General features: G+C 38.0%; 4 protein-coding genes across 5 annotated transcripts in view; 1 reads left to right on the top strand and 3 right to left on the bottom strand.

Moving 5' to 3' along the window:
• Positions 1-336, bottom strand: part of LOC139694118 (glucose dehydrogenase [FAD, quinone]-like) — a 6104-nt gene extending 5768 nt beyond the window's left edge. The window contains exon 1 of the mRNA XM_071592548.1: positions 1-336. This exon is cut by the window's left edge and continues 177 nt beyond it. Coding sequence (XP_071448649.1) covers positions 1-336 — 336 coding nt within the window.
• A 39071-nt stretch (positions 337-39407) lies between these two features.
• Positions 39408-56176, top strand: LOC139693730 (U3 small nucleolar RNA-associated protein 14 homolog C). Its single transcript, XM_071591994.1, has 12 exons — positions 39408-39703; positions 40695-40902; positions 41153-41308; positions 41585-41671; positions 41760-41884; positions 42658-42859; positions 44394-45205; positions 45498-45610; positions 47033-47129; positions 49818-50037; positions 51496-51750; positions 54379-56176. Exons 1-11 carry the CDS (start codon positions 39609-39611, stop codon positions 51727-51729), a joined length of 2349 nt encoding a protein of 782 aa, XP_071448095.1. The 5' UTR covers positions 39408-39608; the 3' UTR covers positions 51730-51750; positions 54379-56176.
• Positions 56177-72085: 15909 nt separating this feature from the next.
• Positions 72086-83165, bottom strand: LOC139693555 (soluble NSF attachment protein 29). The gene is made up of 4 exons (XM_071591758.1): positions 82848-83165; positions 82420-82521; positions 82213-82333; positions 72086-78614 (listed from the first exon to the last, which is right to left on the bottom strand). Exons 1-4 carry the CDS (start codon positions 82983-82985, stop codon positions 78445-78447), a joined length of 531 nt encoding a protein of 176 aa, XP_071447859.1. The 5' UTR covers positions 82986-83165; the 3' UTR covers positions 72086-78444.
• A 6823-nt stretch (positions 83166-89988) lies between these two features.
• sona (sol narae) lies at positions 89989-272406 on the bottom strand. Of its 2 annotated transcripts, XM_071591978.1 has the most exons (17): positions 271981-272406; positions 181334-181525; positions 178699-178762; positions 161184-161410; positions 128187-128273; positions 122664-123093; positions 121442-121565; positions 120827-120956; positions 120310-120452; positions 116085-116137; positions 110513-110639; positions 106496-106660; positions 105082-105208; positions 103000-103104; positions 100885-101051; positions 97204-97727; positions 89989-91224 (listed from the first exon to the last, which is right to left on the bottom strand). In XM_071591978.1, the coding sequence occupies exons 2-17, from the start codon at positions 181448-181450 to the stop codon at positions 91067-91069; spliced, it is 2748 nt and encodes a 915-aa protein (XP_071448079.1). In that variant the 5' UTR covers positions 181451-181525; positions 271981-272406; the 3' UTR covers positions 89989-91066. The 2 variants fall into 2 exon arrangements, with proteins under 2 accessions (XP_071448079.1, XP_071448080.1); XM_071591979.1 differs by lacking the exon at positions 97204-97727 and having other exon boundaries at positions 91109-91224.
• Between the last annotated feature and the right edge of the window lie 15952 nt (positions 272407-288358).

The following is a 288358-nucleotide window of genomic DNA, read 5'->3' as shown; positions in this document are numbered from 1 at the left end:
CAGCTCGCTCAGTCTCGAGGCGACCACGGAACCCGCAGACCCAGCTCCCACTACGATGAAGTCGTAGACGAATGGCCGGAATATGTCATCTTTCTTGGCGTTGTACTTACACCGAAGGGGGTCCACCAGCTCGCACTGAGTCTTGAGAACGCTCTCGACGATGCTCATGAAGGTGATATAGGCGGAGGCACCGCACGTGGCGGGGAGAGACGGGGGCTCCGTGGAGGCGCAGGGGCAGGGCTGCGCTCCCCCGGCACCTCCCAGCCCGCTGGGCCCGAATCCCGTTTGAGCCGCGTGGTGGTCCATGAGGCTCCCACCACCCCCTCCCAGGTCCATTGGGCGTCTCTCTGCTGGGTGGGTGGGTCAGGCAGTTTGTTTGGGGTGGGGTGGTGGAGGCGGCTGGCGTTGTCGACGGCGATGCCCCAGTTGTCGCCAAACGGGAGAGGCAACTGAAACGAGTTCCCCATTCACATGTATACCTTCTACCTTGCCATATTTTTTTCTTTCCTCATTTTTTCGCTGATGCTCATTTTAATACCGGCCCCGGAGGAGGAAGAATGGGGTCAACTATAGAAGATGATGACCGGAAAGATTTCGAAGCATTTATTTCCAGCCACCTTTTGCGCTCTTGTGAGTGTGTTAGTCTGCTCGCGCGTTTTATCTTCCAGACACAATATTAAGCGTTAGTCATTCTTTTATGAAGACGTTTCTTGAATAGGTGATGACGTTTGGAAATGATTTTATGTAAACACGTGGAGCCTGGTGAAATAGGAACCAGCATTGTTTTTCGCAGAAACAGTGCTTAACCAAGAATAAATTATTTCTCTTTTTAAGGGTCGTGAAAAATCAAGCAATGTTGTAAGCGATGTTCCTAATTATTCTGCTTTTTATCATTAGATGGCTGTTCTTACATTTTCGGGGAAGTCGAAATCCGCCATCTGGTAATTTACATTTATATATGTCCAACCGTTGACGACAGCTAACTTCCGAGCTTCCCGAAAAAAGACTTTTCGGACAGTCAGCTAATTTTACAAACCATAGAAGAATGCAAAATTCTTGACGATTTATGGAAAAGAGTAAAAATAACTGTCTTTGAATAATTATGGATTAAAACCGTTGCTGTGTATACATATTAGTTTATCAAAAATAAATTCGTGTAAAATAATGTTAAGACAAGAGTTTTTTGCATGGGATTGAATAGAAATATATTATTCAGATGAAAGAGCAAGCGCTGACTGATACCAATGGTTACTTGGAGTTGCAAATACATTAATTAAAAAAAACACAAATATTTATGTAGCCATTCGGTTGTGTAATTTCGGAATCCATTCTAGAGCTCGTGCCCATTTAGTGGAGCTCCGTTCAGATTGGTTTCCTTCTTTACATTTGCAGCCATCCGCCAAAAATGATGTAGCGCGGTGAAAGGCCCAACCGAGAATCAGCCTGGAGCACCGTATCTTGTGGCCTGTCGGATTCCTCCCTCTCGTGCATTGTCATGTAGCCTCCTCGACACACCACGCGACTCATTGCAATCGGAGGTGGATTGAAGTAACGGGGTAGGCAGCCAGTAGTCACGTAGCACGTCTCCATCCGTAACCGTTAATGTGGCAGCATTTAATCCCGCGAAAAACAATGTCGGTTTTCGAACGCATGCAAGTCACTGGCGCACTAAAAATAAATTCACACTCAGGTTCTATGCTTAAGATTGATGGCCAATAGATTTGTTTAAAATGCGCGGATTCGAACGTATTTTTGTAAATTAATCGCCTTTTTTCATCGATTGTTCGTAAACAAGTTATATTTCGTTGAAGTTAAATGTTTTATTCTTGTGTTGTTGGAACGGTTTTAGTTCTTAAATCGGATAGTCCTTATCGTGTTTGATTGTCTACTGGGTATGCTTACTTTTAGTGACGGCGCTCTAAATACGCAATGATACATATTCCAAAAACATCCCTCAATCTTTTTGCACTTCTTAGAGCACCTGGTCGTCGCCGTTTGACATACATTTAACATTTTAGTTGAATTCAATTGTTATCAATTTTCTAATAATATCTTTATTTATTAACTTATGCCGAGAAAGGGATAAGAAATAAAATTACTTTAGTCGTTACAAGTGATCGTGAAGTTCACACAGAGCATTGGAATATCAAAATTTTCCTCATAATCTAAATCTTCTTGTGCAGTATTATTTACGTGGAATGGACCTGTATGCATTATGTCAGTCAGTACTGATGCTCTTGTAAGGTAAACGACCCTAAAGTAACGCCTTTGGTTTTAAAATTGTATTTAGCCTTGTAGATAGTAATTTAAGGATGTTGGTTGGATGTTAGTTTCTGTCCTCTTTCGGTGTTTTAATGGGCAGGAGATTAATGCAAAGTGTTTATCTGAATGTGAATGAATGACTTGTGAACCCAAAGAATCTCTCGCTGGTGAGAAAGGCGTGAGATTCATTTGGAAGGGGGTATATGAAGGTCAGAAATATGTGTTACTGTCGGCGGTGGGCCGTAGTCCCCAACTCTTCTCATTGGAGGAAATGAGCTTCCGAGGCTTAACTGTTCATTTATGGGATGGTGGACGTCGCTTCTGTTTTTGTGGAAATGGGAGAAACTTGCTCCTTGTTCCCTACGACTTCACGGATTTGGGTGAGCTGGTTAAAGTTCAGTAAACGTACTTCCTATCTCTGGAGAAGAAGTAGTAATAGACTCGTAGTCGACTGTTGATTACTCCATAAAGTTATCTCAATTTTTTACTAGTGGACCCTTTGCTTTTAACCTGAATAAACACGTTGTGTACATCTATACACATTTTGATACCAATACCCATACTCCCAATCAAGACGTCTTTTAGATTTTTTGTGGCATTTTATCTGTTTTATTTGCTTTTTAATTGATCATTTTCGTGACGATGGGAGCCTTGATAGGAATGGCGATCCAATATTTACAAAGATGGATTAATAGATAATTTACTACTTGACGATTACGAAAATTCGGCTTGATACTGATGAATGTGGATCAGGTTTTGCAATAGTAACCATATTGAATCGAATATTCATTTGAGCACTCAATCATGTCTTTTGGATGGGAGAAACATGCGCCACAGATGGCAACCTAGTGAGGTGGCCCCAAAGGTTTACTTTCATGACGGTGATTAAATTAGCCTTTTATCTTAGGGTAAACTGCAAAACAATTTGAGGTGCCGTGAATAAACTTTCCGAAATAAATCCCCCTAAATCGACTTAACTGGGGAATAACTTGGGAATATGACTTCAATGACGTCCACTTCTGATATTATTGGTGGTTGGACCATATGCACCAATTTAACCAGCTCAATCTATTCACATTTTTGGAATCCTAATATTCTACTAGATTTCACTAAGATTTGGAGTTATATAGAGGCCAATTGTCACCAATATTTTTACTTAATTTCGTAAACTTAGGAAACATATCGCAAGCGTGTGGTGACCCCGAGGCGCTTTGTGCAAGCGCCTCGGTCACCACAATTTTTTCAGTAAATGCTCGAAGACAGAAGAATTGATAAGAATCTTGCAGGAAAAACTTCGTTGCTCTTTAGGTAAACAGAAAAGTTAATTTTTTTCTTTTGTGCGTAGGTTGAACTAGCATCCTCTTTATTTAACCTTTCATTTCTTGAGAAAGAAAAAATGAAAATGCTGCCCTGAACTCCATTCCTTGTCACATTTTATATTTTTTCGGTACTGGGGGAAGGAGGGACGGAGTCGGATAAGATCATCTAACACATGTCGATGTGAGTACATTACTCCGGGTCGATTGACCAGTTTTTGCGCTCGGGATCTCGGTTGCTTCCCCATTCTGTTGCCCATTTCCTTTTTTGTGACCCCTTTCGGGATTTCGCTTCGGAAAAGTGGGAACAGCTCAACAATCCAGTTGTATTTCTTCAGTCTTCGCTTCTCAAAGGGAATTTATTAAGGCTAGTGTGAAGTTGCCGGAAATAATTGTGATGCACGAGGAAGAAACAGACCGATTACGATACTATTTTATTAGGGAAATAAGGAAATGTAGAAAGAATGCGTTAGTCGTTGTTAAATGCTAATAAGAAGGCAGACATATCGAAAGTTATTGGGAGTGTAGATTTTCTTGCGTGCATAGTACTGAAAGTACAGCTTACTGGGTAGAATCTGTGATCGAAACAGCACAAATACGTTTGAGGAGGGAGAGGCACAGTGGCCAACGCACTCGGGGGCATGTTGCAGCATTATTTCCTGATTATTAATAAGTAAAATTTGTGGTCATTTAATTTAATAGTCTATAAGATTGTAGTTAAAGTCGTTAATGCCTCAAAACATTAAAAATATCCATAATTGTCATGATTAATTCGAAACGAACTGGTAGACATATTTAGCGTTGCTATGAAATATTTTACGGAGAAAAAGATACAAAACTCCTTATTTTCGTTCGTATTCTCAAATCTCAAGGCAAGAGTTGCTTTATGAAAGGAGAGAGGCGTTTGTGGCAGGGAGTTCGATGCACGCAACAGTCATAAATTTAGCCTGTCATTCGATTAATTTGAAACAATGGATAGGAAATTATTGATTAATAAGCATATTTTAAGCTCATACGATAATTCAATGGATATTGCAATCGTATCTTACCATTAAAACTAGCAGTTTTTTTGTCGATTTTATGGTTGCCATCTGATAACATGATTAATCCTTTGGGTTTGTGAAGTAGTGTGACCGTATACACGCAACTGGAAGTTATTATAATACCTAGGGGATTTTCAATCAAACTAAAGCACATAAATGATATGAGATCGAGATAGGATAAATTGTAAATAAATTAGATGAAAAAATATTGTCCCATCAAATGGATTTTCTTTGGTGTAAAATAAGTATACCCACGGTCGTAGAGTCTAAAAGTTGGTCAGTTAAAAACCGTTGAGGGAAGTATCTGGGTAATCGGCGCCCAGATTCCTTTGCATGTTGGTAGGTGCTCAAAGGCACGTCTAGCCCATATTGAAGTTCATCGCTGGATGGTTAATGACTGGGATCTCCATGTAGTAATCATGGCAAAAGTAAACTACAAAATTGCTAATACTACGAAAGTAGTCAATGATCCCTTAGCATTAAGTATTCTTCGATGGACGGCTGGTTGCGCTCAAATAAACATTATATAGCTGAGATGATCAAAATTCCAGGTATCAGACCCGGACTCCTGACGAGGGAGGTAATTGCATCATTCATGGCACTGATGAGAACAAAATCCACTTTCCAACTATTCCAAGGATAAACAAGTCCTTCCCCGTATCTTAATTGGCAGCGGTAACGCTTTTAGTCTTCCTCCCCTACTCTCGAGTATTTCAATAAGCTGTCTGTCTTCTTAATAAATGAGCGCAGAAAACCTATACTCGTACCTGTAATAAAAGCCTAATTACGGAAACCTATGTAATGTGGTTGCAATGATTGAGTTACCCGAATCATTGAAATATTGCACTCAATTTAGACAAGCCTTGAGTCAGCAGAATTTTCTCCTGTTGGTAAGGGTATAAGTACAAGGATTGTATAAAAAGTATTGGGAAAAGTTTCGGAAAATTAAATTTATTTTAGATATTGCTACGATGCCCCAAAACTCTTCAAAGTTGCCAGTGGCTTTTCCGCGACTCGAAGGCTTACTGGTAGGCGAATACCGAAGGGTACGCGTGCAAGCTTCTTTGACGACACTTAAGGTGCCATGGTGGTGTCCTTTGAGAGAGAATTTCCCTTTTGGAAATAAGAAATAGTCTGTTGGTGCCAAGTCTGGACTGTAAGGGGGTTGGCGAATCGTCGTCACATTGCAGACGATCTTCGCAAGCAGACGCTGGACTCAGCTTTTGGTGTTTCGTCAAGACCTTTGCGACGAGTTTCGCGCAGATCTTTTGAATCGGTAAACTTTCAGTGATAATGTGCATTGTCATCTTATCAATGCCAATACGATCTGCGATCATGTGCACACCTAACCGATGGTCTGAATGCAGTACTTCACTCACACGTTGCACGTTATCGTCGGTTCTTGATGCCGACGGCCGTCCAGCATAGGGCTCGTCCTCTAAACTATCTCGGACATCTCTGAAGAGCTTGTTCCACTTAAAAACTGCAGTTTGTGACATGCTTTCATCCTTGAATACTTGGCGAATCATGCCCAACGTCTCCGTACCCGATTTCTCCAGTCCAACACAAAATTCGATGGCGTCGTTCGTTGCATTTTGCGCTTGCTTCGAGTCACTTGAAAGGGGTCCACTAAAAACACGATCTAGCCTGAACGAACACTCGCAGGCGCTTGGCGCGTGTTGGTGAGACCATCCCACCACTGATCCTGCGCGATGTGAGCGCGCAGCGACGTACAATCACGGCAGGAAAAAATTGTTCTCGATACTTTTGATACAAATCTTGCAAACCTACTATTTTTAGTGCTAGAAAATGTTTCTTCGGGGACTTCAAAAATGTCACCCATGGAAGCATCTCTTAGAATGAAGGCTCACAGGCTTTCCATTGACCCCGCGAGGCATTAAAAGAACCCCTATTCGAGAATTGTTGTAAAATTTCCCAGCGCCGAAACTTCTGTTAGCCCCTTTTCGAACGTCTCGCGAGGAACAAGTGATTAGGCACAGAATTGCATTTTTGAATGAATTCGTCTTCATTTGCCGTCATTTGGCTCGTTAAAGTGTCAGCGGAACGCGGAAAGCATCAGTTAGCAGTTGACCTATTTCAAATACATCACAAACGCAACAGGCATTTGTAATTGGTTCAGCCGTGACTGTGAACGTAATTAGAATTTTTGAGGCAATTTGCTTGTCATCTTATGTTGGTCTTTCCTTTAAATTGTTATGATAATAAAATTATTTCAAGTAATAGTAAATGAATGCATGACATTTTCGATAGTCACTACGCATTTAGACGATACGATAGAGGGACCATTTGGTCTCAATTTCGCCCAAATAAAGACCGCTATCTATCTATCTATCTATCTACGCATTGAAAAACAGCTATTAATTGCTACGCGATTACTGAGACAAAAAATGAAAATAATGCGTGTACAATGTGAATTGCACCATGCTAAACAAATTTTTAAAACTATATTATGATAAAATGCACTCGAGTTGTCTGAACTGCCCTTATCTGAGGTTCCGATATTTTATCCATATTCGGTTTTATGGCACACCTTTCTCCAATGAGTGAGTCGTGAAAATTATTAATGAGCGCTGTTCTGAATGCATAGATAAAAAAAGTCAAAAAACCGTTCAATTGCATGCAATGTCATTGTTTGATTTTTTGCAAAGTTAGTTAAATTATATTATTATTTTCAATTTTCCATTGCCGTAATCATGATACTTGTTCAGCATATGCAGAAACGTTTGTGTGAGCCGTAGCAATTTTTCGAAGAAACTTTCAGGCACGTGGTGCTATCATTGTCAAAGGTATCGTCTTCGTCAAACCCATTGAACTTCGAATGTTACTTTAGGAAAGTAAGAGGACATTTTGTAATCACTAGCGAATGGTTTCAGCAATCTGGAGTACCACGTACAGCAGGAGGAATTTGACACGAAATACATGTGAGAATGAAGGACGAAGGGGTCCTTCCCCGTTGAGTATGTTAAGTATTTTCCAGAATCCTCCATTTCCATCTTCAGAGATGCTTTAAAAGGGTTCCCACTCAAAATTGACAATTGGCGCCTCCACATACTCCTGAACCGGAGCGACTATTAGTTGAGGTCAAGGCTAGTCGCAAAACTTACTTTTGATACCGTCAGTTCACGTAAGTATGCCTGTGGTGATTCCAACGGAGCGAATATTTTCCTTAACTTGTTTCGGTGGCGAGTTTTCGATCCAAGGTTGCCACTTGGAAGAAGCAATATGTAGATGGTTTGCCCACATTATAGATTTTTGTCCCGAAAAAGATTCCACGGGCATCTGAGCTCTAAAAAATGTTGTTGCCCAAACTTCATACCCAAGGAATGTAAACATTCATGACATGTTTTCAAATAAATTGGAATGAGAATTGCCAGAGCACCAAGGACTGAAATTTATCGTGAGCAGTTCAATTAACGAGTCCATGGTTAACACTCGAGAATGCATTTGAGAATATATCACTAGTTATGAATTTTAATGCTTCAAGATTAAATTCGAGGAAGCTTTACTTCTCCCTTGCGGAGAATTTCACCATTACTGAAGTTTTCTTCAATTTTTACTTAAGATATCACATATCCTATGGTTAATTTAAAATTTCTTTAAAGTACCTCTTATTTTACAGTGCATTAAACACACAATAACGGTCGGACGCTTGGACCTTGTACGCAGAATGATGCGTCGATATTTTATGCGAGAGTGTGGCATTTAGTATTACATCTTATCCGCTTAGCGTGAGTCCGAACACGTTGCTTTTGTTATAACGAACTATTGAATTAACCGACCTCCCTGATTCCAAGGTAATTTTTCCACGGTTAAATTCAAATGACACAATTACCTGGGTATTCGAACGGTGTTCTCAATTCAGCGGACCACATAAAAATCCATCGAGAGGCACAATTGGCAATGGCGCACAAAATAGCAAGTGGAAACAGAGGACGTATGATGATTAATTCAGATTTTCTTGATCATAATGAGGCCCGATTATCGCGTGAATTTACGTCGTCAAATTTAATTTTTCTTTGGTTGACAACGCTACTAAAAGTGAGTTACATAATCACGGAAGATTTTCCGCTAGGTTGCACCGCATTCAGTGTATTTCATTGAAAATTCAAAGCTCAATCGCTCGCCCCTCTTCCTCTGGTGATTTGCCAAAAATAGCCGTCTGCGTAAGAGGACTAAAGTTTACAAACCAGGCGGGATCATCCACATGGGGAGTTTTTTGCTGACGTCGTGCCGAGGGGAATAAATGCATGACGTACGTGACAGTGCTCTTGTCGTGCCGGAAGACACCGGGCACTGTGGGATCATGCTACTGTTCCTATAATGCACCGCAACATTAGTCATCATGAGCAAATAACCAATTCCTGAGTACTGTTCCCAACAACAATATGATCTTAACACACCGATAGGCGTAGCTTCCGTTGTTCATTTCTATCCTCAAGAGTTTCATTATGCTCATCTTTAAGTGGCTGAGTGTTCTTAGAGGTAAGCAGTGGTTAATCTTAATTATTTAAATTAATTCTTAATAGACTATTGCTTATGCATTGATATGAGGCTATAACTAAATGTAACCGTGAAAGTTCGAATTTTCGTGTGATTTAAAGAAGGGTGAGAGGGACTCTGCAGGCATGGGGCCACAAACTCAAAAGGTGTTTATTAGCAAAAGACAAATCCTTCGCTTGAAAATGAATATCAATAAACGATTATTCATGTGTATAACATGGATCCAAATCAAAAATACGACAAAAAAAGCCAATTCCACGTAACCAATGACAATTAATTTTAGGGGTGAATTTTAAGACGTGAGAATAGTAACGTGGCTGTATTTAAAACAAAACACTAAAAGCATGTCTTAGCATCTTGTATGAGTAAAGAAAAGGATTAAAAAATTATTTTCCACGGACAAATGAGTTTCCATTCGAGAATTGAAAACTTGATCTAATTCCACAAGGACTATTAACCAGATCCCGAATGAAGTGGTTATGGAGAAAGACTAGCTGTAAAAACAGAGTGGAGGGTTGTAGGAAGTATCGGGTTATTAAAAACTAGTGTTGGTGACCGTAGAGGATACTCAGTTTATTCGAGATGGTGGAAATGACTGTTTCTGGTTTCCGCATGGATTGAAATTGATTGGAAAAAAAAGCCACATCACGAAGAAGGAAACTCTTTTGAAGATAGCGTATGCGATCGCTGACATAATATCAGAGCTACATGAGATACCCTCTTCAAAATATGTCGCCCTCATTGAAAATCGTCATTTATACAATACACACGACGCGTGACCAAGAAAAAGCATTTTACAGCTAGGAAGTTGGGCAGCGGACTTAAACAAAATCACTCACCGAAGAAGAATTCGAAGACCGAAGGAAATCTGGCAAGGCTTAGAGGCATGAAAAAATTGTGAGATCAAGTTAGCCGCGTGTATTTATTTATTTGATCCGCCTTGACTGTGGGTGAATGGCTGGAGGGAGGGGGGGGGCAATGAACAAAGCGCGCTCAACCCTCAAGCGTGCTGAAAGACTCACCCCCTTGGGCACAACCCCCTCCGGGCGGACAGTCGCGTCTCGCGTGCACGTGGGTCGTTCGCCGACAGCGCCCTCGTTCCACCGTTCGACGTCCGCCGCGAGCTTACGGGAAGGTGAAATGTGCACGCGGCGCGGGAACTCGCGGAACCGTCCGACGTTCGCTGCTCCTGCGGATCTCTGCGACAACGTGGAGCCACACTCAGATACATCCCATCTTCCTCCTCCACATCTCCTCCCCTCCCTCCCCATCTTCCTCCTTTCCTCTCTCTCTCTATGGCTCTCACCCTCTCCTCTCGAGCGCCCTCCTTCTCTCCGTACCTACACCTCTCTCGGTGAAATCGGCCAACAAACTCTCGCCCCTCCCACCAGCGCCCTGAAATGCCGTCCGCTGCTCGTTTGGTTCGGGGGTGCAAAAGCAAGTAAGTGGTGGTATTTCATCGGCCGATTCTCCCTCACGAACGGAAATCAATTGTCATTACTTTCGTCTAGGACGAAATTACGGAGGAGTAATTAGTGAGAAGCAGTAAATACTATTCCTTGAATAATTTTAACTACCACCATCGATAAATTGAGCACAAGCATGTTATATAAATACTTATGTCACATGAATCATCCGTTTCATCTGAAGTATTATTTCAATGAACGAGCCAATTACTTACTAGCAGTGGACATGTGACATGGGTGTCGATATGAATATCAATAGAGCACAATACCTAATAAATTACTAGAATACCAAACAAAAACACTGACAACCAATACAGAGAACACTTGGAATTACTTCTTAAATATTTTACGCGAAGGAATGAAGACGTACATCCCGTCCAAACTCAAATGTGACAGTAAGGAACCTACAGGTAGATGGTACAACGGGGAAGTCAGATCGGCATTAAGAAGGCAAAGAAAGCTACAGTCAAATTTCAAAAAGAGTTTAAAAAGTGACGATATAGTTCATATGAATACATCCAAAGAGCAACTAAAAGAATGTCGTAGTAAGACGAAAAGTATCATGCGCACAGCACTACACTCTTTTAAATCTAATGCTAAGCGAATATCTTGAGCAAAATCCAAAGTCATTCTGGTCCTACGTTAGGGAAGTACAGGGTAAACGTCCAACTGTTCAGTCTTTGAAGACGGAAAATTGAGAAATCATTACAGATAGCGTGACAAAGGCAAATATTTTAAACCATTTTTTCTAGAGCGTCTACAATAAAAACACAAACGCACCAAACGATCCTCCACACCCACCCAGGGAACACATGAGCGATCTTACACTGACCAAGCAGGGAAAAGTGCATCTGCTCCGTAGTATCAAAGCACCCAAGGCACCTGGTCCGGAAGAAATACCTGCTAGAATATTAAAGGAATTAGCTGAAGACATTGCCCCGTTTTTACATATTGTTTTTCTAGAATCGATAGAAGAAAGCTCAGTGCCTCGCGACTGGAAGCTAGCCCATATAACTCCCATTTATAAAGGCGGCGATAGGGGTAAACCAACCAATTACCGACCCATTTCTTTAACATCGATCTCTTGTAAAATATTGGAACACATTGTTGTCACTAACATTATGAGATTTCTTGATAGTAGGAAAATACTAATCCACAACCAGCACGGATTTAGGAAAAGCAGATCTTGCGAAACACAACTTGGTCTCTTCATTCACGATATACTTAGATCGGGAGAAAACAACACACAAGTCGATGCAGTGTTCCTGGATTTCAAAAAAGCCTTCGACAAAGTTACACACAATAAACTGTTACATAAACTTTAATACTATGGAATCAATGAGAAAATTATTAATTGGATTAGAGACTTCTTGTCAAATCGCAAACAAATAGTAGTCATTGATGAGTTGTGCTCAACGGATAGAGATGTAACTTCGGGCGTCCCCCAGGGAAGTGTAATAGGGCCTCTTCTGTTCTTAATATACATTAATGACTTAAGCACACACGTTGGTAGCAATCTGAGGTTATTTGCTGACGACACGGTGGTATACAGGGAAATAAGGAGCCAACTACATCGCGAGCTACTCTCTAGAGACTAAGACAATATCTCAGAATGGTGTAATAAATGGGGATTAACACTTAATATAGATAAATGCGCAGTTTTGAAATTTTGGAACAAAGGAAGCGAGGAACAGGATATAAACTACGAAATAGAGGGTTCAGTACTGGCTACGGCCGATCAAGTTAAATATTTGGGAGTCTTTCTAACACCACGCCTTTCATAGGGAGAACATATCAGGAAAATATGCGGATCAGCTTTAAAGGAACTTGGCTTAAATGTAATGAGAAAGTTAAAGAGAGGTGTTATTTTGCTCTAGTTAGACCTCATTTGGAATATGCCGTAAGTATTTGGGATCCTTGGGAGAAAATTTGGCAAAAAGAATTAGATAAAGTCCAGAGAAAATCCGCTAGATTCGTTAAAAATTGTTATGATAAGAACACAAGTGTGACAGGTCTCTTAGGGGCATTAGGCTGGGAACCACTTGAAGTGCGGAGAGAACAAGCGAGACTTAGACTTTTAGAAAGGTTCAGAACAAACGAGTTTAACTATGACACTGAAGGAATTATAATGGCCCCACACTACTTAGGTAGATCAGACCACAAAGATAAAATAAGGGAGATAGATTCCAGAACAGATAGTTACAAATACTCATTCTTTCCCCGAACAATCAGAAATCATAATAGTAAGAAACCGAAGTCAGTTTGGAAATATTAAAAACATTGAATTTACGAGTAGGAGCAAAGTTAAACACTGCAAAGCTGTTAGGTATACTATCAGGTGCATGTGTATGTTAGTTTGTAGTTTGAGTGTTTGCATGTGTGTGGGGTGTAAGTGTTCTTGCATGAATGTATGCCATGTTTTTTTGTGGATGTATGAATTTGTGGTTCTAGCATGCGGTTTTTTCTTTTTTTCTTTTCTAAATTACGGGTGGTGTCCTAACACCCCCCGCCACACGCCCTTGCGGCGGCTTGCGGGGTATTAAGTAGATGTAGATGTAGATACCTTCTCTTCCACCTAACCATATATTTCCGATTTTCCTTTAATTTTAGTTATTATATGACCTATTCAATAAAACGAGTCATTTAAAACTTCCAAGAATATGCCCGGGAAGAAAATAGCATCCCAATGAGAGAAGTATTGAGGAAAGGGAAGGTAATAATTGCTAAAGAAATTTCCTTCGTCTTTTTTTTGACGGCGCTCAGGGTAACTGAACCGTTATACTCACTCGATCACAATCTGATTTTGAGATTTTCTCATCTCCATTTAGGAAATTATGTTGTTATGTATAATTATTTGTGCGTAACCCTAGGGTATCTTTGAGGGGAGGGATGGAGAGGTATGATGGGAAGGAGTTCCACCGAAAAAACCTGATGCATAGTATTATGAAGAAGCATTGGATCATATCCATTTTGTGTTCAAATATTTCCCCATAAATCGCACTAGTGTATATGTGTGTGTTTGTGGATGGGTCGCGTTAGTCCAGGGGTAGAGCGACCGGAAGACCCCCGTTCGATTCCCAAACACCTGCATCTCCACACAAGCTACATGAATGTGATTTTTCGGATGCCAGATCTTCTTGGGAAATCATTACCGACAATATACGAGTATACTGTGCCGGTTATGGCCGGTATACGCCGGAATATATACTCGTATGTGCCGGTATTGCGAGATGGTGTTGGCCAAATAGTTATATTATACCTGAAAAATGACCAAGTTCGTCGGTTCTGTTTTTATCTCTACTAGTAATATTCTATCCGATGCTTGTTCTATGTTACTACGCTTCTTCCTGCATGACAACTGTAGCACACATAGCGCTTAAAATAGGGAACACGAGACTTGAAATTTTTCGATTCCAAAGTCACATTTTTAAGAGGATTGGAAGACACTATTAATCGCCCGCTATCGCGCATGCCACCGAGCAACCATAGGGAAGAAGAGGTCTATAGGATAGACGATCAGTTAAGAGGACATAATCGTGTGTGTTCCTGCAGGGAAATATTTGATAGTGATTGGGAATTGGAATGCGACGGTAGGCGAAGGAAGAGATGGTGATGAGGTTAGGGACTAAGGTTTAGTCAAGACGAATGACCGCGGGGAGAAAACAGTTGAGTTATGCAGGAGACAGGGGTTAGTCATCAACAACACTTGTCCATCCAAAAACCTACCTTAACCGGTAGATTACCTAAAAATAATATATATTGGATGCGACGCTTAAATCCGGTCATATTTCGATTTCAACTTCCCGCCATATCGTAGTTCCGCTGGAGGTCCTCCGGTGGACTCGTCGAGAACTTCAACGTACTAGTGGGGGCAGTCTTAGCCTAGCATTCGGTTTATCAGTACCGAACGGGTTTCGACTTACGCAATTGTAGTTGATTCTAGCCCCTTCTGTTTTGTTTGGCACGTCAGTTTATTTGAGAGTTTCCGTCGAGATTTCACCTCGGTCGTCGCACCTCCTCCTTTAAACAGTGCGCACCCAATACATCGAACCGAAAGATGAGAAAATTGGGATGACGCCAATGCACCTCTGGCTGATAGCCTAATCCCGCCTTCCATCAAGTTCCGCGTTTCGTGAAGACCACTCGAAGCGAGCGGATCGCGGACCGGCAGCCGTTGTCCTATTCTTCTTATCGAGAAAACACCCTGTGGTGGAGGGAAGTCGCTCGACGGGCAACTTTTTCGTGCAAGGTCGACTTTCTTTTTGTTCGTGCTAATCGAGCGAGCTCGATCTTGGAAGGGCGTCTTCGGTCTTCTTCCCATTCCTTTCCTCCAATCCTAAGGAAGGTGGGACGCGGTAGGTATGTCGCGAGTTCTTCCGCCTCGAGAAAATATGGGGAGGCCGACCCCCTGTCGAGGGGAGGTAGGACGATGACGCAAGGTTAAAGGGGGCCAAAGCTGCCTGGAGTGCCTTTTCGGGTCATTAACAAACCGCAATGCGGCGCGGAAACGCACTCGGGCCCAGTCACGTAGTCAGCCAGGGCCGCAAGACGGCGAGGGTGGACCAGACTCAGGGTATTATTGTGGGGTTGTGTAGTTGCTTCGTTCTTTAGGAATTGAGCTGCCTCGTGCCATCAAGCATTTCATGTCCATAATTGACAATTATTTTCGCTAACTTATCTTACTTTTCAGTAGGGATTGGTGTCTTGAATCTTAAGTAGGATGACTGAGAAGGTGCAACTCTATGTAGCTGTAAATGTACCAGTTACAAGGATAATTAGAACTCTAAAATAACCTCCCTTATAGGATATAACTTATAATGAGCCTATTCTCTTCCTAGTTACAGATATAAAATCTTTCTCTGGGCCAGTAATGAATTTAAATGAAGTTTCAATCGTGCTAAGTTTAAAACTCCCTAATCACCACATGCACATGGATCACAAGGTATTAACTATGTAGATGCACATGAAACGTTTTGTAGTACTTTTTTTCAATAATCAACGCCCCTAAAAGCGGGAAAAACCAGCTGAAGTTGTGTGCAGTACGCTGAAAGTTTTATAAAGCCTGTCTCGGGATACAATTCCATTTACGAGCACTGTGCATCGTGAATTCCAATCCTTAAAGAATTGTATGTAGTCTCTACCCATTCAGTTACTAGCAAACATAGGAAAGATGACTAAGTGATTTAATGGACCCGCAAGAATTACAAATTGAAGCATAACTACTTCTGCAGGCGAATTCAGAAAGAAATGAAGCATCTTCCTTGAATTCCAACTTCGAGTAGTAGTAGTAGTTTTGAGGGGAGGCGACCGACAGCTAAGGTCATTTGCGCCATAGGGGATGGATAGGAAAGGATGAAGGGTGGAGAGAAACCCGGCGTCGGCATTAGCCTACTCTTTACGAAAGGCGCCAAGGGGTCCGCAGTTTAACGTCCCATCCGACGGACGGCGTACTCACTCAAAGTGCCCTCCGCAAAGCACCTCAAGTAGGGATCGAGATACCTCTGAAAAATATTCAACACCGCCGGGATTTGAACCCGCGCCCTCATGGTGTCCAACTTCGAGGAACAGTAACTGGATCGTGACGGAGTATTGGATCATAGAAAAAAGTAACCTTTCATTTTATTTAATTCAATTAGTAAATACGTTTAAATACCATAATTTGACCCAAATACGTAATGGTATAATTTACAACGTAAAACCAGTTATTTTCCCTTCATCAAGTGATAATTTAAAAAAGGAAGTGGTTTAAATTTTAAATATCCCAATATCCATTATCCGAAAACAATGCGAAAATCCTCATCTCTCAAGCCTTTGCCTCGTGCTTCATATTTTCGTTTAGTCTTGTTTAAAAATTCTCTCTACTTCCTTCCTTACGTTGAATTCTGCAAGCTATTGTACTTCGAATTAGATGACCTTTAATTTTAACTTCTCTTCTCTGCATGGTTACTCACAAACTTCTTTCTTTCTTTTCAAATTGGATTAAATAATATTATCATTGGTGATTAGATCCAGCTAAACAGCCATTATTATCTGGCAGAATAGCAATTTGAATGGCTTGTTTCACCTTGGCGGTCTTTCCATAGCTTACCGTTGCGAGTGTTCTGACGCCCTTCCGTAGAACTACTCAATCAAGCACTATGCATGAACTCGTGTATCACGTGTGAGAGATGACCTTTCAATACCTTGAATTAATGCTTCTGGAAAATAGAGAGAGGGACTTCCATTTCATGTGCCGCCTAAGATTTCTTAAACGTACCTTTTACCTGGAAATTCTTACATCCTGGTTTTAGCTGAGCTTCCTAAGTCATCAAATGGATTTGATCTCTGAACCTCTCGGTTTTTCGACGAACGAGTTAAAAAGTAATTAGGCTGCCGTGTCCTTTAATTTCTCCCAATACCCTAAAAATACAATCCTATGAATTTGCATTGTAAATGTAATTGCGAATTATGAATAGTATATCTATACTAAAGGTCTTCATTTCAAAATAAGCACAGGCCTTACATCGCCTATTTGATGTAACACATAACCGTAGGTAAATGGAGAATGGTAGGAAGACTGCTTGTATATGTTGCATATGTTTTTGTTCCTTGTTCCCTATTTTTGTCCAAGATAGGAAGAAATATAATTTTAACCACATTATCGTATACCTCAACGTCGAAATGGACCTTTCAGAAAAAATAATTCCCATAAGACCGCCAATGTAGAAATATAATGGGAAACTAGAGGAAATAAATGGGAGAATAAAATATCTCTTGAAAAAAATATGTTAAAATTGGATTCTCGAGGCAGAAAACATGATAAAACCTAAAAATTCTAAGTGTGTTCAGAAATATCTAATATCTTCCGTGAAAAACTGCTACCAGTGGGGGAGATAGAGAGGAAAAATTAGAAGAAACCGTAGAAAGCATTATGGATTGTGTAGCTTTAGATCGTAAATATTAAATGAAGAAATTTGAGGAAATATAAAAATTAAACCTAGTAGATGAGGTTGGCAGATGTTATTATGGAGTATTTATAGTTATTTTAGAAAAAATAAGACGATCGTTTCTTCAGTGTCTATCTACATGGTTTATTTGCCGTTTGCAGAATCAACGAGAATAATTCGTGTTATTTTGATCTTCAATAATTTTCTGAAACGTTTCAGCATTGTAATGTTTATTGTAAATGTCTTTTCACTTACAAATTATCTTTTGACCGTCATTAATTTTATAGTTTGATTACTCTGGCAAATGTGTGCGACTGGCCCCCATAGCTGATTGCAGACGTGCTTTCAATAATTTTCCGAAGTTCAGTAATGGAAAGCGACTTCGCTTCAGGATTCAAGATTGGCCATCGGAAAGTAAACCATCGAGCTAGGAGGTGCAATGAAAGAATTAAAATGTTTTGGAACAAGTTATGGCTTGCCCGCCCTGGCGCCAGGAATAACGAGCCCCAGGCAGTCAGCCGGTTGTGCTTGTTAGCGAGGACTTCGTCCTTCACACTGACCTCTACTTTTGTATGGTCTTTTTTTCAACTCTAAGGAACTTGCAGAATTTATGTGTGTGCGGCAATATATATGTAGAGCGCATAAAAAGAACACTCACACGTTATTTCTTAATCCTCGTAATTTCGACGGAATTTAGTGTCAGAACTACTTTTTCTTTTTCTTCTGAGGAAGACGGAGCCAAATTCCATCGAAATGATTAAGAAATAACGTGTGAGTGTTCTTTTTATGTGTTCTTATATTGTTTGCTGCAGTCCAAGTTTTTATTCAACACTTCCGTGTTACTTCAACGAAATCTTATATATATATATATATATATATATATATATATATATATATATATATATATATATATATACACCGAATTTGCAACACCACAGCCACTCTCAACAAATACCTTGCCAATCTACACCTTGCACTCCTCAAACGCGGTTACCCAGAAAAGTTGCTACGAAATAAAATCCACCGTTCCACCCGACCACACACACCACACAATAACAAGCCCACATCTGACGCAGGACTCAACCTTTGCACCACCTATTACCCCGGATCACACAGACTGAAAACCCTCCTTAAAGAACTGTTTCCAATTTTACATGACAATGACGCGACCTCATCCTTACTACCCCAATGCCCATCTATCGCATACAGACGACCCGCCAATCTCAAAAACCTTCTGAGATCCACCAACCCTTAGGCGCCCCCCCGTGACAAATTTCCCAATATTTCCCCAACTTGCAACCGCCCCCGATGTAAAACCTGTCCTCTTATTATGCCTACTCCCCTCTCCCTACATCCCCTCATAGCCCCCCCACCTCGTTCCCACGCTAATTGCCTCTCAAAAAATATTATTTATCTTTTATCATGCAAACATTGCACTTCCTTCTACACAGGTGAATGCATTACCCCCTTATCCATCCGAATGAATAATCACCGGTACTCCTGTAATTCTGCCTCACTCTCTTCTCTTCCTATCCCTTCACACGCCAATTCCCACAACCTTTCATTCGACCAGTGTTTTTCCCTCAGCATCCTAGAATCCCTACCTGATTCAGCTACCAACATAGAGGTGAGAACTCGTGAATCCGCCTACATACTATCCTTCCGTTCCTTTAAAATTCCCACCCTAAACCGCCATATTTAATTTCCCTCCCAGCATTCCCTCCACACCTCCCCTCCACGCCCATAACTCTTTCCCCTCTCCTGATCCATAGCATATTTTCAGTCTCTCTTGAAAAAGGCCCCTGAGAGGGCCGAAAGCTCGAACAATTTACCGTGTAAGTGTTCTTTTATATGTGTCTATTCTTTTCTATTTGTGTTATGTTGTGTCAGCCCATTATTGTCCGGAAAAACTCATACGAGCGGCACAATAATGGGCTTTTCCGGACAATCGTTATATATATATATATATATATATATATATATATATATATATATATATATATATAACGATTGTCCGGAAAAACTCATACGAGCGGCACAATAATGGGCTGACACAATATAACACAAATAGAAAAGAATAGACACATTTAAAAGAACACTCACACGGTAAATTGTTCGAGCTTTCGGCCCTCTCAGAGGCCTTCTTCAAGAGAGACTCTCTTGAAGAAGGCCTCTGAGAGGGCCGAAAGCTCGAACAATATACCGTGTGAGTGTTCTTTTAAATGTGTCTATTCTTTTCTATTTGTGTTATATTATATATATATATATATATATATATATATATATATATATATATATATATATATATAATATTTGGACGGCACAATAGAACACAAAATAGTAACGCATAAAAGGACACTCACATTGTAGATTGTTTAAGCTTTCGGCCTTCTTCAAGTAAGACTGACTTGTCTTACTTGAAGACTTACTTACTTGGTCAGTCTTACTTGAAGAAGGCCGAAAGACTTGACTGACCAAGTAAGTAAGTCTTCAAGTAAGACAAGTCAGTCTTACTTGAAGAAGGCCGAAAGCTTAAACAATCTACAATGTTAGTGTCCTTTTAAGTTTTACTATTTCATTTGTGTTCTATTGTGCCGTCCAAATATTATACTGCTCGTATGAGTGTTTCTGTGTCATCGAGATTCTACCGGTTAAGGTAGGTTTTGGATGAACACTGCCTATAAAATTTTACAGCAATACATTAAATTGACTCTCTTAAGAACAAACCACCTGGTATCCTACACTTCAGGAAATCCTTCTTCAATTCCGTATACATCCTACCTATCGTCATTTCAACCGAGAAGATCCAAGTAATTACCGACCAATCTCTCTCACATCCATCTCATTCAAAATTTTAGAGCACATAATTGTAAGTTCAATCTTGAAATATCTCGATTCTCAAATCTTACTTACAAAAAACCAACACGGTTTCCGAAAGGGTAGTTCTTGCGAGACCTAACTGGCACTTTTCGTTCGTGATATTTTGGTGTCGGGAGAAAATAACGTTCAGGGCGACGCCATATTTCTAGATTTTAAAGAGGCATTCGACCAAGTCCCTCATAAAAAGTTGCTCCAAAAGTTGGGAAGCTACGGAATTAATAAATGTGTAATAGAATGGATAAAGAACCTAGTAACAGGCCGCGAGCGAAGGGTCGTAATAGACGAAATATCATCGGGCACATTAAGCGTAACATCGGGTGTCCCGCAAGTATTGTTGGTTCGTAATTGTTCCCTTTATACATTATTGACATCGGGTCTCAGGTTTCCAGTAAACTTAGTCTATTTGCTGACAATGCCCGGACATATAGGGTAATATCCAGTCATCGAGATAGAGTATCATTAGCTAACGACTTAAATTCAATTTTAAAGTGTCGCGAGGCATGGGAGCTAGAGTTGAGTTTGAATATATGTGTTTCGATACATTTTTGGAGGGAAAGTATTTCAACAGAAAACAATTTACAGGGAACCAACATTACACGCGTGGAATCGGCAAAATACTTGGGGGTAACGGTAACTACGGATTTGTCCTCGGGAAAACACATTCGGGCAATTTTCGGAATAGCTAATAAAAAGTTAGGATTCATAAAAAGAATACTTGGAAATTGTAGTGAAGGGGTCAAGGAGTTTTGTTATTTTGCATTAGTTAGCCCCTATATTGAGTATGCTGTGAGTGTGTGGGATCCTTATGAAGTAGGCTTAACTTTGGAACTAGATTAAGTGCAATGTAGAGCAGGTAGGTTTGTGAAATGTTTTTACGAACAAAATAGCAGTGTCACCACGCTATTGGAAAAATTAGGATGGGAGCCATTAGTGGAACGTAGGCTTAAATGTAGGTTAAATGTACTTTGTAAATTTGAGACAGGTTACTTATCTGGGGATGTTAAGGACATATTTCAGGCCCCCATTACAGACCCCCAGTTACTATGGTAGATCAGATCACCAGCGTAAAATCAGGGAAATTTAGTGTAAAACGGATAAATTTAAAATGTCGTTTTTTCCTTGAACCATTGGAGATCATAATATACATGACAGCAATCGCGGAAGAGATACGAGTAATTATGTTTCTCCCAGCATGCTATATTTTTATTTAGTAGACCCATCTTTTTAATAGTTCTACAGCATGATTTGTAAGTACGTATCCTATTACTATGTAATACTATGATATTACTATGTATATTACCTATAACTATAATACTATGTAATACTATGTGACACTATGTGACACTATGTGACACTATGTGATACTATGTAATACTATGTAATTACTTTCTTTCGTGTGATTTAGGTTTGTCGAGTGCATGAACAAAATAATATTTGCGTAGAGATAACATGATTTGGTTTTGCATGTAGTTTTATTCTAGTTTACGGATGGTGACCGAACATCCCCGTGCAAGCCAGCGCTGGGGTATTGTGTACGAGTAGATGTAGATTTCGTCCAATATGCATATCCTATTCCTACTCCTTCCTGATTTGCCTGACATTCTCCCCTTTTTTACAGTCTTCAACCCCACATTGCGTATCAAAATACTCTGCATTCATCTTTGCTGCCTCCTTTGGATTTCTACTAACAATCCCCTCTCCTTCCACACCATGACTAGCTCTTCCTTGTTTGTTTTTCTTTCCGTCCACTTCACCTTCTTCATCCTTCTCCACACCCACATTTCAAAATGCCTCCAATGTACACCTATCATCCTGCTTCAATGACCATGTTTCCACGCCGCACTTAAGTTTTGACTTGTTTGACCATGTTTCCACGCCATATTTAAGTTTGACGAGCCTTTTCTAAACATCCCTAATACATATCCATGTCATCAATTCCCTCCTCGTGAAAGTTCTTTGCCTAACGAGATTCTTTTCCGTATGCCCCTTCTACTTTGGCCATTTTAGTTCTGGACAGTTACAAAATAGGTATCATAAACTATTCCACCTGCTCCAGTTTATGAACTCCTATTTTAATATTTAAATTAGCTTATTTCTTTCTCATCAACCGCATAACCTATGTTTTTTTTATATTTATTCTCATCCCATATCTATCGCTGTGACTTTCCAATGCGCTCAGAAATGATTGAAACCACATTTCTGACTGACAAACTAAACCTTGATCAACAGAAAACCTATCTGATTTAATGAATTCCCCACTAATATAGAAAATGCCGGGGGTCACAAATAGGGGAGGGGTCCTCGTTCGAAATATTCAGGAAAATATGCTACACTATATTGTGGTTTGGCACAGATTTTGGGACAGCTTGATCAATTCGCAACTTCCCGGAAGCAGATGTGGGCTCAGGTCACATTTAGTAATTATAAAGTGTAGCGTCCGATCCATAAAGAGGCTGTAGAGAGTCTACAGCCTCTTTTTGGATCGGACGCTACAGGTATAGTCCCAAGCTCCACATTTTTGCTCATTAGTGAAAAAAGACAGCTGAGTACTATAGAGGAAAAATGGTAACTTATTATAAAGGGATATCAAGGCCACAAAAGAAATTACTGGAAAAGGGCAGGGAAACCATGGATTAAAAACGAAATGATTAGAAAGACAGACGAGAGAAGGAAGTGGAAGAATGTAAACACAGAGTTAGGTGGAGGGAAGTTTAAAGAGTAAAATATAGAGCAAGGTGGGAGGAAAATAGAGTGGAAGAAACGTGGTGGAAGACGCAGTGCCAGGATATGGAAAGTATTAAAAGCAAAGATGAGGTTAGTGCGCTATACTGGAAAGTGGAAGTACCTTCAGGAAGTAAGATGGGAAAATCCATGCAAAAAATTAAAGATAAGTCAGGAAAAATATTAGTGGAACCAGGAAATATTTAAGAGAGATGGAATGAATATTCAATATAACTATGTGGTAAATACAGTAGGCCAGCAAGATTAAATGTAGAAAAAGATTATGACGCTGGTGAGGATATCTGAGGTCCAGGCTTACTTGATGGCGAGATAGAATAGGTATTGAGGGAATTTAAGGGAGTGGACAACATTCCCTGGAAACTTCTTTAAGCTTAGGAGAACGAGGGAGCAAGAGTTTTTCTGGAAAAAGTAGCGGCATTCGTCAGAGAGGAATTTGGTTGGAAGATTTTTTCAGATGTTTTAAATCCTATTCCAAAAAGGAAATATGTGAGGATACAGAGTAATAGGTTTGATTTCGTACGCAGCTAAGATGGTTTACATGGTCATAAATAAGAGTTAAGAGAGTAGGGTAGATGATTACTTAAAGGTATGATAAGTTTGGATTCAGAAAGGGAAGAGGTACGCTTGATGCCAAACAATGACTATTATTGAAGAACATAGAATACAATCTGGATATTTGATTGTTTCGTAGATTTCGAGAAGGCGTTCGGTAGAGTAAATTGGGTAGCATTAATGGACGTATTGAAGAAGGTAGGAGTAAACTGGAGAGATACGCCACTTATCCACAACTTTTACCCGTCTCGGGCAGCTCAGGTGCGTGTAGCAGGTGGAGAGTCGGGATGGGGTGCACCTTATTATCACCTATGACTTTTAACGCATACTTGGAGACATTGGTAAAAGAGTGCAGTAGGACATATTCATGGGTATCTCTGTATTAGTATTTGTCATTGGTCGGCCATCTAATTTTTATCCGCAGAATAAATTAAATTTTACTTTCAAAGTTTTATCTTTTATTGTCTTGAAGTTTAAAAAGTATTTTATTTTTATATAAATCAATAGAAAATTGTATTTGGTAGAGACAATGCCGACGAAAATTACATCACGACTCAGTCTTAAATAAATAAAACTATAAATAAAAATACTCGTAGTTCTCATGCCCCGCTTACGGTTTTCTAATGAGGTGGGCAACCTCTACTCGCTCGGTGTGCATCCAGGTGTTATATTAAGAGAAACCAACAAGAACTTATAATTCATCGGGTGCCCCAATAGGCTCCGTCCCTTCTATTGTCTCGCCTATTTTCTCTGTCGAAAAGCGATTCTAGAAGAACGCACGTTTTCATCATTCTCGCCGATTTAACCGAATGACATGTAATGGCTGATGAGGCGAGGTGTATCTTTTCTTTGGACGGTAGCAGTGCTTAGCCAAGCTATCGGGCTGATTGGCCAAGTTACGTATTTAAGACATTATAAATGTTGATGGTTAAGGGGCTGTACGGAGTACTCGTACGTAGTTCACCCAATTTATGTGATGCTCTTTGTGTGTCAGGCAGGGCACGTTAATCATGAAATCGAATTCAGGGACGACATGAGGGGAGAGGGGAAACTTGGGGAAGCCATGAAACGCTCTTGCCCTCTCAATTTCATAGTTGAGGCGTGCCGTCCGCTCTTCCCTCACTTCTCAATTCATTAATTTCTCATGATCCAGGTTCCACTCGCCTTTAAAAATATACTACCAGCATGAATTGGCTCTTGGGAGCTGATTTTGTTACGTTTTAACATTTTTACAAAAAAATATGCTTAATTTAATGAAACCTTACGTTATGACGTTGCTTTTTAATATTTCGTATGGACTTTTTTTGGGAATCCTCATAAATTCAAAGGGAACAATGCGGAAGATGAATGGATGATAAACTATTTCGGAAAAACTATTTATCGCTTTCATTTTCTATAAATGTATGTATTCCACGCTCTAATTTTGTAATGGCAATGTCAATTCTTGAATTATAGACAAATGAATTGAAATTTCGTTACACATTTGCGTTACTTTTGCATGATAGGTGTCCCAAACATTCGATTATTCAGAATTTCGGAGACTTGAAAATGGCGAAAGTTGCCTATATGCACTGCAAGAGAGTGTGTGAGAGAGAGCACTCGCTACGTAAAACAAGATGCGTTTCAAAAAGAACAAATGAAATTTAGGCCGAAAGAGATTTTATTTATGGGAGTAGTAAGTACGCCGCACGCATGACGTAGTACAAGAGTCCAGGGGAAAACTTCTTAAATTATACATACATACATACATATATATATATATATATATATATATATATATATATATATATATATATATATATATATATATATATATATATATATATATATATATATATATATATATATATATATATATATGTGTGTGTGTGTGTGTGTGTGTGTATATATATACACATATATATATATATATATATATATATATACACATATGTATGTGTGTATATATATATATATATATATATATATATATATATATATATATATATATATATATATACACACACATACATATAATTTTGGATCTCAATAGGATATAAATAATTGTGGCTAAATTTAGGTTGATTAAGTATTTAGAATAAATATCATCGTCATGTAGTTTATTAGGAAGGAGTTTGTGTAGAGGATTTCGTTACTAGATAATAAATCCCATCCCTTAAACGCTGTTATTAAGAACTTATGCCATTAGTTTAATTCGTCTCGCACCATAGGCATAGACAAGAGTCATGAAAGAAAAATTTTAAAAAGGGATCATACCACTAGTAAGGTAAGAGCAGCATGGATTTCGTAAAAGGACGGAGACGCATGTGGCTAACAAAGTATGAGCATTAGTAGAAAGAAGTAGATATGCTTTCATTCTGCAAGCGCTTTACCACACATGTTCCACCATATCGATTTCTAGACCATTGATTGACGTATGGTATTTATTTCACTCTGACGATTATTTTCATTCTCCTTTTTCATTTTACGCGCTATATATATATATATGCATTATACCTAGTACAACATAATTGATGCATACGCCAAAATTTTAAGTTGATAACCATGTAAAATTATTTATGTACATTATATGTAAAATATGATGTAGATGTAAGTTTTAAAAGTAAGTTTATTAAAAGATGGTACCCGGATGAACTTTAGCATTTTTTCAAAAAAGCTTGACTTCAGTAATAGAGCGCGTTTTTACTATTTTTTAAGATTTCTGTTTCCATTTAATATATTTTTCACAAGACAAAAAGCAAATTGAAATATAATCAAATTGAATGAATTTAAGAAATTATAAGATATAACCCAAGCAACCGAACACTCCTAGGCCTAGTGTAATTATGCTGTAAACAGATATGCAGTGTGAAGGTAAAATGGGTTCATTTGATACCTATAGAAATGTTGTTTCCGCCAAGTTTTGTGGACTTTCTGCCAATTTTAATCAAAAGTTAATGAGAAGAATTTTTTCATGCAGACTCCTCTGTTCTTAAATGACATATAAAATGGGAGTAAGTAGGAAAGAAAGGCATCTCAGGGTAGAAAAGCAATTGAAAGAAGATGGACTATTGTGATGGCTAATGATAGCTAAATGGGCGTAATACAGGTTTTATGTTGCGTGAAATATGTTAAATTTTATGTGCCGAGGTAAGAGTGAAGGACATAGGCAGGGCTGTTGTGAGGATGAAATTAGACTGAAAGCTTTGAGTTGAATTAACTTAGTTAGATAAACGGATGATCAAGCTTCAGTTAGCTATTCAACCAAGAGATTTCAGTTGCTTAATATATAAGAGAACACATTTGATATTCATGGGAAATAAATGATTTAAAAACGAGAGGGATGACTCAGAAAGGCTGTTAATTATCAAAGTACGAAGGCATAAATCACCATAGGGGGATTACTAAACATACATGATCTGTTCAACAAAAATGAAACTGGTTGAATTAATATTTAATTTTATTAGTTACCCTTTAATCATGCTTATCGCCTTCAAAATACAGCCCTTGGCTGCCAATACAACCCTTCCAAGGTTTTTTCCAGCTTTTGAATGCCACCTAGAACGCTTCTTTCGGGATAGCCTTGAAGTCTTTGGTAAAATTTTGTTTGGTGTCTTGAATAGTTTCAAATCGGCGTCCTTTCCAAGTGGACTTCAACTTAGAACGTACGAAAAAGTCAGCTGGAGCGAAATCTGGAGAGTAAGGTGGCGGGGGGATCACCGGTGTGCTGTTTTCGGTCGAAATCCGGTAATAATCAGAGATAGGTGTGCTGTTGCGTTGTCGTGATGAAAGCACCAAGACTTGTTTATTCACATTTGTGATCTCTTCCGCTACATGGCGTGTCTTAACCTACTCATAACATCTTTATAGCGCTGACCGTACACCGTTTGTCCTTTTAGGGCATATTTATAATGAATGATCCCTTCCCAATCGAAGAAAACGATCAACCTTCACGTTCGATCGCGACATCCGAGCTTTTTTTGGGTCGTGGGGGAGATGGCCCCTTCCACTGTGAAGAATTCGCGTTGGTTTCTACATATATCATAACCATAAACCCAGATTTCGTCGCCTGTGATGATTGCTTGAGAGAAGTTTCGGTCCTCGTCCGAACAATCGAGCAGTTCCTGTTTGATATCAAGTCGTTTTTGCCTCTCTTCATCCGTTAACACCCGCAGCCCAAATTTGGACGCGACGCGCTGCAAGCCAAAATGTTCTGTCAAAATGGTGAAACATGATTCAACACTAATATCAACTTCATTGGCAGTCTCCCTAACAGTTAACTTACGGTTTGCACGCACTAAATCATTCACAATGTTGACGTGGGCGTCGAGTCGTTTTTTTGACTTCGATGGTCGTCCACTTCTCGGTTCTTCATCGGTTGAGGTTTGTCCAGACTGGAAGCGGTTTTACCTACGAAAACACTGTGCCCGACTCAGATTCATTGCCAAATGTCTCTTGAATCATTGCATAAGTCTCAGTTGGGGTTTTCCTGAGGTTGTAACGAAATTCAGTGCTCAGGCCCCGCTTCTCTAACACCTTCATTCTAACTGACACAAGAATTTGTACAGCAAGCGTGTGCAAGCTCAGACAAGAATCGCTGATGTGCGGAGACAAGTCGAGGAAGGGCCCATCGAGCATGTTTTACTTCTCACAGACACCATTAGAAGGCACCTCACTGCTTGTGATTTGTCAAGCAGTACGCGCCTAGAAAGACTATTCTTTCTAGGCGCGTACTGCTTGACGCGCGCGTTATTTCTTTTATTTTTGGTACAGACATTGTATTTGGGGAATGAGCTCAATAAAAACCAGTAAAATACAGTTTTGTGTCAAAAGTAGCGGGAACATTTTTTCCTGCCGTGATTGTACGTCGCTACGCGCTCGCATTACGCGACCTCGGGGGTGGGGGGTCTGACCTTCAACACGCGCCAAGCGCCTACGAGTGTTCATTCGGACTATATTATGTTTTTAGTGGACCCCTGTCGCGTGACCTCGTGCAAGCGCAAAATTCAGCGAGAAATAGAGCAGCGGTACATCAAAATTTGTCTTGGATGGGGAATTTGTGTATGGAGACGTTGGGCATGTTTCGCCAAGTGTTCAAGGATGGACGCATGTCACAAGCTGCAGTTTTTAAGTGGTGCTAGCTCATCGATGAGAGTGGAGGACGAGCCCTGTGCTGGACGGCCGTCGACGTCAAGAACCGACGATAACGTGCAACGTGTGCATGAAGTCCTGAATTTAGACTATTGGTCAGGTGTGCACATGATCGTAGATCATATTAGCATTGATAAGATGACAGTGCTCACCATTATCTCTAAAAATGTACCGATGCAAAAGACCTGCGCGAAACTCGTCCCGAAGGTCTTGGCAGACGACCAAAAGCAGTCTAGTGTCTGCTTGCGAAGACTCTTCAATGCAAGGTGACGATTCCCAATCCCTTAGGGTCACAATTTGGCACTAGGAGACTATTTCCTATTCCCAAAAGTGAAATTCTCTCTCAAAGGACACCACCATGGGATCCTAAGTGTCAGCAAAGAGACTTTTACGTGTACCCTTAAGGGCCTACCAGGGAACCTTCAGGTTGTGGAAAAGTCACTGGCAAAAGTGTATCTACACTTAGGGGTTGTACTTTGAAGAATTTTGGGGCATTGTGACAATATCTGAAATAAATCTATTTTTCCAAATCGTTTGCCGATACTTTTTATACAAACGTGGTATAAAGGAAGTTTGAAGGTGAAATGCCCAGGCGTGCAAATAAAGAAGAGATGTTGGAATTATTGAGGGCTTATACATTGATGTATACAAGAGATAATTGAACGGTTGGTTATGGAATGCACCACTGAATGTATCATTCACACAGTTCACTTTCCATGTAGGCACTGCCAAGAACCCTTTTTTATATAGGCTAGTAGAGGAACTTCGTCCATTTCACTATTTTCTTCCATATTGCTTTGTCCTGCACACTTATTTCACCTTCACTGGTAGTTTGCTTCCGATTAATTGGAAATCAGAAAACAAAAATTTGATCCTGATCAAAGAATAAAGATTTTTCATTGCCTCATCTTCTGAGTGAACGCCTTGCAAGTAATTCTGCCTGCGCTCGCTTTGATATGTTCGAACTCTGCTGTGCTGGTTTGATAATATTGGGAGAATAGAGTGGAATAAACTCGGAAAACAGAGAAGACAGTAAAGGGAGTTAAGGTAGAAAGAAATATTCGGATAGAGAGCAAGCATTTAACAATAAACGAATGTCAAAGAGGTGAAAGGGCAATGTGGAGAAAACAATAAAACACAGTACAGTGCTAGAGTTACGTAAAATTATGCTCATTTTGCTTTGAATACCCCGGATAGAAACGACGTGAAGTGGATGTTAATGATATATTCGCCCACCGTGACGGTTGGCGACATGGCTGCCTAGTTCCACTATGTTGACTTTTATTCAAACCTAGAGTCTATCCTCCTTGATTTATATAACAAAGAATATAACCTTCTGGATCCTCAGCATCCATACAAGGCATTTGAAAGCTATGGCGCGACGCTATATCTAACGTTAATGACTTACAAGATATCTCGCAAATGCTATTCGAGAGGTCGAAGCAATCGAATGCTTTGAAAGAGAACTTGGTCGAGAGTCACAACTGCGACCCGGAAATACCCAGCGCCACGCCATGTAATCGAGAAGCTGAACGGGAAACGTGGTCTCGTTGGAGAGCAGGATTCGGCCGCGGGTATGTATCATAAAGAATCCGTATTCAATTGTAGTTTTTGATGGAGAATGCCGGTTTAGTTTCACATTTCTCTGTAATTATTATCCTATGTATAGTTTTTTTTGCCATACTCGTGGTAGTTTTTAATTCTACCTCACGCTTGCTAGTATCCCGAAACTTGCTTAGGTTTTTATGTAAAAATGCTTGAATAGCATGTGCTTATGAAATGTTCTTTATTTCATTATGGTTACTTTGAAGCTGTGGCTGAAATAGCAACTTGTTGCATTGCCAGCAACGCACGGAATGTATGCCTATCCACATGGCTATATTTTCTTAAGTTTGCTGGTAGATTGACTTAAGCTCGTGCTTATATCCTCCTCCATGGCTTTTGTTATGTAGTGTGGCAGGTTGGAACAAGTACGGGACAAGGTTACAAATCTAACATAACGTCACGGAAATAATAAATTTGCTATTTACATCTACTTATTACCACACAAGCCGCCGCGTGGGCTCTAGGCGGGGGTGTTAGGGCACCACCCGTAATTAAGAAAATACCGCATTCAACAGCCAAAAATTTATACTACACACAAACTAAACATGGTATACATTTATGCATAAACTCTTACACACCACACACATACCGCCTACAAATATACCTGATATCTTTGCCATTTTAAATTTTATTCAGACTTTTAAATTAAATTATTTTAAATATTTCTACTGTGACTACGGTTTCTTATTCTTAAGATTTCTGATTGTTCGGGGAAAGAATATATCTATCTATCTGTACTGGAATCTATCTCCCATATTTTATCTTTGTAGTCTGATGTACCTGAGTAGTGGGGGGTCATTGTAATTCCTTTAGTGTCATCGTTAAACTAGTTTGTTCTGAACTTTCTGAAGTCTTCAGTCTCTCTTGTTCTCTTCGTATCTTAAGTGGCTCTCAGCCTAAATCTCCTAAGAGGCCTGTCAAATTTTGTTCTTATTATAACAATTTTTAACGAATCTGGCGGATTTTCTCCGGACTTACAATCTAATTCTTTTTGCCCAAATTTTCTTCCAAGGACGCTAAATACTAGCTTTTTTGATATTGTTTTAGCTGTTTGGTTAGGTTTTGTTTTCGCAAATAATATTGTAACTGGTTCTCGGCATAGGGTATAGAAGCATGTATGTTATATCTACGCAATGTCGGCGGTACAGAAAAGAAATTCGTGCCTTCTTGGTGTCGCAATGAAAACTTGTCTCACGTAATTTATAAGGCTCAAAGAATGTTATCAATGGTATCGGTTTAGGAAATTATCTTTTGCTAAAAACGGGATTTTACATCCCGGTCAAAGTGTATTCCCACATTCTATCGGGCATTGATACGTCCGCAATTCCAATTACTTTCATTAAAACTTCTGAGGGTCGGGGGGTACGTAAATTAAAATCTGGAATTCGAGGAACAAAGCAGTAGGTACATACGCGATCAAATAATGCATTTCATTGCCTTAACCCAGATTAAGATCGTTTCCGTATCATCTACCGGATGGTAGTGACCCAGTTTAAATTAGAGTTTTTAAAAGCAGGTTTTCTTGGATAAGATGGTACACTTGCTATTTGCCGTTTAGTTTGATTAGTCAGTTTTAAATACCTTTTCGGGATTGGTGCTACGCAAACACGAATGCTTTAGGTAAGTTTGGCTAAAATTGCATCAATTGAAATCAGGACCAAAATGATCTGCAAATTTATAAAACTTCGGCCTGTCTGAAACATGGATATAAGGAGTTAATACTGTGTTAATAGGAATTCACTCATCCTATGATTTCTAGTAAGATAAACAGCATTTTTCTGTTCTCTGCTTTCATGGCTAAATCTGGTGCTTTTCAAAAGTAGTTTGTTTGTCCCACTGTCGCATTGGGCCAACATTCTTTCCTGGGGTTGAATATTTTCTATGTTAACCATCGAGTTAGTCAGCCGGTTTAATATATTATTTAATCCCATGTGTATATTTTACCATATTTTAACAGCACAGGATTTCGTAAAATTCTATTGACAAAGATCCTGGCAAATTTAGAAATAAAATATTAATCGATTATGGAGTGCAAAACATGTAAAAATTAAATGCCACTTAAACGTTAAGAAGCTGCTATGCCCTGTTAATTTGTAATTTTTACTTCCATTAAGTGCATGTTACATTTTTGCTGTGTAGGCCACTGGTATTGGTAGGATTCAGGTGCTGTGGTGTCATCAAAAGTTTTTGTTTGTAACTTCGTTTGTAAAAGGCTGTATCATAAAAAATAATGAATTGTTTGCATAGGATGTAAAAGCTTAGGCCAAAGCATTCCTGGTGTCAGTAGTTCCCAAAATCAACTAACACCAGTATTTATTTAAGTTTTGTCACATGATCTATAAATTTATAAGGAATACTTGAGTAAAATTTGGGTTTAATGATGAGATCAAATGATAACCTTTGTGGTTGAACTCTTCATTGCTTTCATACATTTGTCACCTCTTTGTAAGTATATTAAAATGAATACAGAATATGTGATAGGTATTCTGTACTTAAATTGTAGGTTAAATGGCTTTTATAGGATTTAATTAGCAGTAGTTAAGTGTTTTTATAATTGCCCTCAGGATATCAAAAATACTGTGGGCTAATTGTATAGTGTAAAATAATACAATAGGTAAGATTGATATGAATTAGGTAAAGTAAATAAGTTTGATTTGAATTGATGGCAACATAAAAACTACGACATTTTATTATGTTTGGAAGTAAGGGGTTGAAATCCCTTCATTATTCTTTATTTGCAAATTATTCATGTGTTAACTGCGGGAGTTAAAGTTGATAATGTATTTATTTAGTTTCAGGGTATGGTAATTTTAGTGGCATCCCATGAACCTCCCTGGACAAGGAAGAAGAAAATATGATGGTAGGCTGAAAACCATTGCTCACATACTTGTAGACTACAAGCAAAATGACCTTCAGAAGCATTCCTGGTGGCATGTGGAAGTAACATTCCCCCTAAATGTGAATGCACAGGTTTGAGGTTGTTACATTTATCCAGAATATTTTGAGAAGCAGAAGTATGGAGACGTGTTCTAGTGCTATGTCAACGCGAGTTAAACAGCGTGCTGTTATTGAATTTTTAACTGCTGAAAAAGTGACTCCTACTGAGATTCATCATCGTTTAAAGGCTGTTTATGGTGACAATGCTGTTGATAGGTCAACTGTAAATCGATGGGTAATAAAATTTCGTGGTTGCGAGCCTGGAAAAGCTATAATTGTTGATGAAACACGCAGCGGACGTCCAATCACTGCCACAGATGATAAACATCGCAAACTCATTGAGGATTTGATAAAAAAAGACCGGAGAGTCACTCAAAAGCGTATCGCAAACCATATTGGAATATCCAAGGAACGTGTCGGCTTCATTATTGAGCAATTGGGAAACCGTAATTAAAGGTGGTATTTCTTTCAGTAGTAATTTGATAAATACAGGGTGTGGCCGAACAAAATCACTGAAGAGCGCGCAGGTGAATTAGCAGAGTGGGAGTAGTGACGTTAGATGGGGGAAGAGATGCAGTTTTCAGTATTCAAAAAGCAGTGGTCTGGTGAGCATTGTGGTTTGTCGTAGAAACGTTCTTTAAAAACTTTGATAGTGTGGTGGCAACGCAGAGGACATTTCGTAGGCGGTTAGGTTTGACCTGTTATGACAGGGTTCCTGATTCTAAAGCCAGTAGGAAATGGATTACTGGAGTATGGGCGGCAGGATCTAGAAAAGCCAGGCGACTTATAATAAGTGTGCCGAGACTTGAAAATATCTTGGCAGTGAGAGCGTCCATCGCAATCGCATGGAAAAATACTAAAATCTTTAAATGAATTTCAGAATGAAGTTAGGCGAATTTTACGCTTTGTCCTTCCATTACACCTCTGCAAGATGATGGTTGTTGAAGAATTGAGGCCAGGGCAAAGAGGGTTAAACGTTGCTGCCTAGGGCCCAAGTCAGTGACTAGATTTTTCTGGAGAAAGGCGAGTCCGGAACACTGAAAACAGTTGATTCCACGACTCCGTCTGCTATTTGTATCTTCCCAATATAGCGGACCGATGATTCTCTCAGAGAGAAAATGATTCTGCCAGCCCAAACCTGTAACTCAAGCTGTAGCGAAGCAAATGTTGGGAGAATATTTTAAGTCAGTCCAGAGAGTGGAGGGGCTTCTCCAAAGTTTCTCCGTGGTATCTAAATTCTTCCTGAAATTGTGAGGCAAGATATGCATCACTGAGGTTAATTTTCACATTTAACAGTAGTTTGATGGAAGTTATTACGCAAGATTCTGTGGAAGACTCATTGGATCACTGAATCCCTGCACTACCCATCACAATATTAGTGTTTTGGTGTTGTGCCTGTATTCAGCCTGTTTATGAATGTTGAATTTCAATTTCACGTAAATAATAATTGAAATTTGTTCTGAGCAGTAGGTAGTTGATGGATACTACTAATTGCTGGGAAGGAATAACAATCATTATACCTACTGTGCAAACGAGTAAGATTGCAGTCAATGTAGATGAAGTGCGGACTTATGGCTCAAAACTTTTGTTCTTCTATGGCAACCCGACCTCAAACATTGTCTTTTTGCGAACATTAATAGCTTTGTGCTTACATTGAAAATAAACTTAATTTGTGTGGAATTGATAAAGGTTGTTTTCGGTCAATGTGCTTAATAGGCATCAACTAAATCCCTTCATATTATGAGATGGAGACCAAGACAAATACTGTAGGACTATTCAAAGGTAACTTAATAATATAATCTGACTTCTTAAATCTATCACATTAAATAAGTAATAGTATTTTGTTTTTCCAGGTTATAAGATAATTTGTTCTTAGTTAATATTTTCTGGAAAAATCATGTAATGGCTGTCTTACATTGTCATATGACTGTTTAATTGACATACTTCATTGACTATTGTTACAACTTAGAATTTGAGTATCAAATATTTTCGTTGAACTATAATTATTGATATTTTGTATAATTAGTTCATTTGTTTGTACATGTTTTTTTGTATTGCACTGATATTAATTGCTTATATTAAGCAAAATTTATCTTTCCGTTAATAAAGTATGCATTAAGAAATGGAATCATGTGTTTTTATCAACTATGCTTAAGAAAATACTTCATTTAGTGTAAGGGTGAGTTAAGAATCAGCATTTTACAAGAGCTGGTTTGTAAAGTTTATTTATTAGTGTTTGAAGTTGTAGCAGCCTAACTAAAAAGTTATGCTGATGTGAGTTCGCATTATGATAAACATAGGAGGATTCTTTTATAAAATTTGTTCATATATTTAAAATCTGCTATCTGTCCTTGGGGATTCGCGTATAACTAGGTATGCCATTAAACTTGATCCAGTTTTTCTTAATTTTCTCTCTGCTAAAAAAAATTTCAAAGAATTGTAATAGTATATGGCAAAATGATATAATTGAGGACATTCCTTTCATTAATTTCTGCATTTATGCCCAGGCATCAGTACAATATAGTGCCATTTTCTATGGTAAAAGAGCTGAAATTCCCTAGTTTAAATGTTAAGCATAGGTACACCCACCATATTGCTGCAAATCCTACAAATAAATGAAACGATCTTGGGTATTTGTCAAATAATTTAATAAAATACTTCCAAACATTTATTTCATTGTAGCATAATCTCATCGATCAGTTCTTCACAATGGTAAGTGTAATTGAAGTGTGTCATAATCTCTCATATCTTTCAAAAGTTTTAGTACTTTCAAATTACCATTTAACAGTTAAAATCATAATACACATGTTTTTTTTAAATTAACTAAGCTTGGCATCTCATGGTGGTTTTTGCTGGTTTCACTGCATAAAATACCTTGTCTTTCTTCAAGATAAACCACGAAAGCCTGCTTTTCTTCAATGTCCAAATGATAGAATAAAGTATTATTTTGAGTGGGTAAATTCAGAGCTTAAATATTCACAGAGGATTAAAAAATTAATGTTCATGTGCTAGGAGTTGTGTCCAGTGAGGGTAATGCAATGCCACCGCATTTCTTAAACAGGAAAATATCAACAAAGAAGCTTATTTAGGTCTTCTAACGAATGTAGTGAACCAGGAGATGGGAACTGTCATCAGGAGGCTATATTTTCCAGAAGGACGATCAGCCAGCATGCAGTCATTTGCTGCAAAATTGGTTGTCTGACATTGTGTGTTTTGGTCCTAATAATTCTGGCCTCCGAACAGCCCAGATTTTAATCCTTTGAACTACTGTGTGGAGCTTCATTGATAAGGTCACATACAGGTAGTCCAGGCATCCAAAGTAGTATTATTGAAACGACATTTGCCAATATGGACTGCCACATTAAAACGTGCCTGCAAATGCTTCATACTGAGAATAGAGGCTTTAAGTAATTGGGTGATTCAATGGATAAATTTTTTTATGATCATTTAGTTTTACTTTGCTCCAAAAAGTTTTGTGTAGTGTAACTGATACAAAAACTAATTCCGAAATTTTGGCATCTCTTGTACCTTTATAGTGAGATACCGGATGCGAGCATTTAAGTTGTGTAATTAGTCAATTGCTGCTCAATCCAATTCTCTCAGTTTGTGTAACAGATTGAATTACTGATTTGGTTCATTTAACTTATTGCCCATTCATTTCCCTAGCAATGATGATATGTTGTTTTGAATCTCAAATTATTGATACCTGATGCTTGCAAAATCTAATTTTATTTTTTAGTAGTTTTGTTGTGTAAAGGGATAAAAAATGGTCAGGCAAATACAGCCACTTTTTTATTAATTGCTCAACCTGTAAAGTAGTACAGCTTAATGTTGTGTTGAAACTAGTACCAAAATATATTTTTGGTTAAAATGTTAATTTCATAAAAAAATTTCCATTTTGGTGAACATGTAATAAATTTTTTATAACCATGGAAGTGTAAAATGCTCTTCGATTGCATTAGAAAGATCGTAGAGATTGTGCGTTGTATGGATTTCCTTGCAGTCTGTGCAATTGGATTTTTTTCAGGGCTTCGACCTCGCAAACTTTGAGATACTATTTCCATTTGCATTCCTGTGTACATTCACCATTTACAAGTAACCTAATATGCTGGAGTCTGTGGTGGTGGGTTAACCCCCTCTCCTGCCAATCCAGAGGTTGTGTGGGTTCGAGTCCCACATAGGTGGGTATTCCTCCACCTAGGGCATGGATATGGTTCTAAATTGTGTAATGTATAAGGGTAGGTGGAAGAAGGGACTATGAAGTCTCAATTTCACCCCAATGCAGTCATTAAATAAATTTTTTGTAACCTATATTTTGTCTCCAGTGATTTTGTTTTTCCAAGGAAATCCAAATGTTTGTCTTTGTAACTGGTCAAGGAATTTTTATTTGGCTCTGGCACTGAGCCTGTTGTACATTGCACAAACGTTTACTAATGGTTTGTCTCAGAATTGGGCCTGATTAAGTGTGAAATCTATAAGTATTTCAGTTTTTTTGCTGAATTCTGTGCTTAATAGATACTTAATGCCTTAGGACTTCACCATTAATGGTTCAAAATTGCAGTAAGATGTTTTACTTATTGCAGCTTTAGCCATGGTTTGATAATGCAGTGAAGCAGCCTGGAATTCACAGGAACTAAATGAATTATCTACAGGAAAGGTTATTAGCCTATATATATTTTTTCTTATTATTCTCTGTGAGCTTCGAATGAATTCTTCTACTTGTCCATATTTGTTGTACTGAGATTAATATACCATTGATATTGTTTATTAATGAGCATATATAAAGTCAAAGATTAATTATAATTGCAATACCAAGTATGAATTTTCTAGTCCACCAAAATGGAACCTTCCCCTTGCCAAAATTGAAAATATTGCTCCAGAACTACTATTTGATTGATTATACGTGGAATATTAGGCTGTGGCATTGTAGCTAATATTCCTAAATCATTTTTTCCTAGGCTCCCATTCCAAGTTTAGTGGTCTCTCAATAATTACAATACTGCCACTTTGAATTGCATTTATGTGTGCAAAATGCATTATCGTTTCATGTTGTGCAGCAGCAATTTCTTTGCAGCTCATCTCAGCTACCCCAGCAGTATCTTGAACAAGTTTTGCATGGTATCAGGCTTCTGCCAATTTGGCTAAGAGTGGGCATTTGATTGTCTGTTATGAGAGAGAGATGTACAACCTAGGGGTACCCTCATGGAACCGTCCTCTCAGTTGATGTCACGTCTTTGGGGCAACACTGGTCCTTTAATGAACGATAATTTTTAATGAAGTTAGGAGATTAGAATAAGTTAAACAGCTGCTGGGTGATGTTTAAAGGTGATTGAAACTAATTTTGTAAGCCTTCAAATAAATACAGTTTTCTCATTTGGATTACTGTATAATACCAATTGATTGATGCTTTGGTTGCTATTTTGATAAATATGTTAAATGCTTGGGACGTTGTTAATCATAACAATGGTTATCCATTAAGGGCATAATATAATCATTTCGTACATGGTTGTTCTATCCTGGCACTATCTTGAATCATTGTCTCAAGAGCAGCTACTCCATTATGAAAAACAGCAGAACTAAGAAGTATTACTGTACTGGACAACGTATTCGGGTTCTTATAACGGAGCTAAAATCGAGAGTTCTTTTTAAAAGTTGAAAAATATTACGTTAGGTGTCATTCGCGGATAAATTTTATATTGTAAACAGATACTGAAATTCCATCATTCATTTTTACAGACACATGATACTCCATGGATTATTTAAATAAATGTAATTACTCGTTAAATATCTATTACCGGAAGTGAAAAGATTTTCCCTGTCATTTGCGGCAAGAAGAGCAATTTTGAATATGCTCTAAGTGTCGCGAAAAGATCTTCCCTTTGGCTTTCATACAAAGGAAGAGTGGAAAACCAGAATTTTAAAACGCGCTATCTTCACTCTACAAACAATTGAAACATTTTAAAGAGCAATGCGCGAGTGGGCGAAATTCGGAATGGTGGTAACCCTGCTATCCACTGATGACAACCACGTGTGTTTTGGTCAGCTGAAGGGTGTTAAGACATTGATAACATTTGGTTTTCTTGTTAAAGTATTATGTAGAGAAATGGAGGATTTTTAAATAGGAATTATTTTATACCCAAGTATTTTGTGAAATCTTTCTTGATTGCATTTTTTGACTTCAGACTGTACCAACGATATTAACATTGTTCGTTAGTTAAAGTTAAAAAGATGGAAGAAAATTTCTCAGACGAGGAGTTGCTCGACACGCAACATTCTGCTTTGCTGCGAAACACAGCCTTCACCTATGGGAAAAAGTTTCAAAGGTAAGTTCGTGCGTGTATCATAACGTATTCATGCTTAGCCCAACCATTTTAGTTAATTGCTATGTTTATTTTTTCTCTGAATTGTCATTTTGGTAAATGTTATTTTCTCCATATGAGCTGACATAAGTCGTGAAAATAAAATGACCACATTCCACACACTCAACTCGCATATCAATCTCTCTTCTCTATCATTCGTTCGAAGGCTAGTTCGTGAGATACACCTTCGGTGTAGTCATAACCAATCTCGGCTATATGTCGATTGAGGGGGCTTGTGGTCGTTGCTATCCGCTTTATATAGTTCAAAATAGCCTTCTGTAGTTGTGGGTTATTCTTGAATTCTTCATGATTGCCAGCATATTGTTCCTATCAGAGTCAATTACTGTCTGATCACCTTGATAAAAAGCTAAATTCGTTCAGAGTAATGAAATTCAGACCATTAATTCCTTTTATAGTTTTGTGACAAATTTAATATGTTATCATCTATGGGTAAGGCTTTAAGGAGTAATGATTTCTAAACTCTGTTGAGTTCAGTTAACTGTGAAAATATTTGGGCAGTATCCACACAAAATTCGTCATAAAAGCCATAAAAGAAATAACTGGTATATATAGTGTATGAAAGTCCATTATAGTGAGTTACATGACCTGTATGATTTGACTTTGAATGACTCATGAGCATTTGGAAACTCATAAAATGAATGTAGTTAATGAAAGTTATATCTTTTGTGGGTGTGAGGATAATTATGTTTTTCCTATAATGTAATAATTAAGTAGCCCACAATGTTGCTCCTAATTAAGGGGTATCAACTTCCATGAAAGTTATAATACTTATCCTTCATGAAAACTGGGTTACGAGAAGGTTTTCTGGTAGGATAGGCCGCTCTGTGTGTGAATATATTGTTTGAATTTTTTACTCCAACGTTATGCATGTTTAATTTTATAAATAGTGACAATGTTTGTTGTGGTTCCTTTCAACAACATTTAAATTTTTCAGAATCAAACCACCCAGTAGAAATGAGCCGTCACTAGAGATATCTGAATTTCATCTGGTACGCAAAGGGGAAAAAAAGGGATTGGTAAAAGATTTGACATTATCATTGGATAAAGCTGGGAAACATGCCATAGTGAGCCAAAAAGTGAAAAAGGTTCAAAAGCTGATCAAGCCCCTGCCGGCACCCCTGGAGAAACCGGAGGCTGAAAAGGTACCTGGAAAATTGCCCTCCTAATACATAACAGAATCATTTTCTATTCTTTTGCATATTTTACTATAATTTCCATATTATGTAATTTTTTCTATTTAGTTTGCTTTTTTATCTACATGTTGTTATTTTAATGTATAGCATTTCTAGAATTCTTCTGAGTGATCTGCAATTAACATTTACATTGTATGTATGTACTCTATCATATCCAACTACAACTGTATCAAGTAATTCTTTAAAATACTCATTTCAGATCAAGAGGACTGTAGCTTTTAATGCAACTAAATCATTGTTAAACCGTTGGGATCCAATTGTAAGCGCCAATCGTGTTGTTGATCAGCTCAGCTTCCCCTTGAATGTTCCATTCTTCAAATTGAGGTCACCAAATGAATTTCTCAGCAATCCCTATGTAAGTCACCAATATAACTAAGCCAATTAATTCTTAAGACAGTGGGAGGAATGAAGTCTTCCATGATGAATTGCAGGTTTTCATTGTTGCTCATCCTAAAGACTCGTCATTTGTGATAAATAGTGTATTGGCATCCTATCAGTCACTGCATGATGACCTAGAATGAAACAAGCATGTGTCTGTTCTAGGTATTAAAGCTTTTTTAATGATTGTCTCCAAATAATGATTCCAATTTTCATATTCTTTTTGCTCATGGTTACATCTTGTTTTTTCAAGGGGAAAACTCCTTTAGAGAAGGAAGTAGAAAGCATTTTGTCAAGACTCTCAGGGAAAAAAAAGGAAGAGGAGAAAGATTATAATTCGGTAAGTATTTGGAATTTAATTAATATTAGTCACTTTTACCATTTTTATTCTTACATTTGATTTTTGTTTTAATTCATTCATTTTTCAGAAAAAAGTATTCTTTCTAAACCGGAAGGAGATAATGGAGCAAAGGCGTGAGTTGGCACGGCTAAGAGCGCAGCAGTCATACAAAGAGTCCAAAGCCAGGCAGCAGAATAAAATTAAGAGTAAAAAGTACGGTATTTTGCATGCAATGTTCTTATTTTACTGTGTACAGCAAAACTTATTCATGAAAAAACATGTTATGACAATTCTTTTTTGAAGCCTTTAAGTTAAAATTACTTAACGTTGTAATGCTGCCATTTGGTTGCCATGAAATTTAAAATTTTAATTATTCAGATGAAGTTTAATGCTCCTGTCCTACATATCAGATTCAATTAATAGATTTTAACAAATTTCTACTTTTAACTGCAATTTTTTCCATCAGAGATATTATTTTTTTGCAGGAAATTATTCTTTGATTGAACTGAAACTAAAACATGATAGCATTGTTTTTGAGGCTATAAAAAATTCTAGTTAGCAAATGAAACTGTTATTAAAGATAGCAGGCATATGCCCATAATTAAATGATGAACCAAAACTATGAGCACGATATTTAAGCATTAATAATTATCAATATAATCACAAAGAAAAGTTATGATAGTTATAATTACTCTTAGGGTTCATTCTTGCAACACTGGCTTTTATTGGCGAGGTTGATTAAAAATGATTCACTCTATTAACCATTAATTCCAGTCAGGTTTATTAATTGAGATAGCTTGTCCTAAATAATGAAAGTAATTAGAGCTTGGAAAAAAAATCTAATTTTTCACCTCAATCTCAATAATGAGTGAACTAAACAAGTTGTCATTTTATGATTGTATTGCTTTTTATGATTATGCTGAAAACATTCAAGCTCACAGAAATGCTCCTTCTATTGTTAAGGATATATTTTTTTCTTTGTTAAGATACCACCGCATTCTTCGCCGGGAGCGTACAAAGAAACAGTTAAAAGAATTTGAAGAACTAATGAAGGTTGATCCTGAAGCAGCCTTAAAGAAACTAGAGGAGTTGGAAAATACAAGAGCAGAGGAGAGGCTTACTCTTCGCCATCGCAGCACTGGCCAGTGGGCTCGCAACAGGGCTGTCCATGCAAAATATGATAAACAGGTGATGGTTAACTGTTATATTTTGTCTTCTTAGCATCAAGCCCGCTTTTAATCTAATAAATTCCATTCAATATAAAACATTCAGCCGCCATAAAAATTATGCTTGAATAGTTAAAATGTCGCTACAATAATAATGGCATATCAGCAAGCACAATGACGAAATACTTTGTGGCATAATAAAAAATGACAATATGCTATAACCAATGAAGTTATGCCTTCTGTTTTACGTTAAGTGCTCAAATTGCAGTGAATTCCACTTCTACTACATCAGTTAATTCTTACCACAGCTGCCTGAAATTTTCAGGAGTGCGAACTACATTTTATGACTTATGCATTCTAAGTTTGAAATATTCAACGTCTTTATTGGTATAAATGTTAACTGTTATTGAGGATCACAGGATCATGTCTTGGCTTATAATTTTATTGGAGACTTAACTTCAGCTAAGCCATACTAAATAATACACTGTGGTTGTAGTTTTCTTTTACAATTAGGGTGATATCTATCTAATTTAAGTGCAATATAAATAACTAATTTTTTATTAGAAAGTTGAAAATGAAATCACTAAGTTTCTGCTTGTGCCAAATAGGGCTTAATTGCCTGTCCCTCAAGATCATAATGTGCCAGAATGGCTTAGTCTGTTGCAGAAATATTTGTTTTTCTGTTTTTATGTTCCCGTAACAATATCCTGTGTGTTATTTGGTGTTTGGAAGTAGGAATTGTAAACATTTTTAATTACTAGTAAAGAAACTTGTGGCTTTAATTTTCTGTTTAAATGCAGTGGTCTGCTCTATGCAATGTTTTCAATGTGGTGTGTGTGCTTTGGACCTCTCCATTTATCCTCCAATCAATTTTTCCTAATTTTGTGAGCGGTGAAAATAACACATTGTATTATTTTAAGTTTAAAGATTGCGACTAAAAAATTGCCTGCAGAATATTAATATTAGTTTCTACATCAATTTCTCTCTGAAAACATGCACATTCAACAACAAAGCCTCAGAATTTTTGCAATTATTTAGTAATGGAGGCTGGCACTAATAGGGTTAAAACTTAAAATGTTTACTGGCTTTGGTCATTAAATTCTCAGAATCCAAATGATTGCTTTTTAATTTCAAAGAGTGTAAGTGGCAGATAATGCACTAAAGGAGGTGAGAACAATGCCTTGCAAAAACCTTGAGAGCATAAATGCTACTTAGCCCCTAACTACATTCAGTAATGTCAAGGGTTACTTGATAAAAATATCGTTGCTTTCCACTACAAAATGCGCTCACCTTTTGCAGTTAAAGAAAAATAGTCCTTTAGAGATTTAAAATAGTTTTTAAATACCTAAGCTAGACCAAAGATAAACATGCATTGTGAAAGTTAGAGTAAAGAAAACTGTATCCGTGGTGAATTTCTACTCTATTGTGCCAGTTAAACATGCTTCTTGGTCTGTGAAGGGAAAACCTTTTGTCCAGAAAACCTGGAAAGGTTTGAGAAAATCAAAAAAATACAGAATTGTGTTGTTTCAAATCTTTCATTTATTTTCTTTTTTCAGTCTCGTGAAATGTTAGCCCAACAGCTTCGCTTGGGAAAAGAGCTGACACAAAAAGTTCGTGTTTCAGACAGTAGTGATGGTGAAGAAGACATGACTGAAGGCAATGAACTGGCAAATCATGAGAACAATCCATGGTTGAAGAAGGGTTCTGATGAATACCAGGAATTTATCACTGGCTACAGGAAATTTTGGGGGGATCAGTTGAAAAATAAAACTGAGGATGACACTAAACGGTTCAATAATGAGAATCGTGTGCCAACGGTAATCAATTCAGATTTCCCAGCAGGAAGTGCGAGTGAAAAAGTTGATGGTAAGGAAAGTGCAAAATTCAATTCTGTCAGTGCAGCCTTGACTAAATTTGGATTCATTGTTAGTGATACAAAGGAAGAGAATCTAGTGCTTAAAAGGGATTCTTCTGTGAAGAGAGTAAATTGTGACTGGGAGTGTACAGTGCTTGCTGAGTCAATGAGAGACAATGAAAAGAGGGTAAATAAAAGAGGAAAGAAAAAGGTCCGGAGGGAAGTTGGTGCTGAAGGTTCAGCAGAAAAGCCTATTGATAGGGATTTGGATGATTTATTTGAGGAGATGGAAGTTTCTTTGAAAAGTAAGGCACAGGATAAAATATCTCTACTTAAGTCAGATATTAATGCTGAACCATTATTAGAAGAGAATGAGAAGTCATCTGGTGCAAGAAAGGAGAAAAAGAATAGTTCACGAAGCTTGCAGGAAAAGAAAAACTCTCAAAGTTTTATGGATGAAACTACAACTTCTCTGGGGACACATAGTGGAAATAAGCCGAGCATTACTGAAAGGTTTGTGCTGCATTTTTTATTATAATTATATTTTGATGGTATTGCCATTTACTCATTCTTACAAATAGTTTATCTTCTATGGAATCCATTATTCAGACATGTGCATAACATTCTTTTTCATAAGTAATATCAAAGTTTGTGCTGGGATGCTGTATATTTTTTCAGATGTCATCAGTAGTAGCTAATATAAGTTTTCAATTTGGGACACTTTCTGTTTTTTAGTTTTAATTGATTATATAAAGTTCAATTGAATAAGTCCTGCATCATCGTTCACCTATTTTTTTCTTTCCAGACCTTCCATGAACCTCTATTCAAAAAGTAATACCACTGTAGAAATAGATCCAAAAAAATTTATTTCAATTGATGACAATAAGCCCCTGAACAGTGGAATTCCAAGCATAATAGGTAATGTAATATTTTTCTGTTCAGACAATAAATTTATAGAGTTAAGGATATAAGGTATTTAAGGATTAGCCTATCAAAAAACTACTTTCTGGATTTTGTACAATGCATATGTGTGTCAATGACTTAAGTTTGTGTTAAATGACTGTGAAATTCATTTTTCTAATATTCAAGATAGGTAAGGATGAAGGGAATGGAAAATGTTTATTTTGTTGAATTTCTGTATTTAGTATCAGTTGGTTAGCTAATTTTTTATTTTACTATCAGGTTTCAATGTATTACATCATCATCATCAGGTAACAAAGTGAAGTTGTGTGCCGTCTTATATACATTTAAGATTCCGGAAGGAGGGGAGAGGATTTGGTAGGAAACGTACTAGTAGTAGTATTTATGGGAGGCAACCGACAGCTAAGGTCATTTGCACCATAGGAGATGAATAGGAAAGGATATAGGGTGGAGAGAAAGCCAGCGTCGGCATTAGCCTACTCTTTACGAAAGGTGCCAAGGGGTCGGCAGCTTAACGTCCCATCCGACAGATGATGTACTCACTCAAAGTGCCCTCCACAAAGCGCCTCGTAGGGATCAAGATACCTCTGAAAAATATTCAACACCGCCGGGATTTGAACCCGGGCCTCCCGGGTGGGAAGCCAGTACAATAGCCACCACACCATCTCGATCCCCGGTGGGGAAACGAGGGGGGAAGACAAGGAAGACGTTTACAAAGGATAGTGGAAAAACAGATTTTTGACCTTTTTAAAAACAGTGCACAGTTCATGTTTTTCCTTTGGTTCAATTCATGTTGCATCCATTGAGAGTTTACTCCTTATGAAGGCTGCATATACCTTTCATCAATCTCACTGTTCATGTGTTTGGATACTGACTGGAGGGCCCAGGTTTGATTTCCATTGACTTTTAACATCCAATGCTATGATTTTTTGCTACTAGATCTTCCTGGGAAATCACAGGTGGCACCGGGAAATGAACTTAGCGCCTATCCTGATGTGCAAATGTCACTGGTCTAGATTTGGCATAGATTTGGGTGAGCTCTACTTACAGCTAACCTTTTTGTTGGCATTTGTGGTAGTCAGCATTTCTTTTAGTTAACAATTAAAAATTTAGTTAACAAAGGAAAAGTGTGGCCCAACTGAAAAGATAACACTGGACTTCTGACGCTTTAAATCAATGTAAGATGTCTATTACATTTCCGCTGAAGAAGGGAATTGGAATGCTGCTAAAACTATAGTGTAATATATTTTGTCTAAGTAATACCGAAGAGAAAAATGTATATCCCCTAAGTAGTTCCATGAGCTTCAATCCCGTCATGTTTCCATTTGAAAAGTTCTTGATTTTTTATCTTAATGGTCCATTGATTGTTTTTCTGATAAATAATAAAAATGTATTCTGATATTTTTATTTTTTCTGCAGAAACTGGTGATGATAATGAGGATGAATCAGCTTCCATGAGCAACTGCATCACCATTGCAGCGGCATTTACAGAAGATGATGTTGTTACAGAATTCAAGTAAGTACTCAGTTGTCATTTTTGCAAGGCTTAAATGTCCTGAGCAATGAGAATTAAAAATCACAGAGAGCTAATTTCCATCCCACTTCAATATAGAAACAATAAGATATGCTATGTGCTATCTACCCTGTGTCAAGGAATACCAAAAGTTGTCATTGGCTATATTTTTTACAATAATCAGCATTGGTGCATTTAACGTTCAGTTATTTTTGCTGGAAAACTACTGCAAAGATTATCTAAAAAATCATAATAGATGTCATTTTATAAAAGACCTTGCAGAAAACAAAACCTCTAAAGATCTTCAAAGACCTTGTCATATATCCAATTTGTCCCAGGGCTTAAGATAAAGAGCTGCAGATAATGGTGAGGTAGAGATAGAACCAGGGCTTGTCAAGTCATCTGGCAGTTCCAAAGGTGTAAGCGACGATAGAAAAAAAGGCAGTAAAGATATCCCCAGAAAAAGTTCTATTAGTAAATGGGAAAAAATCAACTGACAAAGCATTGGTTCATAGTCAATGAAAAATTAATTTTTTAGAGATAAAAGAGTGGTATTTCTGTTGCTTGAATTAAAATCAGTAATAAAAATTTTTATTACCAAACCATTTTGCTGGAATGCCTTGAAAAACAAGGTTGTTGTGTCATCTTCATCGTTAGTTTTTCAATCATAAGACTGGTTTACTGCCACCCTCCATTCTTCTCTAGTCATTGTTAATTCCCTCACCTCCTAAGAGCTTCTATGTTTTAATTCCTTGTAGATATGTCCTATTTTCACCGGTCTCTTTGTTTTCCTCATGAAATTTTACCTTCAATTTTCTAATGTTTCTAACTAATCTATTGTGCCCCATCAATTTCATTCTTCCTTGTTGCAGACTCCTATTATGCTGCCTCCTTCAAAATTTACCCTGCAACCTTCCTTCTCTTTACTATGCATAGTATTTCTTCTTTTTTTTTGTCGCTGTCTGTTCAATTTTTTCCATTCTCCTCCTCATCCATGTGTTAAAAGCCGCCTAATATATGCTTATCCTATTGCCTTCACAGCCAAATTTAAGAGCCATTACAAAACTATGTTCTGTATTGAAATATTCACTTAGTCTCTTCTTAATTAAGTTGCCTGTTGTCAACTCCCTCCTCTTTGTAAAAGCTTCTTTACCTAAAAGATTTCTTGTTTTAATTTCATTACTACCTCATTAATTTTGGTATAACATGCTTCCTAAATATATATTCTATCTACTCCAATTTATGCCATACTGCAATAGCAGTTATTAAGTAACGTATAATTTAGCCTTCCTTTCTTGAGAACCTTAATTTTTTATCAATACGAGGTTTGTTAAAAAGTTTCCAAACTTTTTGAATAGCACGACTCCAGTTAGTTATTTTTTAATGTGCTTGGAGGCTTGGTGTCCATGGAAACTTCCCAAATAACCACCTTCAATCACTTTGTTGATGTCTTGTTTTGTTGATTAGTTACGTTGGTTTATGTGAAGGGGTTTTCATGGAGTGCAGTAAAAAATGGATCTGCTGAAATGAGCTCTTTTCAGCAGCAGCATTATTCTTTGAAATTCTGCGTGAAACTTTGCAAATCCTCCCCTTAAACTTTTGACTTGATTACCAAGACTTATGGTGAGAATGCTATGAAAGGTACCACGTGTTACAAGAGATTTTGTCGGTTCATAAAGGGGTGGCAATCAATGGAAGGCAATGAGTATTCAAGAAGACCATCAGCATCGACTGCTTATCACCACAATGAGAAAGTGAATGATCTTGTCTGTGCAAATCGACGTTTGACCGTCAGGAAACTTGAAGAAGACTTGCATCTCCATTGGTTTGTGCTATTAAATCCTGACTGAAAAATTGAGGATGCATGGAGTTGCTGCCAAATTTGTGCCTCGCGCGATGACAGCAGACAATAAACAACATCGAGTTTGTCAGGAACTGTGTGATCGAGCTACAGAGGAGGAAAATTTCTTGTCCAGGATCATAGCAGGTGATGAGTCATGGTTTTATGGATATGACATTGAAACAAAAAGTGCAATCTTCGTAATGGATTGGTGAAACATCCCCCCACCTCAAAAAAACCTCGACAAGTTTGCTCAGATGTCAAGGTGTGGTTGACTGATTTTTTTCGATCCAAAGGGATTTGTGAATAATGAATACCTACCTTAAGGCCTGACAGTCAACACGGAGTACTCATGAGTTTTTAGCCAAAAAACCGCTGTACTTCCGCCTCCACCCTTCTCACTAGACCTGGCCCCATGTGACTTTTCCCTGCTACCCAAACTAAAAACCCCACTCAAAGGAAAAAGATTTGTTACCATTCCAGAGGTAGAAAAAAATTTGACAGAGGAGCTCATGAGCGTTTCGAAAGAAGTATTCCACGACTGCTTCAGAAAGTGGAAACACCATTGGAATAAGTGTATACATTGGGGGAGGAGACGACTTCGAAGTGGATCCTGACCAATAATTTGTTAGTGAAGTATTTATTTTGTAATAAAAAATGTGGTAACATTTTGAACAGACCTCATATTATCACATTATGTGTTAATATTTTATATTCCCACATTAGATCATGCTTTTATTCAAAATTTATGAAACCAGTGGAGGCCTACCAAGTAACTTGAATAAAAGTGTCTTTTCAACTGATTAATCATTCATTATTAACCTCCTTTTTCATTTCTCATTGGAATATAGACAAGAAAAGGAAGCAATAGTAGAAGAGAACAAACCAAAGGACATTGATTTAACTTTGCCCGGCTGGGGAGAGTGGGCTGGTAAAGGTGTACCAGAGGTGTCAAGAAGGAAAAAGAAGCGCTTCATTTTCAAGGTGTCGCAGCATATACCTCGCAAGGATGACAAAAAAGAATCTGTGATCATTAATGAAAATGCTGATGTTAAAGCAAGAACTCACCAGGTAACTGAGTTAATATAATTTCATTTATTTACGTAAAATCATGTTTGTCTCACTGAAATATATATTTTTGTCTTATTCATTTGGATTGCACCATTGATAAATTCCCTCTGAATGGATATTGTTGAAAGGTAGTGAATTCTATGTAAATGATGAAGAGTGTTGGAGTATATTAAATTTTTATGAAATGAAAAATCACGTATTTTAGCAACTTATAAATCCAAAGCCATACATTTTCCTAAGTTATTGTTCTGTGCACAATAATATTCCTATGAAAATCAAATCTTTTCATTTTCTCATTCAAAGTAATGGTTGGTGTCCAACAGTGATTGGTGGATATCAGCCAAACTTCATAAGATAGTAGAAAATGAAAATTAATTATGTCCTTATATTTGAACAAATCTTACAAATATCATGATTTCAAGGGTCCAGTGGACATTTCCTCCCAAGACATTTGTAATTTAAAGCTGTGAAATTAGAACTGTTTTACGTTTGGAACCCAGTAACCACTGCCAAATTTTGCTGCAGATGCTTCCTCAGTTGGCAGCAATGAATGTGTTTTCTACTTCACATCATAACTGATTATACATATACGAGGCCAGACATTCCTAATTCATCAATTATTATTATTATGTTTCTAATTTATCAATGTAATTCTGATGCCTTAATCCATGAAATATGTCGGGGTATTGATACGTGTGATAAAAAGTTCTTTGTTGCACATTAAAATTTATTCATAAGACCATCTGTCATGTGGGGCGTGTGGAAGAGGGGCGAGATATTTGACTCATCTGCTAGGGGTTTCTGATTTGATTCCTTGCAATGTATATTCCTTTTAGCCGGCCCTGGTGGTGGCAGGGTAACATCCTCACTTGCCAGCCCAGAGGTCATGGGTTAGGTTCTGACTTGTGGCCTATTCCTGATCTATTTGCCACCCTGGTGGGTTTTCGTTTGCTTAGGGTTTGGATGTTCATAATTGTCTTCAATGTAATGTCTAGGAATTAGCTGGAAGAAGGGCTTATAAAGTCTCAATCTTATCCCAGTAAAGTCATTAAATAAATAAGTCTAAGCCTTAGACCTATTGGCCATTTATATGCTGCCATGTTAGATTTGTTTGAAGTGTCCTATCACTGCTTAGTGAATTTCTTCCACTAGTTTTGGTTCCTTTCTTGGATATTTGGAAGATTCATTCTGCAAATATAAACTAAAAAATGGAGGCAACTTCATTTTCTCTGCCTTGCGTTGGCACTCATCTGAAGTGCATCGTGCTCAAGCAGAACTTTTTAAGTCCAAGAGAGACATGCTAATGTGGAATTTGGCACATGGCCTTACTCCTGCATTTAGTTTAGCACAAGTATTTTTTATTGATTTAATTATTATATGATCTTGGAAAACCTTTTCTCTTCATAGAACTCAGGAGTATTATCTGCTCAGTAGTTTGACTCTTCATTTCTCTTTCAGGTGAATGAATTGCCATATCCTTATGTTGGCGTAGAGACTTTTGAAGCCAGTATCCGTGCTCCAATTGGCTCAACATGGATTCCTGAAATGGCTCATGAAAAGCTAACCATTCCAAAAGTGACTACTTTGCAAGGTGCTGTCATTGAGCCTTTGACTGAAGATGCACTCTTAGATGAGTCAGAAATGAAGAATGGCTACAATCAGGATGAAGAATTCATCCCAGAAGAGCTGTGATGTGGAACTTAAAGTTAAGAGGTACGGAAATCTCTCTCTCATTTATTTTTTGAAAAATTAGGGGTTATGGTAGTCTGGTAAGTAGAGTGCTAGACCACAGATCAGAGGTTTAATTCCTGGGAAACCATAGGCAGCATAAGGAAAGGAACTGGACCCCATATCCTGATGAATTTTACATTCCGTATATGGCCTAGTACTAGGTGAGCTCTCCCCTTGCCTGTCAAACAGCCTTTCAGGTTAATAGCTGAAATTGATTTCTGTCTATAAAAATTTACTCTGTGTTTTCGAGTATGATCATTTCCGTTATCATTATCATTGTGTGATTATAGTCCGAAGTTAAATTAATGGTACTGGGATCTTCTTCTATTATTATCTTCTGTCTCATCTTGGCTGCTAATGTTTGCTTGAAAGCCATAACATAGACTCCACAAAAAAGAATTGCAGGTTAACTTCATTTGAGGTGCATAAACTTGTAATGCTCCATGATAACATATTTGGTCTATAAAATGGGGTAATTCACTTTAGCGAAATCGCAAGTTTATTCATGAATTTAATATGTTGTAATAAAAAATGATGCAAAGTTTTTCTTCTGCAATCAGTCAGTCGTTTATAAATAATTATGAAAATGAATAATTAGTATGAAAAAATCAAGGTGTGAATCTTAAGGTGACCAATGAAATTAGGTAAATGTTTTGGATGAAAGCTTGGTGCTGTTTGTAAAGTTGTATCAGTAGATGTGATGACCAAAAGGATATGGAACAATTTCAGAAGCAAGTGATACATATGAAATAGTGATGATAAATGGTAATATTAATGGTATGGTATTTTAATACTTTTACAACGTTAGTATCAGGAATAATGTTTTCCTGGCATGACTACATCACTGTGTGCTTGTACTGCATAGGCTTGTTGGTAAGGGGTCTGACCTTCAACCCATACCAATTGCCTTTGAGCATTCATTCTGGCTAGATCGTGTTTTTAGTGGGCCCCTGTCAAGTAACTTGGTGCAAGCGCAAAATTCAGCAAACAACAACAGTGGTATGTCATCAAATTTTGTTTGACTGGGGAAATTGGGTACGGAGACGTTGGGCATGATTCGCCGAGTGTTCAAGGATGAATGCATGTCACAAACTGCAGTTTTTAAGTTGTACAAGCTATTCAAAGATGGCTGAGAGAGCGCGTAGAATGAACCCAGTGCTGGACATCGGTCGACGTCAAGAACTGATGGCAAGGTGCAACGCATGCATCAAGTCCTGACTGTTGGTTAGGTGTGCACATGATCACACATCATATTAGCATTGATAAGATGACAGTGCACACCATTATCACTGAAAATTATTACTGCAAATATAACTGCATCACCTTTATCAATGCAAAAGATTTGCACTAAACTCGAGACTATTTCCTATTCCCAAGGGTGAAATTCTCTCTCAAAGGACATCACCATGGGATCCTAAGTGTATCAAAGAAGCTTGTGCATGTACCCTTATGGACCTTCCAGAATCTGCCTACAAGGGAACCTTCAAGTTGTGGAAAAGTCAATGGCAAAAGTATGTCGACACAAGGGTTTTACTTTGAATAATTTTGAGGCATTGTAAGCAATATCTAAAATCTATTTTTTCCAACACTTATTATACAAAATTGATGTGAATAATTTTGTGGACAGTATTAATGTGATGACAGGCTTCTTGAAAATTATAAACAATGTATTGGATGATGAAAAGTTAATGGCAAAGTATCGTTGACTTTGTTGACTTTATTCACTGTGTTTGTGCATTCTTTCAAGTCAAACATGAGTTAGTGAAAGATTTACATGCTTATAAATTTTCCGAGGTGACACACTATTTATTCTCATGTTTAGTTTGAATTTTGAAGACCAAAATTTTGGACAAGTTTTGTGGGTCAAGCAATACACAAATAATATTTTGAGAGGTTCAAATCTCTGCTCCAGAAATTCATACTACCTTATTTCCACTAGTAATAGGCTAGATGTTGTAGACAAAGAAACGCAGCAAACATCATGCAGTACACTTAGAAATGCAAGGATAAACATGTATTTCTTTCATTTATAGATTTAAATAAAAAACAAAATATCCCCAATAATTACACTTTATTCATTACTATTCAAGATACATAACCTGGAAACAAAACCACAGCGCGCTTTATGTCAGTATGGTATTTCTAAATTCAAAGGGAATACCTAGTTATTATCTCAATTCTGCTATCACTCTTGTCGTATAATGTAGCTCCTGCACCAAAATCATTCATTAATATGCATCTTCTTTCACATTAATTCTTGCTGGGGGTTGATGGCACCATGGCCATCCCACACTTGGTGTCAGCTGCTGAAGAAGTGTAAGTTTGTGATGAACTTCTGGTCTTCCATTGATAATACCTAATCAAGTTGTCATCTACAGCTAATGCATCCAGCTAGTTATAGGACAATGGGATAATTGGCAGATTTTTTTCCTGAAGGCTTTTTTGTCCTTAAGAATTACAACTTTGTTTTTCCTCCAAATCCTTAAGCAAGATATCAGCATATTGTGCCTTTGTCTTAAAGAAAGATTTCCTATTTCTTCAGTGTCTTTGATTACTTTTAGTTTCTAACTTCTGTAAAATCCTGTAACATTTTTAATCTTCTCATTTTAGGAACACTATCCAATCGACAGCAGATTGAATTCAACATTGTCAGTGTAGACGCTGAAAACTCTATCTGCATCAAGGAAACTGAAGTATTGGTGAAAGTGTGTCAGTATGTGCTAGCTAGTGTCTGGTGGCCTTGAGCAGCAGGCAAACAAGGCTCCCTCTGATCTCATGCTGTGCTATGAGGACCTGGGGGGCAGAGGAAGGGTCGACTCATCTACTCCTGGGACACAGGAGAAGGGCTGAAAGAGAGAAAGGAGGGACTTGCCCCTCCTTGAGACACACATGTCCTTTTTCGGTGGCAATATCTGAGGAAGGTGTGCATGGTACATACAATGAAGGTTCCTGTACATCATCTTCCTTCTTCTTCAAGGTTAAGGTCATGAGTTACCTTGGCAACTTTATGGGACTTCATCAATATCATTTGTGTGAACTCTCAGGATACCCTAATTGGTTCAGGAAACAAGTAACTCTACACATCTACATTCTCTCTAGTTACGCTACACTTTTTTCCTGTTTACAGACAGATATATAATCAGAATATGATGATACAAGGTTAATGTTAATTTACTTGTATTTGAAAAGATTATCTGTTTTTTTTTACATTAATGTGTGAATTTGCATAATTTTATTTAGTTTTCTGAGAGGAGGGACGAGATCAAGAGTTGGTGAAGAAGCGGGAAGTTATACCTAAACTCCTAACTAACTTCTATCCGACCTATGCCTTGGTTTCACCTGTGCCATTTTTAAATGCAAAAATTTAAGTATGACTGATACTTAAAGGTTCCCTTTTTCAAACCCTCAGAGTGTCTTTCGACATACCTGCTAAACCAGACTTTTGTGATTTTGGGTACTAGATCCTGAGAAATCATTGCTTGGCAAGTGAAATGAATTATCCTACCTTCCATCAGTGTGAGAATTTCATTCTTCATTATCCTCTTCCTACCTGTTAAACCTGATCCTCAGGCTGATGACTCTGGTTTGGGAATTTTTTTAGTAATTTATCCCTGGAATAAAAGTGTTGAGTGTATGATATTTTGGCTTTTGAAGTTCTCAATTTTCTTCTTTCATCAATAAGTTGTACTTATCGTAAATGTAATCTATGCCTTAGCATGAAGCAACTTACGGGAAACAACACTGATGACCTACTCTGAATAAGGGCTGCACGAAAGACAAGGCCTCATAATTGCATACTTGGGTTGTCAGTTTCAAAGTTTACATTTATATACAGGTTCCTCCTTACATTTTACATTGATTACGAGGAATAGATTTTGCATACTGTTGTCAATTGCATGTGAGCCATGGAAAATTCAAACATTGATGTAGGGTACAAGAGGTCCTGATTTATTGAAAGTTATTCACTGTTTAGTATATAAATATTATATACTTTTCTGTTGTGGTATTTTCCACCACTTGCTGTTGTAGCATTTTCTTTTTGAATCTTGGAATGAATATTTCGGTGTTTATTTCTATTTCTGAAAATAGAACAATAGAAAGATTAAAATAATAGTTAACATAGTTTTTCATGGAGCATAATTGCATTGGGAAAGGTTGTGAGCAACATTACATGTGTTTTAATACATATATAGTATATATGTGGCATACTGAAAACATCAAAATCAGTAAGAAAATTAAAAATGTTCAAAACACCAATATTATATGTGCATGAAATATAGTGGTTTAATATATAATGGAAATAAATTGATGAAATATATGTGTGGATGACCTCCATTATATTGTACTCTTTTTAAGTAATGTGGAATCCAGTACAGTGTGATCAACCTGCAAATACAATTTTATAAGGTAGTAAACATGGATTTCATTATTACTATGTTTATAATTTGTTTTTTTTATGGAATACAATGCATATTTTTAGATTGGCAAAGGTGGTCAAAGTAATTTTGATTCATTTGATGACAATGAATTATGGGAATCGTGCTTCCCATTTTACAGACAAATACAAAAAAGTACACAATGAACTGTCTTTCAATCTGTGTAGCAAAAGGTATAAAGCAAGTTTACAAAAATAAATAATGGATACTGGATCAGATTGCCACACTTCATCATCAGATTCAGGAGTGATGTTCTTACTTTCTGGTATTTTAAAAAATTTTCTGAGGATGTTGACATTGGCCTCACATGTGCTTTCTACAGTTTAAAATGCTGTCTTTAACTGATGCAGTTGTCTTTGATAGTCTCACATTTCTTTTGCAAAACGTTTCAAATTGTTTTTGTATGTGGGGAAAATATTACTTAATTGTGCTACAAAGGGACTGGGGTAGATTATATTTGTGGAATGTTAATGCTGAGCTGAAGTCAACCAGCTGGATTTCACTCACTCCAGGCTGAGGTTAGTTACATTCTTAGCCTAACCTTGGTTTTTCTGAATACCATTAATTTTTTATGGAATTTTGTAAGGCTAATAATAAGAATTTTTTAATGTGCACATATTACCCCAAATTTATAAAAATTTCATATATTTATTTTTACCGTAGAAAATTGGCCCATGTAGTAGTAGTTTTGAGGGGAGGCGACCGACAGCTAAGGTCATTTGTGCCATAGGGGATGGATAGGAAAGGATGAAGGGTGGAGAGAAACCCGGCGTCGGCATTAGCCTACTCTTTACGAAAGGCGCCAAGGGGTCCACAGTTTAACGTCCCATCCGACGGACGGCGTACTCACTCAAAGTGCCCTCCACAAAGCACCTCAAGTAGGGATCGAGATACTTGGCCCATGTGCCATCATCAATTGCCAATTTTAAGTGGGACATAAAAAAAGAGATGTATACATAGAGATCTCAGTAAATATGAAACTATGACAAAATATGAGAACATGCCATTAATCCATAGGTGAGAGGGAAAGAGACAGAGGGGAGGTAAATGTGTCAGTGGAAAGGGAAATTTGTTTATTATTGCCAGGAAATGATTCAGTAAAGAGGTGAAAGGAAAGAAATTGTTTGCTAAATTGACTATAATCTGGGTTTACAATTGTTGACTAATGATATTATATGGCTAGATATAAAATTAATATATGAAAATAGTTCAAATCAGTAAGTGGTATGACGACGACGACTTGCCTTGCCGTTTTTAGGCGGCTTTGTTTATCAGAGGTCGCCTAGTTGGGCTTATGCTCTGTGTCTCAGTATACAATTCCTTTTTCTTTCTGGAGCACCACCAGCATCGTTGTTTTACCCTTTTTATATTTATTTAATTATTTTCCGTATTATTATTGGAGTGTGACATTATTAGGTCTCTTATATTTATCATAGGGGCCTATTTTATTTATTTTTGTGTATGTCATAGCCCCATTTGGGTTTTCTTTTAACTTATCATAGTATGTTTTACACCTTGTTAGTAGGAGATCTGAGAGTTTTTCTATGCCTGTTTTTTGGTATACATTTCAGGATACATTTTGTACATTTGGTATACATTTCAGGATACATTTTGGATTACATTTCAGGATATGGTTGGGTGGAATAAAAAATGATGAAAGAAGGTAAGATGGTATCAGTATTTTTTAACCAATAAATAATTTGTTCTAGAGGGAAGGAAAGCAATTGCAATGCAAACAAATTAATTACAAGGGCGGTTCAATAAGTACCCGTGTTTGACGACAAAGGGCGTTCCTGAGGGAAGTTTATGTTATCATCGTGTGCTGCCATCTATCAAACGATGGTGAAACAAATTTCAGACTAATTTAAAGGTCAGTTTGGATTTTGTAGCCATTCGAGTAAGATGTGTTTTATGATTTTTGCTAAGATGGAAAAAGAGCAGTATTATGCGGTAATTCGCATTTTTTGGTTTTAGATGGGAAGAAATACGAGGAGATAAAAGCAAAGTTTTATGCTGTTTTTGGGGATACTTCACCATCTATGACCACATTGGTTCAATGGATTTAAACATGGGCAAGCATCTGTTTTTGATTAGGAGCGACCAGAATGCCCTGCAGATGTGGGTACCGAGGAAATCATTCAAAATTTTCATGCCATGATTGTCGCTGATCGACGAACGAAAGTGCACAAAGTAGCAGAGGCCGTGGGTGTGTCGACTGGAACGGCAATTAATATTTTGCATGATAAGTTTGCGATGAAAAAATTGTCGGCCCGATGAGTGCCCCGATTGCTTACGGTGGACAACAAGCTGATCTGGCTGTCAACTGCATGAACTACATTATGAATTGCTGCTGTACCCCCCGTATTCACTTGATCTGGCTCCCTGTGACTTTTTCTTATTCCCTAACATGAAGAAATGACCCGCAGGAAAAAATTTAGCTCAAACGAGGAAGTTATCACTGAGACAGGCGTATTTTGAAGATTTCGACAAATCCTATTTTTTGGAGGGGTTAAAAAAAATGGCTGGAATGTTTGGAGAAGTGTATCGTTTTAAAAGGGGACTATGTTGAAAAGCAAAAAAAAAAATGTTTGTGAAAAGAAGGTTTCTTCATTTCTAACACAGGTACTTATTGAACCGCCCTGGTATAGCTGTAGCTCAGTATGGCTCATTGACACTCCATTGCAGCTCAACCCTATAGAGAGTAAATGGTGTACCAGATTAAACAGACTGTCCTAATTTTTTGAATTGTGTTGCTGAAATTCCTGGAATTTTTAATTGAAATGAATTTCATACTGAAATTACCACCATTTATTTAACCTCTTTTATTAATCCAAAGACTTTCATTGTGGACAGTATGCAGGATATCAGTCCTGGCAACAATGGGACTCGACCCAAGCGGCCATGTGTTGTGCCTGGCACCAGGAGAGGCAAAGCTGCCGCTGTTGTCATCTCATGAAAATCTTACAAAGCAAAACCGACAAAGTAGAATGGAATGTGCAGAAGAAGGTCATAGAATTAGTTAGAAGGGGAACTTGGAATGTTAGGATAATGTTGAGGACAGGTATGTTAGAAAATATTTAGGGAGAGATGGAAAGAGGAACTATAGATATTTCAGGTCTATGCAAGGTGAGATGAAAGGATAGCGGGGATTTCTGGAGTGAAAATTATAGAGTAATTCCCAGTGGAGGGGGATGAGAGCCTGTGAGGGGTTGCCATAATATTGAATAAAAAGTGAAGAAGAATTGCAGTCATAATAGAACAAGCAACAGAAAGTAATAGAGATAAAAGCAGAACCGCCAAACGTAGTGATTGTTCAGGTATACATGCTACCCAGAAATTGTTATGATATATGATAAGCTAGAGGACATAATTGCGTGTGTTCCTGCAGGGAAGCATTTGATAGTGATGGGGGATTGGAATACAACTATAGCTGAAGGAAGAGATGGTGATGCGATGGGGGACTACAGTTAAGTACGAGGAATGACCTCTGGGAGAAAGCAGTTGAGTTTTGCAGAAGACAGGGTTTAGTCGTCACCGACACTTGGTTTAGACACCACAAAATGTGTAGGTATTCATGGAAAATGCCAGGTGAGTCAAATGGTTTTGGTAAAATCATATTAGTTAGGTTAGGCAGAGACTTGGAACAGTGTGATCAATTCGCACAGCTTCTCGGGAGCAGATGCGGACTCTGACCACAATTTAGTTGTAATGAAGTGTAGCATCCGTTTCAAAAATATAAGGCTGGGGCGGCAGGTTAGGAAATATAATGTAGAAGCATTAAATGGATTGATAAGGAAGGAGTATCAGCAGGCTGTAGAGAAAGTCATGAGTAAGGGAAAGAAGCAGAGTACTATCAAGGAAAAGTGGAAATATATCAAAATACCCAAAAAAAGTACAGGAAATGGAAGCAGGTAAACACAGAGTTAGCCGGAAGTAAAAAGAGTTAAATAATAGATTGACACCGCTAACAAATAAAGCTAAAAAAGTATGGTGGATGATGCAGTGCAAGAATACGGACATTTTGCAGAGGAAGGGTCAAATTGGTGTGCTATACAAGAAGGTTAAAACACTATCTGGAAGTAAGGAGGGAAGATATGTTATCAGTTAGGAGATAAGTCAGGTAAGATAATAGTGGAAAGAAAAGATCCAAGAAAGATGGAAGGAATAAATGGAACATCTGTATGATAAAGAACTTAAGCCAACAAGCTTCGGCATAGAAAGAGGACATGACGTAGTGGAAATAGGTTAGGTCCAGGCATATCCGACAATTAGATAGAAAGGGCATTAAGGGACATGAAATCAAATAAGGCTGTGGGTGGAGACAATATTCCTGCGGAACTACTACAAGGTTTAGGAAAATGTGGGTGGAAGAATCTATGTGGACTAATACGGAGCATCCATCTGGCCTGAGAACTTAGGGAGATCAGTGTTGCTTCCTATTCTGAAAAAGGTAAAGGCTGCATCATGTGAGGACTGCAAAATAATAAGCTTGTTTCCTCATGCAGCTGAAGTTGTTCTCAGGATCATCAACAAAAGGATGGAGAGCAGGCCATATGATTACTTAGGGGATGATCAGTTTGGGTTTAGAAAGAGATGCACTTGCAATGCCATTGAAGTAATGAGATCACTAATCTAGAGGATTATAGAATACAATCAGGACGTATTTGCCTGTTTTGTAGATTTAGAAAAAGTGTTTGATAGAGTAAATTGGGAAAAGCTAATGAATATAGTATACTGCAGGAAATAAGAATAGATTGGAGGGACCAGGAGGCTAATCCGCATCCTGTACATGTCTCAGACTGTTCTGGTGCAAGTGGAGGACAGAGAATCCGGATGGGCAGTTTTATGAAGAGGAATAAGGCAGGGTCACCCATTGTCACCAGTGCTGTTCAACGTATATGTGGAGGAGATGGTTAAATAGGCATGGGAAGAACTGGAGATGGGAATGAAGGACGGCAGGGAATTTGTTCAATCAGTTAGGTTTTCTGATGACCCAGCTCTAGTTAGTCAGTCAGCCAAAGGGCTGCAAGTATGACTGAGTTAATTGGAAATTCAGGGCAATAGATATTGGATGAAAATCAATATAAATAAAATAATGCTTATGCGGTTTTCCAGAAAGAGAAAGGCTAAGTTAAATGTTAAATTAAATGGCATATACTAGAGTTGATGGAACAGAGTACATATCTCGGAAGTGTTTTGGATCAAAATTGTCAAAGTAGTCGGGACGTAAGAAAAGAATTGCACTTAGCAAAGAGGCTTTCACAAGGAGGGATTTGATGACAGGGTTGAGTAAGGATATTAAGAAAAGACTCATCAAAACTTTGATATTGAGCATAGTTATGTACAATGTGGTCACTGGAGCAGGAGGATTGATGTAGATCGGAGTCTTGAAATCTGGGTGTGAAGGATGGAGAAGGTGAACTGGATGGAAAGACAAACAAATGAAGTACTAGGTATGGTGGGGAGAAATCCTATGGAGGCAGGAAAAATGGATGAAGGGCATATTGATCGGCAGCGGGATGGCGAAGCCCAATAGAGGGGAGAATGTTAGGCAAACGAGCAAAGGGTTGGAATAGGGTAGGGATTTGGATGGGATGAAGGAAGTACACAGAGATGAAGAGGGACTTGTTGTAGGGTACGATTTGTGGCTTTGTTTTGTTAGGAGAAACAAAATATTGATTTAGTAGTTTTGTCCATCCAAAACCTTCCTTAACCGGTAGATAACCTAAGTATAATTACCCCCATAACTTATTAAAAATATGAAAAATTCACGTTTACAATATCAGTGGAAAATTAGCAAAAAACTTCTTATGCTCATGTTAAACAAATATTTTCCAATTTTGTAGGATATGACTCGTACAAGTGTATATTTTATTTTCATAGAAGAGATAAAATTCTAAAAAATAAAGAAATTAATGTTACCAAACAATTTTACTGATAAACTGCAACATTATTGTTTGGTAAGAATAAATATTTTGAATCCTTTGAAAAAGTCAGTTATGTGCATTTCCCTTCAAACATCAGCCTATTGAATTCAAAGGCAATAGGGTGAGGTATAAATAGAGAAGGAAAGTGTAAATTTGCCTTTTTGAGTTAAGCTTCACAAAAATACTTTTAATAACTGCAGTGATCAATTGAAATAATATTGTAATTTAATACTAATATCCACATTAGGGTATGAAACTCATTGAAGTAGTAGTATTTAGGGGAGGTGACTGACAGCTGAGGTCATATCCGCCATAGGGGATGGACAGGTAAGGATGAAGGGTGGAGAGAAACCCGGCGTTGCCATTAGCCTACTCTACGAAAGGCGCCAAGGGGTCTGCGGCTTAGCATCCCATCCAAAAGACGGCGTACTCACTCAAAGTGCCCTCCACAAAGCACCTCAAGTATGGATTGAGATACCTCTGAAAAATATTCAACACTACCGGGATTTGAACCCGGGTCCTCTAGGTGGGAAGCCAGTACAATAGCCACCGCACCAATCCGGATCCCCATGAAACTCATTGAGCTGAGATTACCAGGCCAATGTATGTATTGTGAAACTAATTAAGGTTCAATACTTGTGGCATTTACATCAGTTTCTGCTGTTAATATAAAACTGTGTTTTTAAAAATTTATTCCTGTAGTGGCAATGGAAACTGTTATCTTTCTAAATTATTAAAGCAACTTCATACTATTGATGAGCTTAGTATCACCAAAACAACTTTTACAATAAATTGATGTTGGAGCATAGTTTATTTAAACGTTGTATGTTCTTTGAAGTTTTATAAAATAATATTTCAAATTTATTTTGTTCCTTTCTTTCATTATAAAATGGAAAACATACATGATTGGAATTTTAAATAATACAAACATCAAAATACATCTTTTAGCATGCAATTATATCTAAAATATTGATGAAGAACTTGAATAATATGTGTTAATATTCTACATAAATTATCTAATAGGGGCTTCAAATTCATTTTTACATTTCCACACATGCATCTTGCTAGTAAACCATTGGCAACTCAAATAACATAAGATCTTAAATTCACAATTAAATCATGATAATTATACGTTGAAAAACATTACATTGATCTTCAATGCAAAGGAACTGCCCTGCAAGATTTCATAGAGATCAGGGAAGGATACTTCATAAAAAAGGTAATAAATTACTTCGCACAAAAATATCTTTGATATGTCAGAGTTTTCTTATTACATTCATGAACTTAATACTTAATCTGTCACTACTCATAAGATTCCTCATTGATCATGAGTCACATCGTGATTCGAATATTACTGCACGCTGCAATAGTTGTTAAATGAAATACTAAAAAATAATGAAGGCCTTTCGGATACCGTGACTATGTATAGCACGTTATCACATCCAGTTCTACCTCTTTTTTAACAGTGTCCTTCATCTTCGGAATTTCTGAACTTTGTCACGAAAGAAATTAAGCGGAGAAACCAGATGAAAACGATTCAAAGCGAAACCCCCGAAATATTATTAAAAGCAATCAAATAATTTACAACTCAATGAATGGGCATTATCGTATTACCTTGATCGCAGCCCCACATGAACACTTCCACGGAATCATTCGCACCAACGTTTTCCACCGAGTAACGGCGTCCATACGATTAACCGATTCGAAGATAGCGCGTCGTCAACCAGCGCCACGACACAGCCGGCGCTACGGTGGCGAGAATCGGCCCTAATTTCCCCGAAGAAATGATCTCTTCAAGGTCACGGAGAGGCAAATTGGCCGAGCCAGGCACCGCTCAAGGTTACCTCAGAGCAAGTGAAGGACGACTTGAGGAATCAAGTGGGTCAAAGACCTTAACCCTTTGAGCACTTTTTAACCCTTTACCCGAAGTGCACGAAAACTCTGGATTTTCTGGAGAACAAAAATCCTTGTTTTCCACGCGGAAATGGGCTGTTCAAGGTCACGGAGAGGGAAATTGGCCGAGCCAGGGATCGCTCAAGGTTACCTCAGAGCAAGTGAAGGACGCTCTGGGGAGTCAAGTGGGTCAAAACCGGAGGCCAGTACTATGGGAGAGGGAAAAACAAAGGAATAAAGAGAATGTAATATCCTTAATCATTACAGCGCAGTAACTTCGCAATGGCACATGACAGGAGGTTGAACTCTGTCTCGTTTTATAGAGGATAAAAATTGCATTTGTCCCCCTATCGTTTTAGGCAGTGGTTGTGGATCATAGCCCGGGACATACATTTTTTGTTGCTTCCATGCTTGCGCACGGACTAATCCAGCGATTCCTAGGCGCTGAAGTAATCGCGCGGCCGTCGTCGCCGGCATAAGGATGAAAGTGGATGCGCGAGATGCGCTTTCACAGCCAGGTAGCGGTAAACAATTAAAATTTTCGGTTTAAAATTCAATGCAAAATTTAAATTAGCACGTTCACTATGGCGCTGTTGCGCCTAATTGCCTTTTCCCATGGTCTTTGCCCCGCAAATCTTAGCAATGGAAGCACCTAAAAAGTGTAAATATTGAACTAAAATTTTAGATAAGATCTAGGAAGGCGTTTTATGTGGTATAAAATCTGATTGTCGTTGCAGTCAGTGCTATTTGGGAGGGTCCTCCAGGAAGTACGAAGAAGCAAACATACGCACTGTAGCTTTCTTAATATGCAACGTAGGAACGTCTTTCAAAAACGACCGTGTTCGGCATAATGGGGATATCATAATCGTGTAAACATCAGGAAGACATCAGAAGTAGCATAGATTTCGGAAATTCGGGTGCGCGCGAAAGTGACCCCCTGGAGCGAGCCACAGTGGAGACGAGGTGCTATGGTGAGAGCTCTGGTAGCGGTTTTATACAGCCGCTGTTTGATTGAAAACTTTTGTAAGCCCCTATCCACATTACCTAGGGTCATATAACACTAATTCTCTCCGACAAACAAACGGTGTGATTGTGGCTTTGGTGTATTGGTTCAAAAGATATGATTTTTACGTTGAATTTTTATAAAGTTACCAAAAGTAATTCTGCTAATACAGCTGGAGAATTATCACAAGCACCATTAAGTAATGACGAGAAGGATTTAGGTTTTTAAATCATTATGACAGGCGTTCTCTGGTGCTCGAATGCTGCTCGTCGTTGTTTAGTGGTGCTCGGAAGAATTCCATGGTCGAAGAAGATTTACTGAAGGCATTTTTTAAATATGCAACGTAGAAATGTATTTGAAAAACATCCGTATTCAGCCTGATGGCGATATCATGAATTAGTTACCATCAAGAAGGTATCTAAAGAAATATAGATTTCGGAGATTCGGGTGCGCGCGATTATGTACCGCTGGCTTGACCTCGCAGCCGCAGGGCAGAGTAGTGACGAGGCACGGGTGAAAGCTCTGTCGAAGGTTTCAGGTCGCCTTTGTTAGATGGTAAAATTTTGTCGATCCTAATTACAGATGGAATCCCCCGGTGGCGGCGGGGTAACGTCCTCGCCTATCAACACAGAGGTCGCGGGTTCGATTCCCGCCCAGGTGGAATTTCCTTCAATCAGGGCTTCGGTTGTCTGTAATGTAAGGGTTAGGTGGAAGAAGGGACTATTGGTTTCAACGTCGCCCAATAAAGTCTATAAATAAACAAAAGGATTCAGTCAACCACTGCAACAGAGAATGCGTTTGTATGTGGGCACATTAACGTGTAATTATCCGTTAGAATAAAATTATTCCTGCTTAAATAGGGCATACCAATATATTTTATCTAGAAATTTAATTATGTATGAACCTTCACCTAAACCAACATGTTTTAATAAATTATGGGCAAAAATAATAAGCGGTTGGATTCATATTTTTATCTAATCGACTATTTTGAACGACTAGTTTAATGTATTTTTAAAGCGGACGGATTTTATAGTTACCTGGCCTCGGGGCCAAAAAAAAGGCGAGAAAGCATTTTTGCAGTTGTTTTGAGTCTAATATCTCTCGTTGTTTCATAGTGATGCTCGGGAAGATTCTTCGGTCGTAAGAGAAGAATTACCAGTGGGGTAACTTACTTAATATGATACGTAGAAATGTCTTTAAAAAACTTTCGTGTTCAGTCTGATGGGAATATCACGAGCGTGCCACCATTAGGAAGACATCAGCAATCGCATTGATTTTGAAAATTTGGATGCGCGCGAAGGAGATCCAGAGTGGCGCGAGCCACTGGGCAAAATTGGGACGAGGCGCTGAGGTAAGAGTTCTGGCCCCAGTTTGAAGCCGCCGATGTATGAATGAAAAACTTTGTAAAACCTATCCACGATAGCCAGGGTCTTGGAACAGGGACTCTACGTCAAGCAAACGGTGTAATCGTGGCTTAACAGTTGGGGTACAAGAGATTTGATTTCCAGGTTGCGTATTCAGAAAGCTACCCTTCAGGTAATACTGCTTCTACAACTGGAGAATTATTCCGAGGACCACTAAGTGAGAGACTTGTTAATTTAGCCATAAAACATCTTTCTAACTTTTTTGCTGGCGCCGAGGCTAGGCGACTATACATCACTGCATGATGGTTGCACATTCACAGTATTGTTAACGTGTCCTTAGCGTCTGTTTTTAAAATACACGAAACTAGTTGATTGAGTAAAAAATAAAAAAACCAATAACTTATTCTTTTTTCCAATATTCAGTTATTGTACGTTCGTTTCGTTGACATTTACACATAATTGCTATTTTGGATTTACATTATTTAGATGGCGTAGTGCTGTTCCAATAACGGGTTCATGACGGAGCGTAATAAGGTCACGTGACAGTTATTTCACAAATGAAAGATCCACACTCTGCATGCAGAGGTTGGGAGCCAACTGCCATCAAGCTTTACTGAGACTCCCATCCCTCAAACCCAGCCAGAGAAACAGTCGCCCACCATCCGGGAACAAATATGTCAAACTACTTTTGGGACAGAGGATTCACATTTTGTGGTTGGTTAGGGGTGTAAACCAAACTAAATATGAACACATATAGTAACAGCGAAAATGAAAAAAATACTGTCAACTTCAAAATGCCATCACATAACTATCTCCAGCTTCACCAACAAAGAATAATAAAAAAATTAAGGGTTTTTCACCAGCCAATTATTTTAAAAATACATTGATCTGAAATCACCCTCTTTCACATTAAATTTAATATTAGGCACTGCTTTTATTTCCATTAGTATTAAGTATTTAGTCATAAAATTAGGAGTAATTTTGTTCAAATTTTATAGTAACATTAATTTGAGATACTTTATTCAAAAATTGATTCAATGGAATGTGTGGGAAATAAAGAAATTGGCAAGATTTCTCAATACCAAAAATGCAGTTAAATACACATTTTTATTATTAGGTAACTACCGGTTAAGGTAGATTTTTGGATGGACAAAATTACTCATTCAACAATTTGTGGCCCCCAGCAAAACACAGCATCCCACTCTACATCAGGTCCCTCTTCATCTCCGAGTACTTTCTTCCTCCTTTCAACCCGTCCAACATCCCTATCCTGTTCCTTCCCTTTCCTCGTTTGCCCAACATTCTACCCTCAATCACAGTCTTCAACATCCTACTGCCGGTCAGTGCACCCTTCATCCACTTTTCCTGCCTCCATAGGATTTCTCCCGACAAACCCCTCTCTTCGCCCACCATAACAAGTAGTTTCACATTTTTTTTCCTTTCCGTCCATTTCACCTTCCCCATTCCTCTCTACGTCCGCATTCCAACGACCTCCAGTCTACGTCTATCCTCCTGCTCCAGTGACCACGTTTCCGCGTCGTACATAGCTACGCTCCATATCAAAGTTTTTACAAGTCTTTTCTTAACATCCTTACTCAACGTCCCTCTTCTCCTTACGTCCCTACTACTTTGACCCCGTTGGTCCAAAACACTACCGAGATACGTAAACCATTCTACCTGCTCTAGTTTTTGCCCTCCTATTCTAATGTTAAGCTTAGCCTTTTTCTTTCTAGAAAATCGCATAATCTTTGTTTTATTAATGTTGATTCTCATCCCATACCTGTCGCACTGAATTTCCAATTCACTAAGCAATGCTTGCAGCCCCTTTGCTGACTGATAAACTAAAGCTTGGTCATCAGCAAACCAAACTGATTTTACGGATTCCCCGCCCACTTTCATTCCTACCTCCAGCTCTTCCCATGCCTCTCTAATCATTTCCTCTGCATACAGGTTGAACAGCAACGGTGACAATGGACAACCCTGCCCTACACCTCTTCCTAACACTGCCCAACCGGACTCTCCGTTCCCCACTCGCACCTGAGCAGTCTGAGACATGTACAGGTTGCAGATTAGCCTCCTTTCCCTCCAATCTTTTCCTATTTTCTGCAATACACTCATTAGTTTTACCCAATTCACTCTATCAAACGCTTTTTCAAGATCTACGAAACAGGCAAATACCTCCTGGTTGTGTTCTATATTCCTCTCGATTAATAATCTCATTACTGCAATGGCATCACGCGTACTTCTCCCCTTCCGAAACCCAAACTGATCATTCCCTAAGTAATCATTTGCCCTACTCTCTATCCTAATGTTTATGATCCTGAGAACAACTTTAGCTGCATGAGAAATCAAACTTATGGTTCTGTAGTCCTCACATGATGCAGCCTTTACCTTTTTCGGAATAGGAACTAAAACTGATCTCACAAAGTCTTCCGGCCAGATTCCTTCCTCATAAATACTACAGATCAGCCCATATAGCCTCTTTGTCCCACATTTTCCCAAGCATTTTAAAAGTTCCGCAGGAATGTTATCCACCCCCACGGCTTTATTTAGTCTCATCTATATAAATCCCTTAATGCCCTTTCTATCTCATTGTCCAGCATGCCTGGACCTAAGCTATCTTCCTCTACGTCATGTTCCTCTTCTATGTCTAAATTTGTTGGTCTAAGCACTTTACTATACAGTTCTTCTATATATTCCTTAAATACACATAATATAACTAGAAATGTTTTCCAGGTAATGAACCATCAGAATTTGGTTTTGAACAAAAATTTATTTGCCACAGTGTCCTACTCCTGAATAGTTTCAATTAAAGTATTACTATTCTGTATTAAAAAAGTAGGCAAAAGAGAAATTGTAGTAATCAATCAGACTCCTTTCTAAAGCAGTTATTCTGAATAGTGTGGATTGAGGAAGGGAGAGATGGATTTAGAGGTCCAGGTGCACTGGAATGATTTCCTGAAAACAAACTACCTCAAAACCTGTGTTAAGCAGTATGATCCAAACTGAACTGTGAAAATGAAAGACAAACTAAGCTAGGAGTTGAAAATGACAACACTCTTAAGCAGTTTTGTTTGACCATATTCAAGAAGTGCAAAAAATGGTTTCTCACAAAACAGTTGTCTTTAAAAGATGTCTTTTACATTCATCTGAAATTATCCACTTTCCATTGAAGTTAGCAACAGGCAATTTTAATTTATATGAAGTAATTAGTAATAATTTTCTTAAACTTTTTAAGAGTAAAGATTTTCTGTGACATTAATTTGAAATACTTCATCCAAATATTCATTCAATTAAGCATGGGCAGTAAAGAAACTGATATGATTTTCAACACAACAAACAAAAGTTTTATATAAATCTATGACAGGAAATGTTGGAAGTGGGCGACGAATCTTATCAATCTGGAAAAGTTTCATGGGTTAGTCAGGCTTAGATCTACTGCGATATAACCATTTAATTATTCTTATCACAACTTAAATGCCATATTCAAAGAAACTGAGGGAGATGCTATGGCAGTAATCTTCAACAGAGTCATCTCCTTATGTTCATTAACATGCAACAATTATAAAGAGTAAAAATCATTATTCTCGGTCAGGATTCAAAACTGCATTCCTTGATATCAGCTGGGTGCTTGAGCCAATCATGCCACTTGGATATCCTCATAAACAGTGTATTAGGATAATATAATTGGCTGTCACTTGGTTTGAAACCTGGTGAAGGTGAATTTTCGACAGCCATGGTTTGTACTTACCAATACCATTCAACTCAATTATTTTACTGCATCCATTTAACAGGACCAAACCAACCTTTCGGAAAGAGGAGGATGAATTAATTATACATACCTTCCATTGTGTGATTTCCTTATGCCATAAGTACAGTCAGTCTTCAGTTATGAACAACTGCCGCAGAAATAAAATTTATTTATGGTCAAGATATTGACTAGTACCATAAATTGTTTCTCTTGTCTTGACGTCCATGATACAGCCATGAAAAAAGAATACTGAAGTGGCATTCTTCGACAACAAATGAATTATTTATCTTATGTTGACATAGCTGTGCTTACTGTTAACCCTATTAATTTACACAGACAAATATTTTCATGGAAATAACTAATGCAAAAATTTAATGAATTGCCTCTGAAAAATTAACAATCCACAAGTTGATCACATATAAATATCATTGTGAACTTCAAGCCCGGAAAAAATCATGAAAAAAATGGGAAAATGCTAAGCAATCCCAATTCATCCATTTAATCACTTACCAAACTTTATTCACATAACTTACAACTATAGGTTAAGTCCAGCAATACATAACTGCCTCAGAAGCACAACTTATTTGTCAAAAAACCACTGATACCATCTTACCTTCACTCACCATTTGCATTCCACCCAACCATATTCTGAAATAAGATTTATAATTCACTTATACCACTCTTACCGCTGGCTGTTCTGAACTGCTTTCACATATTAATTTTACATCTAGCCATATAATATCATTACCCTACAATTCTACACCCAGATTATAGTCAATTTAACAAACAATTGCTTTCCTTCTACCTCTTTACTGAATCACTTCCTGGCAATAACAAACAAATTTCCCTTTCCACTGACACATTTACCTCCCCTCTGTCTCTTTCCCTCTCACCTATGGATTAATGGCATGTTCTCATATTTTGTCATAGTTTCATATTTACTGAGATCTCTATGTATACATCTCTTTTTTTATGTCCCACTTTAAATTGGCAATTGATGATGGCACATGGGCCAATTTTCTACGGTAAAAATAAATATATGAATTTTTTATAAATTTGGAGTAATATGTGCACATTTAAAAATTCTTATTATTAGCTTTACATAATTCCATAAAAAATTAATGGCAGTCAGTCAAACCAAGCTTAGGCTAAGAATGTAACTAACCTTAGCCTGGAGTGAAATCCAGCTGGTTGACTTCAGCTCAGCATCAACATTCCACAAATATAATCTACCCCAGTCCCTTTTTAGCACAATTAAATAATATATTCCCCAACATACAAAAACATAATTTAAAACGTTTTCCCAAAAGAAATGTGAGACTATCAAAGATAGCTGCATCAGTTAAAGACTGTATTTTAACCTATAGAAAATACATGGGAGCCTAATGTCAAAATCCTCAGAAAAATTTTTTAAAATACCAGAAAGTAAGACCATCACTCCTGAATCTGATGATGAAGTGTGGCAATCTGATCCTGTCCATTATTTCTTTTTGTAAACTTTCTCTGCCTTTTGCACACAGATGAACTTCATTACAGCATGTCTGATGAAATGACAAGAATTTGTTTATTGTGTGTACCTCAGTTGCCTGCAAAAGCAAGAAGCATCCATGGTGATCAAATTGAATCCAAATTTCTTTTATCACCTTTGCTAAAACATAAATGTTAATGGTACTCCATTTCAATGAAAAGTACGTATTTAATACATAGCAGTAATGGAAATGGATGATAATGGGTAAACTTGTAGTATCAATATCACTGACAACTTCAAGCAGACAAATATCATGAAAAAAAAGAATGGGCAAAAGCCATGTCAATCCCCAATTCATCCATCTAATCACCAACAAAGCTTTATTCACATAACTTAAAACTATCAGTTATCTAAGCATGACTTTGGATGGATGATAAAAACATTTTAGTTATTTTTAAAAACTTTAATTTTACCATCAGATTACATCATTGAGGTTACACGTTTAAAGGAAGTATGTAATTCGAAAGCACAATAAGTTGATACTTACTTGGATGTCACTTTACATCGAATGCAAAAGCCAATGCTAATTCAAATTGCATGTGGTGCATTAATAAATCTTGGTAAGTGTCGAAAAACATCTAATCACAATATGCTTCGTGATGAGGAATATTCCCTCAGTCTTAACAGTAATTTAGTGATCATCCTCAATACCATATGAGACTTTAATAACACACTTGGGCATAAGCATGATCTCAATAACAAAGATAAATATGGAATTAAATAAAACTTAGAATTATTCCCATATGCCTCATATGTACATGACAACTGAGAGAAACAAAAGATTACATCAGCCCTCATTCTTGGCTTATATCCTAAAAATACCACTGGGACTCTTGCATAAAACTATCATTTAAATTCAATGTTTAAAAAAACGATCAATTTTTAGAAATTATACCGATAGCCCATTCTCATTCAATGTTCATTACTTTTGTCAGATATGTGGCAAGCTGAATCTAATGATGCCATGTCTCTCAGCATTTTTTGAACAGCTATGTTTCAGTGACAACAAGTCATGAGCTAGTAAATGAAATTGGTGTTTTTGAATGAAGGCTTTATCAGCACTTTGCATTTTACAGTCTTTTTTTGGTTTCCCAAGAGGAAGAGCCTACACAGTGACAACACTGTCGTGTGCAGGGGTTAACACAGCTGTGCAGGCACTTTCACTAGAGTCATCATCAGAAATACTCCTCTTTTAGGTGCACTTTATAAAATAAGCTGAACAAGCCTAATCATTCTAAATATATATATATATATATATAACAACACTCACACAAGGGATATGGAAGATGTATAATAGGCCATTAGCATATGCAAGAAGTGAAAGAGAGATGTTATACACAAAGTAGTAAATACACCGCACAAATGTTAAGATTATATCCAATCCTATTTGAATCATTGATTGATAGCTGTGACATGACATTTACAAATGACGTTAAAATTGAGAATTATTGCTCAACAGTTTAAAAAAACTTCCACCACTTTGAAAAAAACCCTTTTCTGTAACAGCATTGAATGCATCTTTATAAAATAATTTATTCCTCTTAAATATTATTGTTTTGATATAATTATTGGTAATCTACTGATTGAAGTAGGTTTTGGATGGACACAGTCTACCCAACAGTACAGCAACAATTCCCTTGCCTCTCCAAACGAAACAACCTGACACCCACACTACAATAAGCCCCTCTTCAATTCCACATACCTCCCGATACCCTTCATTTGACTCAGCATCCCTATTAGTAGATTACAGATAAAATAATGTAAGATACTGATAGTTATCAATAAATGACATTTCTAATTGATGATAAGAGTCACTTTTTTGAATCAGTAGTACCCATAAAAATGAATTTGAAAAATACTTTCCCACCAAAAACATATATATTTATTTAAGAATGAGTATGTACTTAACAGCAGCACCAACTTCTGCATTTTCATATCAGCAGAATAATATATCTGTTAAGTTTCTATACCATAATTACAATTGATTCATATTGATCAATCCTTATGGCCATTTAATTTTAAGTGGCAATTATTTATGATTAATAATTAAATAGTAATTTCAACTGATACTGCAAACAAAATTTCAATGCACAGCAGAGCTTAGTAAAAAATTTTGTCTATTTGACATGAATACATATTCACCGTAACACAGCCAAATTTTCCTGGTGTCCAACTTTCAGTTAAAGGAACTTAAGTTACACTATAATCACGGCACATTGATAGCCTGCAGCGAGAGTACAATGATCCATTATTGGACCTAAGAAAAATATAATTTGAACCACTCAATATGTATCACAAAGATGACAATGTTATAAGTCAAACTCTTCATGAAAATTGGAATAGGTTTTCATGAGGAATAATAAATGAACTTTTCAAGCAATGAAGGTGTACACACACAATAATTTTGTAAGATATAATTCCATTTCCTGAAGATTTTCCTATGAAATAGATTTTACCTTACACACTACATAGTCAGGTACTAATAAAATAGCTCCAATATGGCCTCCTGTTGTCATGGAATGAATGCATGCTTAAAATAGCACTTGTGGCTTTGTGAGGTAAGAAATAAATTTTATGGTTGATATCATACTTTATATTTTTCCCCAAGATCATTAGTGACATATATAAAATGTTAACAACTGAAAAATAAAATTTTGCGAGAATTTTGGTGTCAATATCAAATCTTTAAACTAGAGCCTACAACCATTTTGATGACACTACTTATTAAGTTCACCTTAAATACAAAGCATTAATAAATTATAATCATGCCATGTAAATTATACAAAAAACATAAAATATCCATACTCAAAATTATCACAAAATTCAGAATTGGGCACAGTCTACAAACATTATTTTTACATAACTTCACACCCGAAAGCAACTAAAAGCACTTTTCACTTGTTTAGTTAAGCCTATAAATTGACAGACAGTCCCTACTACTGATATTTCATCATTATACAAATGAATCAACAATACTATATGATAAATATAATTGATATTGAATTGATAATTACTTTTGGGAGAGAATTGATGCATGTCAAAATGAATGCAAGGGTAATCTGTTTCAATGTTACAGGCATCCGCATTTAAAATTATAATTATCCAACTAAATTACCCTCCTTTAGATGGTAGAGAACTCAAAGAAAAATTTCATTAAAACATTTGTGATTTCTCTGGTCAAATTCATAGTCTTTAATGCCATTTTTTCCAATGAGACATTTAGACTATGTTCCTGGATTGCAGTACAAAAAGCCTTGACTTATTATGAATATATTATTATGGACCATTGAAAAATAATGTCAAAAAAATTCATTAGGAAAGGAAGTTGAGAGTGTGGAAGAATAAGAATTTTTTATTGCTGTGAGAATGAAAATTTCATTAAAAATGACTACTTAAATATTAAAATCAAATTAGAATTTGTTTACGCCAAATGTAGGCACACATATCAATTAATAAATCTCCACGCTGACTGGCTGAATTTAAAGTTGAATTTTAAGTTTAGAGAATTCCCGGGCAATTTTATGGCTTTTGAAATTTTGTACACCTTCCCTTTGCGATTCAAGTACTTTTATACGTGATGATATAAGTCAGTAATTATGTATAAAAAAATGCTTATCAGAAATTGTTTCTCCAAAAAGAATATCAATCATCATGCTTTTTTTGTCTGCCCTAATTGAATGAAATCCTTCTTTTATGGAACTATTTTAAGTAATGATTATCATCTACTTAACCTATTTAACGGCATATAACTTCATTTTCATAACCATAACTAATCTTATGCAATTGTTTACTATTTCCTTCAAGGCAAATGAGTGGAAAACATAAATATTTCATCTAAAACTGCACTAAAACACTACAATTTTGTGCTAATAAAGGCATCATCAAGACATAAGGTTGTTTGTAGAGATTTAAATAATAGGTTTTGCAGGACCTCTGCTCAGAGAATGACTCAAAGATTCTGCAGCTACGTAGCTTGCTAAATTAATTTCAATACCTTATGCAGAAAGTAACGGGAAACCTCCACATTAGACTCCCTAGAATATGCAGTTTTGCATTCAAATGTGACATGATGGCTTTCCTACCGGTAAAATATTCTGGAGGCAAACTATTCCCCTAATCGGATCTCCGGAGGGGAACTACTGGGAGGGAAACATCAGTCAAGGTGGATGAATGCAGGATAGGGATATGGAACATGAGATCATTGAGAGTATGCGGGAAGTTTGACACACCACAAACTTTTTGTAAGAATACCATGCATCTCAATATCAGATACCTTCCTACTATGGCCAAGTCTTCATTTTTCTTTATTCCTCATCATTGGGAAAATTCTCCAGATAATGTTACACGTATTTCTATATTTTTAGTTAATACAAAGATCAATGCTGCCATATTTCATCTTCATTCCAACCAAAAACAACCCACTATGAAGGTAAAGTTTTTATTCAATATGAATAAGAATCATGCAAAGCACAGATGCTTATTGAATAAAGTATTGTGGCTAATGTGGCTCTTGACCATTTCAAATAACTCAAGTAACTAACCTGACCAATTCTAACAGCAATATGTAAAAGTTTTCATGATTAAGCTTTACTAAGTAATTTATAAGCTTTCCAGGTACAATTTGTTCACTTGTTAGATTGAGTTGACTGTAAACTTTCAGATAAGTTTCCAAAAAAGTTGATCACAGAACAATAATCACCAGTATTACCCTCAATAACGAGGAACTTGAAATCCAAACGGAAGCTTTGCCTTAGCCAAGACAGTTGACATTTACAGGCACTTGATAATCAGAAGATTTTGAGGCTGTCTTATGGCTAAATGATAATTTAAGTGCCCTAAGAGTTACAAAGAAAGAGAGTTGGAACAGTAAGAGATAATCAATCATAAGCACTGGTTTAAAGACAAAGATATGACACCAAGAATTTCTAGAAATAGCTCTAGTTCATGGGCATTACTACTGAAATATCAATCCTCCAGTTATTTTACATCACTCTTCACATTAAGACATGACCTTGAAAAGAAACATCACAAAACAGTATTTTGAGGGAAAAGCTGAAGAATACAGCAAGAAATACTTTCAGCCAAATGTCAAACAAAAGTTAACAAAAATTATGCGATTGTGATTGGAAATAAATGATTAGGGACAGAATTTTTGGACTATGCACACAATGAATGTCAGAGCAAAATGTGGGAGTCACAGTATGAGTTAGAATAAATTGAGTAGCTTCAGGCGTGATGTGGTGGAAGCTGAACATAATGAATAATTGATCGTAGGACTGCTGATGGACCATTGGAAACATAACACCAAAATTTAATGAAGATATAGTATAATACAGATAACAAGAATAATGGCTGGAGAAAGTGAATATGCCTTAAAAAATCAAAGATACTCAATACACATATTCAATCAAAAAATTTAAAAGAAATACAAGAGAGTAAAAGTATATAAGCAAAAATTAGTCCAGTTATACTTGAATTTGTACAATCCTAAAGGATGCTAAAAGATCTTCTGAGATATTCTGAGACTTGTTTCCACATAATCATGACGCAAGTAAATAAGGAGTTAGCATTATTTGTAAAACAATCATGTTGAGGCAGTATGTATAACACTAATTAAAACTGTTATAAAAATAAATAAAAAAGGATGTGCATAATTGAATGCTTTGTTTGGTTTTTGACTTTTCTTCCATACTTCTAAGCAAAATAGGTCTCAATTAGAGGGGAACTGAATCTGGTGGTGTATTGAAAATGTCACTTTCACTGTATGCTTGGCCTAATCATTATAAATATACAGTTAACATCACTTTATCCAACATCACACACAGAATTGTGATGTGTTTCTTTGACAATAAATATCAAATACAATAATCCATAACAGTAAAAATACCTCTATTTTAAAGTTATATCATTTTATGGAATTCCATTAACTCAGGAATAGATTGAAAGGTGTTTCCTGCCTTTAAATTTAGTTTGTTGACACCATGATAACAACTTAGTCATCATCTGTCTGGCAGACATTTGAAATATACAATGATATACATATATATATTCATTAAATATAAGTTAAGACTTTTCAAAATTTCACACAATAGACGTTCATTTACATATATACATATGTCAGAACAATATAGACAAGAAGTAAAATCCTCCAACAACTATTACTATCACTAAGATTGGAAAATGTATACATTTCCATTTACAGTCATAAAAAATGTTATGTATTGCTTTTTATTCATATTACAACACTATAAATCTGTTTTCAATTTACAACACATATTAAAATTGTATGCAAAAAAATAACACGCAATCTTTTGTCATCATCCCCAACACTTAATGATGGAAAGCTAAGCTAAATTTCACAAAATGATAAAAAATAGTACATTAATTATGGCATTTATGAAGAGACGATTCAATTATATGGCTTTTAGAATTAATTAATGGAATGTGAGTAAAAATTTATTCAAACATGAATCATCCATCATGAATCTCAAATAAGCAATCCCTATATATAACTTCACATAAAAAATATTCTGCCTTAAAATTATTTTGATTTTGTCATACGTGCACCTTTACCTTAAACAAACAATGGAAAACTATAAGGAAGGACAAGGTTTGTCTACTCACACACTGAATGATCACTCACAGTAGTGATCAATTATCAACAATGACCAAAGAGTCTGAATCCCAGTGAACTCAACTTCAATATGCTCCACACAAGATGGTTTCAGTGTACTAGTTATTCACACAATTGGCTGAAAATGCCAAACTTAACAATTAATTAAGAAACTTGCGCATTTGCTTATTTTGACTTGCCATGCTCATTTCAGCATACTCAGCCTTGGCTACAAGGGAATCAAGCTTATCAACTTGAGATTCCATCTCTTCACCCAGATCATTGGCAGCTTTCGTAGCAACTGCCAGTTTCTTAGTCATGTCTGGGGTCCCTAAATATATTATAAAGAAAAATATAAGTAAAAACACTTTATGTAATCATGCTCTACAAATAATGCTAACATAATTAGCTAGATGCTGCACTTGAACTTATTGTGATGCCATTTCATTTTTATTTGAAAATCAATAGCTCATTCCACTTTAATTGGGGCTAACATTTTTCAAAAATGTTTTAAAAATAGGGTGATTTCCCAAAATTATCATAGTAAACTAATGGAATAAATGTAGCATCTCAAGGCTGCTAAAAAACCTAAATCAGAAATCAAAAGAAAGGCTTATTTCCACCATTTTAAAGATAGCATCATTATTAGACACCCGAATGATTTAGACAGCAAAAATCAGGGATAAACATAGCAGTTATTAATTGTATGTGTGTGTTATAATTAAATAAATAAAAGTTTTATTTCAGCTCAAAGATTATTGTAACAATTTTAGAGGACACATTTCCCTTACACATATGCCATCACTATGGTTACATCTAACTTTGGAAGATTATTTAACGACTCTCTAACAAAGACAGAAACGAAAAACATTTTAATCAGTTTGAGGAAGCCTTTGAAAAAAATTACCACTCTTAAACAAAGAGATACGCAATACTTGGCATCAGAAAGTTGCCCCACAACAAGCTGTAAACATAAAATGGCAATTTTAAATTCAGTTGAAATTAAGAAAAATTTTCTTGCAATGGAAACTTTATCTTTCACAGTTTACACTGAGTGAATACATTAATGATGTGAAACACATTCCCTTAATACGAGAGTAATCCCAGAAGTACCCGACCCAACAAAGAAAACAAAAATTTTGGAAAAAAGTATATATTATTCAACTTAATCTCCTTTCAGCTCTATACAATTTTCCAAGTGATGCTCAATTAGTTTGATACCCTTTTCATAATAAGAACTGTCTTGCTCCTCAAAATATAGATTAACTGCCGACATCACTTCTTCGTTGGAAAATCTTTGACCACCGAGCCATATTTTCAAGTTTGCGAACAGAAAATAATCCAAGGGGGTTAAATCTGGCGAATAGGAGGCATGAGGTAGCAATTCAAACTTTAACTCATGCATTTTGGCCATTGCAAAAATGGATTTTGTGAGCTGGTGCATTGTCTTGATGAAACAACCCTTTCTTCTTAGTTAAATGCGGCTGCTTTTGCTTGATTTCTTTGCCCAAACATTGCTATAAGTTTGCATAATACTTGCCGTTGATAGTTTCTCTTTTTCAAGATAGTCAATGAAAATTATCCCAAAAAACCAACACCATGACCTTGCCGGCAGATGAAACAGTCTTTGCCTTCTTTGGAGCTGCTTCTTCTTTTTGAATCCATTGTTTTGATTGTTCTTTTGTGTCGGCTGTGAAGTAATTGACCCATGTTTCATCCATGGTTATGAAACGGCACAAAAGTTCAGCTTTGTTGCTGTGAAACTTTGCTAAACACTTAATTGAAACTTCTTCAAGACACTGGTTTTGCTTGAGTGTGAGCAAACACAGCACCCTTCTTGCACACAGCTTTCTCATAACCAAATTTTCAGTTAATATGTGATGTACTGCACTTTTTGAAATGCCTACTGTCTGCTAGCTTGCGCAATTTCAGTGGACGATCATCCAGCATCACCATGTGGATTTTCTTCACTGTTTCTGGAGTTGTCACCTCATTTGGTCGACCAATGCAATGCTCGTCTTGACACCTCGCATGGCCTCATTTAAACGCTGCTACCCAATATTTTACTGTTGTAAACGAAGGAGCAGACTCACCCAGAGTAGAATCCAGTTCAGCTTTTATATTAGTTGGGCTGAGGCCTTTCAAATATATTGTATTGTGTCACATAATGATGACCTTTTTTCTCCATTTTCAAATATTCAGTGAAAGCATTCACTATTGATGGCTGCCAAACAAATAATTAACAACAGAGCTGGTACTTCTGGGCCTTCCCATGTACTATTGAATAACACTATTGTGCCAAAAAATAATAATTTTGTGTTAACATTAGATATTACTGTATTCAACAGTTTCTGGCTCAGCTTTGTAGGAGTTCATGTTCATTAAATGAAGAACACAATATATTTTACCCCTGTGCTTATTAAGTACCTAATGATACTATTCATTGAAACTAGTAGTACCAAAATAAAGAACAGTGGAAATATACATTGTGTTCTTGAATTAATGCATTCAATACTACTCATGGAAATGACAAATAAAAAAGTCATTGTTCAATAATGAGTTATAAAATTTCCAAGAATGCCATGGTTTAGATTTATTTAATTATTACCTGCAGTTATTACACATGAGTAAGATGGTCACTCATTTCCTAGATCCCTACCCCTAACTTTGTGGAAATCTATTATCAATGAAGTAAAAAACTATGTATCTTGCCAAAAATGTTGGTGGAAAGATACATTGTTTTCTTTTACTTCGGTGAAACACCGAAATCTAAAAATAACATTGTGGTTATATACTTCAATGAAGTTCTAATGCCCACTTGTTTTTTCATCAACTAAATTATTTTCCATTATCATTATATACCAAAATTCATATTCCAAAGATGAAATATGTGAATTTCATTTCATATAAATTCTTAAATACACAAATGGGCTTACTTTTTGTAAGCAGAAACACATTGATGATTGCGTACGCTAGCGATTTTCCAGATTAGATTGACTGTATATTTGATTCTCTAATGTACAGTAAATATAATAAATAGTATAAATAATAATATAATATGTAGTATATATAACAAATAATTTAGCGAGATACATTCCTGGTTTAGTAGATGTAGACTTTAATTTCATGGAAAAATGTGTGAGCTGGTATCAATGAAAAATCTATAGTCTCTACTGGAAGAGATGCGGTCATGGGCTACCTTTTCATGGGCCAAGTTCAGTTAACTGAAGTTATAGAGTATCATAGGTAGAAAGTAGAAAAAAATGTCCTTTACAAATTCATACAGATGGCTAAAGCACACAATTAGGTAGACAACAATAGAATTTACAACCAAGTAATGGAACATATTGAATAGTCATGGCATGACCTGTGTTCAGAAAAAATTAAGAAGGAAACTATCTTCCCAATGTCAGAATTATCCTTCTGGACTTCATACAACCTGACACAGTCAGTAAAATTAAGGCACAATAATCTGGAAAAGCTAAGAACTTTCTAATATTTACACATGGTCATTCGTGTTGTTGCTTTTCCCATAAATGAATATGGTGAACGTTTGGCATATTTCAAGAAATCATTTGATGAACTGTCACAAAAAAATTATCTTTGTATGCCATTCTCACTGGAAATTGGGCAGCACAGGGTCAAAACGACAATTGTTTTTAAATTACACTATCTTTGTTTCACAAATATTATAGCAACATTAGGGTTAACAGTGTATTCTATTAGTTTTTACTATCTTGTAGCATATGATGAATGAAACTTGAGCAATCATAAATTTTAACTGCCCATACTACAACCATCAGATTAAGAGAGAAAAAAATCACCACTTTTAGGAAAGCAATTTTTCATAACATAGTACAATATCCCAGTGTGCATGTCACAAAACCTTAATTACGGTACTGACTTTTATGACAACACCACATGATTACCTTCACTACTAGCACTGGTTTCATCTTTAGCAGCTTCATCTTTAGTGGAGTCTGAACTACCTGATCCATTATCGGTACTTAAATGCCTTTGGAATAGATCTTTCAGACTACCAAAATTAGGCTAAAAGGAAAAAAATAGAAATTACTTTTAATAAATACGCCCATTGTGAGAAAATCATTGGCATTTCAAGTAAATAAGTGCCTCACCTTGAAAGAATTAAGTTTTTTTTGTGTGTTTGCAAGAATGCTGGTAAGTTCTTCCAAACCTCCACCAGCTCTCTTCAAGTCATCTTTGGCATTCTCGAGCTCCTAATTTAAAAAATCATTACTTGGAAATTTTACAACGATAAATCTTAATCAACAATTCCGTAATTTACACTACTTACTGAAATGGCTAAATGACCTGAAAATCATCGTTAAGCCCCATTCATAACGACAATCCAATGCAGAAAAAGCCTTAAAATAAGGTAAAACATAAAATAACAACATAAAAAATAGCAAAATACATAAATGAAGGATTTGGCAAATCGCAACTGAAAATAAATTAGGATCTACCCAGAAACTAGTAATTCACAAAGGAATTGTCGGCTAAGAAATTTTATTGCGTTAGCTTAAAAGTTTCATTATATATTCACTTTAGCTGTCTCCGCATCAATTTCATCTTCATCTTCATCAACAACCTCTGGCTTTTCCGGCTCTGGTTTCTTTTCAGGCTTGGGAAGACCAAGCAATTCGGCCCGCATACATTCGTACTCGTATGTTCCTTCCGCCATTCTTGATTAATGTAATTCCCAAGACGTTCTCACCTGACAATAAAAAACTCCTCTGCCTGTTGCAAATAGCGATTTCTTTCTTCCTGAGAAATAATACACACGTTTATCCTAACAACAACTTTCACTTATCGATTAAAACAAAATTCCACACTGAGATCTCTCCAACACTCTTAGCTTAAATCAATGCGGCCATAATTTTCTAACTTCATTTGTTTACTGACATAATGCGCTAAAGCCAAAGGGACATCTGGCGGGTCGATCAAACACAGACGGGTCCGTCTTGTAGAATTCATTCCGAGCCATCCTTTCGGCATACCATAAATATTTTTTAATAATAATAAATTGCTTCCAAAAGCATCAGATTAAAATTCCTGAAGGTTTTATTTTTACGCTCCTCAAAAGTGAAATTCAGACACAATAAATGCTTATATAAGTGTTCCCACCCAATCGTACTACCATGGCCCTCTCACCTCCACAAAGTGAACAAATTGGAGTTAATGACGTTTGCCACTTCCAAATAATGAGTACAGATGGAATGCATCTGCAATTTTATGAGTTAAAACATGGTTAAACAATTGACTATTATTTTTAAATCAAAATAAAGAATTTATTCATATTTTTTTAAACCTGTCTAAAGGAAATGAAAATGAAATCATAATGCATTATGCAACCAACCTCTCAGGTCCTACTAATTCAGAGTAAATTTTAAAACATTCATTATGGTGCAATTGCATGATTATAAATTATGTAAGTTAATAATCTAGGTATGGATGAAAAAACTCTTCCCAGTCAGCTTAAATGTCATTAGCCACTAAAATTAAGGCAATAGGGAAAGGATTAGAAGTGGATAGAATAATAGGGAACGAGTCCTGTTCGAACCAATGAATAATCCACCCATTAGATAATTAGCGATCTATTATAAACATATTTTAATAAAGCACTCTTTTAGATAACTTTAACGTGACTACAGAAGTCACAATGACCTGTATCATACTTATTTTTTAAGTAACTGTTGAAGTTTTTGCTGCTATAAAGGACACGCTACTTTTTCCTATGCCAACGTTTGTTCAGGATTAGAGAATTGTTACATGCGTCCATTTGCATCCAAATGGTCAATGTAGAAATAGATGAATTGATATAAATGAAATTTGGGGATATATGAAAATGGGCTCCTCATATACTTTGGAAGCCAAAATACCTTCTGAAAGATGTGATCCCTGCCCGAATAGCAACCAACTTTCTCTAGGGTATAAGGCCATTTAAATATGAGTCTTCAAGTACTGAAACTGGCTCTCAGGAGACCAAACCAAATGAATTACTCTAAAGAGTACAGTCCATCACAAAAAATGTTATAATAAAACAAAGACGGATTATTTAGAACCTGGGAAATTCATATCCCCAAGGGATTGAGGCAATAGTCAGCAAATAATTATACATTTTATGCAATTGAAGTATTCTGAAAGTAGTTGTGTTAGCATATTTCCAGGCTATTGCATAGCGTCACTTTCTATCAGCCACACCATAAAATATTTTGGCTCTTCTTTTGGATAGAGGCACAATGGTACAGAATGCATTTATTTCTCTTCTCAGTACCTTAATGTTCCTTCTAAAAAGAGCAGGATAGCTAGAATATTTGCCAGATTGATGCCCCCTCAATTCTTGTGACTTCATCATTTTCCCCCTCATGCATGAGATATACACTAAGGTATATGCTCCGGCTCTCTCATTTTGCCAACAAAATTTTATGTAGGAATTCTCCAGGGTTAAAATCATTTGCCTTGGTCAGATTATGAATCAAGGTCCTTTAATATCTGGCTAGGTGCTTTTAGTCATTTAAGCTACTGTGGTGACCTCTTGAGGATGACTCCAAAAAATAGGATTTGTCGAACTCTCCAAAATACGCCTCTGTCTTGGCGATAACTTCATCGTTTGAGCTAAATTTTTTCCCACGAGCCATTTCTTCATGTTAGGGAATAAAAAAAAGTCGCAGGGAGCCAGATGGGGTGAATACGGGGGGTGCGGCAGCAATTCATGACGTAGTTCATGCAGTTTATGAAGTTGACAGCCGGATCAGCTTGTTGTCCACCATGAGCAATCGCAGCACCCATCGGACCGACAATTTTTTCATCACCAACTTATCATGTAAAATATTAATTGCCATTCTGGTCAACACACCCAATGCCTCTGCTACTTCGCGCACTTTCGTTCGTTGATCAGCAAGATTCATGGTGTGGACTTTTTGAATAATTTCCTTGGTAACCATGTCTGCCGGGCATCCTGGTCGCTCCTCATCAAAAACAGATGTTCGCCCACGTTTAAATTCGTTGAACCAAATATCTAACTGTGGTCATAGACGGCAAAGTGTCCCCATAAACAGCATCCAACTTTGCTTTTATCTCCTTGCATTTCTTCCCATTCAAAAACAAAAAGCAAATTACTGAACGATACTGCTCTTTTTTCATCTTTGGGAAAATTACCGAATACGTCTTACTCAAATGGCTGCCAATTCCAAACTAACCTTTAAATCAGTCTAAAATTTGTTTTGCCATCGTTGGATAGATGGCAACACACGATGATAACATAAACATCCCTCAGGAATGCCCTTTGTCGTCAAACACGGGTACTTATTGAACCACCCTCGTAGTAGTAGTAGTATTTAGGGGAGGCGACTGACAGCTGAGGTCATTTGTGCCATAGGGGATGGACAGGAAAGGATGGAGGTGGAGAAAAACATGGCGTCGGCATTAGCCTACTCTTAACGAAAGTGCCAAGTGGTTTGCAGCTTAACGTCCCATCCGACGGACGGCGTACTTACCCAAAGTGCCCTCTACAAAGCACCTCAAGTAGGGATCGAGATACCTCTGAAAAATATTCAACACCGCCGGGTGTTGAATATTTTCCCGCCCTCGCATTGGCTTACTTTTGTGTTTGATAAAGAAATGTGCAAAAGCCTCAGTACTTCATTGATAGCAGGATATTCGACAATAGCCAAATGAAATCGTCAAAATATAGTATAGAGTATCTCTAAAATTTTCTATCTGAATATTCCCATGGCTAAGAGTCCTCATTTAAAGTAAAATGAGCCAAAGTTGGTAAGAATGTCACACTTCATAACCATCAATTTATTTGCCTAAATCAGGCAGCACTAGAGAACAGTTAGTATCATATTCATTATGGGTCACCAAAGAAAAGAAACTACATACAATTGCTGAGGCATACAGGTAGGTTTAACTGCAAGCTATGGTTTAGGCAGGGTTTAGGTGTGTTTGAGGAGCAAAAGAGAAACTTGAGTGAACCTTTCATTATCATTTAATAAAATTTTTTATCAGATTCAAGAAAACTATGAAGCCATTTGTCTAAAATTAGTGTAGGAAATGAAGAAAACTCTAGCAAGAAATTATTTATATTGGGATGTGCCAGTTAATTTCTTCAACTGTGCTGTTTCTTGTTTTTACTTGACACATGCATCATAATTTTGGGAAAAAAAATCAGATTCCATTCCTTTTGTTTGAGAAATTTACCCAAATATTTTATGCAACTGTTCATCGGCATACTTTAAAATTTTAAAAACTTCCACATAATTTGATAGATGTTTTGTGTGCCGTTGTCCAAGATGTGTATTTTATCAAAGCAGATCCCTTTTTCTACACTGACACTGCATGTTTAAATCTTCATATTAAGTGTTGAAATTAAATTAAATTATTGCCTTTATAGGTCCACAAGCTCAAAAAAGTGCGTGGAATTACAAAGTCAATGATTACATTTACATACATGTTATGCAAAATCCATAAAGTTACGCCTGAGACAACAAATGCCATATTAAGTGGTTGAATTAGATCACATCATAATGCTGCTTTAAATGGAAGGGTGGTGGGAATCCAGAGTATATGTTTTAGTAAGAGTTTTTTAACTTAGATATTTAATTGACATGTTTTTAGTGGAAAAGGAATTTACTTTCTCTTCATATTTCAAAGATCTAAACTTCAAGATTTTTCTGGCTTGCCTTTCTGAAATACTTGGAATCCTTGATCCAGTGAACATTTCACTTTCAGGCCAAGATCTCAGTCCAGCAGTGGCTGAAGAAAAGATGAGTGAACTATAACAGAGAATTTGCAATAGCATTATTTGATATTTGAAAAATTGAGTAAATATTGTATTTGACAAAGGTAGTTGCAAGAATAATACCTGTTCACCAAATGCTTGGATCTAAAAACTTTTCTTATGATTTAGAAAAAAACGAGGGATGGTTCCATGGTGAAAGAGGAGTTGATTGATTTCCAGAATGATCAGGAACACAGAATTCATCACTAATCAACGAAGCAATGAAATGTTTGGTGTACCTTATTAGAACACTATCCCATTTTAACTAGGTGTGCTTAGAAGGCTATAATTCAATGTATTATGACTAATCTATGTGAATGAGGATTTTTGGAGCTGTTTTCAATCAAGTTCAAAGCAGGAATTAAACTGGAGTCCAAACATAAAATTCAGGTGTATTTTAGCTAACATTTCATGTTAATTTGAGAATTTTCATTTACCAAATTTTAATTAGGAAAACTTAATTAATCCATTTATTTCTCATTGATCACGAATGTGCACGGTAAATTACATTTTTTATATATATTGAATAAGAAGTGTTTAAAGATTTTCTAAAAACCAAGGGAATACAGGGATAGAAAAGGGCTATGAAACCCTAATTTAGAACGAATTTGGGGTATGTCATCAGCTTGGGAGTTATGCAACCAATTTGACTGGAAAACGTCTGAAAGTTGCATAACAACAAGGATGCAAACGAAAATCGAGGTAATGAAATTTTCAGAATCCTACATAGGTAACAATAATAGATTAAATCCTAGCTGAAGTAGATGAAATAGAGCACTTGTACAAATGGCTGGGTATTATCAGAACCATGCCGAAAGGAGAATCGATAACTGTTGATATCAATTAGGGCATAGCACAACACATTTTCAGTCTAAGTTTTTTAATACCGAATTTTATGTATTACTTGCCAAGTCCAATCTCACAGGGAAAGTTGAAGGAAAGATCAGAAGGGGAAGAAAAAGGATTTGAATGACTGTTGGCATAAAAAAATGGCACGAGTCACGGAAAAAAAGATGCTTTGGACTAAAAGCAATAGAGTACATCACATTGAAACCTATTGCAAGACAGCTCCTCTTGATTAGAATGTTCTATAATATTAGTTTTAATTTACCAGGCGTCATGAAAATTGTTGCGATTTAGAGATGAAAATGGTCAAACCACTACAGCAATCAACTCAAAGGTTGGCTTTGATAGATAAGGGCAGAGCTCAGCTAATATTAATCTCTGGAGTATGTTAAATGCACACATTCGGGGTAGTGGGACCATTTTCTTAGCTCCACACACCTGATTACCTCAGCAGCTAGTGCCTCCCATTGCGTAGCTATTATTTTGTAATATTATGATATCACACCATCTATTTGATATGAATAATAAGGTTATAGTCCAATTTCTATTGGTCAATGACAGCAACATTGCATTCCTGTAATATTTTGACATTGGTTTAGCATGTTAAATTATCATTTAAACTTGATTTTGAGTTATCATGTCTCAATTTGGGTCGCGGTAGTCCAGTGGGTAGAGCGCTGGGCTACTGACCAGAGGGTCCCAGGTTCGATTCCCGGGCAAGGCACTCTGGGCACCTGCAGCTCCACCCAAGCTTAAGTGATTTTTTGGGTACCAGGTCTTCCTGAGAAACCGGCACAGGGAAAGGAACTGGCCCCCCTACCCTGATGTGTGAATTTTCACACCCTGTATAGGGCTTAGTACTGGGTGATCTCTACCATCACCTACTAAACCGACCTTCGGGTTGATTACTGTGTTTTTATGACTCAATTTATGCTGGAACTAAAATAAGTAATAAAAAGTGGTGCCAACAAAAAATTACAAATGTGATCAAATGATATTCCTTTCCTTTCAGTAATATTCATAATGATTGAGGGTAGAGCCATCCTATATAAAAGCTGGGAGTTCTTAACAATTTTCCTATGGAAACCGAAACTACAAAATAATAAAAAACAACATTTTTGCAATTTTTAGCATAAAGTGGAACAGCTATACACTAACCCATACAATTATTGGAACATTATTTCCAAATAATCTTTGACATTAATAAAAAATATATTTTAAATGAATTAGTATTTCAAATATAACTTATCAGAATGTAACTCGGTGTTGGTAAGGTTTCTTACTCTCTGATGCTTAAAATTTAATTGACATTCTATATATTTCTTGAATGCTTCTTTTATCTAGCTCTTACCTTTTCATTCATTGACTGAAGATTCTTATATATAAATATATATATGTATAGTATGATCAACAAGAGAATGTGAGGTTGAACCCATGAATGGAAGTCATAATAACAGCTATGTAAATCATAATTGCTCCAAAGACTAGCATTTTAAGCACTACTCACATAATACTACATGCATAACAAATTGATTAATTAAGCATTTTAATGTGCCCAATTTATTTCTAGTGTTTTCTTTATCCTGAAGTAGTGTAAATGCAAATCACTAGCTGAAGTGACCACTCATGACTGTGACAAACTTAGATATTCTAAAGCAGCTAAAACATTCAAATATATGGCGAATATGAGTTGAATTTGATTAATTTTAGTAGTTTAACTTTCAATAACTAATAAATATGTACACAAAAAACTTCATTCTCTCTCTCACGTAGAAAAACAATCTCACTTTAGTTTTTACAATCAATTTATGTAGAAGTTATATATAGTAGGTATAGTAGGTAGGTATAATAGTATAGTAGGTAACATTTAATTATGAAATTACTCAATTTGGAGTTGACAAACAAAAACAATTTTTATTAATAGAAACGTAGGCACTGATTTCTATCCAATGTGACATCTTAGGTAACAAAAATCTTTATTCACTTTTGGGCACTTTAGCAAGATGAATAATGCTTTTCATATCAGGCATGCATTTCATGGAAAATGAAGTTTAAATTGAGATTTAAAAACAGGTTTAAGAATAATAATTTCTACAAATCATATAAATTTATTTTAAATTAAACAGTCATACTCAATGAAATTAAATGTTCATCAATCCTTGGAGAAAAATATCTATGGAAAGCTAGAGCTCTAATTATTTTTTTGCATACTCTTAATTATAAATCAATGTATGCAATGCTGTTTTTCCTAACATTTTCTTTACACCAATAAAGGCCAATAATAATGTCCTTCCAAAGTAACATACATTAAATATTACAATTAAATCATGTTTAAATTACATGATTTGGTACATTGAGTAAGTCATTTCTTTTTTGTTCATTTAGTTCTCCATGCTAGTGTAGCATGCACCAAGCAAAGAAATGAATTCTCAAGATAAATAAATCCTGATATTTATAACAACCTCATTTCTTAAATTACACAGTAAATTTGTGCGTTTTAGTCCATAGTTTCAAGCACATGGCAGATGGGATACACCATTCACTTTAACAATTGCCCGAAAACAGCAATTTTCCTCGATAGGTGGGTCTTGATCTTGTATCACGTGGTGCCGTAATAATACCTAGATACTTGACAGAAATGGTGATTTGATCAAATGTAATGACATTTGGCATACTTTTCTTGCAGGCAATGTCAAATAATTTACATAACAAGCTAATTTATGTACAAACTTTGGGATGAATTCATTCTTTTACAAAAATATTTACAGTGACTATCAGAATCATCCCAAAATAGTTTTGTACATTATTTGATAAAATTCACTCATATCCTGTCATGAAAAATGCTTATAACACTTTTAATGTTTTGTCAATGTTTTGTTGTTTTACATTCACACATCTAATTAGCTTGATTGAGTTAACATTGGTACTTCATTGTACTAAAATCATACTAATATAGTTGTTTGAAGGCCACAAAATAGGGTAGTTTGGGCACTTGCCAGGGTATACCCAAAGTGTTGCAGCCGAAGGAACTCATTATCGAATAATGTGCTCAGAACAAGATGCCATTATTGCAAATTTAGGCCCCATTCACAGGTCCATGCCATTGTTGACCCAAATGGCTACCGCTGACTGTTTCAGGAACAAAATGCTCTCTGAGAAGCACAACAGTTCCGTAATATATATTGATAATCACAGTACTGGGAACCATAACGCGTAAGGAAGTCTGCACATGTCATGCTCCCTCCTCCAACAGCCTGTGCCTTGTCTTCACAAACACCTCTGTCATCAGTGCCTGAGGAAAATAAAGCTAGTTATTAGGTTTTGATAAAAAAGTAAATATACTATCAATTATAGAAAAACATGAACATTTACATTAAAAATGTACTGATAATTAAATAAAATGATTTTTATAAATCCAAATTGAACTGAAATCTCATTACTGATGTTCATGTTTTCCACTTTTATCTTTCAACTATCTTTTGCCAGCATAATTTTCTGGTAAAATGAAATAAATGCTTTAAGTCTGATGATTATTAGAAGTGAATTTCAGTCAACAATGAGTGCTATGGAATGGTTATTTACAATAACTACTAAAAGTGAATTGAACTTGAAGAATATAATCCAAAATCCTCAAATAAATACACTCATTATCGAGTAACATCTGAATGAATAAAGTCTTTAAATTGCTTCTACAACTGATTAATGAAAACTCATCCTCAGTGTATTAAGAAATCAAGAAATGTTTTAACTTTGTTGTTATTATGATTAGTGTTGAATTGATATAGCTGAAATATTAGTTGGACTTATTTCCTCAAACAAAATATCACTTGCGAATTAGAAGTTTTGCTTTGTAAATATTTATGCTTCAATAGTGACCTTTAAATGAGAAATGTTTTTGGTGCTCAGTAAAAGATATTTTGCTAGAAGGAATACATTACAGAATATCAAGAACAAAGGATAAAGAGGTTATAACATAGCATGCCAGGATATTATAGTTTATCAGAAGGACAAGTATGCTGAAAAACTGCTTTTCATTTTCATTAATAATAGCTTAAAACTAGATATTTGAGTTGAATGCTCACAATGAATTACATTAATTAGGATTACGCATATAGATACATTATTATTCTCAACGAATACATTTTTAGACAAAATGCAAACATTTATAATAATTAGAATTTGTGTTCAATCTCTTTATTAGACATTCCCAATTGAAATCAATGGAACTCCATCATTACAATGCCCCACTTAATTTTTGTAGAAATAGCACTAGAACTGGGAAATATATTTTTCTATGGTTAAAATGCATTTTTGTTCAAAGTAACCCAATATGGGTTAGTGAGAGAACTCTTAATGAAGAGTTCTCCTATAAGGAGGACAACCACCATCCCCTAATTGGAATTTCCACTCAAACCCTCAGAACTATTTGAAAAGTGTGTTGCTGTTTTTTTTGCATTTACACTTTCATACTTATATAATTCTAGTGCATGAGTACTCTTTTTAGTGCCTAAATTATGGCTTGAGGCCTTGAGACATTGTAATTAAACTCTGGCACAGGTTGAGAATTCCACGATGAACCGAAATTAAAATTTCATTCAATCTTCATGTCAGTGTAAATCATCAAGTGCTTTCAAAAATTAGGTTTCATGTCAGGCAAGCATGGTTTCATTGCAGGCAGGTGTGGTTCGTAGCATAACAATGTTAACCTCTCAAAAGTGATGACCATTACTTCTCAGCAAAACATGTGCAGAATTGTTGCTAGTCCACAGCAAATCTTTTATTATCCCCAATTAATGGCAAAATAAATTTCAGAATTTGTGGTTAGTAGTCTGTGGCAATTATTAGTCCTAGTTTTTAACAGAAAGTTCATCCATAAAGTCCTGATCTTTTCTTTAATCAAAGGAGACAGGTTGGCCTAGCTATAGTGAGTCTGACTTTGAAGATGAAAAAAGTGAGTCAAGCTGGGATTCGAGCAAGGTAATTAAAAAAAAATTATTTTTTCACCTTTCCCCAATTGAACTTCACAAGCAAAATATTTTTTCAGATTACCATAATTATAATCATTATAAGTAATCTACCGGTCAAGGTAGGTTTTCGATGGACACAACTAGACAACAATCATTAGTGTTGAGTGCAATATCCAATTATACAATATCAATGAAGATATCATACTTATAATACCAGAGCCTCTAAAAACCTGCACCAATCATTTGTAAGAACTAACAATGCAGCTCATGGGTATGATAATATGGGCCTCATTATTTTTAATCAGTTATGTGGCAATGTGAGGAACCTCAATAAGATGTGACCATTTAAAAAAAACTTTGTGAATATCTGTTGAAGTATATGTTCTACTCTGATGATGAATATCTGTAACTATAATATGCAGCTGTATATTTTATTTGACGTGTCCTATATTTGCACAAAAAAATCCTCGGACAAAAATAAATCAATTGATACCAAATAAATATTTTGTCTCTCCTAACAAAAACACAACCCAACACCCTACTCTAAAAAAAGCCCCTCTATAACTCTGCATGCTTCCTTCCTCCCTTCATTCCATCCAAAATCCCTATCCCATTCCTACCCATTCCTCATTTAACAAACATCACCTCTATTTAATCCCCTCTATCACAGTCTTCAACATCCCACTGTCGACCAGTATGCTAGGCATCCATTTTTCTGTATCCTTAGGATTTCTCCCAGCAATCCCCTCTCCTCCCCCGCCATACTTAGCACTTCCTCATTTGTTTTCCTTTTGGTCCACTTAACCTCCTCCATCCTTCAACAGACCAAAAATTTGAAAGCCTCTAAAATATGCCTATCATCCTGCTTTAATGACCATGTTTCCGCAATGTACACAACTACGCTCCATATCAAAGTTTTAATGCGTCTTCTCTTAACATCCTTATATCCCTGTCATTGATTCCCTCCTCCTTAAGATTACTATGTTTTATGGAAATATATTTGATTTTGATATTGTTTCATAATTTTACTAATAGTACTATTATTAACTTTTTCTTTTGCTCTATCTCCCCAGTTTGTTGGGAAGTGAACATCAATAAGCTCTCAGACTTTTTCTATGAAAAATCTCATTTAGAATGGTTTCCAATTTGACTAGTTTCTTTACCTCATATCATTATTTTGTTGTTTCATACCACCATCTGATTCATTTGATGGCTGATGTGAAAAATATAACATCAACGTAACACTGCTCTGAGCCCAGATGAAAGGGTAAATGTAAACTTGATTACTCTGGACAAAGCTGTGGGATATGAGGTGAGGGAAATGGCCTTCCCAAAAGTACAGTATAAAACTGATGAAGAAGGCACAGATTGGATAATATATCACCCAACTTAAATCTGGAGAGTGCAAGACCATGGTGCAGAAGTAGGGAGGAAGATGTTACTGCAATGAGGTGAGTTATGATGCACAATCCTTGGTCACACAGAGGGTTGAAACATTTCCACTCAAATGGGACTTAAAATATTGGGGACTCCACTGAAAGGTTGAATGCTCTCGATTTTATCATTACCACCTGGCAAAAGAATTAACCTGTGATGAACTTCAAGAGATGGGCTTGATGGGATCTTGTGGAACCTTGTACAGACATCAATAGTGCATACCGGGATATTGCTGTTTTTTATCTAAATTCATTTTGGACTAAACTAGGTAAATTGGAACTTTCATGACCAAGAATTGTCAGTTAAATATCATTTATCACCATTAATAGGTCCAGTGTATATGTTCAGTAAGCTATAACATTTTCCAGTATAATATTCTATTGTGTATATTTTAAAAAAGACAAATGACACCACATTATCCAAATAATAACCCAAAGAATATATGTCTGCTAATTTTAAATCCTGACAACATAATTCAATTGGTACCTTTCTCTCTGCAAAAACCATTTCCAATATGAGGCTAATTGCCACTCGAATCATATACAAAACACATTTTATTCTCCAAACAATTGCTATTTTTTATTGTGTCAGTAGTGGCAGAGCTATATCAAACTGTATGCAGTAAAATATTCTTTGATTACTATTAATTTTGCCAACTAATATTTAAAGCAGTATAATTTAACATTTATTATATCTTCTAAAAGTATTGTATGAAAAATAGGTATTGTGAGAGATCCAACATTGAACTTTGCAGATGAATGATTTTAAGTTTCTAGACTCAAAACCCTTGCAATAAAATATAAAAGTGTAGGGATGAAGGAAACGAAGGTAAGTACTACAGTTAAAATTCACATTAATATGAAAAACACCTATAAGATAAATGTCAATAAAAATTGATCTTAAACCTAATTTTTGACAGCACTTGATGGCTTTAAACTGATATACAGATTGAATTATGATTGTCATGGAATACTCAACCAATACCAGAGATGAATAGTGATGTCTAGACAGTGTAAAAGTGACATCACTCCATTTTTCACAAGAAATTTGCAAGGGACTCTATTTAGGAAACATGAATGACCTAGGTATTATTCTTTCAGATGCACAGATAAATGAAGGAATATAAGTAACTATACTTTTTGTAAACTGTAGATGTATTTATTTAATAAGCAGTCGGCATAGCTGAATGAAAACTGAAAAGAAATTAGGTTAGGAAACAATTATAAATGTTGTTATAAAAAGAATATAAAGACATTTGAAAGCACCACCAAAATCCCAAATTGAGAAATAATTGCAATAAAATAGACACAAATAATTCAAAATACATATTTAAAAATAGATGGGTAATGATTAAGTACCTTCTTATATCCAGAGAGCAGTTAGGTTAAAAAATAGAGGTGCAAATTTCAATAAACTTGCTCCTTGACAAGGACTCTACCATAACTCAAAAGTCAAATGCTGTTTTACCAATTTTGAAGCTAATGTTAAGGCAACTAGGCCTTGCTCATGCTATGGTGTGAAGTGTTTATTCATAAAACTTGAAATCATGAAACAATGTATACATGGCTGAATAGATGAAATGTTCCTTATTCCATTAACTGGCAAAATTTTTTTCCAACAAACAGATTTAAGTTTTTTTATTTTGCTCTCCAGATTCCTCTGGTGATCCATGCACCCCTTGGGATCCCAATAAGGCTTTGGTTTGACATCGGGTTACCCAGTGGCTGAACCACCAGAGTTGATACAATACCCATGCATGAGATGGGACTAGAACCCATCATCCTTTGGTCAGCAGACAAGAGTGCCTCCTGACCAAACTAGCCAGCAAACTGGTTAATGTTGAGTAACATTATAATATCAATTGTGAACTTCACCTGCTAAGACCAGTTGAAGTTCACAATTGTGAACTTCAACTGCTCTTAGCAGGTGTGCTTATTAGAGTGCCCAAAAGCAGAATCAAGGGGGAGCCAAACACAAGGATGAAAAAGTAACAATGCCATAATATGTTATAAGTATTAGTGATATAAACAAACTAATATTAAACCAACATAAGGTCAAACAATATAAATATTTTGAAACTAGATGATAGAGCTAAGAAAATAAGTGAAGTTAACCCTTCACCAGTACCTAATGCACACTAAATTGCAGTCTTCAGTAGGTACTCTATTAATAGTAGGAAATACGAGGAAAGGACAGGTTGTTTAGGAAGTATGTGTAAAAATGTTACAAAATAATGTCTTGTAAACACAATGAAAAGTTGAACAAGAAGGTAAAAACTTCCCCAGCATTAATTAAGATATGATTTAAGGGTATTTCAAAGAATATTGTTTGTTTAGAAGAGGGCTTTCAAGAATCAAAGCATAGAGTGGAAAAATATCTATATTCGTTTTCATTAGAAGATAAGTAGATTCCTAAATAAAAATCACTATTTCAAAATTTATCCAAAAATAAAAACTGAACCATTATGAATTATATGTTAGTTTACGATGATGAAGCAAATTCAAAGTTAACTACAATATTTGAATTTTCTAAAAAAAGTTATGCATATATACATAGGCATTTAATTGAAATCAAGATACCTGTATGTATCATTTATTTTATGACTATTTTGGCAAATTTTGGTACTTATTCAAATAATGATGCCATATGTACCTATACATTTTTGTTTTACACATAAATTTTGCAATTCTTGTATTCTTTAATTTAGTTTAATAAACTGTCAGTAACTGAATTGAACTTTGAATAAGTTTGTGTCAAAAAGCAAAAGTAATGATCAAAAAGTAGATCCACATTATTCAAACTGTTTTACTTAAATATTTGTCATGCGCTGCTCATAATTTGAAAATCATGATTGGCTGGGGACTTACCATCATATTTACCATGAACCTTCAATGGTTTGGCTGTAGTGGTGGTAGTTGAGGATGAAGTAAGGTGTTGATATGGATTTTGAAATGGATTAGGAGATTTTTGATGTGATGTGTTGATATCTTGTCCAAAGCGATAAGGTTTCGGAGTTGAAAAAACATACTTTGGGAAAGGAGTCACTTCTGAGATAGGAGATGGTGATGCAGGATAGTAAGCTGATGGTGGGGTGTAAGGTTTGGCTAACTGTGAATAAGTCTTAGGGGGCAGAGAGTATGGTTTTGGAGTGGAGTAAAACACATTTGGGTGCGAAGTCGAAGGAAAGGTATATCGAGTTGGGAATGTGGGCTTCGTAAACGGACTAAGTGTAGTTGTGGTTGAATATTGGAATGGTTTGTAGGTGAAGGAATGACGAGGGAATACTGACGTAGTGGTTTTGGGAGTGGTGAAGGGAGTGCTGAAGGTGTAGCGGTAGGGAGGTAATGGGGTTGTGCTGCTTTTCTCCCAATACCCGGACCATGGTGATGACCTGCAGTACATACAACCACACATGCAAAATTTTACCCAATTCTGTACAAAATGAAGGCAGTAATCACACACACTTAATTAACAGCAACCAGACTAAAACTAGCATGCATTTAATTTAAATTTATCTCTACACACCTGAAGGGAGCATAAAGCATTTACAAAAAAATATAATATGAAACCTTTTACCAAACATGATTTAAATTCCCATAGGAAAAAGATAGTAAAACTTGACCGAACCAATAATGTGCAGTCTCAATCGCTTGCTTTCTGTACAATAAATAAATTTTCTGGGCTACTTTAGATTTCAAAATTCTATTTCTTCTGTTGATCGATTTAGATGGAATAGTTATAACAACTTTCAATTAATTTATAGATTCAGTTGAGTATGAAAATAATTATTTATTTTTTGGGGCAGAAAAAGTTTAATGCGCCATATCTTTCAGCATAAGGCATGAAAATATCAATTAAAATTTCTATTTTAATTCTAAAATATAAAGATGTATCCAAAAATAATAATAATTGAACATATAAAAATATTTCAAAAAAATTCAACGATCTTCAGAATGACAATTCTCAAGTGTAGGTACAAAATAGAATTGTTTAATTATCATTAGCTGCATGTAAAATTACGGAAACAGAAAAGTGACCTTACAATATCACTGTACTATAGAACAATTTCAGAGTGTAAAAATCATTTGCCTTGACTGGGATTCGAACTCAGATCCCTCAATATCCAGTCGAGTGCTTTAGCCAGTTAAATTACATACAATGTCACAGGCATTCGTAGTCGTGTGCGAGGCGCCACAGTCCACGAGGTTAAGGCCAACTTTAAACACTTATGGTGTTTTCACTTTGACAAATTCTAAAGAATTCAAGGCGAATGATTTTTACACTCTGAAATTGTTGCATTGAAATGCACATTAGCGGATGACTCCGTTAAAAGTTACTGTTGCGGCATCTCCCGCAGTTTCTTTGGAATTTGTCAAAGTGAAAACACCGTAAGTGTTTAAAGTTGGCTTTAACCTCGTGGATTGTGGCGCCTCGCACACGACTACGAATGCCTGTGACATTGTATGTATGGTATTTCGTCACAACATCTTGTTCCTTTAAAAGCCCCAAAATTTCAGAGTTTAAGAGGACGCCTCGGTAGCTTAAGTGGCTAAAGCACTCGACCGGTTATTGAGGGATCTGGCTTCGAATTCCAGTCAAGGCAAATGATTTTTACACTCTGAAATTGTTGCATTGAAATGCACATTAGCGGATGACTCCGTTAAAAGTTACTGTTGCGGCATCTCCCGCAGTTTCTTTGGAATTTGTCACTGTACTATATATTGAAATAGTTTTCACTGACCTTAATAAGCAAAATATCTCAACACTTATATTGGAGATGTAGAGGTATGCACAATTCAAAGAATTTTAAAATTAATTTTCAAGAGTTAAAGGAATAATAATTTACTTTGTTTGCAGAGTAATTACCTCTTACATTTATTGGCCCTTTATTTATGATTCCCATGAAGTGCTCATCTTATAAAGAGCCAAACTATATGACTCATATTTAATGACAAACAATGAATATTAATAACTTCTCAGTGAGGTGGTGAAAGGTCACTACTATTCCAACTACTGTATTGAATGAACATCACAAAGTTCAGGACCAGAGAGCTCAAATCAATAGAATAGCAGATGAACAAACCCGGACAACTATAGTTTCCATAGCTGGTCATTGACTAAGATATGTACATTTCTCTAATTATTCAATTAATGTCCCCATCATTAAATCAAATTTTGAATATAAATAATATAAAATTGTATATACATTCATAAAATTAATAGAATGTCACATTTACCATTATTAATATATAAATTCTCAAATACTTGCTACACATGCAAACAACTTATATACATCAAAACTAAAAAAGTAATTAAGTCATGCTGATTTTTACAATATATTTACAATTCAATTTACACAGATAAAATCTTTGGTATGAAGAATCTTTTGATTCTGCATAAATTGATACAGATCAATGCTAAAATACATAAACTCTATACAAGTCTATGTTACCGGAAGCTAAAATCACCTAGATGAAAATAAAAAAAGAATTCAATTTGTGTTGTGCTTAAATAGTAGATACTACTAGTGCTTTGTTATATAGTAGATACTAAGTATTTCTGAATATTCTCATTACATATTTCAGGCAGTGCTACCATTTTTACCCACAGGAGCAGTAATAAAACCAAGTAGAATTTTAGCAGTGACATAAGGGTGCTGGGTAACTTAGCCAAATCACCACTTGCAAAAGTCATCTTGAAAAATTACTCCTCCATTAAATCAATTAGCCATGGAAGCTTCATATTCATATAATTTAAATAATGGATGAATCAAGATAGAAAATAAATTAGCTTTCTCCTTTTCCAAAATATTTCAAAATCAATTATAGTGCAATAATAATCAATAATAATGCTTGGTGATTATTAGCTTTTACCCAAACATTTATTAAAACCACAAACCATAACATTGGATACTTTTAGCCTTCAGTTTTTGAACCATTTTAGTGCCGGCCCAAAAGTAAGGATGAAGATTAATAAGGTAAAAGAATTTGAGAAATCATTATGAGATGTTATTTTAGTTCAATATCATTGAAAATTTGATTTTCTTTCAAACTTGTAATGCATGAGCATGTGCAAATATAATGCAATATATTACATAAATACATTGCATGCATATATATGCAAGATGGCCAAAAAGATTGAAAAAAATTATTAAATGACAATAAATAAATACTATAATACGCAATTATAGCTTGTAAATTATCCAAACATTTTTGACACTAGCAGCAATGGTAGGTGGCACTAGAAGAGTTTAAACTGAAATATTATTTAGAGAGCCTCCAAAATATATCTTTAATTCTCCTCAAACCCAGAGTGGAAGGTTTCCCAATCCAGCTCTGCCCTTTTTGAGACCTAAGTCCCACCATGTGTAAGATCCTTCTCATTCCACCACAACAAACAATTAAAAAGCCAATAAAGATTACCAAAACCCCATATGCTGCACCTGACAACACCCTTATGGTCTGGGTCAGCAATGTAAGTAAACAAGCTTTGATCAAATATGTATAACAATACCAACCTAGGAATGATTTCAACCGACATGCCCTTACCTGTGGGTTACATTATTAGCTAATGGAGCAAACACAGGTCGAGGTCTTGTTGCTAAAGTTTCCTCACCACCATCTCCACCATGTCTTGACAAAAATGATGGCATAATCTGTGTGTAGTCAGGTATAATGTTTTCATGCTCAGCCACACACCGACCATTTATACAATACTGAAATTTAAAAAAATGATAAACATAGTTTTAAATCATCCATAAATTGAAGAATAAACTATTTTAAGTAGGGATTATTACAATACAGTGCCCAGAAATGAAAGTACATTAGCCTCTGGAAGTGTCCCAAGGCACAACAAGACCAATTCTTAATATAAATGCAGGCTCTGGTCAAGTACCCCCAAGGGTGGCAAGATGGAACCAGATGGCATGTTTTTTAAGTAAATTATCTTGATGCAAAACTATATGGAGTGTAAAACTACATATTGCTGAAAATGAGGAGCATTTTCTCCATTTCAAGGAGCTCCAAATATGCAAAAATACCCCTGGAAGCATGGTTGATTTTGAGCCACTGATAACAAAAAAGTTCATGTGTTGCATAAATAGTCCTTGTTCTATTCAACCTCTATTTATGTAGTTTCAGTTTAACATCCATATTGGCAAGTGATGTGATTGATATTTGCTGTCACTGTAAAACTTGATTTTCAAAAAATACATTGTAAACATTTAAAAAAAATACATTGGTGTGCAATTTGTAGTTTCAGACTCAACTTTGTGGAATTTATCCATTAAAGAAAGAAACAAATCTCTGTCAATTCCACTCAATGCTAATTAAGTGGAATTAAGTTAATATTAAGTCACAATTAAGTGAATTAACAGAGCTGTATTTTCATTTCACTTTCTGTGTGTTTGTCTATGTATTCTTATCACATATAAACTTCCATTTGCCATCCGTCGGATGGGACGTTAAGCAGCGGACCCCTTGGCACCTTTCGTTAAGAGTAAGCTAATGCCAATGCCAGGTTTTTCTCCTCCCTTCATCCTTTCCCACCCATCCCCTATGGCGCAAATGACCTCGGCCGTCTGTCGCCTCCCTCAAATACTATCACTCACTTCCATTTTTCTTCTGGAACTGCTTTTTATTAGAACTAGTTATTTTATAAAGCACTTATTTAATCATTGAAATAAATAATCTGATCACATTCAGATTTTATCCAGACATGAAATCATAGATTAATACATACATCACTTGGGTTGGATAATTTTCAGTTTATTTTTGAAACCATTGACTTAAAAGACCACTGATTAAATTAGGTTGGATACTTACTAACTCATTTTATTTGGATAAAAAAATAAAACATAAACACAGTAATCAACTCGAAGGCCGGTTTGCTGGGTGATGATAGGGTTCACCCAGTACTATACCCGACCGCATGTGAAATTCATACATCAGGGTAGGGTGGCTAGTTCCTTTCCCTGTGCCGGTTATGGTTTCCCAGGAAGATCTGGTGCCCAAAAAATCACCTCGTAGCTTGTGTGGAGCTGAAGGTGCCCAGAGAGTCTGGCCCGGGAATGAAACCCGGGCCCTGCAGTCAGTAGTCCAATGCTCTACCCCTGGACTACTGCGACGATAGTAACTCAAATTTTGGATAGGCCAAGATTGAATAAGTGGCAGTGCTAAACACTCATTGATAATGAAAACAAACCAATATGAGGCAAAACATATAATTTGTTGATATTTTTTAATTAAAAATAATATATTCATTTATATCCATGTCTAAAAGGAAGCCTATAAAAATGACAATCAAGGTAGCTTATTTTATATAGTCTATTTGATTAATTTACATTAACTAATTATCATTCTATTTTGAATTCAGATGATTAATTGCTCAGTTGGCTAATTAGCACATGATAACAATCCTGAAAATCTGATAATCCTGATATCCTTATCCAAGAAAAATGGATTTTTGTTTAGAAAGACAATTTAACTGTCAAAGATAATTCTCTAAATTGAACCGCTCCCTCTAAAACTCATTATGATACTTAGGTGCCGAAAGGCTTTGGATTGAGACATTTGATCAAAGGAGGAGAGCACAAACCTGGAAATACTGATAGATATTTAGTAATTGCATAAAATATAGGACATTTATATCCTGTGTAATCTCACCTGTCCATCTCCACAAGGTGATCCTTCGGCTGCTGGCCGATATGCAACACAATATCCTGAACCCGAATCAAAACAGAAAAGTTGAGCACAGACTCGTTCATCTTTCTGTAATATAAAGACAATAAAAAATTTGTTACATTGATCTAAAATTGATCATTACTTTGGATTTCATCATTAAAAATTTATTATACTAATTATTGATCAACCAAATAATTTACTCCAAATGGAAAAAACCTATTTTTTTATTTTATCACACCGCCAATAAAAAAAGATAAAAAATTTCTAAAGTTAATCTCAACACAAATTTTATGACCCAGCATTACTATTGGGCTGTTAGGCCCAAGAAACCTCTGAACTATACTACATGGAATATTCACCCTCTCTGGAACCTCACTTGCTTTGATTAACAAGTTTTTACTTAATATAATATTAGTTCTGTAACAAAGATGATTAGATTTTCTTTTCTGTTTCTACATGCAGCATGAAAATGAGAAAAAATTAAACAATACTAATATTGGCATAAGTAATTGAGGATAATGGATTTACATATTCATCAAAATAGACAGGTCCAAAGTAACAATGAATGAAAAATTATGTGCCTGTTTTATCATTGTCATTCATGCAAAATTCTTACCCAGTTTTTTCGATTTCTATCCAGATCTTTGACTCAATAAAAAAAAATGCAGCTTTCAATTTTCACAGTATCTTTCATCTTATTTTATAATAGAATTTAATAAGTTTAATATATATGAAGTTTTGAAGATAAAAATATAAGAACCTACTCAATAGCCATAATATTGTACAATATTAAAAAATTCACATTATTTGCCAAATTTGAATTAAAAATTTTTGGGCAAATGAGAGACGCTGACATAGCAAATTAAACTTTAGTATTTCCAATCACAGTTTCAAATGAGAAAAATCTCTGGTTTTATTCAATCACTCTTTTATCTCTATGTATTAAATATGCTTACCTCAATTCATCCCTTGATATTGCCAGGGGGACAAATACAATCATAAATTAATAACACACTCATAAGTTTGAAAAACTGTACAAATGTACATATATACTAGATAATATCAGATTGCCTCATTGTATGGGATTCCATTGTACATACTCCATGCTTGGTGGTGATTCACTTGGTGTGATCAATGAGTTATTTATTGATATGATTTATTTCAGAATCATTGAGAATTGATTTCCTTTTCAATTTTTATATCATACCTACATGCATGTTCAGTTCCTGAAATGTTTTGTTCTGTATTTAAAAAGATTTTATCTGGGAACTGATCTGCCCTGTCAAAGTTATTATAAAAAAAGGAATTCTTGTTTTGAGGTCCATGAAGGTTCACCATATGAAACGTGGACACTGCCATCTAACAGCATCTTTCAAGGGTCTTATCAATCTTAAGAAGAAAAGAAAAGTTGGCAAATGTGACTTTGTATTGTGGGAGGCAGAGAAGTCAAGAATCAGCAGGTACCTAATTAAGCATAGTTGGTCATATATATTCTGACTGAACATCCATTAACTATTTTCTCCCATCTCAAACATTTTCTTCAGTCAAAAAGAAAAGTTTCCCAGTTATTACAGAATATCCAGATATATTAAATATGATTGACCCCCCAGCATGAATTCATGATAATAAATATAACTGTTTATGAAAACAGCAGATAATGTATAAATGAGGGCACAGCTTGTCACACAGAAAACTTGCCATAAGGATATGATCTAAAAGCTGATTAGCTTTCATTTCAAAGGTATAAAACAATGAATTTTCATACGATACTCGGAAGAATATAATTTTTTTCATCAAATGATTTTACTTTCTTTCATGGAAATGTAATGAGCTCTACTAAACCATTTATGGGGCATATATTCCCCTCAGGATGCAACTATGCCATATCTAATGTAATGTTCAAGGAAATCCTTTACTGAATACATACCAAATAAGTTAACCAAATGGATCAAAAATATCTGTTCACAAATGGTATTTTGTGTGCATTCTATAATCCCATAAAAATCAGAAAACACCCTCTCAATTCTTGGTGATTTGAAATCCATTACATGACCATATACTCACAAAGCAAGCACTTGTTCCCCTATCTTTTCGACATTGAGCATCTAATGAAAGAAGCTTCCCTGGTAATACTCGAGGCAAAGATTCATCTTCATGGGGAGAGTTGTAAAGGCATGTTGCTGTTTCTCCACTGTAAATGAAAATTTTGGATGCTCGGATAAAAATTTCCCACACATTGAATAATATTATGATATTTAACCATAAGATAGTAAAATAGTTCACACATTTATAAATATGTCAGAAATGAATCCATACTTTGAAAATAACAACCAGGAAATGGAGAAGGGATAGATACTTGAGGGCTGTGTGAGGTGTGATGGAAGGATAGTGAGGATTACCGGTGTGATAGTTATAGTCGAGTAATATACAGCAGAGGGAAGAGAGCCAGCTAGGGATGACAACAGTATTGAACAAAAAGGTAGGAAGAAGTGCAGTAAACATTGAGCAAGACAGAATATTGTTGGTAAATGTAAAAGCTAAACCAACAAACTTGGTCATTATTTAGATCTACATTCCACCAAGCAACCATAGGGAAGAAGGAATGGACAGTATATATAATCAACCGGCTACAGGTGTCCCTGACAGGAAGCACTTGATGGTTATAGAAGATTGGAATGCAGCGGTGAGTGAAGGGTGAGATGGGTGTGAGGTATGATTTTGGAAAGAAGAATGACCAATGGGAGAAAACAATGCTATGAAAAGGGTTTGCAGGAAAGAATGAAAGTTAACAAGGAACTAATAAAGTAAGTCATATTTTTAGATGACCAAGCTTTACTTAGCAAGTAGGCTAAGGAATTTCAATTACTGCTGAAAGAATCAAAATGAAAGGCATGGGATGACAATCAGTGAGAAAAAAATTAAGGTAATGAGGTTCTCCAGAAATAAGAAGGTTAAGATAAACTTAAAAGTATAAGAGCGTATGCTTTAACATGTAAAACAGCTCAAATATTTAGAGGAAGTGTTTTACAAGAAGATGGGTATGATAATAATAATAATGATGATAAAAAAAAGAAGAATTGCATTAGATGAAGGAGCTTTTACAAAAAGGAGGGAGTCACTTACAGGGACCATGAGTAAAGATATATTTTTGTTATTATTATTATTCAGAAAGGTCAGTGAACACTTTAATATGGTGTGCAGTACTTTGTGGCTCAGAAAATTGGCCACTGAGGCAAGTGCATATATGCATAGATTGTATGTATAAATCATAGAGCATAAATATAATTTTGGTAAAATAACTGAAGCACATGAATGACACAAATAGGAAGATATTGAAGACATTACGTTATCCAGTTTTTTCCTTGGTTCTTATTTTTATGAACTGGAAAAAATTTTCTTTTATTTTTTTCATATCCTTCAGCTTGATAATGAAATGTGAATAAGATAAAATAGAAAACATAACCCATCCAAAACTTACTTGAGAAAATGATGAAATGAAGCAATACTGCAGGGACTCCATTTGAAGCCTCTTTCTGTGTGCCTGAGATCACTCATAATGAAACCATCTTCCCATCGACATTTCTCAGCACCTGGTCCACCCAAATAGCTTGGCGGTGGTGAACCATCATGCACTGCTCCAAGTCTAAAATATATAAATATGAATGTGAATCCCTGAAATAACAAGCTGAAAAAGTATTGCTTGCTGAATGACAGCCAGGTAAATGTATTGGCAGACAGTACAGTAAAGCAGAAGCTTTAGTAGGTTACTGCGTTACAACTTAGATGAAGCCCATAATTTTCCCTTTAGGCAGGGATATGATTGCTAGGTTTGTAACTGTTCAGATAATGAGCACTTTCATTCTATTTGAAGTACAAATAATAAATTACCCCTACTGCACAGAGTGAATGTATGGTATCATTTAGGAACTATAGCTATGAAATATTTCAAAACTTTAATTTATATTCAACTAGTCTCATATTCATTCCGACTTCACATGTATGAATCAGTTGTGTTCGCCAAGTCTGCCAATTTTCTAAAAAATATCAATTCATTTCACTTATATGCCATATATTTAGGAACATGATGAGAACTGGAGTGATGCCCACTTTCACTGTTTTTGATTAAACAAACAGGGTGCTGGCCTAAATAAATGAGTTTTCTAGAAACACAGTAATTTAAAATTGAATAATAATATTATAATAATTATAGATAATATATTATTAGGTTTAAATAAATGTATTTTAAAGCCCACATGAAAATGAAATAAGAAAGGGTTTCAGCTTAATATCAGGCTTGTCAGTTTGGATAATATATCACTGACTGGGAAAGTTGAGCTCATAAAATGCGACGACATTTTATGCATGTGATGCAGTTTGGGTGGATTCAAAACCTGCTCATATGACTCCTGGGCAATCTGAAGAATAGGGGTTATTGGTAAAAAATGATTTGAATTAGTCCTGAGCAAGGTGTATCTAAATTTTGTTCTCACTACATTATGCTATACATACAGATTTCAGGATTTTATTGCAAAATGCCTTTTACAATAACAAAGGGGATCTACATATATCTGCAAATGTTTTAAATGGAAGCAGTAAAAATTTGATTAAAAAATGTGAAGCAAGAAGCTGAGTTGAAACATTAAAATATCATACTTTAATAGCTGTAGTATTGAGTAAAATATTAATTTTTAGTATGTAGTAATCTGTTTATAAAAATGAAATATTTTTGTAATAAAAATAAATATTTTCTAATTAATTTCTAATAAAATAATATGTTCTTATTAGGATACACTTGTGAGTTGGCCACTGATAGATGCTTGTACAGGTATCATGGTTATACAAAGTACACATTTTGTCAAAACAATCACTGATTGGATTAGGAATTTTAAGATTAGAATGCTTTACCTGAAACAAACTTAATCCACATCTACATTAGGTGATTGTTCATCAAAAACTCAGGAAGCAGGAATATCAAAAAATAGAAACATTTTGATATTAGCAATTCCTACAGTTCAATAGCACATTATCAATATCAATGCGTAGTATACTGGTATCTAAGCTACCCTCGTCCAAAGTACGAGTACCTTCTCTTTCTACTAGATGGCAAGGCATCAGTTAACCATAAATCCCCTCTACACATTCTTGAACCTTCTCTGAATCTCTTCTGGCTCAATTTGTCAAAACTTTCACCTGAGAAGCCAATGAATATTATTAATGCATAGCTTTCTTGTCTTATAACATTAAAATAGCTTTCTTTTCCTACATGAAAAGTACAGTTTTTACAATCTGATAACTCTCTCAACTTATTATATAAAACTTCTGCTCCTACTGCTTCTCCACATGTCTCCACATCCATATATTGCTCTTTCCAACATGCTTCTTTGACCATATTGGTTAATCAAATAAGTTCATTATTTTATTCCATGCACATTCTTTCTCAAGTCACTACTCTTCCTTTTTCTTCTCTCTTCAATTATTCTAATCCTCTCAGCATAATAATAATACTTTATTCATTTTGAAAAATGGTACAACTATTTTAAATGTCAATGCTTCATTACTTCTTAATTCTTATAGTGGTTACCATTACTATTGTTTTTGTTGCTGTTACTTCCATTCCATTTTTTGAAGAATCCATCCACCTTTCTTCAACAGTTCCCATCCCTTCATTCTCATTTTCATTTTTCCTTAATTTTCTTGGGACTCCCAACTTTTTAATTATATTCAAGCTTCAATTTTCAAATTTCACATGCCTATTCCTTATAATCCTTTTCATATGTATGTCATAACAACAAAACTGTTACAAATTTGCAATATTCCCAGTAATCTGTGCCAGCTGGTGATGGTTTTCCAAAATACGAGGGTCATCCGGAAAGTAGTACCCGTTCGTGAAATAAAGACACAAAAGTAAATATTAACAAACATAAAAAATTTTATTTGAAAGAGGATACTTTAAACTACTTCTCAACATAATCTCCAAGCAAATTAAGGCATTTGTCATAACGTGTGACAAGTTTCTGTATTCCTGCTGCATAGTCCTTCGCCGCCAGCTCATTGAGATACGCGAGGGACCCATCTTGCACAAATTTTTGCATAATGCAGATGGTGTTTAACAATTTCATGAACAATTGTTCGAGAAACATTGGGAAAATGCTCACAGATGTCATCAATTGTGACGCGCCGATCGTTCCTCACGAATTCGTCAACTGAGCTCACCAGTTGGTCTGTAATGACAGACGGTCTCCCCGAACGCTCATCGTCGTGTGTGTTCCCCCTCCCCATGTTGAAGTTGCGACACCACCGCCGAACAGACGACTCGTCCATTACATTGTCTCCATACACCTCCTTTAATTGGCGATGAATATCACATGGGCGAACGTTTCTTGCATTGAGGAATTTAATCACTGCCCTCACTTCACAACTGGCGGCGTTCTCAATTTTTTTAAACATTGTAAACAATCACAGAAACAACACAGGCAATGCTAGCGTCACGCAACTTGGCTCAGAGAAGGCAGACAAGCCACTGAAGCTATCTGACCTCGTCCAGCGGCTACTCGCGTCGTCAGCACTTCATGCGGCACGAACGGGTACTACTTTCCGGATGACCCTCGTATGTCTAACTATGGTGTAATATTACTCACACCTAGTACCTGTGATGGTATTTGAACCAGGTGCAATTTATTATCAAACTCTCCTTAAAAATTCGATATTTTTTCTTTGTGACCATTTCCAATTCCTAAACCATACTCTCTCAACCTCCCATCTCTCCCTTACCCTACCACTGTATTCCAATTAACCATCCCAATTGGGTGTTGGTTTTCTTCCTGCATGCTCTGAATTATTTCTCCAAATTGATCTTAAAAACAGTCTACTTCTTCCCCCAGTGAATATGTGCGAACATGCATACACAACCATGCACATTATCACTTAACTTATTGGATCACCTTTTATATTTACCAATGCAATTCACTCACCTGCTCTATATCCATTATACATCTTCACAGTCTCTTATTAAAAACTATGGCAGCAGCTCCATGTTTACTTTCCTCTCACAGCTAGGAATTACTTAAACTATTGCTCCTGTAATACCCACCACCTTGCCTTTTCACCCCACATAACTATATTTTCTTTCTTCATTTCTCTCTTGGTTGATCATTCTAAGTTCCTATTCTAACCTTTTGAGGTCCTCTTCTAGTCTTCCTTACACTACTTTCAGTTTGGTCATACAAGATTTTGTGATGATGACCACCGGGACTTGCCTCACTCAATGCCGAGCACAAACTCACTCCAATGGACTGAACCCCATGGTTACCAGGAATCACTATCCTTTTGTTATCATCCATGAATATTAATTTCATCAGGAAAGTAGTTTAGATGCTTTACAAATGCAACCCTTGAGAGTATTTTAATATGACAGCCACTGTACTAAAATAAAGCTACTTTCATGATTTGCAATTGATTTTAATTTAAAAATAACCAGATAAATGCAATGACTTACAGATGTCCAACTTCATGAGCAGCTACAATGATTCCAGAGAATCCTCCAGTATCTTCAATTATGGCAACACTGTTCACCTTCTCAAGACGTTTGTTGACAACACATGCACCACCAACATATGCAAATCCTAATATAGATTTGGGAAAATGGAAGAATTATATGTATTTTACTTTATTATTCACAAAAATCAGAATGAAACTTTTGAGTGAATACTAAAAATATTTCAGTCAATGAGTCATTTAATTAATATTTTTATGAAGGTGTTTAACTAGAGAAAAGTTGTATGAAATCAATAAAGATAAAGCAAGTCAAGAGTTGAGTAAAAGATGATGTATTAAGGAAAACTTAAGCATAATTAAGAATGCAAAAGAAAAATTTGGTGCAGTTAAACTGATTAGGAGATAAATTTAATAACTTGGAAATTTTTTAAAATGCTTTATAAATTTGATTTAAATGGGTCTTTGAATGATTTAAATTTATTTCATTTAAATAGCATTAGAAAAAAATAAGTTTATAGATTAACAAGGTTTATTACAGTATGAAAATATGAAATTTCAGTAGTTTATTTAAAGTGTTAATCATGCAAATGATGACCATAGATCCCATTCCTGTAACCATTGCTTTTCTATCTTAATTCTATCAATTTCAGTTAAATTTCCATCGAAGGTATCTAGATTTTGTTAAAGATAGATCGAATTCCATTCCGGGGAATCAGCAAATATGAGCCTAATCTGTAGTTCTGGCAGTAATATAACTTTATAGGAAAATCATTAATAGAATATTGTACTAATTACAATGGAAACATTTGATTTTGGATACCAAACCTGGTAATTAATGTGAGCAAATCAATTTTTTACCAAACTGTAAAATAAAACTATTCTAGAAAAAATATAACACAAATATTTTTGCACCTTCCATCTCTGTGTTACATGGATTTCACATTAATAACTAACTAATATTATTTTTTCAGTTGTCTCTGTCCACACATCACATGTGTTTGGTACCATTTTTCATGCTAACATTGACTTTGAAATTCGTGATAAAAAAGTAAATTATAGAAGAATGTACTAGTATACTCATCACATTATCTCTTCAGCTCTGATCTCCATATGTTTCTAGAGATAATGGTAATGCCATAAAAGTTCATCATAGTGTTCCCAGGGACAATGGTTAATTTTAGTTAAGTAGCACCCTCAGAACTCACTTATTGGGGTGGTGTGCACCCTAGACCACCAAGATCCAGGTGGAAATGGGAGAAAAGCTCTAGTCAACACAATTGAGGAAGTTCTGGGAGTTCAGAAGCAAACATATAACATGCCATTTTTATATCGACTTCAAGTGGTTTAAATTAAGTTGCTGTGAACCATTGAGTGACAAAAGTAACAAATAACCATTATAATTTCTCTCTAACTCCCAACAAGTATTTTATGAATTTCCTAGACCTGGTATTATCCCTTTTCCGACTAATGGTGTTTTATAAATATGTAATTTAGCAAATGTTACGGCCAGAAGTTATGATTGGCCTCAAAATATTTCAAAGGAGTTTAAATAATTCTATATAAAAGCACACATACATATAAATTTATATCTATACATATACTGTCACTTATTTTACCAGGACAAATAATGTTTTGCATAAATGGCATTTAAAGAATCATAGGCATGAAATAGTTAAAACTTTAACGATTAATCATTGAGGTTATTTCTATTATTCTTACTTATAGAAAAGACTGCACTGATGTGCAGCACTGCCAGAACCACAATTGAAAATAATTTTTGTTGTTCAATGAATTATACTATGAACAAAATCTTATTGATTTAGGGGAAGTTTCCCAAACATCAAATTCATTTCTTGCATGAAGCTGCTGATGAGTGATCAAAGAAAATATCACCACTGTACTCTAACAACTATCACTCAGCTGACATTGTTTCAAAATGGTGTAATAATTAAACAAGGTATGAGAACTTGTTACAAATTTGGAAAAACCTCTTGAACCTTTTATTTTAAAAAAGAAATGGTATTCACTGCTGGGAGCTAATGGTCACCATCATCATGCAATTGTCAAGCTTAGAATTTTTTTATTAATTGCTTTTTTACTTGTTTTCTTAATCCCTCTTATCCAGAATGACTGGTGTAGCCATGCATTTATTTTTATGTTCACAAAGAAATAAAAGATTATATCCCAGGAGATAAGACCATGAGCTAGCACAAGCTTCATCAGGTTTTTATAAAACAGCTGCATTATAAGAGAAAATATTATACTTTGATGTGTGATTTTTGTATGCAAAAGCAAAATATTGTCAATATTATTTCCTCTGAGAAAAATATTTGAACAAATCAAAACCCAGGATTACAACACCCTGTTACAGGTAAAGGTAATGAGTTTTGTTAGTATTTGTGTAAGTTTATGTAAACTACTTTGCCATACCCTGAAAATAATTCTTTTTCCAAAATATATTTCATTTTTAGAAACATGCTGTAATTTTGGCGAGATTTCTGATTATAATTAACCTAACTATTCACATGTAACATTAAATAATGTAGGAAAAAACTGTAAACCAATTCCATATTGATTTAAATTGATATTAAGAATGTTAGTCATCAACTTAATCACAGCTTACATCAGCAATTTTCCTAATATATTAGTTTCTTATTATCCTTTCCTCTTGAAAAAAATTCAGGCCTATTTCCTTTAAACTCAATAGGTGGAATAGAGAGTATCATTTATGTTGCTTCTAAAAATGAAGGAAAAACTTGAAATTTTTACTCATATTCATCTACTAAAAATAAACTTCTCTTGCATTTCAATTTCATTTGTTGAAATATTTCAGAAAATTTTCAAAGGCGTTAGAATTCTACATATCTACTATTCATCTAAAATGCTGGATTTCTTAAAATTGAAAAATGGCCATGGTTTTTATTTTGAGTGCACAAAAAGGATAATCAGCATAGTTTTTTCATAATATCTAGTTTGCAAGATGGAAACAACTGAAAACAAGGAGTATGTACTTAAAACTATTCTCCTATAGTCCTTATGAGTTTTAACATATTCATTATGTATGCACTCATCCAAATGCTGGATTGGGTACTGATAAATCTAAACCGAAGCATCTGCCATTTTCTCTGCATCGAAAAAAACTTTCATGAAGAATTATACTCTCACTTTGTTCATTCTATTTTTTTTTGATTTCATCTATCAACTTTTGAACCTTGCCACAAGCTTACTGTTTAAACATATGAACTTATTTCACTCAGCAAGTAATAAATTTGATGGTAAAAAATGCTCATGAGTTCATTTAATGATTGAAAAAATCTGTAGTTTCAGCTGCATGAATTGTGTTCCTAAAAATAGTTTTTAATCTTGACAATGATAGAAGTGCTATCTTTTGAAAAATTATGAGCATTCCAATCAAAGACAATGTTTAATACATCAATAATATTTATCGATGTACATATGGTTAAATTATTAAATCCCTATGATATGCTGATTATCAATTATTTTACATTTATTTTACAGTTAAAAGTCATCAGTTGGTTTCTAAATGGATGTGGGCAATTTTCAACAATCCTATTTAATATTAAAATTTAGATATACATGCATTTATATGTTATCAATCACACATCATTTGCAAATATCACCTTCCAATCCCAGGTTTTTGCAAAAGAAAGAAAATGGAATGTAGAAATAGGAGAGAAGGCACTTAAATGTCTGATACTGGATAACTTGAATGTTCCCTGTACCATTTATTGACTCTCTTTCATGCCTTAATCCTCTATAGTAGGTGTTGTTTCATTAAATTAAGAAGCACTTACTTTTGTCGGCAGGGAAAAGGAAAGAATTATGCTGAGCAGATATGGAAGTTGGTCTCTTACCTTATACCCTCTTTCCCTAAGTGATCTTATGTGAAAAAGAAAGGAATGCAGAGAATTTAGTTTAATCTGAGAAAGACACAGCATTGTTATTCATTTTGTCTGCTCTGTTATTCGGCTCTGTTAAATAGTGAATGCTTGTTTTGGAAATAAAGTTCAGATGTGGCACATGAGTTCACAATACTTTCAGACTAAGAGTATCTATGAAGGCTCATTGAAAAAGTAAAATCTTTTTGCTTGGTTTCTGCAAGTAAAATTTGAATATGATCATTGAATGTAGGGGCTTCGGTTAATTATAATATTAAGGCAATAATGGAGAACTTGATATTTCCTTTGCTATATTTGAATATGATTGCTGAATGTAGGGGCTCTGGTGAATGGTCATATTAAATTATGGAGAACTTGATATTTCCTTTGTTAAATATTCTCATTCAAATTCACAATGACAAAAAACAGAATGGCCCTGAAGAACAACATACAAAGAAAGTTGACCAAGTGAAAGGAGCTTATTTAGGATCAATGCACATTTACTGATTTATAAATATCAAGATTCAGAAAATTAAGTGTCTGGTGGGAAAATTAATCAACCACCTTTTATAGCAACAAAAAGATCTGAATTCAAAAAACTTAGCCTCATCTGAGAAGGATTTTAATCTGAGTACATATTGTCAATCATCACCACTTCTTTGGAAAATCTAGTGAAAGTATTCTGAGAGGGTAAAAGAAGACTGATAAAAGATTTGGGAAGAATGTTTAAATAGGTTCCGTTGATTTTTGAGGATACATTTTGACAAGACTGATTTGCGCTTTAAACTGTAAATGGTTATAAAATCTGGTTGAGGGTTTTAAAAATATTTTTTAGATTGATCATTTTATTTATTTTTGGTTTAAGTTCTCAATTTTATAGGAGTTTTGAGTTTTCAAAAGATTTTCCATCTAACCTACCTGCTGTTCCCCTGTTGCAAACATCATTTGCATACTGTCGTCTGCACATGTCTAATCTGCAAAAATATTTGAGAATGGGCATCACTAGGTTTTAAGACACGATGTATTATGAACACTATGATCTCTGCACTCCAATGTAGTCTTCTCAATACTTTTATATTTGATTTTTTTATGATGCATGATGCTGAGGGTGCATAGCATCCTTTTTTTTGAAAGAAAGCAATATAGTTTCTACTCCTTAAAAAACTCTGCAATTATAATTCTAAAAAAATCCACAATGAGGGAAAAAATTAATATTTTAAAATGTTCGCCCTACATTGAACATTTGCATTTTCAATAGTTTCATAATGGTTAGACATTCACCAGTATCTGAAAAAAATCAATTAAAACCATTTCCATCACCAATGCCAATATCACTCCTGAGTTATTTAAACTCAAACACATAACTTCCCTAAAAAACCACAAATGAGCTACAGGCTCATCCCCATCACTAACGAGCAAAAAAAAAGGAGCACAAACCAAAGCAGATACTATCCTCATTCAGGCTTCATACCATTATTCAATGTTGCACCCACGCATACAACTGCACAATCACACAAGGATTATTTACAGTGCGCATCAACCAAAAATAATACATTTCTTATATACACTAATGGAGCATGTGAGGTGTTGGGGTTACAGGGAGAGAGGGTAGCCCCATGATTATTTTGTTGCAAAGACCTGGAACTCAACCTTAAGTGTGTGCATGTCACATACCAGCCGTTCCCTTGGTGCAACGCCCACCCTTCCGTCGGCGACACATATCGTACCTATTGAAAAGGAAGGGGTTTGGCTTTGATGCAGGGTTTATAGAACAGATGAGAGCCATTGAATAAAGTGAATAATGCCATGACCATTTGCCATCACATGTTTCCACCTTTTCTCTCTTATTTTCTACAAAGTTTGAATGAGAGCATTCTTTAAAAATATACATTTTTTTTAATAATAGGAGAAGGAACCATGAGACTCTTGATACACTTCATATTGTCCACGGAATAAACTTAAGGCTTTTATTTTAAAGGTCAGACTCATCAATAGTGGTGATGGGTAGGAATTTCCTGCTTCCATTATAGTTTCATTGTCCTTTTTTGAACTACTGCTGTGATTTTACAGCTGCAGTGCTGATGACTGCTTAGGTAGTTGAGCCACCACTCTCATGCTCTGGGCAGACAACTAGGTACTTAATTATTCATAGTCATCACAATCGACTATTATCATATCAGGCTAGCTGCCAGCTTGACAGTTTTTAATTAAATGCCATCACCATCAATATAAAGCACAAAAATATTTTCTGGTCAGTTTAAAATTTTTCGGCGATACCTCTACAAATAGGTAGGAAATTCATCACCTATGTAAAAGAAAAATTGTAAACAGTTCATGCCATTGCTGATGATGAGAGATTAACCAGCACTGGAGAAGAGTGAGACGAGTATTTGAATTATGGAGATCATTATTCAGTGGACAATGTGCAAACTAAATACGTAATAGCAAATGATAAATTGAGAAATAATAAATGTGGAAATAACTACAGGTCATTGCTGTAAGTTTTTCCAAACCTTTTGGTCTCTCTGAATCATATGGCATTTGCCTTTTTTGAAAATTTTTTAGTTGTTCTCTAATCAGGGGAAGAATCTGCATTAAAATGGTTATGTCAATATGAATATAAGCTCTCTTCAGAATTTTCATGAGAAAAAGGATTTGCAAGAAGTGCTGGAAATTCTGAAATCAAAGGTGAGATTGCAATCCTTTAAGTGTGGTGAATTATCCAAGCCCATTTGAGACCAAAAGGTTTTCAATTAAATTTAACAGCAAATTGTAACTCTTTTAATTTTTTTGAAAGAACAAATTACCATACATGTTCAAACAAGACGTTAGGTTTTACCTGTTTACAGTGTGAACTTATTCCTGAAAGTGATGTGTATCTATGTACTTTATTTCTGAATTATTTTGAAGTGGTACACTGTATTTACAATAAATATGCAAGTTTTACAGTAAAATGTCAATATTTAATCATATACTACCCCATTTCTATGATGGAATGGAATATGAAATGGCTTGGGTTTTGAACTATCATTGCAGGAAAAAACCAATGATGGAGAGGATTGGTAAGGGAACTACATAGGGTTTTTAATGAAGAATCCAATGCAATTTTCATGAACTTTCTTGAAACATTCTTAAAAAATTTGATATCCTTTTCTGCAAAATTAATATTTAAAATGACAATATGTGAAGTTATCATAAAGGCATATTAGGGGAAATATTATTTCAAATAACAGAGGAGGTCAGGATGGCATCTTTCATTTTTTGCAATTGAAGTCTTTTTACCAAGACCCACCCATTCCACAAATATGGAGACTTGGAATGCAAACCACGAAAAATTAGGCGAATCATAAATTAGCTGCTCTCTCAGATTTTTGATGTTATTTGGAGAACCTGCAGTAAATTATTTTAACCTGCTCCCTTAAAGAATAGAATAGGAACAGAAGTGGATTCCCTACAATTCCATTTGCGGTGAAGAATATCACCTTTCAGGACTACAAATAGTCCATCAACACCCTAATGTTTCTGCAGAAATGGTGCATGGTTATAAGGGAAGAGATATTATTGACACAAGGGATACCAGTGATAGGAGTTTAAGAATACAACAACTGGCATGATTATATGTTTTGATTGCATAATAACAAAGTTGTAGTTTAATATCATAGCTGGATTGAGTATGAATATAAGTACCCCGGTAATTGCATGGCCCAGTGATGTTGTCTTGGTTGAATTATGAAATTGATCTATTTTAAAAGCTTTAAAAAAATGGGTGGCAATTTTTGACCCTTTATATGTGGGAACAATGTGTCTCATATTTGGTACTATATGGTCCTATCTAGTCAAATCTTTGTTAATATGCTTACAGAAAAAGAAAGGATGGATGCGTTCAACAGAAATTTGGACATGTATGGTACATTTGCTAAGCTTTACTGCTAATATTCATTTCTTTAAACAAAATTCAATCTTATTGTCATTGATTGGAAAGAATCACTAACATTTTTTTTCAATGGAGAGTCCAATGAAGAAAGAATGCCAAGCACAGGAAATATAGATCTGTAATAATTTCAAATATTGTGTAAAATGAAAAAAATATAAACAAAACAATTTTTTCTGAAACTATTATTCAATGACAATCTAATTCTGTAATTTTAAATGAAAGTGCAGAAAAGGTAGGTTTACCCTTTCATGGAAAATTCCCTCATTGATACAGAAGAATTAATTTAGGCATGATAAGCAACCAAAGTTCAGGATTTAAGATAAGCTATAACTAAAATAACATGCATTTTAAGAATTTAGCATTCTGTAAATCCAAAACCACAGCTTTTATAAGGTAGCCGCAAACAAATTGTGCAGAATACCAAAGAGTCATTAAAGGTTCCTCTGATTGAATGAGAAAGACGTATGATTCAGTATAGAATCTAAAAAATAAGTTCATTTGAAAATTAACAAGAAATTTTGGGTGAACAAAGACCGGTACTAGTGAACCTTGAAAAACATTCACACTTAAGGAACCTGTTGCACATTCATCCATTTATGATTCTTGGGTCCTGGTAGCTGCTAGCTAATAGATGAATTTTTAAGATTGTCCCCATTTTTACCTTTTGCTATGATCAAAGGTTTCTATTAAGAACAAATAAGCAAGTGAGGTTGCATCATTTGTTCCTGATGATGCAGGAAAGATAAGTTGAAAGCCATTAAAGTGATAATGATGCCAATGCTAAAGAAGAACCGTCTATGAGAAACCAAAGATCATAATCATCAATACTGTGAGAACCTATCCTCCAAATCAAGAATTCTGAAGTTTTGAAATGTTTGAGCACTCTGTTTTAAATACTAACTAACATATGATACAGCAACATTACATATCTTACATCACAAGAATAGAGGTCGGTGGGTATCAAATGTTCATGCCAGAGAATGTTGCAATTGAAAAGAAACTTGAACTTAGTGAATTTTGATGGACAGATTCCATTAACAAGGAAAGTCATGAATAGTTTGTATCATATGACTGCCGCCAAAGCATCCTGTGGCACCTAAAGTTATGGCTTCTTGGCATTGAATATAAAACATTTACATAAATATTTTCAGTGTGTCCGTTACTAATTTCCAAGAAGTTGCTCAAAAGAGCTTTATGTACAGTCCTGTAAATTAAATTTAAATTTGGGGCAAAAATTCATTTGACAGCCTTAGAGTTACAAGTGTGGCATAGAGAAACTAAGAAGAGGTTTTGATTGTTAGGAAGATAGAATTTAATCAAAATAGTATAAGCTACAAAGTTTGCAATGCGAAATTGTAATACGATGTTTTATAAGAAATGGGAAACCTCCCATTTCTTATAAAATAGCCATTTTTCTTTAAAGAATGGCCCATTATAAATTCTTAAATGGCTATTATTCCAGTTGTTAAGTTAAATGGTTTTAGGTGTGTAATTGATATTAGAGGTGTTTCTCAAAATCAAGGAAAAGTTGGAAGAAGGGGAGATCTAGGGTAACAAAACGGAGATGATTTCATTACTTGCCAATTTGGAAAATTCGCTTTCCAAGATACACTTTGATATTGGCCTGGCATAAATTGACACCACCTTTGAGCAGAAGAATTACAAGAAAATTGTCCAAATTTGGTCGATCCACAAACCCCTAATCAAGAGAGAACATTGTTTTCTTGGCATCATTAATTATTTCACAACAAAATTTAAACATTCATTTAGTTACTTTCACCTTGAATCTCAGGAATGACCAAGGTCATATTACAACACATTTTTGTAAGAATCCACTGCAATTATTTTTATGGAGTGCAAAATGAGATAAATCACACCATTGTGAAAGCACATAATTAACTTTTGTTGTTTCCAAAGTCCATAAAAAAAACAAATAAGGGAGGGAACTCATGAAAAGAAACTCACTTTGTGACAGCCACAGCAATATCATAGACTGGAAGACGTCGTTCCCTAAACAGGTACTTGCCCATATCTGTAAGAGCTGCTGCGGAGTCAATGGCATCTCGACCCACTCGATTTCTTTCAAGATAAGGAGTAGCGTCCCTCCCCTGACATAAGAATTCAATAAAATTGACAAATAAATTCATTAATACCGCACAATAACAAATGTATATGAAGTGCTAATTAATCAAAAAGAATTTTAATGAAATCAGCCTTAAGTTTTGGATTCAATGAGAAATTACAGATCAACACTTCAATTGAATGAACAAGTGCTCTAAGCGCTTAGTTACATTGGTGGTGTGCTCATTCTTTTGGAGTGAACAAGCTCAAAGAATGATTGTGAATAAAAAATACCCTTATCTTTTACTTCTATCATGGCACTTGGAATAAGAACAATGGGCTAAGTTCAAAGCTAGAGTATTACCTAAAAGTTAAGCATTCCACCCAAGGAAATTCTAATTAATCACTCCTTAACACATACCCGAGATATGATGATGCCAGCTATACTTATTCGTATTTTTGGTCCCTTGAGCAGCTTGTAGCGTAGGTCGACTCCATTCCAGAAAGATACAAAATACCTCTTGATCTGCACATTGTCTCCACCATGCAGCCTATTTGAAGAATTGAATTCATGTGATTAAGATATTTCATTGAAATATTTTGTTAGTTATATGAATGGCTGAACAAATTTTATTATATCATTTCTATACTGGCATTGATGATAGTTAGGTCTATTACATTATGAACTAACATGCAAAAAGAGCAGAAGGGAGAAGTGAGGAACAGGAACAATTTAATACTTAGAAGTTTAATTATTCAGATATTTTTGAGCATAAACTGAGACAAGTGAAGGGAGAAAGACAGCCAACAAAGAATGAATTACAAAATGGGAGTTGTGACAATATTTTTTATGGATTCTAACTGGATTATTTCTTACTTATTCCATATCAACAAGCTATGGATATTTAAAACAAAACCAGAACAGAGCATGGAAAGCTGAAGGAGAATCAGAACAGAGAGAAATAAACCCTGAGAACAATTTACTGGATTACTGGTAGAGAGATTCAATTCCAAAGAAATTTAGGCACAGTCTCACCTATATCCATCATAATCAACAATCACAAGTATTTCTGGGTAAATCACATATGGAGCTTCTCTCTTTTGCACAGATCTGCTTTTTCTTCTTCGAGGATTCTGATTTTGGTCTGGCTCCATGAAAGCTGAAAGGTGAGTGAATGACTATTAGTGATTTAAAATAGTTAATGGGTTCTCAAATATCTCACAGCTGGAAGAAATAAGATAAAAAATTGATCATGTTGTATTGAAATCTCATCAAAAAACTAAGCACAGCATAGGTAAGTCATCCTTTGAGATTCAACTCCTCAAAGTTGTATTTTAATGTAGATACATATGTAGGGATGATGATGTATGACAATTTCATGAAATAAAGCATTATTATTTCATGCATAACATTTTGAAAAGATAATGTATTACTAAAGATTATTTATGGCTGATAAATAAGAACATCCTTTGCAAGGTGCCAAAAAGCAGGCTTTAAGATCAAATACTTATATCATGATCCAAGAGTGGAAACAATTTAATCTGCGTCTTTAATTCTTTCGACTCAATAATTTGTGCCCATGTATATGTATATATGAACCATAAACAGAGTAATCAACCCGAAGGTCGGTTTGGCAGCTGATGGTAGAGTACACTCAAAACTAAGCACAAAGGTGTGTGAAATTCACACATTTAGCAGGGCAGGTGAGCCAGTTCCTTTCCCTGATCCGGCTATGGTTTCCCAGGAAAATCTGGTACCCAAAATATTACACAGTTTGGCTCGAGGGTGCCCGAGAGGCATACCTGGGAATCGGACTTTGGCCCTCAAATCAGTAGTCCAATGGTCTACCCATGGACTACTGCGTCCCCCATATGTACACGTACACACTACAAAAATACAAGTACACGATTTCTTCAAAATTTGATGAGCAAGGAGTCTTAACAAGTAATCACTTTCCTGAACTGTCAGGGTTAGGAAATTTACTAAAGTACCAACTACAGTGATAAAGAATAAGAAACGACGAGGAAGTTATACTTTGATGTAAACAAACTTAGCTTTTTACTAAAATACCTATTCTACACAAGTCTTACATAGTACTGCGAGGTCAATACAAACGAAATAGTATACAATCTCTTCAAATAAAATATCTACTCAGATTATTCTCCATCCCAGGCTGAGCAAGGGAATTGGGTTATTCAGTGAAAGTTCTGACTGACAACAGACGCAGTTTTCCCTCCATAATAAGATATTTCCTCACCATAATCGCTGAGTTCGGCGTCGATGTCCTCTATGTTCCTCTTGTATACTATGTGGAGGCCCTCGCCGTGCTCCTTCACTTCCTTCCCTGGCTCCTCCTCGACCCCCTTGGTTCCGTTGGCTGCTGCCACACCCTTGGCCTCCTCCTCCTCCTCCACCGGCAGATCGTAGTCGAACCTCCTCCGGCCGAAGGGGAAACCCCTGGATCCCACGGCCATTTGCCCATCCTCGCCCTCCTGGTCCAGGAACATCTCGTCATCGTCTTCCCGTTTACCACCGATGCCCGGAGAGGTCTTGTCGGACCCTGGACCCCCGCGGCCAGCCCTCTCCCCCTTCCCTTCTACACCCTTGCCATCAAAACCCTTCATCATCCTCCACCGGACGCTCTTGGGGGCCGGCTTGACCACAAGGTTGCTCCCGATGGTACCGTCCTGCAATGGCATGAGAAAAATAGCTTCTGAATGAGTGGGAGAGCGCGGTCAACCTCTGATTTCATACGCCAGGATAAGATCATTTAAGTAATTTACGCCAGCTAGGAGATTGTGATAACTTTAAAGTTTTAGGCCCCCCAAATACTTTGGAATTAACATTAAATTTGATAAGATGAGAAGCAACACTTTAGGTATCTTGAAAGTCTTTTAGAAAATGCATTTCATCACATAAACCATCATTAAATAATAAACTTATTTCGTATACAATTACAATGTTATATTACCCAAAATTTCCAGGCGAGAAACGTACATTTTTAAATCAGGCAAAATGACTATTTTTTCCAAAATTGAAACACCTCAACCTGTTAAGATATCTCCAACCTTGTCAGCATCAGTTTGTATGATAAACTCCAACATAATTTGAAATTATTATTAGATGTAAAGGATTTTAGCATTGGTATTCAGCAAAAACCTATTAATTTGAATAGACAACTAAGGAAGTACGTAACTCCTAAGGAAGTTCGTTCTTAAAAATAGTGTACAAACAAAAATCTGCAACTATTCTCTACCTCCACGACATAATTCCTTCAAGGTAAGAGTATCATCCATATATGGGGTATTTTTTCCACCCATGTACGTCGTAGCCGATAATCTTTTACATTTTATCCAACCAGTCAACTCGGTCAGTGAAGTCATTAATTATTTTTAGTGCTCAATCTATCACTCTCCATCCACAGATGAGATATCATTACTTTCATATATTCCACCGGAGCATTAAAGGTTAGTTCCATATTAGTCGTGCTTTTATCACATCAAGGGCCTTGAACTATCCCTAAACATTCCCTTAACTCTTCCTTCTTTTAGAAAATTTAGTTGTTAATGGAATTGACAACTCAGTGGAGGCGAGTTCATCAATTGAAAATTCAAGGTTCATAGAGATGGTTATTGCCAAGTTCAAGACATTATTGGCAATAACTCCATTCCCATTTCTTTCCCACCATGCACCACTATAGGTTGGCACGTGCTTAAATCGGAGCAACACTTAGCACGTCCTCACAATTTTTATATCTAGAGGTAAACAGAGCATGAGGGACTAAAGGGATAGTTTACCGAGAGAGAAGTCGCTAGCTACAGGAAATTGTCGAAGAGGAATGCGCAAACGGTGTCCATTTGCGTTTACAATGGGCACAGAACTCCAAGTGGAGTTCAATTAATATATCATTTACCTTTAAATTTTTAAAGGCTGACTGTGGAGCAAAAGCTACTACTAGCATCTACCGTAGACATCAGACGGTGAATCCGAAGATTGAAACGGAAGCTCGCCCGACGATTTCGATTGAAAATACCATAAGCTTGGAGGATTTATTTTTTAATCGCTTCCCGGGTAGTCGTGGGAGCCGTCCATGAAGCGATGGCTTATGGACAGGGAGTGGGTCTTTGGATTGAAAATTAAATCCATTAGCATGTTCTTCCAAGTTGCCAGGGAAACCACGTATGTACACGCCAAAACGATTTTATTCTCATCCCAGGGTGCTAAGTAATAGAGTAAACATTGTTCTGACAAAGAACTACGTATTTTCTTGAGAGTAAACGTTGCTAAAACTTATCCCAATTTCTGAAGTAACAACCTATTTCCATTTTCACATTAACGAAAGGATAGAGAAACGCGATTTACTTTGCAATATAGTTTGGCCATTGAATTCCAATATACTCAGAACACATCTATAAAATATCTTAATTTAATACACAACAATACTAACGTATTATATTAGGCGGCTATGCCGTCGAATCGTCGAATACGTATATGCGTGAGTGACCTTTATTTGTGTTCATGTGTTTAGATAAATAATTATATATTTATAATTATATATATATAAAAATATATATGTAGGTGCATGAGTATTTGTATAGCCCCTTTGTTTAAGCTTCTCGGACTAAACAGAAATCCGGCGCATCGTCTACCAAATAGTACTGGCAATTGTTGGGGACCTTCCTAGTACATGGAGCTGTATTTTAATTGTAGTAGGTATTTCGGGCGGAATTCGAACCTGTAAACCTTTACAGGTTGGCTTGTGAGCGCATTACTCGGAGAGCACGCTGCGCACTATACCGAGCTATCGGGATCGGGGGAATCTTTAAATCTTTAGCATGCAGACGATCAATTTATCACAAAAGAGCGATAAAAATTTCATTCCTGTCCAACTTTGTGGCTCGCAGGGTTGATTCTACGCTTTTGAATCAGAATCAAATTTTCCAGCGGTTACCAATAAACTTGGGCTAAACTACTAGAGATATGGAATTTTTAGAATTCGTGTGTGGCACGGAAAACCTGTTGGAAGAAATTGAAATTCCAAAATCTGCGTTTTTCAACAAATGTAAACGTGATTTATTTCAGCTAATGTAAAAGCCTTTGTACCGTTTTTGGCTGATTTATTAAATAAAATAAATAAAACACTGAAATTGGTATTTCAAAAGGAATTTAATTCTGGGAACTTCAATTATTAGTTAGCTAAAGTAAGTTTTGTCAATATTTAGAAACATAAAACGGCTATTTTAATTGAAGTTAGCTTTATTCTAAAAGCATATAGTTCGACTCCGGTTTCTCTGAACTGTTTTTTATGAAATATCAAAAGGAAAGTAAATTTCTATGCCTACATCGAAATAGTGGGAATACGCTTATAATAGGCTCACTTAGAAAATGTGTAGTTTTTAAATCGGACTCGAAAGTGAAATCTAGGAAAGGTGTGCCCCTAATCTATGGATTAAATGGAGTGAATGCAGTGAAAGATTAATAACCGAGTTTCTTGAGCTCATGAGAAGTTTCAATTCACACTATCAAGCATAACGGGCTATATTCACTCATTCATAAACATCGTGCTCCTAACATCCAACCCGTGAGAGCCTACGGTGCATAGTAGTCATAGGTATTCAACAATTGCAAGGTAATTACGCATTGTGATTGAGTGAGTGAATAGAACCAGAATACTTGTTAGTGTGAATTGAAACTTCATGCTCTGTAGGACTCGTAATTATGATTATGACGCTTCTAGTCAAGCTATCATTTCTAGTAATAAATCTCGGTTTAACAGAAAAACAGGAAACCAAGTGACTCACTTTTTGAAAGGAATTTTGTGTTGCTTGCTTCTTTCGGTAAATCAATCCAAATAATTGCCCCTGAACTTATTCTTCTCTCTTTCAGCCTTGTTCCATGAGTATGGGATCGGCTTTCCCGTATTTGATCCTCCTCAACCATTTATTCCCATTTATCTTCTTTTCCTCAATTATCCATTCCTTCACCTCCAGGTCCGCTTTCAACCTTGCCCATACCATGGGCCTTCCTCTTGCCCTCTTCCCTACAAAATCCAACTTCTCTGCTCTTTTTCCAACACATTCTTCGTTTATATACTTCTGGTGTTCAAACCATGTTAACCTTTTTTTCCTCTACCTGTTTACACATAGACCTTGCCATGGCTGTTCCTCGGCTGCAGTACTTCCTTGTGTTGCCACTCCAAAGTACAACTCACATCCACCTCAACTTCCCCATCACAGCGAATTCCATTTCCCTCTCTTGGGCTTGAAAAAATGGTCACCCCTTAGAGATATAGAGAATCGCAGTTCTAACCACACACTTGCATAACTTTCCTTTCATCTTACAATTCACATTTCTGTGGCAATTGCATTCCTATCCTTCCATCTAGACAAACTAACATACTTGCGTGATATTTTGACACCGCTGACAATACAACGTGAAATATGCCTTTTCTGAAAAAGGCAATTATGATAATAATAGAAGAAATAATAATTACGGTTATTAAAAAAATATTTATATTTTAACAATTATTACTCAAAGTTAGCCTTACAAGATTAAATGCGCCGGCGCAGTCATCTTCTGAATTAATAACCACTAAAGCAATACATCTGAAAGGACTTTTATACATAGATGATAAATTTCGTTTATATGAAATCCTTTTGGTGACAGAACACTTTTGCGAGCGTTATATTTCGAAGACTGGGAAATGATATAATTTTAATTGTTTTTTTGCTACGAAAACTGGGTACTTTTACTCAAATTATGAAATGCTTAAGTTCATTTTTAGGAACTATTAAATTTTGGAGACGACGTATAATGTTGCAGGGCAGATGGATTGAGTAGAAGTTGACTTCCTTCAGTCCTTTAAAAAAGTAAATCCGCCGTACCGTATATAATTCCGGTCAGTGGTAAGAATCGTCAGGAGTTTACTTGTTGATATCTATGACATTTGTTATGAAATGAACGCTATAGGAAGTGGTATTTAGTAAATTCAGAGACCATGAAATAATAATTTCAGAGTATCTAACCATTAAAACTCCATCTGTTAATTGTACTTAACAACAGTAATCACATTACTTTAAGCTTTATTATTAGAATTTAATTAGAAGCAGACCTTACATCCACATGAGAAAGGCTTATTCAAATATTTGCGAACCTCATATTGCCATTACGGTAAAATTTTTACTAAGAAGTTAAATTTTTCTTCGTTTCTACTTCACTCAAGAAATACAGACACTATTTATATGAAATGACGCTGGCTTTTGTGCTTTCGTACATATGTATTCATCCTCCCATCCACGTTGTGTGTCCAATGCCCACGTTGACTACGAGAAAATCCTAACAGTTTTCACTCATATTTATAACATTTATAACTCGACAACTGCGTAATTATCACATTACATTTTAAACCTTCGTGTTTTATGCCTGAGAGCGAAGGAGATACGAAACTGCAAAAAAGAAAGTAATTTCAAGATTCGAAGAAATTTTATGTAGGCGTGAGAAAGCCCCATTGAGCACGAAAATATTTCACGAATTTTTAATAAGTCTTCAAACCAGCTCAAAACTAGTCGTAGCATTATAGACTGATGTATTTTATTCGAATTTTTCATAGAGAAGATGACTGACATTTGGAGAAATATGGACCAGATGAACACATTTCAAGCTGTGAACAGTAGAGCACAATTAAAAAAAAAAAGTGAAACTTGACTAATGAGTTGACGTGGTATGTTTTCCAAATGAGTTCGAATAAAAGACTTTCGTAGCGATCCGAATTGAAACTCACCACCAGGAGTGCTCCATTGTGGGGGTCTCGATGAACCAAGAGGGCAGCTTCGTTCTCAAGGTCTTGGTACAGCTCACCGATCTCTCCCTGAAAATGGAAACAATGAAATCATTAAAACGGACCTGAATACCTGGAGCGAGGGAGAAAGGAAGGGTGTGAGTTGGTTGGCCAGTATTCCCTTTGAGGCCGAGGCACTTAAACAGCGTGTGACTCAGTGGTACAGACGGGTAAGAGGATTCATTCCTTGTATTTAGAAGCAGGGAAGAGGATTCATACGCGAAAGGATAGCACTCAAATTTCATACGTGGGGAAGCAGAGAATCATGGCATGTGGTTGTAAATATTCCATGGCATATTGTACAGCTCTACTAACATTTTCTCTGATTTGGTACACATAGGTGTTCTATAAGAAACAGCGTTAACGAGATGACTTATAAAATGGCTTCCGTCTGAGTTTATCGGAAGTTTAATCAATTCGATCTTCATCATAAACCCTAAGATTGGTTTGACGTAGCTCAACAATCAATTATTCTATTTGTTTATCTCAAATTGCCTTCATATTTCTTATATTTTACATTTAACAGTACCCGTTTCCTGTACTTTACCCTGGAGATTTTTCTTCGTAAATCTGGTTCGCCTATAACTCTATCTTTCATGCACTCACTGCCAAATCTGAGCTCCCCTTTAAATCGATTTCACTGCTATCTTCTGCTTCTCTATCAAATGTGATTGATGGGTCTTAGCAACTATGCAAGTATTAAATCAATGAATTGTGTGATGATTCATGTGAATTAAAACATGACTACACTAATAGGAATGAGAGGGCGGCGGGGTTTTACCGAACCGGGATTCTGCGTTGGCACACCACCACTGAGATCTTTTGAACCCTAGCACGTACGATCGTATAACAAGAGTTTAAAGTTTAATAAAATGAAGGTTTTTTTTGAAAGAACTACCCAAGAGGGGTTTTTCCAATCTAAATAAATTAGTTGCGGTATGCCTTCATCTCTGTCTAGAGATGAGAGGGCATATTTGGTGTATGGATACAAGACGAATGAGTGGAAGGACCATTTGGTAATTTACAAGGGAAAAAGAATTTACTGATGCTATAGGATGAGGAGGGCGTCGGTAGTTTGACTTTCCATCAACGATATATAAGAAAATTCCTGACATTCCCTAGAACTTATTCACTCGGGATACTTAAAAAAATATGAAAATTTTATTTTGGGATCGACTGCAATATAATGACCAACTATCATGAAACATAGCGAAAAATCTTACTCAAAATTTTTTATTTCATTCAGTTGACCGAAAATTACAAAAGAAATACCAATACTAAATACTTAAATGAGATCAATGATCCTTATTCATATATTATTTTTGCAATACCTTTTCAATAGACAGTATTTACGAGAATATAATTAATTTACGCATAAGTTTCCTTTTAAAAATTGCCAAAATTTTCCATTTGTCAACCATTTCTCCAAGTTCAGGAGGTTGTGATTCCTGAAACCATTGATAAGTGTGCTTTCATGGACGTAAGTGTGGCAAGAGAATTCTTTCCTCTCTCCAAGTAAGATCTCAGTTCCCGCCGCACCAATCTCTCGAGGAGCATGGTGAAACCGTGCGACCTGTGGTCACTTAGTGGTCGAAAACCTTTTCCAGCTCGCGTGCCAAGTACATGATTGAGGTAGGGAAACATGGACAAAAATTTGCGTGACGGAAAAAAGGCTGAAAATGTTTTGAAATTACATAGATTTAACTTTCGCGTCTCGGCATGTTTCTCTCTTGCACCACTGCGGTCAAAGATTCCTTTGTTGTTCCCTCACCTAGTCTTAAGCGTGCTACGAGTTAAAACTGACATGATGAAAATTATTCGGCGTGGGGAAAACCAATATATTCTTCAAGTCACGCAGGAGAATTATCCAGGTCCTATGTGGAAGAAATTGACGCTTGCGTACACATGAGTTCATAAATGGGTCATAAGCATCAATTTATAAAATAGCTAGTGATTACAGAGGCTTCTTTGGGTGAGTGTTCCGACACTTTTCCTTGGATTGAAATGAAGCAGATAAAATAACAGATGATACAATGATACTACTCAAACTCTTGACTCACAATATGGAATTTCACCAGGCTGAAGCACCCAATAGGCAACTAAAATTTTCCCGAATAAAATGTGCAACTAGATTAAGTTCATATTTTCGTCTCTATAATATTACACAACGGACATGTTCACTTAAAAGGTTATAGTAAATCTTAAAAGGTTATAGTAAATCTAATGAGCGTATTCTGCCATCCTTTCTTGTAGTGAGCATAAATAACATTCCATAGTCCAGAATTCATGAGTCGATAAAACATTTTGAGAGTTCGTCTCTGAACAGCTGAAGATCAACTAACCAAACATAAGCGAAATTTTACTTTAACCAATATTTGAAATGGCCCCCTGATAATTATACCAATGAGTTATTTAAATAAAGGTTCCAAATATAAATCACATCAAACACGTACCTTGAATGACAACGACCTATATGAGAAGAGGAAATTACCTCCCGCAAGTGTACCCTCCTCCCGTGTTACGTAGGAGAGAAAGCAGCGAACAAAACTTAAAGAGTGGATGGGCGAAAGTGGAATTTTCTTCCTCTGAAACCGAGGACTCCAAACAAGTTTCAGATTACCGCGTTCTCTCTCACCCAACCGCTGATATTTCAGTTCCTAAGCATAATGGTGAGGGCACAGTGAAATCTATGTAAGAATTCCTGCATATTAACCCAGAGAGAATGCAGAATTCCGTTTCTATGAATGTCAAACTACTTTGCCACTTTGGAACGATTCTATTAGTTATGGGTGGAAGAGTCTATTTTGTGAAATTTAGCACGTGGTATCAGTGCTTATCAAGGATTAGATTTATTTGCATTTCAGCAGCCGTTTTGTGAAGCAAATAAATTTAATAAGATGGGTCACCTTTTCAACACAGTGAACACAGATTCTCGAATCACATTAAGATACTAAAAATATGCCAACGCCAGTTATGTTAATTCTAGTCTCGGGCCATTGTACACTGCAACAGTAAACACCCTCAAAAGATGATCGATGCAATATGGGTAGATCATCTCCTTTCTTTTCCTAACATTAAAAACACGATTTTGGCTTTTTTTATTTTTCCTGAGGGCCCCATTCCATGGCAATAATTATGGTTAACAAGCTAAGTTAAATCGTTTGATGTCAAATCACAAAGTAAAGTTTAATGTAATCAAATAATAGAAAAACCCGACGCCAGAAATTCCTCCTTGCTCTTTCCATAAGTTCATATTATATCAGAATTTCGATTTCCGATTCCAATAGATTTGCCGGATGCGTAAGTTAAACGCTGTAGTAATTATTTTAAATAGATTTATCCTAGACAGTTAATAATGTTTTTTGTAGTGACCTGAGTAATTGGTAAGTGGCACCCATGACCACTAACCAGAAGGTTATAGATTCGAATATCTCCAAGGCACGCATTCTCTGCTAGCGTTTTCGCTTCGCGGAGATCGCATACTGAAAATTACCTTGCCTTTCGGTTTACCTTAATAATCCAAATTGTTAGCGGCGTGCGATGAATTCCATGCGCCAACTTGACATTTCATGAATTCGCACAGGAAAAAAAGATATTGGCTCTCGCACCGCCAACTAGAAAACCCTGAACTGCAAAAATAAAACCACAGAAGATGTTGCGGTACGTTTGCCACGGTGATGTAACGGATGGATGCCTCTCCCCCACCCCCCCAGCCCTGTCTCCGGGGTGACAAGAAGTCGAGCAAAGAGCCAGCTTGCAGTAAACGGGGAGTTGAAACTTTTAGACATCGGTTATGGTTTTTTTCCCTCTGTGAATTATTACTGTAGACAGCCGTTGCATTAAATTAAATAAAAAAGGAGAGAGATTAGAAGGAGTCGCACGCTATTTTTTTCTCGAATTCTGTCAAAGGATGTGCTCATGCGGTTCAGACAGTCGCAAAAGGGAGGGCACAAAAACACTCGCAAACCACGGCAGCGGTTGAGAACATACATATTTTTTCTTTTGTCTTCTTTCGACCTTTGATTGACATGACGCAAAAAGGAAAAGTGAAAATCGTACCCCACTCGAAGGGGAACGGTGGCGACGGGTTGTCCTTCGTCTTCGGCCGTATAAGGCACGGATTATATCCTCAACTAATGGCAAGAAGTCTAAAAATCGACGGGTCTTATGAAACAACAGAAAACGTCGTCGCTACTACGCAAATCCGATAGGATGTTAATTCAAGGAGTCAGTAGCGGAATTATAATCTTGGGATCTATGAAAAATCATTTAAGATAATTTTGTTCCTTATTTATCAGTAGTAATCGCATGATCATCATCTTTTAACTATATGAAAATATTAAAATTAACCTAAAAAATCAACCCAAGTAAAGGGATTCAAGCGGAAAGTACGGAATTAATATATAAATTGATGGAAAAATATTTTCAAACCTTATGCCCAGTGGTTAATCTGATGCCCAGTGGCAAAACTTAGGGAAATTTCATGGCCATTTCGGTATGCTCATTTGTGGTTTAGAACACTTTTTAGATATTTACTGCAAACATCAGTGAAACGCATTTGGCCACCATGGAGATGGCTTTTAATGTACAACGATAGTTTCACGTGATGGATACAGATAAAGCGAAGAGAGTTCAGAGGAGATTTGAAATCACGTCGTCAGCGCTCGATTCCATGGACGCACCAATGGATACCATCCGAAACACTACTTGTAATCCTTTGATAAAAATATGCCACTAGAAATTTGTAGTTAGTCTCCTTTTCTTAAAAATTATCAAAAATGAAAAAGAAAACACATTAATCTGGCCTAATTAGGCTTCTCCTGGTTCACTGCAATCATTCCAGAGGTATATTTTAGCTTTCGCAAATATTACTATGGTATTAGTTGCTTCCTGTGGAGGCGTTCATATATTTGATCAATTATGAAAAAGATTTTAATGTTTGACAAAATATCTTTCCACCGCTGTTCACGTAATTTTCCCAAATTGTCTGCGCAGATATTTTCAATCATTTTTTTCATCGAACCAGGTCTTATTTTCTTCAGACTGATAACACGATGAATGATTTCCGTTGCAGAAGGTGAAGTTTGATTGAAGGGATAACCGACTTATCCAAAACCCGTAAATGTCGTAGATTGCCTAGGTGTGGGTAGCAGGTAAAGTGTCGGGGTGGGCAATGTTACGAAGATGAGGAAGACAAGGCTGCCACCCGAACTTTTCTTTTTTCTACCTTTTTCATGACTAGCAACCGAAAATTTTAATATATATATATATATATATATATATATATATATATATATATATATATATACGGAAAATTGGGAGGCCTCCGTAGGACTGGAAGCAGGAAAACAATTAGGTGGGAACTCGTCAACTCAGCTTTGTAGATATTTTAGTTAGTTAATCAACAAAGGGATTTCAGCCATCGATACCAGTGTAATTGGTATGCGATGATGAAAAGTGATAAAAAAACAAAGGAAATGAAGTTCCAAAAAAATGGAAAGGTAAATTAATTATTAAAAGTGGAGGTCATAGACCAGTAAGGTTAGAACAGTTCACCTATCTCAGAAGTGTTTTGGATGACGATGGGGCAAGTAGTACAGACATTAGATTACGACATGTATTTAATGGAGCGTAATAATGGCATGGCTCGGAAACTTGGTGATTGGAAACGACGAAAAGCGTAGTTTGAAGGCTTCTGAGATAATGAAAATGTGAAATGGACGGAAATCAAACCAATTAGGAAGTTCTCGGTATGATAGATGAGGAAAGAGATTTCTTGGGATAAATATTAAGAAGGTGAAAAAAGTTTAAGTACGGGAAATTGAGTGTGATTGATGGTTGATGAACACAGAATTCTGTTGGTTGATGAACACACAATGGATCCGTGATGAACACAGAATTCTGAGCAAGTGAAGTGGAGGTAGGAAAGGAAAAGGCAAATTGGACGACTGAAGGGAGGCAGAAAGTATGTGGAGCTGAAGAATGATTGTTTATAATGTAGGGTATTACGGTGTTTAGTGTCGCGTTCGGCGAGAGTTAAAAGTGTAGCAATAGCTAGTCTACGAGTTTATCGAAAACCTAGGTTAGCCGGTTGATTATCATAAATAATAACAGATGGCGCCAGAGCAAAAGAAGCATATATCTTAGGATTCCTACCGACCAAATATTTACAGAATTGTCTCATGATCATTAGACTCTTTGCTCTTATTTCTAAGTGAAATAGGAGCACCCCCCTAATATTTCCATATGATTACATATGTAACTACAAATGCATTAAAAATATTGTATTAAAAATCGCCAATATGCTTGCAACGAAAGGAATAATATAGTTTTAAAAACTCTGCTCCTTTGCCATCTTCAAAGAACTTAACTGGAAAATTTAAAATATTTTAAAATCGAGGTTCATCAAATGCTAATTGAGCACAATATATAGCCATGTATTTCCCAATATAGTGTTACAATTGGATTCATCGTCAATCCCTTTACTGACTGGCATCTTAGATAACATTCTGAGGATTTAAATATTTCCCCAGGGTAAAAAATTTGCTCATCGATGATTTAGTTCAATCATAATTAGCGAAATATCATAATTTTTCGCTAATAGCTGGACAGGAGCGAAAGATTTAGAAAATGGGTATTGATTGACTACATTTGAATAACTCAGGGGAGAATACAGCACATAGGGGCAAGGAACTCTACATGAAAATAATAATTGTGTTTTACTTGCACAACGAACAAAGAGATTAATTCAGCTTCCATTACGGTCGCTACGGAGAGATTTTCTGCATGCAATGATTTTTTTTCCGAAATGTGAGAACGACAGCGAATCACTGCCTTGCATTGTGGACGGTTAAGAGAGGGAGTTGAGAAATCCACCGTTTTGGAGAAAGAGTGAGGCATTTCGGAGGGGCGGAGATGAAAGGTAAATAGATAGTCGGCGAGGAGGGTGGAGTGTAGACGAAGAGGCGATGAAATTTTTGCTGTCTGCCGCGAAAAAAATATTTTTATGTCTAACCAATCATTTGAATCGTCCGTGCACCGCACAGCAAACCCTCAAAGGACTTTCGCGGCGGGGAACAGAAGGAAGAGAAACAATTTCGCAAGCAAGGGTCATCTTATACCCAAACCTTTGGATAACCTTTACCACAGCAATTTTTCGGCATTCAATTACATTTCTTTTTAAGGCCGCGAATATACCAATGAAAATCCTTGGATTGGGTGGATTTTTCATCTCAGATAAAGAAACAGCGATTTGCTTCAATCGCTTTGGTATCCACGCGGAAGTGAGGTTTTTAACGAACTGGGCGGATCAGGTTTGCAGTTATTTGGTGCGATTTATTAATCCCGCTCCGAGTGTTTCGCATCAGAAAGATCGACGGCTGCTTGATCCGTAACTTCTTTGATGAAACTCGAATCGATGGGATCATCTTCAATATCCTTTGGGCGACTTCGTTTAATTCGCGAATTTTTCGGAAACATTTGAAATGTAACGTTTAAAACAACCACAACACCACCTTTTGTTCGAATGACCTATTCTCCGTAACGAAGGGAGAGCCGAACATTTTTTTAGCGTCATGGTTTTAATTACGTAAGGCGTTTCGTAAAAATTGGTACTTCTATCGCACCTAACTTGGGGATATTCCAACACAATACGCCACGGTTTTGAAACCACAGTAGGATTTATCAATTCGACATTTCATTTCATATCAGGAAGACGGGATAAGCCATGTTTTTTTTACGATTGCGTGCAAGATTGCTCACTGGTTCGGGTGAAAAAAAGACATTCTCTTTCAGTTTCAAAGGAATTCTTTCTATCGCACGCGCTACATCTTTATGGGGTTCCCAGCCGAAGTCAAGGTAGCAAAATGTCGTAAATTTGTGCAGTGGTTAATCGCGCCGACGAAAATCTTACTTTCCATCTGAGATGTAAGAGGAAGAGGGGATCTCGAATGTGAACGAACTAATGACCCAAGTCTTTACATTCGCGCGATAATTTGAATACACTTGGCGAAATTTACACTTCTTCGAGGGCCACCGCTCCAAAAAATGCGCCAATCCAGCTGGAAGAACACTCATCGTCGAAAGTACTTTTTGAAGACTGTTCCTTCACGTTCACGGAATACAACCATTCTCAACCGAATTAAAGAGATTCAGACGTCAGATTAATGATTTAACAAAGAGAAATTCAGGAACAAATGAATGGCGTAGGAAACTGTTTCAGGATTTCTTTAGTGGAAGTTATTATTTACGGAGATGATGAAAAACTTATTTAAGTCCACTTAATGATGGCTTATTAACATAAGACCCGGATTTAGTCGTATCACTAAATCTTCGGATCTCATGCAGATGCCACGCCGGGATGACGTCCGGGTCGTTTTTATAGGAAATCATTAAGTGGGTTTAACCAAGTTTTTTTTCATTATCTTCGCGACAAATGAACAGATCAACCAATGAGAAGGCTAAGGAGAAGGAAATTCGACAGATAAAATTCTTACACTCGCGTGCGTATTTCCATGTACCAGGCTCTCTCGACAAAAAAAAACGGTTTATTGTTGGGAATTAGATCAAAGATAATTTGGCCATCACATCAGAGGCGGCATTGCGGAGGCGAGCCAAACGGAAACGAGCCAGTAACTTATCGATTATTGATGCAGGTTTATTGCCATTTGATTATTCCATGGATTACGTTTTCTGACCGTTCCGGGTATGCTTAGATGATATCCACCCTCAATCGCTTCAAGGACCAAATCGCCGGCGATTTAATATGCCCAATTTATAAAGCGGCCTTCGAACCCCAGTCCTTTTGGTCGCTGACGATCGCATTAAACACAACCTAATCTGGGTAGTCACCAAGGAAATACAGACGGATTGTGACCAGTTTGACCTCGAGAAATCCATGCCCTCGTATCAAACTAAAAATATATGTCCATATTTCTCCTGTCAGACATAACAATGTCTCATATGGAAGTCCTATTGGTTTCCCAACCAATTGGGAGGTCGTCCCAAGTGATGCAATAATGTGCAGTATCTTATACATACTCATTGAATAACTCCAATTATATGAATTGTTGAGGTCTTAGCGCTTAGAAACTCCTCACGTTTTCACCAAAACGGTCAGCCGGAAGTATCAAAATTCACGCTGAGAGTCAAAATTTCAAGGACAGAGGGATCACGTTCTACTGAGGTATCATAAATATCTTCGATCCCTGCACTTCCGTAATTTTAATCAAGCAACGGTCACGAAAACTATTTATTTGCATGGCTACGTGATGAATTTGATCATGCTGGAGAAGATAATTCCACTGAAATATATGCCAATCTTAGACACTCTTAGATACATAAGATACACACAAATGCATACATGTTACATTTGTAGATTAGTTATGGCTAAAAATACATAACATTACTGCTTTGGATCACAAAAATTTCAGTTGTGAGAACAATTTACTCATTAATATCTATCAAAATTTAGCTGATGAAATTTTGTGACGAACCTATGAAAACAAATTCTTCACATAATGGATGCACAGAAAGGAAAAATGCTATAAAATGTTCCTAGAATAATCACAAGTGAAACTGAAGAAAAATAATATACACGTACTCGTATTACTAAATATAACTGATCCGATTCAATATCTAAGTTCAAAACCAATTTAAGCCGATTCTCAGAGAAATTAATATCACATTAACGATTGGCAATTTTCATTTTTGCTGTAAATGAGGTTTTATAGCAAAATTCAGTGTAGATTAAGTATATTTGTATTTTAGCTAAAAAAGTACTTTTCAGTCCTGTCTTTACGCAACGGACTGAACCATCATCATAGAGACAAGGATATTATACAATTTATATATCGCATATGATCTAGCTTTAATGAATTAACAAATTCATTCTCATCCTCTGAAATAGTTCCAATTTTATTCATTAAACTCAAATATCAAATCCCTCGAATATATGCCCGAGTTTATCTCTAATGCAGACTCAGGGAAGATAATTTTATAGAAGGCAAAGTGCACGGAAAAAACTCCAAAAAAAAGATCCAGGATGCAATTTTTAAACAGATAATGAAAGGAAGTCGGAATATGAAAGCGAATAAATGCGAACACGTAAAGTATTCGAATATAGGGAGAGTGGAGCGGAGAGCCACGCCAAACCAATCCTTGAATTGACTTGACTATTGATGACGACGCTTGCTTTTGCGTGGTATCACGGGTGCGTGAACTTGCTCACGAAATAATTAACCATCACTTCCTGTGAGAAAACGCGCAATTGTGGAAGATCTGCGGGATCGGTCGACTGATGTGTGGGCTGTGGACTTTCCGAGCACCCGCGATGGACGATGAGATAATTGTTAAGTTGGAGTCGGTGGGAAAGGAAGAGGTCCAAAATGACCACAGAAATTCAGGGCCTCCCACATAAAATGCAATGTTTCAGGAAGAAAGTTACTACTCCCCGTGAGTGACTTTGGTGATGAATTGCGAGAAACAAACAGGTTTTTTCCATATCGAGGCGAAATGTAAGTGAATCTCGAGCTCACACGGCATTTTATGACGCATATACTTCCACATTCTTGTGTTAAGCTGATCTTTTGCTCGTACGGCAATGCCGGAAGGGGAATTTCAATTTATCAGGAAGCAATACTTTTCCAAAAATCGCGATTTCCTCAATCATTGCCCTGAAATACTATTAGGATGTGTTTTGGCCATCATTCATCCAGGGATACGTTGGAATTTTGAATACCTTTTCCCGAGGCACTCTTTTCTCTAACCCAATTCAAGAATTCAAAATTACCAGGCACCCTGTGTTAGGAATGGGATTTAACGGGACGTTTTAGGGTGGGGATTCTTCAAATTTAATAAACAATGGCAAAGATTCTGGAGATGGATGGGGAAAATTTTTTTTTCATAAAAGTTTGCCATAAGCAGTTAATACAGAAAGTTTTCAGTGATGTTATTATTTCTTATAGGGGTTATAAATTTTACTTCTGATCAATACAAGCACGTAAGAAAACAAGGTCAACAGTGGATATTCTACGAGCAAGCAGCCATGGTGTCCAGAACGTCATAGCAATGAATAAAATGATCATCTATTACTTGTTTATGACTAGACCACACGTCTTCCGCAAAAAGTTTGATCTTGAAACTCGACCTATTTTCGAGGACGAGTATTTACCCTTCATCTACACTCAGAGGGAGGATCGATGAGTTGTATACTTTAAAGAGCTCGGTGCAAATGTTATCCATCCTCACGCGATAGCAATAAGACGGACAGATATAGGTAACTGGAACTTTTAAAGAGTTCCCCTCCCCAACGAAAGTCCGCCAGAGTTAATTCGAATGGCTCATTCAGTGCTTAGTTTGAGCAGGAAGAGTGAAACAACGCCGAGATATACACCGCGGCATTCCCACGGCAAAACCTCATTGTCGTATTAATGGGGAACCTCAAAGGACTTGAAAGGCAACGAATGCTTGATCAGACACCGTCTCGTGGATCGTGATTACACGCATTATGGGAATAATCACTCAGGAGGTCGAAGGACGAGGTCTCCCTGTTTCAACGGATTGAAAATGGGCGATATAATAAATAGGTGAGAGAAGGTCGGAAAAGCCAATTAAGTATCCTGAATGCTTACGGTCTCTCTAGGCGCAAGGAATGTGTAGAACTTTTAGTTTTCAGGCTTTCATTCATTGATAAAATATAACAGTAAATGAAATCAACCTGAGGATAATAGATAAAATTATACCACTGTCGCAGTAATTAGCTCCTGATTCGACTTTATCAGTCAATAAGCTGACATTGTAGTTGAACAACAAACCAAGGTCCCTAGAAAACGCGTTTAAGTTCTTAATTCGGAGGTTTTTCCCCACTCGGTAGGTCTAGGGAGTCTTCCATCACAATCTACCGTTCGTGCTAACTCCATCACTACCAAGCCAATCCTCCTCCTCCTCTTAACTTGTAGTTAGGTCAGTTTATTTCGACAAGAAGGAGTTTCCCAGCAAAACAAAAGGCCCAAAAAGTCTGGGAATTCACAGCGTACTCACTGATTGGGAGCAAGTGGACTGAGCATGGATCTCATCCTGTTGATCTCTTAATATTTTGAAGGGAAATTGCTGTGAATTTTCGTCATGTCTATTCGCTGTCATGCATTCGCAGGCTTATGGTCTGTATGAAGATGTGGTTAACTATGGACGATACTTAAATAGGATTGAAACGGATTAAATAATTACTCAAGTAAATTGCTGTTTTCTCATCAGTTATGACGAAAATGAGGAAATTCCATTTTCATTAACTTCATAAAATCGTAATGAATTCATTTCTGAAACTCATGGAAGCAGTAAAGGTGATTGGTAGAGGATGGGTAGAGAACAAGTAGAAATATTTTATCGATGAGAATTCAGCATAACTGAATTTACATTTATTTATTATAAATTTAAATATTTATTATTCGATGTTTTGTTTCTTTAAACTTCTAGGTTTGTTTTCTAATTATTTAAATGTACATTTAGCTAAAAGAGTTTCCATTTATTTTTTGCATTTGCGTTTTCTTTGCTTCCTCTAAAATACATGCACTCTTCGGTGGCATATCTAACTAAATTCCGTTAATTGCATCAGATAGATTATAGGAATCTGCACGATATTCATCTCATTTCAAAACAAATTATAACCTTACTTCAGCCACCTCGGGCTGAGGGAAATACTAATCATAAATAAATAAGATTCTTGGTTCCCCACATAAAAATTAATCATACAACCCATGTTTCGGGGTGGAATATCATCAGCAGGTCAGTAATGATGATGGGATGACGACGTTGTTTGACCAGGGTCGCGTAAAAAAATACATGCGGAAAACCTTTTGCAATCCTTTCCCAAAAACTGAAGCCCGAAACAAATTTCGCACTCTTCATGAATTAAAGATGAAAATTTCAATTTATTTCACGGTAAAATTGGGGAAAACGTTACTCTAAAAGTCATTGCATAACGGTATCAGGCCTGTTAGTTTTAATGTCTAACTAAAAGCATTATTATCATGAATTACCGAAAGAAATATCACTATTATTTTCACCAAATCAGATCTTGTTATATTGGGAATCTAATCAAAAACAACTTTCATACATGACGACGTCGAAAAATAAAAAGTACGAACTACCGTTCTTATCCCCGATTCATGCCGGAAAACCTATAAAAGGGCATATTACCAAAATAAGAAGACTGTAGGAGGATAATTTATCGACATGAGGATTAACTTCTTCCTTTTACGGAAGATTGGACGGTAATCCTTAACCTCGTGATAAATTAGACTTTCAGGAAAAGGGGGCCTTTCAAATGCTTAATTTTTCCATCACGCAGTGTCCCGGTTTAAGCAAACCCAGCCACCCCTCTCCTCTCTCCCGTATCTACACGACTTGTCTCAGCATTCCAAAAGCAACAGACTTGGATTCGATTGGCCCGCTGATCTTTAAAAAGCAATGAACGTAATCAACCAATCTCTTGACATTTGTAGCCAAACGAAATGTATTTGAAAAGGAAAGAGCTGGAATAAGCACGTGCTTAGTCTTCCAACATTTATGTCATTTCCCCAAACAGATAATTCTGCGTAGCCAGGATAATGTCGACCTTTACGCCCAATTAATAATCATCATATCTTCTTTTTCCATATCTCAGTCTCAATTGCAATTCTTGAAGAAATTACACAACATATCTCTCAATTGACTCAGGAACCCATCATATTTTCGCAACTCCTATCCTTCCTTCCGCCAGAAAAGAATCTTGGTAGCGATGACACCATCGCTGGGTCACATAACACCATAACACGACCTGGTGTCTCTCCTATTCGAATAGCGTATCCTAAAGACCGGGATAACAAGGTATTACAGGTTATACTAAATAATAAAAAGTATTCATTTGTACGAGATATGCAGACAATGATGGTTATCTTAATAAAATTCCATTTTCATTAGCCGCGTCAAATCTCTTCTCAGAACTCGTTTCCCCAATTTACCATAGGACATTTGTTTTTACTGTAGTACACGTTTCAAAACAACTAGTGACACCTAATATTTATTATTAACAAGTATTTAAGATTTTTCTTTGTTTTAAACAGCAATGACGATTAAGCAATAATTACATAACTACGGACAGATACAGACGCTTCATTTTTCCGGAGGACACCTTCGTAATATTGGACAAACACTTGGACAATACTGTCTCAAAACAAATTTCATTATGTCCACACTTTTGAGCTAAAACCCATTTTACTTACCTTCTAAATGCAACCGTGGTACACGAGTCACATTTATTCAACTAATATTCCAAAATATTCCCGTGAGACATTGGGTTAGGTTCCAGTATCGAAAACACTGTCTGGACTATTCAAATACTGTCACTCGCAAAACCTTGCTTATTTTTTTACAAACAACTTAAAATCAATATGTATCACAAAATGAAATTAACTAATATTTGCCTTGTGTATTTGATGAAGTACAGTTATTACACAAAGGTTGGTTTGATATTGATAGGTAAGACGGCGTTTGAAATTCACACATCAGGGTAAGGGTTCCTTTCACTGTACCACCTGTGGTTTCCCATGAAAATCTGGTACATGAAAATCACAAAGCTTGGGTGCAGCTGAGTGATCTCAGAGGATTCATCTAGCATCGAACCCGGGCCCCCAGGTCAATAGCCCAACGTTCTATCCACCGGTCAGATACGTTCTCGCAAAATCAATATACATCGACATGTACATATTGTAAAGATAAGGTCTTTATGACGTTGGCCAATATTCAACACACACGCATTTATGTAGTTAAAAATATTAAAAAAGATTAATAAAAATGAAAATAACTTAAATATTACGGTGGTCCAATCCACCTTCATCAGATTAAGAGAAGTCACTGACTTTTTACCGCATATGTATAAATAACAAAATGTTGGTTTGTTCATAAACATGAGCATTTTCTTTTTTGAACGTGCCCCGTCTTTAAACTTTGAGAACTACAGGCAGATATATGTTGACTGTAGATATATACCACTTAGGCATACTTTAGTTATGTGTATATTTGAGAGAAAAAGAGCTCAACAAGAATAAATGAGGATGAATCCTTAAAAGTAAACTTTTAAAGTTTCCTTTCAGACTATAATATTTTTGAACGGAAGATATGAAATTATGAACTATATTCTATAGTATTTCAACAGAATTATTTTGGAGAGAATAAGAAAAATTCCTTTGAATGTATGTACTCTTATTGTCGGTTGTTCTGAAAGAAATCATCAGTCGATAAATGAAATAATTTCCGCCCTCCTCTGACCCACAACGAGGTTTATTCGTGATTACTAAGATTCTTGCATTAAAACTTCTACTTTAACATAGTTTTAGAAAGTAAAATAATAATGATAACCTATATCAAGCACATACTGTCATGAGATAGCAACGTAAGGTAGGGAATTAGGGATTAAACGAGGAATACGTCTTATTTATTAAAGTATTCCTTATCTTGAGCTAATTTATTGAATACGACATAATTTTAGGGATCACAGAAATAAGTTTTCACATCAAAATGATAATTTTAAATGTGGCTGAATTAAACTTTAAGAGTGCTGACACCGATTTTACCAGTGGATATTACGGAATTGTAAAACCATCCTCTACTTGATCCTGCTCCCAATGAAAACACTTTACAACCCCAATCGTCGCGAGAGACGGCCTCCGTTGATGAAGAGGATCAGGGGGATGGGAGGGAGGATAAGAGGGAGGGAGAGGTTTTTGTAGACGGCCGAGCTCAATCACGTGACTCCAGGTGAAAGTGCTTTTGCCGACTACGTCACGCGCGTTTGTGCATGACCCCCTTTTACCTCCTTCTCGCGTGGGAAAAAAGGTTATCCCGCCACACGCCCCCACCGCTACCCCCTCATTCCCCACTCCACCTCCGCTGGGAAATAGCGCTCACTCCTCCCCCCCAAGTCCCTCTCCCACTCCCCTTATTCCTCACTGTCCCAACCCTCCCTTCTTCTCGCCCCCCTGCTTCCCCTAACCACCCCAGCGTTCCCTTTCACTGCTAATCCCCTACGCCTCCCTCCCCCGCACACGCGAACCCATCCCAATCCGCCCTTCTCAGGGGACTCCCACGTCCCCTCGACCCTCCCCCGTCCCTCCGCGCCCCCTCCCACGCCGCCTCGTCCTCACCCTCGCACCGACGACTTCTGTCCCGTCGCGTCAAAGGGAATGAAAAAATTACACGGTGAAGAGTAACGAATTCTAAATAAAAAAAACGACTGGCAAGAGAATGGGTTGGGACGTTTTCACGCTCTCAGATTGGGGGAATGTCGATTCTATCGCGCGCGGGTTATCGCATCAGGGACGTCCGGGGGAGGGGGGGGTGTGAGGGGAAGAGGAAGGGTGGATGTGTATTTCGAGGGGGGTGGGAGAGATTTTCGCGGGGCGGACGGCTAGGGTACGGGCGGTGCCGGATCGGATTCGATGATGTATGGGGTTGATTTGCGGGGGTTGGCGGTATCGAAGACGCGCCGAGTGTGTGAACGCGCTTCAAACTACGAAGAGTTAACACCTTGCATCGCTCACGATCCTGGGCGGACGCAAAGGTAGAAGAGAGTGACGCCCCCACATTACCTAAAATTAAAAAAAAAAAGTTACCTAAAAGTAAATCGGCAAAAGGATCATGGTATATAGAGTTTTTTTCATAGAACCAATCAAGGGTGTGCGGTGAAAATAGTTTCGTACATGATACATATGTATAGATGTAGCCTTCAATGTTCCTAAATTAATAAACCCCTAGCAAACGGTATTGCTCTTTTATAAATTTACGCTTCATTTATATTTAATGCAAGTAAGTCGGTACACTTAGTTGTTTTCTCTAGAAACATCTCTGTTACTATGATACTTGTGATTAGCTAAAACAAAACGTGAAAAATGTTCATCTCTATTTTTTTTTATTTGAGCGTTTATTTTTTGTAGTCAAGAAAATAACCAGGATGAGCAAGTCACAATTTTTCAATCAATTCAGCCAGTATCGTTAGTTTAGCAAAAATTAGTAATAGAAAAATTGAAAAATTCCCTTCTAATGATTGTAAATCGTCCATAAATATCTCCTCACTCCATCGGGATGTCTCTTGTTCAATCGGGTCTTCCGATGTCATGCATTGGATCCCAAACACCGATTTCCCACTTAAACTCCAACTTGTTAGGTGTGCAGTTAATCCTGAGAAACTATATTAAACATCTAAATTAAATACCTAAAACGGTACGTCCTCATGCTGCCATGTTTAAAATGAAGAATATTATTGATTCAACATATCCTTTGTCATCGGACATTATAAAATATAACCACTAAATTTTATCTTATCTGAAAATTCTCAATTTTCAAGCTTAAAAGCTGTTGGCTATCTACAAAAGAGAACGAACCTAATGTATTCTATACAATGAGTGTAAGATTCCGTCAAAACTAATATACTCCAACTGTAAATATTTCAGTTTATCGAACACTCCATGGCGTATGGATGCGTGACTCGTACGTTGAGCATTGAGCTATATTGCCAGCTGTATTACTCATCGTGTTAACTTCGTCGTGGTATTTTTTGTCAAATGAGTAATATTGCAGACACTAATTATGTGATGGAGGATTAGATTGGGTTTCATTTGATTGCATGTGAAAATTATTTATAACATGAAAAAAAACCAGTTTTTGTGCATCAGGAAAAAAAAGTAAATTTCTGAATTAGTCGTCCTCCAGAAATGAAGTAGCCATTTCAGCAGTAGTTAACTTTATGAAATGACAAATGAGCTACGTTTTCGGGAAGAAAAACACCTAGTGTGTTCAATTCGTATGATGGCAATCAAATTAGTGGCACGTTGATAGGCATTTCAGTTGCCCAGGTGAATTTTGATTTGCGACCATTTTCTTGACTTGATTACTCACTCGACCCTGAACGAGTAAGGTGGTCAATTGCGATGACCAGTACTTTGATTGGTTTCAATTTATTTTTCTTGTTTGTATAATAAAAATAACACAGCTTCAGGTAGGGATACGGTATACAAGGACACAAATACCAACGTAGGATTTAATCGGTGAATATAAAAATATGTTGTTGACTCCGATATGCGCTAGTTTTCGCGCTCAGCTTGGAGAAGTTCACTTGTGACATGGGGCTAAGTGGATTGATAACACCTTCGACGCTTAACCTCGATGGCTGGTGTCCAGACGTCGGCTAAAGGCCAAGCCGAGACTGTGCATAACGCTGACAACCCTGTCCCGTGACGAGAGTTCTGTACTGTTGACAAACAGTGCAGCTTGCATAATTTAAATTTAAATAATGAGAATGGAACAAGCATTGGAAACGACTAAAAATGGTAGGCATGCTTGACAGGATGGCCGCCCACACTTTACCACACATTCATTCCCTCACTCCTATTGCGCAACACACGAAACTTTAGCGCTAACAATTAGCTTCAATTGGTGCTAAAATTAGCTCCAATGTTGTCACCAACGTTGTTTTTTATGTCCACCGAACCATGCAGCAGCACCGTTCACCGGCACGTGGCGTGGGAATGAAAACTAATTCAAGAAAACGTAAACCTTTCGTGGGCCATAGCGACCTTCCAGTCGAAAATGGTTGAGGGTATGGTTTTTAGAGCGATGACAACTCGGAGACATTTGAAACAATTGGAAAAATATAATACTCATTTTAATTAAACACAGAGCCTCAAGCTGAAACAAAATAAAATCAACCCAAGCTAATATCGCAGCAATAAAATGGTTTACGCAAAGTTATTCAAATGTTCTACAGCGTGATAGGGAGTGTGGATGTGATGAAATAAGCAGTTATTGGCACTTGTTATTACCATTGTTTAAGTATCAATTTCTCTCAAACCATTCAAGGACAGCTCCACATTGTGTTGTGAACATAAAATGATCTCAGTTGTGACAGTTTAATAAATCATTTTGTAAATAGAACCTAAAAACCCAAACAATTAAGAAGCCTCGGCAAGAAACTCATAGCTCAAAGAAAACCTGAGAAAAATTCACCTGAACTAGGAATTGGACCACGGATCTTTCGCTAACCGGGTGAATGTTAACAAGCACTACGGAAATCCACAAACTATACTAAATACATGCGTTAATCTTTCACTGGCACCCTAGAAACTCCTAAAAGTTTAATTTCATATTTTAAAAGCGATTTAAAAATTTTTAAAGGTAAATAAAATACCGTCACCATTTTTTCTACTCGAGATATTGGTAATTCAAAAAAAGCAAATTTTCAACGGAAATATTCCCTATGATTTCCAGCGTGACAAGTTAATAATCGTTCAATATTTTATCACTACACGTACAAAGATGGAAAGAAATTAATGGTTACCGAGGTGCGTCAGGTAGATTGGACAATTATTCATTTAGAAAGAAACTAAGATGAATGAAAAAATGTTCAACAAATTCAAAATGGCAATAATGCCAAAAAAACTACCATAAAAAAGCATCCAGCAAAAATCATGGACGGTTGCCCAACCCATTGCCACATTATATGTTCCATCAGGGAAATTTACTCGTTCGCACTATATGTGGAGGCATTTAAGAATCATCATTACAAATTTGAAATGCCAATCTTACATCATTGCTCGTCACTGAAGAGGGTTTGTTAGGCCTCGCCGGAGCCAAAAGTAGTCTATAATGGGCCTGGCGAAGTTAATCCTACAGTTTCACATAGCACGAAACTTTCTTCTTCGGGTCAGTGACCCACATTCCCTAGTGCATCTGCACATTTTGGTTGGGACCTTTGTTTGGTGAAAATGTGGTCAAACCGGGAATGTCGAAACCTACCGGTTGGCGACTTAAAAACCAATCAAAAGGCGAGAAGCTATGATAAGCGCTCGGATCGTGTAAACAATTTGAAGACTGGGCCCGCCGCTTCAAGGAAATATGTGGTCAGATAAAAAAGAAGTTACCGCTGCGAATGAATACCTGCTTCAACGAATTTTTCAACCCTGATTTTTCCCCATATATAAACAATCGGGAGGTGTTTGCGAATTCGACGACGGAAATACATCTCCGATATTAAAAAAATACGCTATACCTCAAACAGGGCCAATGAAAAACAATCGAAACTATGGATTCAAGCAGCATGACATGGCATTCAATGCCGGTGGAATTATTTTTCGAACGAGATTGAGAAAGGGTTCCGATAATCAATTTCGTGACTTTTACGGAAAAGATGTGAGAAGAGAACGCCAAATTTTTGGCATAATTCATCGCGAATCCACTGAAACGAAACGGGCGAGCGGACTCGTCGGAAAGGTTTGCCGCGCTCAGACGATAATTACCGTGCCGCTAATTGTTCCCCCTCACACAAAATCCATTCGGAACTTTCTTATTACTTGAATATTATAAAAAATTCATTTCCTGAAATTAATACCGTTCATACTTTTTGTGTAAAACTCTTAGATTAATCGGAGAGTATTTCCTTAGACCTGTCTAAATGACGCCAAGACACTCGGAAAAACGGCGTCTTGTGTTCAAGGTAACAACCTTCGTGCATTCATAATTGGCGGAGAGAAAAGCAAGCGCACGGTGCGAAATGGGTGTGCCTCAAACAAAACGTGATGTAACACCAAAGAGCGGAATATCGCCAAGCAAAAATTTCCGCCAAGCGTTTTGAACAATTGAAAGGCTGAATTGCACGTGGCTCCATCGCGCAGATCGGAATAACAATCGCGGGCACAATTGGATAATAGGCGCTCCCATTCCGTGGGAGACCTATATCAAAAGATCATAACCTATATCATGATATTCACTCGCACACAGCAATATGCACGCACGCCAAGCAAATGTTGCTTCAATGTTGGCACGTCAGTTCATCTCGAAGTTTCACAGAGCTTGCCAGTTACACACGCTATTTGAAAACGTCCATTAATAACCGTTGCAGGGCATTCGCGATGTATTTTCCCCCTCCACCTATGGTGTTTGCGGCTTGAGGTAATGAGATAAATGTGTTTTCATAGTTTTTGCCAACTAAGTAGGCCTCGTCTGTGACGTGACACATAGTCTTTAACAAAGCACGTGCTATAAAAGTTTAGCGAATTTTATTGTAAAATGCACAAACTGGGTCATAACTCGATTAGACGGATTGTAATCTTGGTTGTTTCAAATTCTTGGATAGCACCTGCTACAGGCAAAGGGAAGTATCAACAACCCTAGGAAAAACCCAATAATTTAATCTACCAAATAGTCTCCGAATAAATCGTAATCCACGTAAGTTTTTATTTGTGTGAGATCACAGTAATGGAAACTTTATCCATGAAATGAATTGCTGCAATCGCGAGCCAAACTGAAACAATCCGGGCAACAAACATCTTAAAGATGGGCACAGTCAAGGCACTCAATGAATTCTTGATAATTGAGCCTTATCCTGCCTGTTCAGAGTCATCACGTAAGCTCATGCCAGGGCCGGCTCAAGGCGCGGTCAGAAGCCATGGTCGACTGATTGTATGAAGCGGATACCGTGAAGCTCATTGAATCCGGATGAAAATGTTTCCTGTGATTAACTAAATACAAGGTCGCCCTAACAAGGTGAATGCTGACAGGACTAATGAAATTTTTCTGAAAAATTGATGAAATAAATCATTTAAATTATAAAAACGTTAACGCAGAAGATAAAAATCATATTGTTTTAAACTACCCAATAAATTTATTCTGCGATCGTACAATATCCCCTAAATATCATAAATAAATAATATCGGAGATATTATCAATATATGGTATTCAGCATTAATCACAGCTGCAAATACTGCTAGAATAATTTAAACTTGTGAAATGACTACGGTCATAGGTTATTCCTACTCAGCTGTGCTTATCTATCAATCATGCTTATCGATAGCAGGCCCTTCCCTACCTGTAGTTTAAAATGGCTAGGATGATTAAATTCTAATTAAGACTGTGGTGTTCCGTGCTGACGTGGAGAGATCTAGTGAGTCACATTTAATACGTGACGCATTCGCCCATCGGTGCTCATGAGATCGATAGCTGGCACGGTTGCAGCAGATTTCTTGGGACTTATTCCAAATCTGAGACATCTAAATACTGCCGCGGTAGAAAAATCTCCATCAAGGATGAAACTTAGCAAAAGGAGTAACACGCACACATAATGCATGCTCATACAGCGCCAGAGGTTTCTTGGGAGATAGCCATGCCGAGATCGTCACTGGCGCTGAGGACTGAGCACGTAATCTCTTTATCGCACAGCCTCTATAGCAAGAAAATATTGGGACTATTTCAAAATCTTCCGATTCGGCCCTAACGACATTGGAGGGGGGAGAGACGAAAATTAAAATCTACGAAAGAATCCCTTGCCAATCTCATCCCCAGGCGATCTTATTGACCTGCTAAAATCCGCGGAGGGTAGGGAGTCGCGTCTCCTCACAGTGAGGCAGCATTTCGCAACTGAATCCGCCTTTCGTTAACCCGGCAGAGACCGTGGCTCACCCGTGGGTACACCAGGCCTCCCGCACATGCATGGCCACGCGCAAGCTCTCCACTCTCCTTCTCCCTTTCCCCCTCTCGCCTTTCATAATGACTTCCCAGGGCGACTCCTCGATAAGGACCGTGACACTAATATCCCCAGTCCCACTGCAGTGATTCACGAACGGGCGCCCCATTTTTGATGGGAGATTTTCGTGGAGAGGTGGAGGAGGAAATTATTGTTATCGTACCTTTTTTTCAAATGCACGCTTTAAGGTACTCCCAAGGAAAAAAAAGAGTTTCGACGACGGTCGCGACGTCACTGCGTGTTCCTTCGGTTTCCCGCGAAACGCAAAACCGACGCACTTCCGCGCCATCTCCCGACCGTAAATATTCCGATTCTTACCGTTGCCGTACCTGACTGTTGCCTAAATATGATTCCACACACATTATTTGCCTCGCGAACAAGTGTATCCGAGAAAAAGGCGATGCTTAACCGGAAATGGGTCTAATCGTATCAAACAATTTATTCGGGAATCAACTTTGAAACTTAACTTTTTTTTCAAGCAACAAATTTCAGTTTGAATATCCGATGTATTTTCCAATTAGGGCTCTTTTGAGAGGAATATTTGCACATAAATTATTTTCACCTTCATTCAGGGGTTGTCTGAAGACAGCAGAAGATAATGAGGTTATGAAAAATGTCGCTTAACAATATGGAAGGTTTTCTTTTTAACTTTGCACTGCCACGCACTGGCATAAAACTGGCAAAAATCTGTGGATTCACTTGTATTTTTCAAACTTCAAACGTGGAATGATGGTAAATCATGAGGAAATATTTCTCAATTATAAAAATGATAAGAAAATTGACAATTGCATTCGAAAGAACTGTTTTTTCAACTTTCCTAAAATATATCATAAGAGCATTTTCGGCTAAAGTACAATATTCATGAAATACGGTAAACTGTGTTTGTATCAAAGTTTTTGACATCACTTATCTTTTCGCAAAAAGAAAAGACGTAAAAGGCAATAAACTTCTATTGAAATAAATTTCGTTGTCAGTCCTTCTCCGGTATCCTTTTACGGAACTCGCGAACTTATTAAACGACTTCACATCATATTAAATAAAACACAGCTTTTTTGAAGATAATAGCGAAGGCTATTCGGAGGTGGAGAGAGTTTCACAGCAAGGAATATCAGTTGCCAACGTGACCGTAAAATAATTACTGTGCAAGATGATGAAGATAACGGCAATGGAGTGTGAAAGTAAATTTACATATACGAGAATATATCTCGATTCTGCTACCCGCTACGTAAAAGTAATTACGCATTTGAAACTTTTAAAAATGAAAAAGGAACTTAGCTCCACGACAGGCATTCCCTGCGGATTGAGCTTGGAGGGGAGCTGTGCATCATATGCAATACATCTTATTTTTTGCGTGCGGGGGGGAGGGGTGCTGCGGTGATTTTGCCATCCTTAACCGCGAAGCCATTAAACCATGTAAGCATTCAAAAATATATAAATAGTTTTGGTAACTTTCCTTTTAAGGACAACAATTATCTCGGGCATGATTGAGCAAATACTATCACGAAATAATTAACAAAGACGCACCAAGGCTGGCAAGACGCTGCACGACTCAAGGCTGGCAAATGGAAGAGAAGTACATTTTTCGCGTGCGCGACAGTCGACCTCGTCCATCAGATCCACAAAACAGCAGCGTTTCAAATCCTTAACAATAGGACAGATCATGAAGTGAGGGAAATATCGCATTACTCCGTGGTGTCTTGTAATGCATAGGATACTATAGTGGTATCGACATACTATTACGAGTCTCGTGAATTTTCAATCGTAAAAGGAATAATAAAAATGGAAATTTTATCATTAATCCATAGGAAAACTTATTTAAGGTATATTTGCAGTGACAATTAGGACTAAAATTGGACTGGCTTCAAAAGACACAGAACTCCGCGTAAAGCCTTGACTGCCCTTAATGCCGCCATTAGCAACCAGCATTATTTATTCGAATGTTCTTTCAAGAGTGCGAATCTTTGGTAACACAGAAAATATTTATATTTCATTATTACACATGTAAATTCATAAAAAAACACAACCTTTTAAAAACCTGAATTATCTATCGATAACTTGCCGTTGCCTTTGGTATGTCTGACAAACAGGGCTTAGGATAAAATTATGTCATCATGTACCAACTCAAAACCATTTACCGCCGCAGATGCTAATTCACTTCCCACAAAGTCGAAATTTTAAGTGTAATTTAGCAGTAAAGTATTGTTAATCTCCGAATTTGACTACTTTATCATAGAAAAAAATAGCGGATAGCCAATAGTCTGAAGGAGTAGCTAAATTATAACCTTTGTGATTTCAATTCATTTAAATTTTTCGCTTAGAATGAAAAGAGGGAAGACTTCTATCACTAAGTGTACATGTTTCTCAATGGTGTGAGACTTGTGGCGAATTTCGGTAGCTTTCTCGCAATGGCTAGCTTCGAATAAAGAGACCCCGAGAAAGTCTACCTCGAAAAAAGTTCTGTCCTTGAAGCGAAAATCCAGTCCGTTTGCGGTCACAGTGGCGATTCGAACTGGCGATCTTCGGTGTGGGCGGGCAGTACAATAACCGCTTCGTAACCTGTATTTTCCCTGTGCACGCACGAACAAAAAATAAATTCCTAGAAGCTAATTGAATCGGGAGTTTACTCGATGGCATTGCTTCATACAGAGGTTAAAATAAGTAACTTTATTTTCCACAGAATTTATTTATTTAGTTGGGCCAGAGTTTAGAGGCGTTGCAACATCATTAAAACATGCATCATCACCAAAAACTATACGTAAAAACTCCCAAAATTATGCACATGTCATTCTTGTTGCACAATGCAATCCTGATAGTACTGCATAGGTAAACCTGTGTAAAATTAAGTGGCTTATTACGAAGAATTATCTCGGTCGACTTGTGTAGGTGGCAGGATTTTACAATGGAATTTCGAGCTGTACTTCAGTATTCTCTGGAGTAAACGTAAGTGCAATCAAGGTACGAAACGGTTTTGCTGGTAACCTGAGGAGGTAATCGTTTATTCCCTAGCGCAGGGAGGCAAAGGTGTTTTTATCAGGACAAGTATTGTTATAGCTCCACAATTTTGGCGTTAATTTGAGTTTTGCGCCACAAAAAAACTTCTTAGACAGACCTTTCCAAATCCCTCCTGATTTTATTTTTTTGGTAAAGTTTCAAAAAACATCAAAAACATTCATTGTACATTTTAATGCTGTTAATTAAAACTAATGCAGTCGACTTGTTCCTCTGCCGAAGTTATCCTTCGTTCTCTTTCCAACTTTCCTCAACCTGTACACGAACCTGGATTCTAAAATAATAACATATACTCGCATATCAGACAATAACATGAGAAGCAGGTGCATGATGTTGCAGGAGAATATTTGTTTCCAAAGCTTCAAAGTTGATGTTCTTAAATTTTTCATTACGTCCATGATTTCATGGAGATTATTTCTGTTAACACGTATCAGACTCCAAAGAATAAGCGGTTAAATATTTTATTTCTACAGTTTATTTTGCATGACTATATTTTTATTTCATGCAAAAAGACGTAGCGTTTCGGTTCGTTTGGCTGTCTGCCAGGATCAAACCTGAGGAACTGTGTTGAATATTTGAAATGGCTATCACCCTGAAAGGATTCTAGTTCAAATGTTAATAATATTTTAGAATTAATGGAAGTCTGCAATTTTTTTTATTTTTTGTAGCGAAGAAAGTTTGACCTTTGAAAATATAATACCAAGGCATAATCATTTAGGTAGGCCCGGTACTGATACAAGATGGAAGGGATGGATTCGTAATGATTCGTAAATTAATATCATTATGAGTTCAATTATTACCCTTCAATATTCGCATTAAAGTGTACACTATACGCTATCTTAATAGAGATTTTTCTACGAAAAAATTACTTCCGCAAATATTAGCACAGCGTTACACATTATATATATAAAATGCCCCTCTGACTTTCTAAGATAATTTAATCAGTATAGAATTCAACTCGTTATTTTATTAACAATGATTCGTCAGAAATAGGTATTCTTGATGAACATAAAGTGTACACTATTTGTTCAAGGAATGAATTATGTTTTCTTCAGTTTGAATTTCAACTTCATGCACTCCATGGCCTATTTATTTCACACACAACGTGTCGCTAACTTTATTTTCGGAGTTCCTATGATAATATTCCATAAAAAAATTAAGAAATATCACCAGCCATTTCCCATGAGAACACCTGACCTGTCCAATAACTACTCTATAACCCAAGATAGGCTTCTAAGCTTGCGCTCAAAGGACGCACGGACGTCCGGTGGCCACCGCTGGACCATTCTTACGCCTCCGCATATCTGTACACTTTTTCTGCGCAGCTTTCGGACGAGATTAAACGGGTCACACGCGTCATTTCCCAAAGGAGGTGAGGGGGGGGGGACCAAAACCCTCCGCCCCTCGCACGTTCGAACAAAGTGCTCCAAGCGAAGGCGCCGACGACGAGGAGAGACGGCGGCTGCGGCCTCTAAGAGCGGTCACGCAGTGATACGTACAGTCTCGTCCGAAGGACACGGCGGAGATTTTTACGGGTCCAGTTGAGGACGCAGGTGCGAGGGGCGGGTTCCTGGGAGGTGGCTGAGGGGGTGGGTGATGAGGAGCGGGAGGGTGGCACCGGTGTCTCGAATCCCCTCCCCCCGCCTCCGCAAAGCATGGGAAGGCCGACCTTTCGTCGCCCTCGTCCCAGCCACCCAGAGCCCCTCGACCCCGTGCCCGGCTAAAAAAAGGACTTTTCAAAGATTGTCCGAACTCGTCGATTTGCTTCGCTGTCTGCTAAAAATATCCACGACCCGTCCGAATACGTCGAGTTTCTTTTTGGCTCGAGAATTGGTTATCCAGTCGTATAAATGCGATACTATACTTTTTGTTGACTGAAGTTGGACGAAAGGAAATCAGTTCCTAGAGGAAGGTAAGAAGCTCAGACAAGACTCCAATAAGAGTTTTCGATTAAGAGACCTAATAATTAGACAGAAAATTATGGCTGATTATTAAATATTAACATTATTTAGTTTCCGAAAATACTAATATGTGGTTTTAAGCGGGAAGGAAATTGCCCAGCGCCCAGTCGGTATTTTTATGAAGACAATAACCAATGCGTTTAAATAATATGAGCTAACATAACGACTCTGTCAACATATTTTTTTGTATGGCAACTTTGGCTCATGCATTTAAAAAAATAATATATGCACTGATCAGAGATTCCGATCTATACTCTTCTAGCAATAGTCAACGGCAGGTAAAACATCAGCCGTAGTAATGACGCGATTTCAAAAACAAGACAATAGCCTAAGTGTGATCAGCTGTTGTAGGATATTGTCGCCACGGTCAGTTCAAGAAGAGGTTTAGGGAAGCGGCGATATTTTGATCCGTCAAAATGCCGCCATCCGCGCTGGTTGAGGAAACATCATTTTCGGTGCTCTTTGCTCTTGTGTTCCTTCTGGCGCTGCGTCCTCGACAGTTCGCCAGATAGAACACAAAAACAAAGCAGCAGCAATGCGCAGATATGTGGAAGTAACGAGCGATCTCAAAAGCGATTCATGCACATGGGGACGATACCAATTATTCAGTTCAGAGCTAAAATAATATTTTTCAGTGAGGAATAATTTACACATTATTTTAAAAGCAACACTGAAGGCTGGACAATTAAAAGTAAGACGATTTGATTAATCGAAACAGAAATCATCCACTTAAAAGAGGCCATCACTTACGACTTAATGATAAATGATTAAATAATTTAAATTAGCAACATTTAGAATGATTGAGTACAACAACAGTATTTTGCGATTTCACATTTTCGGTTGATTCAACGCGTTCATAAAATCTTGTAACACAGCCCAAGTATATACTCATTCCATGTACCGGTATATTTGAACTATCGCAAAGTCCAGAATTGTGGTTGAAGAGAAATTAATGATAAGTTCCATTAATTTACCCATGAAGATCACCTTTAATCTCATGTATTGATAATTACAGTTCCGTAAAAATGTTTTCAAGTTCAATGACGAGTTGTTTGATACAAGTTCATAGGGATAAGTTGTTTAATTTTATCGAAAAAGGTTTAAATATTAAGATATCGCATTGATCTCCAACCCATCAAAAACATCACCAAAAGTTCGGGGGTTCACGAAAATATTTTTGGCATTTTAATAATCCTATTCATTCTCAATTGGAAATGATCTCGTTTTGATTTTTCAGAGAAACCAAAAGAAAAATTTGAATCGCGGCTGTTTCTCAACATTTCGACAAGTAAAAGTCTCCAAAGAATGTGGTATCTCTGTTGCAAATTACACTCTACTTTTTGTTTACTGGGATAAAATTGCTAGAAAGTGAATACCACATCAAAATGTTATTGCGGTGGTTCTTTCTTCATTGTGATATGTATATCGTATACTTTCATATCACAGTTACAGAGCTAATCGTCGAGAGCGATAAAATTCTACTGACTCATCGTGTCCGTGCAATAGATAATCGAAGAAATCATGAAGTCAATTGGCGAACTCAAGTCATGCGCGTCCACTTGCAAAACACGCATCACCTGCGACCGACTCATTAAAGGTCGCCACGATTTAAGATTCGTGTGTCATGGGAACTCGTGTTAAATAACGAAACCAGGTCCGACGTTGCAAAAATAGTAAGCGATACAATTATTGATAGAAATAGACCCTACGCACGCGAACAGTTGCTTAGCCTGCGCTTCGTGCTAGTGTACCGCGCGTGCCTTCAGTGTATGTGTGGTGAGTCCGGCCGTTTAAACTCCACCCCATAGCCTCCTTTAAGTCACCTACCAAACTTGTTGAGAATGCTACCATTGTCCAGTTAGCCTTGCGAAGCATTTACCGAGTGAATGGCGAAGAAGTGGACAGGGCGCCTCGCGCGCAAGGACTTCTGGGAGGTACGTATGCACCGTTGTTTGTGCCGGAGCCTCAGACGACAGGCGAGAGAGGGCGGGCGGAGGAGGGAAGAGATTGGGCCGAAAGAGAAAGTGTGTGTGAGTTTATTGATGTGGCCGAGCGATGCTGTCGAGGTGCGCGGGGCAGCTGGGCGAAAGAGAGATAGAGAGGAATAGGGACACCTACGGGAGAAAAGTCAATGGAGGACAACGATTAGCAACTCGTTTCCTGTTAACTTCACAGAGCAGTCGCGCACAGGTTTTCGGAGTAAGATATTTTTTGAAGTCCTTCATATTCGTAGAGCAATATTTTGAGCCCGTGTGGAATTACGATTGCGGCACAATTGTGAATCAGGTTAAATGAACCCGCTGTGATCAATTTAGATCTCGACTCAAATGTCGTAAACTTCTTTAAAGACACAACGCACAATAAGATCACGCAAAGCCACCGCAGTGTGATTGTGACCGAAAGAACACATTCGTGTCCTGTAATCGACGAATATGGCACGGCATGATACGTTCACCCCAGGTTGGGTTCGAATCGGTTCGATTGGATTTTAAACATCCCCTTTTTAGAAAAACCACATTTGAATATAAAACTTGAAATATAAAAATTAAGGGTTGAGTAAGTTAATTAAGATGATTTGAAGTTTTGAGCTTAGGATAATTAAAAAAAATAAAAAGTCAACAGTTGATCATGGTGAACTGCTTGCTCTGATATAATATTTTGAAGCGAGCTAAAGTTATAATTGAATATCCTCATTACGTGACAAGTTACACTTCCGAAAAAGGTCAAAATAATTTTTCCACTACTTACTTTTAAATAGTGAATAATAATTATTTCCGGTTTACATACGCTCAAATTCATGTCCTCAGAATGCCATATTTCACTTCCTTGTTTTGTGAAAAAATTTAAATTTCACAAGAATATGAGGAAAATGGTTTGAAAATTTCTTTGTCAGTAGACTCGCTAGTTGGAGGGTGTGTTAGTGTTTAGAGAAATGGAAGGAGATACTGAGTATAAGGAACAGAGTTTAGTTAGTTATGATGACCGACAAAGGTTTTGTGATATTTTTGTCAGAGAATTTAGAGACTGGGCTTAAAAAGGGGATCGAAATACTCTTCTTTCTTAAATGGAAATTATATTTAAGAAATTGGTTGAATACTTAGGCAATTATATTAAGTACGATAGTATAAAAGGGCTACATAATACTCACGAAATATCTAAAACAAGGTGGATATTCAATTTTGTAATGGGAAATCAGTAACTTCAACATTTTATCTCCGATACAAGTATGATGTAGAAATTAAGAAAAACATTTAGATTTTTTATCTTAAAGAACGAAATGGCTGGCGATAAAAATCCCCTCCAGTAAGACCAATCGAATTTTTTGAAAGCGTTATTTAAATAATCGAAGTTATTCGTTCGTTCCAATACAATACTCATCATAAACCCCACGACGTATTTGAATGTTTAGCTATTTATGTTCTAATGGTCATGCCAATCTGAAATGAAATGCATTGATGACTGGATGAATCAAAACAGGAGACGGGAATAAATAAAATATCGCCATATCGAAGTCAATGCAAAATATAAATCAATAAGAACAAGAGAGTTCCGACCTATCCTTTCTTCGTCTTCTTTCCGTTGAAACAAGAGCACGACCCCCACGTATGACTGAAAATTGAAAATTCAAACAAATTTGGCTGCCGTGGATACCACTCCAAAAATTGATTGGTCACGCATAACTAAATTCGGAGTTGATCAATAAATGCTCGCCTGTCCACGCCTCATAATGGGACTAAAAAGGCCTTTTCGCACACCCCTTCCCTTATGGAGTTCAGATGTGCGGGTGTGGCTTGGGCGTGGCGAGTTTAATTTGTTATTTACGCCCATTTAAAGAGCTTAAATGAACTTTGTAGCAAACCTCAACCTTCCTACCGGTTTCCCAAATCATAAAATCAACATTAACTCAAATCGTCTCATAAAAATCACAGAGCATGTTTTAGGAGGAAGCCGAAAGAGTTGCCACATGCAAACCGTTGGTTGGATACAAAAATTCAAGTTGGGCACTCAAGTGTTAATACACGCCTAAGCTAAGCACGATTCCCGAGATGTATTATTCATTGCCAACCCACTTCATTCGCCGGACGAACAGCCAGCTTTTCCATGCGAAGGAGAGGAATTGAATTTTCGAACGGCAAGAGAAATTTCAATGAACCAATTTAACATTTTTTTTCCTTCCAACATGTCGCAATCAAAAAGGAAATTGGCAATTCAAAGTGCACGCTCCGTCTCCTTTCTACTTTTACTCACACACACACACAAAGACACATTCCTTTTTACGCAGCGTCAACAACCAATCACTTTCTGTTTCAACCCTTTCTAACTCGGCACACGTGACCGCGCGCGCGCGCGGTCATTTCACGTAAGTCATTGACGGGGAGTGAGTTCGCAGAACGGCGTGAAGTCCAGGCCAAGGACTAATGCACGATGGCTTCCGGATATTGACGTGTCCAATTTGGTTATTCATGCAGAGCAGAAAACAATTGTTTGTGCGAAGCAAAATTCGACTCTTAATGACAATGTCCACCAACCATTGTTTCGGCGGACAAACAGAAATCAAGTTACGAGTATTGAAGGAAAATAAGACGAAATTTATCCATGAATAATGTTTACTCCACCATTTATCGCATATTCTTAAACGCGGATTGAATGAATATGAATAAAGGTTAAATGGAGATAATTGAATGATGATCTTCCACTCGAAGGGCAAGACGAAATAATCCCCTCCCGGATAAAAAGTACAGGATCAACCGAAGAGCTCGGATCCTCAATCTCTTAGTCATGTGGAAGCTCTTCCTCATTGTACCTTTTTTTCTAGTGCAGAACCATTACTTGCTGAAATTTATTTCATGAATCAATGAGGCTCATATATTAGATATCAAACGACTTCCGTATCAACCGTTGTTGCACCAACCAAGGAGTAAAGGAATCCTGTTAACAAGTGAAGGAATATATGAATTTCTGTGAGAATGACCCAAATCTAATGCAGCTGACGAAAAAATAATTATTATGCATCCACTTGGGGTTAATAAGGGGAAAAAAGCTGGGAAACTTTGAAACGAGACACGATATTCACGTCCATTAATAAAAACGAATGGTCTTCAAAAGTTTCCTCGCGAAGGAGTAGGAATTCCAAAATAAGTTGTGAAACACAGCGGTGGAGTAATATAATGTTTCCCCGAACACAATTCGCACGATGTCGGCATAAAAAGATAACGGCATAACAATACCACGGTTTCATATTTTTGGGACTCGAACAGCGATGCAAACATTTTCAAAACTTTCTGGTGCTCGCACGCTCACGATGGCGGTGCCCTCGTGGCCTCCTATCGGGGAGCGTTCGTGTCATTGGTCATTTGGCCATCACTTTCCGTCGATTTTTTCTGCTTTCATTCTGACGAGATCCAGGGCGTCTTGAGTACTAACCTGAGGCACTTCCTCGTACTGGACCCCTTCGGCACTGCTCCCGTTGGCGTGGGCGGTCCAGACCCTGAGGGCACCACCGGACAGGAGGGCGCCGTTTGGCCGGAGGCTGAGGTGGAAGGGCCTCCCGAAGGCCTCCAGGTGTACGGCGTGACGGTCGACCTCGGATGAGGGCTCCGTGCTCCGGCGACTCCGGCGTGAACGGATGCTCACCACTTGGTACTCTGGGACTGCAGAATGGAAAGAAGGTCGATTATTTCGATTCACGATGAGCGGAGCAATTTTATTCTACATTATTCTGCGTGCAGCAAGGGTTTAAGCAAAACTTTAATGTATTACTCATTATTTATGGCTGTTATTACTTATGGTTTATGGCTGTTAAAGCCGTAAAATGGACTTATATATAGCCAAATAATGGCCAACAATTTTTAGCTACAAAGTCGCCAAATTTTCAACCTCTTAGATCCGAATGTACATTAAAGTAAGTCCTCATTTAAGGAGATTAAATTTAACCTATAATAGCACATTAAATTAACGCACCTAAATGAAATTACAAGCAATCGAGTTGATGCGGTGGACGATATTTTTTTCTCAATCTTACCACGCCGATCATCCGGGCTTGAATAGCAGTGGTGATGAAATTTCCAGTGTTCCAATCTTTAATTACATGTCATGTGGAGACAGTTCATTTAATCCGTCAGATGATAGGTTTAAGCTTAGGAAACTTGGCATATATCGTTAACAATACGGTAATGTCGACGTCGGTTTTCGTTCCAGCCTGAAATCGTACCTACTTTGAAATAGGTTTACGGCAGACTGAGTAGATACGGCATTCATATGTTACCACCAACTTGCCGACATATGGCCCAACCTAATGGCGCAAAGAAGAGTCAATCGCCTAAAAACTAGCACCACTATGGATTCTCGGAATTACGTTTCGTCACAATATAAGCTTAGAAGATGCTGCTGAGATTGAAATATTTTAACTATCAATCAATCAGGACATTCTACCCATTTTAAAGGTAGGTTTTGGACAAGCGGTTATTTATTTCCAAGTATCGTGAAAACTTTCAATTCCTATCTCCAATCCTTCTGCCTGCTTCCATGCTGTCTAAAATGCCCATTATCTTCTTTCCTCCATCCGCTTTCCCAACGTTCTCCCTTCTATCACGACCTTCAACATCCCATTACCTTTCAATATTTTCTCCATCCACTTTCTCTGCATTTTTCGGATTGCCTCCGGTAACATCCACTCTTCGCCCATCTTATTTAAAAACTTCAGCGTTTGTCTTCCTCTCAGTCCAAATGATTTTTACCATTCTCCGCCACACCCAAAACTCATCACTCCTAGGCCCATTTTCTACTAAAATACTTACCAAATGCATAAAATGCCACCGATTTTAGTTTATTACCTCCTACTTTAGTGTTTAACAATATGTATATGTAAATTATCTATTCATATCAGACTGAAGTATTCGAGAAACACACGCACACTCTTGGAAGGAACTGAAAACTTTGTGTTCGGAGTTTGCTTGTGGAGACCACTTGAATACGAAGGCCCCAGAATATGTAAAGGCGAATGTTCTCTCGTCCGGTCTAAGTGAAATCTTTTTCCGTTAGGAGGAGGTTTAAGATTATTTTTCTCTTAATTGTCTTCCACCGACGAAGGGTTATTTATCCTTCAGCATGTGGCGTAAAGGAACTTAACTGGTGATGTTACATGTTTAAGTGAGTTCATTTAACAAAAAAACAAGGTATTTTCGAAATTTAATGCTTCCAAATACCTTCACGCGACATCATCAGATTGGAATCTGCGGCAACATGTATATCAAGCCGGAGATTAAACCTCGTTTGGATTATCCTATTCGAGGATCTTTCATGGGGCACGAAGAAAAGATTGCGGTTACAACATGGGAAACCGAGGCGGGCTACGTAACTTGAACGGGGCGATCAGGAGAGAAAAGTGATATAATTATCACATCTCTTACAAATTTTCAGTACAAGTTGGAGTTTAAGCGGCGGAAAAATATAAGATTTGAATGTGGTCGTGCTAGAGAAAAGGAATGTTGGTCGAAAAGGGGGGAATGGAAGAGCAAATTAATTTTTCTGATGATTACCAAAAGGTAAAAAAAAATATTTTACAAACTATCAGATATGAAGTAACTCGAGCGTTGACCGGGGCACCATCGAATGGCGTAACTTAAGAGGCCAAAGTTTGGGGTCGGCGATTCAGAAACTCCTTTCCAACTGGGAAGAAAAGTTTACAAAAAGTGAAGCTAAAACAACATTTGACCTTTATTCAGCGTAATATCTGTTAACGACGACATGATATAATAAGTTAACATACGTTCATTTCAGTTTAATCGGGAAAATTTTAATCCGATTAAAACAGATCTCACTCTTTCCCATACATTTCGATTTTGTGAGCAAACAGTGCTTCCTAGAAACAATAGGATGCAACCAACTGTAAGAATATTTTATGCAGTTTTTAATTTTTTTTAAAGGATATCAAAAAAACCACTGCGGTTTCAAAATTATCCACTCCAAGTCCAATCTTCAAAATTTTTGACGGCTAAAATGTAAACTGGACTGTTATGTCCGAATGATCGATAGGTAAACATCCAAGATCTGAAAGTCAAGGGTGAAAGCCAGCGGAATTTACCTGCAAAACGGATACTCTTGGGGTCATATTAAAACAAACTCAGCAAGAACCATGGATGGGCAAAAAAAAGATAGTTGCATAAGAGAAATTATATGTGAAATGATTAGGCCATTCTTTTTCCCAAATTTGTACGAAATAAAGTCATAAAAGATAGCATAGCCTCAAAGCCATAAAGATTAGATACTATTGATAAGGTTTATTCCGCTTATATTAAATTCGTGAGTGCCTTCCATGCTGTAAAGGCTTGGGGCATCAAAAATTTTCAATGTTCTCGAAATAAACTGAAAATTTCGATCTAGAAATCTGATCGTTAATCTTTTTGTACTCATAGTTTGTAAATATAAAAGTTTATAAATTAATGTAAAATATAATGAACAATAATTATCTTTTATTTAATTTTTTGTAGAAAGTCAATCCAGATGATTGAATAATGCAGTTTCATTTTGTTCAATTCAGAAGGAAATCTAGTCGTCTCACTTCGAAATAAAGAGTAAAATGAGGTCGATGTGCGCGGGATGGTAGCTATTAAAGCCGAGGATAAGACTCATTCAAAATGTATTTTTCATTGGCTTACAAGTCAAAATTTTAACGATCATCCAAACAAGTAGGCGGGAATATTAATTTTCTTCTTCGAGTTAGGGTTTTTTTTACTGATTTAATTACTCCGCGGTTTAATTTGTCGTCAATTGGCTGACTTCGTATCCACCTTTCTTTTCTAGTCTTTCTTGAAGGTTGCTAAAATTGCTAGTCATATTCAGTTTAGAATATTAACTATGAGGGACACTTATTAATTGGATCGTTTATGGAGCCCATAATTGCCACTGTGTGGAAATGGCCATCACACCACCGGGAGTAAGGAAATTTCGTAAGCAAAAGTCCTCCTTAACTTGTCTTCCATATAAAAAAATATAATGTAAGTAATAAATTGTACGTGCTTTCAAGAAAGGGAATTAATTAAAAGCATTACCGAGCAAAAACATGCACGCACATTTATCATACGGAAAGGTTTAAATTGATACTTGGAGCATTGAAATCACTTATTAATAACTAATTCTAATATCTGTTTCGATTCATCACCACTAATTCTGATACAATGAACGTAAAAAGTAAATCATAATGAGAATTTCGTGTTCATTACACAAAATTTAACGTTACAATTTATTTTGGCCGGGAACTAATGCGGCTGGACTTGAATATACTGCTTCAACCTAAAAAGGCACTTTAAAACGCTTTCGTTCCTTAAACTTCATCATTGCAAGTGTCATAAAAAACTCATTAGTTCCCGAATGTGGGAACTCATTCTTTTACTCCAAGTTGGAAATGACGCCTTTCCTATGCCATTCAGCCCAGATCTTATATACCCAAAATCGTGCACACGATCCTGATCAAGCACATCGTATTATTGAAGCAGTAAAAGCCATAACTCATTTGCCGGGGGAGTGCTGATAGTCTCTCAAAGTGCATACACATGTTCCGTTCTCAGGAGACGTGATATTTCACCAAGGGAATGACTCTCTCTTTCTCACCAGGGTTTTGTGAGTTCGGAGCCGTTTCCATGGCTCCCATTTTTCTCTAATTGGAGCGACCGACGTCAAGAGAGTTCTTCAATGGGAAGGCGGCCGGCCAGGCAACCTGTTGCACAGCCTCGGTTTTCCACAAAGGATCGCACACACGCCCGCGCGCGCGCGAGGAAAGTGAATGCGTGTGAGATCCAAATGGGAAGACTGTGAGGTTTCTTATTTGACTGCCGACGAAACCACTCGAACACATAAGAAGGATAAAACGTCGAAATTTTGACAATATGTATGTGCATATATATGTGTGCATGTGTATGTATATATATATATATATATATATATATATATATATATATATATATATATATATATCCCTCCCCGGACTACAACCTTGACGTGGTGGAAGGGCTTGTGCGTTCCGATGACCCCTAGAGCTGTGCTGGCGGGAGTAATAAAAATTGCTCCTGGTAGGGTCATCCATGCCAGATAGGTCGAAGGTTAGGAGCCAGACGAAAGGTAGTCCACGCAGCGTCTGTTCCTCAGTGAGGCGGCTGCAATGGCGTCTGACCCCAGTGGGGCGGCCAGTAAGTGATGGTGTCACGTTAAAAACACTATTGAGGAAGGCAACGGGAAACCACCTCAATTATCATTCCCAAGAAAAATATGATGGACTATAGAGATATTTTGAGTCCTGGCAACCACGGGGCTCGGCCCAATCGGCCGTGTTTCGTGCCCGGCAGCGGGGGAGGCAAGGCTTCCGCGGTCGTCATCCCACGAAACCCTTGCAAGGGAAAACCAGCAGCAGCAGGACAGAAGACGGAGGAGAAGAAGACCAAATTAGTTAGAATAGGAACGTGGAATGTTAGGACAATGATGAGGACAGGGAAATTGGAGAATGTTAAGCGAGAGATGGAAAGGGGAAATATAGATATTTTAGGTCTATGCGAGGTGAGATGGAAAGATAGCGGGGATTACTGGAGTGATAAGTATAGAATAATATACAGCGGTGGGGACGAGAGCCAACGAGGGGTTGCCATTGTACTAACTGAAGAGGTAGGGAGAAGCGTAGTCAACATAGAGCAGGTAACGGATAGAATACTACTAGTGGAGATAAAAGCAGAACCGACGAACTTAGTTATTATTCAGGTATACATGCCACCGAGCAACCATAAGGAAGAAGAGGTCGATAGGATATACGATCAGTTAGAGGACATGATCGCGTGTGTTCCTGCAGGGAAACATTTGATAGTGATGGGGGATTGGAATGCGACGGTAGGTGAAGGAAGAGATGGTGATGAGGTGGGGGACTACGGTTTAGGCGCGAGGAATGACCGCGGGGAGAAAGCAGTTGAGTTCTGCAGGAGACAGGGGTTAGTCATCACCAACACTTGGTTTAGACACCACAAAAGACGCAGGTATACATGGAAAATGCCAGGTGACTCAGGAAGATATCAGCTAGATTATATCCTGGTTAGACACAGGTTTAGGAACAGTGTGATAAATTCCCACAGCTTCCCGGGAGCGGATGCGGACTCAGACCACAATTTAGTTGTTATGAAATGTAGCGTACGTTTCAAAAAGATAAGGCAGGGGCGGCGAGTTAGAAAATGGAATGTAGAAGCATTAAATGGGTTGAAAAGGAAGGAATACAAACAGGCGGTAGAGAAAATCATGGAGGATGGTAAAGGGCTTAGTACTATCGAAGAAAAATGGGAAATGATCAAGAAAGGGTTGTCTAAAGCCGCAAAAGACACTATTGGAACCGTTAACGCTAAAAGGACTAGGAAACCATGGATCACGGATGAGATGATTACAAAGATGGATGAGCGGCGAAAATGGAAGAATGTAAATACAGAGTTAGGCAAAATGAAGTACAGGGAATTAAACAATAAATTGAGGCGGGCAACAAATAAAGCAAAAGAAGCCTGGTGGAAGACGCAGTGCGAGGATATGGAGAGTCTCCAGAGGAAGGGTGAAATCGGTGCGCTGTACAGCAAAGTTAAATCGTTATCGGAAAGTAAGAAAGGAAGAGCTATGCTAACAGTTAGAGATAGGGCGGGTAAGGTAATAGTTGACGCAGGAAAGATCCAAGAGAGATGGAAGGAGTATACAGAAGAACTGTATAGTAAGGAGCTTAGACCAACAAAGTTAGACATTGAAAAGGAACATGACGTAGAGGAAGACAGCTTAGGTCCAGGCATACTAGACAATGAGATAGAAAGGGCATTAAGGGAGATGAAACTAAATAAGGCCGTGGGGGTAGATAACATTCCCGTGGAACTTTTAAAATGCTTAGGAAAATGTGGGAGGAAGAGGCTATATGGGCTGATCCGTAGTATTTATGAGGAGGGAATCTGGCCGGAAGACTTTGTGAGAGCAGTTTTAGTTCCTATTCCGAAAAAGGTAAAGGCCACGTCATGTGAGGACTACAGGACAATTAGTTTGATATCCCACGCAGCTAAAGTTGTTCTCAGGATCATAAACAAAAGGATAGAGAGTAGGGCAAAAGATTACTTAGGGGATGATCAGTTTGGGTTTAGGAAGGGGAGAGGGACGCGTGATGCCATTGCAGTAATGAGATTATTAATCGAGAGGAATATAGAACACAACCAGGAGGTATTTGCCTGTTTCGTAGATTTCGAAAAAGCGTTTGATAGAGTGAATTGGGAAAAACTAATGAGTATATTGCAGAAAATAGGTATAGATTGGAGGGAAAGGAGGCTAATCCGCAACCTATACATGTCTCAGACTGCTCAGGTGCGGGTGGGAAACGGGGAGTCAGAATGGGCAGTGTTAGGACGGGGTGTAAGGCAGGGTTTCCCATTATCACCATTGCTGTTCAACCTGTATGCAGAGGAAATGATCAAAGAGGCATGGGAAGGACTCGAGGTAGGAATGAAAGTGGGTGGGGAATTCGTAAAATCAGTTAGGTTTGCTGATGACCAAGCTTTAGTTTGTCAGTCAGCCAAGGGGCTGCAAGCATTGCTGAGTGAATTGGAAATTCAGTGCGACAGGTATGGGATGAGAATCAACATTAGTAAAACAAAGGTTATGCGATTTTCTAGAAAGAAAAAGGCCAAGCTTAACATTAAAATAGGAGGGCAAAAACTAGAGCAGGTAGAACAGTTTACGTATCTCGGTAGTGTTTTGGACCAACACGGTCAAAGTAGTAGGGACGTAAGGAGAAGAATTGCGCTAGGCAAAGAGGCTTTCACAAGGAGGAGGGAGTTGATGACAGGGACATTGAGTAAGGATGTTAAGAAAAGACTCGTAAAAACTCTCATATGGAGCGTAGCTATGTACGGCGCGGAAACATGGTCATTGAAACAGGAGGATAGACGTAGATTGGAGGCTTTTGAAATGTGGGGGGTGGAGAAGATTGGAGAAGGTGAAATGGACAGAGAAGAAAACAAATGAGGAAGTACTTGGTATGGTGGGCGAGGACAGGGGTTTGTTGGGAGCAATCCTATGGAGGCAGGAAAAGTGGATGAAGGGGGTTTTGACCGGCAGTGGGATGTTGAAGACGGTGATAGAGGGTAGAATGCTGGGCAAAAGAGGAAAGGGAAGGAACAGGATAGGGATGTTGGACGGGATGAAGGGAGGAAGAAAGTACTCAGAGATGAAGAGGGACCTGAGATAGAGTAGGATGATGGATTTTTTTGTTTTGTTAGGAATAATAAAATGCTTGTTTGGTAGTTGTGTCCATCCAAAAAACCTACCTTAACCGGTAGATTACCTTAAAAAAAAAAATATATATATATATATACATACATATACATATATATATATACATATATATACATATATATACATATATATACATATATATACATATACATATATATATATATATATATATATATATATATATATATATATATATATATATATATATATATATATATATATATATAGGATATAAGTTGAAGGCAGTTCAAACAAGTAGCGTTTTATTTTAACTAAATAATAGGTCACTATAGATAAAAGATGTTCCTTATCATTTGCATTCGGACCTTTTCCCACAGAAAGCCATATTTACCACCCTTTCCCACATGGTAGCAGCAAAAAGTTAACATAAACTTCGATTAGTCATTGTGCATTTTATCTATTACTTATGTGTGGAGTGCCTGAAAAACGAAATAAGTATGTATGATAATTATTTATAATTAAGAGAGATCAAAATGTTGATTGGAGAATCATTTGTTAAAATTCCTGTCATCTCGAACAGCTGATGAAGAGGAAATAAAATATTTTGCTCGCAAATGAACACCGTAGTGATTGACGCATGAGAAGTCTGGAAAGATAAAATTCAATCGATTGAGCTCAAGGTCAACAACCAGCGAACATTTGACAAGTGAATGAATCTTTAAAATTTGGCTTAAGAACAAAGTGAGTCATCGTATGGCGGTTATTAAGCACGCTTAATTTGGTTGGGGTTGGAGATGACGGGCTCCTCATACAAAACATTTAAATTGCAATATCAGCTAATTTAACCGCTGCCAAATGATGTAATAATTGCATTATTACAGGAAAACAGAAAATCCTTAACCAGAACAGCCACAGCGTAATAATGTACGTACAGTGCCTATGAAGTACTGCATTACCTAAAACTTTCAGGCGGCGGAGATCTATGTCGTGCCGTAAACTCAGCTCCAACAAATCACTATTCGACAAAGTATCCCAGCTAGAGGTGAGAATCGAACTCATGGACTGATATATCCGCCGAGAACGTCAGGTACCCTACTAATCATATCAGGCCTAAGTCGTGTGTAACGAAAATTTTCCCAATTTACGAGCATCGCTTAAGGAATTTTTCTTACGATATATACTGAGTACAACGACATCCAGTGGTGTAAAATACACATCTGCATGCGGCGATCTAGTATTCGGACCGAAGATCATGAGGTGCAGTACTTGGAAGCATTGCATATATTTTCGAACAAAACGTTAAGATGGGAAATTTACTTGATATATTAGACAGTATCGCCCAGTATCTCCCGGTTAGAATCAAACAATGCCTGCACCAGGTGCTGTGATATTTGATAGCGTGGCCACCTAAGAAATTCACCTGATTAAATTACGCGACATTTTCACAAAAGTCACAAAAGTCACAATGCGGTCACAAAAGACAATTGAAGTTCCAACCAATATAGATTCCTCCAAATACAGCATGGTTGCAAGATTGATCTGAAATATGCTTCTGTCATCAGTTCATACCTAAACGGTTGGCAATCGCGCTAGAGTCATTCTCTGACGTTATCGTTCTCGTTTTCCCAACACAATTAAAAAAGTATGGATTTTAGTAAATTTTAAAACAGGCAAAAACATAATTGATTATTCAGAATATGACTTTGCTAAATACATTTTTTGCTATCTCATCGTTAACTTCTAAGTTTGGCCGTTACGGAAGATTCTGGAGGCCTATGTCATGACATGAACATCATTCTGAGCAACCTTGGATTAATATAAAGGAAACCTGCGTGTCTGTGGTGTGGAGAATGATCCTAAATTTTTTGGCAGTAATTTTTGTGGTCCTTGGACCCCTGCGGTCTTAGGATCTTTGAATCCATGAAGGTCCGCAGCCATTTTTCTGAGGGCCAGCTATTTAGTATAGAAAGCTAACGAAAATCATGAAATTATAATTAATGGTGGAGTTCAGATATGTAATCAAATATCACCATAGTGTAGGTATTTTTTAAATTCAATTATTGCACATACGAGGGTCATCCGGAAAGTAGTACCCGTTCGTGAAATAAAGACACAAAAGTAAATATTAACAAACATAAAAAATTTTATTTGAAAGAGGATACTTTAAACTACTTCTCAACATAATCTCCAAGCAAATTAAGGCATTTGTCATAACGTGTGACAAGTTTCTGTATTCCTGCTGCATAGTCCTTCGCCGCCAGCTCATTGAGATACGCGAGGGACCCATCTTGCACAAATTTTTGCATAATGCAGATGGTGTTTAACAATTTCATGAACAATTGTTCGAGAAACATTGGGAAAATGCTCACAGATGTCATCAATTGTGACGCGCCGATCGTTCCTCACGAATTCGTCAACTGAGCTCACCAGTTGGTCTGTAATGACAGACGGTCTCTCCGAACGCTCATCGTCGTGTGTGTTCCCCCTCCCCATGTTGAAGTTGCGACACCACCGCCGAACAGACGACTCGTCCATTACATTGTCTCCATACACCTCCTTTAATTGGCGATGAATATCACATGGGCGAACGTTTCTTGCATTGAGGAATTTAATCACTGCCCTCACTTCACAACTGGCGGCGTTCTCAATTTTTTTAAACATTGTAAACAATCACAGAAACAACACAGGCAATGCTAGCGTCACGCAACTTGGCTCAGAGAAGGCAGACAAGCCACTGAAGCTATCTGACCTCGTCCAGCGGCTACTCGCGTCGTCAGCACTTCATGCGGCACGAACGGGTACTACTTTCCGGATGACCCTCGTATATTAAGTCTATGTCTGTTGTATCTGATCCACATCCAAGCAATACCCCGAAAGCCTCCAGGGCGTGTGGGGTGATGATGTGCTAGGGTGTTCCATGAGAAGACTATTCTCTGGAAATAAGTCCTTAAGCTCTCGCTGGAGACCTACTGCTTTATATTGACTTCATTAAACGATTATCCAATGATACAACAAGCTAGTAGGAGACATATTCAAGATCAAGCGCGCCTCTCACGCAAAGCATAGGGAATATACCGTAAATATAAACCAGAATAAGGAAAGATTGAACAGGAAAACCTTCTCCTCAACTGATTTCGCGTTTCAAGCATTTGTTAATAGCGAGTTGAAAATTATAAAGTCACAGTGTCATCTTGTTTCCCTGTAATGCCATTTCATCTTATGCTGACGGAATCATGGCAACGACTAGGCGAGGATACAGTTCGAAAAGGTTAATCTACGCTTTATTTCGATGCGTACCAATGCGATGTCCGTCACCACGGCGCTCACACCGATGTTGTCACCGCAGTTTACGCGAGAATGTATTATATAATGACGTGATGACTACCGATACATAATTACGTGGTGAGACTTCAATCGCTCACTTCGGCCTTCGACTTTCGATCACTCATATTTATCGTTGTTAGGGTCGGTGGAATTCGAGTAACTAAATTCAGACGTCTGCGCCATATTTTCCTAATTGTTCTGGATTTAAGAGATTACAAAATATGAATTACGGCTACTGAAACACCAGAAAAATCGCCTTTTCAGGCATATTTGATTCCCAAGAAATGTGAAATCAATATTTTACGATTTATACGTATTACGCATTTTGTGACACATTAGCCATGAAAAATAAGTTCCCGCCGGAAGGTTATAAACCTCTACAATTTTCTAAGAGTGTGTATGTATTACTAGGACTTATAAATGAATACGCCACATTCAGACCACAGATTTACACGCCAAGAAACCTTTCATATGATGACCTCTACCTACTATGTTACCTTCGCTACTGTTTTGGAGCAAACTTAACCAAATTATGACAGAAGAATTTGGGGAGCAACATTAACAAATTACCTATATTAAGTGAAAAAATTAAAAAAATCAACCGTCAGCAAAAACTTCAGCATCTTATTTCGCGAAGGCAAAGGCATTTTCAGAAGCTTTTTAGGAATCATTCATACCGGTTCAGAGGGCATTCTTGGCAAATTCAGTCAAAGAATATTTGAGCTTCATCTTTATACCTCGAATGATTTGAAGGAGACCGAGCACGTAGCCACAAATAGAATGACCAAAGCCGAAGGAGTCATGTCATAAGACACCTCGGATAAAGGTTAAACATTCGCAAATCACGACGAAGAACATAAATAATTCTGGCACGAATGCTTGTGTTGATGAAGCAGGACTAGGACCGGTTTAATAACAACTGCGTCATTAGGGGGGGGTCACCCGTCGCGTCCAAACAATCGTTTTATAAAAACCGGCCTCTCTCACCTTCACCGTTGGGGGCACCAAGGAATTTCCTTCGGTTACGACATGGCAGAGATCCCTCAATTATGGCTTCATCATCTCGTGGGTGGCGAATTTAAAAGAGATATTCGTAATTTGCCCCGAGGAAGAGACTTGGCGAGGGGCTGAAATTCGTATTCCTGCCGCCATATGCTTTCTACAAAGATTTCTCAAACACTTAAAATAACATCTTTTTACGTAGCCTTTCTTTCCAATCATCTACCGTGGAAAGATTTGCTTTGTCGACCTACCTACGAGACCATAATCAGTGTGAAACCCACTGCGACGAGAATGAAAAATATGTATTAGCCAATTGCTGAATTTGGTTTTAAACAGTGGGAACCATGGCCAACGGTAAAATTTTGCTTCGCTTTTATACGGAAAATACAAAATGGTTTACCTTATTTCCAAGTTTTATCATACTCTAAAGAAATGAGTAATTATTTATATATATTTTTAAATAAATGTCTGAGCTCTGTAGGAATCTCATTAATTTCTTAACTGTGAAATTAAAAAAAAAATAGTTTAGGCTATAATATTTTAAGACCAAAATAATTTTAAATTTCTTTTAACTGATTATTTATCCAGTCTTTTCATAGCATACATATTTTTCCTTTTTTTGCGTTATAAACATGCTTTGCATCGCCAAAACCATTCCATGAAATTTAATGTATTTCTTGTGCAGACTAAGACGTAATTAAAAGTTTCAACTACCGAGAAAAATTAGAATAAAATACGAATTTGAACAAAATAAAAATACTCCGGAATGGAAACTTCACTTACTAAAATGAAGGTAGTTACGGAAACGAAGCTTGATCAATGAAATCGGCATTTTTAATGGTTGGCCTCGGTAACCGCGAAGTGGTCTATATCAAAATTTTCTCTACCAGTGAGAAGCAAACAATGTCGCTCAGGCACTCAGGGTTTCCCCATATGACCAAAGGTTAAACTTCCGAGAAAAATACTATTGGATGAAGACAAGGGTAGAGAAACCGACCCCGGTGGCGGCGGGGTAACGTCTTCGTCTGCCATTCCAAGGGTCGCGGGTTCGATTCCCGCCTGGGTGAGTTTCCCTCCATCTAGGGCTTGGATGTTTGTAAATGTGACCACTGTTATCATTGTTAAAAAAGTTCGATGTAAAGGCCAAAATGTGCTGTTTTCGGACTAATACTGAATAAATAAAATAAATAAATAAAATAAAATAAATAAATTCTCCCAACTTTCTTTTTTTTTCAACGACATATTCTACCCGATCATGAGACTAACGCCACGACTTAATTTCGATGCATGTAGAAGCACGCACGCAAAGGTCATACTTATTTTCAATGTCATTTGTCGCTGAGTGTGGACTTCCGGATCGTCGAAATCGGCCCTCAATCTAATGAAGGTTGTCGGCTACTGATGAATGCGACTCAACCGAATTACCTTGGGGTGGAGTCATGAAAACGAGAGCATTCCTCATTCGTCTCCATCTGATCTCACCCTTCAATCAAAACGCGGAAATAGGTCTGGACCTCAGGACCGAACCGTTAGGTTGCTCTGGGCAAAAAAAAAAATTTGACATTTACTCAATCTGGGCTAGATGAGAAAATACTTCCCCGTCTTCTCCCGGCGGCGAAAAAACTGCACTATCCAGGAAGCAAGTCTTACATTTCGAAGGTTCGGTAACCACATCGATTAATCCGAAGGTTCGAGTGACGGGTGGAGCTCACCAGGTACTATGAATGGTGAAAAGGTATTTGTTTTATCCAGGAAGCTAACAGGAACTCCTATACCGATATTTTGGTGAATGATATTTTTCGCCGGCCCCGGTGGCGGCGGGGTAACTTCATCGTCTGCCAACCCAAAGGTCACGGGTTCGATTCCCGCCTAGGTGGTTTTTCCTTCGCCTAGAGATTGGATTCATGTAATTGTCAAATTATTATACCAGTTTTTAAAGTCCGATGTAAATGTCGAACGGCTGTTTTCGTACTATGCAAAATAAATAAACATGGGCTGACTAACAAGAGGCCGTGATAGTGTGAGGAGTCCATGAGCACCGACCGAAATCAACTGTCAAGTCAATACACATGGCAGTTAATTTAAAGTGACACATATCAACGAAAGAGTTGCAATATTTCTGCAGTATTTGGGTAAAATACCTTCCTACAAGCCAAAGATAGTTTGGATAAGTGAGGGTACAGCTCATCTAATATTAAGCTCTACGACGTGTGAAGTGAACACATCAAGGTAGGGGGGTTAAGTTAATTTCCCTTTGTCATGTGCAGTTTCCTGATATGATCTGGAAACCGAAATATCGCCCAACTTTGGTGAAGTTGGGGGTACCTGAGGCGTCACCCGGAATCAAAACCGGATTCTTGTCAGCAACCCAGCGCTCTGAGCTACCACACCCCCTGTGGTTCAATATACAACATCTAGTCAAAAGTACTAATCTAACATTTCATACAGAAAACTACCGACTTACGCTCGCGATTCATAATTAGTAAGTTTAGAATTTCGAGTTATGTAGTACACCAATCGTCTGATAGAAATACGTGTGATGGCGGGAGGGTGAATACATAGATAATACATTACGAGGCGGATGAAGCTACATAAAACCTCCATCTTAAAACCGATGTCCTCCTCATTTGACGGCGGAACGGAAAAATATTCGTTCAAGCCTCCGGGGAGGTAGGACCATATTCCCTTTCCCTTTTGAATGAGTAGAAGGACGCTCTTCACGCCCGTGTGAGCGATTGCCCAAAAAGCCGCACAATCTCAGGGGCATTTATAATAATGAACATATGAAAGAAATAGGACTAATTTCGCATGCTGAATATGCAAATATCGCAAAGATGTATTGATGTGGAGTGGTAATACTGACAGTGACCTCAAGTCCGAACGACCCTTTCAGAATATTAAAATTGTTTATTCACTTGCAGCGAGGTAGTCGTTCGTGAAAGTAAGGTCACCGATGATCAAGGACTAAGAAGAATTCTCAAAATGATTCTGGGAAACTGCCTTTACGGAAAATGAAAACGGGCCACAAGAAATTCGTTCGGAAGAGCTGCTGAACGTACTTAGCCAAATTGAGTGTGTTTTTTTTTTAGGAGCCGAAGTTGGCCCGTGAATGTTGAGAAGAATGGAGAAAGTGAGTTGGGCAGAGAGGAAGACTAACGACGAACCTTTAAATATAGTGGGGGAGGAGGGGAAGTTGTCAGGTGAAATCAAAAGAAGGCAGAAAAAGTGGATGGAGAAGATATAGAGGGGCAGTGGAATATTGAAAGCCTTTATAGAAGGAAGAAATTAGGCAAGCGGAATAGAGGAAGGACCTTAGAGAGTAGACCTTTTAGACCATATATATATATATATATGGTCTTATATATACATATACATATATGTATATGTATATATAATGGACGAAGGTTTGAAGAAAGAAATAATATCGTATCCGGTAAATAAAGAGGAAATTGGCGCGACATATACCGCATAGTGATTTTTAGGGACCGGCCAAAATCTACCTTTAATAGGCGGATTATCTTTGATTGATTGTCGTCCGAAAGAAAGCAAGACATAAGTGCGATCCGGGACCTTGTCCCTGCTTTCTTCTTTCCTGAGGAAGATCACCTCAGGAAAAACCATCTGAATTTCATGGGAACAGGTAATGGTGAAGCATTAACCTGATAGACTGATAACCCTTGTCCTGGAGTTTTGAAAAGTTTTGATTAGAAAATTAATGTAAGTTGCTGTCCCAATATGTGTGAAGTTGGTCACATTTCTAGGAAAAATAACGTATCTAGCTACAAGTATAAGGAGAGGCGACCGACAGCTTAGGGTCATAGGCGCCATTAAGTTGGTGATTTATTGGGGGTAGGATATTCATGGAATGACGGAAGGGTTGGGTGGAACCTAGCGTCGGCATTAGCCTTCTCTGAACAATAGGCATCGAAGGGACCACAGTTTAAAGTCCCATTCGACGGAGGGCGTACTCAAATTGGTCTATATATATATATATATATATATATATATATATATATATATATATATATAGTATATATATATAACACTTCAACAGCTAACCCGAAGGTCGATTTGGTAGGGGATGGTAGAGTTCACCTAGTACCAAGCCCGACGGCGTATGGAAATCACACATTTGGGTGGGGTAGACAGTTCCTTTGCCTGTGCCGGTTATAGTTTCCAAGGAAGATCTGGTACCCGAAAAATCAAATAGCTTGGGTGGAGCTACAGGTGCCCAGAGAGGCTTGCCCGGGCATCGAACCCGGGTCCTCCAGTCATCCAGTAGCCGAACGGTCTACCCCTGGACTGCCGCGACCCACTTAAATATATATACAGTCTGACCTGAATAAGGCCTTGAAGAAGGCCGGAAGCTCAATCAATCTAAAATGTGAGTGTCCTTTTACGCGTTATCTATTTTTTTTGTGTTCTATTGTGCCGTTCAAATGTTATATTGCTCTTGCTCTTGTGAGTGCTTCAACATCATCGATATATATATATATATATATATATATATATATATATATATATAATGGGCTGACACAATATAGCACAAATAGAATAGAATAGCAACATTTAAAAGGACACTCACACGGATAACTGTTCGAGATTTCGGCCCTCTCAGAAGGCCTCTGAGAGGGCCGAAAGCTCGAACAATTATCCGTGTGTGTCCTTTTAAATGTTGCTATTCTATTCTATTTGTGCTATATTGTGTCAGCCCATTATTTTGCCGCTCGTGTGAGTTTTTCCGTACAATCGTTATATATATATATATATATATATATATATATATATATATATATATATATATATATATATATATATATATACACACACACACACACACACACACACACACACACACACACACACACACGCACATACACCCGCACACACATCACACACGTATATAGTCTTAGATACGAGTATAGGGGATAGGATTAAAATCCTACTGACTATTCCTAAGGTGAAATGCCGTCTTATCAACCTCATAGCAATTCAAAGGATTCTTAACAGTGTGATCAGCATCCACCCGCACCCTCGCCAAGCATCCAAGAATGCGTGGCAAGCGTGCGGGAGTATGCATTTCGATGGACACAAATGACCTTACATACACCACGAAAGAAGAGGCTTGAGGGAAAAGAAACGTATTTTGATGGAATGAAAATACATTTTGGGCCCAGGAAGAGGATGGCCGTCTTGGAAAATAAATAGCGCACCTTGTAGCGTTCAGAAATGCATAAGCACGTGGAGCAAGGAACATAAATTTCTGTCCTATGGACAATGGAAATTCCACACGTGGGAATTCATTAAATGTAGAAAAAGAGAGAGAGAAAGAGAAAGGGAGAGAAATATTCAAATAATATCGAACCTTGGTCGTGGCGGTCCACTTGAAAGACGCTTCGAAGGTCATCTATGCTCATATGCTTGTGTACCTGGAAAGGAAAGAGTAATCTTTAGAATTCAGAGATGGAGAGAGACATGAATCAGCGTATCGTATTTCGATGCGACTGGCTACACCATCGCCGCAGCTGAAAGAAAAATAAATATGTCTGTTCAAATATGAGAATATTTGAATAAACATTCGGGACGCATTAGAATGAATACTTACGTAGTTACTTTAGGCAGCAACGGCCAAAAATTCCTAAAGATATTTCGTTGAGAAGTTGTTATTGATACATCTATCCCTTGATAGTGATTTTTCTCATTAGCTGTTAAAAAGTAATCTTCCTCAGGGATGGACAACAGTTTTTCGTATCCCTTTTATGCTTGTCAACTTGTCACCATTAAAACATAGTCTCTGGTGGAAATTACAGGCACTAGTTTTCCGTATTTGGGGGCGAATTGAAACCTTTTGTGGCAGGATATGGATTTTGTTACGGTTACCGTTGGTTTTCACTGAGTGGGTGCGGCAACATAACTTCCTTTTTTCAAAGCGTTTTGCGTTTGAAAAAAAGAAGTTATGTTACCGCACCCTGTATTACATTAATCTACCACATTTAAGTTATCATAGCATATTTCTCCAAACTCATATTCTAAGGGTTTGTTTTCTCAAAACATAATATTTACGTCCACACAGGTAAGCGACTTTTAAGCACTTGTAACTTGAACTGATTTTTTTGGTGATCTAATTTCTCTTTCATTATAGACTTTCGATTTAGGATGTTATTCAATCGGCTTAATTAACTAAATCATTTTACTCTTAGATGAAAGGAGCCGTTTGATGGATTTTTAATTACTTCAAATGGAAACGGTAGTCGTTTATGTTTTTGATATGTGGTAAAAGTTTATGGGACATGATAAAACATGGGCGCAATCTCAAAGGGTTACGATTTATACTATCAGCAAACGCAGACTCCTGGAAAATCGTGGACTTTGACCCAGAGATACAAGGACCTACCTTTCATATTTTTCCTCGTGATAATTGGTCGTTTTTTGCAAGTCGCAACAATTGAAAATATGCCAACGTCCTTGTGTTATGCGTAGAGGAGACGGTTATAAAACGGCGCTACCATAAAATAAAACCGAAGCTTGAACTTCATTTTTGTGGCTAATCAATGATATATTAATCTTAATTGGTTAAAATTAGACAATGTTTTGAAACAATTATATGAATTAACTGGCCAAAAAGTGTACTTTAACATAACAATTATCTGAATATTGTTACATCCAGTGCAGAAAAAATATATAAAAATGCTGTTTCGCATAATGACGAAATGAGCTTCTGCATGACAGAATTATGCTAAATTAATTTTTTTATAAATTGAGTCAAGTTACGGTAAGAAAATTTAGAACGAAGTCTTAACTTCCCTATATTTACGAGGAATTAAGATAAGTGTGTCATACACTTTCAATAGTGTGTCAGGCAATTTTAAACGCAGCAGCAGCGAACAGCGACATCTTCACCGCATCAATATTTCCTTTGCTGATTGAAAATAAATTCAGTAATTTTTAAATTAACACCAACAAATACTTTTTCCAGGGAAACCAACGAAATGTCTCTTTAGAATAGTTAAAAAAAAGAGAATATAAATAAATTTCGCCCTAATCCAAACCGAATATTCCTGTTCATAGCGCGCCCTCCGTTTGAAATAAAGGGTAAAAGTTTCAAATTTCTTCTCGTCTATGAGGTTTGTTATGTGGGTTGAACATCATAAAGAACAGTACTTGTGTCATACATAATGAACTTAACTGTCGAAATATCTAAAATTCAATTATTTTTAAACTACCTAGTAAGCATATTACTACGAAAGATTACGTAGATAAAGATTACTTGGAAATATTCTATAAAAAGTAATCAAACGATATATTTAAAAGTTCTTTTTTGAGAAAAAAATGCATAAAACATCTACGGGGGCTAATAAAGCTTACGTGGTGAACTTGCGCGGAGCAAAATTAATGCGGAATAAGAAATAGGATATTTAGGAGCATTCAACTTGACACATTCAATGAGGTCCAAATTCCAAACAATTGCAGGAATTGCAATATTGGGTAATGCGCAAGCTACATTCTCCACCAAAGACGTTCGAGACAAGGACTACAAGTTGATGGATTAGCGATGAATATTAAGTGTGGGGTTACGTAATAAGCAAGACACAATATGATTCTAAGAATTCCGGTGGACATTATTTTCTGGTGATATTTACCTGCATAATGTACCATGTTCATCGTCAAAAAAGTTTTTTAACTGGAAACAAATATTCCATACATCTATCCCGTACATCGTAGCTGGTTCGACGTTTGGAAAGGCAAACATTTTATTTCAGCAAAAAAAACTTCGTTACACTTCAAATAATAAACTCTCAAAGTTAATACTATTCCCTATCATGTTAATGATAATTTAATTCGCTATTTAATTAACTATAGAAGCCTGAAACAATAGAATATATAAATACTATTCGCTATCAGGAGGAATAATGGATGTCGTAAAAAATAAAGAGTAAATTATAAAGAAAACTTAGAAGGCACATTTATTAAACTATTTTTTGAGTAAATGAAAGCCTTACCCCATTGTGGCCCGAAGACGCCTCATATCCGAGTACTGTTGCATGAGAAAACACGCATAAGAGTGCAAGGATATTTAAGAAGATCTTGGCGCATGCGAAGGGAGAAGAGGTAGCCATCTCTTGGATCCCTCCGCAAACACTTGGACGACGAGTTTCCTTTGATGTCCTCCGTCCTTACTATTCCGTTAACGCCTGGAAATACAAGAGAAGAATCAAAATTTAATGACGGAATCCACTGATTCAAAAGAAATATATTAAAACATTTTTTTCATGACCAACATCATCACGAAATTAGAAAAATTTCCTCTCCGCAACTCGACAGTTTTAATAAAATTTATCTATCACCGAAGGCTGTGAATTTCCGGCTAACCATCTGAAAAATTCTAATTTTATTGATAGTTAAAATGATACATGAGTTCAAAATGTTGGAGTAACCCAGAGATCTCGGGGGTCGTGATATGAAGGCGAATGAAAGCGAAATCTCGAAGTCGGCTCGAAGGCTGCCCGCATTATCTTCCTATCGTACAGGTTGCGTTCAAAACAAGACCGCACGTTTGTAGTAATGCACCTAAGCAGGACCCATAGATCATGCATCGAATATTGAATGTGCCTAGCGGGAGATGTTGACATCGAACTGCCTTTTGCTTCGTTCCACTATGAGTATTATTCTTCACTATTAGTCTTCGAGCTCTGCCTGATGGAGCGAGCAAGTAAGTCTACAAGCCTTTGAAAAGATTGTCTTTTTTTCTTTAAACACACCACTCAAGTTCGTGTGAAATGGCGCATAAACAATTTCTTTTTACTGCCTATTATATTTTAGGTCTCTCGACGTCGTCAATAAGAGAGGAACTCCCCACTTACTCAAACACCCCGCGGTGACCCTGCTACGTAGTGTCTAAAGGAATTCCTTGAGGAAACATTTTCCTACTTAAAATTTCCAGCTGGGAATGTGGTGCCATCCGAAATAAGATTGGCCTTTTTGAAAAATAACTCATATTTTGAGTGGTTGTGTATAAAATCACGTCTTCAAGAATGTGCGCTTTCTGCCGAATGGACTCTCTACGACTATACCACACGTACAGCGCTTTTAATGAAGCAGGTACGTCTTAGTCTCCAACGTGAGAAAATCTCATTATCCAAGATGTGACTGTGTTCCATTATATACTCTACTTGGGAGAATGTTATGACAAATAAGATCCTCGCGAATGAAGTTGAGACTTGTTAAGTTTACATTATAAATGAACTAACAGTAACTTCCACAGTTTCTATTTGTTTACTTTTATCATACCTATTCTGAGAAAATTACGAATTATTATGCATATTATATCCTCGAAAACCAATAATATATGCATACAAATCAATAAAATATTGATATTTAGAAGGGAAAGATAAATGGCGAGCTTGCGAGCTGAGATGTGAATGAGGAACGAATTTTCGGGGCTCGAACGCCGCAACACACGGAAAATATGGAAGTGATGTGGTTCAAAGTTGACGGAAGGAATTCCGAACATACGGCAGGTAATGGGAAAGGGTTGCCAAGGGTCTAACCTAGAGATCGGAAGGGAGGGAGGTATCTGAGAAAGTATAGGGCTATAGAGTTCAAGAGAGAATGGGAGTAAAAATCCACTAGGAGGGAAGACAAGAGAGAAAAGGGCTTCAGACTGGAGGGGTGGCATTGTCTGGGCTTGTCTGGGTTGTTTAGCGTCTCACGGCGCTCGAAGTAAAAGGGCAGCCAGGAGGAAGGGCGAGACGGGGTCATAAGGAGGGGGAGGTTCGGAGGCGCATGGACTGGGATTGCAGTCGGGCTACGAAAGAATAGATTTCTTGAAATGTATTATCCTGTCAGAGAGGAGAGATCTCGGCACTTATATTTCTCTGGCGATCCCTACTCCTTCCTGTAGGGGAAGCAATCGGTTCACGTTAACTATAGCCACTCGCTCGGCGTCGAGAGCAATTTAAATTGGTTGGTTGTTAATACGTTTCACGACTGGGTGAAAAGTTTATGTTCCTCCGTACACATATAGCCATAATTCATTTAGGATACGAGAGTAAATTGAGGGCTAAGAGAAAAGACCTTAATGCTCGGGGAATGAAAATGAACGTAGACATTTTATTTATTCTTGGTGTCACGGGAACTATTCACTAGTTGAAAAAATCAAAATGAACGACTATGAACATGTCAACAATACAATTCTTAACGCATAGTAAATCGTAAAAAATGGTTACCCAGCAGAATTAAAAACGCCACGTAGATGATTATGCAGAAGAATGACAGGCTAGGGTCGGAAGCAATCACCGCGAAAGAATTAGAGCTTAGCTAGTGGTTGTTCGGGACATGTCTCACCTTAATCATCAATCGACTTGAAAAAATCGTCAACCCCTTCAGGAAGATTAAAAAACCGCGACCTTTAGTGGAAAGGCGAGCACCAAGGGCAACCTTCGGGCTAATGGCCGTCAACACCCATCGCATCAGAAACATTTGATCCCTCGCATGCACCGGAGTAGGAGGTCACCGAGAAACATAAATCCCGATCGTCACAAACCATCACTTGATAAAGCATCTTCCGTTTCCTGGGGCAAAAGGCGACCTCCCATGATGAAAGGCCAGGAGGACAGTACGCCACCCACTGGGACCACCGTGACCGGAAAAACAATTACCTCCTGATGACGTTCCAGACTTCACGCAGACCAGCATGCCACAAATATTTCCACGCACGGGATGAGATACATAAAGGCACCGGTGGTGTTTAGGAGTGATTCCGAAGCGGGCGAGAAATCTGTAGAAACCTGGCATTAGGTAGACATAGGAGTGAGTTATGGGGATCGCTGGCCGTTCTATCCCGAGAGTGAGGCTTGGGTATGACGTAAAACCCTCGAGGAGTTGTCGGTGTGGGCAAGGGAGAGAGAGAAAGAGAGAGAGAGAAGGGGTAACCGGGCTGATGGGAGAGTAGGGACGTGGAGCACAGATAGGAAGTATATGGGCAGGGGCGACGGGTGCCTTGCGGTTAGGCGTGAGAGACCAATGGAATGGGGGTCGGAGAGATAACTGTAGGCGGTGCTCTCTTCTCTTTTGTTACGCGTGGCAAAGGGAATAATATTTCGAACGGAGAAAGTCTCGGAGGAGATGTAGGCCACGCATAAAAACCAGCCCCATTGTGCAGCAGTTTTCGCTTTTAAGTAATCTCTTTTTCTAGACCATTCAATCATGTCGCTTAAGAGGACTCAAATTAATCACAAATAACCCGTTTCCGGAGCGGGATTGCCATTAATCCGGAGTGTAACCAAACACTTCACGCACTTCCGGTTCTCCGTTATCCATTGCCATTTCGCTTTTTTTACGAAACCTCTCTCGCTGATGTGGTTAATAAGCCAGCAGAACTAGGACGAGGGTGACATCAAACATTACGGTATTCGATGGACACGAATAGTACTCATTATAAAATATACAATTCAATGAATATGAAATTCGAAGAGGAATAAAAGGAGATGTACTACCTTCAAGGAACCATGAGCTAAATTCACTTACCCGCTGTTGTCATATTTATTTTGTCTCACTTCATGGATTCTCACGCAGCTACTTCACCTTGTTTTTCTCTATTGTGATATACACGTCAAGATGAGCATGCTTCGAAACACACAGAACACATTAAAATATTTGTAAAGCCATAACATTTACTTTGAATTTCATAATGACTCGCAAGTATTAAAAATTGGAAGGAATCAAGTAACTAATAATATGTTTATGTAGTCACCATACCGTTGCTATGGGATGTTATTTGCGGTGTGCGAATACGACCAATATTCAGCCATCATTATCAACGACATAATCATCATGGTATAAACTGCTGATACCTCCGATTAAAGCGTGTCTTTAAAATGTTGGGGTCAATATCTATATGCAATATACTGTTTTTAAAAATCCGTTTTCTGTCATTCAGAAAAAAAACATTGAAGCCATTCGTTATTTCCTTCGCATTGCCGAAGGCATTACCTACATGGGATGAAACAAAAGGTCGACTGTTTTGAAGCGAAACTGAAAACAATGCATTACTAGTGTAGCGTATTTATACATATATCTCATATACTCACATGCATCACTGTCAATATCAAATGTACGACTGGCATATTTTCTCCGACGCTTTCGAAACTAGTCCATCGTTTCTAGCATGATGCAGGCACACTAACGAATTGCGGGCAATTATGACCAAATGAGTGGATTAGCGCCAATTATCACGCAAGAGTGAATTCCCGAGCGGCAATGCCATATTCCCATGCTGCTCCTTCCGATTTCACTTCTCCAAGCTGTCTTAACCTTGTCTTCGCTCGGGAGGAGAGCTTGGTGGCTATGACGTCCGAGGCGGACAAGAGCAGGACAGCGTCCGTCCAGTTCCCACGGAAGGGGGGGGACTTCAAAAAGCAGTCAATGCCATCTTAAAAAACGATATCGTGTCCGCATGAGACTCTCGCGGACAAATGCCGACAAATCCGAGTCCTCCAAAGCCTAAGGGCGGTAGTGACCTTCAACGCGGCGCAAGTCTTCCGTTCGAAACTTTATCTCCACAAGAGTGGGCATCTCTCTCACGGCGCGCGAGTAAAAATGGACGCGAAAATGCAGCGCCTGTTTTCCTCTCATAATACGAAATAAAAAGTGTTAAGAGGTCGTTACTACTACGATCCACTCCGCATTAATATGGAAACGTTCAACTTTCGACTTGCAAGTGTATAGCGCAACTGAGTGCCGACAAACAGCATAGATAAAATGATTACTTATCACGGTGGTATTTATTTTTTTTAAATTGTACCTATTTGCGTCCCATATAAGCAAAACTGCGTTGAAAGATCGAATTGCTTTCTATTTTTTCGAAAAGGACATTAATTGGAATCAGGAAGGCAAATCCAAATTAAGACAAGATAAAATTAAAATAACGAGGCGTATGCCAGAGTAAAAGTAATAAACATTAATGCATAATCCAATTTACATTTCTCCCATTAAAGAAGACAACAAATCTCTTTTATGGCTTGAGAATATTTTATTATTCTACACGTATTATCTCATTGGATTTATAAGGCACATATAATGATTCCCCGATAAGATACAGTGAACTGAAAGACGGCGACACAGAATTTGTTTGCCACTATTACGCTGAAAAGGCAGTGCTTAATCAGCTGATGAATATCCGCTGCCTTCGCTGATGTTGACATATTGGTGAACAAAAAGCGATCAATTACCCAAAACCGGCGAGTTCAAAGTTTCCAAATTTGGATATGATGCACTCCTCAGCGCAAACACTTTCTCCTTTCCGTGATGAGGCAAGAAATGTTCACCCCGGATTGCCAGACGAGACCCGAAATCAAAGTTACAATAGAAATAAACAAAAATCAGTTTGGCGAATTTCGGCTGTTTTTTTTAGAAATACTTGTGGAAAAAATAAAAATTTGCGGTCACGTGGCAAGGAATAGAGTAGAAGAGGTTGTGAAGAAGTTAAACGATGGGAAACGAAGCGGAAAGCAAGAAAGATGAGAGGAATGGTATTATGCAAAGGCCGTCGTGCACATCTTGGGCCAAAGGTCAGAATGATGGCACTTAAATTAACGATTGGAATCTCTTAAGGTGAAAAAAGAGAGTCGTTTTACCGGTAATTGCAGCGTTATTTCACGATTTGAGTGTTCTGGGGAATGTGGATTCATTCCTTTCTGGCCTGTGCCATTCGAAATGCATGGGTCGGACATTTTAAAAACCTGATGAGGGACTCGATGAACCGGAAATTGGTACAGAACTCAAGTGTTATTCATTTAAGCCAACGAAGGCAAAATAGCTTGACAAACCACATGCAAAAAATCATCATATTCGACTACTATCGTAAAATATAATAGGAACTTTGAATCTGAATTCAAATAAGTTGACATCCTAATATATAGGTCAACATGATCTCTCTAAACATGAAACACCACTGTTGAGATACTTGTATTTAACATCGATTAATCGTGCAATGATAGCTCGTGGCAAGACAACCTTTGGATACATTTGCGCAAGGGTTATAGCTCCATTCAGACATACATACAGACATACATATACAGACATACCTTTGATTGTTTTATTTTGATAAAAAAGGAGTTGTTTCGCCGAAGGAAAATATATAGAAGGTGCCATTTTCATATGGGGGATGGGGGTGAATCGTATCGTATTGGACAATACAACGGAAAATAATGCTTGGATGTCTTCCGAAAACCCTTCAATCATTTCAACCATGATATCTAAGGCATACAAACATGCGATCAGGAAAGAGCCAAACAATTTCTTCCAAAACGTCTATCTGAAAATAATTTGATAAATTTAGGGAAAACGAATTACATGAAAACACAATATACCGAAGGTGATTTTGGTATTTTATTAATTTACTCGGCTAAAACTTCAAATTTTGGACAAAAACAAAGATTCAAACTTTGTTTGGACCTGCAAACACTCAGATCAATACTTTCAACTTTTCTTTTATATTTTTTTAAAACTTTTATACACAAACTTTTTTAAAACTAATCGTTGATGAAATACATAGAATCGCTCAAATTTTTCCAGACATCTCGTAGTAGTAGTAGTAGTAGTTTTAAGGGGAGGCGACCGACAGCTAAGGTCATTTGCGCCATAGGGGATGGACAGGAAAGGATGAAGGGTGGAGAGAAACCCGGCGTCGGCATTAGCCTGCTCTTTACGAAAGGCGCCAAAGGGTCCGCAGTTTAACGTCCCATCCGACGGACGGCGTACTCACTCAAAGTGCCCTCCACAAAGCACCTCAAGTAGGGATCGAGATACCTCTGAAAAATATTCAACACCGCCGGGATTTGAACCCGCGCCCTCAGGGTGGGAAGCCAGTACGTTAGCCCCCGCACCATCTCGATCCCCAGACATCTCGTTTATCATCATACTGAATGGATTGTGTGGATATGAATGATGTAGTTTTGTCCAAAAAAATGTAATCTTCAAATACAAAATTCAGAAGTTGCAAATTTATGGAGAAGAAAATCGAAAATACGGACAAGAAAGACTTTACTTTAAGAGAGAAAAATAGTTCACAATAGACGAATGATAATATACTGGGCACGAAGAAAGACAGGCAAATTCCACTAGCATTTTTTGTAGCCCTGATGGGCTTGTTTGCATTATGTAGTTTTGTTTTTGTGGGTGGCAATTTTGTAGCAGTTAAGTTTTGTACCACTTTAACATTCTAAATAAAATAGTAAAAAGATCAATTTCATTTTAAATATCTCGTAAAAATAAGTCAACCTATAATTAATTCACGAATATACAACTGATCAAATTAGTTACGCAGTGCATAACTCTAAACATTTTCTACAAAATAAAATATTAATGTCAAATTCCTATTTATATCATAAAATTACTTTCAACAGGAATGTATAAGCGAGAACTTTGATAGAAATACTTGAATTTGATTATTAATCGAACAACTGATTCCTTATTCTGCCTATAAGCTAATCAAGTTAAAAGATATTGTGATATAGTATAACATTAACACGCTAAATGATCATAAGACTGAAAATAAAAAAGATGTTCTTTAAATTAGTAATTGAACTGAAATCATGACCATGCCTTTATTTTTCTGACCATCGTTAGAAAAGAGAAAATTTTATGGACAAAATTAGCAAGCCAATTAGTAAGTGGAAAATGATGATATTAAAGACGGTCTTGATAAGAGCTCATTTTTCATGGTCGTAATATCATGTGTCGGTAATTAGGGAAAATACGTTATTTATTTCTTTATGCCTCTCTTTATTAAAGTAATTAAATATTTTCACCACAATCAATTAATAACTTTGACCCCACATTAGGCTTTAATATATACACAGAAAAACGAAGAAAGTAATGTGCTGGTTGCATAACATTTTCAATTAGCTTACATTATCGAAATTTAATCAATTATTCCTGGCACTTGGTTTGAAAATTTTTCCTTTTTACTTTCTAGATATCTAAAATAAATAACGCAACTCATAACTGGATGAGAGAGAAAACTCTTTAAGTCAAGGAGTTACGACTACTTCATAAGTGTGACTCAACCCATCAACCATTCTAGGGAAAGCGAAAACAATGACGAAATAAAAAAATGGGAAACGTAGAAGTGGTACAGAAAAGAATAATAGGAGATAATTTGAAAATATTCGTAATCTGCAATGAAGAGAAGTCGGGAGAGAGATCTGGATGAAAAACAAATTTTGCAAAACTTTAAATGCCTAAAAAATGATCATCAACCGGAGTCATCTAAATTTCACTTGTCATCAAAAGTATATTTTCAAACAGACATCATTCACAAAATTAGTATGCTGTAAGTGTTGGGCGTAGAGTTATTCTGTTGAGCTAGAAAGTGATCAATTACAGTGTAATGCGGCAGGGCAACCTCAGCTGGCACGGGATGGAATGGGAGGCGTGCCCAGGAACATACCTATCCACTCTCCCGTCTGCTCCCACTGCGGTGAAACATATTTGCCACTAAAAGTCTTCTGATGTGCTTAAATATCTACTAGTAGGAGGTGAAGTGAAATCCAACGAGGGGGTATAAATAAAATTTTGTCAAAGCTACGCGATACTTAAAAAATAATTTACAGGCACGAATGAACTCTGGAAATGCTGTCAAACCGACCTGGCAGCAGCGTCCTAAGCTTATTGTGCGACAAGGGAAATCTCTTTTTGGCCGATAAAACTATCGCGTTCGTCTGCCCAATGCGTCAACGTCTCAATGGACGAAGCCAACGACGAAGAGAAGACGAACCGCGTTTTGAATCTCTCTTACGAAGGTAGATTTGCAAAGTCTCGCCTTCTTAGTTTGATTTACTACTGGTTACTCCCACTTTTGCTTGTGGCTTTGTCATTCGGTTCGATGGCCGATCACAGGGTGAGCACGCTAGCCGTTTATTGCTTGCACACACATCGGTTTCCACCATCTACATCCTACACTTTGAAGAGGACAGAAGTGGCATCTTCGATTAAGTGACGAGAGGAAATGCTAATGCATTCGAATGGGATACAAATGAGACAGAGAAGTGCTGTGTGCATCGACGAATGGTTTTTAGCGGTTCAAATCTTGAAACTTAAGCGTTGTTTTCATTACACCACCCTAAATTATGTCATAGGTTCCTACCATTTGGCGAGTGTGGGTGAGGATTTCATGATCGAGGCGCCTATGAAAGGTATTATTAGAAAAATTAGGAAAAACACACCATGTTTACGCACTCAGAAAAATTTGTTCTTCTTTGCAAAAATATTGCAATTCCTCTTATCGCAAAGCTACGTATAAAGACTAAAAATACCAAAAATATATTTTACCAACTCTCAACAAAAATACTGAACAAACATTTCCAAATAACTAAGAATACGTCGCATCCAAAGTTTTGTAGTGTTTTTTAAACACGAGAGGTCAGGTGTATAAATGCTCAGTCAATATAATAATAATATAAGATATAAATCATTATTATATGATAAAAGAGCATTATTCTTTGTGACGCAAAGTAACTCACCATTTTCAAATAATGTAGAGCTAGGGAGTGAGAGAATGATTGATCATAGACTAAATTGGGTACACGAAGTTGATGGGTAATGCCAACACAAATTAAATGGGAAATTAGGAAAATGGTTACGATATGAAACGGCAGTGCAAATTTCACTTCATTTTTACTCCAGGTGACAGATCCAAGAATCTTACGCAAACCTTCCATAGCTACTTTCTTTCTAAAGATCGGAGTGGTATGGTGTGGCATTTCAGACACTGGATGTGGCAATGGCATGCTAAACACATGCCACTGGATTCGCACCCCAGTGATAACCTGTGTGTATAGGCTGCAAAATAACACGCTTGTTGATTTTACGGATGTTGAATTCAACTACGGCAACCGTGAGTAACATAGAAATCAACAGGCCTTAGTTCCGCCGGGATTAATTTCACTCGGATAATGATGTGAGCTCTATCCCAGCAAAACAACCTCCGGGTCGAAGACCATCGCTTATCTTTTCTTTCAATGGATTCATCAATATCCCCGCACAAAGACACACTTTACAGTGAAAGGGAGCAGTCGACAAAATCCTTAATAACAAAGCATTTAAGGTTATTTTTAAAAGAAAAAATTATTTTAAAATCTACAGTTTGATTTGGTTTAAACAACACTATGCGTTTCAACGTCCAGCGTAATTTTCAATTGGCCTAAAGAATTGTAACTGGTAGTGTGGTTGAAATTACTCAAACTGCGGACAGTATAATTGTTCCTTTGAGTTAAAAATGAAAAAATTGAAATTGAAAAAAAATGAAAATATTCCACGAAAAACGCCTGGCACTATTGATTATAGTTATAATTTTCATGAAATTCGAAAGGGTCATTTACGTAAAATGTTCTTGCCGAGAATTAAAGAGGCGGCTTCGTATGATTACTCACAGTATCAAATAGAAAATTAATTGTATTTTGATCACTTGCAGAGCTATTTATACGCTTGCAACGTCAAATTGCATAACTTTGGCATATAGTCCTTGATGTCAGCATTTTCAGGCGACGCGACGGAATTAACGAATCGCCATTTATTAGGCGCGAAGCCAGGAGGAGGTGGGGGCAAGTGGGGGGAAAGAGTGAAACAAGATATCGTGCTCATTTCGCCCCGCACGGTGGGCGCGTCTTTTACTCTCTCGAATCCATAATTCTCCCGCCCGCCCGCCTTCCTTTGTTTCGCCTTTCGGTCCATCCACCTCCCCACCAGACACCGCCGTCGCGCTGCCGCTGCTCTTTTCGACTTCCTCCTCCGCCCTCCTCCCGTGGGATCACGCAACACTTAAGATCCTCGACTTTTGAGCTCGCAATCCTCGCCCTTTCCATCCCTGCGAAATCCCTCCTCAACAATCTCTCCCTTCCCCTCCCCTCCTCACTTCAACCCTAAACCCTTTCCCTCCCACGAATCCTCCTCAGGCCTCACGCCTGTCTCCTTTCCCAAAGTGTCGTCATCCTCAGACAAGATCTTGATCTGCGTGTCCCACGAGTTTTCGTCTTAGTCCTGGGTCAGACATCAAATGCCTATGCGCCATTGCTGGCGTTGGCTGGTTGGGATTTTCGTCATTCGCGGAGACATTTCGTCTGCACTGTACTGACGAATGTAGCAAATCAACGTCATTCAAGAAATGATTGCATGAAAATGAAACATAATTCGTTTTTTTGCAATTCTGACACTGATGAAAGATAGCAACTTAAATTCCGTCAAAATATTTTTAATCTCGTGAAAGGTGGGCGTGGTACACGTTCATTACAGGTTAGGTACCTGTCTCCTATCTCGAGGTAGAATCGTCTTGTAAAATATTTCTCCAGTCAACAGTGTGCATACCATCAGTAGAGGCACACATTTTCATGGTATGACGAAGGAAAATTAAGTCGTAGATTAAAAGCGTAAAAACTGCCAACTGTCAAAAAAAGTGGCGAACCCACAGTCAATTAACAGGCGAGGATGGCGCTGCACCATCTCGCCAAAGACATTGGCTATGTTACTCCAAAGGTTGAACGATACATTCCCTTCTGTGTGGCACTCTATCTTCCACTTGCGCGGGGAACACGTCATCAACGTACTTCAGAATAGTCTGACACATCATCAATTTATATCGCTTGAATGTAGTTTTAATTTCGGTCACGAAATCGAATTATCGGCGCGAGAGTTTCGTCTTCATACTACGAGGGTCATCCGGAAAGTAGTACCCGTTCGTGAAATAAAGACACAAAAGTAAATATTAACAAACATAAAAAATTTTATTTGAAAGAGGATACTTTAAACTACTTCTCAACATAATCTCCAAGCAAATTAAGGCATTTGTCATAACGTGTGACAAGTTTCTGTATTCCTGCTGCATAGTCCTTCGCCGCCAGCTCATTGAGATACGCGAGGGACCCATCTTGCACAAATTTTTGCATAATGCAGATGGTGTTTAACAATTTCATGAACAATTGTTCGAGAAACATTGGGAAAATGCTCACAGATGTCATCAATTGTGACGCGCCGATCGTTCCTCACGAATTCGTCAACTGAGCTCACCAGTTGGTCTGTAATGACAGACGGTCTCGCCGAACGCTCATCGTCGTGTGTGTTCCCCCTCCCCATGTTGAAGTTGCGACACCACCGCCGAACAGACGACTCGTCCATTACATTGTCTCCATACACCTCCTTTAATTGGCGATGAATATCACATGGGCGAACGTTTCTTGCATTGAGGAATTTAATCACTGCCCTCACTTCACAACTGGCGGCGTTCTCAATTTTTTTAAACATTGTAAACAATCACAGAAACAACACAGGCAATGCTAGCGTCACGCAACTTGGCTCAGAGAAGGCAGACAAGCCACTGAAGCTATCTGACCTCGTCCAGCGGCTACTCGCGTCGTCAGCACTTCATGCGGCACGAACGGGTACTACTTTCCGGATGACCCTCGTATATACATAGAAGAGTGGGTCGCGGTAGTCCAGGGGGTTGAACGTTGGACTGCTGACTGGAGGGGCTCGGGTTCTATTCCCGGACAAACCTGTCTGGGCACCTGCATCTCTACCCAAGCCTTGTGATTTTTCGGGTACCAGATCTTCCTGGGAAACCATAACCGTCACAGGGAAAGGAACTGCCCCCCTACCCTAATGTGTGGATTTCACACGCCGTCGGGCTAAGTACTGAGTGAGCTCTACCATCACCTACCAAACCGACCTTCCGGTTGACTACTGTGCTTATGGTTTTTTATACATATAAGTGAACCGATTCTCGTGAGTTGATCCATTACCTATCTTTACCTCAATATCCGTCATATGGAACTAGTAAAAAGTAGATGTTCTCTCTCTTACATTGAGATCGGGGCACTTACATAAGTTAGTTAAATGATAATAACTAATTATTTTGACCAACTAAGGTCAGATTTTGTAATACCACGTTAAACCCTATTCTTATTTAATGTGAGGGTTAACGTGGAGATTACTGACAAATCTGATTAAATAAACAAATAAGATTGCCCATTGGTGAATGTGAACATTGTAATTCTAGTAACGTCGTTTGTCAGTTAGTTGAACTATTCCACGATCGGTTTTTAAATTAATTAGCTGGCATAAAACTGAATTCTGTCCTTAACCGAAGGTTAAAGTTAAGCTTTAATTTAACGAGATATTATACAACCAGGCCTAAGGTTTGGAATCAGCTATCGAATAGTTAACTGATTTCAAATCTTTCCGTCTGATACTTCTTACTCAGCAGAAATAAAATCTAATCTATTAAAATTGTCAGGTTTCTTCTAAAATAACGAGATTTTTAGCATTTACTGAGTTAATACAGCATTAATTAATTAATTAATTATTATCTTATTTAATTATTATTATCTTAATTAATTATTATCATCTTAATTAATCCAGCAGTCCTTGAGAACTTTGGCGCTGAACTGAACCACAATTTCCCATGGAGAGTTCTCTACCACAAGATTTAATTGCAGAATTGGGTTCAAAGCCCTTTATGTACCTTGAGTGACCACAACTTTATGAATACTAATTTAATTCACGCAAAAATTGATTGGAAATAAAAGCTCCACCCACAGAAAATGGTCATTACCCGACTAAATAACAAGAAACCCTAATTAGCATCAATAAATCAAAGAGTTTCAAGAGGCATTTTCCACCTCTTCCTTGTCTTTTTTTAATTTTCTCTAAACTTAAGTCCTAACAGACCATTCAAGAAAATGCCAGAAGTAATATTTATATCTCTATGAATTTTTCACGAAGATAGTTCATGGAATAACTTAAGCATTCAAGCCAAACTGCCATAGAAATTAATTCTCTTATACGTAGTAAGGAAACGCCCATGAGAAAATTTATGAAATAGTTTATTCACACGTGTTGCAGAAATTTCGAATAAAATCGAGAGTAATGATTATAAATATTCAAATGCGGACGCAAGGCAAAACACGCGCGTATAGTCAACATCCTGAGGTCGATACTACCGCTCAGCATATACTTAAAGTCGTTAAAGGACTACGTCATTAATAGCGCATGCTTCTGGATAAGGTACAAAGCTAACCTCAAGGTCTACGTACGGCGTGCCACGCATCAAAATACATTAATTTGCCAATGCAACTCATAATCGTCGTCTCCGATTCACATGATCTCTTTGATTTTCTGTTGAAAAGCGCCTGTTGGTTGGATACAATCTATACGTACCTCAAAACTGGCAATTGGATGGTTTCAAATTATTTATGAAACAACTTTCAAATATCTTCATTAACTTCCATCGTGATTTTATGCCCCAGGGAAAAAATCTCAGGAGAACGATCGAATGTAAGGTTTTATATTCCAAGGCACCATGTTGGTAATTTCAGCCAAAACTGGAAGACATCTGGCTGAATGGTACATATAAACATGAAACATATGGCCTTGAAGTAACCGACTTCCTTGATTACATAATTTCAAATTACCGTCAAATACAAACTCAAGTATGTCGCCTTCGGCGGAAATTGATATGACAGCGAAGCTTAAATAAGTATTTAGAACGATAGTGATATACTACGAAGTATCAGGGCAGAGGTAATTATTTATAGACAACTCAAGTGACGGAAGTCACCGAAGGAATAAAACAAGAGCTCTTTCACAAAGTTAATTACCGAGAGGATTTATCGACTCGATTACAGATTATACAGTCTCAATTTGATAATTTTACATTTTAAGGGTTTTTTGCAAAAATCCGAGTGACTAGTTATTCCAAGTAATGACATTTTATGGCACTAAAAGAAATAGATTTACGTGGAAAGATAAAATAGGTATAACTTCCCGCTCAAAAATCTCTTCGGGATTAAGACGTTCATCTCGGAGAGTTTATCTCTCTTAAACATTTGCCATGAAAATTCTGTCAAGTTCTTTTATAAATTCTGGATTCTGCAAACAATATGTAATATATGCTCTATAAATAATTCGTTTAAAAACCCCTTTCGTTGACAAAAATTATTAAATTCGATGAGTTTTCTGACGCGATATTTCGAAATTTAAATTTTCTATATACAGTAAACTTTCCAATACTTACCTGATGAATCTCGATAAAATCAACATGAATTTATAAAATGGTGTATGACATTCTATGGCATACTTAAAACCCGTTTTAAATGAATGTTGTCCATAAATTTTACCTGGACAATCAACGGATACTTAAAATTTTAACACAAAAATAAAGGAGAATAATAAGGTGATCAAACATTTAACCGGACCATTCTCCATAAATTAAAATGTCTCTGCATTGGCAAACTTGTAATGGCTCAGATATTTAAAATCCTCTTCGGCATGATCACAGTATTAAAATTACACTGACGAAGATTGAGAGACGTGACGATCGGAAACTTCCTTCTTTAGCTTTATAACAAACGTAGCGATAGATATAAGAAAGATTTTGATGAGAGACTGAATCATCGATTAGATTCCTCGTACGCATGCAAACTTTCTTAGATCTTACACGAGATGAAATGTTTATTTGAGACTAATTCAATAATTAATAAGGTTTCTTGATGTTTATTACACACAATTCGCACGGAGCACGAAAACCGAAAGACTTAAAAGACCGCCCGCTTTATATTTCAAACTTCCCATAGAATTAGGGAACAGAACAATTATTTATACGAGATAAATTATTTCTATATCGTATTCTTCAGTTTTAACGCCTAATTAAGCGTTTATACAAATAACGAGTTTCGAGATACACATTGAGATTCATAGAACTAGTGACACTACATCCTCCAAAGGTTCACAAATCTATTCTGCACAGTCTCTCCTCTTTCCACGCGTCCTTCCTTCCGTTCGGCCATTTCATTTTCACGTCCACCTTAAGTTCTTTCTCGAACTCCCATTTATTTCGCCATTATCCGCCTCAATTCCAAACCTCCACGCCCTCCACAACCTCTCCTTCGCTCTCCTCTTTTAACCTGCAGACCTCTCTCCCTCCGTCCTTGTATTTCCGCTCTCCATTCCGCTGTCTCCCCAACCCCCCAGTCCCTCCCATCACCCTCCGGCCGGCCGTCCCGTCCCTCGCCACGCCTCTTTCCGACCCACCCCACTTCCCGTTCCCCACGCACGCCCTCCCTCCCCTATCTGCCGACCCAACTTCCGAACCACCTTTCCCTCTGCAGCGCCCCGCTGCCCCATCCCACCGCCGCCCTCCTCGCCAATTGGCTTCTCAGCCTCCAAATCTGAGCAGCTCTCCGTTCCACCGTCTCCGCAGCCCAGCCTCCTCGCCCTCTCGTACTCGACTTGTCTTTGTCACGACCGCCACGTGAGAAGGGCAAGTCGGCTCAAAAAAAGCAGTGCTATCCCCTCGCTCATTATTCGGAAACGGGATCAGGTATTACCGTGAAGGATTGAAAAATGGTGCCCGGATGCAGGTCCTCATGCTGCCCCCCTCCTTTCCCCCTCAGTTTGATCTCTTTTAAAATGCGAGCGCTTGGAGGGGGGGAGGACAATCCCGGCTAGTGATGGAGCCAACAATAATGGATCGATGGATGGTTGTTCCCTAGTCTACGTGGCGTGGAGCGAGGTAAGTCCAGCTCTTTGGAGTATAGTCCATTTTTATCAAGTCTACCATAGATGTAAAAAAACTATATGATTTGAAGTTGAAGCAGATAGATAGAGGTCTTTATTTGGGCGAAATTGAGACCTAATGGTCCCTTCTTCCATTTAACCCATCGTCGTATACATATTATATTAGACGTACACATAAATACATAGAGACATACATTAATTCATTTAGCACAGTTTTGCACATCGAAAAGAAAGACGGTATAAATATACACACACACATGTATATATGTATATATATATATATATATATATATATATATATATATATATATATATATATATATATATATATATATATATATATATGCTTTCGTAGACGTAACACGGAAGTGCCGAATAGTACAATACACAGCAACACACAATATAGAAACACAAAAAAAGAAGAACACTCACACGTTATTTCTTGATATTTCGACGGAAACAATCCGTCTTCCTCTGAAGATATAGAAGTAATCATGAATAGAAGAATAGAAGCATTACTTCTATATCTTCAGAGGAAGACGGATTGTTTCCGTCGAAATATCAAGTAATAACGTGTGAGTGTTCTTCTTTTTTTGTGTTTCTATATTGTGTGTTGCTGTGTATTATATATATATATATATATATATATATATATATATATATATATATATACATTCAAACACGAAATCCCGCCAAACGGCGAATAAATACTCATATATACAGAAACAGATATAAGGAAAAGGGATAGGAACACATATAAAGGACGAACACAATAGAGGTGGGGAAGGCGGAATCGAACGGATCACAAGAGTAAAAATATTTCCTCAACCGGGACTCGAACACCGGATCTTTCCACTTGCCGGGCGGATGCTCTTAACCACTTGAGCTATCGAGGATAGTCAATTTACCCTGAGATCCGTGGGTCTAATATGTCGCCAAGCGCCCCGATTCTTTCAGCCAAGAGATGGCGTCAGGGGGCAGTTTCACCCACCAAAGGAGAAATGGACAATACACAAGGAAAGGAAAGGACAGTGGGTCAGAATTCATACAACATCATACAGGAAAGGAACAGTGCGTTTCGTGGCACGCATAGCCAGAAGAAAGAGATGAGCCACATTGGCCAAATACACATTCAAACACGAAATCCCGCCAAACGGCGAATAAATACTCATATATACAGAAACAGATATAAGGAAAAGGGATAGGAACACATATAAAGGACGAACACAATAGAGGTGGGGAAGGCGGAATCGAACGGATCACAAGAGTAAAAATATTTCCTCAACCGGGACTCGAACACCGGATCTTTCCACTTGCCGGGCGGATGCTCTTAACCACTTGAGCTATCGAGGATAGTCAATTTACCCTGAGATCCGTGGGTCTAATATGTCGCCAAGCGCCCCGATTCTTTCAGCCAAGAGATGGCGTCAGGGGGCAGTTTCACCCACCAAAGGAGAAATGGACAATACACAAGGAAAGGAAAGGACAGTGGGTCAGAATTCATACAACATCATACAGGAAAGGAACAGTGCGTTTCGTGGCACGCATAGCCAGAAGAAAGAGATGAGCCACATTAGCCAAATACACATTCAAACACGAAATCCCGCCAAACGGCGAATAAATACTCATATATACAGAAACAGATATAAGGAAAAGGGATAGGAACACATATAAAGGACGAACACAATAGAGGTGGGGAAGGCGGAATCGAACGGATCACAAGAGTAAAAATATTTCCTCAACCGGGACTCGAACACCGGATCTTTCCACTTGCCGGGCGGATGCTCTTAACCACTTGAGCTATCGAGGATAGTCAATTTACCCTGAGATCCGTGGGTCTAATAGGTTAAGAGCATCCGCCCGGCAAGTGGAAAGATCCGGTGTTCGAGTCCCGGTTGAGGAAATATTTTTACTCTTGTGATCCGTTCGATTCCGCCTTCCCCACCTCTATTGTGTTCGTCCTTTATATGTGTTCCTATCCCTTTTCCTTATATCTGTTTCTGTATATATGAGTATATATATATATATATATACATACCTATGCATACACATATACATACATATACGCATTACCATATATACATGAATATACACACATATACACATATAAGCAGTGGGTAAAACGACAATACAAATGTTTTAGAAAATATCAGTTGTTATCAAGGAGTGATCCCACACGTTTCAGCTGATTAAAAAAAATGTATGACTGTAATGAGATTTCTTCAACGGGATATAAGAAAAAAATACGGGGTGCGCGATGCTGACACAGAGCAGCAGCAATTTCCGGATAACGAGATTCATTTGATTACAGGCGAAAATCCTCACTGGACCAATATGTTCGAAAACGTACTCAGTGAAAGCTGGACGCTAAAAAGAATCTAAATGTTTCGCATCGGTATCAAAGTTGGCTACCACTTGAGTCGGAGAGAAATTTTACCTCGACAGCACCAACATCCGTCGAGAACAGCGTACCCGGAACGTGCTCAACAAGTTTATAAAAAGGCGGAACTTTAAGGTAGCCAATTAATGTCTTTACAGTGGGTGATGCAAGGCCTTGAAACAGAAGTATGCTGCCGAGACCGTTGTTAGACTGATATATTCCTATCACCCGTCGTAATGAATAACCTCAGAGCTGACTGCTTTGGCAGCAGGGTCACGAAATTCCATAACAGTTGAGGAGAAGAGAATCGACCAACCAACCAACCAATTGCCTTTCGTTTCATAAGCTTCGCCTTACACGCTTTTGGGTGAAAACAACCTGAGCTATTTTTTCACAGACTCCCATAAATTCCCACCCGCTTCTATCGGAAACACTCTCCCTTTCTCGAACCCTCCTTAGGCCTGCGCCTATCTGCCATCTCTCAAAAGAGTGGAGTTCTACGATCCTCCCCGGGCCCAAATAGAGACGTCGTGCAGTTGTCTTCCATTTTCCCTTTCACTATCTTCTGACAGTATCCCCGGATCCATCGATTTCCAAACGATATCCACTCAGCCACGCTCCTCGAATGCTCTCGAGAGATGCGTTAATGTTACGAGAAGTTTTCGTTGGGAGACTTCATGCACAATATACCGTATGCAGAACATTTATTCGATTTCAATGAATGTTTACCTTTAGCATTCGATTCTTGAATAAAAACACAAGAAAAACATTTATTTAAAACAACATTTTGGTCACACATGCAAGGAGTAAAATTTAGAAAGTAAATATAAACGAATACCGTGCATGAGTATAAGCAGAGGTGGTGCAGCTCCAAAACGACCGTATGACTGGCATACTTGAAAGACGAACTAACTACACATGAAGAAAAAATGCTGTTCAAAAGAAACTACCTGTTCTGGAAATATTTTTGCATGAAGTTTGATAAATCGAAATTTTAAATATATACTCTAATCAATTGCTTTCCTTATGCAGTAAAAGATCGAATCTTTCGAGAAGCAACTGCATGACAACGTTGAAGGACCGTATGTGACCGACAAGGTTTACTCCTAAAGCTATTCGAACTTGAATGTTGGATTCACCACACTAATTCATACTCAGCAGAGCCTTAACATAAATGCAGTCGTGTCCAACATGTATATCAGCAGAGAATCACGACAATCTATTCAGGTTCATGTATATATGTAAGTATTTCAAAGTCATCGATTGAAAAATATATTGCAAACCATAACTGCAAATGTTCGGTATTTACGGGTTTTGGTAGTAACTTTTTTTTCATTCATGCTAGTAATTTTATGTTGATAAATGTACAGCAATGGTTAGCTAATCCACAAAGAAATCAAGCTGTGTTCTAAAAGTTTATACGTTAGTTGAAACATTTTATTTTTATACTCATGCTTACACACTAAGTTCCCAACTGTTTCAGTATTAACTTTTTTTCAAGTCTTTGGATTCGTTGGAATTAAAACGTGAATCTGTCTACTTTTGCGGCGTCTTGCTTCTTTGATAAACTCTCTTTTATCAAAATTCTAATCTTTTATTACTTGATTTTCCAGATTTTGGTGTCTGGAACGAAAATCCAGAAACTGCAGCACCAGCGAAATATCTCCGAATGTTGTTGGAGTGATTCCTTTTCGAGAGAAAAGCCCTTTTGCAGTTTGGGAATCATGCCTATCTAATTTATGTGTTGTTTTCCATTGGTTTTGTTTTTCAAGCTTAACATCAGCTCACCTTTGTGACAGTGAGTTTAACATGGAGAAAGGAACCACCTGGCTGAGTTTTACCTTGATGCTAGTTATTTACCTCCATCCCGACCATTTTCGTCCCTCTCCTTTTACACCTTAACCTTCCATTATCCCTTCTTTTATTTCTCGCCACATGCTTTATCTCTTTCCACCTTGACCTTCTACCGAGTCCGCCGCTGCCCAAACCCTTCGTTCCACGTCCTACGCCATTTCGTTCCACCTTTATATCCACCTTGCTCCTTAACCAGTTGCGAATACCTCCCACAAGTTCTCTCTTTATTTATTTGTAACAATTTTTCTCCCATACTACTCTTGCAATAATAATCCTCTCCATTGTTTCATCACGATTTTTACGTAACGCAATAGGAGTTGGCCATATAGGTATACATTTCGGAACTCCCGTGATCTTCTCTTAATTATTTATAACTATGCCTTGCTTTAAAACATAAATGAGCGATCTCCCATGGGTAGATTCGTTTTTCCATTTCCCTTCCCTCTTCCCGTTTTCCTGTCTTATTTGACTCGCTATGTTGTCCAGAGTACGACTTATCCTCTTCCATCAAACTAGCCGGATTTTTCCGCACTTATTACAGACTCATGACCGAGAGAATTTCGTGATACGAAACGAGACTGAGTCCACAAAAACCATGTGCACGTACGTAAGTAGAGACCACATTCCAGAGAGAGAATTTCATTCCTACAAGATAGAGACTGGAAAATTAAAATGACTTGGATCGTTCGTGATCGCGGAAATACCCAAGCCGTACGTGTAATCGTACGAGAATAGAACCTTCTCTATTCCGTTCTCTCGGAGGAAAAAGGCTCTGATCTCAATCAAATTCTTTCAGTTCACCACCACCACCGCGGATTATCTTGATGTGATTACTCAAGGGTACTGCGGAGAGTTGCCCTGGTTCAACTCATTAGACAAATACACCTCAAGGGTGAAAAAAAATACAGATCATTCGTATCAATCAAAATATGGCTAGATGGATGAAATACATTTTCCAATCTCCTTTTCAATTGTGTCTCCCAGTGCGAAAAAGCGTGGGCGCCAAGAATTACAACGAAATAAGTGGGATGACACGCAGAAAAATAAAATTATCCAAGGTTGAATAGGCATACTTATTCTTACACAAAATTTAGATGCCCGGTGAATATTTTCCAGTCTTCACGTGGATTTAAAATTCGCACAACGTAACTCAAATTTTATTTCCCTGTCCTTATCGTCACATAATTTGTCGAAAGATTTTCTTCATTAATTATTGAAAAATTCCATGATTTTCTCATTATTTAATTTTTAACTTTGCTGGCATATGATAATGAAAAACTATAACTTCATCATTCCAGAGTATTTCATTTGGACACAGCCCAGGTTTCGACGTTCACCGCTATCATCATACATAATGATGACTTTGAGTGTCATCACCCAGGTCGTGTCCAAATAAAATACTGTGGAATTGAAAAGTTATAGTTTTTTGTTATAATCTATTCCATTAAGTTACGTCTCAAACCACCAATTGCTAGGAAGTAAAAAAAGGAATTACAGCCAAAATCAATCCAGTGCCCAAGAAGAAATGATATCCGAATGACGATGCTTCTCATCTTACTTGCCTTCCTATCTTCACATCCAACTCTGTCTACGGCTTCTACTGACAAATTGAAAACTTTGAAAAATGGAATACAATATGAATGTACTCTTACTTTTTTCCGTATTCTTTTTACTACTAAACTCATCTTTATATATTCTGGCATCTCTGACCTCGGCTTCTTTTCCCACCTCTGACGAACATTTGCCTTCAACGTGTGCTTGAGATTTTATCATCGGCACAGAATAAAATTGCGTGCTTGCTTAAAAATAAGATCATAATAAATCGATTTATTTTGCAAATGAACCAAATTAGCGTTGGATTGAACAAGATTTGTAAGAAATACCGGGCACAAATATACCACCTTTGTTTGAATGACCGAAATTCCCAACGAGCAATCGTGAGCAACAATGGATTCATCGTGCGCAAACTTCATGAAGAAGAAATCCATGAGAGGATAACCATCTTGCACTCCACGTATACTTTTTTCCCTGGTTGAGAAAATGAAAGGCTGGTAGTTGGGCGAGGAAACACACCACTCACCTATACTTTAAGGAAAACATCGAGGTAATGAGGGTATAAACGATCTTCGAATTCTTTTAGAGAAATAAAGACATTCGATAAGATAAGTGTATGCCAAAAAACAAAATGATTACAATATCATATGTAATAACACCAAAAGTTGCTTGCGATAAGAGAACCACATTATTATGCAAACATTTCTCCATTCACCTCCCATTTTTGCAGTCTTTTTACCCTGCTTCTCAAATGACCTTCGCCGCTATTTACCAATTTATTCACTTCTCTTTTCCTTTACGTGCACCGCTTTTCTTCTGATCTCTTTAGATGACATCCGGATGATATTCAACTAAAAGAGCCCCCTCCGCAGCCACCTGGACTACTTTGCTCAACCTTTGAAATTAAAGCCTGAGGGAGCTTCACTAATTATTGTGTATCATCACGACTGGCAGTCGATGAAGTTTCTCTCCTCTTCGAATTTATAACTGGAACTCGAAAATGATTTTCTTAAGCGAAGAAATTCACCCAAGCTACAGAAGTCGATTATATTAAAAAAATATCACTTTTAATTTGAGAGAGACAAAATAATGCATTTCAAATTTTCTGAAGACAAGGTGTGACTTACTTATTTGTGCATAAACTTGGCTGAATTTCTATCTCTCTTCGTTCCGTCAGAAAAATTACCTACGTGCAAGCATTTCAGCAAATATTGGCCTACTTGAAATAACTATAATCGCTATGTACCTTCATTAATATTTACACAGTTCATCAATAAAAGTGTTTCCGGGTACGATCTATTTCTGAATTCTACATTAAAGAACAATTAAGATTTTAATTATAATAATCATGCTTTTTCGATCGATCTGGTGACAGAACTTTGATAGAAAGATTATAATACAATAACACTTGGGTATTTTTTTCTCTCGGTTATTCTGATCTATTATTCAGGAACAGTCTTCCAATGACAAACTAAGAAAGCAAAGGACATGAAATCATTAAGTTCATATTGCCATCAAAAGTTATTTTAAGTGAAACACTCTCGTCACCCTTATGAACATTCTGATGTTGGGCCTTGAGTTTCTAAACGGCAGTGTAGATTGGCATAATCAAGTGAGTGACGTCCTCTCCAATTACCATCCACTCTTGTTTGGAGCTTGAATGAAATGTTGTGATTATAAGCCATGATTGGAGGAAAACTGCAGCACTAATAGTCAACTGGTGTAATTGACCTTACTTAAATGCTACTACCAAGTACCACCATGAAATCGATATTTCATATTTTTGATTGATTTTACTGACCGCTGTTGATAGATGTGTTTTCATATTTTTATCATAAATGGACACTTGGATCAAATACAAGACCAAGTATGTAGAAATAGATGTATTTTCACATCGATGTTGATTAGAAAATATTTACGGCCTCCATGAATAGACGTGCCCTAAGTTCATTTTATTGTGTCTAGTTAACCACTCCATATTTCTCTGCCATACGAGTTGTTAGTATTCATACGAATTTTTCCCTTAATGTGCAATTTATAATATTCATTGAAAGATAAAATCGAATTCTCTTCAGTGGGTATGAATTTTTTTAAATCTTTTAAATATCACTTTATTACTTGTGCATTCTTAATACCTATTATTGGACTTGAGAACATATCTTTTTAAAATACTGATTCACTTTGCCTTTAGTTTCTTCCGTAACTTATAGAATGCCGTAACGAATTACGTTCCATCCTGCTTATTTCTTTCATAAAAATTACGCCGAAAAAGGAGCAGTTTTTTCAATCTGCTGAAGGTCATGAAAGTACTAGCATTATGGACACTCCTGTAAAGTTATTCGGAAGACAAAAGTCAACCGAAGCAGTTCGTTTTCCGGGCATCGTTTCCCGTGATTCGATCGCTCGTGCTGTTTTCATTTCACTCTCTTCGCCTGAGACATCCCCTCCCCCTCCCCCCCTCTTCACACACACACATGCACGCACACTCTTGGCTCTGGGCCTTTCTTTCTTTTCCTTCCTACCCCGCTCGCCTCCACAGACCGATCCGCCGACCTGGTTTCCCACTTGGCGGTGCGGGCGTGGTGTGCGAGCTAGCTCTCGTGGGCCCACTCTCTCGCCCGGCGAGAAAGCCGAAGGCTGAGCAACTACAGCCGGGCGCCCCTCCTTCCTCCATCCCGGTGTCCACCTCTAATCCCCCCCCCACAACCTCCTTCTCTGCGCGCCGCCCCTTCACACCCGCCCCCCTCCTAACCCTTCACGGTCTCTTCCCCATCCCACGAGTCCACGCCCACAGCTGTTGTCGTTACACACCTTATCCTCCCCCCCTCCCTTTCCCACTCACTCTCTCTCCCCCTCCCTATGTCATGCATGCCTATGTCACGCATTCGAGCACGACTCCTCCTCCTTTTCTGCCTATCGATATGGACCCGAATGCAGGGCAAGTTCGTGAAAATTCGAGTTTCCGCACACACAGGTCAGTCTTGTCCTGTCTCCCTCTTCGGGATGAACCCACATCAATCATCGCGTGAACAAAGCAAAATAGAAAATAAAAAAAACCATTAAGTCAATTTCCGACGGATGTGGATGAAACGCAGACGAAAGTTTGAGCCAGAGCAAAATATATTCCGAAAGTGTTGTGGATTGGCCCATCAAAGGTAATAATGATTGACGAAACTAGAGAGACCAGATGAAATCTATGTGGAATGAAATATCCTCAATAAAACTCATAATATCAAATATAATCATTAGAAAGTTCAAATAGGTGGCTGAGAAAACCACATTACCATATCGCGGAAATCAACACTAAGATTGTATGGGCTCGGTCTAATTAAGTGCATTCAATCTATTGCTATAACATAAGGCTAGAAGAGGAACGATATTTTTAAGAAGTCATTATTCCATCGCATTGAACAGAAATCATACGATCTCAATAAATCTCGATTTATCTTGAGCTTGAATTCTATTCATTTACTTAAATGACTGCCATAGGCATTTATCCTACAACATCCTCGTTTCAGCTGACGTAAATTGTTTTATTCTGACCTGGGGGTGATTCAGAAAGCTGTTTATTCGATGCGAATAACGGTTGTGTAGCCGTTAATTATTTTTTGTGATATGAAAATAATAGCAGTAAGACTATTATTGAAATAAAAAAATCTTCCTCGAGAAATCTACAACATTAGAAAGCCCAAAGTTTACAATTATGTAGGAAACTCACTTCACGTGAATATTTTAATAGAATAATTGCACTTGGGCTGCTGAATGAATGGCCTTTACTAGAAGGGGCGAGTTAGGTGTCCGAATATTGTAGAATAACTCCAGAATATTGCCAAGAAAAATAAAAAAAACATGCTACCGTTCGAAAGAAAATTTTGCAAACAAAAAACTAACTTTATTTTGAAAATTTTGCCTGCGAATTATGATTGACGTTTACCGTTTCAGCAAATTTGCATAAAAATGAATTTCACTCTACAGATAAAAAAGGAAGTGAATTATTATTGATTTTTTAAAGCATTTCAATTAAAAAATAGTAAGCAGTCTGTATAAATCACTCTGTTTCCTATTATATTCGGAATGATTTGCTTTGTCTTGAAGTAAGCACTCGCCTTGTATGGATTCAATGCTGGTTATAGCAGTAGGGGCCAGGAAGATGGCAGGAAGCTGTTCGTAAGGGAAGAAAAAAATCTTGCAGATATAACATTACGTGAGAAATTATCGGAGAGCCTAAGCCATTTCTCTTTCACGCCCATCTTTCATACGATGTAACCTAGATCAAATTCGGGTTTTAGAAGTGAGTTTCACCGGTGGGTCAAAACAGCAGCACTCTCGAAAACCGATAAATTATGTACGTGGAGAATCAGGAACGAAAAATTAAGTGGCAACTTTGATGAGAATCTTAATTTTTTTTCATTATAAATCGAAAGAGAAAGTTTAATTAATTTAATGAAATGATTAGAATGTTGTCCGACGAATGAAATCCAGCATAATCAGCAATATTTTCTCACCTCCATGCATATTAATGAATTAAGAAAGAAGACATCCCCATGACGATAAAAAATGAGGAGATAAATTATTAAGAAGAAGCAAAGGGAATACTGGAAAGGCTAATTTCCGCTTTAGCCATCTAAATAAGATTTTAAAAAAATAACTCCCGGAAATACAGATACTATAAGGATGAAGGCTTTTTAAGCTTCTTCGAACAATGATCACAAATACTAATTTCGGATGAGTCGCAAACATATAACATATACAATGTGAGTTTGGTCAACATTTTGTGACAAAAAATTAAAAATAAATGAATTCAAAATAATAAAATCATTCTAGGTACGAAAAACGCGAGGTTCAGCTACAATCGAAGAAAAGTCCCATCTTCTTAGAATACTTAAAATTTTAAAATGTCGAAAGACCTAATTTTAATGCCGATATTTTTTAAAATCCAAGTACTATCTGGAGGAGGTCCCACTGCCTGTAGTAATTAATAAAAAGTAAATCATGCAATCAGCATATTCCCTTTAAATCTTAGTGTCATAACTTGACATTTGCAAAAGTTACGTAGCCAAGAGTACATCTATCTCTGTGTGTGTTGGCGATTTTTTACAATTTCAGAAATGGATTTAAATTTGCAACAACGAACTTGTATTAAATTTTGCGTAAAAAACGGATTTAGTGGCGCACGGACGTTGGAAATGTTGGAAAAGTGTTTCGGCAACGATTCTCTAAAAAAAACGGTCGTTTACCAGTGGCACGAGCGGTTCAGAAGTGGTCGTGAGTCAATCGAAGATGATGAACGCAGTGGCAGACCATCGACATCGAAAGTCGGTGAAAAAATTGATAAAGTAAAAGAAATGTTGGTCAATAACCGCAAATTAACCATCAGAGAAATAGCGGAGGACTTGAACATTGCCTATGGATCCGCCCAAGACATTGTGGTTAATGATTTGGGTTTCCGTCGTGTAGCAGCAAAAGACCTCAATTTCATGCAAAAAAGAGACCGTGTTGACGTCGCAAAAGACATGATTTGCGAGGCTGAATCCGATCCCACATTCATCAAAAGGAGCATTACTGGAGACGAGACGTGGGTTTATGAGTACGACACGCAATCCAGACATCAGGCAAGTGAATGGCGTTCACCAAATGAGCCGAGACCAAAAAAACCACGTCGTTTTCAGTCAAAAAAGAAGGCAATGCTGACGGTTTTCATGGATTACAACGGTGTAGTGCATCATGAATTTTTGCCAGAAGGCCAGACAGTAAACAAAGAGTATTATTTGGGCGTTATGAGACGTTTGCGTGAAGCAATTCGCCGAAAGAGACCAGAAATGTGGGCAGAAAACTCGTGGATTTTGCACCATGATAACGCACCGTCGCACAGCGCTATCATTATTCGTAATTTTTTGACGAAAAATGCAACAAATACCATCCAACAGCCACCGAATTCACCTGATTTGGCTCCCTGTGACTTCTTTCTGTTCAATCGAGTTAAAAAACCATTACGGGGAACGCGTTTTAGCAGCCGAGAGGAAGTAATGGAAAAATCGCAGGAAGCACTGATGGACATACCGAAAACCGACCGTAACTTTTGCAAATGTCAAGTTATGACACTAAGATTTAAAGGGAATATCAACAACAGATGTACCAATTTAACAAAAAAAACAGAACTCAAATTGGAACGATGGGAGCGCCACACGGTGGTTATTCCGGGAACTTTTCGATCAAGGTAGTATATTATAAAAAATAACTGAGGTCGTGGAGATCATGTGCAGCAGTTCTACAGGCGCATGTGTATTTGTGAATTTCATGTCCACAATGCAGGATAATAGTACCACTCGAAAAATGAATATGAAGAAGCAGCATAACCGCAACGTAACAAAAAGTGCAATTCCTATCGATGTGGTTCGTGTAGTTATGCCCATGATATCGTTAACGACTAAAGGTGATTGCGGGTGCTTTCATCCGTTTTATAACTGACCCCGAGAGTACAAACAGTATGAGCTTTTATTCTCCTTAAGTTATACAGCAAGGCTGAGGCAATGATGACCGCAGAGGAAATATCAAGGTTTCTGCGCCCTTTAAAAAAAACAACAATTTGCCCGACCTGTTTTATCTACACAACCAATAATCTCCAAAAGAGGAGATTAATCACCTTCGGAACAAAACCTGTATGCTCACAAAGCCACCAAAACTCTGTGCAAGAAAATATCTGACCTAGAATTAAGGGAGCACGCTAATCCGTTTTGTCGAAATTTATGGATTGGCCGTCGAAATCCTTACAAGGACCAGGCCGCGAACGCTTTATACCGCCAACTATGGGAGACAGCTCTTGAAAGCGGAAATTTAAACGGGCGGACCCCATAAGGCTATGGGAGCGAACTGAAAGTTAAGACGAAAATAGGATTCAACTCGGCATTTTAATATCGTCATCAAAAACTCGAAGAGGGAAAATCGCGATCCAACAGTCCTACTCAGGTGGTTTAATGAGTGGGAACGGCCCTGAATGAGTGAGACAATGAGCGAGAGGGGGAGAGAGAGAATGAGACGCCCCGGCACGCGACGCAAGCGAGGATTGAGCAACGTGATAAATATACACACCCTTGATTTCTATGTCGAAATCGACAGTGCCAAAGTTTTTATCACTACAAACCCTCGACAGAAGCACTTTACATATTTGGCAAGCACGGAGGTATGAAATGTCATACTTCCGCTTCCGCAGGTACCTCAACGCTCCCAGTCCTTGATTATCAAAGGTAGACGACATGCAAATGAGATAAATGATTATAATACAGTCGTCAGACATGGAGACATTTGCATTCCACCCACATCCGTCAAGATTTTTACCCACACCCGTGTACTCTCGTAATAATAATTTTAAAAATCCATGCGAGAGTTGGTTAACTCGGAGATTAGTCCAATTAATGTGCTTCGAGTGGTGTGGCCCCCTTATTGTGATCATGAATATTCGCTAAGAGATTATATAAATATTGCAAACAATCTCTTTCAACCGACGAACAATTAAATTAGTCTACACGAACCCCTATCTAAAGAGCCTCATTTATTCCTGCGAAGCAATTTACGTCAAAAAATAATAATAACTAAATTAAAATACAGTACCTGTAGTTCGAGATAATATATGAATTTGGCAACTTGATAAGTTGGACGACATCATAAGTATTAAACACAACACTGTGTGGAAGCTGTATTGCTAAATTTATCACTAAGCTTTCCGACATATCACACTAAAACGTTCCTCTGACGGTATCTTGACGCATTTGGGGCGAGCTCTTGTAAAAAAGGTTAAAAATTTAGAGTACGCAGTAAAGTGAATCAATATTTTCAAAAATATATCTCTATTGTAAGGGCGAAAGGTTAACTGCCAAATTTTTCAACGAAACCAAAAAATAGACGCGCTGAAAGTTAACGGAATAAAACTCTTGTGTACCCTCCTATTTGTACAACACCTCATCTATATATAGGTGAGTGGTCGTCGGCATTTTCGCTGTTTTCTAAACTTCACCACCCAACTCTTTGGAAAACACTTTCCCTTTCTGCCTTGCTAACACGCCTAAACTCTTGAGAGTTCCGTATATCACGCGAACTCAAGCTCACACAAAACCACAATCTGCGGCTCCGAGATCTCGGAGACTTCTTCTGGCGGGATTGGTAATGTATGCCTATGCGGTACACCTTTTGGCACTAATGAAATAATGTAATTTATATTTTCTAAATGCAACAATTAAATAAAACAGCTGAAGACACAACGGTTGATTTGATGACCACTTCAGGAAGCAAAACTTCAGTCTTACTTGAAAAAGGCCTCGGAGAAGGCCAAAAGCTTAAACAATTTACCGTGTGAGTGTCCTTTGAAATGTTACTATTTTATTTGTGTTCTATTGTGCCGTCCCAATATTATACTGCTCGTGTGAGTGTTTCCGTATAATCTATATATATATATATATATATATATATATATATATATATATATATATATATATATATATACACACATATACATTCAAACACGAAATCCCGCCAAACGGCGAATAAATACTCATATATAGAGAAACAGATATAAGGATTCCTATCCCTTTTCCTTATATCTGTTTCTATATATATATGAGTATATATATATATAAACTCATTTATATAGAAACAGATATAGATAGATAGATGGATAGTGGTCTTTATTTGGGCGAAATTGAGACCAAATGGTCCCTTCTTCCATTAGATATAAGGAAAAGGGATAGGAACACACATAAAGGACGAACACAATAAAGGTGGGGAAGGTGGAATCGAACGGATCACAAGAGTAAAAAATTTCCTTGACCGGGACTCGAACACCGGATCTTTCCACTTGCCGGGCGGATGCTCTTAACCACTTGAGCTTAAGAGCATCCGCCCGGCAAGTGGAAAGATCCGGTGTTCGAGTCCCGGTCAAGGAAATATTTTTACTCTTGTGATCCGTTCGATTCCGCCTTCCCCACCTTTATTGTGTTCGTCCTTTATGTGTGTTCCTATCCCTTTTCCTTATATCTGTTTCTATATAAATGAGTATTTATTCGCCGTTTGGCGGGATTTTGTGTTTGTAGGACATAAAGGACGAACACAATAAAGGTGGGGAAGGCGGAATCGAACGGATCACAGGAGTAAAAATATTTCCTTGACCGGGACTCGAACACCGGATCTTTCCACTTGCCGGGCGGATGCTCTTAACCACTTGAGCTATCGAGGAAACGTACTTTACCCTGAGATCCGTGGGTCTAATACCTGTATGTCGCCAAGCGCCCCGATTCTTTAATATATATATATATATATATATATATATATATATATATATATATATATATATATATATATATATATATAAACACACACAGACCGGGTTTCCAGGTTATTAACTTCAAGATTTTTGCCTGGAGTCACACAACAAAGTCCTCCAGCTAGAGCGAAGAAGGGAGGATGAGATTGCAATAAATATTTAAATGTATTGTACATATTATTTACACAACGATATTTACTTCAAATTGGAACCACTAATGAAGGCATAGCAATAGTTTGTTTTGTTCCAAGAGCAGTCGAAGTTTACCTGAAATTAGAATTTTGAAACATTCATAGACTATGATTATCTGCTCTCCGTCTTGTCTCATCATTGCTCGCTATTTATTCCCTTTCGGTGCAAACCTATTTTGAAACCTGTATATACTGTATTCAATGAAGTACAACTACAAGTAATTAATAAAACTGAATACTGTCGGAAAATTTAGGTGGAAGTAACATTTAAAGAACTGAAGGTGCGACTGCACCAATTCGGAGTCATTGATAGTCACATTGTTTTCTCAAGCACAAAATATAATGGAATAACATAAAGAGTTATACTCCAGCACTTACTCGCTGTTCTGCAAAATATGCCTTTTCTTGGCAGCCTTGAACAATTTTCCTAACTTTTCTTATTGTTCGGTCAACCTGTAGTGAAACTTGGGTGATGTAATGGACAGTTTTATTTTAGAAAAGGGCGCTTTTTTCGCGCTTAAACCTTTAGGTTTGACCTAACGCTTTTTTTTAGAGGAGATTATATTTTTCGCAATCGGTTCAGTGGAAATGGCATTAAAGGGTACTAAAACTCCTACAACACGAATTTGGGACAAGAGGAAACAATTCATGAGAAATTTATCGAGAAAGACTGCGCCGAGTCGATTCACACGAACACTATGAAAATAAAGCTCAGGAAAAACATCGTGCCAATTTTTTTCCCTGCGTTCATGGTTGTGAATAATATTTTTTGAAAGGAATAAATAAAAAATCTGAAATTCTAATCAATGAGACACTGGAATAATCCAAAATAAGGAACACACTGGAAGATTATTTATCTCAAATTTTCAACTTTGAACTTTAGGTATAAACATTAATTCATGAAAAACTTTGAGCCATGAAAAAGTTGTTTTACTGAAGTATGTGTGGCGTAAATCCCAGTTAAAATATGGAAATAATACCATGAAACAACGAAGTCTCCATAACACAGATCAAAACGGGAAAGCTAAATTTTGAACCGCACTCCAAAAAATTTGTAAATTTCCACGCACATATCCTCCCACAAAAAATTTCCAATGCTTGAGTGAAACCCAGGTGACTTTTATTACTTGGCTTACAGGCCAAGCCTCCTTTGTGCGAAGCGGCCTTACTAAGAGACGAAATACGGTTTCCACGTCCATCGAGACGAAGTCATAGTCAAAGCAGGCGAACACACGTCTTATGCTCCACATAGGACTCCCTTCCCCACAAACCCTCTTCCAATCCAACGCACCCATTTCATAAATTTCCAAATCGCAGCTAAGGGGATGAGGTGTAGTTAATAATCACGCACCCCTCCCGCCGCCCGAGCCGAAATGTCGCTCTTTATAGCCTTACAAGACCGACATTTCTCACTCATGTGACTGAATGGGCGGGTTAATGAATGAACGAACCGGGAACCACCTTTTGCCTCCTCGCCGAAGAGAGCGAGCCAGTCAATTGTGTTCCTCACTGACGAACGATCACGCCGTGACTACGGTCATTGTCGTGTCAACAGCGATGAGCTATCGCTTTGAAATTCAAATAAGTCCGATGGAGCGGGACTAAAAACAATGTGAACACGCGAGTGTCCCTTAGTTTCTTTTTTTATTATCTCGCGCGCGTGCTCTTCGGGAGAAGAGGAAGAGCTCCCCTCTCTACCTCCCCCCCCACAACCTCACCGTTCATCGTCGAATGAGAAGGCGACTTGCTCATCCGAAGTGAGGCGAGGTTCTTAAAGGGAAAATGACCGCGCGGTGCCGCACTTATCGACGGTTCAAAGTTCTTTAGCGACCCCCGCGCTTTTCTCCCTCCCTTCCCCCTTTTAGAGATGCTTGCGGGTGGTAGGGTGAGTTGGACGAGGACGACGAAATTCCTCGATCCGTCGTGCGATCGATGGTGTTTGCGTGCGCGAGTGCTCTTTATCAGCGCAAACAAGCAGCAGCTCCGCGGAGGAGGGACGGGGTCACCGGTCGCAAAACATCCCGAGGAGATCCAGGGCGGTGCCAGGGCATTGCGCACTCCGTTCCACCGCGACGAATCCACTTGCAACTGAGAAGAGACGAACGCCCTGCTTTCAGTTATGCCTCCCGGGAGAAAATAAACACGTCAACTCCTCGGAGACTAAGAACTACACACCAAGTCTCTCGAGGGCTCATTTTATTTCTTTCCAAAGAGCACACCGTAGGTTCATCGCCCCTGTCACGATGATAAAACACGCCCTTGCCGTGCTTACTCAGGAGGGGTATGACATTCGGACAGACTTATTGCTTCAGGTGACACCGAAAATACTCTGTACTACGATATACTTCCATACATTTTGGTGGAGGTAAAGTATGAAAGACGGAAGGGTTTGAAGCAATATTTAGTTTAATTTAAAAAATGAAAATGTTCATGTAAACATAAACCACATAAAATCCATAGGGTGGGGTCCATTTCGAGGTAGAACGAAAGATAGTGAATGAATCGCCCACAAAAGTGAAATCACTCATTTGAACGATATAGGTTAGCTTTTGGATGAAAATTTGTTGTTACTCGAAGATACTCCGAAGCCACCATAGGTAATTTCATACAAACAATATTCGTGGATGAGGGACACTACTATGTTACTCACTAATTGATTAGGAGTAAACTACGATTCTTGCTTGAGAACGGACTAATTTTCAGAAATATTTTTAACTTAGACACATTCCCCGCTGATAATGGAATGTTAGTATAAATTATCATACATACTTACCTTACCATCGTTGGCCCATAGATATCTCCGATTAGATTCGTATTATTCGAAATCATTCTGAATCAGTGTCGCAACTACGAGGAATAATCGATTTACACATAAATCGATGAAGGTCCAACCCGACTCAATGCCGACCATCTTGTATAATTGCGCCGGAGCATATCCCCATGAGATTCGGCGATGGGAAGAGAAATCAGTAATAATAAGAAGAAGCGAAATGGATACTGAAGAGGCTTAATTTTTTGCTTAAGTCTCCTAAATGAGATCTAAAATTTAACTCACTTACGTATACTATGAGATGGAAAGATTTCAAAGCCTCTTTGAAAGATAACTCAAAATGTTATGTGAAAGTGTCAGATGCATTTTTGGATAATCCGTTTGTAACCAAACGAAATATTAAAGCTAAATACTTCCTGCGAAAAGACTAGCTATGGTCAATGAAAAATTCCATTCACGCTTGGTACTTGCGCCTAAAAAATATCAAAATATCTAATTTCAACTTTGAAAATGGTGAATTTTAAAAGAAGAGAAATACACAATGAAAATTAGGTGATTGAATTACAAATTACACATTTACAGATTCACCTATTGATACAACTGAAAGAAATACATTTGGGAATAATTTCGAGCGTACCTACGTGTTCTGATTAAATCCATTCACGCGAAATGATTCGAATCAATCATTCTAATCGGTCGCCGTCCAAGCAACGCGAAGTCCATTCGCGCTCGCTCTCCGAAGCCGCAAATTTCGCCAAGTTGCGGGGGACGAGTAAATACGTTCCGATTTACACCATCAAGAAAAACTTGGTTTTCCTGCAAATTATGAATACCTAAGACAGGCGCCGTAATAGTTTTCTAAACCTTTTACCGACCATGGACACCAGCGTAAGTCGACTCTCTAAACCCAGCAGCGTTCTTCGCCTTTACCGATGAAATAAGGTGAAACTTGAAGGTCGTTGGAATCGAAATGTCACGGGGACAGTTCCTTAAGCGACATGTGATAGATTTAAAATCCTGAGGTGAGATTTGTGCCCGAGGTAAAATGCACCGCTGCCGAAGATTATCTCAAGGAGAATTGAAAAAAAAGAGCACAGAGGAAAAATTCAGTGAATGTACGTACCTGTATCTCCTCCCTTGGTATTGGCAAATGCCTGAATAACAACCCTCGAACATATCCAGAAGGGACAAGGTTAATACAAATAAACAAATTACCACGAAACAGAACAGCTGGTGGAACTAAAACACATTCTTAAAAATTAATCCCGCAAAAAACTATGTCACGTTGCAATTCGATTGAACCATCGATTTCTCTTAAATATTTCTCAAGGACGATCGATCACGAATTTTCGCAATACCAATAAATCAACGTGAACTTGGACGCAATTTCTACTCCATTTTCGGGCATGAAGCTAAATTAATAGAGGGAATAATATAACGTAATTGCAATATGGTATTGAGAATTGAAGAATGGATGAGACAGAGACAAGCAATGACCAAAAGGCATGGATTCCAGGTGGAGGTTGTGACTGTCAATTTGGGGTGAAACTAACTATTATGGGCTAACGGAATTCGCATTTTCTTATTGTTTTTTATCATTTATTATTCGTGACTCGATCTTTATAATCTCGTGCTGAAACAAAATTTTAGGGCATTCAGTCTGGGAACAGTGAAATGCAGTCGCTTTGGAACTTACATTTTGTCAGAGTTAAACCATTAAGGATTGCGAATTTCAAAAAGAAAAGAAACTTTGATTTGATCGACAAATAATGAAGTTTCATATCGAACCAAAAAAGAGAAAAATTGCAGATCATTTTATTTCGTGCATGGGTAGTAATTATGTCCATGTGTCGATGAATAGTTGACACTATTATCAAATGCTATGATATTACACTTTAGAGGTACGCACTTCGGGGTTTTCTCAAGAAGAAGTTTGAAAAGCAGCGAATTGTAATTTCGTGACATGGCTATTTGGGCAGGACCAATTAATAACTTGAGATGAGAAATTTCTAATAAATAGGTTGTGAATTTCCTCCCAAGAACGAGTTTTCTCGACGCCATTGACGACCAATCACTTCGATGTCTCGAGTTCAATACCGCATCGTTTTCAGACCCTTCAAAAATTCTGACACATCGATGAAAGACCCTAGAGGCACGAAAGTGCCAAAGCATCAAATGAAAGTGCGCGACGCGGCTTTCATTTATTTCCCTTCAAATGCGAGAAATGTAAAATCGACGACCTTTGCGGAGAGCGTGCAGGAAGCGAAAGTGGGAGTTGTGGGGGGGGGAGAGGGGGTGCAGGGGGGATGTTTCTCAACCAGAGGCTCGCTTCTCGGCACGCACCCCTCGAGACTGCCGGTCCATCGAGTCCCGTCATGCCACACGCCGAGTTCCTGCCTGATCATTTTTTTCTTCCTTCGAGTGAGCATAAACATTTACTCGTTCGAGGCGGAGGGGCTCGCGTCAACTCCATCGGCTTTCCACTCCGGCGGTGATGACCCACCCTCACCGCTCTCTTGTTTTCCCTAGCACTAGGAATGCAGCGGGGCGCAATGCTCTCGGACTCACGGCTCAGGGGCCGCGCGAGTTCTCTCCCCTCCGCCCCTCAAAAGGATGTTATCCCCTGGCGCCGACGGACGCTGGGAACGCCCTCCGGGGCAGAGGAGTCGGCAGAGCTGGCGTCCTCTCCCTCCCCCTCCCCAACTCACTCCCACACACACACACTATTCTTCCCCATCCCTCGCAACAAACAACATTTCTTGGTGTTTGACCAAGTGGTCTCCGAGTCAGGGTCAAAGAACTGGATACGGATCGGACCTCGTAAAGAAAAAGTAGCGACGGCCCTCTGCTCGATCAAGTGTGAAGACGTCTGGCCCAAGACGGCCCGGGGCCCTACTCGAGGCGGGCGGACATCTAGCGATGCGACACCTTTATTTGGTTGAAATAATTTTTAAATACCCCCAAATTATAACTTTAAAAAAAGACACATCTTCCTTGCCCTATTATCTACCTTATCTCCGAAAGCTCATTTCTCAAAGATATCAGCCATTTTACAAGTCCTTATCGAATAATAGTAAAATTGATATAAAGTTTCCAAACTACGTGAATCTTCTCTGAAAAGTGAACCCGACAGAATTGAGAGCAAATTTGTGCTGTCACTAGTATGCTCGGCGTGCGCAAACATCAAATGTTTGTAAATTGACAGGTAGCTTTGCGAAATGGGGCCAAGTTTTAGTTTGAAAACAGTCGTGCTTGTATTAATAACTCCATCTATCATGGGGTTGGATTTACGTCACCTTTTCTCTCTAGACTGGATTGCCTCTTGCTGACCCTCCGAATGGAAAAAGAATTCTCGCATGAAATGAGAATAAATTCCAAATATTATTATGCACCCTGGTATTTTGTTCGTTGAACCGGCTACTCGTAAAACTCGATGACCTAGGCAAGGATTTAACACCACGCACGTGAGCACTTTTCCTTCGACGAGAAACTCAAAAGGTTTTACGCTTCACAAACCTAAAGCTCGAAAAAAATTCCCTCCATGACGAGAATGGGGGAGAAGCATTTCTGTCATGTTCCACTAGGAAGATATTATTTTCGTCCTCATATTTTCGATATTTCCCAACATTTTCGTTCCAACCCCTTTGACTTCGGCTCTCGCCCATAGGGCCAATGTGCTAGACATCTCATTCGCTTTCATTATTTCATGGACTCAGGCAATATCTCCCAACTTGACTTCCAACTGTTCTCAAAGTAGATATCACTAGTAATGGGTGTGATTTCAGGCATTGCCGCCCAAAAATGCGCTGACGGATGAGGTAAATGATGAGTAAAATAAACTTCTCCTTCCTTCACGTGCCGAAATCGCACGAAAAATGGTTTCTGAAAGGTCATAAACAGATTGCAGGAAAACATAATTTTATATGCTTAAGGAATATTCGTGCCAGAGCTTCTGCAGCGTTCTTGGGATGGGAATGACTACAGTGGTTTTCTCAGTATCATCCGGGTTGTTAAGATTAAGTTTGGTTTGATAAATGAGGGTACTGCTCTCCTATTACTAAACCCTGTAGGTAGGGGGAGGGCAGTTCATTTCCCTGTGACACCAATTATTTCCCAGGAACATCTGGCACCCAAAAAATCACAGAGCTTCGGTGAAGCCGAGGGTACCGCTCAGGGGTATCAAACGAAATGGAAACCGAGACCTACGGTCAATAAAGCCTCCCTCTCTCCCCACCCAGGGCTCTAAAATACGGACAACCAAGTCCTTAACCAGGACATTAGCGAAATTTTATCATAGATAATATGTCAAAGTACATCTAATAATGAATGTGAAAATGCCATACGAAACTGGTGGAAATATTTTCCCCTTGCCAATCATGAAAATGGTGATTCATCCCAAATAAATCAACTAGAATCATTTTCATCCGCTGTCTCAGAGGTCTCTCAAGGATAAATCAGAGGAAATATTAATATCATTAGTTCTGCAAGGAGAATAATAGCAGCAAGCAAAAAGAAAACACGAGACGCGAACGAGGGTTTGAAATATCTAAGAGGACGTCCGGATGATGACGGCAGGATGTGTGTGCAGACAGAATTAAATGCGCCAAGGGCTTTGAATTAAGAAGAAGGCTTAAAGTGTTTCTTTAAAGTTAAAGTGAACATCTCCCTCTTTAAAAAAAAATCGAAGCCTTACATAAAATCATTAGGAGAGGTGTGACACGAAGTTTACGACTGGTTCACAAAGAGTCTCACAAAGGAGAAGGTCGCGACCCCAATCGTTTTGATGCTGGGTCGAGGCCATGGCGAAGCAAGTATATTTAGCTGTGTGGTCACCACCTACCGGCCAATATTTATGGCTATTATCCTTCGGGGCGATTTTTTTTCACCCGCCCTTCCCCACCCCCATTCGGAGCAAAGCAAGGTGGCGCCCAAGAAGGGGGCAGCAGAGTCACACGTGAGGTTTATCCGTGATTCCCCTGCCGCATCCCACCACGCCGCCGAAAAAATCACCGGGAACCGTTCAGAATTTACAGCTATATAATTAGCAAGGGAAGCATGAAATACAAGCAAACACTATAGCTACTCCTTAGATGTAACTTGCGCAGTTTTAGTAGTATAAGTTATCATGAGAAGCATCCAAACACTGGAACCTTTCGCGCTGTGGAGAACGCGCTGGTCATTATGGTTATGGGACTGACATACTATAAACCGAGTGACGTAATTTTTTGCTCAAAGTTTGCTCCCTTCCATGAACCAGTACTTGACGGGATCCCCTTTTTACATTCCTCCCCCGAAAGGATCCACCCCAGACAGTGTTAATATCCGACCATTTATTGGATTTGATTCGGCTTATGGAGTCATTACCACGATAGTGAATTTTTCCCAGTTTAAAATGGAAATATTAAGGTTCAAGATCCTTTGATTTTAATGTCAGAAGGATGAACCACACTGCGGTCCATTTGCAGACCTCAATCTCTGGCACTTACAAACAAGGAGTGAATGGGATGTGATCCGAGAATAGCACAAGAAAATCCACCAGTCACCCATGAGTAACAAATTCTATTTTTCACCACTGAACCGGTAAATTCGTCAATATTTACTTCAATTCAGTCCAGATCCTGCCGTGTGGGATGGATGAAAACTTATTTCACTAATAATTGTAGATTATGAGTAACTTGCGAACTTTCAATAGAGGCATAACTGTTTTTACATTTAGAAATATATCCTTTTTAACACAGTGCCAACAAAGAATCGTAGCGAATGTAATTTAATCAAACAGCATACTACCACATAACGAAGACAGTTATTTAAAAAAATCTACTTTGAAATCAGTCAAACTTTCAAAATCTACGGAGAAACGTATTACAAACCCTAGTTTTTTCGAAGTAGATTAAAAATGGTCAACATTTTAATAACTACTTGATCAAAAATCATTTCCTACCAAGTTATCTAGTAAAATTTCCAAACCATGTAATTGGTATTTATCAGCATAACTCTTCCAGATAGAATATGAATATTTAGCAACCTTAGAGACAAATCATGCTCCTAAATGAGTTTTGACATTATGATTGGGGGCCTCTGAGGAGACACTTAATTCAACAAATGCCTTAAGTACCATTACTGATGCAGAATAATAATGGTGAGGGAGAGTGAGGAGGAAAGAGTCTGATAGTATCGCATATATTAGCCATTAAGAGAATATCAGGACAGGTATAATCGATGCCATCGTTATTTCAATTTCCTAAAAATATGAATTGCTCCTTCAATTCATTTCGTGGCAAAAATCAAAGTATTGTGGAAAACAATTTGCGAAGCATATTTTTACAAAGAAGTTCGAGGGACATGCTCCCAGGAAAACACTAATTGCTGTAAGAAACTCATTTAGGAACGGCAAGAATTATTTTAAAAATAGATTCTTGTGAACACATATTTAACCCCTCACGTCAGTATGTCACTTACTCAAAAGAGATATTTGATGGCTTAAATGCACGTACTCTTAGCTATGTCAGTGCTCGCCCAGTAAATTGAAATCTTTTCCTTGGTTGTTGGTTGTTGTTGGAAATCTTTACCACTTTATCTGATATATTTCTTCAGTCCTAATGTTTTGATAGAAAATAAACTACGATAAATAAAATCATTTAAATCTATCATAGGAACTAAATGAATTTTCTATTCATTTTCCAAATGCCCACTCATATTTCTGAAAGATTTACAAAGAAAATTTTCTCTAGTAGCGGATTACGTTTACTATACATTTAAAGGCCTCGGAACGCAAAACAATGGTGGAGAAGTACATCTATGACATAAGAAATTAGTGATTTCAAACGAATTCGATCAGGTGGGATGCTAACAATTTTTATTTATTTTTTTTTGGAGACACTCCTTTGAATTAACAAAAGAATTTTGGGCCGCGCATTTCATCATATTGGTAGATAATTGGAGTTTAGGGAGTTGCTGCAAACGTAACACAAGATAGAATTTTCGAAATAGGGTCGTATTTCCATAATCTGATTCCGAAATTTCCTCCACGTGCACCCTTGATTGAATTATCAGCGATCGTTAATGATTAGCTCTCTTTAGGCGTGTCTAATTCAAAATAATTTTTTCTTGATCGAATATGCAGGCGACAAAAGATTTGTTGTTATGCAACAAGAGGAGTGGAAAACTGTTCTCCCGCACTCTCGTTTGCTAATGCATGACACACACGCATCCACTCTATCACTCGGAGATAAGTTTTGAATTTATTCACGCCCATTTCTCAAGACCCCATGAGAACCGCGGAGTGCCGCCCGGATCGGTCGTTTTGTGGAAAACCTTCAGAATGGGCGCCTGAATGACTCCCGCTGGGATATACATATACTTTCTCCTCTCACAATGACGACGACTTGCTTTTTTGAAGCGCTTAACTTTTAGTCAAGGATCACGCCCACTTCTCTTCCCAAAGCTAATTACTTTGCTAATAGAGAGGAATACTCATGCGTCAGTGAAGCATAAAGGGAAGGCTTAAAGTTACAGTTTCTTTGTTTACCACCACATGTTTATGGGTTAAGGTCATCGGTGACCTGCATTTCATCCATTTGGAAACGCAAGAGCTAAACTTTCAAAATGCACACAGCTTAAGACTACGTCACGTAATATTGACTTATACCTGGTAGATTTCCAACTAGATTAAAAAAAATGATCTCGAAATAATTGAAAGAAATGACATCATCTCTTTACGCGGTAGCCGTTTACTGTTTTTCATATTAATCCCTACTCTTGCATTGGATGTCCTCGGCGCGCTGCTGGACCAATAACCCAGATTGAAAGGCGCCAACACCTGACCGGAGCCCGAAACGATACGTAGTTCCATATTCAACGACTTATATTCCCCCCACCCCCACTCTAGAGAGGGAGAAGCGATTTCTAAGGGAAGGCACCGAGTGAACATTACGACAGCCGTCAATTCAGAATTGTGACGATAAATGTCGTCGCATACAACCAACCACCCTTGTGGTGCGCTTATTTCTCTTGCAAACACGTGCGTGGATATTATCGGCGGCATGGTTGAGTTAGGGAGTTAAGGCGACGAAGAATTATGAAAGTAGGTGCCCGCGTTCATATTCCGTGCTCGTGTAAAGTTGTTTCAGAAGTCAAGCAGTTCACATCTCTGTGATAACTGAAAAACAAATTGTTAACATTAACGATTGCGGATGTTCTTATGTGAAAATAAAGGATCATTTTGTAACCACACGTTGGCAGCCATGTAATAAATAGTGTCGAAAACTTTCACAGCTCAATCATCACAAAGATATAATCCTCCTGGGAGGGAACATCAGCGTTTGCCAATCTTTATATTCATACTAGCATGAGAGATAGGGTCGTGAAAACGTGAATTTGTCCTCCAAATCACTTTCTCGGACAGGGAACAAAGATCAATTGCGCATTTTCAATCGTCTACCGTTTTAACCTCCGTAAAAAAAATTACGCCATGGGGCGCTGATGCAATGTCAGCAAACACGATTCCTCAGGGAAAAAATCTCCATCAATAAAATGGTGGTTTTATTATGCGATGATGAATGTGATTCGATCGTAAAATCGGAATAAAAGGCTGTCAATTTTTGAAATATGCATCTCGGACGTAATAACCTGATTTCCAGCCAGGGGATCAACCACGGCAATGACGTTTGAAAGACGGAGGAGAGCTGGAGTGCGTGAAAATGCAGTCAAGACGTGGGGGTTGATGGAGAACACCCGACCAATCAATGAGCAACGGAGATAGAATGGAGAAATGTGTGGTATCGTCGATGCGAAAGAAGAGCGTAAAATGAAGAAAGATGCGGCAAGGATTACGATAGGTCATTATACGGTCGCAGACACCCGTAATAATGATTATAAAAAACAAAGAAATAAAACTATTTGTGTACAAACACGCGAAGAGAAATTCAGAATGTTCAGCGTTACACTTTTAAACAGTTTTACGTGAACCTAATACGAGGAAAAGTTATAATATGGCAAAGTATAGTTATGAAATTAATTTGGTCTTACATTCGCTTTTCAGAGATAAAAAAATAAATCGTTATAAGATTGTTACGAAACATGATAACGCTTCTTTTCCTTGCACCTAATCCTAGAACACAATCCACTGGAAATGCTTGTGAAATTGGAGAATACGAATGCGCAGTGAGACGTGAGAGTTGCGGATAGTATCTGTGTCATCCGCGCAGAGCACTGACGGGTGAACAAGGTGTAGGAAAATTTATAAAAATCTGAAATCCCATACGGTGAAGGAATCGATGAAGCAACCTGAACCAGCGTCACCGAGTTTTAGCGGTCACATCTATTGCGTTCCACAGCTTGGGTCATTTACGTCAATGGCAGGAGTCGGATAGTTAAGACAGGGATGACATAAAGGAAAGGAGGAAATACACAGAGAAGGTCCGCGTCTAATAATTATCATTGCCATTCTCGGCGCAAAGAAGATGGCGCATTGCACACAGTTCTCCGCTGGCGTCTCGGGGATAACGAGCGGTTTCTTTCGACGTTCTCCAAACGCTCAAAAGACGAAGGCCAGCGAGAAAAATTAAGACGGCTACTGTAACCATACCGGAATCTCAGGAGAATGGGTGGGTTCAGTCAAACCAATTCTCTGGAAAATGGAACGCTCTCCGGCGACGCACAAATATGTAAAAACACACATGTAGATTTTTAAAACATATAAACACAAAGAAAGGACACTCACATATGTGTTTTGACGTTTCGACGGCACGACCGTCGTCATTAGAATATCATACATATATATATATATATATATATATATATATATATATATATATATATATATATATATATATATATATATATGGTCTGACACAATATAACACAAATAGAATAGAATAGAAACATTTAAAAGGACACACACACGGTAAATTATTCGAGATTTCGGCCCTCTCAGAGGCCTTCTTCAAGAGAGACATATGTATAGACATATGTATATATATGTATATATTTATGTATATATATATGTATATATATATGTATATATATGAAAATGTATATATATATATATATATATATATATTATAAAATTGCGTGCGTTTGTACTGTTAAACGATGGTCGGTTTGAGTTCAAAGGTGACCCTGGAGGAAGGAGAGGAATGGAAATGTCGCGCGTATGATGAGGTGTACGGATAAATGGTAGGCAAGGGTGAAATCGTCGATGGGGGGCCCCGTCGGATAGGACACCGGAGAGGGGAATAGATTTATGGGCGAGAGCGACTCAAGGCGAAGTGGATTGGGGAGAGATGGGAGAGGGAATTCCGAGGGGGTGGACGACGCGATGAGAATGAAGCCTGGCGAGGTGGAGTTTTGTTAAGAAGGGTAAGAGGGACGAAATAGTGTTGGGTAGGAGGAGGCGGGCTAAGTGGGTTGGGTGTGGAGATGCGATGAGAAAGAGTGACGCCAAGGGTGTGACTGCGTTGAGTGAGGCGGAGTTGGTGCAGGCGAGACGCAAAATAGAGAGAAGAGCCATTGTTGAGTCACTAGTTTGGTATTTGAGGATCCTCAAAAAAAAGTTCCATTTGTATTAAGCTTTTTATTTTCCATTTTCTCCATCTTTTTATTTTTCATAAGTTCCGAGGCATTAATGGTGGTTCCAAGGACCCAGGAGGGGGTATGCTGGTTGGGATGGCGTGGAGGGGAAAAATGAATTTATTATTTAAAATTTATTTTACAACCAATTGAGGTTGACCTACTTTACTTGTTCTTGCATCTGTGCATGATGCAGGAGTCGAATCCACGACCTTTAGATCGGAAGGCAGATGTTTCTTTGCTAAATTGATGAGAAAGGGTTAAAAAGGGCGTTTTCCATAAGCACGATCGCAAGTAGGTCGGATCGTGCACGGTTGCATCGAAAATCAACATCTTCGGGAAAGGTTATCGTACACGATGGGTGACAATGTCTCTGAAAATGCACCGTTTTTTTCTCCATTGCAAAAATTCACGAAAAATAGAACATACTCAATTCTCGTATGAAACTGCACATTATTTTAACTATCGTTGATTTTGTTAATTCACAGAGGGACTTATATTTTAAGGGACGTGAAAGCACATCTTGTTAAACGACCTCGCATTCAATTACCATCCATCGACAATTTATTTCTATTCGACTACCTACATACAGGTTTCCATTCGGTTACCTACCTGTATAACTGCAATAAAACAGTGCTTTTGCAAAGGTTCGCAATTATATCACATGCTTTCATGTTGCCAGTTAACATGCTACTATCGTAACATACTGTACATGGGTATACACACTATATATCGCATATTGACGTACATGCTCATTGTCTATGGGCACATCAATACGAATGAGTAAAATAAATTTGGAGTCATAATTATCTACATTATCACGTGACCTCCAAGTAAACAGCTCCAAGGGAGACGCTACTATTTCCAACGAATCCCAATATGCAGAAAGCTATCCGAGGAAGAAAATAAAACCTCTTCCAGCTCGTGAAAATTCATTTCGTGACGCCAACTTCCTTTTTGGGAGTTACCGAGTTCGCGGATGGAATTTGAATATTGGACGGCACTCAAATACCACCGCGGGAAACACAATAGTGGTCTTCTTGGAATGGTGGATCGTATAGATCAATATGCACGCAACTGGATTCATTTTTAGATCCCTATCATAAATAGCTTAAGTTGCCGAAAACTCCTGAAGGACGCAACGACCATTTCCAAACACACACCGTTTTAGGAAATGTAACAAGGAAAAGATAGATAGATAGTCGTCTTTATTTTGGGGCGAGGTTGAGACTTGAGAGTCTCTTCTACCACCTAACCCCTAAAAAAGGATACGTGGGCTATCCTCACTAAAGTGCCTGCTCGAAAGTACGATTATTCTTCGGACAATGGTTCAAAAAAGTGGGGAGTCGATCACGTTCCTGGATACGGCTTTCGTGTAACCAGCCTGCCACACCATTTTCTGCTCAGTTGCACTCCCGAAGGAATGGCGTATCACGGGAAATCACGAAGGAGGCAAACTGTTTAAGAATTTGTGCAACTTACGAATTGCAATGCCAATCCAAAATGTACCGCTAATTCATTCGCAAATTATGAGAAAAAGAGCCTATTGAGCGTGATTTTCCGTGAGAAACGCGAATCGGAAATATGGGAGGTGTTCTCGCTGGAAGGTTTCACACGATTGCAACGCGATTAAGTATGGGGTTCCGCGCACAATAAATACCATCAAAGCACGAGCCTCAGGCGCTAATGACTCGGGAACAGCTGCTTTGAAGGTTAAACGGGAGTGGAAAAAAAACGAATCCGAGATAAATATCTTTCTCGCAAACATCGGGAAATATTGTGTATGTATGTACACGCTCGAGCGATAAAGTTGAATTGGTATCGGCTCGTTTAATTTCGCGTTTGCCTCCCATCACTTTTCCCAGATGGATGGCTAACGTGACAGTGGGTCCTAGCGGATGTGCGTGAAAAGGGGAAGGGGTTGTTTCCGACTTTTCTCTTTAATGATAAGGTCAACATTTATTATTTAAGGTCGAAAAATTTGAAAATTTAAATTTTAACCGATAAGTATAAAAGTTTGGAGATTATTCAAATCTCCAAACCAATATGAGTTTAATCCGATACTTAAAGGATAATTGTTAGAAAAAAATTATTAAAACGTGGAAAACCAATATTAAGAGGCATGAAGGTGATAAATCTTCTCGAGATCACTTTTATTATCCTTCTGCTACGTCATCACCTATTGAAACCGATGTTGCCAGGTGACTAGTTGATGGTTTACGTGAAATAAAGCTTTGAGCTTTCGTCATTCATAGCGTCAGTTGACATCGTCAGACATTGAGTTTCCGTCATTTGGATTTTTTATTAAGACTCGCTCTTGTGGTACATATTTTCCTTTTTATCTCCTGGAAAAGCCCCAATCGGATTGTTAAACAGTGCCAGTCTACCTTATTACACTGGAATCTTTGACAAAGCTTACTTTGATAATTGATTCCTCCACCCACTCCGACTCAGTCTCTCGGGCAGAAAGATTGCCTGGGCTTCGGGAAAATATTGATATCGGGAACAAAGCTTCTCGATTATCTTTGAAGCTTTAAATCGATTACTATAACTTTCTCCCTTCGCCAAAGCTTTGAAATCGTTGCCTGGGGGCCATATGAGTTATTTATTACTTTCGAACTACGTTTGAGGGTCTGAAAAAGACTTATCGAGACCAATCGATATTACTCCGAATGGTGATATTAAGTAAGTCATATGGGTGAAATTTCTTACAAAAATTGCTCAACTTTCAGGCTGAATTATCCAATGTGAAACTGTTTGAATATATTACGCATATGCTAGCGATGTCCGCTGGAACTTAGCAAGGAAAAGTTACAGATATTTTGTCAGATTAATGCACAATGCTAAATTAATAAAATAAATAAAAATAATTTTCGAAATATTAAAAATATTGGCTTTGTATACTGGCATTAGATTTTAAGTGAATTATGAGTCGGAAGCAGTTTTTTACAAGCTCAATCACTGACTAAATTTCTAAAATCGCATTTCGAAACTTGATGGAAAATTTACCATGTTAAGTCATTCCTTCTTGATAATAAATGTGTATCAGTTCCTTGATGCTTATTCCACAATCATAATGGTTAGCGTTGCTACAGTAAATGGTATCTAACGTATGTTATTCAGCGAAGTGACCTACAAGAAGATGAAATCACCATTTAAGGTGGGAGCTCATTTCCGACATTAGGCTTTGGAATTGAGTACGGATTGAATTCAGCTGAATTATTTCGTCCAAATACTCGAAAGATTATTCTAATATGAAATTTGACACACAAGTTACAATTTGGAAGCCGCGTGCGCCGGTAGTTTTAAATCTCGTCTAACCATCAGCCACCATGGTTTAACAGGGGAATTTCTAACATTATATAGCACAAAATATACACCAAAATGTTTCTCCAAAGCTGATGAATATCTATTTTAGGAATGAGCTTCGAACGAAGATACTATCTAAAAATATCTATGTTAAAATCTCATAAAACATTTTCACTCACTGGGCTAAGTCCCTACATGGGATTCTTAACACCCTCTTCCAAGCTTTTCAATGCGTCCAAGTTCTAAAATAAAAACTACATTCGTCCGACTTTCTCAAAGATTTGCCCCGACCTTTGTCGGATACGGCCATACGTGACTTAATTCGCCTTTAAGGCGTTTTCACTCGTCCAAACTCCTCGAAAGTTTTCTGTTTTGGAACCTATCCCACTCGCATCATCCTCTCGCTTCGCATCCGAGCACTTTTAACTCGAAGAGTCACTCCACATACCCACCGTTGAGTGCACTTGAAGCTCGCAGCGACTAATTGGATGGCATGTAAAATAAGCAGTATGTCTAAACAGTACTGCATCAATCCTGAGAAGAGGTCACGCCCTCCCTCCCACTTACACCACCCAGGCCGCTGATCAATGAGAGTGAAAGAATTTATGCGTGGGGAGCGAGGAGATACGATAGACACGTGCATCCAATGAAGGAAATTAACTGAGAGGCGGAGGAATCTATGCAAGCATCATGGCCGATTTACAAAAAGGTAAGGTGTGGGATGCTCGCGACACGACCATGGATAATCGACTAAGTAGTCACTCTTGTCAGTAGATCAATTAAAAGAATACTGTCACCTTTTGAAGGAATTAAAAATCGTTTTCGAAAAAAAAAGGTTTTTGGCATATAACTACCTGTAAATTCCATCTCCCTCAATTGCGGGGGAATCAGCAAGCAACGCCGTGAGAGGCATTCCTGATTTTAAAGGCATTCCGGACGAAATTGTTGCTCGTGACAAATGGCAGAAATTACGTTTTTAACGATAGAAGTTTTCCCATCGACGGCGTCGCGGCGATTACCCACTCTTCGCTCTACGATCACCATCGTCACCTGTATTAACTCCCCATAATTTGTTCCAAAAAGCTCAACGGACTGTGCTTTCGAAACGGCATCCCGTCCTGTACAAATCGTAAGCCACCGCCGTAAACGTAAAACCGATGAGAATCGTAAAGCAACGGTTGTGCATACACGAAACAGGCAAGAAATGGTTTGCACTCGTATTGGGCATTAATTTGGGCAGGCCATGTCCCACATAGAGAAAAAATTGTACATAAAAGAGATGAATTTGTACTGACTTCCTGAGTCGGTTCCTTGAAGATATTTGGAGCACTTGATTCAAGAGTAATGCCCTCTTTCAAATCGGGTCGTGCAAAACGTTCGACTGCACGTCAGCAGCCTCACATAAAACATGACGATCGGGTAAAAGAGAAAATTATTCTCCCGAGTTTTCAAAAACCTGTTCTACATTATGGCTATATTTTTGTATTAATCTTTTCCTTGGGAAAAACTGGCTCAAGTGGATATGAGGGCACACTAAGATCCACTTTTATCAAGTCATAAGAAGAATAAGAGTATGATTTGCATCTTGTCTTGGGAGTAAATCAGCCGTCAGCAAGAGGTTTTGCCAGGACATCAAACCTTCTCAGGACTTAACGTAATCAGCAAAATTCAACAGTAATAGCGATAGTTGAACTTTCCTTCAATTCTGGAAAAGTAAACCTTGCACTCTGGATCTTTTCTCCCTCACAGGCTCCCTAAGCATCCACCTTAAATTCCTTTACCGAACATTTTCCGGCATAGTTTGGAATGCGACGAGGGATCGAAAAACAAGATTTGTATGAGCCATATTAATCTACCTTCAACTTGAATCACTCAGGAGGTGTGGAGGAAATAACGAGCACCAAACATGCCGACTAATACTTCTTACTTCTCTCACTCTTCTTATTTTCACAGTATATTAAAATCTGGTTATGTCATCGACGGAACTTAAGTACACTTTAGTGATAGTTAATATTCTTTCGATAAAGAATCAATTACAACTTGTCTTTTAAAATTCAGATTAAAATCCATGGTGTTTTTCAAGTTTGCTGCACGTATTTTCATAAGTTAGATGACAATCTCTAAGACAAAAAATTCAGATTCATGAATTGTGAACAAAATCTGAAAAGCTGCTATTTATTATGGCAAATACAAATTACACTGTAACATAACATTCCCATGGCACAGGCATTGATATTTCAGCCTGCAGATATGAACAAAATGATTCGAAAACAAAATAATTTTATTCCATAATCTCCCTTGAGATACCCTCTATGATTTCGCCTTTGAAAAGAAAACTGATAGGTCCTTAAGGGGAGCTAAGGGGTTCAAACTTGAGCTGGCAAGCCGTGAAGAAATGAATCTACCATACTGGAGAATCATGCAAGGGCCCTATCAAAAAAATACATCCCAAATCCAAATGAACTCTTGGAATGGAATCTAAATGATTTAAATGTCGAACAATGAAGCCTTGAATATGAGGGTGGTAAAAACAATGCTCTCTACGCGATGGAGAAAACTGCAGGCAAAGTGTCTGGCGTACGGAAATCCTCGTGTCTTGGCACATTTGTGGAGTGCAAGACTTTTTGGGTCGAGTTGAGATAAAAGTGCGTGGTCCCGTGACCTTGACCGCCTTTTTTTTCCTTCTTAAGCGCCTCTAGTTGGGAAACATTTTTAAACTTTCACTGCTCGGCCACAGCCGGCGTTATAGGTATGCCGCCGCTAGTTTTCTGCACCCTTCCGAGCGCCGTCGCTCGCTCCTCCCTTCCCTCCACTTCCACTCTCTCATCACCCTCTAACCAAGCAAAAACCGGAAAAAACAGAAACACGGGTGGCTAAGATTAAAAATATCCAACATTTGACTCGAGGTTTGCAATAACAGGAACGAGTCACTGAAATACGAGCCTAGGTTTATAGCTGGGAACTAACACTCGTGTTGTGACTTTCTCTCATTTCATTTAATCGAGAGTGAATTCAAAAACTGTGTACGAGTGAAATATAAGAAGAAGATTTAACCTTTTTCTTTCCAGAAACTATGCGAGCAGATATATGAAAAAATATTATTTTCCAAATCATTATATATTAATAAGCTTCATTAGCAAAAAAAAGCTTCATATATCTAGTGGCGATGTTCTTTTATTCGCAATTCCAGTTTTTTGAAAACTCTTTTCGACGAGAAAACAAGAAAAAATAAATACACAAAATATGAATAATTCTGCATTATGGGAAAGCTATTTAGACGACATGTGAACAACGATGAATATTTATTTTTTTTAGACCCTGGGAGGATAGAAGAAACTTCACAGGATAACAGACAACCATAGGACTTGCCTCGAAGTTCACAAGACATAACGTCTCCGTGAAATTTCTCCCACGTCTCGAGTAGCGAAGAATTCAAGTAGAAGACCATTTCGATCTGCTCCGTACTCATTATCTCTGCCTTTCGATGGTGCAGACTTTTTTTCCTTCAACATGGTGCAGACTTTTTTTCCTTCAACAGCGTGAAGATTTTTAGTGCGTATGGTTCGTATTAAATTTTTCTTTCGCTCTTCGGCAAACCTTTGGAGATCTCCCGGATTAAAACACGAAAATTTGGCTCGGGTGTGGATAGCGAGTCGCAAGAGGAAAGTGGAATGCTGGCTGGAGGAAGGAAGGAAAGAATGCCGAGGAGTGTGAGGAAAGGGAAGAGGGGGAGGAGGGAAAAAAAGGAAATCGGAAGGGGAAACTGAATAGACCACGGAACGAATTTTTCCTCATTCTCGAAGTGTCGTTAAGTGAGGAGAGGAGTGGTGGGGAAGGGAGCAGAGTGGGATAAGAAGGAGTAATCGGCAGTCGCTGATCAAACAGCCTTAGGCGTGGGGGGTGGGTGGTGTGGTGTGGAAGGATGGGGGCAGAAAAACAATGAGCCAAAAAAAATCAAAGGAAAATCAGGGACGCGGAGAAGAGAGGAACCAAGGCTGTTCTGTTCTTCAAAATCCCTTCCCTCACAATCCCCCAGAGTCCCCCACCTCAAAAGTTTTTTTTTCACAAGTCCATTGGCAGGATGAATTTTGGGGGGGTAGTATTTTTTTGTTTTTGCCAGCTTGGCAACATGGGATAATACGGGGAGGGGGAAAATAATAGAGGAGACCTTTTTCTAGTTGAGGCAAAGGGGAGAAAGAAGGTAAGGTGTACGAGGAATTAGAGGTTTAGGGGAAGGATAGACAGGGTGGGAAGCAGAGGGGTGGGTAAGTAGAGAGGGGAGGGGGGCGAGGCACAAGGGCAAGGAGGAGGCGGCGTGAAGCACGGGGCAGGTGAATCGCCGAATGCGGTTCCCAGTGCGCGGGCAACTAACCACACACCCAGTGAATTCTCGACTCAGCATTCCGTCGGGAATTAAAGAAAGGCGTCTTAATGGCAAACAATGAAGAAAACTTGACTATGGTTTAAGTTTTCGTTTTTCAAGACTTTCATTTTCTAACGACAGTTGTCAAAAAATATTCTACACTATATTAACTTAATCCTTATTATTAGCATGCAAGAGTAATTAATATTTATTGAATATGAACTTTATAAATGACCTTTCATGATCAGTTTCAGAATATTAAATGTAATATTTCAACGACTCGTGGGGAATTCTGTGCACAGCATGCGAATTCCTTACATATTTGAACTGTTATGATATAAATAAATGCATCTAAAAAAATCATACATTCGTTTTATGTTTGACTCCTTCCAAGCTCAGCTGCCTCTAAACTAGGATACATGTCTTGATGACGGATGAAAATCGCAATAAGAAATGTTAATCAAGGTGCAGTACATATCTTTTCAAAAAGCTCAGTTGTTAATGTTCCATAAATTTACATATTTATAAACTTAGATAGACTGGCGTTTTAGTCAAACAGCCGGCCATTACTTTGGAATTCTAATTTAAAAAATGAAAAAATAAAAAAGAAAGGTAAAAAGCTCGTAAAAAATTACAAAATCAATTTTAATGAATATTTGTCGTTCGGCATTGTCTAATGCGGAGCTTCGATTACTTTTTTATCTGATTAAGTATTTGTCGTAAGTTGCTAGGCAACATTCACTCTACTGGTAACCTCTATCTCAGTCATGGATGAAGCCATTAATTCTGAATTCCTGTAACCTTTGAAACAAAGCACGCGAGGTCTTTCAAATGCGACGTTGTCACATTTGTGCGCAGAACATAAGAACGAAACTCTGGGATAACCTATAAGCCTGAATAAACTTCATTTGAATGCAGTTGTTAAACCTTATTACAATATCCTAAACATATTCCCATATGGTTGCGGATCACTCTCGAACAGTAATAAGAAGTATTCAAATTAATGCAACGCTTCATCCAATGTTCGTTCAATTCTTATGAACAGGAACTGAAAATACATGCTAGCTTCATAATGAGGACTACATACTGAATTCAATCCGCAAAAAAAGTAGCAAAAACGATTCTTGTAAGTTTCCAGTGGGATATGGGAATGCATATCTAGATTCGCACCTTACATATTTAACCCGATGTTATCGCATCCTTGACCCCCAGACAATCTCAAACACAATCCTTCCGCGTTCAATAGGACCTTTCCTCAGATAAATCTTTCCTCAGAAGACAGACAACCGCCCTGGGGCGTTCTTGAACTTTCGCATTTTTTTCAAGAGACTTGGGACATCTACCCAACAAATTACAATTACTCGTTGCCATGTTAAAATTCCATGTTTAATAAGCAATGACTTGGAGACCTTTTAGTTCTTGACCTCTACGTCGCCCTATATTTCGAAAGAATTACGCAAGATGCCCAAATGATTTTGTTTTTCGCACTACCTGAGCAGAAGACCTTGATGGTCAAAACTCGGCCATGTGTTCACGTGGATGAAGTTGTTTAAGTATGGCATTCGGTTGAGATTCCACTTAAAATTATCGAAAACCAAATTAAGTTTTTGCTGAACTAAATACTCACAATACGAAAGACGCGCTTCAAGATCAGCCAACCAAGCTAATCCTTCAAATTTAATTACGCAAGGTAGAAAAAGATATTAACAGTCTAAAAATATGTTTCTGCGGTATTTCTTACGATTATCTTACATGGAGCCTACAGCCGGTGTACCGGAATTTGCACGCGTTGAGTGTATAGTTCTTGGCAGGAAAGCTAGCATTTAAATGAATCAAACGGGTCATTAGCTTACAATTATGCTTACACAAGTAGCAAATATGACACTTAGTGAATTTTATTCTCGCTGAGGAGGCGCGCGATTATGGATTAAGCATTTAAATATAACTCTATAAACCTTACAGCATAAACATAAATGCGGCATAGGCAATAAAATTAACACAACCAAACAAAAACGTACTTTATTTGCAATAAGCACTTCATTTGTGTGTTTCAAAGTCTATTTAGCCACGAATTACCTTCCTTTGGAGCGTCTCGGCATGAATCTCGTCTCAAATTAATCCAAATCTTCAAACTTTCTGCTCGCCTCACCTAGAGAAGTTATAAGGGAAGTTTAGAAGTACCCACGTGTCTACTATGGAACTCATCCGGACCACACATGAATTCAACCTCATTTTGTCACTCTTTTTAAATTTTAACATCTATTAACTAATGAAAATTTAACAGTTCTCAGGTTGTCATTGGATATTTCATTGGATTTAGAATATAATAATACCTAAAATCAATGGAATCGATAACAGACAGGTGAACAACTTCTTCATACCTGAACTTAGTGTTATTATTACAGTTGTTGCCTAAATATCTGAATTAATATGGTTTATTTACTGAGTTTAAGAAGGTATTGAGGATATGGGAGGAATGTGAGTGAATTTGATTTGGATTTAAGGTGGGTGAGAGTCCTAAACGAAAGTCGCCCAATACCATAAATGGCTCAGTGCAACATGGAACTTTTTTTACTAGTCTTCATGCATCACAGAATTTGGAAACTGAACCAGAGACTTCGGCATGGGAGAAGAATACCATTAGAATTCAGCGCACTTCAACATACAAAAACAGCACCTCAAGTCCATCTTATCTTTCTCAATCTAAGTCAGAATTGATATTTATCCATTTGATCCGCTCACACAGGACATACATTTCGTATTAGAGGCGGTTTCCGCCTTCAACAAGCGAAGAAATAAATATCACTTCGGAAAACAATTATCACTAATGCATATTTCATTCAAATATCGCATCGCCGTTTTCCCTTTGGCGATTATACGGGTCGAAATGAGAATCGTTTTTAATTGAATATACAAGGTTTGAAGAGATTTTCGTTGGCCCTGGCGGTCAATGGTTGACCAAACGTGAAGGTTAAGGAACGGGTTGAATGCAAATTACGCTTCGCTTGGGGGGATTCTTCGCGGCCCCTGTGCCACACCCACGATTACGAGTCGTGGGAAAGAAGGAAAACAACGAAATGGGAGAAGGAGAGAGAGAGTGAGAAGGCAAGTCAAGAGTTGAGGTTTACTTTTGCAATGAATCAAGAATCGGAGAAGAACGAGTTTTTCACATTTTTACCTTTTTACATTTCGTCAAGGTTGGACATGAGCGCCAATAAATCCAATTCACTGTGAAAAATGGAATGGAAAGATTTGGAGGAAAGAGGACAGAAATAAAAAAGCAGTACTTGAATCTTTAAGAGGCTCTTTCCGTCGAAGAGGCATACAAAATTGCATTAAATTTGCACTTGGACATGCTATGCAAAAATTAAATCCGCAAACTTAATTTAAAAGCCCGTAAAAATTCGATTACTATGGTACAAGTTTAAAAACCAAGGAATCATTCTTCGGTGAAAGTGGATAACGGAATTGGGAAGGGATTAAGGTTAATCGTTTCATGAGATTAAAAGGGCCATTTCTAGCTGAACATTTTGAGGGAAAAAGCGTTGGATTGAGCAACGATAATGTTTTTTTGTAATCCTCACAACTTCTCTACACGACCACACTAAGGAATATCATGATCTGGGATAAGAGACGCGGGCTTATTCATGGAAAAGGTTAGTTTTACGGAACGAAAGCTCAAATTTCCCAATTTTTATAGGATTAGTTCGGCCTAAGTCAGCGGACCCATTAACGGATTAAATACTGGAATTAAGGGCTGGACATTTCTGATGGAAAGAATTTCCCCAGGTTAAGGAAAACTCACAAGATGAGATTTGCCTATGCCTTTGAATTGAACGTTGTCCTACGTGGAATTTACGGCTGATACCATCACCAGTTTCATGGAAAACATGATGTGCTTTTGCTAATAATGCTGATCATCTTGGGGTTAAGAATTTGGTTTCTCGCAGACAGCTACTGTTTGAAACGGTGAAAAATACTTCGCGAATTTATTTTTATATTATGAATTACTATATTTTTTAACACAGTCATGGGCAGTTAACATTTAAATTTAATTTAAACGAAGAGAAAAAAAAGTTAGTTTCCATGTACTTAAATTTCAAAATGTCCACGCTTGAAACTATCACAGATGGAACATTTTAGAATTTCACTGCGATTAAGAGAGAGAATTTTATAAAATACAAAGAAATGGTTGATATTTTTAAACAGTGCCTTTTGTTTTTCTTTTTCTGCCAGCAGCGAACTTGGAATTTGTTGATATTTAAGAATTACTCATAACCTACACGATTCCACATTAAAACTTAATCTTATTTATTTTAATCCTTGAACGAGATAATCTCGAGGTAACAGATAAAATAAATTAGATCAACAGCAGGTGTTTAAGCCCTCAATACTCTTGCCCGGCACATAGTAATCCATTGAAGCCGAAAACACATTAATAACCTATTAACACCCAACATAATTATTAACCGATAATTCGGGTAATCGTGCAAAAACAAATTTACCTCAACAAAACCATCAGATTTGGGATGGAAATCGGATACAAACAGTTCTAAGAAGGTAGCTGTGAATTCTGTAGTTTTGAAAATCTTTTTCAGTGCTTAAGTGCGAAGCATTGAGGATAGGCCTTCGTGGAGTGAAGCAACGAGTTTCATTGATGAAGAAGATATCCGTTATTTCGATGAGTCAACTCTTTTGTTGGAAGGGGCACGTACAGCCTCCACGTATTCCCCCCACGCGCAGAGATCAGTGGGAGACATTCCTATGATATGTGTCGGTGGAAGTGTGCGCGGAATTAAAATTCATTCTGAGTAAAGAATGCTGATTCGTGGCATTCATGAGGACTACGATATGATTTAAGAACGAAATTTTCGTGGTCAGATCATGGTTCATTTGAAATACACACCTTAAATGGTCAAAGCACTAGGGCAGATCAAGATGGCAAATTACAGTAAACGAATTTGTTATTGTAAAAACGTTTACATTTTTTAAATGAGCAGCAAACTCAAAAAAATCAGTATTATTAAAAATGGTTAATTAAAATGAAAAGAATCAGAGCCATAAGTCTTGGTCGCATTGTACCTTAAATCCTTTTGCCTTCAATAAGTGAACAATATGATGTTTAATACAAATGAACCTATTAACACACACTAATTAAAACAAAACGCTAGGTGAATAGTACTGTCACACCATAGCTTTTGAAATTACAGTAGCAGAATATTGGAAAATCAATTCTATTTTTTGCCATTTGGTCTTTTGGCATGCAGAATGTTCACCTGTTGACTGGAAGGTGCGGGCTTCAATGAACGGGGTGATGCTTCTGGACACACCCAGCAAAACCCAATCTGCGTGATTCACTATCCACTACTGGGTACCAGAACTTTCTGGGTTTCCGGAAGCGTAACAGGAAAATTCTTTCCTGGAAGCCGATTTTTATACATACACAAGGGTGACGCACGAAATAATCTCTGCTCCAAATAATCCATTTTTCCATTCAACTATCAGTGAGAGTTCATGAAACACAGAAGGAAGAATTGAAATGGGACTGCTAAGGCTAGAGAACTACGTTTCCATCTAACCTATTAAACGAAGCCCTCACCATCTCTCCGGTATGATTTATTGATGTCGACGATTGCGCCTCAAATACGAAATAATTGTCGGTGTGTGTGGGAGGGCCTCAATAAGCTCTGAGCTTTAGCGGCACTCCGAACTCTGACCCTGGGGAATCTGGCGAAAACGCCTCTCGCGTTCGAGGTCATGTTCTTTGGGCCATGGAGACGGGGACTATCCGCTGGGGAATATTTAAGAAAAAATAATTAACAGCTCGAAGTTCTTTACCTTTGGTTCTGCGGTAACCCTGACCTAGACTCGGAAATGTGCGCGCCGTAATGGCAGCTCGTAGTTGCCGTTGAAAACCTGTCAAAAGCGTAAAAAATAGCACAGGGCGACATTAATGACTTGAGTTTTAAAATTTAGAGGCCTTAAAGCGTCGGCACATGGAAAAAGGCTTAATTTTCGGTGTGCTGGAAAACGAATCTTTGTTTTTTTTAAACCAGTATAACAATTGAATGCTTGGTCTCGCATACATGAAAATACGCTTTTCCAAAGCAGGACCCAGACCCGGTTACCTCAAGGTACCAGTTAAAAAAAGTTCAGTGTGTGAAAAATGATGTTAAGATATGTCATTAACGCTGTTCCACATGATCAAAGGATAAAGGTATCCTACTGAGTCATTTACTTTTTAATATGATTCGTTTTTTTTGTTATTTTAATCAATAATAATTTCTGAAACGTATTAGTATTAGTGCTTGAATGTACAAAAATGGTAAGCTTTGCTGCACTCGGCTCACACATTCAATTCTATTTAGGGCACTCGCATTGGAAAAATATTAACTTCGAGTAACAAGTATAGATGAACTACCAATTTATGCCAAAATCGCCAATAAAAAGGGAACATCCTTACAGTATGAATTTACTTTTGATAGGCTTAAGAATGCCATGGTTATTCCTCACTTTAAAATATATTTCCATTTTTAATTAAGCATTCCTAATGCATTAACTTCAATTTCACTAGTTTCCTTAATAATATCACGTAATTGTATTGAGAGGCACGCAAAACTTTACATTTATTTCCTAGTAAATCTGAACTTGTGTTTTATAGTTACTCGTTCGCCGACATACCTGTAACATTATTTCCCACTCTGTATATCATTTTCTTCCCCTAATTCTTCCAGATAAAAAAAGGAGTATACACGAATGGATTCCTTGTTTTCACTTATTTTGAGATATATTTATTTTTTACTATATTTGCCCACAGGCTAATTGAAAAGGCGCGGGTAAATTATTTTTAAAATTACTTTATTCCAAAGCCTACCCGATTATTTTGGACGAAAAATATGCCGATTGATTCTGTAGGGTAGAGTATATTCACTATGAGAGAGAATAATTTGATCCATGTCAGTCAGAAAAAAACCTTATCGATCAGCCAACTGAAGTACTACTGCTGAGGAGTTTTCATGCAAATAAATAGCGGAAATATTCCGTAAGGTGACGCCAAAAACTTTAGTTTTCAATTGATTCTCTATCATAGTTTCATCCTTCATCGTGTGTTTCAGTGCAACTTATTTTGGGAAATGACCGATTCCTAAAATCATTTTCGATTCTTGAAATAGGCGGGTTAATTGGTCTGAAACTAGAGAAAAGGGAAAGGGTGGAGTCGATACGGGGATCTGGCATCAGGCCACACTAGGAAAGGCTACGACATCTCCCATCCTTCCTTATAAAAAATGATGAACCACAAGGATAATAAAAACTATGGACCCTAAAGAAAAATATGATAGGCATATCTTACCCAGACAGTTGATTCTTTCACATCTGAAAAAAATAGTGCCCATTTAAATAAAATAAATTTTCGGTAAAAATAATGACATTTACATTCTGCTAAATATGTTGAGATTCGAGCTTTATAGCCTCACCATTGAATCTGGCGCGGAAATTAATATAAAAAAGGGGATTGATAATAAAAAATAATTTAGCCTGAATCATTAACTATTGTGCTTCGTAATTCCCTTGCTCGACAATATTTATTATCAACTTTAATCAAGTATTCAACATGATAACATCCACAAGGTAATGGAAGATTAATTTCATTGAAGACATAGACAATTCATTTAACAGAAGATTCGCCACAGAACTGCTTTGCATCGCCTTTACGGAGAGAGGCATTTTGCCACCGTGTCAAACTTTACAAGAACTTAGGAATAGACAATATAGGCAATCGCGTAATATTCTTGCAGATAAAATTTAAATTAAATGACGTCCTTCCCTTTTATCATAGTCTACTATATTCTTGCGAAACTGCTCCCACGAGGGTAAGCCATCAGAACGCTTATATTTAGACATCGGCTTAGTGCGTCAGCTTATGATATGCGCCAACATATTCTGATATCATTTGCGTAAACCTAATTGTTTCAGTTTTTCCTTCAAAATCGCTACATTTCATAGGAAAGTTTCTACAGCTTATTTAGGAAACAATTGAATGGAAAAGTTAAATTCTGCAAATATCAAACATTTTGCCTGATTATGCGCGGATTTGTAAATGGAGAAAACATTCACTTGCCTAGAAGATCGATGTGTTGATTCTCGCAAGATCACAAAAGAAATCAAAGGTTTTCAATTATATCCGAAATTTGTTTCAAAATAAACTACCAAAACGAGGAAAGGAAACAAGAAACGTTCACGTTTTCAGGGTAGCCTAAGGGAAGTAGAAAATCGAATTAAAACGAAAAATGTTGCGCATCGCATGTCCTGGAATAATCGCAATGAGGCTTCCTTTCTCTAGATCTCCAGGTGAAGCTAAACGGATTGAAAGTGCATCAAAAAAGGAAAGTCTACCTCGAAGTCAAGGAAGATACTTTCAGACACCATATAATTTTCTACCTTGATGTCTCTCATCGGCAAATCAGTATCTGCAATGAGTGTAATTACCCTTTAATATAACACGACAGACGTAAATACTTCGAGGGAGAAGGTACGAACTATTCAACGTAAAAATGAAACGTGTGTTTCCTGTCATTTATAGCTAATTATCATGCACATAATTAAAAACGGTTGAAGATGGCCAATCGTCACTACACATAACTTTTGGCCTTGGGGAGTTCGTGGGTCCTTCGCCACTAATGGTGAAAGGATTGCAGATACGATCTTTTCCAAAGATAAATCGTGAACCATAATGGACAGACCATCCGAGAGGATGAGGAGTAAATGAAAAATGAAAGTGAAGGATGACATTCTTGGACTTAAATGGGGGCCCTAAATGTATCAATATGTTCTTTTACAATAGTTTCATTGTGCAATAATAATTATAAGGATTATAAACCGATTCCGCCTTCCCCACCTCTTCTGTGTTCGTCTTTTATGTGTTCCTATTCCTTTCCCTTATATCCATTTCCATGTTCGCCAAATGGCGGGATTACGTGTTTGAATGTTAATATATATGTATGTATGTGTATATACATATATATATATGTAAATATATATATATATATATATATATATATATATATATATATTTATATACTCATATGTATGCATGTATCTTGTACGAAAGTCTCACGGATGTGAATAAAAATCAATCGAAGGAGCGAGGCAGCGTTAGCCAGCAAAAATATATAAAAAAATAAAATAGGATATATATATATATATATATATATATATATATATATATATATATATATATATATATATATATATATATACTTTATTCGTGTTCTACCGTTTAAGGAAGGTTTTGGATGGACAGAGACAATACGAGATATAACACCCGTACAACGTCACAAAGCTACCTTTCTTTACCTCTCTTAACAAAACACAATTGACATCTGGCACTACAGAACTCTTATATTCCGCTGAATTCCTTCTTCCCTTCAATCCGTCCAAAATACCAATCATATTACCATTCCCCCCTCGCTTGCCAAACGCCGTCTCCTCAATCACAGACTTCAACATCAGATTTTCAATCAATATGGTGTGCATTCATCCTTCCAGACTCTTTTTGCTTTCTTCCAACAATCTCCTCTCTTACCTCACTCTGCCTAGCTCTTCCTCCTTTCTTTTCATTTCTGTCCATTTCGCCTTTCACATTCTCATCCACAGCCGCATGGCAAAAGCCTATCTACGCCCATCAATTTGCTTCAAGGACCAAGTTTCAACGCCGCACAAAACAACGCTCCATAACAAACTTTTGCTTGACTCTTCTTAGCATTCTCACTCAACTTTCTAGTCGTCGAACATCTCCTTCTTGGGAAAGCTTCTTTGCATAACGCATTTCTTCTTGTCCCTACAACTCTGACTATTTTGGTCCAAAACACTTCCGAAATATGTAAATGTCCCATCTGATCTCGTATAAGAACTACAATTTTAGTGTGATTATATAAGTATGAACAGATTTATTTATATATTATTCTGTTTTTTTTGTAGTCGTATTATTTGACTTTTTGGAGCTTGTAATCGTTGTCTGATCCAGTAGTTGAATTTTCACAGAGCTCATTTGGATTTAATGATATAATATGCCATTTGAGCTGTTTCAAAGAGGTGTAATTGCTGGAATAAACCAAGGTCTAACTAAATATAAAAAAAATATTTTTTCGTTCAAGAAATATTTCTACACTTCAAAAGTAATCCAGAATAAAGGAGGGGTGACAATAGAAGGCCGACCTTTCTCTTCAACGAACCAGTGCTTAGATCCTTCCTGGGTCCTCAGCTAAAAGGCAGAGAAATTCCTGTATGACCATTCCACAATTTCGAAAGGCAATACTTCATCATGAAAATACATGAATGAAGGAGCGGCTTGAAAAATGGAAGAAAGGGAGCGTCTGAACTTCCCCCACCGGTTGAACCAAATTGCGGTCCCGTAAGAGCTTAGAAAAATGAGAATTACCCAACACGGTTCCGACTGTGCATTCATAGTGGATTTCCTCGGCCAGAGTTACGTAAGGTTGTGTCTGTTCGGTCTGAGACTCGAGGACTGGGAAAAGTTCCGTGGCGTGGCAACAGAGTCGTCGGACAAAACGTAAACATTTCCGAAGAGAGTCTTACGATTGGGCGGCGTCACAGACAATCTTTTATTTTTTTGGTTCCACGTACGACCCGACCAACCAACCGCTTTCGGAGGAAAGATCGAAGAGGAACGTGACAACCTACACCCCCCCTCCCCATCTCCTTGACGAATCTGTTTTCAAAGGAAGAATTTTTTTGCGCGAATTTAACGAATTTCTCTCCTTCCCTCCCTCCTCCGGTAGCTTTCTCTTCTCCGGGGATGAGTGGCTTCGTCACTATCCTGTAGCGTGGACTCGAGGCGGGACCGGAACATTACGACGTCAAGGGACCTTTTCTCTGAGGATACGAAAATCGGAACAGGTGCTGTTAAAAAATCGCTTCGTGATATGAAACCGGAATCATAACCTTTCATTTTTTTAAGTATTCCGTCAGGTTATTCCGCCAGAATTTGACCTGGGGTTAGCGATGCTTCTTCCTACTCCACATTCGGGGAATTGCATTTCGGATTCACTGTCTATTTTAACATTCGCGCTTAATATCACCTTGAAATAGCATTCTCTGATGACTGAGTAGACTCGGCAAATGCACATATACGATACATGTCATCGAGCAGTATGTATATCTAAATATATATATTATATACATACACACACACACATATAATGCATGCGTATATATATATAAAAATAAAATACAATATTTCGTCATTATGAACTCGGTGACATCGGTGAAAGACTGGGATTGGTTAATTCGGACTTTACAAAGCAAACCGATTTCGGAATATAATTTCGTCCCCCCCCCCTCCACGTTGCCTTGATCAACACCCCTGTAACACGGCGAGGGCAAACACTCACGAGCACAATGGATTCCTTCACATTGCTTCATGCTTTGGATTCGCTTTCTTTGCGACACCACTGCAGCCACGCTCGACGCACAGAAATCACCTCGTGAACAGAATGACCGAGGAATCCGAGCAAAATAAACACAAATTCCAGGACAAGCGTCCTTCGAAGAGTCACACAATAATTTGGAATAAAAAATCCAATCGGCCAAAGCACGGAATAATAGGGAGAGGGATAGAATGAGAGAGAGAGAGATAGTGGTGTATTCACGATAAAAAAGGGAGAACATTGGGGCTATTTTCGTTTCTGCACGACATTTGGACGTGGCGCAAACACCCACCGCTCGGCCCGCCGACTGGTAGGGTCCTCACGCGGGAGACGAAATTCGTTCCCTCAGGCGGGTCGTGACATTCACGTTGCTCAATAACCCGCATTTCCCGTCATTTTTCCCATCGTCCCTTCGTCAGCGCGTTTTCATAACCGCGTCTATTTCTGGGATGAATTATAAAACATTTCGGGTTTGAGCGACTAGAAACGAGTGTTTAGTCGCGAGTTCTTCACGTACTGACCGCGGAGGCGAACAGCTCAGCTGTGACAGAGGATAAAATCGGAAGATATTGGGGAAAGCAATTTCGGGAAACTGAAAAGTCTTTTAGCGAGTGTGAAATGTATTGTCAATACTCTGTTACGCAACGCTGCTATTCTCTCTCCCAAAGTTAACTCAAGGGCGTCTTGTTTAATGTATCCCTCCGGGCAGCTTGCTGGAGCCTGAATGACAAGTTCAGGGAAGAAAGTATTCATGTCCATTCTAATAAACCTGTACTGTAAGGCTATTTATAAAATTTTCATAAATTAATCGCATCTAGTCAAAGTTTTTCAAATTAATAATTCGGCTTGGAAGGTTATTTAGTTGTGCAATAGGAAGGAACAGATGAAAATAATGTCCACAGTAATGCAATATTCAACGTGATGAAGGGCTGAACTTCTGGTGACATTATATTATATTTTTATAATTTCTGCATTTCTAATGATCCTTGGAGGAAATTTCTGTGGAAGGAATATTATAAATCACCAAAGTACTTCTTAATTACGTAAGATCGTTATTCGCTGGCTTATAAAACACCACAGCCATTTACGTCGAATAATGATTCCTGACATATGGCGAATACATTCACAGAACAGGTTAATAGGAAGCTGTCTTCAATAGCTTTATACCTTCTTCTTACACTCCTCACACAACTTTAGGAACCGAAATCATCACATTTGCAATCTATCGTTTTATTTCTTAAATTGTCAGCATATGCATTCCGTAAATGAAGAAACGTATTGCCCGCGATATAAAATACGAAATGAAGTACCCGCACAGGTGTTTCTCAAGACAGCACTGATCTAAAATCCAGCAGCTCAGAACCATTAAACATATCCGACCTATTCTCCCCCTGCGGCAATTTGCTGGGAACGATCATTTATCCACTCTTATTGACATTCCATTTGGGGTTCCTATCATTTTTTTGTGTTATTGTCACCTTGACATACATAAATAAAGAAATTTAGGAACAATGTGCTTCTTTGATCGAGGAACGGCCAGCAAAACCGCAAGATGCCTTCGCATCCACGCAATAGCCACAGTATTGACCCGATTATGAACCGACCTTGAATGTCATAGGTGACCTCTGATGCCAAAATTCAAAGTAATGACGAAGGAGTGGGATCAAGAGAAACAAACGGTGGAAGCCCCCAACTTGAAAGCACGTTTAGGGCGGAATTTCTTACCAAACCTACCCAAACAACTTCAGAGATAAGATCTCGACGTTTAACCGAATATTTGCTCGCCCACAAATTATGGAGCAAATATCCTTTAGCTCCTCTTGAGGCCGTAAAAATTATGATTTTGATCGTGAGTGGACCATTTGTCTGACATGTTACGCTCCAATATTTTGTAATCCATTTTCTCTAGTTCCTTAAGATCCTTGAATTAACTTGGTGGCCTAATTGGTTGAGATTTCGAATGGGATTTCGATCGGAGGTTACCGGATGATGTATGGGCAATAGGCTGTCAAGTACCAAAAGCGTATATTTCTCTTACTTATAAAGGTTTGCTGCGGCAAAAATTCTTCCACCATCTTTATGGAGAGAATGTATGGAGGGGATGTATATTTCAGTGCAGACCCACTGTTCTTGGTCATATTTTGAAGCCCATGTCAAGTTATTATCGGAGATGTTTTCTCCCCCACAATTATTTTAGTCCCTGGAGGGAATCACCTCCGGTACCTGTTTCAAAATTCGTAGCATAAATTATTAGTTTACGAGGTCTACATATGTGAACACTTGTGTCACCAGGGATAGGCGAATAACTATGGGTGTATCAGGGGCGGATAATTAGAAGATTCAGGTAGCGGAGGAAGTATTCTGGCATTAGCCCCTCACTGTATGAGTAACACCAAAGGTTCAGATCATAATGATCCATCCGAGAGAAAGATTGCTGTGACAGAAGCGCTCTCTAATCGTCAACTGAACAATAATCAGGTCACCAAAAAATCCGTCACTGGCGAGGTTTTAAACTGGAGGATAGACTGGGCTTCGTTAATTCAGCACACTAGTCGTTTTAAGTTGGTTTTCTTCGAAATCTGGAGACGACTTTTGTAGCGATCTGGGAAATATTAAAGGAAACAGACTGATTTTTCGAATCATAGCAGTGCAGGGAGACAAAATGAAAAACTGCCGAGAATGTCTTAATAAGCCGCCAGATTTAGTAACTTGTAATTTCTCTTGTAATCTTTACATATCGAAGCAACATTTTTATTTAAGATTATTAACTTATTATGCTCTAGAGGAGACATTATATATATATATATATATATATATATATATATATATACATACATACATATATAAATGTATATATATATATATATGTATACATAAATGTGTATATATATATATGTATAAATATATATTTGTATATATACGTATACATATATGTATATATACTATAAAAAGAGACGTTTCAGGCGTGATATGGTGGAATATCATGATTAATTAAAAATAGCAATTTTCCACAAAAATTTTTGTGGAAAATTGCTATTTTTAATTATATATACTATATACGTATATATATATATATGTATATATATATATATTTGTATACTATATATACGTATACATATATGTATATATACTATATACGTATATATATATATATATACACGAGGGTCATCCGGAAAGTAGTACCCGTTCGTGCCGCATGAAATGCTGACGACGCGAGTAGCCGCTGGACGAGGTCAGATAGCTTCAGTGGCTTGTCTGCCTTCTCTGAGCCAAGTTGCGTGACGCTAGCATTGCCTGTGTTGTTTCTGTGATTGTTTACAATGTTTAAAAAAATTGAGAACGCCGCCAATTGTGAAGTGAGGGCAGTGATTAAATTCCTCAATGCAAGAAACGTTCGCCCATGTGATATTCATCGCCAATTAAAGGAGGTGTATGGAGACAATGTAATGGACGAGTCGTCTGTTCGGCGGTGGTGTCGCAACTTCAACATGGGGAGGGGGAACACACACGACGATGAGCGTTCGGGGAGACCGTCTGTCATTACAGACCAACTGGTGAGCTCAGTTGACGAATTCGTGAGGAACGATCGGCGCGTCACAATTGATGACATCTGTGAGCATTTTCCCAATGTTTCTCGAACAATTGTTCATGAAATTGTTAAACACCATCTGCATTATGCAAAAATTTGTGCAAGATGGGTCCCTCGCGTATCTCAATGAGCTGGCGGCGAAGGACTATGCAGCAGGAATACAGAAACTTGTCACACGTTATGACAAATGCCTTAATTTGCTTGGAGATTATGTTGAGAAGTAGTTTAAAGTATCCTCTTTCAAATAAAATTTTTTATGTTTGTTAATATTTACTTTTGTGTCTTTATTTCACGAACGGGTACTACTCTCCGGATGACCCTCGTATGTATATATATATATATATATATATATATATATATATATATATATATATATATATGCATGTATACACACATACACATACTGATTGTATAACGTTAAAGAGACTCGAAAAATAATTACTTTCAATAAGTCAGCTGTGATGATAGCTTAATTGATAAATTATTACTGATTATTCCGACAAATATTGAAAAGAACTGTACACCAAAAACTTCGATAATTCACAAATTGGAATATTCCTCGATCAGATGTGGTCGTTCTGTTTTTTCCTGATAAACCACATACGCTCACGCAATATTTCGTTCGGTACCACTGAACATAAAGTTTATAACTATTTTATCACTGTTTAACAAGCCGAGTGCATGTTCACAAGATCTTGTATTTCGATAATCAACACGGACGCCTCCTCGGAAACTCGCCAGAGCTCATCCCTAGGAAACATTGTCTCTAAGATTTTCTAAGATAAGAGCCTTGAAAACCGTACATGCATCTTCACTTCCCTAAGTAGGGTGATAAATATACTAATAGGCCTCAAAAAAACTCCAACCAACATCTTAATAGCATTGCAAGGGAGAGATTTAGGAGCGACTAACGTTACTTGAATGGATTGAAACGCATTAAAAAAAATATTTATTCAGGACTATTCAAAGAATTCACAGAACAAGTCTCCTTTCCCTGATTGAATCGTGTGACCGTTACAATGTAAGACCCCCCCAAACTAAAATTCCATCATTTCAGTTACCACGCCTCATTTTTAAATAAAGAAAATTTAGATAATCTGATTGACAAATTGGTTAGTTTCCAGGAGAGATATTGTGGAATTGGAGAGTAATAATGGCCATGTAATAGAACATAATCACTGCTAAGATTGGCCACCACCATGTTTTAATGTACTTCATCATCTTCTAGTACAGACGATTACAAGTGTCGTCCGATAATGTGTTGCCCCCACCCTCTTGCCCTGCCTCCTGCCAAAACACCCCACCATAACCCCCACCTCCTTCCCTCCCGAATATAAGGGTATATTAGAGGACATTTGTAAGCATCCTGCACCGTAAGATGATATAGTATATTAGCACCTGGTCGTAATAAATCTTAACGGTGGAAAACTCTTGTTTGACCATTAATAAGCTGATTAAGTAAAGATTGAGATTTTCAATGGACAATAGAAGGGGTGGAGGGATAATCCTTGCAACTTATTTCCTTTCTTTAATGAGGAAATTGCCACGGTTTTTATTTTCATTTACAAAAAACAGGAAGCGACGTTAGCCCCCTCCGACACTGCCTACCTACGATCATTTTTTAAGGCCATGAGCTCTTGCTGTTTCTATCAACGTTTCATTAAGTACAAGTTTGACGCGTAACTTCCGTTTTTATCGCAAAATATAAAAATAAAGCGTGACAATGGAAGGTCTTCATTATTCAAATAAAAAGGTGCATTATTGGAAATGAAGAAAGAAATGAAATGAAATCCAAGCAAAATATTCCCTGACTTTTTCATACTAGTTAAAAAATACCCCGATTAAAAAAATTGCCACGAGATATTAAACAATATTATTCTTTTAATCGTAAGACGCAACAATAGCAAATACAAGGCTTAAATTATATGAAGGAATTTAAGATTTTTGTACATTCCTCCCGAAGTGTTGCTTGATAACGCTTATCGCCTATATACACAGGATTTTATAAAAATAATGGCAAGTATAAAAAAAGATCCGAGAGAAGGAGCATTGTTATTGACATTTTAATTAAGAGTTTAGGCATGCTTTAGATGGACACGACATATAAAACGGTACAACTTCATATTCCTTTGCCTCTACTAGCAACAAAACATACCTTGTCCCTAAAACCCAACCTGACTTCCGACAGTACAATACGCCCCTTCTAAATTCCGCAAAATTCTTCCGTTCATTCCGTACACCACGCCTATTCTATTTATACCCCTAACCCGGTTGCCTAACGCTAATCTCTCTATCACAGTCATCAACATCCGATTATGAATCAAAACACTCTGCATCTATCTTTCCTGCCTTTGGATTTATCCCAAGAATTCTCTCTCCTCTTCCACCACGCCTAGCACTTCCTCGTTTGTTTTTCTTTCTGTTCACATCACCTTTTCCATACTTCTCGACACTTATATTTCAAAAACCTCCTATCCACGCCTATCGTCTTGCTTCAACGACGTTTCCAATCCGTACCTTACCACGTCCCATATCGAAGTTTTAACAAGGCTTTTCTTAACATTCTAGAAAATGAATTCAGAAAATTCAAAACGCTTCCAAAGAAAATGTTCATTCACTCATTGATTAACATAAGTAAAAATGACTTAAGAGGTAAGCAAAAAGGTATAAATTCAAAGGAGACAAATGATACATACTAAGTGCATTTATTAAATAATGTTGTTTTCATTACTATCATATAGCACCATAACGTTTTTGGAGCATGCATGGCAATTATCACACACATAATAATAATTTTTTTTAAATTGTTTTTGCTCACAATGGCTCAAGTATTATTTAAAATTTATTGAGTACATATAAATATGCATACGAGTATGTATGTGCGTTTGGATATGTGTGTGATTTTAATGATAATGTTACTTTTAATGAACGTGGAACTAAAGCTAAGAAAATAGCGCCAAATTATAACTAAAGCAAGCTTACTTTAAATATTTGTGAAAACTTTATCAAATTTTTGTTCATATTTTAACTCAATCGACTCCACAAACTAAAAACACATATTCATTGGAAATCGAGAAATCTTGCACACTAAGTAACTACCGGTAAATTAAGAAAAATCATCACAAGCTCCAGAGTATAGGTATCAATTAAAAGACCATTAAGGAGGCTACTGTAACTATTCCCCATAATTATGATGAGCAAAAACTCTATTCAACCCTTCAAGAAGAGTAACATTCCTTCCTTCAACACCCACGCCGACTAACCGTTAAGCGAAATCGAAAGTAGCATCAATCAGCACTTCACGGTTTTGACAGCTTATTTTACGAACGAATGAGTGCCCGGTAAGTGAAAATGAAAGCGTCCAAAATGAAGGGCTTCTCTCTTGGGGGGGGGGTACTCTCGGAAAGATCATTGGAGAAGAGAGAGAGAGAGAGAGAGAGGAGGGGGGTGGAAGAAAATTCATGATCGTGTTGGGAGTCATGAAAAAGAGTAAAACACGACGACGACTGCTGATCGGGAGAGGAGAAATCTCGGACCCGGCAAACGCTTGCACCGAGTTAACGTTTGTGTGGACGATCCGAAGAGTTTGGGGGAGGGGAGGAGGTACTTTTTGCGAAATATGAGGACGGGCAGACGCAGATAGTAGATGACTGACTAGATGTTCAGAACCCTTTCCCTTTTATCCCTCCTCCCCCATTCGCTCCATCCCCTCTTCCCCCATCACCTACGGATGAAAGCTCTTTGTGCGTGAGTCTCTGTAACGGGACCGATTATAGGCCTTGAGTGAAAAACCTTGGGCTTCCCTCCCCACAGGTGGGAGACAAGACGTTGGGAAGTGGCGGAGAGTGAGAGAGAGAGAGAGAGAAAAAGACGCATCAAAAAGAGAAGATTCCATCCACTCGGAACAGTCGCGCCGTGTTCGAGAGATTCAAATGTGAAAGTTTCGAGATTAATGACGGGACGGCAAGGGAGAGAAGGGTGATTCTCCGCTCCCTTTAGGCGAGGAGGAGGAATGTTTTGTACAGTCCGCGGCCGGCCTTCGTACTGTGTCGAGAAAAGGCGGCTTGAGGGCCCGCGGAAAACATCGGCTCATTTCAAAGGGCCGGTCTCGCGTCCCGAGAGAGGCGCATCCGGAGGGGGTGGGGATGGGGAGTCCCACGATGGGGTTACTATGGCCTAGCGGTAAAAAACCAAACCAACCGCGGAAAAAAGAATCTGGTTTCGAGGCTAAGGCGAATCCCCATCCTTGACCTACGTTCTCCATAAAAATTTGCATTTCATTTGAGCAGCATTGACGTCCAGTTCCAAAGTTATCTTGAATGCCTACGCAAAGAATATTTACTCGGGTCATGCAAGCTTGCTTGCACTACGCCTAAAAAAGGTCACCACATTACGGTTTTTTCGAATTGGAAAATTTGACCCACAATTACCTACTGCTAAAACTCGTGTGAGAACGATTGGCGATGGATAGACGCTATTAGTTCGCAGAGATTTTCTTGTATACCTGTATGTTGTTGAAGAGTAGGGAAGAAAATTAATTGAGGTAAATCTGCGTATAATACTAATAATTTGAATTTTATTCATTCCCATTCCCGGGCATGATTTAAAATACAATAATTTTTTTCACGAATCTAACAATTGCTTTCAGTTGGCCATGGCCGATTTTAATATATAGCACAGAGTTGGAATCGCTATATACCGCGGAGGGTTTAACGTTAAGATATATGAAATTAAAGAGCTTCAGAAAATAAACACTAGAAAATATGCCAATTTATTAAATATTTCAAAAACGCAAAATGCATCCAAAATTTACGCGAGGGAGGCGTTTAAGAAAAATATTAATTCAGCAATATAAAAGGATACAAATATATAGTATGTTTCGACTGTCAGAGGGAGATCACACCACTCGTTCATTTAAGATTGAGAATGAATCATGATTGCTGCTATTCTGCTACCATTCATACAATTGGAATCCATAATTTCAGTAGATATGTGTCCTCTTATTCACTTTCGGCATTAAATTACTAGGTGGTGGAAATATTTAGGGAAAAAGAGAGCGCCCCGAATGAGCAATTTAACAAAATATTCACCATTTGCATTTCAGGGAGGTAAAACTCTTACGCCCAGCTGGTTGCTTGCGAGGAAGCCAAGTTTCTTTTTTTTCATGTCACAGGTTATCATGCCAAGACAATTCTAATCCATTACTAATTCAGCGGAGACGGCCAACTTTTCCTCTCACAATCATCTCTTCAATTCCTAGTGCCACCGCTACCACCGTAACTCTCGTTGTGTAGATTCGTCGGCCAGCCAGCTAGTTAGTTACTTCTCACTCTCCCTTGCCCATCTCACCTCGTCACCACAGAGCTTCATAACCGGTCTCACGGGAAGAAAAAAAACATGAAGATGAACTTTTTGAGGCTTAACCTTTTCCAACTACCCTGGGCGTGCGAGGCTTTTTTTGGCATCAGCCATCGCTCAGCTGTGAAAGGGAAATGGAAGGCGCCGATCACGTGGATGGTGGATGCTGGTGATGGGCTGGTGCAACGTGAGGACGTATTCGAACTACAGGAACGACGCCTTCGTCTTGAATTACGTTAACTCCAATGGGATGATTAATGGCACACAAACGAGGCACCCACGGTATTTATTTTTCTCACGAAACAAAAATTACGGTTGCGTATTACTAATCGAGGGGGTTGGATTAAAGGAGGGAGGTTGGCTCGACTAAACAAAATGCATGACTAAGAAGTAACGTTCACATAGGATATATGCCAGCAGGATTAAAAAAAAGGTGGATGTCATCGCCGTAAGAAAACAGAAAGGTCTCGGGTTCGAAAGCCCTCACGGCGTTGAAGTCGTAACCGTGCGGCGCTTGATGGCGAAAGAGAATTTGCTCTTTGGTTGAATGCGACTGTCCTTATTAATGCAGCAGGAGTAAACGCGCAATATTAACTCTAAAAGGGAAATACCGAAGGATTTACTAAGGTTTTCGACGAGAGTTGGCGTTTGGAAGGAGTTATAATTCATAATTTGAATTTAGGATATGCAATTTAGGCATTGAGTAAGTTTTACTCCTTCGTACAGTACGAATGAAAATGAGAAGCCAGCTAAAACTGAAGATCTTTACCGCAGGGTATCTTATGCTGAACATAAAAAATAATGGGTTTTTCCTTACACATATAATATACATATATCCAGTCCCGTATCGTCCTCAAGTGTTGATGATTTTTAAGTGTATTTTCTACTCATAAAAACAGTCTTCAACATCAACCTATCCAGAAAACGGCTTCCAGCAAACGGCGCCTGAAGCCAACTTTTACCCCTCCAGTTAGACGAGTTTCTGGAAACTTCCTAAACGCTCTTCATATTCACGAATAAATAAAAATCTCTTTCGTTCAATCCAATTCCGGCACGCCTATTTTATATACACGTACTCATGAATACCATTATTTTTCGAAATTACCCAAGTATTAAGCGCTACTTTGATCATTGAACTACTCAGACGAAGAAAAACATGCGGAATGTCAGGGGATGGTCATCAGTAAAAATCACTGGTGTATGTACGTTGTCACTCTGATTATAATAGAACGAAAGAATGCGTTTAGAATCTCTGCCACTCCTCGAGCGGGTGTTCTCTAAATAGATGTAGCGAATATAAGGAAAAGGTCAATTAATTCAATGCCCACACCTGAGAAGATTCAGATAATTCATGTGGCCTAGTTATTCTAATTTCTATTTGAAGTTATCAAAATATAAAATCATTGCTTATTTTAATTCATGGGCTATTTTGCCTCATTCATAGTTATTTCAATTTCCTCTGACCATTCTTATCGTCTAGTTTAACAAGGGAAATATAAACGTCCTTATTAAACTAACCAGCGTGTTTTCATGTGAACAGTGAGAAACACTCCGTCTCTATTTTCTACCTCTATCCTAGGCATGTTCAGCATGTGACAATATCAAGGGTTAAGTAGATCTACGGTCCACGAATTTTGGTTTAGACATCAGATGATGAAGATGATAGAGTGAAAATTTCAGAGATCCCGTGCATACATAAAGCCGCCGATTTTTTTTAGCAATTCCTTTATTAAGAATTGCCTCTCAAGCTTTTGGAACCCTGAAGATATTCGTGAGGCTGAAAAGGATATGGGGAGGGAAGAAGGACGGTGGCAATGGAGCGAGGATAAATGAAAACGCACGAAAATCACAAGCGGACAACTTTCTCATTCCTTCCGCGTGATTCTTAGTATGCCGTGCTCTTTGCGGGCAGCTAAATGCCGCGCTCGCATCCCATTGTCACAACCACCGGTGGAATCCGATTATAATTGTTCCTTTAACGGTCGGCGAATGAAAAGGTGGTTGAAAACTTAATTGAAGGGTATAAGAGGAGAATCCTCCCAAGCGAGGCCACAACTTTGCATGCGTAACCAACCATTATTAATTCTCATTTCTACAGACTCTCCCTTTCATGAGAGGAAAACTCTTTTCTCGCCATCACTCGTTTATTTTTATGGTAGCCAAGTTACAAATTACGTCGCATTCCCTACGTGATTCTTAACCCACGAGAGGAAAAAACAGAAACAATTGCGTTTTTTTTGACTGCGGACGGAACAGGTAAATTAATCATCGAACAAGTTTCCAAGATGCGTGACGGGTCGTACCTGTTGAATAAAAAAATACACGTAGGTGCATCGTGAGCCTAAAAGAAGACACTGAACGCACGAATAAATGTCTGCTTACAAAAAAATCGTTTTCAAGAGGCATTTGCTCACCTTATGCACACCCATTACAGATTTTTCTTCGGTGCGAGGCTATTTTTCCATACGTTAACGCTCTCATTATCTCAACGCGACCGTAAACCCAGATACGATCCTCATCCACTTTGCGTCTAAGAACCACTGCGACGTCCGGAGTCCTGTCACGATTAGATTTTTTTTCACCGAACAAGCCTGGAGGAGTGACCTGAAATTATGTCGAGTGCGCATTTTCTAACGCAGATCTCTCATTCCATAGCCGACATCTCCTTCTCTCTCTCTCTACCTGGTACGAGGTGACCTAAGTAAAACCTTCTCCTGGCACAACGAGCATTGGCATGGAAATTTCCTTAGCGGCAATTTTTGAACGCGGGCAAACATTGCGCGGTCACGCTGCTTCGGTTTTTCGTGTGACCTGGTGGGTTATGTAATGACGGCGAGGGAAATTATGTATTTATGCACGCACAAATGCCGTCGGATTCTAAGGCCTGGGCCATGTTGTGGCAACGGGGAGAGTGTACTTGTAATTTCGACATGGGACCTCACGTTAAGCATGCGATGACTGGCTAACATTCGAATCGAGAATCTCGACTTAAATCGCTCTGATGTATTTTACTCTCTCGCCAGCCTAGGTACTACAATCTTGTATTCCCGGATGGAATGCACAAACTTTTACTGTGAAATATAAGTGACGTTATACGGGCTTATTTTTTTTATCGAAAGCGTAAGTCGGTGAACGCTGTGAACTTTGAATAGCACTGTTAAATTTATAGTAATACTCGACTCCATATGCAAAACTATCTGCCACCTCTCGTACTTGGCTATACGAGTATTAATATAAGGAATGGAGAAAATTTCAACGAACTTAAAATAATACATAAATTTACCCTTATACTAAATTAATGACATCAAAACTTTATAGCTAACAAAAAATTGAATTAATTAATTTAAAAGCAGGAGGAAATAAGTGATACTTCTTAATAGACAATAAAAAATTTTCACGAAGAACTTTTTTCAGAGTTTACCCATTATATAATAAATAGATGAGACAGTTGTATGCGTGATGTGGTATTACTTAATAAATATAAGAAGAATTGTTTCAAAATTAAAGGGTAATCGACACGATGAATCGAGGTATTTATTTATTTCACACGGAATCAAAATTAGCTTTTTGAAAAAAGTTTGTCAGCGATACTATATTGGATATCAAATGAATTAGTCATTTCTTTAGTGAGACATGGCTTCGTTCCAAGACGATATACTCGTTTAATTTTTAAATCACTGCACAGTTTAATGTAAAACTGCCCATGATTTTTACTACAGAGACAACATCTGCACGGCCCTTTGACGTAGAATACTTTAGCGATAGATGTATCGTATATCTAGTGAATACTCACGATAGTAAACACTAATCCAATGAATGCCTGATGGTTGTCGAAACTGGTCCACGGAGACGCAACGGCGGCGCCACCAGACTCCTTTCGAAAGTGATACCCCCGCACGTAAGTTCCTGCGCCTGACGGGTTGAAAAGAGATCACAGGGGTCGAGAGACTTCCCATAATTCGTGAGGATGTAAATGTCCGACATACTACACACCTTACCACTCCGCTCCCCCTCTCTCTCGTTCGCCATCCCTGTCCTCTCGCCCTTCCCCATCCCTCCCTCACATTCATCGCGCTCCATCCCTCCGCCCTCTCCCCCCCCCCTCGAACACCACGCTTCGCCCCCTCCCCCCGCAATCCCATTCGTCACCCTTTTATCGTCCTGGTGGCGGCTTGCGTCGTGTGAGACGGGCAGAAGAAAGTCCCGTCCAGAGAGAGAGAGACATGCCCCGATTGGAAGGCACGGAGACTGCTGCCGCAGCACCATCACCCCCTTCCCGTCACTCAGGTGGAGCAAGGTAACGGATACCATGGAAATGACGTCACCGGAGGGGAAGAGGGGCTCCTGGGAAGTGTGTGAAGAGGCTTTGTTCCTCATACCTCGGGAATATCGGACGGCCGACCGTTCGATCTAGACGACAATAAGACGGAAATCATTCGACTTAACCGGCGAATATTGATCGTTAGGAAGACGTATGTATATTTGCATTTTTGCTCATACACACGGATGGTAGTGATGGTACGTGTACCACGCGGTACCTGGTTCTGAACTTCACGTTAATGTTTTCACGAATGGGTTGTCGAAAGCTGAAACGTTCTACTTCCCTTTCACCCTCTGTTACATTAAGAAAATCGTTGATCATGCTCCCTCTAAGGGCTCCCCGTGATTCTCTAATATACATAGTACCAATCTAGAGCAACGATTCAGCATCGTAAATACACCAGTAAGAATTATCGTTTTGATTCGAGTTTTTTAATTCGAATTTAACTTGAAAATACGAGCCATTGACAATGGTAGAAAGAAAATAATTAATATATTCTCTAATTTGATGAGACTGGGGAGGAAAGTCACGGTAGACAGGCGGGTTTATGAACTCGGCTGACGTTAGGGAAGGGAAGTCTTTCAGTCGACCCATCCAGTTGAGACACGAAGGTATATTACATTCTCTTCTTCTAAATTAAGGGAAAAACTCATCTTGCGTGGAGTATTTGGGGAAAATTATTTCAGATTCTTTTCCTGAAATTAAGGGTAGCTGAAAGGGTTCCCCTGACGTGAACGGTCACGCTTGATGCCCCCAAAACCATAATTTTTTCTAGATATAAACAATTAGATCTACTGACGAGTTTCCAGAAGATAATTCTTTTGGAGAGCTGGCGAGTCTATACCGTATGGAGAATAAGCCTGTCATAATATCATGGCCCGAAGTGAGTATGTATTTTTATTATTATATAAATCTCGTTGCAAATTGGCAATTGTCCTGGTGGCAACGGTCAAGTCCGGTCAACGGTCACTCTTACAATGCACATACATACATACTCGAAAAGATATGAGACAAAATGCTTTTCTATACAATGGCAATTTAAGATTACCAACCGCACCTCTACACAAGGGCTGGGTTCACACCATACATACAACGCTCCGTCCTTCGTCGCACTCCGTCCATAATCTCGCACTCTTCAATTTCATATACCATTGAAATTCGTGCACCGTTAACACGTCATTCAATTTTCCAATACAACTTCTCACGCCGTACACATCACATACAAACAATATCTTCATAAGAACAATAGTATATTAAACACTGATCAATGAAGTTTATCACCCAGTGGTCGATTTACACTTATTCTTAAAACTCCTAAAATTGAATGGAAAGGGCTCAAACAAATCTCCAGACATCTGGATCCATTCAGCATAAGTTCTGTTTAAAACAAGAGTATTTCTTCTTATTTATTTTTGCGTTCTGATTTTTGTTTTAAAACTGTGGTCGTTTTTTTCCTTGAAGTTTGGTTTTTCTATTTCTTTCCATAAATCTTCCCACGATTCGTCCTTTTTAACAATTCTATACATCGCGCCGAACCTATTCCTTTTTCTTCTATTTTTCAAACTCTCCCATTTAGTATATCCAATATTTCCGTGGCACTATCTGCCCTTTTGTACCTTCCGAGTATGTATCTTTCTGCTTTTCTTTGAACTTTTTCTATCTTTTTAATATATCACACCTCATACGGATCCCATACTATGGAAGCGTGATCTAGGATAGGCCTAACCAGTGCCTTATATGCTTTTTCTTTTGTGGCTACGCTAATTCCTTTTAAATGTCTCATTACCCAATGAAGTACTTTAAATGCCTTCCATGTTACATTATTTACTTGGACTCACCACTCAAGATCCCTTGTTAAGTAAACGCCTAAATATTTACAACGACTGCTACATGGGATTCTTTATCCAAAGACGGTGTAAATATCCCCTCGTGCATTCTTTTAATTTGAAAATTTTATAAGCTTACTCTTCTTAACATTGATGCCCATATTATTATTTGTGTCCCAGTCACCCAGGCGATCGATGTCATTTCGTAGTATTATGCGGTCATTTACGTGCTCTACCCGACTGTATATGATGAAATCATCAGCAAAGAATCTTACTTGGGAATGTAAATTGTTTGGTAGATTGTTTACGTAAATTAGGAAGAGTAATGGCCCTAGAACACTGCCTTGTGGAATTTATGCCGACTTAAAGTCAAAAAGCCGAGGATCTCAATTGATACATGTAATAAAATTTTTGAATTATATAAACGATGTATTCTCAGCGAATCAGGAATGACTTAAAACTGAATTCATATTTGTTACACGCGTGTTAGTGAATTATATTTAAGAAGTTATTACCGCAATGTGAGCTCGAGATATCTGTGTGCATGGGGTGGATTATAAGCTCTCATGAATCTCAAGTCGTATCTGCGATGGAACCGGTTATTTTTTTAAATGTTCACACAGATTCCTGCGTGGTTTGAAAAAAGTATCACGTTTCCAAATCGTATCACGCGAGAGTAAGATGCAGTAAGAATAAAAACTGGAGACCTCGATGGCGGTGTGGTAACAACGTCGCTTCTTAATCTGAAGTTCGGCGGGCTCTTATCACGCTTAGGTGAGTTTCTCTTCGTCTTGGGTCCAATTTTATTTTAATGGAATCTTACGTATTTCACTTATGGTAACGCGTGTGTAACAAATGGTTATTATTTGTAATGTCAATTGTGCCTCATGGGCTTTTGCTCTCGGTCTGTTCGCTGCAGCGGAGTGCACGAGGATTGGATGATACTGATCGCGCACGGACCACCTCAGGCGTTGATCGCGCGGAAGGCTGCACTCCATTTCCCACAGTGACGGATCGTGTGCATGCATCCCTAATTAAAACTCGAGCCGTCCTTCAGTAAAAGAAATTACTAGATCGCCAGGAGCTTCCGAACAATTCCTACACGGAGGGAGGGTTTTAATTATGCGATACGGGACGGATAAGGACTCGTTGAAGAGTCATGAGCTTCATCCATGGATACGATGTTGTCTTGTCGCAACCGCTGCCAATTCACCTGAGAGTGGGGATTTCCAAGTGGACGTAACCAAAGCTGGGGCTCGTCTAATCAACAGCCTTTGAAAAGGAACCGGGCATACCAGTCCGTACCGGTCCGGTGATAGTTCCGACGCGCGACAAGTTTTTCGAATCGCCTCGAGCGCTTTCTTCTGAAACATTCACCTCGACGCATACCTCTTTTCGAGTTCTTACCTAGGAAGCCATTATTCGCACATTGGATCGCATAATGCTTTTCCATTGGAGTTTTATTATATTTTTTTAAATCCCTCAACCACTTCTCTCCGTTACCCTCCCCCCCCCCCCGTTCACGTCCACGAATACGCAACATTCGAGCGGAATCACACGGAGCCGGACTATGACATTTTTTGTCTCGTTCTCGGACGTTCCTGGAGAAAGTGATCACTCAGTTGTGAATAAGGCTCCATTTTTCGTGAAGATCACAATTGCCTTTTTTTCAATTTTTTGATTACGTGGCAGGTTCTAACTTTTACTTTCTCCGAGCCTCTCTACGATAGGTTACGCTGAAATTTCGTAATAGAGCGAACATTTTAGAATCTATTTCTTCTCTTGGCGTGATGGAATTTGTTCATTCAAGCTTATTATACGATAATAATCGCCTACAGTTGACAGTTTTAAAAGAATAATAGAATACATTATGATTCTAATATTAAACCCCGCGTAAAATTTAATTCGCGTCAGCAGACTTCACTATCTAGATAGAACGATGTCAATTTTTTCTGGTAAATCTATTATTTTTCCTTAGAGAAGAACAAAATATTGATTTCAAGAAGACTCTCTTCAAGAATTTCGGTTATTCTCTACGTCACTTAGCATTCAAGGTAGGTATGGAAGTATGAAACGCAGTACTGAGTGAACGAAGAAGAATCTATTCAGCTGTCATTCACGTACTTAAACAACTGACTAGTTGTTTTCATGATTTGAACTGATAAATTAAAATTCCACATGGAAATACTCTTTAATGCAGTTTAAAAAAATATAACTAAAATTAAAATATGAAGAGAATTCCTTGATGGTATGCTAGGGCTAGCCATTTTACCGGGAATGTGATAAAGCCGAGTTGTTTTCTCCCAACCATCGCACCTAAAGTGAAATTATGAAATGTCTTCAATTTGATAGGCTAGGAATACAAATGGGAAGCTTTGATTCAGTCACCGAGGCTCATTTGAAAGCTCAAATGAAGTAAATAAAGAACTCGAGACGCATCCAAGTGTGTCAACCTACAACACTGAGTTAGGACCCAGTAAATGTTCACGAAGTCTCTGGGGAATCCTCGTTCCATCCGATACCGTGGATTAAACAGGCTAAGAGAAGCAACGCTGCTGCTGAGTGTAGACGTTTCCGTAGATAGAAATGACAGTGGAACGTCTTGTTCCTCCGCACCAAAATGAATTGTAAGAGTGATATCTTAAATATTGGCATCGTAACGATGGCTGGTATTAAAGTGACACATGACATAGATTTAGCTGAAGGGTTCCACAAAGCTTCAGCATAAATTTGCAATTTAATTTATGTTAATCCAGGTTTTCTCAACACTGTCAGGGTAGTGAATGAATAAAAATGAACTTCCCTTCCAAGACAATTTCAAAATAGAAGTTATACCTCCAAGTTGATCCACGAGTTACTTTGAGAATGTATGATGGTGGATGTGGTAAAATTTTCGAGCATGAGAGGCGAGCTTTCTCTTGAACCTTCCCTACTATATGGTAACAAATTATAAAACATCCAAAATGTAAACTTAAAATTGAAATCCTTCCTCATACTTGGAACTACTAGTTATTGGTGAAGTTGCACAGGGAAGTGCCAAAATCGATGCTTAATAGCTATAAACGCAGGAATTATATCTTAAATTACAAAAAGTGAAATCAAAATCTCTATTAAATCAAGGGTAAAATCGAAACAGCCCAAAATATAAACCGGTCTGCCCTAATATTTAATGTTTTTTAACTACTTCTGCAACAAAAACCATCCGTTTGGCGTCGTTATCATGGGATGGTTGTCCGTAGGTAAGGAAGCATTTTACCGTTATATTTAAATGGCTTCAGCCATAAATGAACCAACGGACGAGCATCCACATACAAGGGAAGCGTTCACAACAAGAGGATAAATGAGCGATGAGGCGCCTTGATGCCTCCAGGGCATTTTCGCTCGAAGGCCTGGAAATGGGCCTACACTGGATAGAGAAAGAGAGAGTGTTGGGAAATCATAAAATTTCGCGCCGAGGTGAGAGAACATCACGACGCCATTATAAAACGCAACGTGGGTTCATTAAAAAAAACTTAAAAATATCTCTATAGCCAACCAACGTCATCTTCGATTTTCCTCTCCCGGTTTGATGTTTCTGTATCCCGTGGGAAACTTCATTAAAATTCTCGCTCTCCTTGTGGCATATGGGTGGGCTGTCTCTCGCATTCTCCGATGTTCATTCTCGTGACACGAGTCTGGAAGATACACTGCCGAATCAAATGAGAGGCTTTGAAAACTAAGGAGACAACACTCACAAATTTCATTTCAACCGAAAATCGGTTAAACGCTTCCTGCGTTGGCATCATTCGCATTGCCCGAAGGAATCACTCTCCAATTTAAGTGGCTAAAGCATGCGAATAAACCACACGCTTCGAATGTCAACCGAGTAAGACTTTCGCGACCCATAAGTGGATGAAAAAGATTGTTGGGGCAGTCACGCTTCGTTAACCGGTTAATATCAACACTTGATTCCTGCTTCTGCTTCCGGAAAAATAGTTGTCCTGCCTAACTCCACTACGTGTTTACACTTCAATCAATACGACAGCGAGGGTAAGATTATTTGATCGGAAGAAAATAAATGTACGCCCGAGCCTATGTTGTTTTTCCCTCCAAGTTTCGTCTTAATATAATATATATGTTACAGGCACGATGTGACATATGCAATATATATATGAAACAGCCCCCTGACGCCATCTCTTGGCTAAAGAATCGGGGCGCTTGGCGACATATAAGACCCACGGATCTCAGGGTAAATTACATATCCTCGATAGCTCAAGTGGTTAAGAGCATCCGCCCGGCAAGTGGAAAGATCCGGTGTTCGAGTCCCGGTTGAGGAAATACTACCTTGATCAAAAAGTTCCCGGAATAACCACCGTGTGGCGCCCCCATCGTTCCGATTTGAGTTCTGTTTTTTTTGTTAAATTGGTACATCTGTTGTTGATATTCCCTTTCAATCTTAGTGTCATAACTTGACATTTGCAAAAGTTACGTAGCCAAGAGTACATCTATCTGTGTGTGTGTTGGCGATTTTTTACAATTGCAGAAATGGATTTAAATTTGCAACAACGAACTTGTATTAAATTTTGCGTAAAAAACGGATTTAGTGGCGCACGGACGTTGGAAATGTTGGAAAAGTGTTTCGGCAACGATTCTCTAAAAAAACGGTCGTTTACCAGTGGCACGAGCGGTTCAGAAGTGGTCGTGAGTCAATCGAAGATGATGAACGCAGTGGCAGACCATCGACATCGAAAGTCGGTGAAAAAATTGATAAAGTAAAAGAAATGTTGGTCAATAACCGCAAATTAACCATCAGAGAAATAGCGGAGGACTTGAACATTGCCTATGGATCCGCCCAAGACATTGTGGTTAATGATTTGGGTTTCCGTCGTGTAGCAGCAAAGTTGGTGCCAAAAGACCTCAATTTCATGCAAAAAAGAGACCGTGTTGACGTCGCAAAAGACATGATTTGCGAGGCTGAATCCGATCCCACATTCATCAAAAGGATCATTACTGGAGACGAGACGTGGGTTTATGAGTACGACACGCAATCCAGACATCAGGCAAGTGAATGGCGTTCACCAAATGAGCCGAGACCAAAAAAACCACGTCGTTTTCAGTCAAAAAAGAAGGCAATGCTGACGGTTTTCATGGATTACAACGGTGTAGTGCATCATGAATTTTTGCCAGACAGTAAACAAAGAGTATTATTTGGGCGTTATGAGACGTTTGCGTGAAGCAATTCGCCGAAAGAGACCAGAAATGTGGGCAGAAAACTCGTGGATTTTGCACCATGATAACGCACCGTCGCACAGTGCTATCATTATTCGTAATTTTTTGACGAAAAATGCAACAAATACCATCCAACAGCCACCGAATTCACCTGATTTGGCTCCCTGTGACTTCTTTCTGTTCAATCGAGTTAAAAAACCATTACGGGGAACGCGTTTTAGCAGCCGAGAGGAAGTAATGGAAAAATCGCAGGAAGCACTGATGGACATACCGAAAACCGAATATAAAAAATGTTTCGAGGATTGGATCAAGCGCTGGCATAAGTGTGTTGCAGTCGATGGGGATTACTTTGAAGGGGACAATATAGATTTAGATGAATAAACTTGTATTTTTAATTTTCTGAATAAATTCCGGGAAATTTTTGATCAAGGTAGTTATATATATATATATATATATATATATATATATATATATATATATATATATATATATATATATAAGAATTAAGAGCTTTTCAATTATTCAACCAGACTACGCGAACAGGGAAGAAACGCAATGGCAGAGCACAACCAACAAAAGCTGAGATACTAGTATGTAACGGCATCATGTTACATGATTTTAATGTGGGTTGACGGATGGGGTCACAGTAATTCGTGTGGTTTGCATCACCGCCGGAAACTCGATTATCGAACCGAGGCGATGGGTCGTACGACAGCGCACTCGCGACCATTATTCAAGTCGGGACGCTGAAAAAAAAAGAGAGTGAAGTCTATTCGGTCCTGTGTCATAAGACTCATTGCAAGGGCGGGGAGGAAAACTATAGGTACACCGCGTCGTACGAAGAGAGAGATTTTTTCAGTATCCCCGTGAAAGTGAAGGTTCGCATAAAAGGATCCGCTATTCACGTTTGGGAAAGCGATTCCGAGAGGGCGAGCTCTTTAGTCGTTCCTTGAAGGGAGGAGGGGATCGTGGGAGGGGGGCAGGGGAAGGGAAGGGGAGGGGATGGGGTTGGCGGAAAGGGAGGAAGGTTCTCCATCTCTCAATCCAACCGGAGGCTCTCGGTTCTCCCACAGACTCCCCCTCCCCAACCCTCGCTTCTTTTTCCCTCTTCCAACCCCTCCCCCTCACGACGGCGTTTCCGTAATACGGCGACTGGGAACAAAAATAATAATAAAAAAAAGACTGAAAGAGTTCGAGACGAACACGCACTTGCGACAGCGACGGGTGGAGAGAGAGAGAGAATATCCCGTGCCCTATACGAGGAAGTTAAGAGAGTGAGATGCATAATTGAAGGGAAAATAAATGTTGAAGGGGAAATCGCCATTTCTCTCGCATGAAATACAAAGAAAGGATGGGGGGGCATGCATCAGGAGGCAAACGCGGATGCGGAGTACCGCATGCAGCGAAGCATTCTTCCCGAATCCTCCTCCGTCGGGAGGATTGCACAATCCAGAAGGGCTACTTCAGTGCGGGCAAGGGACGTGGACGACAGGGAGGGACGCCAGTGGGCTCCTTAGGAGGCATTACTACATTGCAAGATCTCCCTTTCTGTTTCATTCCGAAATGTTATTGAAGGAATGCTGAAAATCTTAACTTAAGACAGAGGGCAAAAACGGAGATGCTCGAGCAGATATATAGTATGTACGAGATTCCTTGGCAGTGGTTGCGGATGAACTCTATAGGAGTGATGTAATTGGGAGTGCACAAACTCCATCTGGAGTATTCGTAATATAGGTATTATGTATTTTCTCACGCGGATACTCGCTGTCTTATGTCGAAAACATTCCATTAATTACGCATTGAAATTATTAAACGCCTGAGAGGGAGAAATGACTGTGAGAATTTGTCGTCACATTTGAAGAAATAAAATTAATAAAATCAAAACCAACGGGTCATAACACTATAAAATTCTTTGTTATATGACATGTGGTCGGTCTTTTAACGTAGTAGTGTTATCAGCCACCACTGCAGTGATCTACGTGAAGTTTCTTCAGCATTTTAAGGCTAGGTACTGTGCATAATATTCACACTTTCAGATTATGGTGCAATTGCCTAACTCCGAGATAAAATGGTATGATTTTATATTGAATTAAAAGAGTTTTACACAGAAACAGAGCGATTATGAAGGGCTTAATCCACTCCAATACCTACTGACTCATAGTTTTACATTAATTTTCATGAATTCCTCGGAAAAAGCGATTACTGGGTGCACTATAGATAATATAAAGCACTGAAAATTAATTCACAGGCTTATTACCACTTGGCCATCGACAAAATTACAGAGGCATAGGTTGGCATTCTAAATATGGGGGTATGAATCCCGCTGAATTTTATAAAAAAGAGTGGATGTTTAATTAAAACGTAGCCCGAATTGTGTTGTTAGATGAAATTTTCACTTTTAATTAATGAGATAACAACTGCGTAGCTGGTAAATATGTGTATTCAATTCAGACGAAAAAGATGAAATAACAACGCTGAACCTGTCCGTCGCTGTCTCTATTCTAATGCACAGAATCCGGTGACTTCATCTGGGCATCCACTCCTTAAAGTTTAACGAAAACAAACGTCGCGATCCCGCACTCGAAACCAACTGACTATCAGGCAAGAGAATCGGCAGTTTCTGCGCAATTTCCACGATGGAAAACAATTCTCAAATATTTACATCCGTTCAGCCAGAGGACACAGTGACGTCATCGCCACTTAGTGAAAAAAATACCTTTCCAACCCGGCCGGTACTACTTCGACGACGAGGACCATCGGAATAGTGGCTGTTGTTTTGGACGCCGAAGAATAAGGGGGCGAGGTATAAGGGGACAGGAGAAAGGGGTGCGGAAGGACAGGAGTTTATATTCCATCGATATTTGGCATTGACAATCGGGGCTCCAGCCCAACAAGCTGATTCTCAAACAAATAAAATTACCTGCTCTATAATTTTCCAAACAACTTCGAATTGTTTACGTACAACTTGGTTCGAGCAGAGACTTATTAGGAATGGTCATTTTTGGGAGTTCCAAAATGATTAGTCCGTATTCTCAAAACTTATGCTAACATTGTCTTGGCTTAATAACTTAGATTATTGACTTTTAACTCCTAGCTACTCGTCAAAGTCCAAGAAAACGTGATATCCCGGCGCGATAAGTCCTTATAGCTTTGTAAAATATGGATATATGTAGTAATAATAGAGTGTTTCCAACTGATCATTGACCTCAACATAATACCACCGACATTCTATTATGATAACTCATCAAGAACATAATGAGTTTGAATTTCATCGGTTTGAAAACAAATACTGACCAAATGAAGTCCATGTAACAGTAAAAAGACAAATTAAAATCGACAAAAACATCCCTCTAGTAGCGTTAATTTTCTATGAATCCAAGGTCAGTTAATAATTAAGACAAATGGATGCCCAGCCAGATTACCCTGTTACCTGACACGTGCGCCCATACGATTTGGAGAATCTATGATTAAATTTGAAACGTTTCTTGTTAAGTGGTCAAAGAAGAACGATAGGTTGCAAGAGGGAGCGTAATATTCGGAGAGAAGAACTTTTCATATCCCTTCATTTGTTTCATTTTATACTAATTTTCCCCTTAACTCTGTTTGAATTATTTGCTGTGTCGCAACATTATCATCTTATATCATAATCAATTACAGCATAGTCTATCATCATCAGGAACAACGAAACCTATCATTTCTGGAAGATAATTCGCATTATTAGACAATTCACTGGCGTCTGAGTCTTACGGATCACGCCATCCAAAGCCACGAAACAGCGGTGTCGCGTTAGCCGAAGGAAGTGGACGCGTTCTTGGGAGGAAAAAAAAGAGTAAGAAGGCACCCAGTGGAGAGATGGGCGAACAGGAAAGGGTGGCTACTCGCAAATCGAGTGTCGGTGGAGGAAAAAAAAGCTTTTAGGTGAAAATAATCCATTGCTCACGGAACTTCGGAGCACGAATGTGAAGAGGCTACGAGCGTCTGAATTAGCGAAAAGGGAAAGATAGCATCGCCACGCGGTGGAGACGACTTTCACTTGCCCTGCTAATACGTTCATTACGCGTGCTATTAACATTTAGAAATATCAAGTGGCGCAACTTTTTTTTTGGGTTCTTCTCTCACTAGTCCAGGGCTGTTATGAACAAGAACTTTAAATAATCCCATTCCATAATTAGTTTCGAAGAGCAGCGTAACAAGATTTAATAAAAATTTTGCTCGTATCATATACGCTATGACATCCGCAGATTTAATATGAGGAGTTATTTAGCTGTATCCATAATACAGGCATGAATACATTAATAAATAATAAACTAAGGTGTTAAAATAGCGAGTATAAATAAACCTAGCACGCGGTAGTTTTCATCAAAAGGTTTTCGACAAATTTCCAAGGAAATATTAAAGTTTAGCGAGTATAAGTGCCAAATAATAATTTTCTTGGTGTATTGGATTTCTTAACGTATAACATTGTGTAATCAGCCGTAAGAGCAGCAGAAAGTACCTCCTTACACCAGGTCAAAAATATGTTGGCATTATTTAAGTATACAAAAGCCATTATTGTTTGTGACAACGTTTAGTTCAAACGATTCCACATCTACGGTTAAACATGCACAGTGCATCTACAATTACCGTAGGATTTTCTGTGAGTTTGACGGCGACTTCGATTCGGCTTATCAAAAAAATAATTCCTTTTTGACTCCAGGCGCTTAAGAGTTCGGAGTCAACCGGTTGAGGCAAACTATGGATAACGAAAACCACAAATAAAAATTTTGTCCATCGTATTAATAATAAAATTACAAATATAATCAATATCTTGAGTGAAAATACCAGTCTAAGAATTTAAAAAAATGATGTGAACAATCAGAGAATATACTGAGAAAAGGTTTTCAATTCTAAAAAAATGGTTAAATTCTTTCGACAATGAAAGTATCATAGTTGCATAAAATATTCCATAATTTATTGGAGAATATATTGACGAAGAGAAAAATAACCAACAAGTTCATCCTAAAGTAAGATTTCTTTACCCGTAGACGGAGCACATGTACCTGTATGTTGAAGCACAAGAGTACGCCAACAATTAGGAACTAGTGACTTTCTTCCGCACATTCCATGGATACCGACATATCGCTTGGGAAGTCACGCCCAATTTTGGAATCCCTGATTAATTCATGCATTTATCTTAAAAATCGGAGACTTAATTGAGGAAATGAACTAATTATTAGGGCTATTATGAAACTTCAGGAAACACACTGCAGAGGGTAGGAATGAAGACGATAGTATCATGGAGTAAAATATGAATAGGTTAAAATTTAAATACTTTCGAATGGTGAAGCGTTTCATTTTGTAGCTAAAAAAATTATTTATGCGTCAGTAGTCCCAAAATGCTTATAAATTTCAATTAATTTGGGAAAAAATTTGGATCATTCTTAATACTACGAATTCCTGCGTAAGATAATGTGAAATCATTGCTTCCAAGAAACTTTAATATAGCCTTCTTTCCATAAAATCTTAACAGCCAAAAATAATTTTGAAATTCCATTAAAATTAGGCAAAACGCGGTCTTATTAAACTCTTCAAAATTAACATTTCGATACACAGCCAAGTGAATCGTAGGAGAACCTAAAAAGCGGTCATGAAGAACATGTTTCTCAATATTTTTGTAGCATTTCTCGCGAATATCCGCAGATTAGTAAACGGCAAGCTGGCTGACTGAACGGGGTGTCACGCCGTGTATACCAAGAATTATGACGCAAGATCCACTAGAACGTCCCACGACCTAAATAATAGCTCGACCAGAAAGAAATAAGCAATGATTTCAGTCATAAGGCTGCCTTAAGGCATTTTTTTCCTAAGGATGATAATTTGTCAAATATTTCAATTCTGATGGGCAAAATATATTATGAATCCTCTTAGTCCTATATTTAACGATAGCACGTCAACTATGGATGAAGCAGTTAATTCAATTGGATGTCAAAAACGGCACGTTATGGAGTCAAATCTACTCTAAGAGAGGAACTTTGTCCTCAGTCCTTACCTTTAAAGACCCGCTCGATGAAATCTCTCGGACTTGTTAGAGGTGTCGTCGCTAGTTGAAGTCTCCACCCTCACGGCGCCTCGCCCCTCTACGAAACAAGACGAAACACTGGCGAGATCGAACAATGCACCAACCAATAACCACTCGCTCCACTATCAGCTGAGTCAGATTTCCTGCTATCTTTTCTTTCCCTCCTCTTCCCTATGCCTCGTGTTATCTATCCTCTTTGAACAGCTCAGTGGTTCACCTGGCATAAAAACCCCCCCTCAAGGGATCCAAAAACACTTTCACACTCCTCGGTTCCACTCGCAGCCGTCGCGGCTCACACCGCCAAGGGCGCACTCAAACAAACTGTCCCTAGACTGGGAAGGGGGCTTTATAGTCCACCAAGAGCCGCGGAGCACCGTGGCAGCCAACATCAGCTACCTCTCTGAGACCAACTCGACTCGGCAGGGAGTTCTCCTGAGGGCCTCCCTACTTCCCCTCAATATCTACCGCCCGCCTCTCCCTCACACCAACTCTCTTCAAGCTCCCCCCTCCCCGATATCTGTCCTCCTCCCCCCTCCCGGTCGGCCTTCCACCCCCTCCCACTCCTTAAGATTCCCACCCCCTTCTCTCACAAGTCTATGCCGGGGCTGGCCAATGTCTTTTGAGCCGTCGTGGCCTTGGTAGCATCCAGAGCTTCCCCTCGATTTTCCTCCACCCTCTTTCCCCCTCCCCATCCCACTCCCGCACAAGTCCAATCTTCCTTCCCCTCCCAGCAGCCCTCTCATGCACACACGCACGCACGTACACACGCACTTACGCACAAACACACTCTTTCTCTCTCTCTCTCTCTCTCTCCTCCTGCCGCCGAAGTCGCTCTCCCTCCTCTCACTCTCTTCCCCGCCTCCCCCTCTTCCCGCCCCGGCTGCCCTCCCCCTCCTTTCACTTTCTCCCATTCACTCTCCTCCTTCCAGCGGCGTCCTCGATTCCGATCGACCTTATTCGCGGCGCGCTCACCGTCTCTCCGCACGCCCCGCACCTTCCATGGATCCCGGCTGCAGCCGCTGCCGTTCGGTTAGCGGCGATGCCATTGTGTTTGCTCATCTCCGCGCCGCTCTTCGTCCATCCTCCTACGGGAACCCCGCGTCCGTAAGCGCAGATCTCTTCGTGTCTCGACGGTCCCATCGAATGCGGGTTTGCAAAAATCGTAGTGGGAGACGAAGAGAAATTACTTTGAAGGAATTGTGCTAGTATGTTTTCCCCGATTAAGTCCTTCTCAGGGGATGATCACCAATACTAAGTTTCGTACGTTCGCCGAAGCCCTCTATAGACAATCTAAATTGATTTATTTTTGGCAAGGTAGATTTATTCCGCATTCATTCACGCAAAACATTTGGGATATTGCAGGAATATTTAGGATCGCTCGGAAAACATGTGTATCTAATTTTTTCCAATTTCAAGCATATGTTTAAAGCTCATCAGTGGAAATCATTAATACTTAATAATGGTCGAGTCGATATTGGAGGAAAACGAAGCTAAATTTTATCACACTTCTTCCTTGCACTACATGAAATTCTAAAAATTCATGCATTAAAATCAATCTCAGTACACGGTGCGGAATGTCACCTCTTTCAAAAATTAAATTAGACAACCAAAGGGAAACATTCCTCTCTTAATCTTTCACATGAATAACTGAAATGGGCAGTAACCCCCCAGAGGCTGGTTGGAAGTAACTCCTCATTATCGTGTTCTATGAATGAGGGTAGACATGGGTCCATCGAAGGGGGACAGATGTGGGTGAACTCTACACATTCGAGGGAACCTGCACCTAATATCTCCAAAATTTGGCCGATATTTCCTAGATTTTCCAATCCATATGCATGTCGTAATTAAGTTACAACGTCTTAAAGCGAACCCAAGCAGGAACTCATCCGTTTCGTTCCCTACTACATGCCAGGTTCTCTGCCTACCTTTTCAATCCCTCGCTGTTTCTTGAGTCGATTTCCTCCGTGACTTAATACTCGAAATCTATACACCTACACATGTATGCAAAATATATTTATTTAGCAAGCGTCTAAAGGAAAAAAGCACGAATATTTTTCCCATTAATTTTAACTCTTATATCGAATTCTGCGAAAAGAGAAAAATGCCGTCATATCACTTCCTCGAGGCTATGAAAAAATTAATTTTTAATAAATATGCTGTCGATGGCTGCAGTATACAAGACCTTCTACGCCATCAAAATATAACGGGCATTCCAAGAATCTTTGGAGAAATTTAATCGCTCAGATTGCCTAATATCCCCGCTGAGTAAGTTACTCTCCGCTTCAGATTTCACCCTGAAGGCAGTATGGACCAATTGATCAAAACCCTTCGACCGGCAGGAACGAGGACGAAATTTTTCCGCATCGGTCCTTTCGAGCGGAAAGTCTGGACCCCTTTCGACGACCCACGTGCGTCGGGGGCGGCTTGCTCCGCAGCAAGCGCCCCACGTCCTTTCCGCATCAATCTCTCCATCTCTACGGAGCCCCTGCCTCCCTGTTGCATCGCAACCGATCCCTCGGCATCGCTTTCGCTGCTTTACCGTTTCCACCTCTGCGATTCTAGCTCCCCGCATCCTCCCTTCCCCGCTCCCACCCCTCTCTGCAACAACAGTCAGTCCTTTCACTTTCCTTCGTCCTCTCTCCGCCCTTTCCTCTGCTTCCCGCCCTTGGTTTGAGCCCCGTGAGTACTTTCCCTTTTCCTATGAACACCACCGTCCCAACCTCCCTCGCACTTAAATTAGCCAACATATAAAAATCTCCTCCGTCACCGAAAGTGGGGTAATTTGAACCATCCAGCCATTTATAGATTAACTCTTTCGTTTCGTCACACGAGTCCTGCCGTGTAACGAACCATAGCGTAAGGGGCGGATGCTAAGTGGGGAGGCGTCGATGAGGGTTATCCTTCCCTTAAAATACTTCTCGGATTGAACACATGCTCCCGTGAGTTGTAAGTCATGCTACTGAACCAACACATACGATATTGGGCAGCTTTTCTCAAAACTAGTTAATCGATTGAAAAGAATATAAAATTAAAATTAATTTGAAGCATAAAGAATGAAATTGATTTTATATAATGCTTCTCATCCATCTGGCTAAGAGATAAGGAATATCCTCCTCTTGGCGAACTTTCTGAATTTAACTCATCTTCATTATTGACGATGCATTGAATGAATCCAACCAAGAATTGCCAAAAAAGATACAAAGGATTCTGGCGAGGACGTAACTCAAGTTTTATCATTCCGAAAATTAAAACAATTCCACGAATGGCATAATGAGTGGCACGTAAAAGACATATGATGGGCAATTATTTTTTTGCTTTAGTATTTGAATGAATTAAACGAATGCAGAAACAATTGTAAAGAGTATAATATTGACAAAACAGGTTTGATGGTCACAGGGTGCAAGCATCGCCACACTTCTCAGCCCCATCTCAAACGACACTAACCATCCTTATACCTAAAATAAAACATTTTTCAACTTCAGATACCTTCCATAAAAGTTTAAATGCATGCATCCTATATCCGCAAATCAAGAATATCTTCATGCAGAAGAACGAAAGAGAATTGTCAAATTCACTAACAGGTTTAGGAGGCTTGCTGGGTTTAGGTTGTAGTGAATAAGTTAACTACAATCTCTACCAATGTAAAAATCATAGGCGCGCACCAAAACTTCAGGATAGGTGGATGATTGTTTAGCCTTCGAGTTATTCTTTATATACGTATTATAAGAACTTGTGAAAATAAAACAGTTTTATGCGTAACGTAAAGGATATCCTTCATGATGAAAAAAGACGCTTTGCTTTTCTACATAAGATAGAATATTTTTATTACGACCTAGGTTTCGTTACAGCGTAACATCTTCAAGTTTGAAGATGAAGATGTCACGCTGTAACGAAACCTAGGTCGTAACAAAAATATTCAATCGTATTTAGAAAAGCAAAGTGTCTTTTTACATCAACTTTTGAAAACCTTTCTACCATAATTTCCACTTCTATTCACTATTAAGATAAATGTTTAGAAAGGACGTACTGAACATCTGTTTATTTATGGTGAAGAAATATTATAATATATTTATGCATGGGTATTGCATGATAATATAGTGAAATTACTCAAAATATGTCGAGCAGTAAGCAGAGTTTACAAATGGTAGAGCGGGAATAGTCGGTTTCGATTGGCGTTCGAAAATGTGTAGAAAACTCACGATTTCAGAGGATAACAATCTGACCTAGTGAACTTTCATTTCAGTTCTATTTATGGAAACGGAAATCAAAGCAACCGATAGCAAAATCCCAGGGGCCCTTTGGTTCAAACTGGAGGCGGAAGTGCTGCGCTCAGCGACTCTGCGTCATGTCTCTCGGTGAGATGTGAAAATGTACATCCACCCACGTCGCCACAGCTTATTTAGGACAGGAGGGATCTTACTCTCAAGGAAAGAGGGAAAAAATTGTAATGCGGTGACAGGACTGCGGCCAATCCACGCTTTGCGAATTTCAGAAAATGACACGACGGCAAAATCGTCGTTCGAAATCGATTCGGTCGAACGGTGGGTCGAAAGCGTGGCGGTTGGTCGTCCACGATAACCACATAAGGCGACGCCATGACATTACGAAATCTTCGAATTTTTTGACACCCTCCATCAATCGCATTTCCAGCTTCTCCACCCGTAGACATTTCACATCCCTCCTGTTCATTTTTCTCCGCACGCAACGCCTGTTATGTCGAAAAGAAAAATTTGCGGAAAATTAATCCGGACTAAAACTTTACTGCAGAAATCAGGTATCCATGTTCCCCGGATAGAATTTTGATTAAGAGCTGCCATTGATACAACTTTGTATTACTATGATAGGATTTTGATAAAGAGCTGCCATTGATACAATTTTGGATTACTATGATGCTTAACTTCGCTTCTGGATAATTTCCGACTGGAGTGTAGTTTTTATAACTAACATTTGTGCCGTTCCTTTCTCATTTCAGAGCAATAAACAACAACGAAATATTTTTCGATAATATCCGATGAACTCACACATTTTTATCTCACCGAAAAAATAGCGTGTTGATAAAAAATCGTAAAAAGTTACTTTCTATCCATATCCGTATGGAAATTAATCACAGAAACGAAATAATTCTCCGAGATATAGTAATGATTTATTTTTAATTGTCTATTTTCCTTTGATACGCATCATGAAAACGCAACTCGCAATTTATGGCTTTTGTCTTAATCTAAAACCCAACCAAACTTTGGACGGGTAACAGAATTTAGCATACATTTAAGATGATCGATTGGAACGATATTTGCACTAAAGGGTACAGGCGGCATCAAGTTACATAATGCTAGACGTTCGTCCTTCATGAAGAGGATTTAACTTTGAGCATCTTTAATCTCCCTGTCGCGAAGAGTACTCCAGTGCCATAAAAAACTTTAATGGTTTCTTTTCCGGTTAAAAAATGTTCATTTGAAATGTCTCGGACATATATTTATGAGTTTAACAATCAAACTAAGGTTACAAGTGCATTCATGGGTTCAGAAGGGGGTTTTTGAAAGGACAAGGACTGTCGGAGTGGATAAAAGAATGATTATGTCATTAAGTCGTGACCTCTGGATTGAGGTGCCAAACTGCACGAGCTTGATGGTGGCTCAATCAGAAAGGAAACTATCATACCTGGTGATAAAATTAAACGAATCACAAAGGGAATACCAATTGAACTTCGAATTTCAGTTGCAACTTTGTCGAAGTGATGAATTGGAATAATATTTCCTTATTTTCAAGGTATCCAGATACCACCTATAGGAATGATTCTCAATTCCAAAATTTCCACCCTGTTCGGGAAAGTGTTCTGTCAACAGTCGTTTCTCACAGAAATCTATTGAAATATTAAAAATTAATTAATTTACACCTGAAACGACGAACATTACTCTCCGTTATTAATGGTAATATTGGATTTTTTCATTAATAATGCTGCATTTATTTGAACAGATCAGTAATTTCAATGTTTCAGAAGCACTTCGATATATTTTTGGTCAATAAAGCTTATTGCAAGAACTCAGAACTACAAATTACCCTTTTACTATTAGATTTCGCCAGGCTATAACCCTCTGGTAAGTTTTGAATTGCAAGGAAGACTAGATTAATAAGCAATTTCAAGACTTTAAATCGAGAAGCTCTTAGAAAATCGTCCTGTCGCGATATCTATAGAACGCAGTTCCGAGGAGCAGAAAACCATTAAAAAAACTCTGGGGTGAAAGAGCAAAGGTAAGAGGGTATAAGCGAAGCACATTTCGATTTCCATCACGCCCAGCTCGTGACTGTTACGGCATCGTCTCCATGGCTTGCAATTAAAATAAAATGAGATAAAATAAAATGAAGATTTGCGGAGGTGGTTCGGGGGGGGGGGGGCAGAGAGAGAGGAGAAGAAGTTGCTTCCAAGTGAAAAGAAGAGTATCCTCTCCCTCGTAACCTTCGGATGGAAAAGAATAAAAATACTTTCAATTCCTCCGTTAGCCTTCTCGGAGTCCGCGAGAGGGATGGGAAAAGGGGATATGAAGCGTGGGCGGGGAATGACGGGGGAGGGAGGACGGGCGGAGACGGGTTAGAACCTCTGCTGAGGTGCGAGGGCGAGGCCCATCATCTCCCCGTGCGACGCAGGATCTCCTTCGGCCCATTGATCACATGCTCATCCGTATAACCTTCTCTTGTCAAACCTCCCCCGCCTCTCTCTTCTCGCTCCTCCTTCGATGCCAACCTCGCCCTTCTTCCTCCAACCCCCGCCTCTTCCACATTTGTCCCCGCCCCTATACATCTCCACCCACCCACCCTCTCCCTCCCTCTATCAGCTTCCATCTTCCGTTAATCCTACCTCGCACTGCGAATGCATCTGCATACGTTTCAATTCGCGTAATTTGCATCGAGCATGACCGAGGTGCCCCAGTATGAAACTTTTGTAAGGCAAACTTCGGTATTGTCAAATGATTGGGAAAAACTATCGTCAAAATTCAATGGCAAATCTACTTGTAACTTTAAAAACTATCTACAAAGTCTGCTATAACACATTATGCTGTCGTAATATTTGCTCACAGTGTAGCATAACTCTTATTTAGATACATACCTACTTGGTCTGTTAGGCTAACTCAGATTTCTTAAATTTTTATTGAATAAACCTATGTACTGAGACGGGGATAAACACACGCACGGAGGAAGAGAACACTTTAATTATTCATTCATACGCTTTTGGGTGGAGAAATTGGATTTTTAGGACTGCATAATAGCTTGCACAAATTCCAGACACATTAGGCTCAGTTTGAATGTTCTTCTTTGTTCGAAAAAGTTTTCACAGACTGTCTATGAGGAAAGTATCTCACACGGTTAACCAGAAAGCCGTGGGTGCAAATTCCTTATCAGGCAACGTTGCTGCCTATTAGGGTATTGTTTTATTTTATTGCCAACAAATACAATTCTTTACCTTTTCAAAGTAGAATCTGAAGTACATAATGCAAAGCAGATTGTAAGCAGCCATCACCGTAACCACTAGAGAACACATGCATAATACAAACAACTTTTACACCTTGACGTCAGGAGTTATGGAAACAGCTGTAATTAAATGCTTAAAATTACGCGGTAACTCCCAAGTTTGTGTTTACTGAGTAAATGGAGAAATGCGTGCCTCTCATTTTACCTCCCAGTCTAACATAATTAATCATGTGTTGTAAGTTTCTTTCAAACTGAATTATTAAAAGGTTTATTCTCATATTTGGTTCTTACATGAACGTTTTAGAGAACTAGAGATCTAATAATGAGGTCTTACAATTAAATCAATAACACATTTTTCACATAAAAAGCGAAATGTATCGTTTGTATTACTGTAGACTCATATCAGTAGGCTAAAGTTTGATAATATCTGATGAATTATGCCTTTAGTAAAATCTACTGACATCTATTAAACTAAATGCCATTTGGTAAAGATGTTCAATTGCGATTTCCCTTTTACCCTATGTTGAACGTTGGCATATGAGATTGCAGATTTCCGACCTTTAAACGCAGGATATCAACAGTGAATTAAAATCTGGTATAGCAGTTGCAATAATTGGAGTTTACCACAAGACACATCTTAGGAACGCATTTGTCGCTCCCTCTCCTCTTTATCCGGCAACTACTCAATGAAGGGTGGTGATAAAAAAGAGGTACCACCGTGGTAGATTCTGCATGATCTTTCAATAATTGGCTGTGGATCTCCGTGCACAAAAGATTCAAGTTTGCCCCCTCACGGAACCCAGAGTTCACTTTCGACCGAAATTGGATTTTTCAAAGAGTAGCGAGAACAACAAGAAGGGAGCACAGCTTTTAGGTCGTGTTAAGCCGTTGGGACCCCTGAGGCCTCGCGGGTTGAGATGGTAGGCTGGTGTCGACTTTTTTCTTTTTAATTTTCACTTTTCTCTAACTCAACGAGTCACCATCCTCATCCTAATTACCCACCATACCTAATGATCTCAACGGTCGCGTCCCTCGGAAAAAACATACAATAAGGTGGGGCGTATTTATTCCCCAGCAATCCCAGAGGTGAGAATGGTGATAATGCATTGTAAAACGTCATACATTCATCGGCTAATTGGATGCACGATAGTCACGCTACTCCTTGAAAGAGAAGGGTGCGGGGAAGACGTTATCTAACCAATAGCTCATTGCAATTCATGGGAATCGACGAAGACACTCGGCTAGCACATGAGCAATTGTCCAGTTACTGCAAATTAGAATAAAATGAATAATGTAATAAAAACGGAATTTCACTGCGTGTTTTTTCTGAATTTCCTACTACGATTCGCTTATATTTTCAAAAAATCTGAAAATGTTTTGTTCTTTCAAAAGAGAACATCGTCAGGAGCTCTGATTTAAGGTCAGGCACTGTCTCAGGCGTTGCTTGTTTTTAGAATTAACGGTGAATTTTATTAGTGACATTTATACGTTTGTGTTTCGCTGAAACGACCATTAACCACGATTTACCATACTTAAAAATTTAAAAGTAGTCCGCCTTTTCTCATTGGTGGCTAGGAGCCAATAAGGAAGAACTATAAATATATTTTCTCGTTCAATCTCATTATATATTTTTTATCACAATTCAAGATTGTCAGATGTATTTTTCTGTTTTGTGTTTATTCCACATCTTTCGTCCGGAGAGCATGTTTTGGCATCAGCAGTTTGGAAACATAAATTCTAGGTGCACGCATATTAATTGCGTACGGAAATGCAATGCAATGAAGAATTTTTCTTTGTGAGAGAATGATAAGGAGATAGGAAATGCATGTGATGAATGCTAAAATGATCATTTTCATTATTTTTAACCCAAAGCTTAAGTTTTCAAATTTGCAAATCATGGTAGTAGAGCCAGTTACTTTCCCTTTGTCGACCATGGTATCCCAGAAGGATCTCATACCTAAAAACTCCAAACAGCATGGGTGCAGCTGAGGGCACCCAACTCCGTCAACCGTAGTCGAACCAAGGACCTTCGGTCAGCAGGTTAGGCTATCATGACACTCTACCACGGTTGCTGTTAGAAAACTTCAAAATTATAACTCATCGAAGGGATATACAGTTGGTCGTTTCGATAGTGGCTCTCTATAATATGTAGTTGATAGACGGCCGAACTTCGTCCACATATTTCCCACGATAGCCCGAGTTCAAGCCGTGGGCAATTCGCGACGAATCTCTCGGCTCGAATTTACCGGCCAGTTAGTTACTCGATGTACCGTACAAGGAGGCCGAGCAAAGGTAACTTGAAAAGTAGCATTCCTATTCCTACCAATGTTGTCTCATAAAAGTTCACGATAGTTTCGGAAGATATGTTAATTGAAATGAAAAAAACTTGACGAAGCGTCATTTTGGTGCTCAGATTTTGTTTTGCCTTTTAAGGCGGACTGCATTCATATTCAATACAAGTTCGGGGAGGGGAGGAATTATTCTAGTGGCATCACATTATTTTATTCGACTACTGGCACGCGATTCGAATTCGTTCGCTAACCCTGACCAACTACTCGGGAACGAAAGAAAAGAACGGCGTTTAATTTATTGAAGTTTCATATCTCGCGTAAAAAAAACCGACAGCGCTTTAGAATAATGAACATTTCCATGAGGAGTTCAATCTTGAGATTGGTCAACGGTCTCCCTCCATTCTTCTTCTTTTCAATGAATGGGAAGATCACAAAATGCGTCTTGGCCTAGGAAAAAGTAAAGACTGACGGCCCATCTCTAAGCACATATACGATTCCTCGTGGAGGTGAAACTTGAGACCTTCCGTCTGACCTTGCCTCCCACAAGTGTTTTATGGAGGACATGCGCTACAGACCCAAGTCCTTTCGAAGAGGTTCGCAACAACGATGACCCTTTAGGCACAATGTCACGACTCGTTAAGACATTATGCAATACCATATCGTTATTTACAACTTTCCCACACAATCCAGTCTCATAATTAGTTTGCTCTTAGTACGACAAATTGCTACCCCTTCACAGCGTGGGACACTTCACATTAGATCTCTTAGCTTTGGTAAGTTTGATCCTTAAGCAGAATTGAGCTAAAGATATTACTCCACGATGAGGGAATATTTTTTGTTCAATTGTATTTGAAATAATTCTGTTTATACTTCCCTGCAAAAGTAGAGGATTGATAGTAGAATTGTTGCTAGTTATGCATGCATATGATTATGTATGGCGAATGTAATACATAAGGGCAACACATTGGGAATATCCAATTCTTCAACTAGTTAAACGTTTATTTCAGACAAGAGAAACCAATCAATTTAGACAAAAGTGAACAAGACATTATTATGACTTCCACCCAAATCATAAATGGCGCAAGTATGGTTGGATATACAGACATAAAATTATAAACTACTTCGCCACATACACTTGCATGTCGCATTTATGTTTTCACGTACATATAAATAAATAAATATGTACATACTATCTAATTTATATATCAACATATGGTTCCAATGCAATAATTTCAGAGTGTAAAAATCATTCGGGTTATTTTAGAACATATATTACCCACGCATTCGCAAACTTATTGGATGAAGATGTCGAAGTAGTAATACGCCACTACTATTCCTATCGCGAACTCATAGATATTGTTGAGGTTTCAGACTAATTCTAAGAATTGCTGCGATAAATCCAGTGCAATTACCACGACATGATAAGGTAAACATATCAAAGGATGTTAAATTTCACAATTTTGATTAACGTGAATAATATAGAAATATATGTTGCGCACTGGAGCCATACAAGTGTATATAATGACATATTTGTCGATAAAATAAAAAATAAGGGTCCTACTTATTTAATGGCATTCGTTGCATTTCACTGTATTAATGGAATTGAATGGCCTCTGTCGCTGAAGAACTAAAAACGGGCTTACCAGAGAGCCAATATGAAATGTAAGCTTGAATTCATAAAACAAATGCCATTAGATGAATATTGTTGAACATTTTAATTGAATTAGCGGGTAAAACTTGAGGGAATCGAAATAAAAGAGATATTAAAATGCATAAGTTCATCGTCCGTTCTGGTGTTTTAATTAAGAAATAATTATATATTAAAACAGAGATGGAGAAAGAAGAGTATATCAAAAGGCTGTAAAAATGAAAACACCATATTCTTAGAAATAAACGAAAACGTACAGTTATCGTTCCAATTTTCTGATTAGGAGAATTTGCGAGAAAAAAATTATATCGTGATATAAGTAGGCCTGTACTGCTATTATACTGGAAGCATTATTAAGGGTCCTCTCCCAACTAATCCTTCAACATCATTGCAATTATATATCTGGCAAGAAAATTCTGGAAATACCTTAATTCTGAAAATACAATTCGAAAGATTCTTCGACTTTTTATTTATAACTGCAGTGAAAGTTCATCCGATGAAAAACTACGACTGAAAACATCGATTGGGAAATACGTCGATTAAGATTTATTCAGAATTTTTTGTTTCATTATCAATCAAAATGAATATACTTATTTACAAGGATTATTCATTTAATTATTTGAACCATTGCTCTCCAACAGGAACCGAACAATAAGAAAATGAACAAACATTCAATAAGTATGTGTTTTCTACTGTTATTGACTGTAAAAGTTTCTTTTGATATGCACCCCTTATGGAATTCTCTCCCGATTTTTTATTCGCTTTCTTTCGTACATTTTCATCGGTGAGAAAGTGGAATCACCTTTCTCTTCATTGTTAAACTAATACTTAGAAAGCAGGTAAGTTACCCAACGCTCGATCCATTCGGCTTCCTTAATCAACCGGTACAAAGGCCGCAGGCTCGAGGAAATCAGTCAACAAGTTACGGTCTGTGAGATTCGTCGAGCCAAATCATCTGTTTACTCTGACGTGAAGGTTGGAGTGAATAAATATGTTATACGCAACGGCGATGTGATCAATGTAACTGTGGCTAGCAAAAGTAATTTCTCACCCTTGCAAAAGAACATGGTCCTTCACGAAATTTGATAAACAGGCAAGGGAATTAAAGAAAATGTTTTAGCAAAGTACGTATCCGAAGGTTTTGAGAAAAATTATTTCGATTTTTATTATCATTAGTTTCAAGTTTCTTTTGAGGAATCACCCACAGCCGAAATTGACACCCGCATATGTTTCTCTTGAAATAGCCCTTGGCCTTTCAAGGAGCAGGTGAGTGTTTAAGGTAGAAATTAACAGCTATGGACACACACTCAGTAGATCCCTACCAATGGACAAGTTCCAGAGTTGATACCAATGAAGCTTAGAAGTAAGTAAATTGGATCCCCTTTAATTTTATTCTATGGATACTTATTCCACCGATAAACTCCATTGAAATGACTCTCGAGACCTATAGGGCCTGCGAAAACAGATAAAATTGTATCCCATAGTAATAACGCTATAGCTGGTTGAAATATTCGCCAGTCCGGACGAACATGGAGGTAAATGGACAGCTGATTCCACCAGCTTTCTCCGGCCGGGGAAAAATCATTTAGCATACTTTCGCGCAATCCAATATTCAGAGAGGGGACGTATAGTCCTTAAGTAATATTCCATTTTAGTGTACAATAAAATAGATACATAATAAATATATATATTGTTGGAATTCAGTATACTCTAAGTTTTTCGTTCCCATATGCCCTTTGTGGGGCAATTCAGATTTCCTATAAGATAAAGCGATAAAAACCTAATTTATTAAATAGTCTCACCCCATTTCATTAATTTTCTTCTTGACAGTCCCTTTAACCTTCTTCGAATAATTACTATTGTCTAACAGACGATAGATGGTACTAAAATTTGTTTTATTAACTGAATTAATTAGAGAAATACAAGTGCATTGGAAAAAACACTAGTCCGGACCCCAAGGAAAAATTTCACGGTGAACGTATCGTCTTCACCTTTTAGGTCATACAATCAGCACTTGAATGCGAAAAATGAAAGTTTCCCTTTACTGAGGGAGGAAAAACATCGACAAGTGATTGCCAGAGAAGCGACCAAAGGTTATGGCGACTGAGAGGCGGGGGTAATGATGACATCAATTTCAGACAATGGAATGGGTCTCCCACAGCTGGATGAAATTCTTAAATTGAAAATGAAAGTTAGCCGCGGGACCATGCATGCAGGTGACGCCCACGACAGAAGTCTAAAATTGTGAAGGCATCATGAAAACTATCATCTCCCAAGTCGCGACCTAAGTAATTACGGCCTCGTTTTATATTTTTTTACAAACCACGAAAGACACGAAGTCCTACTTCCAATTCTTGCTCGGAGGAGTCACGTGTATGATCCACCGGGGAAAAAGCAGGAGGTTGAACAATGTAAAATATGTTATCAGGTTCCCCTCCCATATCTTGACCTTAAAAGATTATCATCGTCGCGTATTTGGAATTCGACTCACGGAAGATATTAGCACTTGTTTTATTTTTTGGATACTAATTGCCCATTATCACCCGTAGTGTTCAATATATCCGCGGAGGAAATGGTGAAAAATGCATGGGAAGTATTTAAGATAGGAAGGAGAGTCGGTAAGATTTTTTTATACAATCAATAAGATTTGTGGATGAGTAAGCTTTGGTTAACCAGTCAGAGAATCATTGCGGAGCGCTTTAGAAAATCAATGTGGCATAAATGGGATGTGGATCAATGCAAACAAGAAAAAGGGTATGAGCATTTTTGAGCATAAGGAAAGATTAGTTAAACAAAACAATAGAAGAGCAAAACTAAATCAGGTGGAAACTTTTAAGCGTTTTGGTAGGGTCTTGAGCAAAGATGGTCATGCTCTTAGGGAAATAAGAAGAATTAATGAGATTGGCAACGAAACTTTTACAAGGCGGAGGAAATTTACGACAGGGAGGTTGAGTAAAGATATTAAGAAGAGGTAGATGAAATACTTGATGTGTAGCATGGTTTTCGACAGCTCTGAAACATGGCCGTTGAAGCAAGATGATAGTAATACCATCAATTTGGTCAAAGCAGTAGGGACAAAAGAAGTGGAATTAAAATAAACAAAGAAGCTTTCGCTAGGAGGGAACTGGTGAAAGGAATGTTGAGTGAGGCTGTTAAGAAAATGACTAATGAAAACTGGTATGTAGGGTGATTTTGTACGGTTCGTAAACTTAATCGTTGAAGCAAAATTATGGGCGTGGATAGGAGACATTAGAGATGTGGATGAGGAGAAGAATCGAAAAAGTAGGAGTGTCAAATGGAAGGTAAGGAAAGCATACGAAAAGTAAAAGGCATGATGGAGAAGAGAGGAACGCTGAGAAAAAATCAAAAGGCAGGAAAGATGGATGCAGAGCATTTTGATTGGAGATAGAATGTTGAAGACTGTGATAAAAGGGGAAAAGTGTCGGGCAGGTGAGGTAGGAGAAAGATAGGGATAGGCATGTTGGACGGAATGAAGGGAGGTAGAATGTATGCGGAGTTGAAGAAGGATTTATTGAAGTGAGGGGTTGTATCTTGTTAGTAGAGGCTACTAAATTAAGGCCACACCCATTCAAAACCTACCTTTGACAGTAGACTACCAAATGAACATAATAATGATTTCTGTTTCAATTACCGCAATAGTAAGCATTTGCTACATTTTTCGTATTGTGTCTGATGTATCCAAGGGATTTGGGATTTCAAACGGGGTCTTAACTACACTTGAAGTCATGAACAACTGCTTTACAGGTAGGAAGGATATCTTATATGAGGGCTCGTATTCCGCCATTACTACATTCGACACGACATTCCGACATTATTATTACAAGCCATATTTGGAAGGCCGACGTGGTAGACCTGGCGGGTAACGATACCGGCGACCATCTGCTCAGTTTTCGCCTTTAAATTTTGCTTTAAGTATTCATCTTGTTAGTTTGAGACATTTTTCGAATTTGCGCCTATTCACTGGATAACGCCTATTCATTTGGATACATCTTCATGAAAATAAATTCTTAAAGATCTCTAACTTAAAAATAAATGGATACGTTCTATATGATGTACGTAAGCTATATAATGCAGTACTCCAGTGTATGAAATGTCGGTTAATAATAATCATGCATTTACCTTCGTTCCTAAAGATTTCAATAAGAGGAGACGATGACAAAAAACTGCTGTCATTTAGAGTTTTAGTGTCAGCGTTTGAGAATTCTGCTTTGGAATTTAACAAAACCATTCTCGCAAATTCCATGATGCTCTGATCACTCCCTCCTCTTGCTTATGACTTACAAAATGATATTCATGAAAGCACCCTTTAAATATTCGCTCAAAATTTTAGTGATTTCACCCACTTAAAACGCCTTTAAATGTAATTGTACGAATAGCCAAGCCTATAACCGATTCGCTATGCTATAATTTAATTCATAATTCTTGAAGGTTATCTTTACATTCGATTAAAAAACCTTCAGAATATTCAATATTTTGCACAAAAAGAAATTCAATTAAGCCTTTACTGGCAAAAAATTTCAGGTAACCATGACGTTTTGAATTTTGGTTTGCATGCTATTTTTGAATGGGCTAAATCACAAGGCTCTACAAATATTTTAAATTTGACTAAAATAATTTGAATTGGGTGTACAAACAAGGAAAACCAAAATTTTAAATAGTAAAAAAAATGATCGAGATGGAATTATACGGAGATAGAGGAACGAGTTCACGGTTACGGTGATTGATTGATCAAGTACGAATTCTAACCATCGGTGTTATCTCAGGTTATTAATACAAAAAATATTTTTTATCGAAAACCGGAAGTTGAAACTACCAGAAATGTGCTTCGCTTTCTCCCTGCAAGTTGCATTATATTGGCGAATTCCAATTAATTACGAATTACCAATAGGGTACAATAATTATTTATAAAGCCCAACGGCCATCT

The sequence above is a fragment of the Hetaerina americana genome, unplaced genomic scaffold (genome assembly GCF_022747635.1).
Source record: "Hetaerina americana unplaced genomic scaffold, ioHetAmer1.1.p SCAF_5, whole genome shotgun sequence".
In the NCBI taxonomy this organism is placed as follows: Eukaryota; Metazoa; Arthropoda; class Insecta; order Odonata; family Calopterygidae; genus Hetaerina; species Hetaerina americana.
This window is presented reverse-complemented; position numbering and strand designations above follow the sequence as displayed.

Coding starts and splice junctions, on each gene's coding strand:
- LOC139693730 (XM_071591994.1), top strand. CDS start 39,609: ATGGAAGAAAATTTCTCAGACGAGGAGTTGCTCGACACGCAACATTCT. Junction 39,704..40,694: donor TATGGGAAAAAGTTTCAAAG/GTAAGTTCGTGC, acceptor TAAATTTTTCAG/AATCAAACCACCCAGTAGAA. Junction 50,038..51,495: donor TTAAAGCAAGAACTCACCAG/GTAACTGAGTTA, acceptor TTTCTCTTTCAG/GTGAATGAATTGCCATATCC.
- LOC139693555 (XM_071591758.1), bottom strand. CDS start 82,985: ATGGCGGAAGGAACATACGAGTACGAATGTATGCGGGCCGAATTGCTT. Junction 82,522..82,847: donor TTGATGCGGAGACAGCTAAA/GTGAATATATAA, acceptor TTTTTAAATTAG/GAGCTCGAGAATGCCAAAGA. Junction 78,615..82,212: donor AACCAGTGCTAGTAGTGAAG/GTAATCATGTGG, acceptor TAATATATTTAG/GGACCCCAGACATGACTAAG.
- sona (XM_071591978.1), bottom strand. CDS start 181,450: ATGGCTACCTCTTCTCCCTTCGCATGCGCCAAGATCTTCTTAAATATC. Junction 121,566..122,663: donor CGCCGAACTCAGCGATTATG/GTGAGGAAATAT, acceptor CTCACCTTTCAG/CTTTCATGGAGCCAGACCAA. Junction 103,105..105,081: donor GGGGAACAAGTGCTTGCTTT/GTGAGTATATGG, acceptor TTTATATTACAG/AAAGATGAACGAGTCTGTGC.